This window comes from Balaenoptera acutorostrata, chromosome 8 (genome assembly GCF_949987535.1).
Source record: "Balaenoptera acutorostrata chromosome 8, mBalAcu1.1, whole genome shotgun sequence".
NCBI classification, from domain to species: Eukaryota; Metazoa; Chordata; class Mammalia; order Artiodactyla; family Balaenopteridae; genus Balaenoptera; species Balaenoptera acutorostrata.
The window spans coordinates 64,166,237-64,454,594 of record NC_080071.1 but is presented as its reverse complement, the minus strand read 5'-3'; the positions used below and the strand labels follow the sequence as shown (position 1 = coordinate 64,454,594).

The following is a 288,358-nucleotide window of genomic DNA, read 5'->3' as shown; positions in this document are numbered from 1 at the left end:
TTTTTAAGTGAGCTGTGGGCCCTAGTTATCCTAGTAGTCCTAACGCTGTCCCTGGTATGCTTTTTTTCGTGCACAGTACTCTTGAACACTTCATCTGAAGGGTAGAACATTGGAATTGGAAGGGTAATTTAGACTAACTCTGTAATGCATGAACCATCCTTTAAAAGACTTAAAAGATGTCTTTTAACCTTTAACTCTCTCTTAGGTAGCCCATGCCATTATTGTACATCTCTAGCAAGAAAGTGTTATATACATTCCAGCTATTAATGTGTAGTCTGTATTTGGGGGACACACCACTCAATTATTTATTCTCTTCCCCTCCATAAAGATCTGAGTTCTGCCACTAACTTGTTTAGGGACCTCATTTAGTAAACATCTTAACTTCCCTGGTCTCCTATGTTTTTCTCTATGAAAGAAAGAAGTTGAATGATAGTATTTACAGTATCCTCCAATTCAAAAAGTCTAGGGTTCTGTGATTTTAGTAGTGAAGTCAATATTTCCATTGATTGATTCCTAGTTATTCTTTAAAAAGGAATTATAAATCGGAGGCCTCAAACATGACGTTATGGTCACTGAATTCAAGTGTGTCTACCTTTAATGCTGCTTAGCAAACAAGTACCATAATCCCTTTACTCTTCTCCCTCTCCTAGATGATAGGTTCACACTTTCTCCTCTTTCCTCCAACCTCACCTCACACCTCATCCTCACCTTGAGCAGATATCCTTGCCTCCTGTTTCACTAAGAAAATTAAAGCAATCAGAGACCAGCCCTACACGCTCCTACAATATATCTACTTATTGGTAGATGCATCTGTTCCCATTTCCTCCTTTTGTCTTGGTACCGTGGAGGGTGAGCCTTTGCCTCTAGCAAGGGCTTTGCTTTCCACTGGTGCTTGGATCCCATACCTATTCATTTACCCAAAACACTACGCCGGTAATTTTCCCTTCTCTTCCCTATTGTTTCTACTGGATCATTTCCACTTACAGACAAACATGCTGTTACGTTTCACATCTCAGAAAAAACAAAACAAAAAACCCTCTCTTGATTCCTCATCTCTAGTTATGATTCTATTTTTCTCCACGTTAGAGCAAAGCTCCCAGAAAGCTGTCTCCAGTTTCTCTCCTCCCAGTCTCTCTTGATCCTATGAGATTTTCACCACTGCTTCCAGCCCCGGCTGCTCCACCAGAACTGCTCTGGCCAAGGTCACTTACACTTCTGTGTTGCTGAATCCCAAGGTCACCCTTGCTCCTCGCTTCACTTATCCTAGCAGCAGCCCTTGACACAGTTGACCACTCCCTCCATCTTCAATCTCTTTTTTCAGTTATCTTTTAGGATGCTAAAGTTTCTCCGTCTTTTTTCCTTCTCCACTCAGCTGCTTCTCAGTCTCTTTCTGGATCTTCCTCTTCTCCCTGACCTTATAACGTTGGGTGCACCAGGGCTCAGACCTTGCAGCTCTTCTCCCTACACTCACAGTCTTGTCATCTCCTGCAGTCTCATACCTTAAAGTCCCATCTGTTGGCAGCTCCTGATTTACGTCTATTAAGAACAACAGACCCCAAAGGGAGTGGCTTATGCGAAGCCCCATGTCACCAAAACCGAGATTTAGCTTAATTAAGGTTTTCATTTTCCCAGAAATGGAACCTTGAACCAGTCAATCGGGAATCCCCTGATCAACACCAGTTAGATAATCTACCTGATAGGCCCCTGCCAATAGGGAAAGTGACCTCGTGATAATCGATCCGGTTTTTGCCTATTATAACTTTCTTGTTCTTGCACCCTTCTGCCTATAAAAGTTTTTCATTTTGTACAGCTCCTTGGGATTCCTTTCTGTATGCTAGACTAGATGCTGCCTGATTCATGAATCAGTGCCTAAAGCCAGTAAGATCTTTAAAATGTCCTCAGTTGAATTTTGTTTTGTTAACATATCTCTATCCAGCGTCTTTCCTTTTGTCTCCAGAAACATTTATCTTCTTGATCCCTCCACTTGGTTGTCCAAGAGGTTTTCAAATTGAATGTTCGAAGCTGAGCTCCTGACTTCTAACCCTGTCTGCCCCTTCCCCAGTCTTCCCCATCTCGAATACAATCACTGCAATCGCTCCTGCTCAAAACCTCCACGTCATTCTTCGCTCCTTTCTTTCTTTTATACCCCACATCTAGCCCATCTGCAAATCCTGAGGATTCTACTCTCAAAATATACTCTGGTCACTAACAATTGGTTAATCTGATTAACCACCCGGTTACCATGGTGGTCCAAGCCACTGTCATCTCTTGCTCGGATGATTCCTGTGGCCACCTGGTCACCCTGCTTTTGGTCTTGCCCACTTCAGTCTATTCTCAACAGCAGCAGCCAGAGTGATTCTGTTAAAACATAAGTCAGATCACGTGAGGCCTCTGCTCAGAAACCTCCATGGGCTGCCCATCTCAGAGTGATGCGAAGCCCTACTGATCTGGCCTTTGTTTCCTCTCTGACCTTGTCTCCTTCTCCCCAGCTCCCTCCACTCCAGCCCTGCTGGGCTCTTTGATAGTGTCTGAATGTGGGCCATGCTCCTGCCTCAGGGTCTTTGTACTTAATCACCCTTGACTCTCTTTCCACACACACCTGAACGTGACACATCCTTGTACCTACTTCTGGCCTTCACTCAATTAGCACCTTCTCTGTGAGGCTTTCCCTGACAATCTTATCTCAAATTTCAACTTCCCCATCACTTGTTATCCTTTGCCTGCTTTATTTTTTCTCCAGACCACTTGTCACTACTAATATGCTATATATTTTTCTTATTTCTTTTTTGATATCTGTCTTCTTCATTAGAATGTAGGTTCCAGAAGTGCAGGGATTTCTGACTGTCTTGTTCACTGTTGTCTCCCAGCACCTAGAACAGTGTCTGACATATAGTAGACATTCATTCATTGAATGAATAAATGAATGATGAATGATTTGTCATTGATCCTTATCTGCTATGAAGACTGGTTACAATTTATTTACAGAAAACATTATTTAACTGTACTATACAAGTACCACATGTTCCTGTAAAAGAATTAGAAAATGCTGTTAAGCAAAAAGATGAAAATATCTATAATGCCTTCATCCATAAATAACCTCTGTGATATTTTAGTGTGTACTCTCCTAGACTTTTCTCTCTGTTTATCTATATTTATATATGTATTTTTAAAATGGGATCCTACTATACATATGGTTTTCTAGCCTGCCTTTTAATCATTTAACATATGGTAAAAATCTTTCAATGTCAATAAATCTACATCTCCATCATCATTTTTAAATGGCTGCATAATAATCCACTGTATGGAAGTACTACAATTTACTTAACTAATCCTCTTTCTGGACAATTATAATATTATATATACTGGTCTCAGATTGATATAAAAGTGTTGGCAGACTTGAACAGGAAGAGATCTAGGACAAGCACGCCAGAACATCTGTCTTCAATTATTTAAAGGATAAGGATGACATATATTTTGCGTAGTTCCAGAAAATAGGACTTGGATGAGTGGATGAACATTAAATGGAGGTAAGTTTCCACTTAATAGAAACAATTTTGTAACATTTCTTAAAAATGGAAAAGGATGTCTTATGGAGGTAGTGAACTCTTTCTGGAAGTTCTCATGGAAGGGCTGGCTGGCTGTCCTTGTTTCTGAAAGAATTCCTGCCTTGAAGGGAGTTTGAAGTCGATGGTCCTCTGGAAATTGGCTACTTCCAGAAGCCAATTCTGTAGAAGAGTCATGAGGGATACTCTCATGCTGGTTTTGTAAAAGCTGAATGCTGTAGCTTCAAGCCTCCTCCTGTTTCTAGGCTAAGGCAGGAAAAAAAGTCTCCAAAATTTATCTTCTTGTGTATAGCCTGGGAACTAAGAGTGAGGAAGTGAGAAAGTAAATAGAGGTTGAGTGTTTAGAGGAGTTTTTATTTTCCTTGGGATTCTTTTATCTCCCACTTGTCTCACTTTCCTTTTTCTCTTTATTTTATACTTCTTTAATTTCTTTCTTGCCCTCTTTGATTTTGGCACTAAATTCAAGTCATAGGGTTGGTGAGTTTGGCCGTGACCTCAGAGTCTGGGGCAGGGACCCAAGCAGCACCAGGTCAGTGATGGGTGGCGAAGATTCAGGGACCGGCAAGCAGCTCAGGAGCTCTGGGGCCTCTTCCTTGCCTCTCACCCACCACACTTGGCCACCCTGAACTTCCTATCGTCCTTGCTAGGCTCCCAAATGCAAATGCTCTCCTTCCTCTCTTGGAATCATGCCCCTCCCTAAAAGACAAGACATTTCTTGTCTCCTTTTCTGAGTCTCCAGGAACTCTTAGCAGACCTCTCACCAGGAAAGAATAGAGTAGATTGGGAATAATTCCCCTTAGCATTTGCTGCTTGTGGGGTGCCTGGCCAGGCATTACAGGGACACGTGAGGAGGTCCCTAGAGCTGTCCTGTAACAGTGGCCACTGGTCATATGGGGCTACCGAGCCCTTAAAACAGCTTGTTGGAATTGAGATGTGCTGTAAGTGTAAAATACATACCAGATTTCAAATACTTAATATGAAAAAAAGAATGTAAAACACCTCAAAAATAAATTCTTACATTAGTTATGATGGCATTCTGAACTATTGGGTTAAATAAAAATGTAGTATTAAAAATCTTTTTAACTTTTTATTTTATATTGGAGTACAGTTGATTAACAATGTTGTGTTAGTTTCAGGTGTACAGCAAAGTGATTCAGTTATACATATTCATGTACCTATTCTTTTTCAAATTCTTTTCCCATTTAGGTTGTTTCGGTGGGAAACCTAAATGTTTCCCATTTAGGTCGTTTCATTGAGCAGAGATCCCTGTGCTATGCAGTAGGTCCTTGTTGGTTATCCATTTTAAATATAGCAGTGTGTACATGTCGACCCCACACTCCCTAACTATCCCCCCCAACCCTTCCCCTGGTAACCATAAGTTCGTTCTCTAAGTCTGTGAGTCTGTTCCTCTTTTGCAAATAAGTTCATATGTATTAAATGTATTAAAAATGTAGTATTAAAATTAACTTCATCTGCTTCTTTTCACTTTTTTTTTCTTTTGGTCACGCCGCGCTGGCACGTGGGATCTTAGTCCCCCAACCAGGGATCGAACCTGGGCCCCCTGCAGTGGAAGCATGGAGTCTTAACCACTGGACTGCCAGGGAAGTCCCTCTTTTTACTTTTTTAATGTAGCTACCAGAAAATTTAAAATTATGTGCGGGGCTCACGTTTTCGCCTTGCCTTACATTTCTTTTGAAGAGTGCTGTTCAAAAACTCACTGCATAGTGTGGCCTCTGCTCAAGCAGCATCAGCGTTTCCCGAGATCTTGTGAGAAATACAGACTCTCAGAGCTCAGCCCAGACCTAAAGAATCAGAATCTGCATTTTAGATCCGCTGGGGATTCAAGTTTGAGAAGCACCTCTCAGAGGGCTTCCTATAGGTTTAGTGGATCCATCTGCCACCAGGAAAGCATGCTAGCGTGGTGGCATGCTGAACAGCACCCAAGAGACTTTCAGAGTGTTACTGCCAATTCTGTTTTTTTTCCTATCTCCCAGCATGGACCCTTTGGGTTGAGGTGAACTTCCACAGGGAGGCTGTTGTCTGATAACACTTTCCAGGGTGGGCTGGGAGGTGGGGTGGGGAGAAGTAGGTGTGTCACAGTAGAAGAGGGAAGCCTCAGAGAAAAAGACGAAGTCCTTGTTTGGTCTCAAGTTAATGGTTAACTTACCATGGAGAAAGAAGCAGTTGAGACCGTGGACTTTAGTTTCTGGCTCTTTTTCTACAAACTTCTGTGGCCTTGGTTTAATTATCCTCCTGTCCTGGAGAACTGCAAATGCTGGCAATAGATTGGGCCCTTTTACACCCAAGTCTTGTGAGGTAGGGGACTGAGCCAAGAGGAGCAAGGTCTGGGCTTTTCATTGTGGCTTGTTTTTCTCTGCTTCTCTGGATAAGTTAGATAACTCATAGAGCTTCATGGACCTTCAGTAGATCTCCTACCTATAAATAATGGGTTAGTGCTTTGCAAATAGTTATGAATAAATAACTCAATAGTATTTGTAACAGCTTTATTGCATGTCTTAGTCCATTTGGGCTGCTATAACAAAGTACCATAAACTGGATGGCCTGTAAACCATAGAAATTTATTTCTCCCAGGTTGGAAGTCCGAGATCAGGGTGCCAGCATGGTTGAATTCTTCCGGGTTGTGATGGTTACCTTCTTGTATTTTCACATGGCAGGGAGCACAGAAGGAAGCAAGCTCTCTCCCCACTCTTATTAGGGCACTAATCCCACTCGTGAAGACTTCATCCTTACGGCCTCGTCTAATCCTAATTATCTCCCAAAGGCCACACTAAAGCATAGGGTTTCAACATGAATTTTGGGGGATACACAAACATTTAATTTACAACATTGAGATATAATTTATATGCCATAAGATTCACCCATTCTAAATGTACAATTCAAGCAGAACTTTTATTATATTTAAGTAAAAAAATAATGACACTTTTCTCAGTCCTCTTGCATTCAAATCAGTCATTGAAATTGTGGATGTTTAATTCTTGTTGTTGTTTTTTTAAATTAATTAATTAATTTATTTATTTTTGGCTGTGTTGGGTCTTCGTTTCTGTGCGAGGGCTTTCTCCAGTTGCGGCAAGCGGGGGCCACTCTTCATCGCGGTGCTCGGGCCTCTCACTGTCGCGGCCTCTCTTGTTGCGGAGCACAGGCTCCAGACGCGCAGGCTCAGTAGTTGTGGCTCACGGGCCTAGTTGCTCCGCGGCATGTGGGATCTTCCCAGACCAGGGCTCAAACCCGTGTCCCCTGCATTGGCAGGCAGACTCTCAACCACTGCGCCACCAGGGAAGCCCTGTTTAATTGTTTTTGACCTACAAGGTGATTCAATCTTACATCTAAAATACTGTTTGTTAAAATTCTTTCAAAGCAAGAAAGTATTTTTCCAGAGAGATTTTCTGTTAGAATGATGTCATCCATATCTCATCTCTCTCTTCAGAGTAAACTGCAGTATAATATATGTTATGCCAATCTAGATTCAATAATTCTATTTTTTCCAAAAAGCTCCTTTCCTACTAATTCATTTTACACTTGGAGAATGGATTTTTTTCACCCAGTAAACAAGTCTAATCAACTTTTTTCTGAAAAGGAGATTTTTCAATATTCAGAAAAAAGAATGAGGAGAGCTGAGGGAGAACTAAACATGGATATTCTGCTGTACATAGAAATGATGATTTTCAAAAAGCAAATAAATATACATGCAATAAAACCCAGAGATATAAATGGAGAAACGAATAACAAGCCCAATCTAAGTAATAGACTCAGGCCTGCTCAGGCCCAATGAGCTCCTCGGGCTGAAGACGAGAAGTGAATATTAACGCTCTGTTTTATCTCCTGCTCTCAATTTCTTCACAAAATAATTGAGAAATATATGTTTGAGGGATACAAATACCCATTTCATACACACACACACACACACACACACACACACACACACACACACATCTATGTGTATTCTCCTCTTGGCTAGAAAACGTCTTGTTTCACCCCTCAGTTAACCTGTCTGTGCCCCCTGTAGTGGAAGCACGGAGTTCTAACCACTGGACCGCTAGGGAAGTCCCTCGGTTGTTTCTTGACAGGACTTTGAGTGGATCTTCTCTCTCTCTCTCTCTCTCTCACACACACACACACACACAAACACACACACACGCCATTAGCCAGGAAGAAAAGAGAAAATGCAAGTTAGTTACATGGAGCTCCCGTGACTCCAGCTGGATCAGCTTTTGCTGCTGAAATGCTTGAGGTAGCAGCTGGCCTCGGACACTCCCGCCTCTCTCTGCCCGGGAGTCAGTGCTTTTCCCTCCCCAGCCCCATGCCTCGCTTGGCCCTTTCTTACTCTGTACTATTGCAAAGTAAGTTTGGGCAGGTTCGCAGCCCGGCCCTCAGCGCCTGTATCAGCTGCTCAGACAGACAGGGGCGCCACAGAGGCATTTTGAAAGTGGACTGAGTGAACTTTTATTTTTTTAAGATTTTTTTTCTTTTTGATGTGGACCATTTTTAAAGTCTTCATTGAATTTGTTACAATATTGCTTCTGTTTTATGTTTTGGAGTTTTGGCCCCGAGCCATGTGGGATCTTAGCTCCCTGACAGTGGATTGAACCTGCACCCCCTGCATTGGAAGGTGAAATCTCAACCACTGGACTGCCAGGGAAGTCCCTGAGTGAACTTTTTGACCTGAGCATGTACACTATAGGGGGAAAAAAGCTTTAAAAATAGATGTCAAGCAGAAAAAAAATTTTTTTCCTGAGAGCAAAAGGAGATCTTAGGGGAGAACTTGACACTGTGACCCTGGCTTTGGTGGGGAGAGCTGGGGGGGGGACAGTGACCACCCTCCCACCCTGCCCCCTCCCTGGCTTTTGTGTGTCCTCTGGGTCACATGGTCCCATCCTTCTCACCCCTCTGACCTTGCTCCTCCAAGGAACTACTTTGAATGAAGGGCTGTTGCTTTTTTATTTCGTCCAGCTTGGCCATCCCAGGGCATCATTCATGGAAAAGGAGGAAACCAGATTGTCGCCTGTGGAGTCTTTGCAGATTTTTAGGCCTTGCCTGTCACAAACACCAAAATTAAGTTATTTTTCCTTTTATTTCCCGTGAATCAAGCCGAGGGAACCCCTTGCTACCTGATGTTTTCAGTCTGTGTCAAAGAGATCTGCTTTGTGGCTTTTGTGGATCTTCCCCAAGAACCCCCTCAGAGCTTCATTTCTGTTGAAATCTCGAAGGGCGTGTATAATTAATTACAGCAAAGACTTGACAGGACAAGGCTGTCACTGGCACATTCATACCCAATAAGGCCTATCCTACTGTGCCTTCGGCCTGAATGGCTTGATACCATGCATCTAAATATGTAGCTTTCCCTATTTTCTTGAAAAGAATCCACATTTTCAATCAAAAAATTCTCTTAAGGTGTTAACCCAAGAATAGCTGCATCATTCACTAGCTGGATGGTTACTGCAGAAAGAAATGTCATTGAAAGGGTACATTTAGATTAAATATCTCTCCATTTTCCTCTCTCTCAACACTTTTTTTTTCTCTCTTCCCCACCTTGCTTCACTGCCAGCATCATCAACCCAACAGATCATAGATATCTGTGTTCACATGTACACACACACACACACATCCACCACACACACTCATGCAGTGGGAGTGTACATGTGTGTGTCATTTCACCGTCTGCTAAAATTCTGCCAATACTGCGAGGCCCCAGGGTTGTCTCTGGAGAACAGGGGAGGCTGGTGGAAATGCTCTTTACGCTGACATATGCAAATGTTCACCTGTGGCACCCTGCAGGGCAGAGCTCACTTCTGTGGTCTTTAATAGGCCTGGAGGATGTTATTACAATTATTGATCAAACGAGATTGAGGCTTGAAGGAAGGGCTGGGGTTGGAGGGTGCAGGATTCCGTTTCTCTTTTTGGGTTGATTTTGGACAGGTGGGTGTTTTCCTTTAATTGGTAATACATTTTCACTGTAGTGTTTGAAGCCACTGTTGAGTACTAACTCATTAGAATCTAATATCGGCAGTTGTGATGACTCCCAGTATTTTCTCCTTTTGCTGGTCCTTGGTCTCTCTCTTTTGGTACCAAAGCTTTTTCAGACTGGCCAGTTCCTCTCACTACTCTTCACGTGTGAGTGCATGTGAGTTTTGGTTTTCCTAATCATCTAAAACATACTTCTTCTGCTTAATAGAGACACAGACGTAGAGAACAAACGTATGGATACCAAGGGGGAAAGGTGGTGTGTGAGATGAATTGAGAGATTGGGATTGACCTATATATACTATTGATACTATATATAAATTAGATAACTCATGAGTACCTACTGTATAGCACAGGGAACTCCATCAAAGCTCTGCGCTGACCTAAATGAGAAGGAAATCCATAAAAGAGAGGGTATATGTATACGTATAGCTGATTCACTTTGCTGTACAGTATAAACTAACACAATATTGTAAAGCAACTATACTCCAATAAAGAAAATGACAAAAAATAATAATAAAGTAGTAAAGATAACGTCCCTCCGAAAATACAAAAAAACAAAACACAACAAACTTCTTCTGCTAGATTGTCGCATTCCTAGATCACCAACCCTGTTCCCGGTGTGTGCCTTCACAGCTTCCTTTCTTCTTCCTTCCAGAACATCCAGCTCCATAATGGGAGTGATTGCCTGGTCCTCGCCCAGGGCTCCCGCAAGCTCAGCTTTGGGGTCCAACAGCCCAAGATATGAACCCCAGTCACTGCACCTACTACTCTTGGCCCCTGCAAGTTTCTTATCCTCTCAGGACTTCAGTTTCCTCTCTGCTTACAGCAAGGTGGACCGTGGGTCCGAATTTGGCCCACAGATGCTCATGTGTTTTATTTGCCCTGCATTTGTTAAGGATATTTAACATTAAGGGGAAAAATGTAAATATAAATATGTAGAGTGTATGTACATATGTGTGTGTATATGTATAGATACATGTATATGTGTGAGTGTATACACACATTTTATACGTATACTTTATATTTTTCATAGAGATGTGTGTCTATATATATATATGTCTAGCTGTCCTGAAAAGTCCTCAAATCTGACTGCTCTAACTTTCCTCCTACTGGGCCGAGCTGAGCAGTGGCTGTCTCCTTTAGATGACAAGCTCTCTGTCACCACCCTGCCGTAAGTCAGTATTTCGGTTTCCAGTACTGACTTACCTGAATTGCTCTGATGGTTCTTGGAGCCCAGCTGTTTCCTGACTCCCCTTCTGAACTGTATTTTTGAATTCCCGGGAACGAGAGGAAAGGGCGGCAGACGGGAGCCACGTGACCGAGGAGCGCTGCGTGTGTTAAGTGCCTTTCTCACCAGCGTTGCGTTTTCATGCCAGGACTTTCGCTCATGCTGTACCTTCAGCCTGGGCTGCCCTCTCCCAGTTCTTTACCAGAGAAGGCATCTCCTCCTTCAAGGCCCAGCGTAAAGGACACACGTCGCCCCACTGGGGCCTTCTCCTGCTCTCCCTCAGCATTCAGAGTTAGCCCTCCTTTGCCTGGTGCCTGTGCCTCAGTTGAGCCCTGATCTGTCCTTTCCGGGTCTGCCTTCCCTGCCTTATTTCCGTTTCTTTAAGGCGGGGTCCCATCTAACTCACCCTAGATCCCATCCCCTTTCCTTGCTCTCTAGCCTTCTGGCCCTGAATACACTATCTGGCACTAAGGTAAGGGCTGGGTAGATGTTTGTTGAATTGAGTTGAATTCTTTAGGGAAATTCAATTTTCAGATTTCGGATTGAGGAACTAACACATGAAGAAAAGTACTGTTGAAGGTCGAAGAGCCCCACGAGAGGAAGGGCTGGTTCAATCTCACTTTCTAACTAACTCATTGTTTTCACAACACCTGGTACATCATCGGAGTCCAACAAACAGTGAATAAAGGAGAAAGTGAATGAGGTATTTATAGCAAAGGCTGGACCCCAAGTCTCTTCATCATCTCCTCTCTAAACAACCATGATATACATGAAGGCAAATTGAATTCTGTGTTGGATGTAAATTGGCATTCTCAAGAATGCCCTTGCTGTTCTCTCTCCAATTAATTAGGATGCTGTATTCTGTCCCCAAAGAAAAGTTGTTCTGCCCATCCCTAGTCACAGGAACGTCTTGTGAGATTCAGACACTGCGTTTTTCTGCCTTTGGCACACCCCACCCTGAGTGGTGGAAGCGAGTGGGAAAATGTCAAATAATGAAATCACTAGATTGCTGTCTTTCGCAGGCGGTTTGATACAGAACATCAGTTCTCTTTGCTTTACTTCTTAGACCTTTGTTCCGAGAAATCTTCACATCCATCTTCTCTGATTCAACCTTGCTCTCCTCAAATGAGCACAGCTTTTATTCAAATGCTGTTCAAAGAGGAGAGGTTCCCACAGTGGTTAGTGGCAGGTAGCAAAAGACCATTTTCACTTGACTTGCTGCATTCCTACTTTATAATTGGATGGTAGATATACCCGAAAGAGAAGCATTAAAGTTGAAGAAAAGTGTTAGGAAAAAAAGAATTCTCATTATAAAATTCCCTTAATGTACTCCTCTTTTTTTCCTAGTTGATTCTACATCATAGGCGATGATTTCTAAAGTCTTGGATAAAAGTGGGGCTTCTTATTTAGTGTATACATATGGTGGGTTGGCCCTGCCCAGGGAATTATTTTTGTTTTGGCCGTGCTCTGTGGCTTGTGGGATCTTAGTTCCCCGACCAGGGATTGAACCTGGGCCCTCGGCAGTGAAAGCACAGAGTCCTAACCACTGGACTGCCAGGGAATTCCCAAAGTATTTTTGATATCTTTAGGATCTAGGCATTTGGAGTTCATACCAGGAAGATTTTTGCTTCCTGTTATGGTTTGAATTATGTCCCCCTCAAATTAAATGTTGAAGTCCTAACCCTTAGCACCTCAGAATATGGCCTTATTTGGAATTTAGGTCATTGCAGGTGTAATTAGTTACGTGGGGAGGCCCCTAATCCTGTATGAATGTGTTCTTACAAAAAGGGGAAATTTGGAGACAGACACACACATCGTGAGAACATGAAGGCAAAGATGGGGTGATATGTTCATCCACCGAGGAATGCCAAAGATGGCCGGCAAACCACCAGAAACTAAGCAAGAGGCGTGGACCAGATTCTCCCTTGCAGCCGGCAGAAGGATGGAAACCTGCCGGCACCTTTCTCTTGGACTGTCAGCCTCCAGAACTGGGAAACAGTATGTTTCTGTTGTTTAAGACACTCAGTTTGTGGTACTTTGGCTGGGCAGCCCTACCAAATGAATACACTTCCCTTTCCACCTCCTTCTCTCCTAAAAGAGACTAGCTTGCAAAGTTGAGGTGCCTTCCTAAAGGCCTAGCAGGAGGATTCATGAGGGAAAGAAGATTCTAGCATCTCTGTTTCCAGTGCCATTTGTGTTTCCTCTGCCAACAGCAGGGCACAATGGTTAAGGATGTGGGTCCACTTGACCTGGACCTGAATCTTGGCACCGGCCAGCTGCTTATCACCCTTGTTCTTGGGTTTCCCTTTCCAAGTAAACAGGGGATACGGGGATACGAATAGCACCACCGTTGTAGGCTTGTCCTGTGGTTTAAATGAGATAAATCATAGAGCACTTAGAGTGTCCTCCCCACATGCTAAGGGCACAATAAATCCATGTTAGCTGCTGTTATTATTCCACTACTTGTGTTTTTCAGTGGAATCTCTCCCCCTGTTTCTCCCTAGCCAGCTTGTGTGGCGCTGGACCTTTCCTTGTAGACTTGTGTGTGTTTCTTCTCATGACCCGTCTGCTCAGATGACCTGAGAAAACAGGTGAGATAGATTTTCCAGGGCGCTGGTTCATAATATCTGGCTGCGAGATGGGCTGCATCTGCGTCAGTGTCGTCTGGGGACTGTTAGGCTCCACCCCGGACTTACCGAAGGGATGTGCCTGTCTGTTCCAGGTGACTCTGATGCTCACTCCAGCTTGAGACCAGGATGCAGGGTGGCTTTCCTGCTTCTGGGTACAGCAGCAGCTCCATGTGTGCCTTCCCCCTTCCCCTTCTTAAGTACCATTTCTCCAGGCTGTCAGACAATATCTGCTCACAAAATAGGAGGCAGTGACACGGTTTATGCCACCGCCCCCAGCCCTCTTGTCTGAAGTGACGCCGCTCCAGAGTCTAAAAGGAGGATGCCTTTCTCTGCCAGGGACCACAGGAGGCGCATCTTCTGCCTTCTTTCCAACTCTGGGTGTAACTAGCTCCCCACTCCGTTTTGGGACCATGTGTCAATCTCTCCACGTGCTGCAGGGCCCGTGTCAGGTAGAACCTCAGTAATGTTTACTGACACAGGGAAGTCATGGCAATCTATCGATCACCAACATATTTCTTAGAGCACGTCCTTCTACCGAGGCTGGTGAGGGCTGGCCTGGTACTTCTGTCATTGGTGTTCACTTTGTACAGAACCGAACCCCAGTCAGAACCTGATATGGGGAGAGAGTCAGGCTCACTGTGCTTGTCCTGGCGCTGCTGCCTTAAGGTCCCGTCCCTGGTCCTCAGCACCCTCTCCTACCTGGCTGAGGCCAGCTGAGCCCTGCCCTGCCTCTTGGCCTGTGATGCTGTGCCTGCTGATTTCTCTCACATCCTGTCCTGCTCCATTTTCACCCGAGCCTGCTTGAGGTCTTTTCCAGTCTGTACCCTAGTCCCATCCTGATGTGGGTGGCCGTAATGTCAACTCAGGGAGAATGAAGAGAGTCTTCTCAGCGTGGGGTGTGTGGGCTTGTCTCTGCCACTCTCTGCCTTCACCTCCATGCCTCCCTGTGAAGCCCCGGGATGTCCCCAGCCTCCACCTCCTTCGCTCTCTGTCCCAGATTGAGACACCCTCCGTCCTTTTACCTGCTGTCACCTGCTGAGCTGACGCTCACAGCAGTTTCTGCAATACCTACACTAACACATTTGAATGCAGGTGGCCAGCAGCTTCTTTTGCAAGACTGCATTCTACTTTGGGGAGTGATTGCTATTTTACAACTCTCCCAGGATTATTTGCATGTTAATAGGAGGCTCTCGACTATCAAAAGCCTTCAAGTCTCAGAGTTATAAATAGCTTTGGGTGGAATACAATTACCCACACCAGACAGTCGGGAAGGGATTTGGGGGCAGGCCCTTCCCCTGGGATGACGGCCAGCCCCGAGCCCTGCCTTCTTGCTCAGTCACTATAAATTCATCACTGTGTCTTAGGAGGAAACTTGCACAGTCTGTTTATTTATTTATTTATTTATTTATTTTAATAACAACTTTATTGGGATATAATTAGTATACCATAAATTTCACCCTTTTAAAGTGTACGGTTTAATTTTTTTAGTATATTCATAGACATACAACCGTTACTGCTATCTAATTTAAGAACATTTTCATCACCCCCAAAAGAAACTTTGTACCTATTAGCAATCACTTCTCATTCGCCCTTCCCCTCAGGCACTGGCAACCACTAATCTACGTTCTGTCTCTATAGTCTGTCTCTACAACGGCTGTTCTGGACATTTCATACACATAGAGTCATACGATATGTGACCCTTTGTGTCTGGCTTCTTTGACGGAGCATGACATTTTCAAGGTTCATCTGTGATGTAGCATGTATCAGTACTTCATTCCTCTTTTATTGGTGAATAATATTCCACTGTATGAATATGCCACATTTTATTTATACATTCATCAGTTGATGTGCGTTTGGGTGTATGTCTGGTTTTGTTCACCCATTATATGACCCAGCCATTTGAATTAAACCTGATGTACAGAGGAGAGAGAAACCTCTCTCTCATGCTTCATTCACCTTGCTTGGACATATATCTCCTTCCCATGGACCCATGCACACTCAACAAGAATAAGCTTACTGTTTTGCATATTTTGTTATTCATTCTGACATTCCCTTTGTGTATTAACCATGTCTTTTATTTTCTGTATTCTGATGCTTTGTTATTTGGGGTCTTGATGACCCTGAAGGGACTGCCCTCTCCCAGGGTTAGCCAATTCTTAGAGATAGTAAACAGCTTGCCCTCCAGTGTGCTTGTCAAAAGGAAAGAAACTGATCCAGAGCCCACACCCCAATCACCTCCTTCACTGGGGCTGTCACACTCTGGACCACTATCCACCTGCCCTATTCACCTGGGGCCAGGTATCACACAGCCAGAGACACCCTTTGTGCCCAGCCTGATGAAATTATTCAAACTAGCCTGCTTACCCTGTTTCACCCATTCCTTCCCATGAAAACTGCAATACTCTTGCTGATGCTTCCCTCTTCTGCCTCCTAACTGACCCTGGTGCTTCCTCGTGTGGCCCTGCGTGGCACGCCATTCCCTCGCCTCTTGAGAACTATGAGTAACAAACATCCTTTTCAGTGGCAATCAGTCGTCTCCTAATCTGTTGGCCTCACCACATCTACATGATAATGAAACATAACAGAACACCTTACCCTAGCACATTGCCAGATCCTTCATTTCTGGTATGATGTTGCAATTGTACCATCCGTTCCGACAAATGTCATGCTTTATAGCATCTTATGTTCTTGAACTTGCTTTATAGCATCTTATATTCTCCTCAATACTAGTAAACTAACACCTCTTACTTTATTTTTAGCATTGGACATCACTCGTCAAATTGTTTTTCTCACTAGCTTTGTATACAGATTTTATTTTTTACCATCTCCAGCATCTGTTGCGAAATAAGACTTAAAAAAAGCATATCATGCGAAGCATCTTTTATGAGATTACAGCTGTGCCTGCTAAGGAGAGGTGGCAATAGTGTGTGTTTGGATCCTATTTGGGAAAGGTTGACTGATGCACCTGTTTGTAAATGGTTCTAATTTCTGCACATAGAACACATTTTATCAAGCCAAGTATTAATAGATAATAGAGCTTTATTGTGGTAAAAGAAGAGGACAGCTAATCTTTTAACCTCATTTGAATAATTATATCACAGTTTCTAGCACATGGTTTGTCAATCTAGGCTCTGTTTACATTTTGGGTCAGATAATACTTTATTGGAGTGTGTGGAGGGAGCTGTCCTGTGCATTGTAGGATTTTTAGCAGCAGTCCTGGCTTCTACCCAGTAGAAGCCAGTGGCACCCCACCTCCAGTCCCCAGTTCTAACAAAGAAAAATGTCTCTAAACATTGTTAAATGTCCCTGGGGGTGGGTGGGTGTGGGGGGTTAGGGGGTGGTATGGGGGAAGGCAAAATTGCTGTAGGTAACTACCACTCTCGGGTTATGAGGGACCTTGAAATCCAGCCATTTCCTGGCTGTGGGAAGCTCTCTATGTCATCCCCTGATGAGGGGTTGGGGGTGGTAGAGCAGAATGAGTAATGCTTGAACACTTCCAGTGGAGGCTGGGACTCCCATTGCCTGAGGGAACTTGCTTCACTATGCTAATTTTTTTTCAGTTGAATTTACTAGCTGCTGCTGCTGCTCTCAAACAAATTGTACTTTCCAGGAAAGCTCCAAGTGTGTCTTTTGCCCCTGTGGTTACGGAGTGGTCCCAGATGTTGGGAGTGGAAGGAAGAACTGGATCTCGTATGGACTCTAAGATACAGGGACCAAACTGGGAGAGCACCCCCGTGTGGAATGGGGTCCCGGAGCAGTGCTTCTTACGTAACCGGGGAGAGTGTTGCAAATGCAAATTTCTGTACCCCAGCTGGCAGCTGCTGAGAGCACTAGCAAAGCAGAGGCATTTGCAGGGACACACACAGATTAGAAAATCGTCCAGTCTAGAAAAACACTATTTAAACTTCCTATCCATTCTATACGTGTTATGGATTGGGTAATTTAGGAAATTAAAGAAAAGTTTCCTGGCTTGGTATTGTTTTATATTTTGAACTATATGTGGCACTTCTGGTCTATTTAAGGCATCCATAATGGTCCAGAATCTCAGAGGGTAAAGCCTGGGCTTCTGCATTTTAAGTAACTCCCCAGGTAATGTCTATGCATATCAACATTTTGGGACTATGACTTTGGCATAAATATTTGTAAGTATGTTTTTTAAAAAGTGTTTGTTGGAATGTTTCAATTACAAACACATTACACTTTTATTACAGAAAATTTGGAAATATGAGAAAGGAGAAGGAAGGCAAAACCGGGCCCCAGATCTCACTATCTGCCATACCTTCCTATTCATCTCCTTCATTCTAGTCTATTTCCTTTTCTTTTATTTAATCAAAGACATACGTACACATAGCTGAAAAGTCAATGGGTATCAAAAGGCTTATAAAGAAAAACATTCATTTACTGCTCCATTTCTCTCTACTCTCTATAGGCCCGCATTGTATTTACTCCATATTGATAAATAATATGCTCATGTTACTGTGTAGTACTTATCCATTTTGGACACATCTCTTGGCTTCCTGGTAGTTGAGGAGTTAGCTCCTTACACACTCTTCCCTCCTCTCTGCCTTTCCCTCCCCCATTCTCCCAAAATGGTGATATCAGCATTGGGGGATAAATTAACAGTCCTGTCTCTTTACTGCTAGGTTACATGTGTGAAATAAAATTAATAGTTTATGGCAAAACAGGAAAAATTTAAACATAAAAAATATTTTCTCTGCCCTTCGACCTCCCATCTCTCCCCCCACTGTGCATTGTGTTTCTGCATTATGCGTCGACCAAACCTCCTACATTGGCAGAAATACCTCCTCAACCAAAAAGAGCAACATTCTTCCAGCATCAACAAGACAACTCCTTAAAAGATAACATTCCTTCTTGACCTTGTAAGGGGCCACAATGATGCTTAGATCTGGATTGTGTAAACTGTCAATAATACATCATTTAATGCACAGCTCTCTGTCTCAAAAAACATATAACCATGCCTTGACATCTAATGGGTGGAACAATTCTCAGAGTTTTCTGAGATGCTCTTCCTGGGTTATAATTTGGCTCAGATAAAGTTTTCCATTTCTTGACAAACCTCTTAGATAGCCTCATCCTCCAGAGGGCAGACAGCAGAAGCAAGAAGAACTACAATCCTGCAGCCTGTGGAACAAAAACCACATTCAGAGAAAGATAGACAAGATGAAAAGGCAGAGAGCTATGTACCAGATGAAGGAACAAGATAAAACCCCAGAGAAACAACTAAATGAAGTGGAGATAGGCAACCTTACAGAAAAAGAATTCAGAATAATGATAGTGAAGATGATCCAGGACCTCGGAAAAAGAATGGAGTCAAAGTTCGAGAAGATGCAAGAAATGTTTAACAAAGACCTAGAAGAATTAAAGAACAAACACCTAGAAGAATTAAAGAACAAACAGAGATGAACAGTACAATAACTGAAATGAAAAATACACTAGAAGGAATCAATAGCAGAATAACTGAGGCAGAAGAATGGATGAGTGACCTGGAAGACAGAATGGTGGAATTCACTGCTGTGGAACAGAATAAAGAAAAAAGAATGAAAAGAAATGAAGACAGCCTAAGAGACCTCTGGGACAACATTGAACGCAACAATATTCTCATTATAGGGGTCCCAGAAGGAGAAGAGAGAGAGAAAGGATCCAAGAAGATATTTGAAGAGATTATAGTCAAAAACTTCCCTAACACGGGAAAGGAAATAGCCACCCAAGTCCAGGAAGTGCAGAGAGTCCCAGGCAGGATAAACCCAAGGAGAAACATGCTGAGACACATAGTAATCAAATTGACAAAAATTAAAGACAAAGAAAAATTATTGAAAGCAACAAGGGAAAAAGGACAAATAACATACAAGGGAACTCCTATAAGGCTAACACTGATTTCTCAGCAGAAACTCTACAAGCCAGAAGGGAGTGGCATGACATATTTAAAGTGATGAAAGGGAAGAACCTACAACCAAGATTACTCTATCTGGCAAGGATCTCATTCAGATTTGACAGAGAAATCAAAAGCTTTACAGACGAGCAAACGCTAATAGAACTCAGAACAACCAAACCAGCTCTACAACAAACATTAAAGGAACTTCTCTAAGTGGGAAACACAAGAGAAGAAAAGGACCTACAAAAACAAACCCATAACAATTAAGAAAATAGGTAATAGGAACATACATATCGATAATTATCTTAAACGTGAATGGATTAAATGCTCCAACCAAAAGACACAGGCTCGCTGAATGGATACAAAAACAAGACCCATATATATGCTGTCTACAAGAGACCAACTTCAGACCTAGGGACACATACAGACTGAAAGTGAGGGGATGGAAAAAGATATTCCATGCAAATGGAAATCAAAAGAAAGCTGGAGTAGCAATACTCATATCAGATAAGATAGACTTTAAAATAAAGAATGTTACAAGAGACAAGGAAGGACACTATGTAATGATCAAGGGATCAATCCAAGAAGAAGATATAACAGTTGTAAATATATATGCACCAACATAGGAGCACCTCAACACATAAAGCAACTGCTAACAGCTCTAAAAGAGGAAACCGACAGTAACACAATAATAGTGGGGGACTTTAGCACCTCAATTACACCAAAGGACAGATCATCCAAACAGAAAATTAATAAGGAAACACAAGCTTTAAATGACACAATAGACCAGATAGATTTAATTGATATTTATAGGACATTCCATCCAAAAATAGCAGATTACACTTTCTTCTCAAGTGCACACAGAACATTCTCCAGGATAGATCACATCTCGGGTCACAAATCAAGTCTCAGTAAATTTAAGAAAATTGAAATCATATCAAGCATCTTTTCTGACCACAACACCATGAGATTCAAAATCAATTACAGGGAAAAAAAACATAAAAAACGCAAACACATGGAGGCTAAACAATACGTTACTAAATAACCAAGAGATCACTGGAGAAATCAAAGAGGAAATAAAAAAAGACTTAGAGACAAATGACAACGAAAACACGATGATCCAAAACCTATGGGATGCAGCAAAAGCAGTTCTAAGAGGGAAGTTTATAGCAATACAAGCTTACCTCAAGAAACAATAAATATCTCAAGTAAACAATCCAACCTTATACCTAAAGGAACTAGAGAAAGAAGAACAAACAAAACCCAAAGTTAGCAGAAGGAAAGAAATAATAAAGATCAGAGCAGAAATAAATGAAATAGAACAAAGAAAACAATAGCAAACATCAATAAAACTAAAAGCTGGTTCTTTGAGAAGGTAAACAAAGTTGATAAACCATTAGCCCGACTCATCAAGAAAAAGAGGGAGAGGACTCAAATCAATAAAATTAGAAATGAAAAAGGAGAAGTTACAACAGACACTGCAGAAATACAAAGCATCCTAAGAGACTACTACAAGCAACTCTATGCCAATAAAGTGGACAACCTGGAAGAAATGGACAAATTCTTAGAAAGGTATAACCTTCCAAGACTGAACCAGGAAGAAATAGAAAATATGAACAGACCAATCACAAGTAATGAATTTGAAACTGTGATTTAAAATCTTCCAAAAAACAAAAGTCCAGGACCAGATGGCTTCACAGGTGAATGTTATCAAACATTTAGAGAAGAGCTAACATCCATCCTTCTCAAACTCTTCCAAAAAATTGCAGAGGAAGGAACACTCCCAAACTCATTCTATGAGGCCACCATCACCCTGATACCAAAACCGGACAAAGATACTACAAAAAAAGAAAATTACAGACCAATATCACTGATGAATATAGATGCAAAAATCCTCAACAAAATACTATCAAACAGAATCCAACAACATATTAAAAGGATCAGACACCATGATCAAGTGGGATTTATCCCAGGGATGCAAGGATTCTTCAATAGATGCAAATCAATGAATGTGATACACCATATTAACAAACTGAAGAGGAAAAACCATATGATCATCTCAATAGATGCAGAAAAGGCTTTTGACAAAATTCAACACCCATTTATGATAAAAACTCTCCAGAAAGTGGGCATAGAGGGAAACTACCTCAACATAATAAAGGCCATATACAACAAACCCACAGAAAACATCATTCTCAATGGTGAAAAACTGAAAGCATTTCCTCTAACATCAGGAATGAGACAAGGATGTCCACTCTCACCACTATTATTCAACATAGTTTTGGAAGTCCTAGCCACGGCAATCAGAGAAGAAAAAGAAATAAAAGGAATACAAATTGGAAAAGAAGAAGTAAAGCTGTCACTGTTTGCAGATGACATGATACTATACATAGAGAATCCTAAAGATGCCACCAGGAAACTACTAGAGCTAATCAATGAATTTGGTAAAGTTGCAGGATACAAAATTAATGCACAGAAATCTTTTGCATACCTATACACTAATGATGAAAAATCTGAAAGAGAAATTAAGGAAACACTCCCATTTACCACTGCAACAAAATGAATAAAATACCTAGGAACAAACCTACCTAGGGAGATAAAAGACCTGCATGCAGAAAACTATAAGACACTGATGAAAGAAATTAAAGATGATACAAACAGATGGAGAGATATACCATATTCTTGGATTGGAAGAATCAATATTGTGAAAATGACTATACTACTCAAAGCAATCTACAGATTCAATGCAATCCCTATCAAATTACCAATGACATTTTTTACAGAACTAGAAAAAGAAATCTTAAAATTTGTATGGAGACACAGAAGACCCTGAATAGCCAAAGCAGTCTTGAGGGACAAAAACGGAGCTGGAGGAATCAGACTCCCTGACTTCAGACTGTACTACAAAGCTACAGTAATCAAGACAGTATGGTACTGGCACAAAAACAGAAATATAGATCAATGGAACAAGATAGAAAGCCCAGAGATAAACCCATGCACCTATGGTCAACTAATCTATGACAAAGGAGGCAAAGATATACAATGGAGAAAAGACAGTCTCTTCAATAAGTGGTGCTGGGAAAACTGGACAGCTACAGGTAAAAGAATGAAATTAGAACACTCCCTAACACCATACACAAAAATAAACTCAAAATGGATTAGAGACCTAAATGTAAGACCGGACACTATAAAACTCTTAGTGGAAAACATAGGAAGAACACTCTTTGACATAAATCACAGCAAGATCTTTTTTGATCCACCTCCTAGAGTAATGGAAATAAAAACAAAAATAAATAAATGGGACCTAATGAAACTTAAAAGCTTTTGCAAAGCAAAGGAAACTACAAACAAGATGAAAAGACAACCCTCAGAATGGGAGAAAATATTTGCAAACAAATCAACGGACAAAGGATTAATCTCCAAAATATATAAACAGCTCATGCAGCTCAATATTAAAAAAGCAAACAACCCAATCCAAAAATGGGCAGAAGACCTAAATAGACATTTCTCCAAAGAAGACATATAGATGGCCAAGAAGCACGTGAAAAGGTGCTCAAAATCACTAATTATTAGAGAAATGCAAATCAAAACTACAATGAGGTATATCACGTCACACCAGTTAGAATGGGCATCACCAGGAAATGTACAAACAACAAATGCTGGGGAGGGTGTGGAGAAAGGGAACCCTCTTGTGCTGTTGATAGGAAAGTAAATTGATACAGCCACTATGGAGAACAGTATGGAGGTTCCTTAAAAAACTAAAAATAGAACTACCATACAACCCAGCAATCCCACTATCGGGCATATACCCTGAGAAAACCATAATTCAAAAAGAGTCATGTACCAAAATGTTCATTGCAGCTCTATTTACAATAGCCAGGACATAGAAGCAACCTAAGTGTCCATCAACAGATGAATGGATAAAGGAGATGTGGCACATATATACAATGGAATATTACTCAGCCATAAAAAGAAATGAAATTGAGTTATTTGTAGTGAGGTGGATGGACCTAGAGTCTGTCATACAGAGTGAAGTAAGTCAGAAAGAGAAAAACAAATACCATATGTAACACATATATATGGAATCTAAGAAAAAAAAAGGTCATGAAGAACTTAGGGGCAAGACAGGAATAAAGACACAGACCTAGTAGAGAATGGACTTGAGGATATGGGGAGGGGGAAGGGTAAGCTGTGACAAAGTGAGAGAGTGGCATGGACATACATACACTACCAAACGTAAAATAGATAGCTAGTGGGAAGCAGCCGCATAGCACAGGGAGATCAGCTTGGTGCTTTGTGATCACCTAGAGGGGTGGGATAGGGAGGGTGGGAAGCAGGGAGATGCAAGAGGGAAGAGATATGGGAACATATGTATATGTATAACTGATTCACTTTGTTATAAAGCAGAAACTAACAAACACACCACTGTAAAGCAATTATACTCCAATAAATATGTTTAAAAAAAAAAGAGACGAATGGATAGAGAAGATGTGGTCCATATATACAATGGAATATTACTCAGCCATAAAAAGGAACAAAATTAGGTCATTTGCAGAGACGTAGATGGATCTAGAGACTGTCATACAGAGTGAAGTAAGTCAGAAAGAGAAAAACAAATATCGTATATTAATGCATATATGTGGAACCTAGAAAAATGGTACAGATGAACCGGTTTGCAGGGCAGAATTGAGACACAGATGTAGAGAACAAATGTATGGACACCAAGTGGGGAAAGTGGCAGGGCGGGGGTGGTGGTGTGATGAATTGGGAGATTGGGATTGACATATATACACTAATATGTATAAAATGGATAACTAATAAGAACATGCTGTATAAAAAAATTTTTTTCCATTTCTTTCTTGCATTGACTGATTAATTTTCGTTGACACAATTGTATAATGTTTTGCTTTTCCTGGAGTCAATCATTATCTTAATTTTTCAGTTTTGTAGTTTTCTGTGGATCTACCACTACACAAACTTTTTCCCTAAATACTTCAACAGACCTTTCCAACAAAGTACTTCATAATGCTTTCTCCAAATGCTCAGACAAATCACACAATCCATCAGTCCTGTGTTTCCTTGAGTCCCCGCCCTCTGTGGTCTGCTCCAGTTGGTTGGGGTTCCCTGGCTTGGTGCACACATGACTTCCTGTGATTTCCCTTTACTGCTCAGCTGTGTTCCACTTTCTCTGTTCTTATTTTCTGGAACTTGTATTAGATGTGAGATCGCCTTGATCTATCCCCTAATTTTCTCCCTGCCCCCTCCTCTCCCCCATCCCCCCTGCCATTTTCCATCTCATTTTCTTTTGGTTTAGCTTTTTAGAAGGTTTTGTCAGCTTAATCTAATAAGCCTTCTATTGAATTTTTTAAAATTTCAGCTACCACATATTTACTTTGTAAAGCTCTTTCTTACTCCCTGGTTATTTTTGTCAGCCCCACTATCCCAATAGCTTCCAACTCTTGTTGGGTGGACACTACACTCCTCTCTGAAAATATTAATTAATACCTCTTTGAGGTTTTATTTTGTTCCTTATATTGATTTCATCCCCCTTCCTTTTAAAATAATTTATTCATTTACTTATTCATCAGATATTTTTTATTATTATTATTATTTTGCTGTGTTGGGTCTTTGTTTCTGCACACGGGCTTTCTCTGTTTGTGGTGAGCAGGGGCTACCCTTTGTTGCAGTGCGTGGGCTTCTCATTGTGTTGGCTTCTCTTGTTGCAGAGCACGGGCTCTAGGTGTGTGGGCTTCAGTAGTTGTGGCACATGGGTTCAGTAGTTGTGGCGCACGGGCTTAGTTGCTCCGCGGCATGTGGGATCTTCCCGGACCAGGGCTCCAACCTGTGTCCCCTGCATTGGCAGGCGGATTCTTAACCACTGCACCACCAAGGAAGCCCTCTGACCACTTTTGTAAGTTATCTCCGGAACTGGTGTTTCATAGACCAGACTCTGGGAAATGCTCATGCGGACCAGAACTCTGTAAATACATTCACGAGTGGCTCTCAGAATGTACCAGGTCCCCGTCTTGTAATTGTATTATCAGAATGAGCTACTTATTTCCTCCACTTGGCTACCAATAGACATGTGCATGGCACAATGGTTGGTCATTGTAGACATCTGACCAAAGAGGTTTGCAGACTTAAATAACTGCAGTTTTTCTGTACATGTGTGGTAACCAGTCAGGCTCATCCAAGCAAGCAACGTAAGAGCCTGTGCGGCTTAGAGAAGATTCTTCAAAATTGGGTTTGTTTTTTCAGAATCCCATTTCTCTGTTCATTGGTAGAGGACTTGAGAAAACTGTGTTGTTCATGATTTGTATGAATTTACATGACTATCTGCAGTCTTTTGGTTGAGTATTGAGGGTCATTTCACTTTTGGCCACCAGATGGCAGAGCACTGTCGTGCTATGATGCTTGGATTTTCTCGGGAATGTCTGTGCTTCTGGCTGGGAGAAGAGTAGCTGTGTGCCTTTGAGGAAGAGTTTATTTCTAGAACATTTTGAACATTAGATTCTATGTTGTTTTAGTGATGCTTGAATTTATTTCTATGTGGGTACTTAGGACAGGATAACTGAGCTATAAATAGGACTCACAAAAAGGGCTTCATTTTTTCTTAATGATTTGTCACCTGCACTATTTAATTGTGGGCATTTGTTGCTTCAAGATGAATTTTCTGGTAACGTAACAACTATATTTTTTTAACTGGAAAAATTAAGAAATTTGTCAAGTTTTAAAATTCCTTCAATTCACGTTGCTCCTTTTAGGCACGGCAAAGAAGGCCTGAAGGGCTTGAAAACACCACTACTTCTTTTATTTGCATCACAAGAACAAGGGTGTGATTATGGATCTTCATGGATACAGGAGAGTTTCTGCTTTTCTAGTCAAAGATGATCTTTTTCAAGGGAGATGAGAATTGAAACACATAAGATTCAGGAGAGATGGGGCCGCTGAGGAAAGGAAGAGATCCCGGTACAGAAAACAAGAGAACTCTGAGTGGTTTGGTTGGAATACTTATGATTATGGAACCCATGAAGGGGGAGGGAGTTCTCAAGAGGCCTTGAATCCTATGAAATGAGGAAAAATTAAATATAAGGATATTTACAACCAATTTGCCAGACATTCACCTCAAACTGGTTCTTGAAGATGGGAAATGGGAGGACAAGGGTAACTGAAGCAAAGTTTCATTTCCTCTCCTCACTTGCCCTCCATCCTCTCTGCCTGGCACCAAGATTTGGGAACTGCAGTCCTCTGTCTGTCTCCACCCCCATCTGGAACTACAAGTACACTGCCATTCACTAAGCGCCCTGTCGTGACGGCTGGGAGTTGAGAGGTGAGGTGAGTGGCTATTTATCAGCTCATGCCAAGGTCCCTCTTAGCCTCTGATTAACAGCAAATGAAGAGGAATCCACACATAAGAAGTCCTGGCCTGGGCTCCGAGAGGCGAGCCATTTAGAATGTGTATCCACGGTGTGGTAGGTCTGTGTTAACATCGTTTGTGGCATAGCCAAGTTCCCCAGCATCTGCTCCTTCCTGGTGGCCAGAGCGGCCGTTTCTTGCCAGGATGGTGCTCTTGACCAGCCCTGGGCACCAGCTTCTCTTCAGCTTCCCCATCTCGCTGGGAGGGCTCTGGAGCTATTGCGTTCTCTGCCCTTGAGTCTGGAAGCTTCGATTCCCCCTGGGGCAAGGAGGAGGCACGCCCCATAACTCATGGGCTGCACCGGTGTTCTCACCAGGAACACAGCCACCCCACTGCAGTCAGAGGCCAAGTGCCAATGAGGGCGTCTCGTTTAGCCTGAGCTCTGGGTGAGAAGCTGGAAGGATGAATGAGATGCCCTTTCCCAAGGTCTCTTCCTGCCCTATAATTCTAAGTTTCTGCTGTGTTTTGAGACCCTTGAATTGTTGAGGTCAAGAGAGTGAAAAGCATTACGATTATTTATTGTCACAATTGCCATCTGTCTGAGTCTCTGCTGACACCCAGGGCTCTCATCAATCTCTATGAACATCAGATTACCACTGCTTAAGGGGAAAAAAGTGCTTTTATGAAAGATTCATAGAAAGATGCAGTTTGTGGGGACCACCTCCTTGGCACCTAAAACCATCAAGAGGACTGGCATAAAGCAAGTTGTCCCAAAGCACATGGGGATGAGGAGGGTGGAGCTTGAACTTGGGTTCCTGTGAAAGGTGAGGCTTTTATTTTGGGCGGGGATTGTCTTTGTGTACACACACCAGCTTTGTTTTCTTATGTCTCTTCCTGCAAGATACACTGGTTACACTTCTCCCAACATACAGGATTTTTAAAAGCCTGGCTGAAAAGAATCATAACAAAAATATATAAGCCCCAGCTTTTACGTATTTCTCTTTTACTGAATTCCTTTCAGTATAAAAGTAGCCTATTTTGTAGTATCCAGTCCCGTGTCTGTCTGCAGATAGAATGCACTGAGTGAGAGCTGAGAGGCGGAAGGCAGATAAGGGAGAGGATGCAGCCCTGGGGGAGACAGAGACATCGCTACCTTCTGGGCCAGGGCCACACCTGCATCTCTCCTTTTCCATTCTGTTTCCTTTCTGTGTTTGTGTTTTTCTATAGGGTTGGGTGATTTTCTGACATGGCTTAAGGGTGCCTTCTAAGTTTCACTTAAAAAATTGTTTTGAATCACCTCTGTTTATTAATCAAATAAATGACACAAAAAAAAAAAAGGCACAGAAGGGACATACCATCAAAGCGGTTTGTTTGGTTCCTTTTCCTCATAGTTTTACTCAGAAATCCAGGTGTGGAATCAAATTGTGAATACGCGTCAGTTGATCAAGTTTTTCACGTCCTAGTTCAGTGGAAAGAGATTTTCCAGCAGTTGCTTTACCTCCTCGCCCCAGACTTTCCCGAGTCTCTCACTGCCCTCTTTTTAAGCACTTTACACTGTGGGCATAGCTACGGTCACCACAAGTGCCGGGAGGCGTTTCACCAGATCACTGAGCGCTGGTGACGAGTGTGAGAGCTTCTGCTCATGGGCGTCTCGGAGTCACTCTGTGGGCTGAGCGTGGAGTTCCACATCCACACACGTCAATGGCAGGGCCGTGCGCCTTGTCCTGACAGAGGAGGGCTGGGAGGGGACGGGCAACCAGGACTGCGCAGGACACCAGCTCCTCCCACAAAGCACCCAACACTGCCTGCTGATCGCATTTCGTCTTCTTTGCTGTGGCTCAACTTCTGCCCTGTGAGTCCTCCAGGGCTGGTTTGTCTGCACTTAGGGAGCTGGTGCTCACAGGACGTGACGTGTGATCCTGACAGCTGGCGGGTGTGGAGGGGCTAGCAGGGCGACCGACACGGGGGGGTGGTGCTGGGGGACACGTCCAGGCAGTGATTTCTGCTCCAAACAGCCTGCCCTCAGCCGGCCTGAGTTGAATGGCTCTGTCCCGCAGACGGAGAAGTGGAGGTCCTAGGGTCTAGCGGAGTCACCTCAGGGGACTCAGGAAGGAGCAGGGAAGTACATCTTTCCCAGAGACAAAGCTCCACACCCTTGGCTGCTCTTTGGGCAAGAGTTAGCCTGCTTTATGCCACCGCGGCCCCCTCTGGGCTGACTCTGCCCCCCCTGCAGAAAGGGAGGGCTGGGGACACAGCTGGAATCTGCTGCAGGCTTCCTGGGGAGGTGGGCACCGCAGCCCCGTGAAGGCAGGAGCGCGCTTGGCTTTGTCGGCTGGGTGTGCCGTCATCACTCCCAGAACACGCGTCTCACGCTGTCCCTCTGGAGCTCCCTAAATTGGATATTTCGCCACAACCTGTTTCCAGTGCTGAAAAAACATGTTTCTTCTACATTAGTTCGTTATCACTTAGGAGATGGCCTGTCCTCAATTATCCTGACAGCTCACAAGCCGCATAGTCCTAGATTGTCTGCTTAAATCTCCATCTAGGTTTTCTTTTTCTTTCTTTTTTTTTAAAATTCGTCAGGATGTCTGTATAATAGCTCTTTTGTCTTTCCCCTGCACCTTGTAACTTTTCAGGATGTGATGTTATCTTTCTCACATAAACCGGAATTTGCTACAGATAGGCCCCATTGGATACTTCACTTTACCTAACCCAGCCCCAGTTCTCTTCAGAGAAAAAGACTAGCAGGAGATGGCAGAGGAGAGGGCCAGACCTGAGCAGTCTCACTTTCTGGCTAAATCTTTCGAGAGGTCTTGGTTTAATTGAACACTATAAACTTAAAATCACCCCTGCCCCCCAATATGTCAAAATACTGCTTAAAATACCATTTAACTAGGGTTAATATACTCCTTAACTATTTCATCAGTAGGATGAAATTATACATGCAATATTATATTAGGGCGATTGTCACAGAATCATAATGCTGCAAAGGGTCTTACATACATTTTCTGATGCCCCTCAGAAGAAGAAAGGGAAATGTCTGCAGAGAGGTAAGATATCTGTGCAACTATTGTGTGGGGATTAAAGGCTGGCCCCAGGGCTTCCCCTTCTGTGCCCCACTGAGGATGTAACTTTATGGTGCCCTCCAAGCTGCCTTGGCTCAGACATGTGAACTGGCTTTGGTCAGTGGGATGGTAACAAATGTGACACAACCAGACGATGGAAAAGGCTTGCTCTCTCACTCACCCCTCTACCAACCCCATGAGCACGCGGCTGGGCCAGCCTGCTGGAGGAGAGAGGCGTGGGCCACAGAGCTGCCCCAGGGGATCCAGTCCAGATCAGCTGACCCCCAGTCGGATCCCAAATGCATAAAGAGTCCAGATGAGATCAATGAACCTCATAGATTTTGAGAAATACGCTGTTATTGAATGGCACTGAGGCTCTGTGGCTTGTTGTTTTATGGTGTGTCCTTGTATAATGGACTGAATGTTTGTGTCCTGCACCATGATTCACAGGTCGAAGCCATAACCCTCCAATGTGATGGTATTTATTTAATTACGTGTATTAAACAGCTAAATATAGCACATATTAATGGCATTTGGGAGGTGCTTAGGGTTAGATGAGGCCTTCAGAGTGGTGCCCTGGTCTGGTGGGATTTGTGCCCTTATAGAAGAGATACCAGAGAGCCTCTCTCCCTCCCCCCCACACACCGAGGAAAGGCCATGAGAGGACACAGGGAGAAGGCAGCCATCTACAAGCCAGGAAGACAGTTCTCACCAGCAGCTGGCCAGGCTGGCACTCTGATCCTGGACTTCCAGCCCCCAGAACTGGGAAGAAATAGATGTCTGTTGTTTAAGCTACCCAGCCTGGGGTGTTTTGTTACGGCAGCTGGAGCGGACTGAGGCAGGTAGAAACGGAGCGCTAGTTTAGTGGCAGAGGGAGGCCTGGGTCCTCGGTAACTTACGTGAGTCTGTAGCTCTTTCTGCCCACCCTCTAATCCTTTTTTTTTTTTTTTTAACTTGAAATATAGTTGATTTACAATGTTGTGTTAGTTTCTGGTGTACAGCAGTGATTCAGTTTTTTATATATATATTTATATATATATTCTTTTTCATATTCTTTTCCATTATGGTTTATTACAGGATATTGAATATAGTTCCCTGTACTATACGGTAAGACCTTATTGTTCATCTATTTTATACATAGTAATCTGTGTCTGCTAATCCCAAACTCCTAATTTCTCCCTCCCACACCCCCTTTCCCCTTTGGTAACCGTAAGTTTGTTTTCTACGTTTGTGAGTCTGTTTCTGTTTTGTACATAAGTTCACTTGTATCCTATTTAAGACTCCTTTTTATGAGCGCGTGCATGTGTGAGAGTTTGGAAGTTCTCTCTTCCCTTCTCCTTCCAAGTTCTGCATTTAGTGCCCGCTCCTTGTTCGTGGGCTCTGGGCTGAGGTCAGGGCCCGTGCACACCAGCCGGGCATCGGTACACGGGCCAGACCTCCCTGCTCTGCCAAGGAAGGGCTTCCTGCCTTCTGACCATCACTCTCATTGCCAGGTGTAACCAGCCCTCTCTCCCAAGCTACTGCACACCTTACTTTCAACTCAGAACCATCCTTTTTTTTTTCCTTTGCCCATTTCAAATGACAACTTGATAGAAAAAGAGTTTGAGATGTAATCGTAGTGTTTTCTGATTTCTTTCTTTAGCAGGTAGATACAGTTTTGGGGGGAAGCTCCTATTTAAATATACCTAGATGGACCTAGAGATTGTCATACTGAGCGAGGTAAGTCAGAAAGAGAAAGACAAATATCATACAATATCGCTTATAGGTAGAAACTAAAAAAAAATGGTACAAATGAACTTATTTACAAAACAGAAATAGAGTCACAGATGTAGAAAACAAACTTATGGTTACCAGAGGGGAAAGGTGGGAGTGGGATAAATTGAGAGATTGGGATTGACACATACACACTACTATGTATAAAATAGGTAACTAATAAGGATCTACTGTGTAGCACAGGAACTCTACTCAATACTCTGTAAAGACCTATGTGGGAAAAGAATCTAAAAACGAGTGGATATATGTATATGTGCAACTGATTCACTTTGCTTTACACTGGAAGCTAACACAACATTGTAAATCAACTATACGCCAATAAAAAGTTTAAAAAAACTGAATCCTTAAAAAGTCAAAAAAAAAACCAACCCATAACTAAAACTGATGTTGGAGATGGAAATAATTTGTTAGCAACTGATAAAAATTATCAGAGCAAAGGACTCCCTGAGGGTCTAACTTTAAACTTTAGGCATCGCATTATTTTCAGTGTTCACTAGGCAAAGAATTCATAAAAAGAAGGAGAAGAAATGGTCCCTGTCTGAGTTCAGATAAAGAGGCCCACTATAGAGCTAAAAAATATATTAACCCTATTTATAACCCACTTGAAAAAAAATGAAATTCTGCACTGTACTATTCAGATTATGCATATGAGCATAATACGTACTGTTATGCATCTGTATGATGATTATATTTGTTTCATAATTCAATATATTTTAAATAATTATTTCTAAACAAGAATATATGTATATACACATAAACCATATTAAAAGGTTATAAGTAGAGTTGAGAGTAAAGAACTAAACATTATACCCATAGCCTTGGGGCTATTTTAGATTATGCTACTGAGGTTGCAGTTGGAAGACAAGGATGATCAATGTGAGAGTTCAAGGAAAGAAAAGCAGAAGGTCACTATTTTGTTATTATGCTTTATGGACTGTGTTTATGCCACCCTTTCCCCAAAAGGATTTCAGATGGTTAATTTAGTTTTCTCTCTGGAGTTTGCATGAGAAATGGGGAACCAGAAGAAGCAAATAGCTGAAAATAAAGGTGAAGGTTGGAAGCTGTGAGGGGGGGAGAGCCTATTTAATTCAGCTGGGTGACCCGAACCATCCTATGCTATTCAGACTCTCGGATGAAAAAGCTTTCATCTATCCCATGGCTTTAATCGTCTCCACCTCCCATCACGAAGAGGCCAGGCGGAATCTTCCCTGGGACCCGATGGGGAGGGGTCTCCTGAAAGGATTGGAATAATGTCAACAGAAAACTCTTTCATGCATTCAGCCCACTTGAGTAAGAACCGCTGGGCTCCATCACCGATGAACCTGACCTTAGACACAGGGGCAAGGCAACAGCTGTTAAAGCTGGGAGTGGGCCTGTCCATGAAATTTGTGTATCTCCTCAAACATGAGAAATAATACAATGATTTAGTCACACAGGGAATCCATTAGACTTGGCAATTTAATTTCTTCTTCCTTAAGATCTTTTCTTGAGGGCTTGGGTCAGTAGTGTCTTTATAGTTAGCCTAATAGATCTGATTAGATTCCCTGGGGATTCCTGACTTGTTCTTTGGGGAGATTTTAAGAATGTGATTTTTAAAAAAAATAATGTCAGTCTTGTCTGAAAAGAAAATAGGTTCTGAGCCTTCATAACTTATCGTTTCAGATTAACGTTGAAATGCTGGAAGTTGGAGATCTGTCCAATGGGGTAGCAGAAAATATGGTTATCTCCAAACAAGGGAAGTGCGGATTAACAAATTTCATATCCAATAATATTTACTGAGCGTTTGCTTTGCTAAACTGAAAATTCTCCATTCTGAGTCAGTGAGTGTTCAAAGCGTCACAGGATAAATCTGTATTAAATGAAAAATAAATCAATTGTCATGCTCGTATAGCCCAGAAAATTTACAGCTGAAGTAAGACAGAGCAAAGTGACCCGCCTACCTCTTGCCTATGGCTTCCGCATCACTTTCCACCTCTGGGCTCTCCTGGGCACACAACAGTGGGTCAGCTCAGGATTACATAGGCACATAGGAAAAGGGTCATATGGGCTCATGCTTCACTTTGTTTTCTCAGGAGTCATCTGACGCTGAGGAATGGAGTTGGAAGCTCGGTGGCTTTATCCAGCCATCTCCTGGCCTCCTTCTCCCAGCAATGCTGTCTTTCTCTTGAAAACCTCAGCAATGTATTTTGTTTTATTTTATTTTTTAAGTTTATTTATTTATTTATTTTTGGCTGTGCTGGGTCTTCGTTGCTGCGCGCGGGCTTTCTCTAGTTGCGGCAAACGGGCCAGTCTTTGTTGCGGTGCGCAGGCTTCTCATTGCGGTGGCTTCTCTTGTTGTGGAGCACGGGCTCTAGGCATGCGGGCTCAGTAGTTGTGGCACGCAGGCTCAGTAGTTGTGGCTCACGGGCTCTAGAGCGCAGGCTCAGTAGTTGTGGAGCACGGGCTTAGTTGCTCCGCGGCATGTGGGATCTTCCTGGACCAGGGCTCGAACCCGTGTCGCCTGCATTAGCAGTCGGATTCTTAACCACTGCGCCACCAGGGAAGTCCCAGCAATGTATTTTAGAAACACAAGAAAATAAACAGTAGTCTTTTTCCCCAAGTGCTTTAATGAATTCCATTTAAAGCTTAAAAGAAGAGGTCTTATGGAATTTTAGCCAGCACTGTTCTCAGCCACATTTCAAGGAGGGTGGGGGAATGATGATTTCCTATTCTAGAGTTTGAAGTGGGTGGCATTTTATTTTAATGACTAAAAAAATGGTCTCACAGGGTAGCTTCTCTGAAGAATATAGGGATTTTGCTACCAAGGGCCCCAAGGGGTGGGGGGCAAAACACTGGCTTAAGGATCTAGACACTCTGCCCTTGACCTGGAGTGGTCCCATGGGCCAGCCCACTTTCTCCAGTCTTCCCAGCTGGAGCTTTATGAGGTTGGCTTTCTGAGGTCTCTCCTGCTCTAACATTATATAAGTGGCACTCTTTCTGTAATCAGTAGCTGAACTAGCAACTCATTCTAGGAGGAAGGTGGAGCCAGCCCCAGGGTCTGATGGGGAGCTAGCCTATAGGGTCCCAGGGTCCCAGAGGCTTTTCCTCTTTGGGCACATGTGCCCTCCTAGGGTGAATTTGGAAGAATGTTCTAACCTCTCAGGTTCAGAAGGCTTTCCTTGTGAAATCCAACTTTTTCTTTTTGTATCTTGTGGGTCCCACAAGACTTCACTTATTTGAGGTCACGGTATGATCCTTGGACTAGAAGGTTCTAAAAATCTCAGTGCTCGTCCTGCCACTATGGTTGAGTCGTTTCAAGCCAAGTCAGTAGGGGAATAAGAACCATTCAAGTCCTCTGGGAGAAATTTTGGGGAAAAAACTAGTTTCTTTTTTTTTCTGATCGTCAAAGGTAGTGCCAGTGAGACAGTCTAGCTGCTTGTGACATATACTCATCTAAAAAGAGGCGTTTTAAGCTCCAAATCTCACCTCCGACAAAGACTGAGCTTGTCGAATTCCTGTTTGGCATGTACAGCAGAAGCACTCTTATTATTTTATAGGTAACAATGACTGGCAGTTGGCTAGTTAATAAAAAAAAAAACTGGTTCAAGTGGGGGAATCATAAAAAATGTTACATACATGCCATAAACATTTGTTCTAACTTAAAACGTATACCATATTTCATGGATGCACATTTTTTTTTTTTACATTGACATCTCTGAAATTGGGATTGTTTTCTAATCAGTGTGCGCCAGGCAAAATTCAAGATGTAGCTGTCATTGCTAGCATGAGCCTGTTAGTTTGCTACTCCTGATGGCACAACTAGACAACTGCAGATCCTCCATGTTTTAAGCCACAAAGCATCTAAGGGACTCCTTGAGGAGGAAACATGAGAACTGGCTGTTGTTGGCAAGCATTCCCATGACACCTTTTAGTAAGATCAAAAAAGGGACAGCATGAAACTTGTTGATTGTGTGTCAGGGGATGGGGAGAATTCTTGGAAACAATTACGGAGCCCTCTTTTAAGAAATGCTGCGTTACCATCACCCTGATGGTCTATTGAGCTAAAAGATACAGACTTTCATGACTCTAGAAGGAAAATGATGTATAAATCAGACTCTTCATGTCAGGTTTTAGGCATGCATTAACCAATTTATTTTGCATATATATGTATATTTAATGCACGCACAAAACTGATGAAGAACAATGTCTTCTATGTCTAAAATGATTTTTTCAAGAAGTGTAATACAAAAATTCTGAGCGATAAGAAAGTTTTGATTATGGTTTTGGCCGTATTTTTTCTTTCTTAGCGGCATGCATAAAATAATGTACATCTTACAGTCAATGGGATCTTAGATTTGATGAAACACAGTAAGCATAAATTTATCCTCCAATCTTGATACGTGGGCAATTTTCTTTGAACATCAGTTGTACCCCATTGTCTTTCTTGCATCTTCTATGATTTTCAGTTGCAATATCTTTAAAGTGGAGTAAGAACTTAAAGATGGTGAAGAAGAGCAGATTTCAGAAATATTTAAGAGGTAAAATTGGCAGACTCATCTATTGATTGGATGTATGGGGTTAAAGAGAGAAGGAAAGATGGTGATTCCCAAGTTTCTGGTCAAAAGGGTGGACAAATTATGACCCTAGGGCCCCACCTGGACAACTACCTGTTTCTGTAAATAAAGTTTAATTGGAACACTGCCACACCATTCATTGATGTATTATCTGTGGCTGCTTTCACACTACAACAGTGGAATTGAGTAGTTGTGACAGAGACCATATGGCTCCAAAGCCTAAAATATTTATTATCTGGCCCTTTACAGAGTTTCCTAACCCTTGGACTGGGCAGTGGCGGTGTCTTTGAGTTAGTATAAAGACTATGAGAGGAAGACCAGATTTATAGCGAAAGATGATGGGTTTGTGATATTGGGCTTCTTTTATGGGTATATCTACAGATGAGCAATGTTTTTATTTAATGAGAAATCTGGAATTCAGAAAAACAAAGAACTGAACTGAAGGCACAGATATTTTTTTTTAACAGCCTGGAGGGAGGGTGTTAACATGAATACAGATACTTTTGACACTGGTTCTGAACCAGAAGCATGGGAGAGAGAAAACCTGATCTTTCAAGGGTTTCATTCTCAGCCCCCTACGAGGCATAAAGTGTACCAAACACACACACAGAGCACTTCTGCCAGGAGGACTGGAGACAGAAGGGAGACAGTCCCGTGATGTGGAAACTGGGATCGTGGTCTTATTTGAAGTAGTTATTTAGGGTGGTGCGGTGCCAGTGGTATGCTTGGCAGAGCTCTCCAATCAAACATTATCTTGATGAAAGTGATCTAATCAACACACAAAATTAATTCTGAAAGTTAGTTCCATGTATACTTTATCCTCTGAAGGTGAAACCAAAAGCTTTATTTTAGTTGGTTTTACTTGGAGCCTGAAAAAAAGTGAAGCTAAAAAAAACAATGTGAGAAAGCAATTTGTAAGAAGCAAGATGATCAGTTTAAAGGACTCTTTTGCCTTCTGGTCCGTCAGAGTTAGGGTGTAGGAGTGGATTTTATGTATAACAAAAGGTCAGTCATTTCTGGGCTCCAGAAGGATTAGAGAGTTGTCTGATGACATCAGCCTCTGTGCTTCCTGCTGACCACGGCCTTAATATTACAGCAAATGGGACGGTGGTGGTTGAGGTGGGGAAGAGCTGGCAGAGGGGGTGGGAGGCGGGGGGGAGGAGTGGGAGGTTGAAACACTGAGTTTTAATCCCAGTTTGGAAATCGCTTGGAATGTCCGGGGAGGGGAGGCCAGTTGGAAACCTAAATAAACTGGCAATTGAAATTCATTAGACAACTTGAGTGAGCTCTGATCAAACAGAGTAGAATTACCTGCATTGTGAAAAATCAAAGAATGCCAGGAAAAAAGAAAACACAGATGAGATAAAGAGATCAACATTAGCTCTCTTCTGGGGAGGCTTGCTAGGATATTAATAACCTGCTTGAGCTTTTGATTTTCATGACTGCCTCTGAAATGAACAATCTGTTCACTGTGGGATGAGGATTTGCCAAACCGAGTTCACCAATTCACCCCAGATAAGCGGCTCCACAAGCCTCAAAGGCTCTCTGCTGCCAGGGTGGGCCCTGCTGGGGGAGGGTCCGGATGGACACTTCAGTTGTTTAAGCTCTTTGCAGGTTTTGGATAAGGAAGGAGGTGCCAGGGACGAGTGAGGTATCCTGACTGCCGGGCCTCTGAGAAGCACAGTGAGGGTTCTAGACAGATGTCAGCTGTGTCTTCATGGCATTTATTTCTCGGGGCTGGTTCTCAAAGACAGTTCCAATATTTGCCATGGGAAGGAGAGAGAGAGAAAATGAAGCACGTCAGCCAGCCATCTTTGTTAGACTAACGGGAGGCTGTGATCACCTCTTCAGGGTGACCTTTGAACACAGCTTTATGGAAGTGTAGAGAAATTCCGGGGCGCCTGGCAGCCCCTGTTCCTGTGTATGCGTGGCATGTTGGCGGGCAATTACTGAGCGTGGGGAAAGGGATTGCATTATTAATATATGAATTATTAATTATTATAATTGCATTTGTCATTTATTGAGCACAAGTCATGCACTAGAAGCTGAGCAGACCTTAAGAGTCCCTGCCCAGTGGGAGGTGACTGAGGTAATTACATTTGAAATAGCTGCGATCACAGGTGGCGTCTCCTCCGTGCAGGGTGTAACTCCTGTTCTTTTGCTCTCCCTAGATCCATATATCCTCATTTGGTTTTTCTAATTTGTTTATGTAAAGATGGGGGACGAGCTATTTGTCAAGATGAAAGATGCTGCATCAGGTTATTTTAATTAGTATTTATTACGTCTTCCTACCGGCGATAAGAAACCAAGTGAGAAAATGCTTCCATGACAAAACACGGGCAATCCTTTTTTTTCCTGCCCAGCTTTCTCTTGGATGACGGCTGATGGTCAGAAGGGGAGTCCATACAAGGGGGGAGGGACCAATCTTGCCCTGTTGGGAAACCTCTTCTGGGCTTACCTGAGCCATGAGCATTGTGCTTGCATGGTATGGGCAGCACATCTTTATAGTTTATTTATTTATTTTTTAAAAATAGCTGCATAAATTATTTTACCTGTTTACTTTTTTAATTTTTTTAAAAATTTTTAAAGAGCTCCTGACTTATTTATTTTACTTATTCTTTTGGCTGTGTTGGGTCTTCGTTTCTATGCGAGGGCTTTCTCTAGTTGTGGCAAGCGGGGGCCACTCTTCATCGCTGTGCGCGGGCCCCTCACTGTCGTGGCCTCTCTCGTTGCAGGGCACAGGCTCCAGACGCGCAGGCTCAGTAGTTGTGGCTCACGGGCCCAGCTGCTCCGCGGCATGCGGGATCCTCCCAGACCAGGGCTCGAACCCGTGTCCCCTGCATTGGCAGGCAGACTCTCAACCACTGCGCCACCAGGGAAACCCTATAGTTTATTTTTAACATTTAAAATGTAGAGTCCTAGAAGTTAATGCTGGAAACCACTTTAGAAATCATCTCGTCAAAACTTCTTTTTTTGCAGATTTGGAAACTGAGCCTCCAGATGTCACACAATCTGCCTGAGGTTATACGTTCAAGGCAAAACTGGGACCACAACAGGGGTGTGTCAATCCCCAGGTCAGGAATCCCACTGCTAGCCCTTGTTCTACTTTCTTTGCAGAAGGAGCTAGTATAGAACTGGACTCATGAATTTGGGAAGGGAAAAACCAAGTTCAAGTCATGAGGGTCATTGTAAGAGTTTTCCAAGCAGACCCTTATCAGTGATTCCTCTTTCTTTCTTTCTTTTTTTTTTTTTTGTGATAAATTTATTAGTGATTCCTCTTTCTGCTTTCACTATGTTCACGAAGCAAGCCTCCATCACTAATATCATTCATACATACAATGATTCTCCACCAGGGGGCGCCTGGAGCCTTATCCTTCCTTGGGCACCTTAGTGGGTCCAGGGAAAAGCTTGTGAAGGTTTGAGTCTCCACCCCATCCAAGTGGAATCTATCCAGACAGAGGAGCAGGTTTCCCACTCATTGTGTCACGGAGATGGTCAGGGGCCCTGGTTGTCAAGGCTCAACAGTGTGACTCCCTCTAGACTGCAACTTTGGCAAAGTTCCCAAAAGGCTCAGGGAAGCACATGAAATCCCGCCACATTTTAGTCTGAACCTCTGCAAATCATTTTGAGGCCCCCAACTGCAGAACGTTGCAAGCTTGATACCTCAGAGGATGCATTCGTCTTTTCGTCCAGATGTGCTTGGGGACGGATGTCTGTATGTTTCACCTCCTTCCTAGGCTGTCCCTGGACTGGCATGGAAGAAGACAGCAAAATGATCATCTTTACCTGAGGAATGTTCTTTTTCTGAAAACTGGAGCAACGTAGACACTATGTGTTCCTATTAGTCTTATTGAGCACTCTGCTGGGCGTGGTGGACAGACTCCTGGGTGAACATTCACTTATTTCCTCTTCCTACAGGAATGTAGTGGGGTATTTGAATAAAACATATGCAGCCTTCAGTAGATGAGTTATTTATTCACAATGAAAATTATAACATGGGAATATTACCTATAGCAGGGTTTTGCCATTCGTTTCTGGGAACACTCTGCATATGTCTCTAGACTTCATCTTCCAGGCAAAGAATGGTCAAGGAATCTCTGCATCAAACTGCTCATGTAACCTGGAAATGTTTGCATCGGTGGTGCAGATCCAAATTCAAGCCTGCAATTTCTTTACACTCAAGTACTACTTTTTTCCCAACTAGACTTTAAAAATCTTAGTTTGCCTGAACACCAGGCTCAGGCCTGCCATGTTGAATGTCTGTTTCTTTCTGCAACGGCGACTCATCACCAATGCCAGCTAAGACTCTCCTTTCTCAGTTGTATAAATGACCACGTTCCCATCTATTTTTGTAAGTGCTTTGGCATTCAGACTGCATATACATTTTATTGAATTTCCCCATATTATGGCTTTTCCATTGGAGATTAAGAGGCTAATTCAGAGCCATGTGATTACAGGAAGATGTGTGAGGAAGGCAACAGGGATACGATTCTATAAGGTCTGCTGGGCCCAGACAAGGAATCCATATGTTTCCATTTCCCTAATAGGCAGAGAAAATAAAAAACAAAGAGGCCTAGAGACGTGCACCTGCACAAGCAGCCCAGCAGAAGTAACCTATAAACACATGAGAAGCAACTCTCAACAATTCCATCTGCATTTTATTGAAAGAAACCTTTGGAAAGGAGAGAGAGAGAAGGTACGATTTACAAGAACCGTGGTATAAATCCTGCCACAGTGCCAATTGCTAAAAGCATTGGAGCCTGGAAAGGAGGGAGAAATCCATTCATTCACTGCCCCCAGAAAATAGGCATCCAGACCAGCCACATACCTCATGCGTCCTGAGGGATTTACACCTCTGACTGACTGATTGCATGAATCACCTTGGATTGATTGCTTCTACAGAGAATGTTCCTTTATAGCGTATATGCTTTCTCATTGCAGAGCTCAGCTCAATTCCATTCTGCAGAGCCTCTTTGGGACACTTTGCATGAGAGATGTGGGAGAAGGGAGTATTTTGTTTGTTGGTTTCTCTGGTACGTTTCAAGACTGATTTACTCTTAAGCTGGGTGCAGAGGGAAATTCCATCATTCCCACCTCAAGTGAATCCCGAATCAAGTGGCCTCCTCCTCATTTCTACACAGGACCCTTCATTTTTCTCTTTCCCATATTGTTATTACCATTTAAAAAATCTCTCCTGGGCACATATGTATCTTTTTTTCTTTCCTCTCCTCTCCCTTCTTTTTTTTATTTCCATGGGAAAATAATTTTGTTCATTGGATCTGTCATTCAGCAGTGGCTAGTTTTAATGGTGTGCTCAGGGCAGCTGAATTCCAAGGTTTCTGTTTTTCTCTCTTTACCTCCTTTGCCTATCTCTTCCTGAAACACAGGGTTTCTCCCCGAGGGCTGTCCATCTGTCTCTGCCTCTTAAGGGTTTTGATAACTCTTGCAGTCATTTTGCTTTTTGTCGTCCTCATTCCCGGTGAACGTGTTCAGGCCACCGAAGACCCCTTTGGAAAATCTTTCACATCATCGGAACTGGCCACGTGGGACTGAAGATTTGAGAGAAACAAGGGTCTGAGAACGCTCCCGCGTCTGGCGGGCAGAAATCCATCGCCTCTGGGCGCCAGCTGCCCTCGCCGGAATGTGTTGGTGCCGGCGCCGAGCACCAGGGGGCGCTGCAGGCTCGCGCACGGAAGGGAGGGCGCCCCGCGGCCCCGGGAGGCGGCGGCGGTGCCTGGGTCCAGGGAAGACGCCCAGCTCCGACCCAACATCTGCGCAGCCAGCCCCGCTCTCACTGTCTGGGAGCCTCAGGGGCCGCCACCGCTGTGGCTCAGACTCTGACTTGTGTGAACCTGGCAGGGACCCTCCGGGATTGTGGAGGGCACGAGCCGGAGCAGGTGGGGAGCGTTTTAACAAACGTGGGTCTGGCCTCCACACCTGCAGAACCCCTCTTCAGTTCAGTTGGTTCCCCAGCCCATTCGTGTGGTGACTTATTCTCACTCCTCCTGCAGTGACTTATTCTGACCATAAGAAGTAGTTACGGTTTTCATGAATAAATGAGTGAATGAATGAAGGAATGAATGAATGAACCTAAGATCTGCTCTGTAGGAGGTGGCCCTGGGGAATGAGGCCTGAGCTGGGCTGACACTGAAGACTTGGGCTGGAGCCTATTCTCTAAATGAAGAGCCTCGGCCAGGTTGCTTACCTCCCTGACTCTCTGAACCTCAGTTTTCTTCTCTGTGAAATGGGAACAATGATGCTGCTATGAGAACGAATCAGGCTCAGAGTACTTGAGGCCCCTCCCTCCCTTCACTGGTCTCATGGCACCATTCTCCTGATTTTTTTTTTTTCTTTTTCAGGTTTTTAAGAAGCCTTGTTTGTGGATTTTCCCCCTTTTCTATAGTTTCTTAAATATAGGTGTCTCCTGGGTTCTCTCCACACCCTTGATTCTTTTGCTGTGGTTGTTGTTTAAGTAATCCTGTGTGCTTTCCCTGGACAACATTACCCACCAGGATTTGGCTCGCCCTGCGGTTTCCCGGGTCCACAGCTCCACGTCCAGCCCGTGTCCAGGGCTCAGCGCCCAGAGGAGTTTCCGCACAGACCTGCCCGGGGTGTTATGCGAGCCCCTACCTGACTTGATGGCCACTTCCTTCTCTGACCCCTTCCCTGCTCCCGAATTCCTGGCCTCACAAATGACCCCAGTTTCTATCAGGCTTCTAAGGCAGACCCTAGGAATCAGCCTGACCTCCTGCACTCACCCTGGTCCAGGGGTCACAGAGAGCCGTTGCTTTTCCGAACCGTTTCTCCATCTGTGTCCCTTCTCCCTACAGCCACCCAGGGAGTGGCTCCCCTCCTCTCCGACCTGCTTCCCCACCTCCGGCCTCCTCACACCCAGCCGCGCTTCATCCCTTCCCACCTGCAGCCAGAAGGACCTTTCCCAAATGTGGATGCGGTGGTATCATCCCTCTGCTTCGAATCCTGCCGTGATTTTTGTGACAGAAGCCAGATGTTTTGCCCGGGGCACAAGCCCTGTGAACTCAGACCCCTGCTGGCCTTGTCCTTCCACCTGCGCCCTCCCCAGGGCTGTGACGTTGATGCTCGCAGCCCCCACTTAGCTGGCCCCGCGCTGCTCTGTGCTCACCTCTCCTTGCTGTCTAGAATCACAGCCGGCCCCAGGACTGGGCTGAGGGTCACCACCACAAAGCTTCCTCAGCTGGCCCCCCGCCGGTCTGGGCGTGCACGGGGGCTTCTCTGTCGTGTGTCTGTCGCGCTGTGTTCTAAGTTTCCTCCTCCCAGCACGGAGCTCTGTGGGGCAGGGGCACCAATGTCCTTCATTCCTGTGACCCAGCACGGTGCCTGGCACACACTAGGTGCTCAGAGGGTGTCGGGGACGAATGACTGATGGGGAGGGACCCTGCCGACGGTGAAATGCAGTGTAAATGGAAGCGTGTTGTTGTTACGTGGAGCACCTGTGGTGGGAGAGAGAAAGATGAATTAGACACGGAACTGGCCTCCGTGGAAATGCATTTTGAAAACCATCACAGAATGCAATGAACCGTTGACGTGGCTCTCATTCAGGTTTTCAGATCCCATTGAAGAGCCATGTCATGTTACCTGCTTCCCCATTTACCTCTGCTCAAGTCGTTTTCATGCCCAGAAGCCACCAAGGGGACCTCTGTTTCTCAGGGATCAGCCTGGGTCTCAAAGGACACGAGTGCCTCACTTACCTGAAATGGTCCAATTGCCTTGCTCAAGGACACCAAGCGCGGCGGGCAGATGACTTCGGCAGGAGAAGGGAGCACAGGAGGGGGGAAGAAGGATCATTAACTCCTGGGAGACTCTGAAGCTGGGGATGGGGGAGATGTGGAGAGACCTGGACCTGCAGGGGCGTTTTCTATTCACCGTGGACTCAGGAGGGAAGAGGTGCTGGGAGTCTGGGTGACGGGGGCTACACGGTGGCCACAGGCTTATTGCCCTCTTGGGCCTTCGCTATATGGGGGCCGGGTCGTTCTCACTAAAGGGATGTGATGCAGGGTCATCTTGCAAAAGGGTTGGTGCCTGAATGACCTCCACACGAGGCCCAAGGACTCAAAATTTGTAGGACAACTTCCTGGGACCTCCTGCCGGTGGGAGGCATCTGTTGGCTGTGGGGGACCTCCTTTCGCCCCACTCGGTAGATGCTTAACGTCTGGATCACATTCCATTAGAACTGTTTGGAGTTGATTTTCTGGCAATGTCTCCCAAGTGGCTTGGTATCATCTATAGTTCAAGACTTTTCTTTATGCTCAGATTCTTTTAATCACAGCCAAGGGTCCCCTAGTTCACTAGGATCAATATCCTGACAGGATGCAATCCATCAGCTTGGGCAGCCAGCCGAAGGGGGGGTTCTGAGCATGATGGGGGCCAGGGTGGGCTTGGCTGTGCCCGGCAGCAGCCTGTGTCGCCTCACCAGGCCTCGGACAGCAGGGCCCGTCGGGCTGGGGAGAAGCTAAGGATGGTTATCATAATGATGCCCGGTCCCCACGGCCCACGGTAGCTCGGCCTTCTCTGTGCACCTGCTGGGTGTGAGATGTTTCTCCTCTGTGCTGCTGTGTGTCTGGAGGGCTCAGCGCTCTTGGGTCATCTGGTCTTCCCTCCCACCAGGCAGCGAATTCCCCAGAGTGTCTTTCCTCCTCTCTGTTCAGCAGTTATACGAGCCTTATGCGCCAGAGTTTCGGCCACTTTCCATGTGGGAATAATTCCACACACATACACGGTTGATGGTTTCAGAAAGTCTGCAGCATTGTATGATGGATGCTGTGTGGGGCGGAGAGCATTCCCTGGTTGGGTATTTTACTTTTCAAAAAAAAAGAAGAAAAGACCTTAACTTCCTCTCTCTTTTTTTCTCTTTTCAAAAATTAAGTAAACTGAATTGCCGTGAGCAATAGCTGACTCATTCCTAAGTAACCCTTTCGAGTCTCTTGTCTTGATTTTTCTCTAAACTCAGGGTCTTCTGCAATTTCAGGTCTCTTTCAAAAAGTGCTGTCCTCTTTTCCATGGTGCGCTATGGTGAATCTAGTAAAAGCAAACCTATGGGGGTGTTCCTTTTATCTCTACCCCAGTCGATCTAACTTGAAATTACTTGAAATCAGACTGACCTAGGTTGGAATCTGAGAACTCTTCCTTTTTACTGGCCTTGTGACCTTGAGACACTTACTTAACTTCCCTGAGCATCAAGCTTTTCACCTTGTGAATGAAGGGGGCAATGTGGGGTTGATATTATTTCACTGGGTGGTTGTGAGTTTTAATGTGACATTGCATGTCACATGCTTAGCAGAGAGCTTGGCACATTGCAAGGACACTTCTTAATATCTATTTAATTAGATATCTACTTACTATAAAAACGGTAACAATAGGCAGGCCTATAGAGGTGTCTACTGACCATTCTGGGATTGGGTTGCTATTATTTAAGGGGAGAGAGATTCTGAAGGAAGAGTCAGGAGCCCCAGCTCTGTCCCTTACCTCCCTCCCCCTCTTGGCAAGTTACATCACATCTTCAGCCTGTTTCCTCACTTAGCAAGTGGTGGTTGTAGGGATTCAATGAGGCAACGTCTGTAGGAGCAGGTGATTCTGTGCTTGGTACTTCGTGGGCTCTCCATTTCAACCACTAAGGAAAAGCTGTGAAATCAAGTGTTCATTCCTTCTCTTAACTCTCTTCACTTCCTCTTTTTCTCCCGGAAAGAGGCTGAACGACAGCAGCACTTGTCACATTTAGTCCTCACCACTATCCTGGGAGGTGGGGGAGATGAGGAAAGCGCCCTTGACTCGTATGCAGTAACATCCCGAGGGTCATCTCCACCGTGCCGCATGATTCCAAGACACCCCAACTACTGGATTTTGGCAGATAAGCCTTGAGAGTTATAAGCACTTTGAGGGCAGGCGGGGGGCAGAAGGTCTGAAGAAGATGCTCTAGACGGTACCACCGTTTTCTGCGGAAGATGCTTGGCTTACGTAAACTGACTGCGGACTAGAGTCCTGGTGAAATGTGGACCTGTGACTTGAACTCCCTGCGGAAGTGGGTTCAGCTGGGTAGAAGTCAGAAAGGAAAGTCTCTACGTTCGTGCTCTCTATCTCCGCCACCTCTCCAACTTGGCTGAGGAAAGACCAGACTTGTTCCGATGGAGGTAACGAACAACTGACCATGTGAAATGCATCAGCCCTTCCACAGGAATTTTCATTTTAACATCTGAAGGAAGACTCAAGTTAGAGGACTGACTCCCTAATAAGTGAATCATAGACCCTATCCAGTGGAGGAGGTATTGTTTCAGCCAGTTAAGCGATCCTAACATCACACCAGCAATTCCTGTAGACATACAATGCATTTCACTATTCAAGCTTCAACAAAATGCTTGGCGATGATAAGTATCAGTATTTCATGAATCCAGGACAGGCTTTTTGGAGAAAGTAAAGAGATAAATTAGAAATAGACGTGAATCTGTGCTGGGAATGAGCAGATTCCCTCTGCAAGTAGAATCAGCGAAACGTTGTAACCCACGATTTCAGGCAGGTGAGCCCTTCCCACTGAGCCGAGGAGCACAGCTTAGGGTGCGAGGGGACTGCTCTCTTCTTTTTCCTTCCCTCTCCCTCCCAACTTATTTATTTATTTTAAAAATTGAGGCATAATTGACCTATAACATTATATTAGTTTCACGTGTACAACATAATGATTTGGTATTTGTCTATATTGTGAAATGATCATCACAATAAGTTTAGTTTAACATCTGTCGCCATACACCCCGTTACAAAAATGTTTTTTCTTGTGATGAGAACTTCTAAGATCTACTCTCTTAGCAACTTTGAAATATGCAATACAGTATTATTAACTAACATCACCAATGCTGTATGTTACAGCCTTGTGACTTATTTATTTTATAACTGGAAGCTTGTACCTTTTGACTTCCTTCCCCCGTTTCACCCACCTCCTGGGACCTTTCTTTTGAGGGTCCTTTCTCTTTTTTTCATTGAGGTAGCATTGGTTTATAACATTATGTAAGTTTCATGTGTACAAACTTATATTTCAACTTCTGTATACCCTATAGCTCACCACCAAAAGTTTAATTTCCATTGGTCACCATATAGTTGACCCTCTTTATCCATTTTGCTCTCCCCCCATACCCCTTCCCCTCTGGTAATCACTACTCTGTTCTCTGTATCTATAGGTTTATTTTTGTTTTGTGTGAATTGTTTATTTTAAAACTATTCCACATATGAGTGAAATTATATGGTGTTTTTCTCTTTCCACCTGACTTACTTCACTTAGCATAATACTCCCAAGGTCCATCCATGTTGTCACAAATAACAAGATTTCATCTTTTTTATGGCTAATATTCCAGTGTGTGTGTGTGTGTGTGTGTGTGTGTGTGTGTGTGTATCACATTTTCTTTATTCATTCATTCACTGATGGGCACTTAGGTTGTTTCCATATCTTGGCTGTTGTAAATAATGCTGTCATGAACATAACGGTGCAAGTATCTTTTTGAATTAGTGTTTTCATATTCTTCAGATCAATACTCAGAAGTGAAATTGCTGGGTCATATGGTAGTTCTACTTTTAATTTTTTGAGGAAACCACACTGTTTTCATAGTGGCTGCACCAATTTACATTTCTACCAGCAATGTGTGAGGGTTCCCTTTTCTCCATATCCTTGCCAACACTTGAAATTTATTGTCGTTTTGATAACAGCCATTCTAATGGGTGTGAGGTAATATCTCATCAAAGTTCTGATTTGCCTTTCCCTAATAATTAGTAATTTTGAACATCTTTTCATGAGCCTGCTGGCCATCTGTATGTCTTTTTTTTGAAAAACGTCTATTCAGATCCTCTGCTCATTTTTAATCACGTTGGTTTTTTGAAGTTGGATTGTATGAGTTCTTTATATATTTTGGATATTGTCTAGAGGGTCCTTTTTCTAAGTACAGTTCAGTTTGGTGCTCCATGGATTCCATGAAAGAAGTCATGGAGTTAGGAGTAGAAAAGCGACTAAGGAACAGTTCGGCTGATAAAATTGATGGAAACGGATGGTATAATGAAAAGGCAAACAAATATGATAAACTGAATCTCTGTTAAAGACAAAGAGGAAATGCTGGCGAAGCCAGGAGCCCTGTGTAACCATCAAGTAAAGTAAACTATTGTCCTCTCCAAATGAGAATAACTAGTACTCTTGAGTGCAGGAGGAAATACTCCTGAGGAGGGACTAGAGTGAAGAAAGGGGGCATTGCAGACCCTCTGTGGTTGGCAGAATAATGGCCCCTCAGAGATGTCCAAGTCCTAATTCCTGGAACCGATGGGGAATTCAAGTTGGAATCAGCTGGCCTTAAAATTGGGAGATTATCCTCGATTATCCAAATGGGCCCCAGATAATCACAAAGGTCTTTTCAGTGTAGAAGAGAGAGGATGAAGATCAGAGTAAGAGAGAGATTGCTCTGCTGCTGGCTTTGAAGATGGAGGGTGGGGCCATGAGCCAAGGAATGCAGGAAGCCTCTCGAAGCTGAAAAAGGCAAGGAAATGGATTCTCCCCTAGAGCCTCTGGAAAGAAATGCAGCCCTTCCTGACAACCTTAATTTTAGTCCAGTGAGACCCATTTCAGACTTCTGATCTCCAGAGCTGTAAGATGATAAATTTGTATTGATTTAAAGCACTATATTTGTGGTAACTTGTTACACACATTTTGGTGAGCTCACCGTTTTGCTCAGGGCCATCCCTGAGAATGCTGACGTCAGTTATTTACATACACGCTCTCTGTAAAGTCTTCACTGCTCTCATTGAAAAATGGGGCTGATGCTCAGATGTTTTAAGCTTTAATGAAACACATAACTCGAAAACAACCCCACAGGTAATATTTCTTTGCTCATTTGGAAGGCATTGGCAGACCGTAGATGTCCCTGGATCCCCATTAGGGACGTTGATAGCCAGTGGGCAAGCCTGCCAGCTTACAGAAGTTTCTGTTTGAAGGGAGGCCAGATGCACGTGCGCACACAGATTCAACCTTCCACACGAGAGATACTAACACACAGAGAAAGTGGACATCGGGCCCCTTTCCATGGAATGTAAACTCTGAGAAGGCAAGACCATCATCATCTTGTGTGTCTCTCAGGCTGTGATAAGTGGCAGATGTGCTTCTTGAACTGTTCATCAAACTATCAAGAAGATCATGGCTTCCAAAAGCAGGCTTCTGAAAGGTCTTCACTTAAATATATATCTCTTGATTTATGGAGGAGAAGGGGAAGCATTAATTGGGGCTGGGACTGAGGTCATCTCCACTCCCCACCCCACGCTAATGCTCTTCCATGGGGCCAAAAGGGCAGCTGTAAAATCAGCAGCAGCCCGCAGTACACGCTCAGCCCTGGTTTTTAAATACACATAGCCTCCTGCATTAGTGCATTATCTGGCTGACCTGTTAATTAGTCCTCTGGTCCCCGTAAAGTCTTTTTACTTACAGGCCAGAATCTCTATTAGCACTCCCACAAAAATAGTCCCTTCTTTTTGCCCATTTTGTTTTGCTGTGAAAGAAAAAGCATAGGTTTTTGCCATATCTTTTTAAAGGGAAGGAAGAGCAAAAGCACACATACAAATAGGGCAGCTCAGGGTGTCAGCTATGGACCATGTCTTGGAACACTTGATTAGGTCCAGTGGATGAGCGACTATCTCACGAAGTGACTGTAAAAACTTCTGTTTGAGCTTCCCTCTGGGGACTTGTTGGCAGAGAGAATGGAGTTTCTCAACAATAATACATTCTGAAGTCATTATGCGAGGAGAGGAAAAATACTGGGATTTGAGAGGGTGTTTTTATGATAGGCCAAGGTGCTAAAAAATAACTAAACTCAGGCAACCTCCAGACGCAATCAGCACTTCAAAGTTGGCTGAAATTTGGTTGACTGCAACACGACTGAGGTTGTAACCTGTGATACAGGTATGAAACGATGCAGGGACAGAGGTGGCACAGACAAAACCTTCTTTCTAAGAGAATTCCCTACAATTTGTAGAAAGTTTTGTCGTGTTAATTTCTCCCTGGCATCTGCTTAGTGCCTCCTCATTTTTAAGGATGTGATTAATTGTCAAAATCAGTGAATCGTAGCGTTGCAAGTAGGTCAGAGTGTGGGGTAATTGGGTGTTTCTTTGAGCAGAGGGGGAGGCTGGGTGAGCGGAAGCCCCCTCGGTGAAGGCTGGGCAGAGCAGACTCGCTGGGTACAGCATGAAGCATTTGGTTAGAGGATAGATGCACATGTCCATCCACAGGGCAGGAAAATGCGAATCCAAACAATTTCTGGGTCTGAAGTGTAGAGGGCGCTGGGTGCCCATTCTGTTGAAGGATATCTGAAGAAAAGTTCTCGAGATTTTCTACCTGGCTGTGGAGTTGGGTCATTGAATGGTTTGATCTTTTCTGAGGTCAGGATGTAAGGTTAGTTAGCTGTATTGAACAATTCATTAGCTATTGTTGAGGACTTAATTAGCGTTGACCAAGTCATGGCTGTGCTTAACAAGAAAGATGAAAACACTTGAGTGTCATTCTGACTTTCTTTGGCACCAGGGACCCAAACTCTTTTTGTTGCCTTCCATCCTTTATCCATTTGTTCCCTGCTCTATTCATTCCTGCATGCCCATATGTGTTCATTCAACAAACATTTAATTTTCTCCTGTAAATATTGGGTCACAGTGGCACTCAATTGCTGAGTTGTCTAAACCCTTCAGAACATGGGCTTGCTGCTGGATTACGTACAAGAGCTCAAGATGGGAGCAGGAAGATGTTAGGAAAGGCATGAGATTGTTCGGCTGGTCTCCATTATGTAGGTGCAAGGCTTCAGATGGGATTTCAATTAGCAGGGTTGTCAGTGACACTATGCACTGAACCTTATCCCAAGCACTTTGGGCGAACAAAAAAGTTATTGTGACCTAATGAATGGGAACAAGATGTTTCCCCCACTACCGGGGGACGTGATTAAATGGTCATTATCATTAATAAGGCATGCAAGGGGCAGGGAATGAACCCCTGCCCTGCTGGGGGGTGTTAAAAATTTCATTCCTTCAGCTTGGTATATTTTAATTTTTCATTACACCTGTTACCAGACCATATGCTAATCTCTTTACTTATCTTTTTTGGGGGAGATGTGGAATGAGAGTGTAGGTATATATGTTATACATTCTTAGGGACTGGATAATATTGAATGTAGTTAACACTACTGAACTGTACACATAGAAATGTTAAATGGTAAATTTTATTTGTACGTTCATTGTTTCTAGCCACAATTTAAAAAATTTTGAAGGAGATGACAACTTGTGTCATCCAGGTGACAAGCTCATGATGGGACTCTGATCCATCCATCCGTCCATCTGTCTGTCCATCCATCCATCTATCTGTCCATCCATCCTTCCATTCATCCATTTTAGAATTAGAATACAGAACAAAGGGAATTTTCACGAGCGCTTTTATTAATACATTTGTTTGAGGTAAAATTAGACCTTTTCTGACTGCAAGTAAGTTTGATTTGGTAGCTGTTTCGATAAGGTTTGTTTTTTTTTCAAACTTTATTTTCCAAATAGGTTATGTGGGAGACATTTTTCCACACATTGGAGCTAAACCTTTAGCTCCAAGATTATGATAAAAATATATTTAAAGCATACATCTAATATATTGGAAAATGTGTCTTTTACAGCTATTTAAACAATATAAATTTGGGGTATTAATTTAATGATGTGCAAGAGGAAAATCAAACATGAGACCATGATTTAGAGGGGAAATATATTGGTCATTCCAGTCATCTGCCTCTTTATTTAGAAATTTAGCTGAAAATTAAGAGAAATTTCTTTAAACCTGTAAGAATTTTCCAAGTATTTCTTACACAAGAACAATACATCCAAGTGTAGTAATGAGGGTTTGAGGTTTAATTTCTATGCTTTAATCAATAGAAAATGCTTACTAGGTAGCCCCTACTGACAATGGAGAAAGCACAAGACACTGCTTGTTCACTCTCCTAGTCTGTAGTTATCATGTTTAGCAAGGCAACCCAGTAGGCTGCTTACATTTGTCCTCTTTAGCCTGAAGGCTTATCTTTTTGGCCATGACATGTGAAGGCAAGCCTGAAGGAGCCTCTGGCCATCCTAGTTACCCATAGTTAAGCTTATTTGTTCAGTAACATTTGGTTCTGGTTGAATGGCAGTGGCTGCTCTTATGGGACCCAGGGGCTTATTACCTTGACCCTGCCAGGTTGCTCACTGGCATGATCTCCACTTGGAAGGCAGGTTCCTGGGGTGCAGAGCAAGAAATCAGAGGCCAAACCTGAAAGACAGAATCTGAACCTGGAGGATGATTCCCAGAACGCCCCCCGTCTTCACTGCACCCTCTCTGGGAGGCTGTGCAGGCATGGTGGTCATGAACCCTGGGGCTCTGTAGTCACACTTCCCGGGTTCGAATCCCAGCTCCTCCACTTTCTGCCTGTGCATCCCTGGGCAAGAGAGCTAGACATATTTGATTCTGCCCTTGTGGCATGGAAGTCAGTGTGAAGATTCCTAGATGAGGCTGGATTCCCTGGGATTGCTGGAGTTTTGAAGGTGTAGGCAGAGAGTCTTCTCTAGGTCTAGAATGGTCTCGGCTCATCAGTTATTTCTTGAACGGTAACCCAGCAATGCAAACGCCACGAACCCTTCCACCATCCCCCCCCCTTATTTATGTCCGGGGGAATGGAGAGACAAGGGGGAGATAGGGTTGGGGGAGATGGGAGATTCTGGCTTCAGAGAGAGAAAAGGCGTGGAGAATATTCTGAGATGGTTACAGTGAGTGCACACCCTGACATCTCAGCCATTAGAGGGTAGAAGACATCTGGTTTACTGAGAGCGAAAACAAAGGAAGCTTCCTAGGAGCATGAATGCACCTCCTAGTAAACACGAGGAATGTCAATAGGCCCAAAGGTCTTTTTCTCTTCTGTTTTATGATGAAAGTTGTTTCCTCAGGGCCAGTCCCTAAGTGAACTTGTTGAGGTTGTGTCTTCTTGCCAAAGCCACTGCACCTGGCGGTGCAGTCTGTGTACCCCACAAAGGCTCCTGGCTGAGGGGAAAAGTGGGAGCTGATCCCCAAGCCGTGTGCCCTGCTGCAGTGCTGAGTCAGCCAGGAGGAAGGGGGATGTTCCCCCCACCTACGAAAGCATCTTCTACTCTCCCAGCCTCGCTCACTGGACTGGATCCTGAACACCTGTCCAATTTTGGGTAGAGCCTCCATACAGGCCAACAGGGGGTCCCGCCCCTGACCTCCATTTCTGTTGCCCTTACTCCACTTCGTGGCCTTAAATCTTCCTGATTTCTCCTTTGCTGAAAAATTTGAAAGTATCGTGCATACTAACAAGCAAGGGATTTGACATCTGACTTCTGCTGGAAGGAGTGTGTATTTTAAGAGAATGCCCAGGAGAAGGCCATTCTCAATACACAGAAATAAACTGGGATGAAGGATCATCAGGCATCATGGGGGAGGGTTTTTCTGGGGAGGGGGGAGGTGGCAGGAAGGATCAGCTCTTCCTTTTCTGCGTTTTTAAAAAGCCACTAGATTGTTTATAGAAGACCAGGTCTGTCTGCTGTACTTAATAGGGTGTGTTCTCTGTATAAATGTGCAAATATTTGGGATGAGAAGAATTATCTAACAAAGGCCAATGTATTTAGTCAGCAGCTTCCTTGAGACTTTGGATCTTTTCTTCTCCCCACACCTTCTGCTACTTCCCATCTCTCTCTCCCCTCTCTTCTTTCCTGTGAGTCCCCGCAGGAATACAGCATGCAGGGTAAGCACTGACATTTTCCACTTTTGGTGAAATGGAAGACTCCTTTATTTGCATGATAAATAGATGTGACCAAGAAGGAACTAAAGAGTTTCATGTTCTCTAAGAGATGGATGAAACCCTCTATTTCCTCTATTCCAGTGAGTGAAGAAATTAATGTTAATGAATCGGATTCTGAATTTCAGATCCTACTTTTATACTGCTGAGGACATCATCTTTGTTCTTTCAGCTAATAGAGATTTGTTCTGTGACTCAAAAGGTAAAAAGTTAGCATCCTTGAGTTTGTGAGTTTAATGGAGTGGGCTGTGAAAATCTCTGCTTTCTCTCTTGCTCATGCTAAGACGGAATTTGGTTATTGTGTTAACTTCACGTCCTTACATACTGTTATTCGAAATCACAGGTTAGAGAAGGAGAGAATTGCCAACATGCCAAGTGGTATAAAATATAGCTCTATCCTAACCGAAACCTTCTTGGGATGCATAGATAAAGGATTTGGGAGAAAAACCTTTTGCTGTTTCAGGCTTGTCAGGCAAATCCATGCTCTGTGTAACAGTTGGATGACAGTGTCCCAGGAGAGGTGTCACGGCTGCCGAGTTTCCTCCAAGCGTGACATTGGAAGAGAAGCTGGGGCTGGCTCCTGATCAAAATGGCCATCCAGCCAGCAACCACTGAAATCTGCTCCTGGAGGGGACTTCCTGCCTCGCCCAGAGGGTCCGCAGGGAGCAGGTACTGCAGCTCTGGCTGCGTTTACTTAGACTTCCTGGACCGAGAGTAATAAACGTGGTTAACGGCCTGGCTGGCCAGTTAGTGCCAACCCAGCAGAAATAAAACAGAGTAGGTTGAACTGTCACCAAGAAAAGAAAGCTTTCTAATTCTATCAATTTTATCGAGCTGTTTGAAACAGAGAATGGATCAGAAAGGACCCCCTCCACGCCCCCTCCGCCGCGCCCCTGGCTGCATCTCAGTGCAGAGAGAGCTGGTTTGGCTCATAAGGGCCGGAGTCTTGTCACTGGGGGCCGGTCAGCTCACGTTCGTGGTTGCGACTGAATTCTTAACGCTCAGCGGAGGTGGAAAATTCCTGATGTTTCCTCTCCATAATGGAGCAATGAAACCACAGAGAGTGTGTGTGTTTATGTGTCCGAGAGTTTTAGAAGGAGGGAGCGAATGCACGCATGACTTATATGAAGGCGGGAAGGCAGGGATGCTGGCCAGAGAGAGGGAAGCTTAATAGCTATTTAACCGTTTTTAAATAAACCATAAAATCATATTGACCAAAGGCCTACTGGGCATTGTCCATGTCTGAACATCTCCTAGTGAAGTTGTTTCCCAAAAGGAGGGTTTGTTAGCAAAGACTCACGCATCGAGGTTGTCAGAGGCCGGTGGGCTCCACGTAAGCGTGCGATTTCAGATTGGCCCTCGTTAAGATGCTTCTGTAACCCCCTCCGACAACAGCTGTCTGGGGTTTCTTCCACAGAGCCCTGATGTGTTTCATGCTCTCTGCTCTGAGATTCTCTGGGCCCCTAACAGAGGCGGAGCCGCCTGGTCGCTGGAGGATGATATGCTATCCCTGCTGTTAGCACAGGCAACCTTGAGCTACATGGGAAAGAATTTTCTGAGACACTAGGGTAAGGAACGGGCCATGTTTACTTCTCATCTTGGCAGCAGGAGTGTTTCTTAAACAGTTTGTGTTGCACATAAGTGTAGTTTATGGAGAGCATTTTGTTGATTCAGCCATAAAAATGTGACCTACAATATGTTTGTTGAGGGGAGTGAGCTCTGTTTCTGTTTTCTATCGAAGACTATAGTTTTCATGATTGAAATCCAGCTTCTCCTAAAGTCCTTTATGAAATTCTGGTTGTTTTTAGTGCTTCTCTGTACTTCAGGGACAGAGGAGGTGATTCCTACAAAGTCTAATTTCAGTTTGGAGCATGTTAATCTGTAAGATCAGCTGCCAAGGGACACCTGTGACTTAGGAATAAGAACCAAGGTTGGGTATTATACTTGGATGAACAATGGCTCCCAAAGTTAGCATGTTCTAATCTCTAGAACCTATAAACGCCGCCTTCTTTGGAAAAAAGGATCTTTGTAGATGTGATTAAGTGAAGGATCTTGAGATGATGACATTACCCTGGATTATCTGGGCGGGCCCTAAATGCAGTCACAAGTGTCCTTACATGAGTGAAGCAAGCAGAAATGAAGGCCATGTGACAGAGATGGGAGTGATGTTGTCACAAACCAGGCAATGCTCAGCAGCCTGAAGAGGCAAAGCATGGATTCTTCTCCAGAGCCTCCAGAGGGAGCATGGCCTTGCCAACCCCCTGATTTTGGCTCAGTGATAGCTATGTCAGGTTTCTGGCCTCCAGAAGTGCAAGAGAAAAAATTTCTGTTTTTTAAGCCACCAAGCTTTTGGTAATTTGTTATGGCAGCCACAGGAAACTAATACATATTCTACTCATTAATTTTATATATGTGAGATATATCTATATCTAGTTACATGTAAATATAAAATAAATATTTATAAAAGTTGAATTTTGTGTGTGTGTGTGTGTTGTGTATGTGACTGTTACAAATAGGGAAGGCACGTTGTAAGGCCTGTAGAGCTGTTCTTCTTAAGAGCTTACGGTCTAGTCCCTTGGTTAAGTACAAGAGTCAAACTGCCTTAGGTTCAAATCTATGACTTATTAGCTCTATGATCTTAGACAAGTTAAGTAACGTTTTTGGAACATAGACAGTTCTTTGAGGATTAAGTGCACTAATCCACGTGAAAGCATGGTGCCTACCCAGAGGTCCTCTGACACGTCTGCCCCAAGGTGATAGACATCTAGGCTGCTCCGGCTACAATCAAGGCAGAATCTGGCAACTTCCATATTTATGGAATGAACTAAGTGCTTTAAGAAGAAAAGGGAAAGAAATCACTTTGGGCTGGGGGATTTATGAGAGCATGAGGGACCAGGGAGCACTCAGGTCTAGGACTTCGAGGATGGACAGGTTTTCAGTAGGTGAGGTGGTGAGGTGAAGACCAAGGAGACGATCCAGGTAAAGGAGACAGTGTAAAAAATGAACCAAGGGAAGAAAAGCCCATGGGGTTTTCATGATCTGGAAGGAGGGCTTGAGGGATGCAGAAGATAAGTTTGGTAAGACAGGTCAGGACCTGGTAGAGAAGGGTTCTTGAAGACTCGTCAGAATATTTGCCACTCTGCACAGCTACAGCATGACCAGTTAAGTCACAGGTAATTAGACCTCCTGCTAGGAGCCTGAGTAAATTCTTGACATAGGATGCTTAGGGGAGTGGGAGGAAAAAAGGGTCCTCCACTTGCGAGGAGTGGGGTGAAGGAATGGCCAGACTCTCACCGCTAGTCGGGATGAAGGATTGCTTTGGGCCTGGCAATTCATGTCCAGGTTTTACAGTAATTGGAGTGGCGCCTTCTCTATCTACAAGGGAATCATTTTGCTCTGCCTTCAACCATAGTTTTGGAATCTGAGCTATTTAGTGCATTAAAGTATGCCCATTAAATAGGTAAGTTATGCTAGCCGGCCTGGAACAAACACGGAGGATAAATGGACTTTTCACAAAACAAGTAGCAAACCCAGTGTCTCTCGCATAGCTTGCTGAAAGTTGGAATTCTCACTGCAGTCAGTCTTCTGGGATTTAGGGGCCTGTACAGCAGAAGTCAAGAAGGGAGGGCTTCAATGTGTAACATTGAAGGGTTTCAAAAGGCAATTGGGGCATGAGAAACAACTCTTCTAGGCTGATAGGACTGAGGTTGGAAGAGTAGCAGCCTATGAGTGGACATGGTGCCCAGAGCTGGCTTGTTATGACAAAGGGAAATATACTTTTACAGGTATTGGGCTGGCCAAAAGGTTCATTTGGGTTTTTCCGTAAGATGTTACAAAACCCGAATGAACTATTTGGCCAACCCAATATTTCTTTATAGAGAGTAAAACTCAAAAGAAGCCTCCACTTGACAAGGCACCTATCCTTGGCTCCCTGGATAATATATTGGGATTAGCGTGCTTTCTAACCAATGGGTAATGTTCCCGAGTTGGGCTGAGGTCTCCAAGATGTGGTGGGGAAGGCAGATGAAGCCAGGCTCTGGCATCATTACATGGGGATTTGAAAAGGAAAGATTTGTCTCAAGTCACCGTGGATTCAAAATTCTAAACACAGCTTCAGTGGCGTTTCCAGTGAGATGGAGTAGGAGGAAATTTCACTTTTTCTCTTGCTCGGCTAAAGGTGGGTGATAAAAACAAAAGGCTTTATTTATAGCGGAGGTGGGATATTTGGAAGAAGAGGGAAGTGGAGATACTTTCAGTGAAAGATTAGGATGAATTGGTGACAGTGGATCGCAGGGGAGTACTGTGGGGGAGAGAGTTACAGACAGAAGGAAGTTCAGGAGATGTTTCCAGCTCCTTCTCTCGGCTCTCTTAACTGTTCATCTCCATTTGTAATTTGCCCATTTCCCGTTCTGAGTCTTTCCTTTTTGTTGGTTTCCTGCTGATATCAGGATTGCTACTTCTGGAACAAATCCAGGCAGTTTATGATATAAAATATCTGAGGAACCCAATCTTTTCCAATTTTTAGGAGGCCCCTAAACTTTCAGGTTAGTTTTATAAAAACCTTATTTAAAAATAAACTATTAGGGCTTCCCTGGTGGCGCAGTGGTTGAGAATCTGCCTGCCAATGCAGGGGACACGGGTTCGAGCCCTGGTCTGGGAAGATCCCACATGCCACGGAGCAACTAGGCCCGTGAGCCACAACTACTGAGCCTGCGCGTCTGGAGCCTGTGCTCCGCAACAAGAGAGGCTGCGATAGTGAGAGGCCCACGCACTGCGATGAAGAGTGGTCCCAGCTTGCTGCAACTAGAGAAAGCCCTCGCACAGAAACGAAGACCCAACACAGCCAAAAATAAATTAATTAAAAAAAAACCCAAAAAACTATTAATATGTGCAACAACATGGATGGAGCTCAAAATAATTATGTGGAGTGAAAGAAGCCAGTCAACAAGATCACATACTGTATCATTCTATTTATATATAACTCAAGAAAATGCAAACGAATCGATAATAATAGAGCAGATCAGTGGATGCCTGAGAATAGAGAAGCTGGGAAGAGGGTGGGTAACAGAGGGACATGGGGAAACCTTGGGAGGTGACGAGTATGCCCACTATATTGATTGTGGTAGTGGTTTTATGAACACACACACACACACACACACACACACACACACACACACACACATATAAAACTTACCAAATTGTACACTTAAAATATGTGTAATATTATATGTCTACTGTAACTCAATAAAGCTATTAAAAAAACCAACCTTAGCTTTAGAACATCAGCTGGTTAAACATGGGTAAATGCACATGCAGGGAAATAATCAGGTGTCAGAATGCAGTGTGGGCAGTGCTGGGACAGAGCAACTGTGAGCGGAGAGGGGACTTGGACGCAGCTTGGTGGGGATGCAGGGCCAGGATACGCAGGCCAGGTGCCTCTGATTTACAGTGGTCTCCCCCTTCTTGCTGACTTCATTGTTCTTGGTCAGGTCCACCTTCTGGAAAGAAGGAAGAAATTCACAAGCAAGAAAGCAGTGTTTATTGGCCTGGAATCCGTCACCCTTATGGTCCGTTCCCTTCTATCTGGTTGGTCCACACCCACACCCTACATACTCCAGAGATGGCAACCAAGCCTGAGACTCTGGGCCCCTAAAGTGGTCCTTACATTTTACTGAGTTTCTGTGGCTCATACTCTGAGAAATGGGGGAAAGCAGAAGCTAATCTCTGAAGTTCTTAATCCAACTGTAATAGACCCCGGTAGAAAAATATGGGCATACACATTTAATATCCTAAGACTTTTTCATTTATTCCTAAAGCACTTGTTGAATGTATACTTATAACTGGTAATAAGAGCCATGCTTATAATTGGTAATAAGATGAAAATCATCTCTCATAGCACTTACTGTTTCAGGCTACAGAAATGACAAATCACTGGGTGATTATGATGTGAGCTCTCTGTATCTACAGCCTCTATGTAAGAATGAAGAAGAAGCCCCAGGTTGGAGTGGTGGGAAAGCTTCCTAGTATAAAGAGGCGATACTTGAATTTCTCTTTATGAAAATATGGAGGACAACCTTTCCCAAGGAAGGCAATCGAGTCCCCTAAATACAGTGAAGATTCTGGAATAAAAACATGAATTTCACAGGCCTCTGAGGCTGCGATGAGGTCCTAAAAGGACAGGGCCCTAAATGAGAGCCCACTGCAGGCACTGGATTGAATGACAGAAGGATGACAGTGCTTGGATGACAGAAAGATGACATTGCTGCAGTGCACGCAGGCCCGGTGCAATGGGTCTGAGGACCCAGTGACAAGGAAGTGGATGCCGAGGTGACCCAAAGGAGGCGTGAATGAACATGCTCTCCCTTCTCACAAGTGGAATTGTGAAGACGTCTCAGGGAAAACAAGAGGTGTGGCCAAGACAGGCCATCAACTGGTAACACAGACCCAGGGGGGAAATATCACAACTCAGCTGGTTTCCAGATTTGCGCTGGGGAGATGCACTCTCCAGGGTCCCTCCTTGGGGTGTAACTACAGTTCATAGCAATAACTGCCCAGTGGACTCAGAGGGGCTGTAGTTGGGAGATGATGGCAGGGACGTCGCTCGCCCTCGGTCTGGATGCTGACGTGGCTTCCTGTAATATCCAGGGCTTTCAGCCTAATCCAGGCGGCCCAGGTAGGCTGCTGAGGCTGCCCCCGAGGATGCGGCTGTCTTACAGTTTTCCACAAGCTGCTGTTTCTCTTATCAGGATGGTCACTCTCTGGCTAATGAAAAACATCTCTCTGGTCCAAACATGACCTTGAGGTTTATCTAAATCGTTTGTTGCTCAGCAGAACAACATATATCAGAAGTGAAAGCTATGCCAAAAGACACTTCTAATGCACCATTTATCTTTTCTGTAATTGATTCTCATGCAGGACAAATACCCGGTGGGGATTCGCAGAGGGCTTAACACACTCTGCCATTATGATGACATCATCTCACATAAAGCAGCCCTTCTGGATGCCTGATAGATGACAGGGTCTTTTTTCTTTTTTAAGTGCTGTTCACAGTACCACATTTAACTATGGGATTACAAGGGGCAACTGTTCCTATCATACTTTCCAGCCTTTATTTCCAGCCGGCACTGTCAAGCTAGTCCCACACTCCAATCAAAATAAAATTATTTCAAAATCCATACCCAATTGATTACTCTTGTCAAAAGAAAGTATGGAATAATACATATCCATCGACTTTCGGTTTGGGTCCCTGTTGAGATTTATTGTCTCTAGGCAAATACTGAGCTGGGTGAAGTTTCGGTCAGTTACATCCTTCTCAGTCAATAAATCTGAGTTGACTTTGGGAGAAGTCAATGCCCATGATCAAGCATTTGTGTAAACTGATGTTTTTAAAAACCACGAAGGGGACATAGAGCCACAAAACCTAGTTCAAAAACTTCCAGGACCCATGGATTTCAAAGAAAAGACTTAAAGATGCGCAATAAAAACTAGAAACAATGTTGCCAAAGGATGCCCCTGAATGTCACTCAGGAAGAGCTAGAAGCCACCTTGCTTTGACGAATAGCCTGGGACGAAAAGGTCTCTGTCTATGAAAACCATTACACGCAGTTATACATCATGATAATATTAATTATATAATCATTGCAAATGGGCCTCCAGGATGGCATCCTCTGACCCTGAGGGCTTCTGCGTGCAAGGCAGTTGAGCAGTAATTGGTAGTTTCTCTAGATCTGTTACGTGGAGGGGGTGGGCAGCTGAACCTTACCGCCCAAACTGATGTCTTAAAGTGGGCAGGGGCCCTTGGGAGATGCTATCAAGGCTATTATACCATCTGGGCTTCATGAATTCATTGCAAACTGCGAGAACATCACTCAGCAAAGCATATTTATTCCTTGAAACTTAAGCACACCGTTCCAAGTCCTAATATTGCCTTCAACTATACTTTTCAAGTTATGAAGAGAAGAGGGGAAAAGGAACATGTTGGTGGGACATGCAGAGATTCTCAGCAGAGCCCAAGTAGGTGCCGTATTAGTCAGGATAGGCTGGGCTGTACTGGGGGAACAAATAAGCCTGCACATCTAAGGGGCTCGGTTCAACTGTTTATTTCTCATTCACACCACGGTCTGGTGCGATCTGAGTGGCTTTCCTTGGTGGGCTCCTCCACGTGGGGACTCAGGGATAAATACTCCTTCTGACTTGTGTTCCTACCATATCGAGAGTTTAGCTAATTTCACTTCATGTTATTCCTGCCTCTGCATCCGTCAGCCTGCAAGGGCCTTAAACTGACACCAGCCCCTTCATGTAAGCACATGCCTTAGATTGCAGCCTGCAGAGTCACAGGCAAATGTAAGTTTCTTGGTATGTCTTCTCCAATAGCCCTTGTGATCAACAGTCTCCCTCCCCTCCCAGCATCTGTGTGCCTTATGCTTACCAAGCCCGCACTCTTCTAGGTTGAATTGATTAATCCAGCCCTAACCTGGGAGCCTCAACCCATTCTACCCATGCACCCTAATAAAGGCATGTACCCCAGGTCCTGCCGCAGGTGCTCTCTGCGCTCTGCCTTGACCTCCCTGTGTGGTCCCTTGGGACCTGTGAGTGATAAACTTGTCTATTTCAATGTCTCTTGTGGTCTGTTGTTGAACCTTGTCTCACCATCCGGCGCCCCGTGCTCCACTTAACACATGTTAATTTAACAAAGTCATAACATACCATTTTAAACACATGGCCTTCCAGTTAGTCACGGAAGGGAAAGCAAACCGGAGGTTCACAGGGGATGTTCTTAAGGGGCAGACCTGGAAGTGACTTTATATCACTTCTGTCCATCTTATACGGGGCAGATGAGGTGGCTTAACTACAAGGGAGCCTGTGACATGTGGGCTTCCTGGGTGCCCAAGAAGAAATAGAATTGTGAACGCATAGTACTGTATTGTCTCTGCCACCGTCTTTTTTTAAAATAAATTTATTTATTTATTTATTTATGGCTGTGTTGGGTCTTCGTTTCTGTGCGAGGGCTTTCTCTAGTTGCGGCGAGCGGGGTCCACTCTTCATCGCGGTGCGCGGGCCTCTCACTGTCGCGGCCTCTCTTGTTGTGGAGCACAGGCTCCAGACGCGCAGGCTCAGTAGTTGTGGCTCATGGGCCCAGTTGCTCCGCGGCATGTGGGATCCTCCCAGACCAGGGCTCGAACCCGTGTCCCCTGCATTGGCAGGCAGATTCTCAACCACTGCGCCACCAGGGAAGCCCCTGCCACCGTCTTTTTAAAAGGACACAAACGCCTGGTGGTGCAGGTGGTACAGAGGCCGCTGCTGCTGCCCTCATCCCCTTGCCACCTCTTAGCTCCCCTGCAGCCACACAGGCGGCCCCTGTGCACGCGGACAGCTCCCTCCTGCAGATGCCCACGTCTCTCTGCTTCTCTGTCTGAGGGCTCTGCCGGTCAGAGCGCAGGGCAGACCCCAGGTGCCTGGAATTTAATGCCCACCCCCCCCTCCAATAATTCTTTGCCAAAGGGTTAGGAGTTGATGGGCTTTCTTGGCCTTCTGGGGATAATTCCGAGATTCAGTCTACAAGGTTCTCGTGGAGCTGAGCTGCAGCGCCTCACCGTGGTAGCTCACGCGCAGATCACCCTTTGTTGTTTGTTTTTCCCTTCTGTGTCTCGCTCTCCCCAGTGGCTGGCTTATTCTTCCCGGTCTCATTCCCAGCAACCCGTTTATTCTCAAGTCCTTGTCCCCGTGCCTGTTTCCAGGAGAATCCAGACTAGGAACTGATGGACAGAGCTTAAAAGCCAGCCAGAGACTAATCCCGCAGGTGGGCTCATACAGGTCTTTCTTCCCCACGAGAGGGACATGGTTCCGGAGAGCTTCTCAGCAGGGACGATGCAGACTGGATGGGAGGGGGAGGTGTTTGCTGTAGGTACCACATGATTAAAGGCTTCAGGATTAAAGGCCTGGGGAGTGGTGGGGTTGGTGAGCTTTGCTAAGTGCTGCTTATATGGGCTTTTCCAAAATGCAAACATTTTGCTCAAAATTTTTCACCTATGAGATAAAAATTCAAACTCTAGATTCCTTAAGATGGGGTACAAGTTCCTGCACCACCCAGCCTCGACCTACGTGTCCTTCTCTCCCAGCATCCAATCACACCACCTGCGTGGGCCCTGAGCGTTCCAGAAGGCTCTCTTCTACCACTGGGATGTTTGGACTCTTCCTTCAAGAAAGAATTTCTTTAAGACTCAGCTCAATCTAATGTCTTCTCTAAAGCTGTCTCCAACTTCCTCAGCAAGATTTTCATTATTTATTCATTCAACAAATATTTTATTTATTTATTTATTTATTTATTTAGTATCTTTATTGGAGTATAATTGCTTTACGATGCTGTGTTAGTTTCTATTGTACAACAAAGTGAATCTGCTGTAAGTATACATATATCCCCATATCCCCTCCCGCTTGAGCCTCCCTCCCATCCTCCCTATCCCACCCCTCTAGGTGGTCACAAAGCATCAAGCTGACCTCCCTGTGCTATGCAGCAGCTTCCCACTAGCCATCCATTTTCCATTTGGTAGTGTATATATGTCAATGCTACTCTCTCACTCTGTCCCAGCTTACCCTTCCCCCTCTGTGTCCTCAAGTCCATTCTCTACGCCTGCATCTTTATTCCTGCCCTGCCACTAAGTTCAGCAGAACCTTTCGGGTTTTTTTTTTGGATTCCATATATATGTGTTAGCATACGGTATTTGTTTTTCTCTTTCTGACTTACTTCACTCTGTATGACAGACTCTAGGTCCATCCACCTCATTACAAATAACTCAATTTTGTTCCTTTTTATGGCTGAGGAATATTCCATTGTATATATGTGCCACATCTTCTTTATCCATTCATCTGTCGATGGACACTTAGGTTGCTTCCATGTCCTGGTTATTGTAAATAGTGCTGCAATGAACATTGTGGTACATGTCTCTTTTTGAATTATGGTTTTCTCAGGGTATATGCCCAGTAGTGGGATTGCTGGGTCATATGGTAGTTCTATTTTTAGTTTTTTAAGGAACCTCTATACTGTTCTCCATAGTGGCTGTATCAATTTACATTCCCATCAACAGTGCAGGAGGGTTCCTTTTCTCCACACCCTCTCCAGCATTTATTTCAACAAATATTTTAAAAATGCATACCATGTGCCAGGCACTGTCTGAAGTACTGAGGATACGGTAGTGGAAAACCTGACAAATATCCCTGCCCTTGTGAAGTTTGCCTTGCAGCATGGGGAATTAGAATAAGCACCCGTCTCTTCTCTGGCCTTTAAGCCCCTCACAGGCAATGGGCACGTCTTTTCATCTATTTATTTCCAGTGTCTAGCAAAGGGCTCAGTGCATCTGCTTAGCGACTACGTTCTTAGCACTGGGAGAACTCTTATTGTTTGTTTGTTTACAATAAGGAGAATATTGGTGAAGGACTATTGTAGGATAGTACTTCCTGTGTGAAAGAGTGGGAAGGATTCTGAGAGTATGCATGGGATGTTTAGTGCCACGTTTGCTACTGTACCTGTGTTCCTTTTGGATGACACTGAGTGACAGGTCCCCCTTGAGGATGGTTTTGCTGTGGGTGCCGATTCTTATAGTTTGAAGGGAGAGGAGCTCTCCTTGACAACATGTTTAACTGAAGTCAGTTTAATTGACATTCATTGAACTTAAATTCCATCTATATCAAAGGGGCAGACTTGTTCCTTTGAAGTCCTCCGATATCTCCCCAGATCAGCCATGTGGTGGCTTAGGGCAGATCCCTTAACTTGCCAGGGCCTCAGTTTCCACATCTATAAAATGGGCCAGTTGGGCCAGCTGATTTCTTGGGCATCTCTGGCTCTGCCCTACTTTTCAGCAATTAGTTCTATATAGATAATCCCATCCACCCAATTATACATCCAACTGGTGACTTGAGTCTATGATTACATTAATAAAGCCCAGAGGCCAAGACAACACTGAGAACACCAACTGCGAGATCACTTGGAACAAGGAAGATAATGATATATTTTAGGGATGTGTTTTGTACACACATATCAACTCTGGAAATTTGTTTAAGTCCAAAGAGGGTGTAAGAAGCTCCAATTTGCTGCTAATGTTGATAAATATGAGTAATACAATAATAGTAAACATTTTTAGTTTTGAAACAAATACTTTTGTTTTTATGATGTTTAGCCCTTTCTCTTTCAGTATTTTTTCATTCTATACTTATCACTTCAACAAGTATGTATTGAGCATCTCCCACATGTCAGGCACTGGTCTAGGTCCTGGGAATAGTGTAGTGAACCAGACAGACAAAAACCCTTGACCCCATGGAGCTTATATCATAGTGGGGGAGGGAGCTGTAGAATGAGCAATATTCATAATGACCACAACGAAAATAAAACAGGAATAAAAAGGAATAAAGTGAAAAGGAATGGCTGGGATGAAAGTGGTCAACTATAAACATGCAGGCCGAGAAAGGCCTCTCTGAGGAGGTGACATTTGAGCTGAATTCTAAATGGGAAAAATCTGTCCAGGCAAAGGGCATGGCAGGATCCTGAGCCCCACGAACCAAGCAGGAAGCAGATGGTGACCTCATCTCACAGAAGGAGAGACGGAGGCTCAAATGGATTTTCTGATTCCTTGCCCACTGTTCTTTTCCCTGAACCCTGTCGAGTAGGATGAATGCAGATGTTTGATCATCAGTAAAAATTTATGGAGAGTTCATTATATACTAGGTTCTCTTCTCTGGGATACAGCTGGGAACAAAACAGACAAAATCCCTGTTAGCATGGTGCTTATATGGCTATTATTCAAAGGCAACACACTTTGTACAAGTCTTTCCACATGTGTTTTTTTTAGGATTGTCCAGTTAACATCGATGGGGGGTTGTGAACCAGTTGGGTGGAACATTTGGTCTCTGAGCTCCCCTCTGCCACTGACTAGCTGTGGGGCTTGGAGTTAATTGGGAAATCTCTCTGGGGTTCAGTTTCCACATCTGAAGGTGGAGGTGTTGAAGTTAGACACCATCTAAGGCCCACCCACTTTTAATAGAGACTGACATGTGATTTGGGGTGGGGAGGAAGTTTTTATTGTTTTAAAATTAATTTTTATTAGAGTATAGTTGATTTACAATGTTGTGTTAGTCTCTGCTGTACAGCAAAGTGATTCAGTTATACATATACATACATCCCCTCTTTTTTTTTTTTTTTAAACTTTGGGTTTATTTATTTATTTATTTATTTTTGGCTGTGTTGGGTCTTCGTTTCTGTGCAAGGGCTTTCTCTAGTTGTGGCAAGTGGGGGCCACTCTTCATCGCGGTGCGCGGGCCTCTCTTGTTGAGGGGCACAGGCTCCAGACGCGCAGGCTCAGTAGCTGTGGCTCACGGGCCTAGTTGCTCAGCGGCATGTGGGATCTTCCCAGACCAGGGCTCGAACCCGTGTCCCCTGCATTAGCAGGCGGATTCTCAACCACTGCGCCACCAGGGAAGCCCCTATCCCCTCTTTTTTAGATTCTATTCCCATATAGGTCATTACAGGGTACTGAGTAGAGTTCCCTGTGCTCTACAGTAGCTTCTTATTAGTTATCTATTTTATATATACTAGTGTGTATATGTCAATCCCAATCTCCCAATTTATTGATTTCCCCCCCTTCCCCCTTGGTAACCATAAGTTTGTTTTCTACATCTGTGACTCTGTTTCTGTTTTGTAAATAGGTTCATTTGTACCATTTTTTTAGATTCCACATAAGCGATATCATATGATATTCCTCTTTCTCTGTGTGACTTACTTCACTCAGTATGACAATCTCTAGGTCCATCCATGTTGCTGCATATGGCATTATTTCGTTCTTTTTTATGGTGAGGAATATTCCATTGTATGCATGTACCATATCTTCTTTATCCATTCTTCCGTTGATGGACACTTAAGTTGCTTCCATGTCTTGGCTGTTGTAAACAATGCTGCAATGAACATTGGGGTACATGTACCTTTTTCAATTATGGTTTTCTCTGGATGTATGCCCAGGAGTGGGATTGCTGGATCACATGGTAACTCTAATTTTAGTTTTTTAAGGAACCTCCATACTGTTCTCCATAGTGGCTGTACCAATTTACATTCCCACCGACAGTGTAGGAGGGTTCCCTGGGAGGAAGTTTTTAGATGACTGAGAGATTACCGAAGGTTTCTGTCTCGTGGACGTGGGGCTGTTCAGAACTTCTTGTTTTGTGTTTCCATAGACGTTGCCATTTCCCATGCCATTCTGCTTGGATAGGTCATGTGCTGTTTTACAGAGGAACCAAGCAAATGTTTTCCTCAATTTTTCTATCAGGATGCCTGGTTAATGCATAAGAGGGCCAGCCACAGGCATTCAGACGGTTGAGATGTGTGGAGACAAGTCTCCCTAAACAGAAGCCGTAAGTTTAATGAGTGGAATTAAAAATGCAAATGATGGGCACGATGGTGGGATAATTACATGATTAGAGCAGCTCCATCAGACAGGGGCTCCAATGGCCTATTTGTGGATCCGTGTCCTGTTTATGTCTAGGCAGCTAGCTGGAGGCCTCCCCTTGCCTTGAGCTTGCCATGTCAGGGGGACGCGTTCACCACCTACCTCCTTCCCAGGGGGCTGCAGGGACTAATGAGGGACTTGGAGATTCCCTGATGAAAGGCGCTGTAAAAGTACAAAGTCTTATTATGCTATTACGAAACCACATTTCGGCATCGGTTACCCACTGACACCCGAGTGAAACTCGACAGCCTCTCAGCCTATTTGTCAAGTTCTGGCAATTCCCCTCTCGTCACAGGTGAAACAACAATAAATAGAAATTGAATGTGTATCCCAGGTATTTTAATAAAGTCGATAAAACAGAGTTGTGCTGGCCCCTTTGGCTGTTGCCAACGCTCGCTCATAAATCGAAACCCCCGTGGGGATAGTCACTGACTGGGGTGGGTGCGTGCAAGGTGCGAGCTCAGAGCCCCAGCTGGCTATTTCATTTGGAGGAAAGTGCTTGGTGGATGCGCTTGGGTTACCATGGCGACTGAGGGACAATGCTCTTGGGCGTGCAGACCCCATGTTTGCAGCATTATGCTTCAGAAGGGGGATTTAGAAATGCAGAACAAAACATAATAAAGGAGCGTCAAACCTAATAAGACTAGGGACTGAAAGAAAGCCAGGGACTTCTGTTTAGACACCACAGCATTCTCGCCTTGCGGGTCTGGGAACCAATCCAAGACTGAAGCTTGTTCATTATACCTCCCAGGCTGCGGGCATTCAGATGGGCTCTCTGCATTGAAATTGCAACTTTTTCTCACCTGGCTGAAAAGAGAACCCACTGAGTTTAGAACAGTACAGGAACGAAGAGATTTTCTCATTTAAACAACATCCTTTTGTACCTGGTCGATAAGATAGAAGGAAAAAAAAAAAAAGCTCAGTTTGAATATTGAGCAACTTGCCAAAATTGAGCCGGGAACAACCCCATGGTGTCTTTATTGGGTAACATGAATATCACTCTCGGATATAGCCTCATTAATCAAAGGCACAAATGCTCCGAGAGTTCTGATGGAAAGGATGTAGCAAAAGGCGGCTTTCATCATTTACATAATTTTAAAAAATTCCTGGATTCTCTTTCCTTGTTTGATGCCTCTGGGTTATGTACAGCTGACACCTGCTTTCTGGGTGCATGTTGTTTCCTCTCACAACTTCTCTTTTGTTTCCAAGGAGGGGGACCACATTGCCTTGTGGTAGGGAAGGAAAAGGTAATGCAGAATGAAGTGAAGGAATTAGAATGAAAGGTCCATTAATCAAGGAAGCATATGGTAAGAGAAAGAGATTGGGAGGCAAGATGGCTAGGCCTCTGTGGTCACTGACTTGGTGTGCGCAACTCTGGCCAACTCCTGGACCTTGGAGCCTGTGCTGCTCATCACCTGAGGCTGGTGGTGGACTCTTCTCTCCTGCAAAGTCTCTGGAGATGAGCACTGTTTCTTATTCATCTCCGTGTCTCGCATTGCATGATATAAGTATTTCTTGAATGGCGGTCTTCTTAAGATTCTGTCCCATTTTGTAAGACTCTTGGCCTAGATTTGACCAACAGAAGTCATTCTGTAGCATCCTTTTGGGGAGGCCAGTGAATGGCATTTCCCATGGACCTATATCACCTGAAGCTGCTTCAGAGGTTCCTCAGGGCAGGTACACATGGGGACAGCTTAAGGTTGACCTTAGAACCTTAAAACCAATATTTAAATATTGAATTCCATCTTGGAAACTCTGCCTTCCTTCCTGGTTCATGTAACAAATTACTGATAGAGGGCTTCCCTGGTAGCTCAGTGGTTAAGAATCCGCCTGCCAATGCAGCGGACATGGGTTTGAGCCCTGGTCCAGGAAGATCCCACATGCCGCGGAACACTTAAGCCCGTGCACCACAACTACTGAGCCTGCGCTCTAGAGCCCGTGAGCCACAACTGCTGAAACCCGCATGCCACAGCTACTGAAGCCCGCGCGCCTAGAGCCCGTGCTCCGCAACAAGAGAAGCCACCGCAATGAGAAGCCCGTGCACCGCAACGAAGAGTAGCCCCTGCTGAAACTAGAGAAAGCCCGAGTGCAGCAACGAAGACCCAACGCGGCCAAAAATAAATAAATAAAATAAATAAATTTATAAAAAACAAACAAACAAACAAAAAACAAATTACTGATAGAACTTGGGCAGCGGGGCAATTGGTGTATTTAGAAGTAGACTTGAAATTATCCCCTCCAGAGGGAGCCTCCCAATTTTTTGACTAGGAAGTCTTCCTCATCGTAGTTCTACCTTTAGTATTTGCCGATTTAGAAAATCTACAAAGTTGTAGGTTGCATTATTGTTCATGATTCTTTGTTCCCTCTCCTAAGAGGCTTCCTGTGTCCCCTGTAGGTGACGTGGCCACACTTTGTGGTGGGGACACAACATGGGCAGCAGCTTCGGATACAACTGCCTGGTGTGGCCAGGTCTCCTGCAGCGTGTCACAGTAGGGGCTGCTCCTTCAGGACGAGTCCCAGACGGGGAGACACACAGAGCAGAGCAGAACCCAGCTTCAGCCAACCTGCAGCCTCCATGTAATTTGGGCAAGAAATAAATGTTGGCTGTTGTAAGCCACTGAAATTTGGGGCTTGCTTGTTACCACAGTAACCAGGCAACAATAGCAAGCAACAGTACAACAAATTGTATCTTAATCATCATAACATCCACAGATGTTTGAAAAATAGTGGGACATAACAGTTGGATTGATGAATGAATGGTTGATTAGGCACATCAGTCATACTTCTGTCTTTTCAAGTTAATGGTCCACATTTGATGTCCCCTCTGAAGGAGCAGATTCCTTGCCATAACTTGGAAGTAGTCCTTGCCATCATTTGGTCTCTGACACCCTAGTTTGGGAATCTCCAATCTAGAACAATTATTCTCCTTCAGATTTGTGGCAGTTTGGAAAGAGAATGGATTTTTTTTTTTTTAACATCTTTACTGGAGTATAATTGCTTTACAATGATGTGTTAGTTTCTGCTTTATAACAAAGTGAATCAGCTATACGTACACATATATCACCATATCTCCTCCCTCTTGTGTCTCCCTCCCACCCTCCCTATCCCACCCCTCTAGGTGGTCACAAAGCAACAAGCTGATCTCCCTGTGCTATGCAGTTGCTTCCCACTAGCTATCTATTTTACATTTGGTAGTGTATATATGTCCATGCCACTCTCTCACTTCATCCCAGCTTCCCCTTCCCCCTCCCCGTGTCCTCAAGTCCATTCTCTATGTCTGCATCTTTATTCCTGTTCTGCCCCTAGGTTCTTCAGAACCACTTTTTTTTGAGAATGGATTTTTGCAACAGTGTATGTGGGTTTGGGTCCTGGCTCTCTCACCTATTTCCTTGAACTTGGGAATGGCCATCAGCTTTTCTGACCCCATATATTCACTTACTGCTCTTACATACAGTGCTGTTTGGAGCATTAAAGGAAACAAGCCACGTAGATCTTCTTTTTAATGTGAATTGAAGGTGCTATTCTTGAAGGAACTAACCAAAGGAGGAAAGAGCCTCCGACACCCTCACTCCTCCTCCTGACTCCCATCTTCCTTCTCCTGTAACGCCCAGCGCACCAGCTGTGTGCTCCTATTTATTTATTTATTTATTTATTTATTTTCTTAATAATGCCCTAGTTTTATTTATTTTTTTTCCACACACACACACACACACACACACTGTATTTTATTTTTACAAGAGATAAATAGACTGACACCAAGCATTGTACATGGATGACCACAACAAAAGCAACAATGATTGCAATTACCAAACATGAATGTGTGCTCCTATTTAGATGGGAGTTTGAAGGATGGCACTGAGAAACCCAGAGTCCTTATCAGAGGGGCGGGGGCATCGGCAGCTCTGGCTGGAGCCTGCAGACCTTGTGTTAGAAAAGAACGTTGATTCAGAATCTGATATCTAAAGGAAACACCCAACTTTGTATTGCTCCCTGGCAACAAACGGCCCTAACTGGTTGACTAGTGGTGGCTTCCTCCTTCCCTGCACCCCAACAATGCCTCTAGTGGCTTCCCACTCCTCGGACTTGGTCTCTCAGCGCCCAGTGCAATGGAACTCACAGCAACTGAGCTAATTAGGGCCGAGGGGAGCACCACACCCAGGCGGCTTAAATCACAGCCTCTGCATCTTCTCCCCTGTGCGAAGAAGCATATACCGCCACCTTGGCCCCCTGTGTCCAAAGGGAGATGGAGGTGGAGGGTTCAAGATTCCTGCCCTGACGCCAGCCCTCTGGGGTCAAGAGGTGGGTCCCTTGGGGCTCAGATTGGATGGGGGAGTTCTGCCATGTGGAAGTAACTTTAACGAGGTCAGGAGGGTAAGGGGTGTGTCTGTGTGGGGGTTGGGAGGTGGCTTTGAGATGACAAGCGGGAGGCTAGGACCAGCTTTTGGCAATGCTGTGTTTCCAGAGCTTTCACCCCCTATTCACCTCGTTCCTCCCCAATAACCCCCTGTAGCTCCCCTTTCTTCCCACTTTCCACCCTTACAACCCAATCTGTGAAATGGGGGTAAGATCACCCCAATGATGAGGAGCTCTGGCCACGAGCCGGCACTGTGCTAAGCCCTGGCCGTGTGGAGGGTGAACCACGAGAAATTGCCATATTTGCTCATTTTTGACCTGTAAACACAGCAATTTCAGACGCTGCAGTCTAACACGTTTCCTTTCTCAGCCATCTTGAGAAGTCTGATGATTATAGGTCCACTTTTCAGATGAGGGAATTGAGAAGTTAGGTCACTCGCTCCAAGTCGAGAGTTAGTCAAAGACAGAGTGAGGATGTACGTTGGGGGTCCTGACTGCAGGCCCAGCTCAGAAGCGTCACTCTGCACCCATAAACCCACTTGTATTAGTCGATGAGCGATCATAACGGCTTCAGAGGTTACCTTCTCTGCTGGACCCAGCTGGTTCATTAGGCAGTTGCTCTAACGCTGGTACTGGAGGCCACTGGAAGCGAGGGATACTTTCTGCAACCAGCTGAACGTCCCACGATGTCTCTGATTTGATTGAAGAGGGTCGGCCTGGCCCACCTGGCCTGTGAGACAAGTGATGGGATGGGGGATGGCAGGGCTAGTGCAGAAACTCATTTCCTTTAAAACATTGACTGTTTTTCTGATTTAAGAAGTAATACCTATTCAGTGTAGAAAACACAGGAAATGTAAACAAAATTAAATAAATAAAATTAAAATGACCAGCAATCCCTAACTGGAGACGACAGCAATGTCGATGATTGTTGTATGGTCTTGTTCCTCTTTCCTCTCTCTCTCTCTCCACATGCGTGTATAAATTTTGGAGTGGGTCATCTATTATAAACATTATTTTCCTTACTTATTAATTCTCTATTTTATTCCAGAATGAATTTCACATGGTTTACAAAGACACATAAAATATGATATGATAGCACAAACAAAAAGTGGGGTAAGAAAGAAAAATCCAAACCATAATGACATTCGGATTTTTTCCCAGCTTTATGGAGCTATAGTTGACATATAAGATTGTATACAACATGTTTCGATCCTTTTATATATTGCGAAATGATTACCAACATAGCATTAGCTAACACCTCCATCCCCGTCACATAATCACCATTTATTTTTTGTGGTGAGAAAATTTAAGATTTGCTTTCTCAGCAACATTCGAGTACATAACACAGGGCATACTGGAATTTTTAAAATCTAACAGTGCATTGAGAGTATTTACCCATGCCATTAAATATTTCACAGCATCATTTTTTAATGTAATCCTTTTTATGAAAGTAAAACATACAAACACAGAAAAGTACACAGATTAGAAGCCAATGACTCCATACAGCATTTAAAAAAAAATAAATTTATTTATTTACTTTTGGCTGCGTTGGGTCTTCGTTGCCGCGTGTGGGCTTTCTCTAGTTGCCGCGAGCCGGGGCTGCTCTTAGTTGCGGTGCGCGGGCTTCTCATTGCGGTGGCTTCTCTTGTTGCGAGGCACGGGCTCTAGGCTTGTGGGCTTCAGTGCTTGTGGCACGTAGGCTCAGTAGTTGTGGCGCATGGGTTTAGTTGCTCCGCGGCATGTGGGATCTTCCCGGACCAGGGCTCGAACCCATGTCCCCTGCGTTGACAGGTGGATTCTTAACCACTGCACCACCAGGGAAGTCCCTAGTATTGTTTTTAATGGATCCAAACTGGTCCACTGATTGGCGATGTGGCTCTTTAGTCTGTTACCAAATGTTCAGTATTATCAATAAAATAGCAACAAAGAAACATGTCTAGGACTATTTTCAGCAACGCCAGAAACCATGGAGGAATCCATAGGTCTGAATTCCACACTATCCTTGGAAAGAACACATCTTCTGCGGCCTGAATCCAGCTGCTGCCCCAACTGCTTCCTGCCCAAGTTTGAACACTTTTAATCCAAAGCCAAGTCAAGCCGCTTCCCATCTCTGTGGCGTTCCTCCCCCTTGGCCCCCCCCAAACCCCCGGCTGCCCTTTCACGCCGGCAGCCCCCTGCCCCTGCCACAGTGTCCTCTGAGGGGCGCGCGGTTGGGCTGCCTGCAGGGAACCCTCCCTGTTGGAGAGCGCGCCCCTGAAGTCGGACATTTGGAAGAGAAACAGAGTCAGATACTTGCCGGAGGTGAATGATGGTGAGGGAAATCGCCGGGCCTTCCTTTCATTGTGTTCGAACCTCACTAAGTTTTCTAAAACGAAGATGCTTCACGCTCCTCTTTCTTAATTGCTGAAAAGTGTGTCCACTGTAGTGAAAAGGCAACGGGATTCAAAAGATCTGCAGCGCCGACAACAAAACTGCCCACAAGATGGCGCTGTTGCTCCATCGCAAAGGGCCTGCGGCGGGGCTCCTGAGTTACTGGCCAGGGAGGGGAGCCCAGACATAGGGCAGGGAAACGGTCAGAGGGGGGCATCGTCTTTCCTGTCGTTCTCAGAGCCTCTGCTCTCTCTCACTGACTATCCCACCACCCCTCCCAGCTTCTCCTTGGGCATCTTTTGGATGCCCCACAGTCAGCCCTGGCCTGTTCCTTCTCATCATTCCAGGGGTATCTCCTCCCTGTGGATTTTTTTTCCCTCTCATCCTTAACCAGCTGTAATAAAGAGTGATGTATATTTATTCTTATCTGTGTGTTTAATAAGGTTTTAGGTACACTTCTAAAACTTAAAAAGTAGAAAAGTTGATCTTTTTGTGTTCCTTTATTAATTCTCCTACATAAACAGAAACCCACAAAACCAAGATTAAGGTTTTCCTCCCTGTTGCTTGCTATTTCTGTATTTATTTTTTTGCAGCTCAGTGGCCCTGAGGAGAAAACCGATGAGACATACACCTAATAGTCATTTAGGTTCTTGATCTTTGAGTCCTTTATGTTCAGGGATGTAAACAAATCTGCATGTGGGGTGGAAATAAGGCAGCAGAATAATTCACAGACCATGGCTCTGATGCATCCAGCGAAGTACGTGGTCCTCTGAGTGCCAGGAAGGAGCCTGAAGGAGGCTCTGTGAGTAAGAGGACTTGGCCAAGGCAGCCTGGATGATGAGGAGGGTGCAGCTGGAGGTCGGTGCCAGGATTCGGTGGCTTCCAGCTCTGTCCTTCAGCTGCTCCAGTAACAACCCAGGAGGCTATACTGGGAGGCCTGGGAGCCCCCTGCCGACTGGAGCAACGTAAGGAAAAAAGGCTGGCTCTGAAGTAGTTTGCACACCCGGGGAATCCTGATTTCCTGACTCCGACTTGGCCTTGAGTCCAGCTGCTGACCCAGCCGTGCCTCCCCGTCCCTTCCCAGGACTGGGGGTGTGATTGGATGTCCTGTGTGCATCAGAGAGGGCTAGGACGCTGTAACGCCCGGCTCCCCAAAGGAGATGTGGGGTGACCCCTCTGGGCCATTAAGTTTCCTCACCCAGGTGAGTGTGAGACTGCCTTTCCTTTCTAAGGCGGTGGAGAGAGTCCAGATTCATGCCTTCGTTGGAGCCAAGACAGCAGTTTTCTACAATTGCACTGCCCCTCCCATGCCATGACCCATCGCTGGGTGCTGGCTTTCCGTCAGGGAAATGGGAGAGGGGAATCAACCCACATGGCCCAGAGGGTGGTCCATGGGGCAAGAGTTAAAGAGAGGAGGCCTAAGCTACTAAGTAGTGGACCCCTAGACGAAAAGGGTGCAGCCCAGCGAGATGTTAGCCGTTTACACCATGGTGTGATGTAGAGACAAGTCCTCCCACACCTCTGGTCAAGCCCTTTGAACTTTAAGCTTTAGCTCATGGAAGTGAAATTCCTTATTCTCCGTTCAAAGTATTTTCGGCAGTTGCAGGAGGCAAGGGAGATCTTTCCAGGGCACTTGAAATGATGCCATGGAGGTAGCTGTAGCTGTCACGTCACAATTCTCTTTAATAATAATAATAATAACAATAATAACAACCTGGTTCCACAAGTAATTCATATCCATCCTAGAAAATTTGGAAAACACAGAAAAGCACGAAGGAAATTACGACTCTTTTCAGCTTAACACCTTCAATTTACTTCTCCAAAACAGAGAGAGCAGCAAGAAGGCAATTAGCTAAAAGGGCTATTAACATAACAAAATCACCCCCAGCCCCTGCTCTCTAACTCTGGAGATAGCGCAGACCTGGGGCTTGGAGCTGAGTCTCTCACTCAGGCCTGCCCTGTAGAGCCATCGTTTTTGCCCCACCAATGACATTTTCTGAGATTCGAAAAATGATTCGCTTATTGGCAAACGCTGTGGTTGGGGAGAGAGAAGCACAGGGGCACAAAGATGGAAATATCACTCGATCTACCACCACACTCAGCATTTTCGTTTTGTTATATTCCGTTTGTTTCCAAACATAATGTCTTCCTGCTTTGCTGTACTTGGTAAAGGACAATCACATCCAAATTTTTAAAAAATCTCTTTTTATAGGCATTTTCACGAGTTGTTGCATAGGCATTCCCCTAATCTGTCTTCACGAAGAGACGACCTTACTCCTGGGTGGCCTGGGATCCAGGCAGAGAAGGAAGGGTGGGTGTGATGCTGAGCTGGGCCCTGGGGTAGGGAGCAGCCTGGAGGGGGCGGCCCCAGGGGAGCAGGCTGGCCACAAGGTGCTAAGGGAGGGCTTCCTATCCTCTTCATTGGTCCTAAAAGTTGCTCAGCAGTTGTGAAAAATGACATAAGTTCTTTCAAGGCACCTTTCAAAGTATGTAAATCAAAGTGATTAACCAAGGGCTTATCGTAGCTGTAATTCCCACTGCCCAAAGACGCCTGCTCATAATATTTTAGTGAATCTGTAGCATCTTTTTCATATAGAATATTAAACCAGCTTCTGTTCTGAAACCAGCTTCTGAAACCAGCTTCTTAAACTTTAGAATATGTTGTGAGCATTTTCTCATGGCGTTAAATATGTCCTTCTAATACAACTGCCAATGACTGCAGGTATTCAATCATCATTTCTTTAATTCCCACTGTTGGATATTTAGATGTCCCCTCTCCTTGATTTTCGCTAATTATTTACAACGTTGCAGTTAACATACTTGGGTGTATGTCTTGGTACATATCCATAATTATTTCATTAGGTAAATTCGTCTAAGTAAAAGAGTTTGTACACTTTTAAGGTAATTGGTAGGTGTTGCCATAATTTGCTCCAGAAAATTTGCATCAACTCCTATCATTGCATGAAAGAGCCCCTTTCCCCACATTCTCACCAATACTAGGAATTAGACATTTATTAGTATTTGTCAGTAGCAGTTAGGCAAAAAATAGCATCTCATTGGTTCAGTTTTGATTTTTAGATTATAAAATTGCATCTATTTCTAAGTAGTCTCCACACCATCCTCAACCCCTAGCCCACACCATCCTCATTGCTAATATTTATTGAACTTTACTTTGTACCAAACACTCGCATGTATTGCTTAGGTTATTTCGTATAGGAGTCCTTATACAAATTGCCCTACGTTACAGAGGTAGTAAAAGACAAATCTGAAAATTGAACCTACACTTGTCTGATGCTAAAGTCCTGACTCATATTCTTTTTTATTTTTTCAACCTGCACCCAATTTCCTTGGGTGTTTGATTCTTATTCTTCACCCTCTTGCCTGCCTGCCTCTCTCCTAGAGCTCACCCGGCCTGAGAGTCCTGTACCTTGTGTTGGGTTCAAATAACATCAGCCTGAGTGAGGAGAGAGCTGAATGACAGGGGAAAGGAGCCAGGCAAGAAGTGGTGGATATGTTACTTTTTTGGTCCCTTCTCAGGCATATCCCTTGGCCATGATTAGCAAAGTAGAGTGTGTGTGTGTGTGTGTGTGTGTGTGTGTGTGTGTGTGTAGCTAGGGTCAGGAAGAGCTTTTTGTGACTTGCTGCTGCAGAATAAGGTGGGTGGGGCGATGAACAAGCCCAGGATGAGGATTCAGAACACTTACATGTTTTTCTAAATACTTTATAGATTTGATTCTATTTTTAAATAGTATTTAAAGTTAAAAATTCTTTTTGTTTTTGGTATTTATCAATAGAAATACAACAATTTTTGCATTTTGATTTGTGCCTCCAGCAATCTTGCTAGATTTTCTTGTTTTAATAATTTTAATAAATTATTTTAATAAATAAGTTTTAATAATTTATTGGTAAAATCTTTTTTATTTTGATGTCAACTCTGAATAGTGACAGTTGAATTTCTTCCTTTCCCACTGTAGTATTGTTTATTCTTTTTCTTGACTTAGTGCTCTGGCTAGGACTTCCAATACAATGTTGGATAACCATGGCAATCTTTCACCATTTCACCCTTGAGCATGAAGTTTACTGTAGATGTTTTGTGGATACATTCTGTCAGTTAAAGAAGTCCATCTGTATTCCTAGTTTGCCTCTATTTTTTTTTTTTATCATGAATGTGTGTTAAATTTTATCAAAAAAGCTTCTGTCGTTATTTAGGTGGTTATATGCTTTTTTCCCCTTGGATTTATTAATGTTACTGTGTTGCATTGTTTTCTATACATACGTTTTCTTTCATTTTCCCATCTTTTTGAAGATTGGTATTAAGCTCATTTTGCAGATGAGAAAATTGACATGCAGAGGTTAAGTCATTTCCCCCAGGGCACAGAGCTGTGCGTGGTAGGTTTAGATTTTGGGTCGAGCCCGAGACACCCTAAACCTCGTGCTCTTTATAACTCAGCACATGAAGTACATGCCCTTTAGTGAAGGGCAAGTAGTGTCATTTTAGGGCTCGGAGGAGGTGCTTCTGCAGGATGGATGGTGAGTCCAGGGGGTCCTCAAAGGCTTTAATGCCTTTGGGCTGACAGTGGCTGCCAGATGAGTGGGAGGAGAAAAAAGGATTTGAAAATGTTAAAAAGAAAAGAGGAAAAAAGGAATGCCAAGCTACTGTGCTCAGGGCAACTTCCCAGGCTACTGGGAAGTAAGTGTGCGCGTGATGAATGGCTCCAGGTGTCCAGTGCCCTGTGGCTGATATAATTGGACCTGTTTGCCACCGTGCTCCCCCTGCATGGATCCAGGTAACTCAACGTATGCCTTTATTGCCTCAGGAGCACGAATGATTTTTGGTGCACTGTCTTCTGAAGTCACAATAAAGACTCATTTGAGGTGGTTTGGGGATGGGCATTGGATAATCAAGTGATATCTGGTCCCAGGTGAGTTCCCCATCACATAAGACCATCAAGTAGAGACAGGTAGATGACTCACTGGGGAAAGGGTGGCTTGAAGGGCATTAAATGGGATGTTGGACTAGTTTACCTCTCAGGTCCTTCCAAAGCTAAGGTTTTCTGGTTCTAGTGAGAATTAGTAGCATTTTCTATTTTCAGTGAAAACATGTATAAATTAGAAGCAACGTGACTTACACGTTTCCCCAAAGTGGGGGGCAACATATGTTAACCATAAGTCAACAGTGTGAAGTTGGTTCCCGCCCTTGAAGAACTTGCTCCCTTCCTGAGCCCTCCCAGTGGGCTTCATGAGGAGACTTGGCATGAGGTAGAATGCACTCTGTCATCCAGGCTCTGGATGACACTTACTCCAAGTGACCACACCCATCTGGGGTGCCAGGCAGCTGTGATAACTCAGCTGAACAATGAACACAAAATGGAAAGTTGATTTGCTGCTCGGTGCCGAGGTGGCCCCTTGCCAGTGTCCCAGTCAGCAGACCAATGACAAACACCTTGTCCCTCGTCCCTTGGTGGCTCACTCCACCACGGGACAGGGAATCGGAGGGGATGAGCTGACCACACAGAATGTCACAACCAGAATCTATCTTCTTCCCTCTCCATTGGGGCCTGTTCTCTGTAACCTGACGATTTTCCGGCAGCTGCTTGAGAGCTCTGCCCATCTCAAATTTGCCAGTAAGCAAAGTAAGTATATAAATAAATAAAAAACTCATCATCATCTCCTGGCCTCCTGACCCAATCTTGAAATGGGTGGCAAATACGCTGACACTTGGGTTCTTGTGTTTCATAGCAAACAGCGTTAGCCGCCAATTCACACCTGGGCTTGGCTGGGCTGGCCTCCATGTTAAGATGCTCCAGGACCTTCCTCAGGCCCTGGACTCCACAACACATTCAGAATAATAAATCCAGAAGTGGGGGAGGCAGAGCAGGGAGAGAAGGGATCTGCCTTCCTCTTCTAATTCCTTACTTTCAACTTGAAGTGCTAATAATGGCAATGACCTCTCTCCCCTAGGAAGGATCTCAAGCGTACCAGATGCCATTATCTTATTAATCTTTATCTGTGGCTGATGAGCATTGAGTTTTCATTGAGAAGAGCTGCCAGGAGGGGAGAACATGTATCCAAGACCGAGGACAAGGTGACCAGGTAGGAAAGTGGCTCTAAGCCCTGGTTGCATATTAGAATCTCCTGGGAGAACTTTTAAAAAATACCTGGGTATTACCCCAGACCAGTTATTCTTGAACATATTTAAAAGTTTTCCAATAACTGAATTAAATATAATTTTTAAAATTTAAATTAATCCAGAATCCCTGGAATTGGGGCTTGATCATCCATATCTTTCAAAAACTCTCCAAATTAATTCTATTATGTAACCTCGGTTGCAGCCAGGGTTGAGAACCACTAATATATACATCCTGCAGGTGGCCTAAGCACCAGCCTTCCCTGCACTTACCAGTATGTATCACAACAAAATAAAGGTAATATCCAATTTACCCTAACTTAAGTGCCCTAGAAGACTTACCATTTAAGGTTTTTCTCTCTGGCCGCTAAGGAGAAGAGAGACCCATATTTTCTGATTGCTTACTCTATGCCAGGCACCATGTACATATTAGCTCATGTTGGTCTTCATAGCAATCCTATGAGGTGGATATAATGAATTTAACTTTATGCTTGGAAAAGAATTCAAGGCTTGGTAATGCTAAGGTCGTGGAGTGGGGAAGGGGGGAGAGATATGGAATTTGAACCCAGGTCTGAGTCCATTGAAACAAAACTGTAAAAGTGTACCGTTGTCCATTCCATGTGAAAGCAATCTGTCTCTGAGCCTCTTTTCTGATGGGGTGGGAAAGAACACATTTGTCAAATCAAGCGCCACATAACACGAACCTAGGACACCATTAATCAACTCTAGGAAAGAAATCACACCTGACATGATGATTGCACTTGGGGTCTCCACCTGCTGAGTTTGTGGTAGTCAATGGTTATTCTCTAGGCTCTGCCTGGCTTTTGCAGGGGCCAGACTGCTGAGTTAAATGGAGGTATGATTGGAACCACAGCTTCTGCATCCTTTAGACCAGTGCTTTCCACTGTATATATAATGTGAGCCACATATGTAATTTAAAAATATTTAATAGCCACATTAAAAAAGTAAAAAAGCAGTGAAATTGAGTTTAGCAATATATTTTATTTAACTCAGTCTATTAACAATATTTTCATATGTAATGAACATAAAACACTATTAATGAGATATTTTACACTCTTTTTTGGGAGTACTAAGTATATTTTATACTTACAGTACATTCCAACTCAGATGTCAAAATTTCATCGGAAATACCTGATCTATATTTAAGTTTCATAAAATTTACAATTGAAAAAGTAGACTCACGTACTCAAGTTGTTCCAAATATATTGAAAAGTTTTCAACTAACTAACTTGCGTATGTTTAAAAATTTTATTAATTAAAATAAAAAAATTCAATCCCTCAGTTGCACGAATAACATTTCAAGTCCTCCATAACCGCATGTGGTTAGGGCTACCAATTGGACAGTGCACTTTTAGATCTTTGAAAGAGGCCCTGTTTTCTGACACACTCCCTTGGTATGATTTTATTTTTTATGATGCTGTCAGGGATGTGGCAGGTAGAAGTTTCCACACTTTTGTAGCTCTTACTCTGCAGTCCAGAGATGCAATGTAGGGGTTGTGCTAACCACTGAGTATGTCTGCTCTGATACACATTCAGGGGTTGAGGAAATGACCACCAGATGGGTCAGCAGACTCAGTGAACCCATTGTGAATTAGACTTTGGCTAAGATTCCATTCATTATCTAGCTCCCATTGACCCCTATTCACAATGTCAACCTGGATCCTGGGTCCAACAGTCCTCAAAATCTTTGGGTAGCCCCTCTCCTCAATTTGCTTACCTGAATAAATGTTCAAGGATCCTTTTGGAGAAGAACTGTGGGAATCAGAAGTGTGAATATTTTCTGTGGTTTTGTAGGGTCCTTTTCCCTGGGGATCTGGCCTCTTCTTCGTCCAATGGGCTCTGGGTCGTAAAAACGGGCAAGGGATTATGATATTGGAATAACCACCCCTAATCTCCTGACCATCCCTGTGTCATTTCCTTAGCTGGTACAAACTGAGTAGTTACCCTTGTTGGCGGCCCACCTATTTTGCCTTTAGGTGCTTCATGTTTTATGAACCAACTGCATAAACTCTATGCAGGTCAACCCCCTCTCGCTGCCTCCCTCCAATCTTGCCACTCATTACGGTAACTGAATCCACCTAGCTCCTAATGGTTATGCTTTGCCAACTTGCCTCTATATTTCAGAGTCCTTTCATCCCATTACTATCAGTGAGCCTGTAATGGCCTTTCCTGCTGTCAGCCTTGGCCTAGAGAAGAGACCCACCACTGCATTTCTCAGTGATGCTGGTGCCCCTCTCACTAGCCATTCTTTAGAGTCCTCCCTTGGAACAAAATCACCATGTAGATTTTCTGGTCTTTCTTAGTATATCCACTCTAGCATCTCCACTTTTCTGAAACTTTTAATCCCTTCCTCCACCATCAACCATGGCAATTCTGGCATTTCAACTTCACTCAGCATGAGCATTGCTTTTTCCATTTTTGCAGCAGCTGTCTAGTTGTAGGCTTATACCAGCTTCTAGGGCAGCAATCCCCAACCTCTTTGGCACCGGGGACTGGTTTCATGGAAGACAATTTTTCCACGGACTGGGGTTGGGCGGGGGGAAGGTTTTGGGATGATTCAAGTGCATTACATTTACTGTGCACTTTATTTCTATTACTATTACATTGTAATATATAATGTAAGGGTTATACAACTCACCATAATGCTGACAGGAGGCGGGGCTCAGGTGGTAATGAGAGCGATGGGGAGCGGCTATAAATACAGATGAAACTTTGCTCGCTCGCCTGCGGCTCACCTCCTGCTGTGTGGCCTAGTTCCTAACAGGTCGCGGACCGGTACTCGTCCGTGGCCCAGGGGCTGGGGACCCCTGTTCTAGCGGTCTTGCCAAGGTGTTAAACCTTTTATCCTGGGAGAGGGCTCTCAAATCGACAAACTCTTACTTATCCAACCTTATATTCCAACTTCCTTGATTAAGCACCTCCAGAAGACAATTCTGAGTGTACCCTCCCAGCTCTTGCTGGTACATGCTGGCTAGGTCTTGAAACTCCTTAAGGGTATAGTTCCTTTTCTTTTCCCTTGTCAGCTTGTCCCCAGTTGGGTTATGTTGTGACTTAACTAAACCTAGTTATAAGTGACCAGGAAGGGATGTGAGGGCAGGTCTTGGGTGGGGCACTTGTGGCCTTGCAGCGGAGAAGACTCTCATAATCTCCGGTCAATGGTGGAATGCAACTTCTTAATAGGGAGGGTGGGCCTCTTCAGCAGTCTCAGAAAGCTCAGGGGAGTCTGTGGATTCAAAATTTGGGAACGGGGGTTAACCCAGCTGTTCCCATTTCTTGTGTCAGGGTCCCATTTTATCCTAACCAAACTTTGGGCTCAGCTATTCTGACAATTATATCTTGGTCCTGGTCTTCAGCTTTCCCTGCCCTCACACTGTAGGAAATGAGAGCTTCTTTGTATGCTACCAGGAAGGTCTTCTGGCTTTCACACCTAACTTTCCGTTGGGATTAATCCTCTCAGCTTTTTCTTATATTTTTTCAGAGTATCAAAAAAGCTTAATAATAGCCAACATTGGTCTTGTAATTACTATGGCCACCATATTTCTCAAACACCTGATACACTGCAATAGCTAATATATCCTCTTCCACTGGTATTCATCACAATACAGCACCAGTGGCTGTTTTTTGACTGGACTTGACTGCTACGTTGTGCCATGGGCTAGAAGTGCTCCAGCTTCCATCAGTGTGATGGGGTCTCTGCCAGACAGATGGGAAGTGATGAAGCTCCAAAACGCCTATCTATTCCTCTGCTTTCTTTTAACACTTGTGCTACTAATTGTTGTAGGTTGGGCTCTCTGGGCAGCAGACTCTGAGATGGAGTTTAGCATGTAGGAGGTTTATTAAGAAAGGCTGTTGGGAAGGGAAGGAAAGGAAGCAGAAGTGTTCAGAGGAAGAAATCAAGCTTGGATGCAGGTCTAAGAACAGTCTCAGCTGAATTCTTGTGACCTCTGGAGCTAAAAGGCTTTTCAGATTTATCTAGAAGTGGTGCAAGATGACTGGGCCTTTATCTTCCTGCATTGTCCAGGCATTGGATGAGGGCTATCAGAAGAAACTTGTGTTTGGAGTCTGTCTGCCAACAGCACTTCGAAGTGCTGGGACAACAGTTCCTTCACTGAAGGACTATCTGGGTGATGCAACCCAATGTCCACCATGATGTCCAATCCTGAGATTCTTTTTCTAAATTGAAGTATAATTGACATATAACATTATATTAGTTTTAGGTGTATAACATAATGATTTGATATTTGTATACACTGTGAAATGATCACCACAACAAGCTTAGTTGACATCCGTCACCATCGTAGTTACAAAAATATTTTTCTTGTGATGAGAACAGAGATTCTTAAACTTTTAAAAATGGAGAACTATTGTATGCCTTCTTACATGCACTTCTGTTGGAATTAACTGGCTTCTAGAATTAGAATTGATTGTGTTTCTCTGTTTCCTACTAAACTGTGAACTCTTGGAGGGGAGGGACTTTTTCTTAGGTATTCTGTATACAGGGTCCTGAGTAAATGGCCAAAGGCCTAGGATTAGACACACAGCAGATATTTAAGACCTGTCTGTTGTTGCACATTGAGTGAGGTTTTATGATTGACCACCTTGGGTGGGCAGATAGGCTTTTCGGAGTGGAATTGTTGGTCGTGAGAGTTCAAGTCTATAACTAGAATACTCTTCCCTATTGGCAATTCTGGTAAATTAATTAAGTTAATGTTAATGAGCATTTGCTAAGTGCCAGGCAGGATTCTAGATGTCCTGAGAGATATGGTGATGAACAAGACATTATTCCTGCCCTCACGGGGGTGACAACTTTGAGCACCAGGGCAAGGGGATTGGAGATGTATCCGTTCAAACTTTGAGATTCATCAGTAGATTTGGATCTCTCGATTGGGCATCTTTGGGCTGCTCCTTATCATTCTGAGTGAATTCAGGCCAGGTAGGTGTGATAGGTTAGGGCAAGGTCAGTGGAGCAGTTATGTTTAGCTGAGAAATGAGAGATGGTAGAACACCACTCATTTCACCCAACATAGGTGTCTTTATTACCTGGACAGGAAGAGTCTGTGCAGTTTGAGCCTGCCTAGCGATGCCTTTGATGGTATTAGGTAGCAGTATACTGAGGTATAACATTGTGAGTAATGGATTACACCTGTATTGTCCAATATGGTAGCCACTAGCCATATGTAGCTATTTAAATATAAAATTAAAATCAATTAAAGTTACAAATCAGTTCTTCAGTTGCACTAGTCACATTTCAAGTATACAATAGTGACATGTGACTAATGGCTACGCTATTGGGCAGAACAAATTTTAGAACACTTCCATTCCCATAGAAAGTGCAACTGGATGGCAATGGTTTAGACTATTACTGACTCATGCAATATTAGAACAGGATTTCTTCCTGATTTATTAGATAGGGACATTGGGACCTATAAAGCTAATAGGACTGGGATCATCTGAGTCTCAGTTCAATGACTCTTTATTTACAGATTTCTTTCAGTTCATAGGCTTGGGAGATCCTCTTTAACTGCCCAAGATACCTAATATAATACAAATTATCTATCCATCTATCCATCCATCCTTCCATTTTCTTCCCATCCTCTAACATACTCTACATCTCCTTTTACCTATACTCGTTGCTTGAACTATACCAGCCAATTTGATACAACTCCTGCTGAGAAGAAAATCACCTTCCAACTAAACAGGAGACAGAAACATGATGATGTTACAGTATGATAAGTGGCATAGTTGAGTAGAAGCAGAGTGCAGAGGGTCCAGAGGAGATAAGTTAAATTCTGCCAGAGGGCTTGGGACAGGCATTACATAGGAGGTGACATTTAAATTGGGTCTGAAGGATAACAAGAATTCTCAGGCAAGAAGGAAGAGGAAATGTTCTAGGAAGAGGGAACAGCATGAACCAAGGTCCGAAAGCATGAAAGTGCACTGACTGTGGGAACGGTGAGTAGTCTTTTGTGGTCCCCGTGTGGCTGGGGGAGGGTGGTAGGAGACAAGCCTGGAAGAGTAGGCTGGGCCCATCCGTGTAAGAACTCGCAGGCCAGGCTGAGAGACATGGGCTTTATCTAGCAGGCAATGGGAGTCTTTGGAGGTGAATAAGAAGGGGAAGGATGTGACTGAATCTGTGTTTTCAGAAGATCAATCCATAGGGATGTAGGGAATGGATTAGTGTTCCAGGTGATTCAACTCCCTGACTTTGTCCGAGGTGGAGTAAGGCTCCTGAACCTAGTACAATAATGATATGGTTCTTTCTTCTCAGATTTAAGGAATAATTAATACTCCTCCAATTAAGACTTTTTGACCTTTCCATCCTACTTTTGCTTCTCCTCTCCTTGACCGCCTTACCCAGCCTCCTCCCACTAAAGCACATTTTCTCCAGCATCAAATCACACAGAGGGGTGGAAGGGATATGGGAACATGCCAGGGAACATCACCAGCATTGTCTGAGCTTCACGGGGCCTCTGCAGCCTTAATGCCTCTGGGTCCCTGGTGTCCTCATGAACCTTAATGAGAAATGCTACTCCTGTGGTTGCATTTTCCTGACAGATCCTGGGATGAGTCATTCTAACTCCTGGCTGGCAAAGTCCTGAAGTCATGCACAGAGAGTGGAGCTTTCCCTTGATTTTATCCATGAAAATTGAAGGCAGGGAGCTGAGAGGGATTTAGAGAAACCACTTACCCAGTGGGAAAAGATTTGGCCGTGTCTGCGTCCCCTTCTCCTGAGGATAGAATGCTTTGTTGGCCTAACAGTTACATTGGGTTAAGAGCTATGACAATATGCAATTAATAGTGAATTTCTTTGTAACAGATAATTGTCAAAACATATTGAAGCCCATTCAGAGAGACAACTTTGAAAGGAGCCTCGGCTGTCCACACACACATCCAACACTGTCATTAAGCCCTCCTGGCATGACAGCAGCTATAGTTCATTATCCTGGGTGGTAGCTGTGGGGGAACTCTATTCTTTACATTTTCTTTGGGAAAAAAATGTTTTTTAAACGTTCATTTGCAACACAACACAGGCAAATAAATGGAAGGGGATGTGGTCTGGTGATTCACGAAGGAACCCAAACTAGGAGGGGCTGTGCTCAATTTCTGACAGCTCAGTGATTTATTTAAAAAGAAAAGACACCTGCCACCCTGGCCCCAATTGGATACTTCCGCCGGCCAGAGGAGTATAAGAATTTCTCAGTGGACTCTTAGGTAAATAAAATTGTCATCTTTACCTGTAGATAGAAATAAATGCCCAAGCACACCTTGTAAAAACTTTATTGATTTATTTTTATGAATAAAAACAGGCCTGCTCTTTTCATTTTGATCGTCAGACACGGGTTGCTGATCCAGCATCTATTCTGCCCTTCTTCCTTACTAAGGAAGCCTATTTTGTTTAGGGCAATCAAATACCTTGTTAAAAATCACCCCATTCCTGGCATGGATTCCTTTACTCAGGGGGTGACTAAGTGACTCAGTCTTGGACCATGAGCTGTAAAAATAGCCTACTGGGTGGATTTTTAGAATGGATAGATATATGTTTTTTTCTTGATAAAATGAGGTGGATTTAGCTGGCACTTATTTTTTTTTCTTCATCTTTTCTCCTTTCTCTTTCTTCCTGCCAGAGAACCAGATGAGATACCCAGGGTGAGGCAGCTAACAGGTAGCACTCTGCTAGGCACTGGGGATGTGGGGTAAACAGGAGGATTCCTAGCCTTACAACATTCACTGGAGCATATAAACATACAGGTGGACAATCACAATCCAATATCCTGAGTCCTATAATAGGGAGAGGGAGGGATGTAAAATATGAGACTAGCTTGAACCATGAAAAAAAAGCACCTCAAACTTCTAGGCAACCCCCCAAACTATGGAGTCAATGACCAGGGCAGGCACAGTCCTCATGCTTATCTGAATCCTGGGCATGGGGAACCTAGAAAAACATGGTCACCCAGTCCCTGGGGACTGGGAATAAGCATTGAGAGTGGGAAAGGTCCGAGTGTGGGGAGGCTGTATTTGCTTCTCTGAATTCCTCATCGTGCAGTTCCTGCCTATGTCAGAGCAGTGCCGAGCCCAGCTTGGAACACATGTTCCTAGGAACACATGAGCTTTGGCCTTCAGGAAATGTCTCTTTTGGGGATGACATTCTAACTTAGGAGAATGAGTGAATTTGACAGCTCAAATTGGTGGAAGAAACACTTGGACCAGCCTTGAGCACTGCTTGGGCACTTGGCCAGCTGAAATTGGCATGACTGATCACGAAGCTCATTTGGTAACATGAAATGGACAGTTCTATTGGGGTCAAGTGAGAAGGCTGGCTAATGTTCCCAGGCGCATGCTTCCCAGAATCAAAAGCAAAATATTTTTTTAAACAATGACAAGAGGGGCTATGTGATCATTTCCACCATCGTTGGTTTCCTCTCCTCTCCCAATCTTTATAATTCCAAGGATGTTGGTAAAAATATTTAACCATCAGTATGGCAATTGCACTAACCAATCAGAAGAGATGCAAGGTTTAATGACACTCAGTGCACCCTCTGAGTGTCATTTCTACATTGTTCTTTGGCTTCTTTCAAAGGCTCATTTCATGTGTGTAATTCCCAGAGTGCACTACTGTGTGCTGTGCTTCCAGAACAATGTGCACACAGCTGCCTACTGAACAGTTGTAAACCAAGACAGAAACACCAGTGTGAGCAAGTGTCTCGGATGCTCTGTGAGTGCTAATCCTGCAAGATGGTACTTGGGACCGAAATACCTTTTTCATGATCTAATAGACTTGGGGAAATGTTTCATCTTCTGTTTTCTTCTTGATGATTCACAATGCACATTTATATACTCATAGCTTTGAGAAATCTTGCGAGTGAAACCTATTTACTTTTTACTTTTTACCAGCATTTCCCACCTTTTTTTTTTTTTTTTAAACCATGGAGTTTTCTTGCCCTCCTACCATCCCCAAGGACCACCTGTCCTTGGAACAAACCTTGGTCTTTATCCTCAGATATATAAATAAAAAAATAAAAACAAGAAAACAAGATATAAATAAACAGCAAAAGTATATAATCATCTGCAAGTCAAGAAAACATCTATTTTCACGTTGGAGGTGGGTTGGATAATTAAGGTATATGTGAATTCCTGCCCCTCCAGACAGCAATCAAATCTTTAGGCACTGTTCAGGTAAGGGAAGTATTCCAGTGATCAATTTCCGAGGAACAAACAACCCTAAAACGAAGTGGCATTAAACAACATTTATTGTGCTTAGGATTTTGTGTGTCAGGAATTGGGATGAGGTTCAGTGAGAATAGCTCATCACTGTTCCATGATGATTGGGTGACTCAAATGGCAAGAGATGGTCGGGATGTTTTAACTGGGGCCATATATCTGAGGCTGTGATCTCAGCTGTCAGTTGGATTTCTCAGTTTTTCTCCATGTCATGTCTGGTGGGACTGAAATGTCCCAGATGACCTCTTCACTTCCATGTCTGGTGCCTGGGTTGGAATGGCCAGAGAAGCTTGGGCTGGCAGGTCATTTTTCTCTATCCACGTGGCATCTTTGCTCACCTAACTTAGGCTACTTCACAGGATGGCAGTCTTAGAGTAGTCAGACTTGCATGGTCATTGGCTTCTCCCAGATTGAGCATTCTAAGAATCATGGCAGAGGCTGCAAGGCTTCTATGACTTAGCCTTAGAAGTTCTAGAATATCACTGCCTCTGAATTCTATTGGTCAAGCAAGACATGGCCAGCTCAAGTTCCAGGGGATGGGAAATACATTCCACCTTTTTGATGGGAGGAGAAACAAAGAATTTGTGGTCATCTTTAATCCACCACAGGCATCTTACTGGTTGGCTCTCTTAAGCATCAGACTTGAGATGCTTAATGTCATCTGAAATGTCAGTTGGGTCCCACCTGGCCTCAGGTTTACCTTAAGCAATGCCTGGAAAAGTTCTTTTAGCGTGGGATGCCATTTGGAGAACATAAAAGATTAATTGAGATGACCAACCCATCTAGACACAGAGTACAAAACAGTAATTTAAATGCCTATAAACACAACAAACAAAATTACTCTTGCATGTGGCTCTGGTATTAATGCCCGTCATCGTGTATGAAGGATGAACTGTTGGAACATTTCTCCAGACTGCAAAAGGGGTCATGGGAAATGGTCCACTCTGGTTCTCCTCTCCTTTTAGCATCCTGCTCCCATGTTGGCTACTTTTCTGTGATCCTCATTAGTTTGCGTTAGATTTGTCACATTACGGTTTTTCTTTAATTTTAATTTTATTGGAGTATAGTTGATTTACAATGTTGTGTTAGTTTCCGGTGTACAGCAAAGTGATTCAGTTATACATATACACATATTCATTCTTTTTTAGATTCTTTTCTCATCAGGAGCTTGGGATAAACATACACACACTACTATATATAAGATAGATAAAAAACAAGGACTTACTGTGTAGCACAGGGAACTTTACTCAATATTCTGTGATAACCTACATTTAGAGGTTTTATATAAATTACTGAGAATGCTCAGTTTCTGTCTAGAATTGCTCTAAGATTATCTATCTATCTATCATCTATCTATCTGATTTTGAGGGAAAAAATTCAGAAGTTTACAGAGAATATATAAACAACATCCGTATTCTCACTTCCAAGAATTTACAAATATCAACGTGCTAATCTATTTTCTGAAAGTTTTTTTTTTTACTGAAAGAAATAAAATATTACAGAGAAATTTGAAGTATCTTTTGATCAAATTTCCCTCCCCCCTGTCCCAGAAGCAACCAGTCATGAATTTACTAAGTAGGATGATATTTTAAGTATAGTGTTTTTGTCAACTATTTTACAGCTCCATCTTTCCCTGTTTCTAATTTACTGCCCTGAAGAAGTGCAGCTGAAATTTAAGGAGGCTGACCCTCTCAAAATTCCCCACTGCTTTATTATTTGTGATTAGCTTCCCTTTCTATACAGCATGCACGTGAGGGGATATTATCCAGGCTTTGGTGGAAAGAACTACTTCTAGGAAGAGGCACTCTGTAAATATCCCCCTGTCTGAGCGGAAACAATGTTATGCTCATTCTATTGTATATCGTCCAACACCCTCACCACAAATGTTATCATCCAGGACTCCAGTAGTTATGTGTTTCGAGGCTGCCACACCTGTAACTTTTGGGCTATATGTATGGAAACCACAGCGTTTTGTCAGACAAAATGTGTCAACACTGGCCTGGCCGGCAATTCCAGTATCAATGTCACCTTGTTTCTACAGATACAAAGTGCTGGCATGCAGTTCAACACCCTCTGTGCTATAGACTAAATGTTTGTGTCCCTCCCACTCCCAAATTCCTATGTTGAAACCTAACCCACAATGTGATGGTATTTGGAGTTAGGGACTTTGGGAAGTGATTAGGTCATGAGGGTGGAGCTCTCATCAATGGGATTAGTGCTCTTGTAAAAGAGACCCCAGAAAGCTCTCTCATGTGAAGACGCAGTGAGAAGACAGCTGTCTATGAACCAGGAAGCGAGGCTTCACTGGACACTGAATCTTCTCGTGCCTTGATCTTGGACTTCCCAGACTCCAAAACTGTGAGAAATCAATTTCTGTTGTTTATAAGCCACCCAGTCTATGGGATTCTGTTACAGCAACTCAAACAGACTAAGACACTGTCGTAGTGATTCTTAACTCTACCAGATGTAACTCTTCCTTTCAAAAATGCTTATAATGCTCCTTATCCTATATCCTTTATAGATAAGATAACCTACCTACACAAATCATTAATAATAATTAATATAATGACCTGGCTATAGCACAAAAGGAAATAATATTTTCCAGTGTGTAAATGCTTGGCTGTAATAATTAACATAGTCAGGTGATAGCTCCTGCTTGTCAATCATCATGAGTGCCAGAGCCACAGATGTAGACTTGATCTAGGCATGGTCATCAGCAGGGTGATTTTCAGAAACAACGAGCAACTTTTGCTACAGTTTCATACAAAACAAACTACGGATTCCTCAAAAAGCTAAACACAGAATTACTGTATGACCCAGCAATCCCACTCCTAGATATATATCCAAAAGGATGGAAAACAGCTACTCAACCAAACACCTGTACAGGAATGTTCATAGTAGCACTATTTACAACAGCAACTGGTGGACACAACACATAAATCCATCAGTGGATGAACAGATAAGCAAAATGTGGAATATATGTACAACGGAATATTATTCAGCCTTACAAAGGAATGAAGTACTGGTGCTTGCTACAGCATGGATGAACCTTGAAAACAGAAATCAGACACAAAAGGTTACATATTGTATGATTCCATTTACATGAGATACAACATTCAGAACGAGTAAATCCATCCAGACACAAAGCAGATGGCTGGTTGCCAGGGGCTGGAGGTGGGTGGGTGGCAGGTAGGAAGGGGCTGCTTAATGGGTACAGGATTCTCTTCTGGGGAAATGAAAGGTTTTGAAACTAGATAGGGGTGGTGAATGCACAACAGTGTGAACATATATTCATGCCTTTAGCGCATTGAATTATTCACTTTAAGACAGCATGAATTGTTAATTTCTGTTATGTGAATTTCACTGCAATAAAAAACAAAGTACAATCTTCCCTTGATTTACACGTTAAGTGCATTTTCAGAGTTCAGTGATTCTTAAAATCATGCAAGTAATGCTTGAGGTTTTGTATGTAAATACAAGTTAGGGTTCAGGCTCAGATAAATTATAAATAGGTGTTTCTCCTCCAGGATTGTCTGGTGGGACAGTCAAATGTTGGGCAGGAATTTGTTGAGCAGAACAGCCCTGTCCATTACAGAAGGTCTGGAGTCTCCATGCCTGTTTCCAGCATGCGCTGCCCTTGGGGAAGTACAGCTGAGGCTGGTGGCCCAGGGGCGAGTGACAGTGCTCTGTGTCTTCGTCCTTCCAGCAGCTGCCACAATCTATGCCCCCACCTGCCAGGTCCCTGTGTTCAGCGCCTCTGTGCTACCTCGCTGTTCTGCTCCAGGAATGGCTAAAGGGAATCCCGGCGAGAGCTGTGGGATAGCATTAAACACTTTACTCCCTCTCCTCATTTAAAAGAGAAAGCTGGTACTTCATTCCCACGGTGATGATCCTAATGCTCTTAGCAAGCCATTGGCTTTGGGACCTTGTGACATTTTGTTTTTGTTTTCCAAAGCACTAGAGCCAAAGCCAGGGCAATTAATACGCTGTTTCTTTGGTGGTGGAGAAAGATGCTACTGCTAATGCTGTTTGGCCTGATCAGGCTGGCTAGTCTTTTAGAAACTGTGTTCTCTTTGCTTTCCCTGCTTCACCTCCCCAAAGGCACCTTTGGGCCAGACTTTCTCTGCGGTCAGCTGCAAGGCAGGCTACTGACAGCTTGGCTCTGGCAATGCCTCCCTGTTTAACCCACAAACCCTTGGGGAAGAATCTCCAAAATGGAGGTGCTAGGAGAGAGAACAGCCTGGAACGTGAAGAGTGAGACTGGTCAGTTCAGGCACACCCTCAGGAATATGCTCTTCTTTGGTTCCTTTAAGACCTGCACTGTGTCTCTAGCTGCACATCTGAGGGGCCCTGCGAAGGGCCAGGCTGGGAAGGGCTGGGCACATGAGCACCTCCTGAGGACACAGGTCTTGTGTTGATACACTGGGACCAGGCCAGGGGGACCCTGGGTTGGCCAGAGGATCCAGGCAAGAGGAAGGGTGGAGAGAGAGGACCCTGAACCAGCCCTGAGCCTGCCACTCGGGAAGCGAGAGGGAGGAACCTGGAAAGACCACATCCAGCATCTGGGAGTGATTTCCTCTGTCAAAACCAATGCGTGTCTCTGATGTTTTTTTCTCTGAGCCCAGCTCTCTGCCTCTTGCCATCATTTTCTTCAGATGTTTACCAGGAGCTCTAGGCCAGCCACGTGGCAGCAGCCTCATTTGTTTTTATTTAGTTTGTATGGATTTGCACTGTTTTGTACATAAAAAGAACCAAACGAACATTAATTGCTAACCACTCGTAACCTGCCACTTGCATGTTCGAGCTTCATCTGTGCGCACGCTTCCTCGGTGGGAACAGACCGTGTGGGGTGCTTCTTCATTCGTTTGCATCATTTCACATACACCTGGCTTGCACTCTAACTGCCCAGGTAGGATTCTTTCATGAGAAAACATCACAGGCACCCTGGGCATCCTTCCATTGCCTGATGTCCAGGGGATCCCAAATTTCCTTTGATGTAAAGAACAATTTTCTAACCTTTCTTATCATACTTGTTATGTATATTCCTCCCAGAAGAAATTGCCAAGTTAAAGCATATGAACTCTGCCGCTCTATTTAGACGTTCCCAAATAATTCCAGAAGGATGAGCCCATTACTCACTGCCCTTGGGGAACCAGGATACCTCTCTTGCTGTCATCGTTCAATCATTCACCCAGTACAGGTGTTTGCTGAGCGACTACTGTGAGCAAGCATCATGTCGAAGCCGGGGGAAGGGTGGCAAACAAGAGGCAGGCCCTCGTCCTTGGCCTTGCTGTGCTCTGCCCCCTGCAGTGGTTTCTCGAGCTACGGTCCTGGAGCACCACACTGGAATCCCCTGGGGTGGGTACTTATCAAAAATGCAGATTCCTGGGCTTCCCTGGTGGCGCAGTGGTTGAGAGTCTGCCTGCCGATGCAGGGGACACGGGTTCGAGCCCTGGTCTGGGAAGATCCCACATGCCACGGAGCAGCTGGGCCCGTGAGCCACAACTACTGAGCCTGCGCGTCTGGAGCCTGTGCTCCGCAACAAGAGAGGCCGCGATAGTGAGAGGCCCGTGCACCGCAATGAAGAGTGGCCCCTGCTTGCCGCAACTAGAGAAAGCCCTTGCACGGAAACGAAGACCCAACACAGCCAAAAATTAAAAAAAAAAAAAAAAAGCAGATTCGTGGGACTCGCCCTCCCTACTACTGAACCAGAATCCCTAGGTACAGAGATCTGCATTTCCGATAAAATTCCCCCATGCGCATTACATGTGAGCACAGCTGATCTAATGGAAATGAGCAAAAGTTCCCTTCTGCTCGGAAGGAAACAAGAAGGGCCCCGGATGGAATGTGGGAGACTGGGTTGATGGATCGGCTGGAGAAGGGAGGTGACAGAACTGTGCAGGTCTCCTTGACAGAATGTCACCTCCTGCAGGACCCAGACAAAGCCACTGAACCGAGGGCAGGCTGTGACGAATGAGCCAACCGGGTAGATCATTTTCTGCTGCAGTGGGGTAGGTCCCTGCCGCGGGTGGAGCAGCCTGGGCCACAGAGCGGGATTAGAGCATTTTCTGGCGTCCAGATCGCTGTTTCAAATTAGTTGAGTGAAGCCAAGCAGCGCTGGGGAGGGGGAACATGTGGCTCTGCTCAGCGATGGAGTCGTGAGGGGTGCGAGCGTCCACCAATTCTCTGTGCACAACCTGACCATTGTGCATGGTGGACCAGCCAGCCCGTCTAGGAGGATGGCTACGCGGGTCAGGATGGATGAGATGGAGAGATGGAGAGAGGCAGCAGCAGCTGAGGTATCATCAGGCTGCTCTGCCAACTCAGGGGAACGTCCAGACTGCACCGTGTAAATTGGGCCAGGCTTGGACCAGCTGTGTGGGAGTGACTTGGGCATGCCACAAGCAGGATGGGCAGGGCTAATGCAGGCTGTGGCTCTGGGACAGAGGAGTTATAAACCTGAAATAGTCCAGTGTGGGGTCCCAGGAATTGCCCCAGGCTTGTGACAGCCAGTGGCCAAAATTGAGATGTGCTTATCTTTCTCCAGATAGGGCTGACCCCCTAAATGACATGCCAACCTGGAGAGTTGGTGTTTCCCATAGTGCACAGCTTCTGAATCGCATGGCTTCTGAATTGACCAGACACACACGCCCAAGATTCTTTCGGCATTTTTTTGGGACGCTGCCATTGAATGATGACCCTGGTCCCAGTGGTAGACTCAGCTTTTGTTTATTTCCCTATTTGGAACAGTCTCCTTGAGGTGGTGTAAGTTGGTGCCCCCAAACCAAAAGCAGGAGGGGGCCTTACTGCATTGCCCTCAATAGATACCAGCATCCCTTTTGCATGGATGGCACGCAGCAAGCTGCGTTTCTGATTTTGCCCAGATTAGCAGTTAGTCCAGCATCCGTTTTCATTAAAGCCTGAGTTACTGCACATGGTACAGTTTGAGTTCCAGTTTGGAGATGCTCCATGTGTGCCTCTATTTCTTAATTCAGGAAAATGATCATCAGTTATTTTTTTCTGGCCTGACCCTATGGTCTGATCACGTAAGGGCAAATTAGTCAAGCCAGCACAGGCCATGGATGGTCTTCGGATGTCAAAGTGACTTCTGGGGGCACAGAGGGGAAGGCCTCCAGACATACAATTCCCCAGGGCCTTTCTACCAAACACTGAGATCTGCTCACATCATCTCATCAGGGGCAGCTCATGGTTTCCATCCACTTGGGGTGGTGGTGAGGATGAGCCTAGCTATTGAAAGACCACGCCAGCACACAGGAGGTACCTGTGACCTCACTCATATGAACTCAGACTGCTTTCCATCTGTGCTGGGAATGAGAGCATGTGTGTACGTGTGCGAGTAAGTGTATGTTTCCTCAAAGAGCACAGCTGTAGTCTTCGGTTGAAAAGTAGAGAGCTAACACAAACGACTGGGGAAGAACACCTATTGATCAATAGTGATGCTGCATTTGGTACCTGCTTGAAAGGAATCATTAATCTTAAGTCACCAAAAAGAGAACAGAGGAGAGAGCATACACTTTCCACCCTTGAATCTCTCACTGTTGCCTTTCACAGGAACAGTTTCTCATGCAGAAAAATCTGTTTTCAGTTGGACTGAAAAGCTGCCCCTTGAGTCATAAATGTCTCTATATTTGTAAGGCTCTTCACAGTTGACAAAGCATTTTTGCAAAGTTTTCTCATTTGATCCTACCCACAGGGGAGGAGTGGCTAACCCAGGGCTGCACAGCTAGAAAATGGCACAGTGGAGCTGGATTCCACCTCAGAGGAGTCCTTGTTCAGTTTGGGTGGCAGCTGAAGCTCTAAGACCAAGGCTGCCGTGGTAGTGGAGAGGCTGTTGAACTTGACGTAGGAGAGGCCCATAGTTTACATCTTGCCCTGCACTTTGACTCTAGGGAAACTCTCAGCCTCGTTTCCCCTCCTGGGCTGAGGGTGGTGAACCAGACCTATCTCAGCAAACAAAAATGGTAAAGTGAGCTTTCTTATCCTTTGTACAAAGGGACTGTGCAAATATCAAAACAACAAAAAATGGAGTCCTGGAATAGTTTTTAGATACAACCACTCATCTGACCCTTTACTCTCAGAAGCAAGTCAGTTTCACCTCCCCCAAAGGTGGGTCATGCCCACAACACCTGTTAGCCCCCCACAAGGAGGGATGACCCCCGCTGAACAGCCAAAATTGAGTATCAGCGGATTTGCTTCAGCAAGGATGTTTCCTGGTTTCTGGGCGATTGTTGCCACCCCTGGGACAAAAGGGTCATCCTCAGAATCGTGCAAGTTAATAATATTCATATGAATATGAAGCAAGGGCCTTTGTAGACTCAATGTTTCATTGTTTCAATGCATTTTGATATTAAATGAATAAGTAATGTGAATTACATCTAAACGACTGAAATATGCAAGTCGGCATCTGTTCTTTTTAAGTCAACAACTCGAGCTTATTATTAATACTATTATTATTAAAGGCTACAGACATAGTCTTTTTCCATAGTCATTTCTTCAATCAGGAAAGTAATCTTTTTTTTAAATATATTTTTTAACATCTTTATTGGAGTATAATTGCTTTACAATATTGTGTTAGTTTCTGCTGTATAACAAAGTGAATCAGCTGTACATATACATATATCCCCATATCTCCTCCTCTGACTGGTGTGAGGTGATACCTCATTGTAGTTTTGATTTGCATTTCTCTAATGATTAGTGATGTTGAGCATCCTTTCATGTGCAAAAATATGGAACACTTCATGAATTTGCGTGTCATCCTTGCGCAGGGGCCATGTTAAACTCTGTATTGTTCCAATTTTAGTATATGTGCTGCCGAAGTGAGCACAAGAATGTAATCTTAATTTGTCACTATCTGATGATCGCTGAGCTACATTATTGGTTTCCTATTTATACATGTATTCAATGCCTATCATCTCTGGACACAGGTGAACAGCTAATATTGCTAAGAATGTCACTCTGAGCGAAGCTTCCATTTCTTTTGTTTCCTTTGTAAATAATAATGCTAAATTTGTACCAACCATCTCCCCCATATTTCCCCGAATTTCCATACGTGGAACTGAGCTGATTTAATAAAATAGACCAAAGACGCAGGCACCCTTTTCTTCTTGCCTGGCTAAATTGACCACAGTGCACCTCAGAGGCAGCTAGCCATACAGGGCGGAGAGTACTTGACTGCAATGTGCAAGCTGAACTTCAGAGCGCCGACTTCCCCGCTGTTAGACTGACAGAGAGCTCCTCCGCGGGCGAGAGGAGCAGCCCCCTTTCGCACACAATCAGCACCAGCTGTAGTCCAATTAAACTCAACAGTGAACAGGTGTTCACTGTAATGACTTCCACACAAAAGCAAGCTTCCATTTAGTACTTTTTACATCCGATACACTCACAGCCCCACTGAAAGGGAGTAGTAGAAAACGAGATGGAATTCAGTGGAGGAAAAACAGCAACCCGCAAACTTGTCCATAATCAGCATCAGAAGCCTCAATTAGCCTCAACATTTCACAGGTGTCCACAGGAGGGTATTTTATGCAGAGCCTACGCAAGTCAATTGTCCCTTAAGAAGTTCTTTGAAAACATTTTGAAGTTTTTCAAATTCAGGTAGCTCAATCATATTACTACCCCAGTACTGTTATTACCACTATTTCTTTTTTTTTTTTAAACATCTTTATTGGAGTATAATTGCTTTACAATGTTGTGTTAGTTTCTGCTGTATAACAAAGTGAACCAGCTATACATATACATATATCACCATATCTCCTCCCTCTTGCATCTCCCTCCCACCCTCCCTATCCCACTGCTCTAGGTGGTCACAAAGCACCGAGCTGATCTCCCTGTGCTATGTGGCTGCTTCCCACTAGTTATCTACTTTACATTTGGTAGTGTATATATGTCCATGCCACTCTCTCACTTCGTCCCAGCTTACCCTTCCCCCCTCGCCGTGTCCTCAAATCCATTCTCTACACCTGCATCTTTATTCCTGTCCTGCCCCTAGGTTCTTCAGAACCTTTTTTTTCTTAGATTCCATATATATGTGTCAGCATATGGTATTAGTTTTTCTTTCTGACTTAACTTCAGTCTGTATGACAGTCTCTAGGTCCATCCACCTCACTACAAATAACTCAATTTCATTTCTTTTTATGGCTGAGTAATATTCCACTGTATATATGTGCCACATTTTCTTTATCCATTCATCTGTTATGGACACGTAGGTGCTTCCATGTCCTGGCTATTGTAAATAGTGCTGCAATGAACATTGTGGTACATGAGTCTTTTTGAATTATGGTTTTCTCAGGGTATATGCCCAGTAGTGGGATTGCTGGGTCGTAGGGTAGTTCTATTTTTAGTTTTTTAAGGAACCTCCATACCATTCTCCATAGTGGCTGTATCAATTTACATTCCCACCAACAGTGCAAGAGAGTTCCCTTTTCTCCACACCCTCTCCAGCATTGATTGTTTGTAGATTTTTTGATGATGGCCATTGTGTGGTGTGTGGTGACACCTCATTGTAGTTTTGATTTGCATTTCTCTAACGATTAGTGATGTTGAATATCCTTTCATGAATTTGTTGGCAATCTGTATATCTTCTTCAGAGAAATGTCTATTTAGGTCTTCTGCCCATATTACCACTATTTCATGGCTTTCAGGAGTCTACCCTGCTAGACATGCATGGGCAGAAATATTAATTACATTCATGTACACCCTAAAAATTTGCTTGGCCCATTGCATTTTCCCCAGAATTCTCTTATATGTGGTGCCTTTGCTGTATTTGAAATAGAGAAATCTAGAGAGCACTTCTTGGGGTAAGATGTTATTACTCCTACTGTATTTCAATCAATTATTGTATGTCCACAGTCTGCATTGCTGTGGAAAAGAGGAATGACAATAGGAAAATTTCATGCTACTGGGAATCAATGCCCTTTTAAGATTGGTTGGCAGCTCAGGACCCAATCAGTGTCACTCCTAGTGGCTCATCCCAGGCTTGATGAAGGATGACTAATTACCAGGGGACTCCAGTAAATGAGGTGGTGGCAGTCTTTCTCCAGATCCCTCATCCCATATCTTGGTGATCATATAGCACTAATGATGCTGCTGGAGTTGGTACCTTCTTTGACTTTGCATTTACAGGGAGGACAGCGGAGTAAAGGGATGAGTAGGTCTGAGGCAGAGACTTCAGAATTCTGCCTCTCAATTCAGTTAGGGAGTAAGGCACACTGCTAAATGTAACACAGCCCATGGTGCAGAAAGCTATTTTTTTCTTTTGTCAGAAACAATTTGATAACTCACACCAGAAGGAAACCTGGGTAAAAACCAATCCCAGATGTGGAACAAATGTTGGTGAGGGTGTCAGTTGGTATAACATTGGAAAGCTAGTGGATTTCCATAACTGAAGCTGGACCTATGACCAGACAATTCCATTCTCAGTTATAATCCCAACAGAAATTGTGGTAAGCAGACACCAGGATGGCCCCTGGTGACCCCCACCTCCTGGGATTCATTGCCTTGTATAATCCCCTCTTCCTGAGGGTGGATGGGACCTGTGACCTTCTTCTAACCAATAGAATACCACAGCTGTGATAGGATATGACTTCCATAATTATAATACATAAAATTGTAATTTCTGTCTCGCTAGCAGACTCTATTGCCTTCTTGGCTTGCATGCTTTGATGTTGGAGAGGTCTCCATGGCAAGGAACTAAATGTAGCCTTTGGCCAATAGCCAGCTAGGAACTGAGTCCAGCACTCTTCCAGAAACTGAATTCTGCCAACCACAATGGGAGCTTGGAAGCAAATTCTTTCCCAGTTGAGACTTCAGATGAGACCCCAGCCCTGGCTGACACCTTGATTGCAGCCTTGTGAAAGCCCCTGAAACAGAGGACCTAGCTAAGCTCTTCAGACTCCTGACCCCAGAAATTGTAAGATACTGTGTGTTGTTTGAATTTTTTGGTAATTAGTTATACATTAATAGATAACAAATACAGAAATGCTTAAAAATGTGCCCCCAAGGACATGCATAAGTGTTTTCATAGTAGCATTCTTCATAATACCAAAGTAGGAAACAACACAAAGGTCCATGGGCAAGATTAAAGCTTCATAGACCACATACAGCCACCTAGCAAAAAGCTAGTAGTGCTGGAGTTGGAGATGAGGAGACAGGTGTTAGGTAGGAGTGTAGAAGAATCATCCACATAGATGTGATCATGGAAGCTACTGGAACGGGTGAGAACAATGAGATATAAATTATAAAGGGAGAATAGTGAAGAGGGCTATAATGCTTATATGTTTCAATTGCAAATAACAGAAAATTCTACACATTATGATTTAAATAATACAAGGAACTTCAGGCTGAGCACAAGATCCCTGGAGCACTGCCCTGTTACCTCACCACCAACCTATCAGAAGAAAGTAACACACTCTGCATCCCTCACCCCAAATTTTGCCTATTAAAAACTTCTCACCAGGGACTTCCCTGATGGCGCAGAGGTTAAGAATCCGCCTGCCAATGCAGGGGACATGGGTTCGATCCCTGGTCTGGGAAGATCCCACATGCCTCAGAGTAACTAAGCCTGTGTGCCACAACTACTGAGCCTGTGCTCTAGAGCCCGTGAGCCACAACTACAGAACCCACGTGCCACAACTACTGAAGCCCGTGCACCTAGAGCCTGTGCTCCGCAGCAAGAGAAGACACCGCAATGACAAGCGTGCACAATACAACAAAGAGTGGCCCCTGCTCGCCACAACTAGAAAAAGCCTGCACGCAGCAACAAAGACCCAATGCAGCCAAATAAATAAAATAAAATATATAAATAAATTTATTTAAAAAAAAAAAAACTTCTACCCAAAAACCATGGGAGAGTTTGGGTTTTTTTGAGCATGAGCCACCTGTTCTCCTTGCTTGGCCCTGCGATAAACCTTTCTCTGCTCAAAATAATAATAATAATAATAAATTATAAATAAATAAATAATACAAGGAAAAAAAAAAGTCCATGGGCAATAAGATGGATAAGTACATTGTGTACGTCCAGAGAGTGGACCACTGTAAGCGACAAAAAAAAAACCAAACCTAGCCACATGCAACCCCATGGGTGAGTCTCACAAATAATTGAGTGAAAAAGCCAGACACAAAAGAGTACACACTGCATGATTCAATTACATAAAACTGTAAAACAGGCAAAACTAATCTATCATTCTGTTTGAAGCTTAGGATGGTGGTTGTTTGAGGATAGGGGGTGGTAGGTGGTGACAGGGAAGGGACATAGGGAAGCTTTTGAGACGTTGATAAATTGTTCTGTTTCTTAATCTGGAGCTGGTTACAGGGCTGTTTTGCAACCTTTTCTGTATGTATGTTATAACTTCAAAAGTTAAAAGAAAAAAACAGCAGGTAATCTTTTCAGCACAGGATATAAATAGATGTGTGGTTAGAGGGATGCATTGCCTTTGTAGGCACAGTATCATTGTACATTGGGGAAGGAGAGCACTGATTTCAAATGCCTCGTTTAACAGAGGAGGTAAACTGAGGTGCAGAAAGGCTCAGAGAGTAAAATGAGTTGCAGAAGTTCAATTATTGTCAGAGCTGAAATGGCAAAGCAGGTCTTGTCTCTTTTGTACATTCTGGTTAGATGTGAGGGCAATCTGGCTGTGGACGGTCCTTCATGGTTCTCTCTGCTTGAGTCCCTTTCTTTACCACCCTATGTGATTGCCTGCTGATGTTGCAGACTCAGTTAAAGAAGATTACTTTCCCAGATTGCCTGGTGTCTGGCTCAGTCTGGTGCCTTAAACAGGCCTATGCCCAATAAGGAAGAGCCTCCTGGTGCCTTGTTGTTTTCAAGCTTCCACCCTGCTCCCTTTCACCTGACCCCTCCCTGCCATTTGTTTGCAGACCTGTTTCTTGTACCATGGCTAGTGATCTTTACCTGATCTCCTATCCACTGTCTCGTTCTCACTCAGGGCAACTGAAACTCAATACTCTTCCCTGGCACTGAACTTGGCCACCTTTCCTGGCTTTAATTGGGACTAATCTTTCAGTGTGTATTTGCTGCCAGCAGCTCTGGGTTACAACCTTGACTGGGAAGACTGCTGCAAAAGAGGAGAGAAGCGTTGCTTTTTTTTTTTTTTTCAGTCAAAGATCTACAAATATCCAGTCTCTCCATGTTTCAAATAAGTTTTTAAATTCCATTTTAGAAAAACATCGGCTGGTGTAGGCAGAGATGAGTGAACTTCCTGTCCTTTCCCATTTTCTCCACTTCTAAGCTCTGAGCACTAGATTATAAAATTAACACAATGGATGAGGCCAGCCATACATAAATGTACCTTAGAGACAAAACATCTGCCAAGTCAGAAGAAGGCAGAAGATGAATGTGGCCATTACCCTATGGATAGCATGAATGTGTCTAGAGAAAGAAAGTGCCCATCGGAAAGGGAGTTGGTGATCATAGGGCTTAGAGGACAGACCAGAGGGATCTCTGAGAAGCTGGTATGAATATTCCAGTGGTGATGGCTTCATCAGGCCACAGCCACCTGATACTATTAAACTTTCAAGTCATCTAACTAAACTGCCCTTGCTCTGATTCCAGGCTCACTAAGGAACTTTCGGATTGTAATTGACTTCCTGGGTAGATTTTCTACAGGGAGAAAAAGTGCTGGAGAGAAGAGTGTGAACATTTGATCTTTCTGACAGCTGCACATCCCCTTGTCAACAGAGGTATTGACATTTTGGTGTGAAGTTTTGGTGTTTTGTGAATTTAGTTCACATAAGCCAGCCCTCTCAAGTCAGGCAAATCCTGGAACACTAACAAGATTGAATTTTTGGATCTGTAAGTCTTCTGGCCAGACTTTGGATTGTGAAAAATTCATTAAGATAATACCACTTTGGAAGGGCTCTTGGTAGATAGCCAGCCAGCCATTTCCTGGTAATATTCAACATGGCTTTGGGCCCACTTTCAAAATCCTGATGATACCTAACTAGATTGAGAGGAAGGGAAAGAGCGAGCAGAGAGAAGAGGAGGTGAAATGGGATAGTCCATTCAATTTGGTTTTCATTGGAGCTGCAAATGGAATCTTACTGAAAATGGATTACTTATGTGTTTCTTAAATGGGGGTAGATACCCTTCTGGGAATATGTGGCAACGTGCTTGGGCTGAATAAAGTATGGGATAAAACTCAGCACATCTTTCTGGAAGGTTAATTTTCTCTCCAATTTTGGGAGAGATGGAGAAGTTAAGGCATTAATTTTTTTAAAAAAATAAATGTATTTATTTATTTATTTATTTAGGCTGCACGCAGACTTCTCATTGTGGTGGCTTCTCTTGTTGTGGAGCACGGGCTCTAAGCGCACGGGCTTCAGTAGTTGTGGCTCACGGGCTCTAGAGCACAGGCTCAGTAGTTGTGGTGCACGTCCTTAGTTGCTCCGTGGCATGTGGGATCTTCCCGGACCCGCGTCCCCTGCATTGGCAGGCGGATTCTTAACCACTGCACCACCAGGGAAGCCCAAGACATTAGTTATTGAGGTAAAGACTTACTAGTCTACCCAGAGTTGTTGCTGGGTAATCAGGGACTATATTTCCCAGCTCCTCTTGCATTTAAATGGGGCCACATGATGAATTCTTGCTCCTGGAATGTGGGGGAGAATGGGTGTCAATTCTGAACTCAAGTAATTAAGAAGTGGTCTCTTTCTCCATCAAAATGGAGACGACTCAGAGGCCCTGAAAGAGGATAGAGTCGCAAGACCAAGGGGCAGACTGTCCACCCGCAAGCCACATCCACATGGATTTCAGGTGAGCGAAAAATACATTTCTAAAGTGTTAAATCACTGAGGGTTTGGGCTTGATCTGATACAGCAGAGAGCATTACTCTGATAGAACCGGTAAGTAAATATTTCTACATGAAAGCAAACAGTAATATGATATCATGTAGATTTACATAAATTCTTAAGTTAAAACTGAGATTTCAAAGACATATTTTGCTCACAGCAGGCTGCTGGCACTATCCCTGGGTGCCGAAAGAGTAAGCCATTCGTTCTCCTCTGCTGTTGGGGGAACTTGATGGAAAAGTTTGACAAGGACTAGGCAAACTCATGTCATGGGAGAGGAAAAGCTGTGGTCATCCTCTAGACTGTAGAGTCTGTAGTAAGTGCTCATTCAAGGCAAGACTGAAGTAGGCAAAGTTAGATTTTAGATGACCTTTCTTTGATCCCTTACCCCCAGACTTGCATGGCTCATACTGTCCATCAGAATTCTGTGCCCTGGTCTGTTTTTCAGGCAAAACCTTCATGCTCTGGACCCTTCCTAACTTGTGAATGTCCATCTCAGCTTATATTCCCTTAGGAGCCTGCTCACTGATGGAGCTGATATGACCAAAGGATTCAGGCTAAGAGGCAGGATACCAAACCACTTTCCATATCCACACAGATATCAGTGATTTCCCAGAGTACTGCTTTCTGTTGAGCCAGGTGGGGCCTCAGAGCCTTCGCAGGATAGAACTCTGGGCAGCTCCTATGAATCTATTGGTGCTGGCTCTTGAATTGAATTGGACTTGCCATCCTAGATGAATAGTAGGTCATAATAGCTTCATGGGTTATCTCTCTCAGACAATATTTGCCTTTCAACACACAGTTTTCATTACTCCATTAACCCAAAAGAGGAATCTGGAAATTTCCAACACTCTGGCAGCTCTAGTTGGAGAGAGATTTGGGGCAGGGGACCATTTTTCCATTGCTCCTCAAATTACAACACTAACCTGCTGCCTGTTTCAATTCAATTCAATCCAACAGATACTTATTTCACTTACAGTAAAGCAGGCTTTGTCTAGGAAGTCACATTTAACTCCATCACCAGCAAGTTTTTACTGAGCACCTGCTGTGTACCTGGCAACAAACTAGGCACTCAAGTGTTTCTTTTGTGATTATGTTGACTTATAATCACCATAGAGAGAAGCTCTGTTGTCTCTCTCTCTCTCCCTCTCTCTCTCTCTCTTTCCCTCTTCCACTCTCTCCCTCCCTCCCCATTTTTCATCTAAGGATGCTGACTTCCTGGAGGAACCTTCCCATCCTGCAGTCAGAAGCTCTTTCACTGCCCTTCCCCAAGCATGCTGAGTGGAGGGACAGGGTTTGCCCGCCTCTTCCCCTCCCCAGTGTTCCTAAGCCATGGCATTCTGACAGGGCCACAACTCTCTCTGTACAGACCCAGCAGTCTCTGTCAGTGGCCGATCAGACATTTTTTTGTCACTGCCGTCTTCAGGACTGCTTCACTGAAGTGCTGCTAGGACAAAAAGAGCAAGTTTTTCTAACCCTTCTTTTTTTTTTTTTCCAGGGGAGGGAGCTTCAAGGCGCAGGACTTCTTTTCCACCCACCCATTCCACATCATGGTCCAGACTGCTCAGGGCAGATCCATCCCTTTCCCCCCAAGTGAATGTGTCTAACTAGATGACCACGGCTGCCAAGCAGAGCTGCAGCTATCCTGGCAGTTTCAGGAGAGGTGGGAGGAAGGCAGCTGCCAGGACTCAGGGTTGGAGATGAGCCTCCAGGTGATGGCTGTGTGCACAAACCCAGTTACTAATGCTCCCACTTAAGCTTTGGAAATGGAGTTAGAAAGACATGGCTAGGTGGGCAGAGGACAAACCTCAGCTTCTCCTAATCTGGGCTACGTGTTGGGTTTCCATAAGGCTGGGCTATGGGGGGAATGGGGCTTTGGTGTCCACCATGCTAGCTGTAGGCACAGTGGGAAGGGCTGCAAACATATGATTAGTTAATGAAAACTTGAATTTTGCAGAAAACAGCCAAATCTGTGGAAGGGTGGCAGCTGTTAAATTGGGTAGAAGCCCTAGGAAAGCCCTAAAGTTGTGGATTCTGCATATTTTCCTCACCCCTACCTGGGAGGCCAGCTCAGAACAGTCATTACAGAACTTTCCTGGAGGCATCAGGAAGCCAGGGATGGTGATTTGTTTAGATTTGTCTGCATCGTCGAGGCTGCCAAATCGCACAGACAGCTGCAGTCAGTTGCTCTCTTCGTGCTGTTCAATCCATGCCATGTATTTTATCAGCCGCATGTCTGCTCCACCTTGGATGTCTTGGGAAATCATCATAACTTAGTAGAGAGTCAGAGTCCTAAATGTGTTCCTTTTCCACAACATTGCTACCTTTGTTCAACTGTATCATTAGCTGGCAGATGATAACAGACTGCAGCTCCACCCTTTTTCCAACTTGGGCATTTGTTTATTGAATCCATGTAGGAGAACAATGGGCTATATGTGTCACCTCTCTCCATGCCTCAAACATGCCTTCCAGAAGTGGTGGTGATGGGAGTGAGAAAGAGAAATCCAATTATGTACAGACTAGGAATTCAACATGATAGGAATTCTGTGGGCAGCCTAGTATTTTCTGCCCAGAATTCCTTTGGATAAAAGCAAAACACTTTTTCCTTTTCCTGAATCACTCTTTTTGGTCAGTTTGCTGGTAGGTTTGGGATAAAATTAGCAGTTGGACTTTGTTGTTGTTTTTCTCATTTTTGTACAGAGTCAACCTGCAATGTTTCTGGAGCCCATTACTATTTCTAGGAAGGAGGCTGCAACACCGGCAGAGAGTGGAGTTTGGAAGTCAGGCTGTAGTAATGAGTTGTACGGGTTTCCCTTGTTTGACCATCAATTCGGCTTAACTGAATCCTAGAATCTTACCACTGAGTGGAAACTTGGAAATAATCAATTTCAATCTTTTTATTTTATAGATGAGGTAACCAAAGTGCAGAGAGATGACTTACATTCTTAAAGACTCAGATCAGTGGCAGTGATCTCCAGGTGTATCAGGTATCTAGGTGTATGGAGTCTCCAGGTGTACTGGGTTTCCAGGTATACCAGTTATGTCTTCTGGTTACAAACAACAGAGACCAACTCTGGGAGTTTACTGGAAGTTCTGAAAGGATATTGGAAGCTTCCAGAAATGGCAGAGAACCTGGAGAATCAGATTTGGAAATGGATCAGAAACAAGGCATCTCTGGAAGGCTAGGAAGGGGGCCACCTAAGGAGGGTCTGCTATTAGGAGCAGTCTGGCTAAGGCAAGATGGACCTCCACTGTTCAGTCTCCATGTAACTCTGCTGACTTTTCAGTTTCCTGGGAGTGATCATCTACTGGGCTTACCTTGGCTGTGGAACAAGTGCTGTGGATGCACCGATGTTCCCTTGGAGGTCACCTGATTACAGTTCCCTTACGTGCTGACAGCTTGAGGGCACTCTGTCCACAGAGGCACAATCGGCCTATGGCAGATGAGGCCGGAAGTGCTGGGAACTCAAATCCCCTAGAGCCATCCTCACCAATGATGTATATACACCCCAGCCTCTGCTCCTCTTGGGGAGACGACCTGAGGAGTGTTCCACACAGTCTCTCAGAGGGTCCAGATGGGAATGAGCCTCAGTTGCCCACAGCAGTCATGTGCTCATTAGCCTACATTTCCCTCCTTTCTTCTCTCACTTCCTCTTCTTCACGTAGTCTCCTGGGTTTGCCTCACAAATAAAATGCTTACTCTTAAATCTTTTATGGTCTACTTTTGGGACATCTAAATTAAGACAGGTGTCTTGCTAGCACCTTGGCTAGAGGAAAACATGGTACATGACGGTAGTGCCACAAGACAGTATCCAATGGGGAGGAAATGATTCTCCTAAAGAATGATTCACTTCGCCTTCAGGAAGATGTCTTAGGCGGGACTTCAAAACAAATGTCTGCAACACTAGCCCACCAACCACTTGGTTTCATACATTGGTTCGTAGAGTGCTTTTTGACATCTGTGTTCATTAAAGAGCTGACTAATTCTTTTTTCAAAATACCTCATGAATCTTTTGTTTCTATAGTCCTCACCTGGGGCAAAGACTGTTCATTTTCTCCCAGTAGCCCTTGTCTTTTTCTTCCCTTTAGACATAAGTCACCTTGCAATTCATCCAGTTAATATGATCTGCCCAACTAAAGACATTTCCCAGCTGTCTTTTCAATTAGATGTGGCCAGGGGACCAAGTTTGAATCAATGGGAGGTAAGTTAAAATGATGATGTTATTTCAAGGGTATGTTCTTTCAAAAGAAATTACTTATTACTCTCTCTCCCTTTCTCTTGCCATAGTTTCATATAATTAGAATATTCATAATTCTTCATTTGTCCATACATGGCCACCCATCCATTCATTCATGTAACTATATTTATTTTTTATGTAATAGGCAATTATGAACCCACCATTCAACACAAAAACTAGAATTATGACAATAAGTTACACTTACAGTCCTTCCCTGGTCTAACCTCCTGTTTCTTCCTAACCCAAGTAAACAGTGTCCTGAATCCTATATTTACCATTCCTTTTACTTTCCTTTTTAGATTGGTGTATCTCATTGTGTCAGTCAGGATTTAGATCATAGAAGCAGAACCATAAGAATGATACAGAATACAGAATTTATGAAAGAGATTTGACTCCATGTAGTTGCCAGAGCTAGTTAAACCATTGTTGCGTGGTTGTTTCTGTATCTGGTGATGGGTCTAGCCCAGGAGTTGGAGAAGCTGAAGGAGGAGACCCAGCAGGAGCTGAGGAGGCGTGCAGCTGTACTCACTGGGCCAGGATTCACTGAAAGAATCTGAAGCTGAAGGAGAAGGTGGAGTTACCATGGAACCACCAGTTCTCCATGCCAATGTGATGAGGCAGCAGGTCAGTGATGATGCTCATGAGCTACAATAGGGCCTGGTACCCCCATGCCCACCTTCTGAAATAAAGAAGGTCCACCTTCCAAAAGTCGTTTAACTTTCATTTGAGACCCTTGCTAACCCAGAGGGAATTCTGGGAAATGTAGTTCCAGATTAGCTAAGTTGACATATCATAAACCCAACCATACTCATTCAATCGTATTCCTGCAAAGTAAGTTTCTTTTTTTAAGTTGTTTTTAATTTGATAAAAAGTATATCATTCTGTATGTATCCACTTAGGACTTACTTTTTAAACTTAACATTATATTTTTAGGATTTATTCATACTGATGTGTATAGCTGTAACTCATACCTGTTGACTGCTATATTATATTCCACTGTGTGAATATACCATATTTTACTCATCCACTCTCTTGTTGATGGGTATTTGCTTTGTTTCCAGGCATTTTAATTAGCTCAGGCTGCTATAACAAAATTGCTGCTATAACCATTGACTGAGGGGTTTAAACAATATATATTTCTTACTCACAGTTCTAGAAACTGAGAAGTCCAAGATCAAGGTGCTGGCCAGTTCAGTTCCTGGTGAGGTCCTTCCTCCTGGCATGCAGACAGCTCCCTTCTTGCCTTATCCTCACAAGGCAGAGAAAGAGAGAGCTCTGATTCTTTTTCTTCTTCTTGTAAGGACACTAATCCCATCATGGGGACCACACCCTCATGACCTCATATAAACGCAGTTACCTCCAAATACCATCACATTGGGGGTTAGGGCTTCAATATATGAATTTTGCATGGGCACAAACATTCAGTCCATAATACCAGGGTTTGCTATCATGAACAGCATTCCTATGAACATTCTTGTAGATGCCTCCATGTGTTTATGGATAAAAGTCTCTTGTAGCTTTATACCAGGAGTAGAATTACTGGGCCTGAGTTAGGGTGACCTGCATCCTGATTTTCCCAGGACAATACCAGTTATACCTGCTGCCCAGGAATAATTATTATATATTCCCCCATGTTTCCCCCATTTGTAGCTTGCTTTCACTTTCTTCTGACAAAAAGAAGTTCTTAATTTTAGTATGGCTGAATTTGTAAAAATTTTAAATTGTTAGCACTTTTTGAATATTATTTAAGAAATTCTTCACTACCTCAAAGTCTAAAAGATATTTGCGTATGAATTTTGTTAAGAGTTTTAATTTTATTATAGTTAAGCCTCAATCCATCTGGAATTAATTTCAGTACATGATGTGGAATAGGGATTTAATTTCATATTTTTCCATATGGATGACCTTTTTTTTTTATCCCGCTCTATTTATTTTCTCACTGATTTGGCAGGCCACCCCTGTTGTATACCAAAGACTCATATATGTATGGGTCTATATCTGAGCTCTGTATTCAATACCATATTCTATATTTGTCTGTTCCAGTGCCTATAGCATCTTGTTTTAATTACTGTAGTTTCACCAAAAAAAAAAAAAAATCATATCTAGTGGGGCAATTCTTCAATTTTTCCCTCCATGCTCATCTTCTTCATAAAAGTTTTGGCAATTTTCCCCCTTTTACTCTTTTATTTAAATTTTATAATCAGCTTATCAAGTTCTATAGAAATACATGCTAACATATTGATTGGAACTTTATTGAACTGGGGAGATGGACAACATTATGCTATTGTTTTCCTATTCACAATGTGATATATCCTTTCATTTATTTGGGTCATCTTACTGGCTACTCATAAAGTTTTATAATTCTCTCTGTAGTATTACATGTAGTTTTAGACTTATTTCTAGGTTCTTGGTGTCCTTTGAAACTATTGTGAATTTTGTCTTTTCTTTAATTACGTTTTCTGTTTGTTTATTCCAAGAATACAAGAGCATGCATTTGACTTTTGCTAAACTTGCTTATTATTTCTAATAATTTGCTCATAGATTTTTTTGCTGTCCTGTGCAAACAGTTATATCATCTGAAAATAATGACAGTTCTATTTTTTTCCTTTCCATTCCTTCTTTCATTTTCTTCTCTTTTTGTGCTGGCTGGGCCTTTAATACTATGCTGAATAGAAATAGAAAGACTTGACTGTCTTGTCTCATTTCTTATTTAAAGTGAATTATTCTAATGTTTTCCCATTTAGGATGATCTTTTAATGTTATTATTTTATAGGTACTCCTTATCAGACTCCTTTTATAGGTACTTCTTATCAGGAAGTTTTCTTTATCCTTAATTTGCTAGGCATTTTTTGGAATTTTTTAATGGTAAAATATACATAATACAAAATTTGTCATTTTAACTATTTTAAGGGTACAATTCAGTGACATTAATTACGTTCACACTGTTGTGTAATCATCACAACTATGTTTTTCCAAAACTTTTTCATCACCCCCAAAAGAAACTCTGTAACCACACCCCACTCCCCTTTCCTCCAGGCTCTTGTAACCTCTAATCTACTTTGTCTCTATAAATTTGCTTATTCTAGATATTTCATACAAATGTTCATATAATATTTGTTCTTTTGTATATAAATTCTTTCACTTAGCATAATGTTTTCAAGATTTATACATGTTGTAGTATGTATCAGAATTTCATTCCCTTTTGTAGATGAATAATATTCCCTGGTATGTATAGACCACCTTTTGTTAATCCATTCATCTGTTGATGGACACCTGGGTTGTTTCCACCTTTTGGCTACTGCGAATCATTATTCAACAAGGGTTTCTTTTTATATTTATTTATTTTTGGGTCTTCGTTGCTGTGCGCGGGCTTTCTCTAGTTGCGGCGAGCGGGGGCTACTCTTGTTTGCGGTGTGCAGGCTTCTCATTGCGTTGGCTTCTTTTGTTGTGGAGCACAAGCTCTAGGCTCGTGGGCTTCAGTAGTTGTGGCACACAGGCTCAGTAGTTGTGGCTATAGGCTCTAGAGCACAGGCTCAGTAGTTGTGGCGCACAGGCTTAGTTGCCCCGCTGCATGTGGAATCTTCCTGGACCAGGGCTAGAACCTGTGTCCCCTGCATTGGCAGGCGGATTCTTAACCATTGTGCCACCAGGGAAGTCCCAAGGGTTTCTTTTTAAATCATGAATTTATGTTGAATTTTATAAATGCCTGTTTGCATCTATTAAAATGATCCTGTGTATATATTTTCTTCTATGCTGGTGAATGACATTTTAAGTTGGGCGGGGTCTCAATCATTTTACTTCCTATGCACCCTTTCTCAGGAAGCTACTGGAGGATATGCTCCATCAAACTGAGGGTGTAAACCAAGAGACAGGAAGACATGGGAGACAGGAAACAGAAGATTCAACAAAGGAGAGAGGAAAAGGGAACTGCCAGGACCATGGTGACAGCCATGTACCCAGAAGTTGTTGAGGGCAACTGGAGCAGGTCAGGAGGACCCAGGAGAGATTTATTCAATAAGGTGAAGTTAAGAGTCTCTCTGTCGTATATATATGGAGAAGAGGAGAGCTTGGAGCTGAATTAATGGTAACAACGTTAATAACAAGAAAGGAAAATGAGATAACTATTAACTTCAGACAAAATAAAAAATGTGTGCAGGCAAGGAAAAGGAAAGTAATCACAGGATAGTCCATGGTTCATCTGTAAACTGCATTTACTTAGTCATAGATATAAACACAGAACATCCATCTATCTAAAAACTGAGATAGAGAATTGGGGAGCAGAAAGAGTGCATGTGTGTGGCAGGGGTGAAGAAATTTGGCAAAAAAGAGCTAAATTCTCATCTTCCATAGTGGGAAGGATAATCAGGAATTAGAAAAACAAACATGTTATTTATTGATATAGATATAAATACCAAAAGAATTCACAGAAAGAATTGAAATTAGTTGCCTCTGGGGAAAAGATAAAGGGGGCAGAGACAGCTACTTGCAGCAACAAGACTTTTTTTTTTTTAAAGGATGTATACAGCCTGTTTAGACAGGCCTTTCTTTTTATTTTTTTTTTAATTTTTATTTATTTATTTATTTATTTATTTATTTATTTATTTATTTATGGCTGTGTTGGGTCTTCGTTTCTGTGTGAGGGCTTTCTCTAGTTGCGGCAAGTGGGGGCCACTCTTCATCGCGGTGCGCGGGCCTCTCACTGTCGCGGCCTCTCTTGTTGCAGAGCACAGGCTCCAGCGCGCAGGCTCAGTAGTTGTGGCTCACGGGCCTAGTTGCTCCGTGGCATGTGGGATCTTCCCAGACCAGGGCTCGAACCCGTGTCCCCTGCATTGGCAGGCAGATTCTCAACCACTGCGTCACCAGGGAAGCCCTAATAGTTTATTTTTAAATAAGGTTTTTATAAAACTAACCTGAAAGTTTAGGGGCCTCCTAAAAATGGAAAAGACTGGGTTCCTCAGATATTTTATAGGTACCCCCTCTACTTCCTGCCACTAAGACTGTACCCTCACCCATCCTCCCTCCTTTCCTGCTTCAGTGAAAAAGGTGGTTCTCCTCCCATCTAAGGACCATCCCTCCACCTGTTCCACCCATTGTCATCCTCTTATGCCTCCTCAGGTATTTTGCTTTCTTGGTTATCTCCTCTCCCTCTCCCCTGGCCCCTTCTCATGGACATTTCAACGAACCTTAGTCTCTCCCATTAAAAAAAAAAGCCCTTCCTTGATCTCTCAGCTCCTTCAAACTACTATTTTATCCCTTTACTTGCTCATTTATTAATTTATTCGTTCAATATTTATTGAGTGCCTACTATGTGTCGGTCACCGTTTCAGGCCTGGGGTTCAGTCCCTGCCCTTAGGGACTAGCCTAGATGGGGAGCTTATGGTCTAGTTGGGGAGATAAATCTTAAATATCTGTACAAATAATTCACTGCACTCGGGTTAAGTGATACAGAGGGGAAGCTCAGTGTGCAACAGGATGGTGTAATGATGGAACTTAGCATCATGGGATTGGGGGAGCAGATGGGGAGTCAGGAAGCCTTCACTGAGGACAGCTGAGCCTTGAAGGATGAGTAGAAGTTGGTTGGGCTGTGGGTTGGGATGGGGTGGAGGGAAGAGTGAACTCCAGCAGAAGGAACAGTGTGGGTGAGGACTCTGAGTTTGGAAGTGGACCTGAAAGAGGGACCACGTGGCTGAGTCCTACTGAGCAAGAAGGTGATGGCACCAGGTCAGCTTGTGTTTGAAGTTAGAGGTGTGGGAGGGGCCTCTTAGGTCATGGTGAGAACTTGGGATTTAGCCCAAACTCTTGGAGGGGTTGTCAACACTTACCTCCTTACCCCATATTCACTCTTCACTCCACCATGCCTGGTTCCCACCCTAGTGAAAGTCCTTTTTCTAGGTCACCAACGGGTTCTGTTGCTAAATTCAGTGCACATTTTTTTCATGTAGCAACTATTTATGGAATACTGTTCCAGGCACTGGGGATGCAGCCTCCTGACACCAGTCGACCCTGTTGACTGTTATCTTGAATTATTGATTTCCCTGACTTTTATGTTTTGCTCCTATTTCTTAGTCTTTAGTCTCCTTTTCAGACTTTTCTTCTGCCCAGCCTTTAAGCGTTGGTGCTCCTAGGAGTTCTGTCCTAGGGGTCCTCTTATCTTTTTACAGTACTAAACTGATTTTAGTTCCCCAAATTCTCTCAGTTCTGGTCATTTGCATGGGCTGCTCCCTTTGTCTGGAACACTTTTGCTTCCTACTCCTCTACTGCACTTGTTCATCCCACTTACCCTTCAGGTTCTGCTTCATTGTAACTAACATTAGGAAGTGGTTTCCCTGAGGGGATTTGTTAACTACCAGGGCTTCAAAAAGCACATTCATGCTCCTGACTCTCAAATGTGGCCATAGTGCCAAACGATTTCTCTCTTGAGCTCTGGACCCAACTACCTACATGACAACCATACATGAATGTCCTTCTGACACCTACAAACCAACATGTGCGAAACTGAACTTCTCTTCCTTCCAAACCAGCTCCTCTTCTGGAGTTCTCTATGTCCGTTAATTACATGATCATTCACTTATTTGCTAGGGCCAGAGTGTCATCATGATTCCTCTTTCCTCCAACCAACCCCCCACCCCCATCCATCCTATCACCAAGTCGTCTCGCTCCAAAATAACTCTGTCCTCTTTCCTCCATATCAGCTGACATTCACTATCCTAGCAGAGGCAGTTATCGATTATCACCCACCTGGCTTTGGAAGAGCCTTGAGCTGGTCTCCATGGCCATTATTGCTCCTCACTAACACATTGGTCACCTTGCAGTCAAAGAGAACTTTGGAAAATGCGAATTTTCCCCTCCCTTGTTTCAAATCCTGTTCTGGCTCCTCAGTACCCTTAGAATAAATGTCAAACTCTTTGAAGTAACTTACAAGACCCTGCAAGATCTGTCTGCTTCTTATCTTGCCAGCATTATTTCTCCTGACTCTTCTCCCCACCATCCAGCCTAACCTCCATTTTAGTTCCTTAAATTCTTTTACTGCTGATCCCCTGAATGTGTGTTCCCTCTATCTTGCACATTTTTTACTCTACCTCATCCACTTCATTTGTTGTTCCTACTTATCCTTCACCCTTCTGCTTAGATGTCACTTCACCCAGGCAGCCTTCTCTGACTTCCTTCCCCAAATCTTGATGACTGGTCCCTCCTATGAGCTCTCAAGGATCCTTTTTTCTCCCTATCATAGCAATTGCTAAGTTGAATAGTGATTTACTTATTTATTCTCAACTAGGCTGTAAACTCCATCAGGACAAAGACTGTATGTGTCATGTTCACCATTGTATCCTTGGTCTCCAACCCAGTGCCTGGCACTTGCTAAGGCTCAGCAAATGTTTGCTGATGGACTAGCTGAATGTATTACCCAGTGTTCTATGGGACTTGGGGCTCCTTTGCAGGGGTGAGCCAGGGTGAAGAATGCTAAAAGCTCTGGTCTAAATGCTGTGGTCTTTTATTGTTTTTAAAGCCCACTTGTGGCCACTGATTGTTTTTAAGCCCCAGTGAATAACTAGAAGTAATGGACCTAGTTCGTTAATTCCAGATGTACTCAGCCAGGACATGTGCAGATGGGAAACCACATCAAAAGAGGAGGAAGATGATGCCAGCTGACAGAGGCACTAAGGGCAGGGATGCTCGGCTGACAGTAAAGAGCGTGGTGAGCTGCCCAGAGCAGGGCTGGCTTTGCTCTTTGTTAAAAACGATTCTAGCTTAACTGGGTTGGTGTTCATCAGGGACCACAATAATAGAGTCAGGGAGGTTAGCAGGAAATTCCCACATTCTTTTAGAGAGGTGTTCTCGAAGTGTGGTCCAGGTTCCCTGGTGGTCTGCTAGGCTGGTCTCCTGCAGGGTTAACGTGAAAGTTAAGTTTTGTCACTGGTGTAAATTAGTGATTACTTTATGACGGGCCTCATTTGGTGTCTCAGTTAAAGCAAGGCCATTCTTCTCCTGAATTCTCTGTTTCTTTCAAGAGGGTAAGCAGGAGCTGCGAGGGAAGCGTCTCGGTCTCACGGAAGAGCACTGCGAGCAGGGAAGTTTGAGGACCGTGGCTCTAAGAGTGACTTGGCCAACCAAAGGATAGAAGCCAGGAAATCATCCCACAGTTTCTCTCTGTTCCCCGGCAGCCATTCTTCATGGGCTGGCTGCTGGCCTCTAATGTCTAGCTGCCTGGAGTGAAAATTGTAGGAGGAGACCTGGAATGACCCAGAAAGTGTGCTTTTGTTCTGAGGCTGCCACAGTGCAGCCACTTCTAGGTCGGCAGGAGGTTGCTCTTGATGACAGCGGTGATGATAAGGGTAAGTGAGTGCTGAGGCCCATCTAAGCAATGTTCCATTAGGCTCTCTAACAGCAGAAGTGCTCGAGTTACTGTTTCCCATTCTTTCTGCTCTGGAAAACCCACTCATTCATTTACTCAGTCACCAATATTTTTTGAGCAGCTACTATGTGGTAGGCACAGTTCTAGACTGTGAGATAACACTGGTAAGGAAGAGAGATTTGGTTCCTGACTTCATGGAGCTTACAGTCTAGGAGGGAAGGTGAATATCAGACAGGTGACTGTTAAACTCAACTGCTTAACAACAAATTGTGGTGTGTGCTATAAAGCAAGATAGGGTACTCTGAGAAGAAGTGGGGCAAAGTAATTTAGATTAAGGGGTCAGGGAAGATTTCTCTGAGGAAGGCAAAGAAGGGAGGGAAGAGCATCTCAGGTGGAAGAAATACGTGCCCAGGGAAAAGCTTCAAAAGAGATCAATGCAGCTAGATAAAGGGAGCTGGGGGGAGATGATGGCAAAGTGATAGGCAAAGGCCAGGTGACACAGGTCCTCGAAGGTCAGGTTAGAAATCTGTGCTTTAACCTAAGTACGATGGACAGCTGATGAAAAGTTTTAAGCAAGAGAATAATATATTTTTATGAGATTACTTTGGCATCTTTGTGAAAATAAATAGAGGGTGAGAGTGAAAGAAAGCAAGGAATAAAAAGGAGTGAAGTATTGATACATGTTGCAACATGGACGAACCTTGAAAACATGATGCTAAACAAAAAGAGCCAGACACAAAATGTCACCTATTGTGTGATTCCAATTACACGAAAAATCTGTGGAGACAGAAAGCAGATTAGCGGTTGCCTGGGGCTGGGGGTGGGGAGGATGGGAGTGACTGCTTAATGGATATGAGGTTTCCTTTTGGGGTGATGAAAATGTTTTGGAACGATTGTGGTGATGGTTGCATTGTGCATGTACTAAATGCTGCTGAATTGTACATGTTACAATGGTTAACATGATAAATTTTCTGTCACATGTATTTTACCATAAAATAAAGTAAAAAAAAGTGAAAGCAAGGAGACCAGTTAGGAATCTCTTGCTGTTGCCTTTGTGAGAGCTAAGCACTGTGGTGGTGGGAGTGGCCATGGAGAGAAGTGAATGGATTAAGGATATATTTTGGATGTAGAACTAAGAGTACTTGGTGATGGATTGGTGGTGAAGGGTGATGGAGAGAGAGGTTTAGAGAATTACTCCTTGGTTTCTGGTTTGAGCAAGCAGCTGGGCTCAAGGGGGTGGGGGTCAGGTGGGAAGACCAGGTGTAGGGAGTGGTGGGGGAGGCAGGCCCAGAGCTCCTACTTGGATATTTTAGGTTTGAGGTGCTCATGAGACATCTAGAGACGCTGTCAAGTCAGCAGTGGGTCTGGAAGCCCAAGGCTCAGGGAAATGACCTGGGTCTGAGCTGTGATTTGCAGGGCTGGGGGCCTGTAGGTGGTATTTAAAGTGGTGAGAATACACATGGACTGTGGAGGGGAGAGGGGAGAGGGCAAGGACTGAGCCCAAAGATGTTGGTAGATGCCAAGATGCTGACAAGGAGATTAAGAATGAGAGGGTTAGGCGGTCCAGTGGTTAAGACTCCGAGCTTCCACTGCAGGGGCCGCGGGTTTGATCCCTGGTCGGGGAACCAAGATCCCATATCCCCTATGGTGCAGTCAGACGAAAGGAGAGGTCAGAGAGGATGGCGGCAAGAAAGCCAAGAGAACAAAGAGCAGAAGGAGTGCTAAATGAGGAGGAAGATGGCAGCTTATGGAACATTCTGTGGGTTTCTGAGCAGAGACCAATAATAAGGACAATACATAAAGAGAAAGGCAAATACCATATGATATCACTTACATGTGGAATCTAAAATATGACACAAATGAACTTGTCTATGAAACAGAGACAGAATCACAGACATAGAGAACAGACTGGTGGTTGCCAAGGGGGAGGGGCTTGGGGGAGGGATGGAGTGGGAGGTTGGTGTTAGCAGATGTAAGCTTCTAGCTATAGTTTGGATAAACAATAAGACCCTATACTCTGTACAGTACAGAGAACTATATTCAATATCCTATGATAAACCATAATGGAAAAGAATTTAAAAAATGTATATATATGTATAACTGAATTACTTTGCAGTATAGCAGTAATTAACACAATATTGTAAACCAACTATACTTCAATTAAAAAAAAAAGAAAGGAGGGAACTTTTTGGTGCAATGGAAGTGTTCTAAATCTGGATTTTATGAAAATTGTGGTGATTGTATGACCATTTAAAGTTACTTTAATTATCAAACTGTACACTTATGATGGTGAATTTTATAGTATGTAAATTATACTTCAATAAAGCTGTTTCAAATAGAAAAATAATAAGGACAATAATTAATATTTAAGGACTCACCATTTTACCAGACAGTGGGCTAAATGCGTTATATGAGCTCTCTTCCTAAGAACTCTATAATATCTCCATCTATGAATAAGGAAACTGAAGCATAGAGTAGTTAAACTTATCCAAGATCACACAGCTAGCAAGCAGTGGAGCTGGGTCTCACACCAGTTCTCACTGACTCCAGACACTACACACCTAATCACTACCCTCGCAGCCTTGACCCTTGGCCCATATGGGTGACGATGGATGTGCTTTAAACTCACCGTTGGTGTATCAGGGGTTAGATAGAGAGGTCTCACACTATTGGTGAATAAACATGAAACAGCGTAGTTTTCCAATAACTCCTACCAGCTGTGCTCTGTCGATCCCTCCCCTCCTGCTGGGGCAGCAGGTTCCCTTAGCAACCTCTCAGTTGGATTCCATAATTTTCCACCCACTTCTGCTTATTAGAACAGTCTCTTTCTAGTTATTGGAATTTACTCTCATTCATTCTGCAATTTCAGCTTCAATCTCAGATTCCATGCAAAGCTCTTTGCCTTCCTCCTGGACTGGTTGTGTTCATGGCCCCAGTGGCTTGGAGAGGAGGTAAAGACGTGGCCTGCCTTCTGTACACCCTCCCTTCTCCCTGTTTTTCCCTCTGTGGTGAGAGGTGGGGCGGGAGGGGAGGCTATTCCTACCTGATTGCCAGTGGGGAGCTTGTTTGCCTCCTTTCAGGAGGTCATTACATTGGTGCAGCTTGTTGATCTGGGCCTTGGCATGGAGGGGTGGAAACCCCAAAAGCCCCCAGGCCTCTGGCTGGGGCCTGAGCGGCTTCTGAGCTTTGCAAGCTTGACCACATCTTTCAGACGTTCCCCCCCCACCCCCACCAGCTGGTGGCCTGGTACCATTTCTGCTGATGTCTCTCCAGTTTGGCCTGTGCCTCAGTGGTGTCAGGGAAGCCTGCAGCCTGGTCTCTACACTCCAGGGCCTCATTGCTGGGCCCTCAGGCAGAGCTTGGTCCATCTTTAGTTCTTCTGGAAACTGGCACTCTCAGTCTGGCCATTTGTCCTCAGTTCTTGCTACCTGGGAAGCTCAGGAAGCCCAAGGGCTAAGAAACCAACCAACCAAAATGCCAGCCTCCCTTTCTTGCAGACGCCCCAAAATGTGATGAATGAATCTCTGGGGGGCATCCACTTCCTCGGCCTTGAGAGGGAAACCCTCTGTCTTCTAACTCACAGCCTCTCTGAGTTCCCACACCTTGTCTTTCATCTCTTCCTGATGAAGGCCTGGTAGCCAGGTCTATGGTTCTGCCCTGAGTACTGGAGCCTTCTTTGAATCCAGCCTTGGGAAATGTGGGACCTTCTCTTTCAACAGGGATTGCCCTGTGTCTAGTGTCATTTCCATGACCTCAAAGGTCAGGAGAAGATCCCTTCCAGTTCCTCACACCAGCTTGGTAGAGGGGACAATATTCCTTTCAGAAAGCTGGCTGCTGTGGAGTCTCAGTGATTGAATTTTTAGATTTTAGGTACAGAATACCCATCAAGGAGCAGGAAGAGCCTGGGATGTGCCTCTTTAGGCTGGTGTGGAGGGGAGTATGGGGACCTAGCTCTGGACTTTATTTGTTTAGCCCCTTTACATTCTCCTCAGAGATGGGGAGGATGAATGAATGAACGATGTGGCTAGCCCCCTGGGTATCAAGGGCTCCTGAGGGCTATGAGCAGGGCTGAGGGGCCTGGTTTCTTTAGTCACTCCAAGAAAGGCAAAAGAATGTCACATCTTCCTCAGATACAAGTTCTGCAACTGTACATCCAAGACTCCTGCCCCAACATAAGCTTATCTGATGCTCACAGGATACTGTGAAGGAGGCAGGATATTTCACAGATACTGAAAGTTGAGTGCTGACGTGATTTACCAACGGTCGCCTGAGAAGTAAATGGCACGGAGCTCTGACTCTACACCTGACACCATTGGCTGCCTTTCTGAGGAAGTGAAGAGGTGAGAGAGAGAGAGAGGTAAGGTTGGCCAGGGAAGAAGCAGCGTATGTGTGTGAGAGCATTGTGGACACACATGGGATGTGTGTGTGTGTGTGTGTGTGTGTATTGTTTCACGTGTGCTTTCTAGTCATTGCAGTAACTAGGCCTCACGACAGAGTCACGAGGGTTCCTGATAAATATAGTAACTTAGAGACTCCCCTCAGATGCCAGCAAGGTGGTGAAAAGCACTGATCAGAATAGGAGTTTAAGTTTTGACTTCATCCCTTACTAGCTGTGTGATGTTGGGTAAGTTACTTTACTTCTCTGAGTTTCCTCATTGTTGAAATGGTACCATCCTCTTAAAGCCTTGTGAAAATTAAATTAGTTCATGTAAGTGCTTAATAAATGGATTGTATTTAATAACATAAGAAATGCTGTTATTATTATTCTTAGTAGTAGCAGCAGTAGTAATATTCCCATGCAAGGTAACGTTCTCAATAATCGAACTGGTATTAGTTAAAAAATGTTCTTTTACATCTACTCTGCAGAGTTGCTATTGAAGCTACAAAAAATGCAAGGCAGGATCTGACCTCTATTTGCAAAGAAAAGTTAATACGTATAGAATGCTAAGCTATGAACACTTATCCTTCTCAAACTCTTCCAAAATACAGCAGAGGGAGGAACACTCCCAAACTCATTCTACGAGGCCACCATCACCTTAAAATACCAAAACCAGATAAAGATGTCACAAAAAAAGAAAACTACAGGTCAATATCACTGATGAACATAGATGCAAAAATCCTCAACAAAATACTAGCAAACAGAATCCAACAGCACATTAAAAGGATCATACACCATGATCAAGTGGGATTTATCCCAGGAATGCAAGGATTCTTCAATATACGCAAATCAATCAATGTGATACACCACATTAACAAACTGAAGGATAAACACCATATGATAAATCTTAATAGATGCAGAAAAAGCTTTTGACAAAATTCAACACCCATTTATGATAAAAAAAACTTTCCAGAAAGTGGGCATAGAGGGAACCAGACTGAACATAGGAAAGGCCATATATGACAAGCCCACAGCCAACATCATTCTCAATGGTGAGAAACTGAAAACATTTCCTCTAAGATCAGGAACAAGACAAGGTTGCCCACTCTCACCACTATTATTCAACATAGTTTTGGAAATTTTAGCTATGGCAATCAGAGAAGAAAAAGAAATAAAAGGAATCCAAATTGGAAAAGAAGAAATAAATCTGTCACTGTTTGCAGATGACATGGTGCTATACATAGAGAATCCTAAAGATGCTACCAGAAAGCTACTAGAGCTAATCAATGAATCTGGTAGAGTAGCAGGATACAAAATTAATGCACAGAAATCTCTTGCATTCCTATACACTAGCGATGAAAAATCTGAAAGAGAAATTAAGGAAACACTCGCATTTACCATTGCAACAAAAAGAATAAAATACCTAGGAATAAATCTACCTAAGGAGATAAAAGACCTGTATGCAGAAAACTATAAGACACTGATGAAAGAAATTAAAGATGATACCAACAGATGGAGAGATATACCATGTTCTTGGACTGGAAGAATCAACACTGTGAAAATGACTCTACTACCCAAAGCAATCTACCAAATTACCAAAATCAAGCGAATTACCAATGACATTTTTCACAGAACTAGAACAGAAAACTTCACAATTTATGGAAACACAAAAGACCCCAAATAGCCAAAGCAATCTTGAGAAAGAAAAATGGAGCTGGAGGAATCAGGCTCCCTGACTTCAGACTATACTACAAAGCTACAGTAATCAAGACAGTATGGTACTGGCACAAAAACAGAAATATAGATCAATGGAACAGGATAGAAAGCCCAGAGATAAACCCACACAATATGGTCACCTTATCTTTGATAAAAGAGGCAAGAATATACAATGGAGAAAAGACAGCCTCCTTAACAAGTGGTGCTGGGAAAACTGGACAGCTACATGTAAAAGAATGAAATTAGAACACTCCCTAACACCATACACAAAAATAAACTCAAAATGGATTAAAGACCTAAATGTAAGGCCAGACACTATCAAACTCTTAGAGGAAAACATAGGCAGAACACTCTATGACATAAATCACAGCAAGATCCTTTTTGACTCACCTTCTAGAGAAATGGAAATAAAAACAAAAATAAACAAATGGGACCTAATGAAACTTCAAAGCTTTTGCACAGCAAAGGAAACCATAAACAAGATGAAAAGACAACCCTCAGAATGGGAGAAAATATTTGCAAATGAAGCGACTGACAAAGGATTAATCTCCAAAATTTACAAGCAGCTCATTCCGCTCAATATCAAAAAAACAGGGGGTGGTGGTGTGATGAATTGGGTGACTGGGATTGACATGTATACACTGATGTGTATAAAAATAAATAAAATAAAATTCAAAAATTCAAAAAAAAAGTTATATTTTCTGAAAAAAATATATGTATCAACAAGATGAAAAGACAACCCTCAGAATGGGAGAAAATATTTGCAAACAAAGCAACTGACAAAGAATTCATCTCCAAAATATACAAGCAGCTCATGCAGCTCAATATCAAAAAAACAAACAACCCAATCCAAAAATGGGCAGAAGATCTAAGTAGACATTTCTCCAAAGAAGATATACAGATTGCCAACAAACACATGAAAGGATGCTCAATGTCACTAATCATTAGAGAAATGCAAATCAAAACTACAATGAGGTATCACCTCACACCAGTCAGAATGGCAATGATCAAAAATATCTACAAACAATAAATGCTTTAGAGGGTGTGGAGAAAAGGGAACTCTCTTGCACTGTTGGTGGGAATCTAAATGATACAGCCACTGTGGAGAACAGTATGGAGGTTCCTTAAAAAACTAAAAATAGAACTACCCTACGACCCAGCAATCCCACTACTGGGCATATACCCTGAGAAAACCATAATTCAAAAAGAGTCATGTACCACAATGTTCATTGTAGCAGTTACAATAGCCAGGTAATGGAAGCAACCTAAATGTCCATTGACAGATGAACGGGTAAAGATGTGGCACATATATACAATGGAATATTACTCAGCCATAAAAAGAAATGAAACTGAGCTATTTGCAGTGAGGTGGATGGACCTAGAGTCTGTCATACAGAGTGAAGTGAGTCAGAAAGAGAAAAACAAATACCATATGCTAACACATATATATGGAATCTAAAAAAAAAAAAGTTCTGATGAACTTAGGGGCAGGACAGGAATAAAGATGCAGATGTAGAGAATGGACTTGAGGACACAGAGAGGGGAAGGGTAAGCTGGGATGAAGTGAGAGAGTAGCATTGACATATATACACTACCAAATGTAAAATAGGTAGCTAATGGGAAGCAGTCGCATAGCACAGGGAGATCAGCTTGGTGCTTTGTGACCACCTAGAGGGTGGGATAGGGAGGGTGGGAGGGAGACGCAAGAGGGAGAGGATATGGGGATACAAGTATATGTATATCTGATTCACTTTTTTATACAGCAGAAACTAACACAACGTTGTAAAGCAATTATACTCCAATAAAGATGTTAAAAAAAAAAAACTAAGCTATGGAAAAGTCCCAAACAGTTGATCAGTAGTAGGATACTTAAGGAACCTATGTGTATGTTTTTTTTTATGTATAAATTTATTTATTTTTGGCGAGTTGGGTCTTTGCTGCTGTGCACGGGCTTTCTCTAGCTGTAGCAAGCAGTAGCTGCTCTTTGTTGTGGTGCACGGGCTTCTCATTGAGGTGGCTTCTCTTGTTGTGGAGCATGGGCTCTAGGTGCAGGGGCTTCAGTAGTTATGGCTCGTGGGCTCTAGAGCACAGGCTCAGTAGTTGTGGCACACGGGCTTAGTTGCTCCGCAGCATGTAGGCCCTTTCCGGACCAGGGCTTGAACCCGTGTCCCCTGAATTCGCAGGCGGATTCGTAACAACTGTGCCGCCAGGGAAGTCCCCTATGTGTATGTTTTTGATAAAATGTTAATTAAAAAACTTTCCTGGAAGTCTTATACCAAGATGACAAAGATTACAGATGCTAAGATCACAGAAGCCAGATTGAAACTCAACCACCCTGAAAATGACTCTGGGACTGGTCCCAAGCTGCAACTTTTCAGTGTGAAGCAGGCAGAGACATGAGCCTGCTTTGCTCTGCGGTTTATACACCAGGAAACATTGTAATACAATATCCTTAAACACTCTTGTATTCGCAGTCCTCCTCCCTCCCCCAATCCCCCATTCTATTTAGGGAAGAGATTGGACTGCTCCACCTCTCCCTTTCTGCCATTGAAGTCAAGCTTATATGTGTATAGTAGGATGAAATGGAAAGATTCCAATAGATACTATATGTCAAAATTGTATCAAGTCCAGCCATACAATCATGAAGACTAGATTTACTGAAACCATAAAGGGCTTCTAAAGTTTGCTATCATTTAAAATTTCTTTCCAGAGGCACTATCTGTGCAGTAGGGTATTTAAATTACAGTTCGTTATGCAAATTTGGGCACATCCTTTTTTTTCAGATAGGTTTAAAAATCATTTCCAGTGATCATAATAGGTCTTTTCTTTCCTAAGCTCAGAAGATTTAACAACAACTTGCTTCTAAATTATACTTTCTACTACTGTGGTGGATCCCAACGCCCATACCCACTTTGTTATCAGCATCTTATAGTTCCTTAGGGGGACCAACAGTGCATGTCAGTCCATGTTTCAGCTGAGTTTCCCCATTGCACACCTAGAGATGAGCGTGACAGCCAGGTCAGATCAATCAGAGTCTGGTGTCCAGGCCACTGTGATTGACTGAGTGATGGACAAGTGTCCCAAGCAGGCCATTGAGAAGCAGTCTGGTGGCCTTGTCTGTAAGTATTGAGAAAGGTGCCCTTTCCACTGGAGTGGGTAAAGGGGTAGACTGTAAGACTGTAGGCCTAGAGTGGCTGGTGGTCATCTTGACAGGGCAGAGAGCACGGTCAACACAAAGGAAAGCGGAACTGGGATAAATCCAATTTATCTATCTATCTATCTATATCTATCTATCTATCATCAATCATATATCCATCTATTGAAATTCCTGATGACGTGGTGGGAGCACTTGAATCCAGCCATGCTACAGGGTATACATTCTCTTGGGTATAGAGCTAGGAGTGTATATGAGGAGATTTCTAGGTCATGTGGTAACTCTCTCTGTTTAATAACTTTTTGAAAAGTTGCCAAACTGTTTTCTGAAGTGGCTGCATCATTTTACATTCCCACCAACAATGCATTGTAGGTTCCAATTTCTCCACATTCTCACTGACACTTATTACTGTTGGTATTTTTGACTGTAGCCATTACGGCAAGTATTTTTGTGGTTTTGATTTGCATTTTCATGTGCTTGTTAACCATTTGTATATATCTTCTTTGGAGAACTGTCTCTTCAGATCCTTTGGCTATTTTAAAACCTGGGCTTTTTATTGATTTGTAAGTGTTCCTTCTTTTTTTATTTTTTAAGGACAAGTCCTTTATCAGATCTATTATTTGACTATATTTCACCCATTCTGTTGATTTTCTTTTCACTTTCTTGATGGAATCATTTGTAGCATGAAAGTGTTTAGCTTTGATATTTTAAATCTATTTATCTATTTTTCTTTTGTTGCTGTGCTTTTGTTGTGATATCTAAGAAACTACTGTCCAATCGAAGGTCATGAGGATTTATTCCTATGTTTTTTCCAAGAGTTTTATAGTTTTAGCCCTTATATTTAGGTTTATGATACGTTCTGAGTTAATTACTATGTATGATGTAAAGAAGGGGGTCAAGCTCATTCTTTTTTGTATGGATATCCAGTTGTCCCAGGATCATTTGTTGAAAAGACTATTCTATCCCCATTTCATTGTCTTGGTACCCTTGTTGAAAACAAATTGGCCATAAATGTAAGGTTTATTTCTCAACTCTTAATTCTATTCTGTTGACCTATAGGTCTATTCTTGTGCCAATATCATAGTCTTGATTACTGTAGCTTTATAGTAAGTTTGAAATTAGGAAGAGTTGAGTCCTCCAAATTTGTTCTTTGTTTTCAAGGTTGTTTTGGCTATTCTGAGTACATATGAATCTTAGCCAAAATTCTACCAATTTAAATTTTTGCCCCAAAAAAGCCAACTGGGATTTTGATAGGGATTATATCGAGTTTAGATCAATTTGTGGTATATTGCCATCTTAAAAATATCAAGTCTTCCAATCCATGAATATGAGATGTCTTCCCAATTACTTTCATATTTTAAAATTTCTTTCAATGATATTTTCTAGATACTTTTGAGTGTCTACATCTTTTGCTTTTTATTTCTAAGTATTTTATTCTTTTCAATGCTATTCTAAATGGAATTGTTTTCTTAATTTTTATTTTTTATTGCTTCTTGCTAGTGTACAGAACTACAACTGATATTTATCAATGCATATTGATCTAATATTCCACAACTTTATTGAACTTGTTTATTAGTCCTAATAGTTCTTGGATTCTTTAGGCTTTTCTATATACAAGAGTAAGCTGGAACCTCCAGTATGATGTTGAACAGAAATGGCAAGTGTGGACATTCTTGTCTTATTCTTAATCTTAATGGAAAAGTATTAAATCTTTTGTCGTTAAATATGATGTTAGTTGTGGTTTTTCATAGATACTTTTATTAGGTTGCAGAAGTTCCCTTCTATTCCTAGTTTGCTGAATGTTTTTATCATGAAAGCTCTTGGGTTTTGCCACATGCTTCCGAGATGCTCATGTGGATTCTGTTATTAATACGGTATATTACACTGATTGATTTTCAGATGTTAAACAAACTTTGTGTTCCTAGGATAAATCCCAATTGGTCATGGTATGTAGTTCTTTTTATTTTATGCTGGATTTGGTTTGCTAGTATTTTGTTGAGGAATTATGCATCTGTATTTATAAGGGATATTGGTCTATAGTTTTATTTTCTTGTGATATCTTTGTCCGGTTTTGGTATCAGGTTAATACTGGCTTCATAGAATGAGTTGGGAAGGGTTCTCTACTTTTCTACTTTTCGGAAGAGGTTGTGAAGAATTGTATTAATTCTTCTTTAAATGTTTTGTAGAATTCAACAGTGAAGCCATCTGAGCTGGGATTTTCTTTGTGGGAGGTTTAAAAATTACTAATTCAATCTCTTTGTTATAGGTTTATTCAGAGAATCTACTTCTTTTTGAGTCAGTTTTGATAGTTTACGTCTTTCTTGGAATTTGTCCATTTTGTCTAACTTATCTCATTTTGTTGGCAAACAATTGTTTATAATTTTTCCTTATGATTCAGTTTCTAGTCCAACATGTAGAAAGCTTGGAAGTCATCACTGCCATCCTCACAAAAGCAAACAAGCTGAACAAACTGAAAACCAGCAACTCTTCTTTCATCCTTCAGAGAATTGAGGTCACAGAAGAAACCACTGGCCCCAAAACTGGAGAGAGAGACAGATACCAAGAATCACGGCTTACCAGGAGAAGCAGCTCAGAAGCAGAAGTCAGCCACTGGAGCCAGTACAGGAGGGAAAACTGAAACAGTAATTGATGAATTTCTGTTGGCTCAGTGTGGACTAGCTTGAGAGTTAGAAACTCCAGGGGCCCCTTCTTATGGAGGTCTCCACACTGTTATGAGTTTTACCTTCAGGAACCTCACCAGGTTTTCAGAGGTGAATATTAGAAAATTTCCTTGTACTTCTAACAGGGAGAGGGAAAAAGTAACCATTTTGAAATATGCCCAGAGCATTCTGTGCTCCTTTATAAAAGTTTGTCCTCAAAAGAAACTATTTTTGCCAGAGTCTAGTCAACTTGAGGAAAGAGAAATACCCAACTCTAGCCTCCTTAGCCCTTGATGTGGAGGAAGGGAAATAGCTAACTCCAACCATCACTAGCCTTCCTGTGTTACCTATAGGTAAGGAAAAACCTGAGAAGAACTTGAGAACCCCACAGCCCAGGGGCACAGACTAACTAAAAGACTGGGACCTAATCATGGCATTATAGAATGCTTCCCCTCCCACCACACCTTAGCACTATATGAATCAGGCTCCTGTGTAACAACAGTGGATTGTAGGTAAAAGAACTTCAAGGCTCAGACTCTAATAAGCATTGTCTAGGAAAACCTCGAGACAGCAGGGGAACAAAAACAAAGACACTAAAGGAAATTTTGGCCTTTTGTACCTATTGTCATAACAAACAGTAAACACAGCCTAACTTCTAGCAGGATAAACATAAAGCCTCATACTAAAGGCTTATTCAGTTCCTTTTACCCAGTATGCCATGTATGGTTTCCAAAAAGTAAACTATCAGATATTCTAAAAGGCAAAAAACACCGCTTGAAGAGACAAAGCAGGCATCAGAAACAGACTCAGACATGGCCAAGATTTTGGAATTATCAGACTGGGAATTAAAATAACTGATTCATATGGGATTTAATGGAAAAGTGGATAACATGCAAGAACAGATGGGTAAGGTAAGCAGAGAAAATGGATACTCTAAGAATGAATTAAAAAAATACTAAAAATAAAAAAAAAAAATACCAGAAATGAAGAATGCCTTTAATGGACTCATCAGTAGACTGGGTATTGCTGAGGAAAGAACCAGTGAGCTAGAAGATAGAAACTTCCAAAACTGGAAAGTAAAGATAAAAATGAATGGAAAAAATGGGAACAGAATGTCTAAGAATTGTGATACGTTACTAATGGTGTAACATAAATTCTTTCATAATTATTTTTATTTTTTAAGCTTAGTAGTGATGTCTCTCTTTAAATCCTGATTTTAGTAATTTTTTTTAAAATTAATTAATTTATTTTTTATTTTATGGCTGTGTTGGGTCTTCGTTTCTGTGCGAGGGCTTTCTCTAGTTGTGGCAAGCGGGGGCCACTCTTCATCATGGTGCGCGGGCCTCTCACTGTCACGGCCTCTCTTGTTGCGGAGCACAGGCTCCAGATGCGCAGGCTCAGTAATTGTGGCTCACGGGCCCAGTTGCTCCGTGGCACGTGGGATCTTCCCAGACCAGGGCTCGAACCCGTGTCCCCTGCATTGGCAGGCAGATTCTCAACCACTGCACCACCAGGAAAGCCCCTGATTTCAGTAATTTAAGTCTTCACCCCTTTTCTTGGTCAGTCTAGCTAAGGGTTTGTCAAATTTATTGTTCTTTTCAAAGAACTAACCTTTGGGTTTGTTAATTTTTTTTCTATTCTTTATCATACCCTTACTTCTTCTTGCTTTGGGTTTAGTTTTCTCTTTCCTTCCAGTTTCTAGAGATAGAAGGCCAGGTTATTGATTTGAGCTCTTTCTTCTTTTTTAACATTGGCATTTTACAGCTATAAATTTACCTCTAAACACTGCTTTAGATGCCTCTCATAAGTTTTGGAATGTTGTGTTTTCATTTTCACTCATTTCAAAGTATTTCCTTATTTCTCTTATGATTTCTTCTTTGACTAATTGATTATTTTGCAGTGTATATTTAATTTCCACATATTCATAAATTTTTCCAAATTTCCTTATATTATTGGTTTCTAATTTAATTCCATTTTGTTTGGCAATTTGTATGATTTCAATCCCCTTAAATTTATTAAGCTTTGATTTATGGCCCAACATATATTCTATCCTGGAGAATATTCCTTGTGTACTAGAGAAGAATATATATTCTTCTGTGATTGGGTGGAGTGTTATTTAGATGTCTGTTAGGTCTAGTTGGTTTATAGTGTTGTTCAAGTCTTGTATATCCTTGTCAATATTCTCTCTGGTTGTTACATCCATTATTGAATTTGGGGTGTTGAAATTTCCAACTATTATTGTTGAATGATCTTTCTCCCTCCAATTCTGTTAACTTTTGCTTCTGTATTTTGAGGCATTTAGTTTTGAGGTTTTTAGTTGCATATAGGTTTATAATTGCCATATCTTCTTGATGAATTGATAAGTTTATCATTATAAAATTTACCCTTTTATATTATAAAAGATACATATTATAAAATACATCTTTAATCTTATAACCTAGTGACATTATTTGTTTTAATGTCTATTTTGTCTGATATTGGTAGAGCCACTCCAGTTCTTTCATGGTTGCTGTTTGCATGATACATCCACTCTATTTCCATTCTTTTACTTTCAACATATTTGTATCTTTGAATCTAATATGTGTTTCCTGTGGACACCATATAGTTGACTCTTGTTTCTTATACAGTCTGATAATCTCTGCCTTTTGATTGGATTGTATAGTCTATTCATATTTAGTGTTTCTATTGATATGTTTGGATTTATGTCATTTTGCTTTTTTCTTTCTTTATGTCTCACATATTTTTGTTCCCCTGTTTCTCCTTTGCTACCTTCTTTTGTATTAAATGAATCTTTTCTAGTGTAACATTTTAATTCCTTTAATGAGTTTTAACTATAGTTTTGGAATTATTTTCCTAGTGGTTGTTCTAGGACTTACAATATACATATTATATTATATTAAGATTTAGTAGATTTTCTTAAATGGCTGTCTCTCCATTTGATGTGTGTCCTTAGGAAAATTTTCAGAAACTTTAAATGGCTGTTCTTTTATAATTTTTAGTAGTTAAATGGTATTTCCCTGGGGAGAGGGTCTTTGGCACTCCTCACATGGCCATTCCATAGACCCCACCATATTACTTTTTAATCTGTTTCATGCAGCAACATCCAATCTGGGCACATCTTGGGCTCAGTTTAAACTAATTCCTGTCTAGAAAAAAATACCAGAAAATGTAAGTCATTTACTGTTCCACACAGCAGAGTCTCTCTTTATCTTGTGCCAGACACTTTGAACAGAAATAATTTAGAACCACAGCCAAAATGACATGGTGATGAATTGATCTGATAACTTCTTTATGATCACAGCTCTCCAATGTTACCTGTTCTTACATTCACAGGCACACTAATTTAGTTCTGCTTTGACCTTTGAAATTCATTTTAAAGAACATTATGTCTTCTCCTTGCTCTGTGAGTGTTGAGAGGACCTTTGCCCAATTGCATTAGAGTTTAGATCTATGACAAAATTCACATACAAGGAACAATTAGTGAAAAATTAGGAACAAAAGTAGGCAATCCTGTGTTGAAGTGTAACAGAAGTTCAGATAAGGAAGGTGTTAGTGTAGGTTGGAGCATCTGGTTGAGGGTCCAGAGGCACTCAACCCAGGCCTTGATTGATAATTAGTGAGAGGGAAAGAAAAATATCTCAGTGTGAAGGACCACAGATTCCTTTCTTCTTACCTGGGGAAGTTAGTTTCCAATTAACATCTATTATTGACTTGATTGAAAAGAAAGTAATGACTTGACTTCTTTTTTTTTTTTTTTTAAATTTTTATTTATTTATTTATTTATTTTTGGCTGTGTTGGGTCTTCGTTTCTGTGCGAGGGCTTTCTCTAGTTGCGGCAAGTGGGGGGCCACTCTTCATCGCGGTGTGCGGGCCTCTCACTATCGCGGCCTCTCTTGTTGAGGAGCACAGGCTCCAGACGCGCAGGCTCAGTAATTGTTGCTCACTGGCCTAGTTGCTCCGCGGCATGTGGGATCTTCCCAGACCAGGGCTTGAACTCATGTCCCCTGCATTGGCAGGCAGACTCTCAACCACTGCGCCACCAGGGAAGCCAGACTTGACTTCTTATAGCAACTCTCGCAAAGGCAGTACATTACTCAAAGTAAATCTGCAGACCAACAACATCAGCATTACTTTGTTGTTAGAGATGAAAATTCTTTTCAGAAATGCAGATTCTCAGACCTTACCCCAGACTTATTAAATCAGAATCTTTTGGGGTTGGCCTGAGAATGTGTGTTTTATCCATTTTACCAGACTTTTGCATGCTGAAGTCTGACAACACTGTTCTCAGATGTTTTTCCTGATCACTCTTGGTATCCAGGGTATATTTGGAATGAAATAGCCAGGGCCAGCATTTAGGGCCTCTAAGCATGGACCAATGCTGGGCAGGTATGGCTTTCCAATTAGCAGATCATGTAAATGGAAAACTGTGTGATTGCACCCAGGCCAGCAGAGTAGTTAAACAAATAAGTAGAAGGATGCCTGGCTCTCATCTCCCCCAGCTGCCTCACATTTTTCAACCTCAGGCACTGGACAGCAGAAGTAGCGGGGGTGGTGCTGGCTCCCTGGCATGAGGCAGTCTGGCTATCTGGGGAGAGGGAGTAGCTCACTTAAAGTGCCCTTATGAAAACAACTCCCTATCAGCAAAGTTATGACTCAGAGCTTATTCCCCTGACCACAAAGCAGAACCATAACCAAGACTGCAACTCATCTTGTCAACCTCATTTCATACTTCTCCTTTATTCTTTTCGTTAACATCAGTTTAGGGAAGATCCTTCTGATTCATTGAAACTCCAAGCCCACAGATCATTGAGTCTTTGCTCCTACTCTAGACAGGATCTGGAGAGTGTGATGAGAACCACTCACATATTCTCAAAATAGTATTAGTTTCTCGACCATCTCTTTTAGCAGAGTAATGCTAAGAGGGACTTAAATGGGAAGGTCTCCAGGGATCATCAGAGTCCCTTAGAAAATTGGCTAGATCATTTTCCATGACCTGATAATTGGAAAGCCCAGATGGATGAGCTGGGCTTTTCAAAGCCCAGCAGTTTCGTTTCCAATGGTGGTTTGATTCAGCTGCCGAGAACCCAAATTAGGGACGGTTTTGTTGTCATAAGAGGACACTCTGAAAGACTGACTGAAGGCTATGGCCAACCCTAGACAATAAATAGACATATATATGACCCAGGGAAAAAACGTGTGCAAATATATATGTGTAAATGTATATACGTTGTGTTACCAAAGTAAATGTGTTTCTCACAGTCTTTGCCATGTATGAAATGATCAAAACCAGCTGGACCATGTAGTTCTTCATTGAAAGGAATAGGGGGCGTGGAGTTGGCAGTTAAGGGGGTCAGCAGACACACTTCAGCATCAGGCTGACTTATCACTTCTCTGGAAACGGTTAACATGCTTGGCTCAAGCCACCCGTCATGTGGATGTGATATGCCTCTGAGCAGTTCTATAGATGACAGGTATTTATTTCACCCCCAAATCTGAGGGGCAAAGGGTCACAACACAGGGTTTGCTTCTGAGCCAGTTCATTTGCATTTCTCATTAATCCAGGCTAGACCCTTTTTAAAGTCTCTACCATAATTTATTCAAAACAGTTCAAACATTTGACTTTGTTTTGGTTGAGTTTAATGTGGTTTCTGCATAACTGTCTCTTTTATGGTAATCAAATGTTCTGCCAACATTTCTCCTGCTATGTACACCATCTAAGGAAACCAGATGCTTTGGGTTGGTCTTTTCAATGTATCTGAGTGTTATTTTTGTTTAGAATTTCAGAGGTTTGGCGAAAGAGTACTGTTTTATAAATCTGACCCTTGATGCACTCCATTTCCCAACCTACTAATAGTTTTGGCTACTGCTCACATCTGATTTGAAATTGCTCCCTATCACCATGTGGATTAGCATGTGGACAGACAAGCTCATTTCATTCATTTTGTTCGATTTGCTTAATTTTCCTGTTCATCATTTATTCCACTTTGTAGTGTAAAAAGGATAGGTAGAAGAGTTGAGCAGCTGACTCAGAACCACACCCTGCCTTACCTCTCAACCAATCCCAGACCTGAGTGGGATTGTTCTCTGATGTGTGGGGTGTTCTTCCCCCCCTCACACCATCAGTGTGGGAAGGAAGCAGGCCAGCTCTCATGGGAGTGTTGGCTTATAATGCAGACTGAAAGTGTTTCAGAAAAGTAACTTGGCATTGGATCAAACTAATAAGTGGAATTGCTTGTCTGTATGGATTGAAAGAAGACTTTCTAGGGCCTCAAGAGTTTGTGGGAAAGAGGAGAGGAGAGGGCTGAGGTGAACTGTGTCAGAGGGAACTTTGCAAAATATGGCACTTGAAGTCCACTTACTAGGAATTATACCTTACGAATGGGGAGATATAAAAGGAAACCAACCTGAGAACTTTAGCCCTTTCTAACCCTGGTGCTACCCTCTTGTTTGGTTAATATGATTCTCTGGTCTGATTGTCTCCATACTGACAACAGGAGAGAAAACTAGATATCAATGGCCGGATTCAGTAACTGAAGAAAACCAAAGAGGATTGAGTGGTCCCCCAAGAGTGGGCACAGGTTACCTGAAAGTATATAGATGGAAGCAGTGTTTATGATGACATATGATGGTTTAGAATGACTGAGCTGTGGAAAACAAAGAGGGAAAAGAGCTAGTCTTATGCTAAACAAAATCAGTGGGATGAGGGGTCCTCCCTCCAAGGATCTTCAGTGTTGGCCCTGAGACCTGGGAGATGAAGCTCTAAAAGACACAGGGTGAAGAAGTTTAAAGTGTAAAGGGAACTGAAGTTTCAAAAAAAGAATAGGGAGCAGCTGTTAACGTCTTAAATTTAGTTTAAGGCTATGAGTATAAACAAATCCAAAGACAAAGCACCAGACATTGGTTTTTCAAGAACAATAGCTATAACCACACACATACAAACTTAAAAGAAAGACAAATCTGAGTCTCCAGAGAAGAGTGTTTAGACCAGTGTCTTGGCATTTATTCCAGATGTTCAAAAGACCGCACTTTTCTTTTATAAGCTTCTGCTTTTGTGAAGTCCACTGACAAAGGGGTGGTCTGTTTGAAATGAGCTCCACACTATCATTATAAAGAGTAAATACCTATTAAGTTCCAACTACATGCCACGCATTGTGGGGAAGCTTGGAGAAGAGAAGTGTGGTGAGGACTAAACCCTTGCCTTCTAGAAATGGGCTTAAAAAGAGATAAGGTTAGAGATGCAGCCATTTTTGGCAAAACAGCAAGCAAGTGTTGAAAATAAATGTGAGCAAATTCATGAAAAATGGTTCCTTTTTTAGCCAGATAGGACATTATACCTCAACTACAGGCTTTAGATCCAGAAATTACTGACTGACTTTGGGTCTTGTTATAATTTCCAGACATACTTTTGAAAATCCAGGCACATTTTATTTTACTCAAGAGCTCTAATGAAGTTAACAAAGGGAAAACTATGTTGCTTGAGAAGAGATGATTAATTTTGACAGTAGCCATATCAACAAGGTCTGGATTTATGAGTTTTCCAACAATCATGTATGTTTATTATAAGTAGTCAGCGATGGATATACAGCATGAGTGAATGGATTGAAGATGGTAAATATGTCATTTTCAGAGTTTTCCAGGACTTGGCTCAATTGGAAGAAATAGATAAAATGGATTTCAACTATTGTGTCATTTAATTTAATTTTTATTTTTTTGTTTATTTTTCATCTTTTAAAACATTCTGCTATTGATTCCCTTTTCCTTCTAACTTTAAGATGTGGTACCCCAACATGTGCATATATATGCAAATGTTTCTGGAGGGCCAGGAGCAAGAGCAGAGATTTTTACAAGAGACTAAGAGGGTCAAAGTGACTCTCACAGGAGGGGAATGTAGGGATGATGGATCCCTGGAAATGTGGAGGTTTGTAAAGAAACGATTCCAAGAGCCTGGGCAGGATGTGATGAGGAGAAAACAAAAATTGAGATAATGCTGAAATTTTGAGATAGGCTGAATGATGATTTTAAATTTCTAAAGTGTAGGGAGCTTAGGGTCTTGGAATTATGACAGTGTTGCCCAAAAGACCAGGCAAAAAGATTATCTTTTTCTTTGCTTGGCCTTATCTGACAGCAGGACATTTATGCTGAGGTGTTGTGGTAGAATGATTAGGAAGATGGCAGATGTATGAACACACCTAACTGAGATCAATCAAGTCAGGCCACATCACAAAACTACTCAGAGCACTCATATACTCACAGGAAATAAAAATTGGTTAGTATTTTAGATCACTAAGTTTTTTTTTTATATAGATTTTTTTTTAACATCTTTATTGGAGTATAAGTGCTTTACAATGGTGTGTTAGTTTCTGCTTTATAAAGTGAATCAGCTGTACATAAACATATATCACCATATCTCCTCCCTCTTGCATCTCCCTCCCACCCTCCCTATCCGACCCCTCTAGGTGGTCACAAAGCACCGAGCTGATCTCCCTGTGCTATGCGGCTGCTTCCTACTAGCTATCTATTTTACATTTGGTAGTGTGTATATGTCCATGCCACTCTCTCACTTCGTCCCAGCTTCCCCTTCCCACTCCCCGTGTCCTCAAGTCCATTCTCTACCTCTGCGTCTTTACTCCTGTCCTGCCCCTAGGTTCTTCAGAGCCATTTTTTTTTTTTAGATTCCATATATATGTGTTAGCATATGGTATTTGTTTTTATCTTTCTGACTTACTTCACTCTGTATGACAGACTCTAGGTCCATCCACCTCACTACAAATAACTCAATTTCGTTTCTTTTTATGGCTGAGTACTATTCCATTGTATATATGTGTCACAACTTCCTTATCCGTTCATCTATCGATGGACACTTAGGTTGCTTCCATGTCCTGGCTACTGTAAATAGAGCTGCAATGAACATTGTGGTACATGACTCTCTTTGAATTATGGTTTTCTCAGGGTATATACCTAGTAGTGGGATTGCTACATCATATGGTAGTTCTATTTTTAGTTTTTTAAGGAACCTCCATACTGTTCTCCATAGCGGCTGTATCAATTTACATTCCCACCAATAATGCAAGAGGGTTCCCTTTACTCCACACCCTCTCCAGCATTTATTGTTTGTAGATTTTTTGATAATGGCCATTCTGACTGGTGTGAGGTGATACCTCATTGTAGTTTTTTTTTTTTTAATGAACAACACTTCAAATGGCATGCATTTATCCATAATTATTGAGTATTAACCTATAAATAGTCTATAATCTGATTTTAAATCCTGAAATTTATATGAAGGCTTCGATTTAGCTTATGCCAATTTTTAAAATGTGTAGCTTTGAGGCATTTTATTATAAAAAGCTGGTACTCATATACATAAATGAGTAAGAACTTAAAATTAATCATGCATTTACTTCATTTGTTAGCTTGACCTTCTAGTAAGTCTTTAGCTTCATTGATTTTGGCTGCTATATAAGGAGATCCTCCCTTGTCTGGGTGATTTAAAAACATAATTCGTCAATGAGCGTATCTATTTTTCCCTTATTGGCAGTAGGGCTTACACCTAGTATTAATGCTGCTTCTCGTTTTGTCATTTTGGGTTCAAACCCACCTCTGTAATAGCCACCACTGAAGGCAGATTTCGTTAGACTCTGAAAAACTTGTTTTACTTGAGGCTCCATATGCTTCAGGTCTTGCAAAGCGTAATGGGCTGCAAATCCTGCAGCAGCAATGGTCAGTCCAACTGCTACCACTGTACTGGCGATGGTTCCCTCTCGGCTCCTCTGCTTCCACCAGGAGCATGGTTCATCCCACCCCACCAATTCTACACCTCTACCACCCTCATTGTAGTTTTGATTTGCATTTCTCTAATGATTAGTGATGTTGAGCATCCTTTCATGTGTTTGTTGACAATCTGTATATCTTCTTTGGAGAAATGTCTATTTAGGTCTTCTGCCCATTTTTGGATTGGGTTGTTTGTTTTTTTGATATATATATATATATATATATTTTTTTTTTTTTTGGATAATATAACTTCTTTTTTTGAATTTTTGAATTTTATTTTATTTATTTTTTTATACGGCAGGTTCTTATTAGTCATCAATTTTATACACATCAGTGTATACATGTCAATCCCAATCACTGAATTCATCACACCACCACCCCCTGTTTTTTTGATATTGAGCAGCATGAGCTGCTTGTAAATTTTGGAGATTAATCCTTTGTCAGTCGCTTCATTTGCAAATATTTTCTCCCATTCTGAGGGTTGTCTTTTCATCTTGTTTATGGTTTCCTTTGCTGTGCAAAAGCTTTTAAGTTTCATTAGGTCCCATTTGTTTATTTTTGTTTTTATTTCCATTTCTCTAGGAGGCGGATCAAAAAGGATCTTGCTGTGATTTATGCCATAGACTGCTCTGCCTATGTTTTCCTCTAAGAGTTTTATAGTGTCTGGCCTTACATTTAGGTCTTTAATCCATTTTGAGTTTATTTTTGTGTGTGGTGTTAGGGAGTGTTCTAATTTCATTCTTTTACATGTAGCTGTCCAGTTTTCCCAGCACCACTTGTTAAAGGGGCTGTCTTTTCTCCATTGTATATTCTTGCCTCCTTTATCAAAGATAAGGTGGCCATATGTGCATGGGTTTATCTCTGGGCTTTCTATCTTGTTCCATTGATCTATATTTCTGTTTTTGTGCCAGTACCGTACTGTCTTGATTATGGTAGCTTTGTAGTATAGTCTGAAGTCAGGGAGCCTGATTCCTCCAGTTCTGTTTTTTCTTTCTCAAGATTGCTTTGGCTATTTGGGGTCTTTTGTGTTTCCATACAAACTGTGAAATTTTTTGTTCTAGTTCTGTGAAAAATGTCATTGGTAGTTTGATAGGGATTGCATTGAATCTGTAGATTGCTTTGGGTAGTATAGTCATTTTCACAGTGTTGATTCTTCCAATCCAAAAACATGGTATATCTCTCCATCTGTTGGTATCATCTTTAATTTCTTTCATCAGTGTATTATTGTTTTCTGCCTACAGGTCTTTTGTCTCCCTAGGTAGGTTTATTCTTAGGTATTTTATTCTTTTTGTTGCAATGGTAAATGGGAGTGTTTCCTTAATTTCTCTTCCAGATTTTTCATCGTTAGTGTATAGGAATGCAAGAGATTTCTGTGCATTAATTTTGTATCCTGCTACTTTACCAGATTCATTGATTAGCTCTAGTAGCTTTCTGGTAGCATCTTTAGGATTCTCTATGTATAGTACCATGTCATCTGCAAACAGTGACAGATATATTTCTTCTTTTCCAATTTGGATTCCTTTTATTTCTTTTTCTTCTCTGATTACCATAGCTAAAACTTCCAAAACTATGTTGAATAATAGTGGTGAGAGTGGACAACTTTGTCCTGTTCCTAATCTTAGAAGAAATGGTTTCAGCTTTTCCCCATTGAGAACGATGTTGGGTGTGGGTTTGTTGTATATGGCCTTTATTATGTTGAGGTAAGTTCCCTCTATGCCTACTTTCTGGAGGGTTTTTATCATAAATGGGTGTTGAATTATGCTGAAAGCTTTTTCTGCACCTATTGAGATGACCATATGGTTTTTCTCCTTCAATCTGTTAATATGTTTTATCACACTGATTGATTTGCGTATATTGAAGAATCCTTGCATTCCTGGGATAAACCCCACTTGATCATGGTGTGTGATACTTTTAATGTGCTGTTGGATTCTGTTTGCTAGCATTTTATTGAGGATGTTTGCATCTATGTCCATCAGTGATATTGGCCTGTAGTTTTCTTTCTTTGTGACATCTTTGTCTGGTTTTGGTATCAGGGTGATGGTGGCCTCGTAGAATGAGTTTGGGAGTGTTCCTCCCTCTGCTATATTTTGGAAGAGTTTGAGAAGGATAGGTGTTAGCTCTTCTCTAAATGTTTGATAGAATTCACCTGTGAAGCCATCTGGTCCTGGGTTTTTGCTTGTTGGAAGATTTTTAATCACAGTTTCAATTTCAGTGCTTGTGATTGGTCTGTTTATATTTTCTATTTCTTCCTGGTTCAGTCTTGGAAGGTTGTGCTTCTCTTAGAATTTGTCCATTTCTTCCAGGTTGTCCATTTTATTGGCATATAGTTGCTTGTAGTAACCTGTCATGATCCTTTGTATTTCTGCAGCGTCAGTTGTTACTTCTCCTTTTTCATGTCTAATTCTATTGATTTGAGTCTTCTCCCTTTTTTTCTTGATGAGTCTGGCTAATGGTTTATGAATTTTATTTATCTTCTCAAAGAACCAGCTTTTAGTTTTATTGATCTTTGCTATTGTTTCCTTTATTTCTTTTTCATTTATTTCTGATCTGATATTTATGATTTCTTTCCTTCTGGTAACTTTGGGGTTTTTTTGTTCTTCTTTCTCTAATTGCTTTAGGTGTAAGGTTAGGTTGTTTATTTGAGTTGTTTCTTGTTTCTTGAGGTAGGATTATATTGCTATAAACTTCCCTCTTAGAACTGCTTTTGTTGCATCCCATAGGTTTTGGTGGTCGTGTTTTCACTGTCATTTGTTTCTAGGTATTTTTTGATTTCCTCTTTGATTTCTTCAGTGATCTCTTGGTTATTAAGTAATGTATTGTTTAGTCTCCATGTGTTTGTATTTTTAACAGATTTTTTCCTGTAATTGATATCTAGTCTCATAGTGTTGTGGTCGGAAAAGATACTGGATATGATTTCAATTTTCTTAAATTTACCAAGGCTTGATTTGTAACCCAAGATATGATCTATCCTGGAGAATGTTCCATGAGCACTTGAGAAGAAAGTGTATTCTGTTGTTTTAGGATGGAATGTCCCATAAATATCAATTAAGTCCATCTTGCTTAATGTATCATTTAAAGCTTGTGTTTCCTTATTTATTTTCGTTTTGGATGATCTGTCCATTGGTGAAAGTGGGGTGTTAAAGTCCCCTACTATGATTGTGTCACTGTCGATTTTCCCTTTTATGGCTGTTAGCATTTGCCTTATGTATCGAGGTGCTCCTATGTTGGGTGCATAAATATTTACAATTGTTATATCTTCTTCTTGGATTGATCCCTTGATCATTATGTAGTGTCCTTCTTTGTCTCTTGTAATAGACTTTATTTTAAAGTCTGTTTTGTCTGATATGAGAATTGCTACTCCAGCTTTCTTTTGTTTTCCGTTTGTATGGAATATCTTTTTCCATCCCCTCACTTTCAGTCTGTATGTGTCCCTGGGTCTGAAGTGGGTCTCTTGTAGACAGCATATATATGGGTCTTGTTTTTGTATCCATTCAGCCAGTCTGTGTCTTTTGGTGGGAGCACTTAATCTATTTACATTTAAGGTAATTATCGATATGTATGTTCCTATTACCATTTTCTTAATTGTTTTGGGTTTGTTATTGTAGGTCTTTTCCTTCTCTTGTGTTTCCTGCCTAGAGAAGTTCCTTTAGCATTTGTTGTAAAGCTGGTTTTGTGGTGCGGAATTCTCTTAGATTTTACTTGTTTGTAAAGATTTTAATTTCACCATCGAATCTGAATGAGATCCTTGCTGGGAAAAGTAATCGTGGTGTTAGGTTTTCCCCATACATCACTTTAAATATGTCTTGCCACTCTCTTCTGGCTTGCAGAGTTTCTGCTGAAAGATCAGCTGTTAACCTTATGGGGATTCCCTTGTATGTTATTTGTTGTTTTTCCCTTGCTGCTTTTAATATTTTTTCTTTGTATTTAATTTTTGATAGTTTGATTTATATGTGTCTTGGCATGTTTCTCCTTGGATTTATCATGTATGGGATTCTTTGCACTTCCTGGACTTAATTTACTATTTCCTTTTCCATATCAGGGAAGTTTTCCACTATAATCTCTTCAAATATTTTCTCAGTCCTTTTCTTTTTCTCTTCCTCTTCTAGGACCCCTATAATTCGAATGTTTGTGCGTTTAATGTTGTCCCAGATGTCTCTGAGACTGTACTCAATTCTTTTCATTCTTTTTTCTTTATTCTGCTCTGCAGTAGTTATTTCCATCGTTTTATCTTCCAGGTTACTTATCTGTTCTTCTGTCTCAGTTATGCTGCTATTGATTCCTTCTAGAGAATTTTAAATTTCATTTATTGTGTTGTTCATCATTGTTTGTTTGCTTTTTAGTTCTTCTAGGTCTTTGTTAAACGTTTCTTGTATTTTCTCCATTCTGTTTCTAAGATTTTGGATCATCTTTATTATCATTGCTCTGAACTCTTATTCAGGTAGACTGCCTATTTCCTCTTCATTTGTTTAGTCTGATGCATTTTTACTTTGCTCCTTCATCTGCTGTGTGTTTCTCTGTCTTCTCATTTTGCTTAACTTACTGTGTTTGGGGTCTCCTTTTCACAGGCTGCAGGTTCGTAGTTTCCATTGTTTTTGGTGTCTGCCCCCAGTGGCTAAGGCTGGTTCAGTGGATTGTGTAGGTTTACTGGTGGAGGGGACTAGTGCCTGTGTTCTGGTGGATGAGTGTGGATCTTGTCTTTCTGGTGGGCAGAACCGCATCTGGTGGTGTATTTTGGTGTGTCTGTCACCTTATTATGATTTTAGGCAGCCTCTCTGCTAATGGGTGGGGCTGCGTTCCTGTCTTGCTAGTTGTTTGGCATAGGGTGTCCAGCACTGTAGCTTGCTCTTCGTTGAGTGGAGCTGGGTCTTAGCATTGAGATGGAGATCTCTGGGAGAGCTTTCTCCATTTGATATTATGTGGAACTGGGAGCTCTCTGGTGGATCAATGTCCTGAACTTGACTCTCCCACCTCAGAGGCACAGGCCTGACACCCAGCCAGAGCACCAAGACCCTGTCAGCCACACGGCTCAGAAGAAAAGGGAGAAAAAAAGAAAGAAATAAAGAAAGAAAAAATAAAATAAAAAGAAATAAAGTTATTAAAATAAAAAATAAAAAAATTATTAAAAATAAAAAATTAAAAAGTAATTAGAAAAAAGAAAGAAAGAAGAGAACAACCAAACCAAAAAACAAATCCACCAATGATAACAAGTGCTAAAAACTATCTAAAAAAAAAATACAAACGAACAGACAGGACCCTAGGACAAATGGTAAAAGCAAAGCTGTACAGACAAAATCACACCAAGAAGCATACATATACACACTCACAAAAAGAGAAAAAGGAAAAAATATATATATCTTTTGGGAAGTCTGAGGTCTTCTGCCAGCATTCAGCAGGTGTTCTGTAGAAGTTGTTCCACATGTAGATGTATTTCTGATGTATTTGTGGGGAGGAAGGTGATCTCCCTGTCTTACTCCTCTGTCATTTTGAAGGTTTCCCCTCTAGACCACTAAGTTTTAAGGTGGTTTGTTATGCATTACTATTGTGACAATGGATAAGTGACACATATATCTTCAACAGAATTCATGCTAAAGATCTAAAAGAGATAAAGAACAGAAGCTGGAGATTATACAGACAGTTAATAGAAAAAGTACATGATTAGGTGAGCCACTTATTAGAAAGAATTAGAAAGGATGATCATTGGGCAGGAAGAGAAATAAGAATTTGCCAAGGAGTCATCGGAAAGGTTGGAGGTGATCTACTACATGGAAGCATCTCTGAGGTCTAGACATCAACCTTCACAGCACCAGAAAAAGTGGTGAGAAGAACACATCTTTGTAGGAAAATTTGTACATCGGGGAACTATTGAGTTTGACACAAAGAAAACCATATAGAGTGATGGACAGAAGCCAGTTTATAAGGTGTTACAGAGGGAGGAAGCAGAGGCAATTCAAGGTCAACAAAGTCTCTTATGCATTCTAGAGGAAAGATGTGGTAACGGCTCAGATGGATGGTGGAATGGAGAGAAAGTCTTCTAGGAGGGGAGGGACAGATGGATTCTTAAACAGAAGGGACACACCAGACAGAAACAGTAATGATTAGGAGAGAGGGTGGTGGCACCAGGGCTATTAACAGATACTCTATAATTATAACTCCATGAAGTCAACATTGACCTGAGGCCCTTCAGCATTTGTAGATACTCATTAATTTTGTGAAATTCCTCTGTGAGATTCAGTTACACATTCAAGGTTGGGAGCAGCCCAAGAGCCAAAAATAACATGGCTATCATATTGTTTTACTCGTGTTACAGATGAGTAACTTCAGATATCAAGTAGTTGAATAACTTGCCCAAAGTCAAACAGGAAGCCTGTTATTGAGTTGCTGAAAGATCCCAGTTCTGCAAATAAACTTCTAGTTCACTAGCTTTTCACCAAATGAGCTAGTTAGAAGTCAGATTAAGTTCATTTACTTATGGCTCCATTGACTTAAGAAAAAAAAGAAGTTATTTCTTATGGGAGGTCCTAAATATCTGAATATCCTTACATCTGTGATGGTGTTTACTTTTCCATCTCTTTATTTTATTTTTTTACTCTTTACACAGCCTTTATCTTTTACACAGTCATTTTGGCTTGTTTCTGGGTTTTAACATAGTACATGCGGGGTGTGAGTCATAACAGCTAGTTTTTTTCCTGATCCACATTGACTTTTTACAGGCAACACGAAACACTGCAGGTTAGGTTCTAGAGTCTAAGATTCTTAACTTTTTGCAGAAATCCCTTTGATCTGCTGGTGAGTCTAGGATGTGAAAAGATGATCATCACTTAGGCGAATTCACTGCTGAAGGCTATAGTTATGCTGATCACTTTGAGGCTTATATTTCTCCCCCAAGATTATCTCTTAACTTTGCTGATTTCCCTTTTCCTTGGTTGGTCCAAGGAAAGCACCAACCACCCAGAGATTTCTGACCTCTAGGTTCTCTCTAGAAGGAGAGTTTTATACTTTAAATATATATTCTGGTAATCAACTAGTCTGACACATGGAAAGGTAGCATGTTTTATTCTATTTTTACTAGAGATTAAGAAAACTAATGAATATTAATGACCATATGTACTCACCTATGAAATGACATTGCATATGAGGTGCACTCTAGTTTCCAAGACAAATAGGAGAAGTGAGAAATTGAGGAGAGTCGAATGGCAGAAAGGAGAGAGATGATGGACACAAGGAAAGAAAAGTGGACAGAAATTTGATAAGTAGGGGAAAGCCATTAGGAAAGCCAAAGAGAAGAAATGCAGAATATAGAAAGTAAATGGAGTGGAGAGGGATGTAAGACATGGAAAAGCTATATTGATTTTTATATTTTAAAACACTGAAAGAGTTACATTACATAAGTGAGTTGGGTATATATTTATTTAACATTAGCAATAACTTAATTTCAAAGGTTTGAAATGTACTGTGAAGATATTAATTCAATCAGTCCTTTCCTGATGATTGTGAACTGTGAAAGAGATCTGCTTACTTCTTTTCCTCTGGGGGAAACTGAGGCAGAGAAAAGAATGCCTCACCCTAGGAAATGGGTGAAGCTGGTGTCAGCCCTGGCAATCAAAGTGGTGCCAACTTTGTGTTTCCAGTGAAGCCTGTCCCAGGGGGAAGGCCACTTGAGCTTGGCATTTTCGTAATAATTCATGGTATGTTATTTTCAGTTGCAATGGTTTTATGCATTTTAATTAGTGTCTTAATGTAGTATATTTCGGCCCCAGAGGGCATAATTGAAAGAAACAAAAACAAAACCCAAAAATACATAGAATGAGTGAATGAAAATTCACGACAACCCTGGGAGTTCTTGGCTGCCCAGCTTGTGTCATAACCATTGGATACTGCTGCCTTTCCCAAGCTCCCCACCCCCAATCTTCCAACCCTCCCACCCCCAATCTTCCGACCCTCCCACCCCCAATCTTCTGACCCCTCCACAACCTTGTTTTGCCCCCAGCTGCCTGGCTTTTCGTGTTGATTCTGGTCGCTTACAAGGTTAGTTTGCATTCCATCTCATAGATGCAACAAGGAGCAAACCACAGCTTTTCTGTTTCTTTGGGGATCAGTTTCAAGCTCCCCCCACAGCCAAATGTATGTTGCTGGTGTGTTTGTTGCCGGCCTCTGCAGGCCCGAGCTGGCTCTCCGCTCCCACTCACACAATCTGCTGCTCTTTTCGTTCCTTATTTGCAGTCCCCGGTCCGCTTCTTCCCCATCATGCCTCTGTGGCCTTGCCTCTTTTCAAGTCCAGGTTGGAATCTTTGCATCATGCTGCCTCAGCCTGAAAAGAAGCCTATATTTTTTCTGCTCCTAAGCTTAGATTTATGGCCCGTGTCAGGCCTTCCTGCCATGGCCTCTGGCAGCTCCTGCCTTTCCTAACATCAGATTCATTGCTGTTCCTAAGGTCCTTTAAGATTTTAATGCTAAGTCTATAAATTTCGTTCCCTTTCTGCTTTAAACTTTCTTTAGACCTTCCCATTGTCTGATGGCATGTCCCGAAGGCGTTGATTTGCATCTCTGTTCCTGCACTCTTGGGTGAGTTGGAGGAGGAGGCGGGTGGTTGGAGTGGATGGAGGGGGAAATGGGGAAAGCAACTGATGAATTTAGATTTCCATCAGCTGCAACAATTCACTGGGGTTTGATAGGGATTGACATTTTCCTTCGAAGTTGTGATTTGCTGAGAACTTGTGGTGGCTTTCATTACAATAGTATCTGAGAATTAAAAAAAAAAAAAAGAGAGTTGGCTGAACAGATATCCAACCCACCTTAATAAATGCATCTGAGCTTACATTTTTTCTTTCTGTTGTGGCAGCTGGGGTTCTCTTCCATCTCCAGTACACATCAGCACTGCTTAAATCACTCCGATTTCTCTCCCAGGCAGACTTCTGCTGAAGAAACTTTTCTCACCTTAAGATAATAAAGCCTCCAGTTGAGAGAGGTGGAAATAGCAACCGGCTTGAAATTTCAGAGGGGGGAAGGCTGGGTCATTGTCTAGAAAGAAGGAACTTGCCAGCTTGGGAAGCATGATGAGTACTTTGGAAGTATAATTTTTGAATTCATTTTGTCTTTCATTGGCCTTGGAGGGGTTAACAACATCCTCAGCCTAGCTTTTCGTTTACTTCCTTCAGGTCAGCTCTTGTGAGGGGGGAGGTGGGCAAAAGGAGTGGGAAAGAAAGAGAAGAAAGACTTTTGTGTCCAAATCATTTTGATTACATTGCTTGTTCAAGCTTCAATTTATTTCAGGCGACAGTATAAGTCTAGGGAGCAAGCCATTAATGGAATGGTGAAATCTGTAACATATACGGAAGTCTTGCTTCCCCAGGGCAGACTTGAGTGGAATGAAGTCAAGGCTTTTGTCCTTGGATGGTATTTGCCTCTAAGAACTCACTTAGTTTTCTTGTTTGAATTCCAGGCATTGGAATCTTGAAGGTCATTGGTGCCTCACATGCTTTTTCTTCAAGTTCTGGTACAGTTTTACATTTCTTTGAGCCGAGTTTTGTTCATGCTACTGTGGTCCCTACTTCTCTAGCTACTCAATGTCCTCAAACCTGGTGCCAGACCTTCCTTTATTCCTCCAGCCTTGGAGACGTGGTCCTCTAAACTCCCACGAATAAGACATTAGCACTTTTCTGAAGCCAACTTTAGGTGGTTTGACATTCAAATAAAGACAGCTTAATGTAGAATATGGCAGAGACTAGCTAACTATTCACTTTACCAGTTCTCTCCTCCTCTTAGGCATACAGCTGGATTGCATTTCCCTGTCTCCTTTGCACCTATAAAATTTGCAACCATATGACTGAATTCTGGCCCATAGAATGTAGGTAGAAGTGTTGTTTGCTGCTTCTAGGACTGGCCCATGAAATTCCTACACAATCCTCCATGTCCTCTCTCTTCCCCTTGACTGATGGTGGGATTTTAAATCTGCCACTAAGTATGGTGGGGAGATCTACACACCTGAAAATGTGCTATCTGATACCAAGGCTCCTGTAACTGCTTTGGAACTCATCCATTCCATCTGCTAAACATTAGAAGAGCCCAGCTGAATTATAAATACTCACTTTGATCTGTGTTTTGTACAATTTAATAAGAGTACCTTGAGTGAAAATGGGTCACATTCCTTAGAAGGAGGCCCTTTGCTCTAAAAAATCATGAAAGCTGGTGGAAAAGATATGGAGGAATTCTTGCCATTTAGGAGTAAAGAGTGAAGAGGTCAACTGTGTAGGGAAAAAGCTGAGGTAGATTGCATTCAAGTTCCCAATTCCTTACTCCTTTCTTTATCTTTGTGTTTTACCATTCAACTTTAAAAAAATCATTCTTAGTTTTTTATTTCCAGCTTTATTGAGGTGTAATTAACAAATCAAGATTGTATCTATTTAGGATGTACAATGTGACTTTTAAAGGTGTACAATGTGATGATTTAATATACGCATTTATTATGAAATGATTGCCACAATCAAGTTAATTAACACATTCATCATCTCACATAGTTACCTTTTATTTTGTGGTAAGAACACTTAAGACTTACTCTTTTAGTGAATTTCATGTATACAAGATGGCATTATTAACTGTAATCACCAGGCTATACATTAGACTCCCAGAACTTATTCATCTGATAACCAAAGGCTTGTACACTTTGACCAGCATCTCCCCATTTCCTTCATCCCTCAGCCCCTGGCAACCATCATTCTATTCTCTGATTCTATGAGTTTGACTTTTGTAGATTCCACATCTAAGTGAGATCATATAGTATTGGTCTTCCGTGTCTGGCTTATTTCACTTAGCATAATGTCTTCCAGGTTCATCCATGTTGTCACTCATCTTTGTATCAATAGTTCCTTTCCCCAGTAGTGGAGTTCGCTTCCCTGCCCTTTGTTTTTGAGTTCAGCCATGTGACTTGTTTTGGCCAAGGGGATACAAGCCATTTAAATGTGTCTGAGTGTTGGGGTGCTCTCTGGTGCTTCTGCTGTCACTGTGAGGAGAATATGCCCCGTCCAGCCTACTGGTGAGAGGAGGAGAGACATGTGAGGTGACCTGGATCCAACCTGTAGCCCAGAAACAAGCCCCATCTAGCTCACGCTAGATCACCTTACCCCCAGACGACCCACAGATACGTGACTGAGAAGAAATAATTATTTTATAAAACCACTGAGGTGTTTTTTTTTTAGGTAAAAGTCACCTAAAATTCAACATTTTAACCATCTTAAAGTATGTAATTCAGTATCATTTAGTACATTCACAATGTTATGCAACCATCGCCACTACGTAGTTCCAGCATGTTCATCACTCCAAAAGGACACCCCCAAACCCATTAAGCCATCACTTCCCATTTCCTCCCTCTCCCCAGGCCCTGCGAACCACGAATCTGCTTTCTATCTCTATGGATTTGCCTCTTCTGGATGTTTCATGTAAATGGGATTACACACTATGTGCCCCTAGCATAATGGTTTTCAGATTCATCTATGTTGTGACATGTAGCATCTCATTCTTTTGTATGGCTGAATAATATTATATTATATGGAAATACCATATTTTGTTATCCAGCTGATAGACATTTGGATTGTTTCTACCTTTTAGCTATTGTGAATAGTGCTGCTCTTCACATTTGTGTCCAGGTTTTGTCTGAACAATTGTTTTCAACTATTTTGGGTATATACCTTGGAGTGGAATTGCTAATGATAATTATCAGGGAGGCTCTGTTATCCTTAAGGCTCATATCTCTAGTCATTTGTTTTCCTTGGGCTTCCTCATCCACAGCTGAATAAAACTGGGCAGGTTTCTCCATTATGTTGCACCTTAATCTCCTCCCCAGTAAAATGGAGCTAACAATAGAACCTACCTCAAGGGGGTGTGGTGAGGATTTACGGAGTTGATGTCTGAAGCACTTAGAACTGTGCCTGGCACAAAGCAAGCCCCATGTAAACATTTGTTAACTGAATTTTAAGAAGTCTTGCTGTAAGGGGTCATCTGCATGGAAGTGGATGGCTTGACTTGAGCCTTGTTTCCTGCCTGGGTCCTCTTCATCCTTAAAGCTCTTCCATAGCCTTCCTGACTTTTCCTGACTACAGGAGGTATGGGAGCACCTCTCTTCCTTAGGCCTTTTCGGTGTAGAATGAGTCCTGCATTATTCTGTCCCTGAGCCTTCCCTTCCTCCGCCAGCCGAGCTTGAGGGAGCCAAGTTGCCAGTGGGTCTCTCACTGGAGCAGGGCTGAGCCTGTGTAGGTGCCTGAGTCACATCAGGTTGTTGGCATGTGCCACTGCTGGAGCCCTTAAAGTGTGGATCAGATCCATCCTTTACCTGAGGTGAAAAATCAGGAAAGGTTTTCATCAGAAGAGCATTAAGTCAATGGTTTCTCCCCAGCTTGTTCATTACATAGTCTGTTTAGACAACTACCTGGAAAGAAAACAAATGGTTCATCTCCACTTTACCCATTCTTTTTTTTTTTTTAATTGTCAAAGTTTAATACAGCTCCTTTGCTTTCCTATTCCAGTGTTGGCATCTGATAGCGGCACAACTGATTTATGGCGGGAGAGCCTGGAGGTGAATTATTTATTCACCCCATGTAAAGGATTAGCTATTTGTACTTTTAATGGATTTTTGCTGCAGTGTGTTTATGTATGTTCAGATGGATTGAGAAGTCCTCTGACCCCCAATGTCATATCACACAAAGCTATTTGCAAATCACATTAAAAGTCTGAATTTAAACTTTTGATGAAAGCAAAGAAATGAAGAGTTATAATATTGAGTCTGTGACACTAGAAATTTTTCTTAATTTATACTCTTATGTCCCAGAAGGAATATATAGATGTGAGAACAGGGCCAGAGCACAGCAGACTGTATTAAGTTAACCAATACAGGTGTCCAGCTTTCTAGGCACAGTTACCCATCTCAAAGTTCCCATCATCCCACAGTGGGTAGGGGAAGCAGCCTGGAGGAGAGGGGACAGACTGTTCCAGATGCTGAACTTCCTGGGCATCCACTCCAACTACAGAGCACTGGCAGGTGAATCTACTCCTTAGATAGTCATAAGACCAGATTTTCTTTTCATTTAAAAGAAGGGTGGGTTATCTATCTATATCATCTATCTATCTATCTATCTATCTATCTATCTATCTATCTATCATCTATCTATCTATCTGTCTATCTATTTATCTATCTATCCATGTATCTATCACTTATCTATCATCTATCTATATCTATTTTGAATAGACAATTTAAAATATTATAGTAAAATATTTTCCCTTCATTCCTTGCTTCCTCTCTCCCTTACCTGCCTAATTCTCCATTCCCTGCCATGACCATCATTCCTCTTAGTTTTCTCCATACCCTTCCAGAGTTTCTTAATGTAAAACAAATACAAGTATATATACTTATCCCCTCCCCCCTCACTTTTATGCCAAATCTGGAATGTTTTACACACTGTTCTCCTTTGCCTTATTATTTTTAAACTTAGCAATATATCCTGGAGATCATCTCATAAAAGTACATGGAAATCTTCCATATTTTAAATTTTTCATTGCTGTATAGTATTCAGATTCTATGCTTGTACCAAGGTTTATTTAATAAGCTCCCTATTGATGGACACTTGGTTTGATTCCCATTTTGCCATTTCAAACAAGTCTGCAAATGAATAACATTTTACGTATGGTTTATCACGTGGGTATGAGTTAATCTGTAGGATAAATTCTCCAGTGTGACCTTCTGGGTTGAAAAGTATTTGTATTTGTAATTTTGATAGATGTGTCCAAATTTCCCTCCGTGGGAGCTGTGCTGCTTACACTTCCATCAGCAATGCACGAGAGACCACATTCTCTCACTGTGTGTGTGTGTGAGAGAGAGAGAGAGGGAGGGAGGGAGAGAAAGAGTGAGAGGGCGAGGGAGAGGAAGAGGGAGAGAAAGAGGGGTGGTTTAAATTTGAAAGTTTTGATAGTATTTAAATAAGAGGCATGGAGTGAGAGAAGGAAGTGGGAGAGGCCCTTCTGGGTTCCCATAATGTGAACAAGAAGCAACAGTGACTCTAGATAATAATAATAACACTAATAGCTAATATTTATATAGCATTTATGTGTTTGGCCCTAAGTGCGTTACTATATTCACTCATTATTAGATTAGACATGGCTCATTTTCATTTGATTGTCTTGTGATTAAAAAAAAAGTATTGAGTATTGACTCTGTGCCAGACACTCTGTTAGGTGTCGGTTGTTGTAATTTTTGTTGACAGAGGTCCTGCCAAATGTTGACGGAAAGGGAATTTGGGAGGAAGCTCTTACCTACACCAAGATACCTTAGGAAATACCAACAGTGGTTCTGTTTCAGGTGCTGTGTAATGTCTCCCAAAGGAGATTCGCCTTGAGAGCTGCAACACAAAGCAAGGTGTGTGGTTGACTCACCTGGAATATTATGAAGCAGAGTAAATCCCAATAGTTGCTTTACTACACACATGTATTGATGGTCTGTTTGTTTCATGTTTCTTTGTTAAATAATTACGGTTTGGGGCTAGAGATGTAGGAATGGGAAAGGAAGGTTTTGATTTTGTGTGAGCGATTATGTGTGTGTGTGTGGTAATACTAAACTAAGAAATAAATCCAGTTCAGCTACATATCAGATTTAGTCAATAGCTGGCAGTTATAATTAGCACATGCAATGTATCACTGCAAAGGAATATTGAGAAGGCAAAAAAAAAAAAAAAATTCTGAATGCATATAAATGGAAAATACCTTCCAGACCTGCAGGTAGATATACTGGAGCTGAGTGGCAAAAATAAATAAATAAATAAATAAAAATCAGAGGCCAGAACTAATTAACCTTGAGAGCTAGTGTCTCCCATTATTTTCTAGTTTTTCTCTCTTTTTTCCTTCTGTCCTAGGTCATCTTCAAGATTACTCCAGAACTCTGTAGTCTTCACTTCTGTCATTGGCTTCCAGACTGTCCCTTCATCTGGGCTAGCCTATCTTCCTGGTCCTGATCCCAAGCTGTTCTATAGTGGCAGGAGATGATTAGTCTTTGTTCATCTGCTCAGTTATCCCTACATCCCACACCATGGGGCTGTAATAGCCATGATACCCTTATCTTCAGGATAGAGTTGAATAATAGAGGGGGTTTTAGGGAGGACCAACTATGGTAGAGTGTTAGACAGTGGAAAATAGTTTTAGGAACGGTATTAATAGCCAGGGAAACTGTTTGGGGTAGGAGAATAGTCTTCTGGGGCTGTCAATGCTATTTGGAAAGGGAAAGATAGGGGATTTTAGTTGGGAAAATAGTTTACAGTAATTGAAGATTGTTTCCAAGTCAGAAGCAGAGAATTGGGTTCTGACTCTAGAAATCTGGTTAAATACTGTTTCCGTCAAGGTCCTTTCAAGTTAATGTAAAACACAATAGGTATTTTAAAAAGTGGGAGACTCAACAGAGGTTCATGGATACAGGTATCATATCTGGGAATAACCTGCCTGAGCTCAGAAGCAACTGCCCACTTTAGATGGGACATGCCCTCTACTATATGCCACAGCCCCTGCTTGGCCCATTAACTGAGCAGTAGACTGGCCAGGCCCTTGAGTGTGTGATCCCTGTCATAGAGGAGTTTGTAGCTAGAGAATCTAGATGTGTTTCTTGGATTAAGGCATTTCACCTTGTTGATGTTTTCTAGGCAGACTATCATTACCTTTTGTTAACCTTTGATGGGTGGCTTCCTGAATTTTTAGACCTATACTTGACACTCCTTAAGATGAGGACCAAGGCCATCCCTTTGGTCTTGGGCTATATTCTTCCCTAAGAAATCCCATTCATACAATGACTTCAATTACACAAGGACTCTTTCATGCCTTCAGCTCAGTCTTCTCTTCTGAGCTCCAGACCTAATGGATGATTTAAAGGCAACTCATTTAACACATGTGAGATGGAGCTCATGTTGTCCCTATGAAACCTGATTTTCTCCCAGTGTTCTCCCAGGGACAGATGCCACCATCTACCCAGTGGCTCAAGTCAGAAACCTGGAGTCATCTATGACCTTACCTCATTTCCCATATCCAGTCCATTGCTAAGTCCTCTTGATCTTACCATCTTAATATCTCTTGAGTCTGTCCTTATTTCTCTAACTCTACCCCTACCACCCTAGTCTAGGCTACCGTTATCTCCCTCCTGAGTAACTAATACTACCTCCTAACTGGTCTGTCTGCATTTGTGTTCACTTCCCTTCCATTCATTTTCTGACTAACCCTAGCGTGCTCTTTTCAAAGGCATATCTCATGCTAACATATATTTCCCTCAGGGATGCTTCCTCAGCCCTTCACATTACTTATCACTGTAGCAATTTTACAGTTTTGAGTGTGATTCCTCAATTATTGTCTGCCTTTCCCTGTAGACTGTCAACTCTTGAGGATTAGTGGCCATATCTGCTTTTGCTTATTTTTCTCATATCCCTAACCCTTAGTGTGATATATAGCACATAGTAGGCATTCAGCAAATCTTTCCTGTAATACTTAGCACAGAGTTTTGTACTTAGTCAGTGCTCAATAAATATTAGGTATTTATAAATACCAAATATCAATTGAGTAAATTGACATTCAATTTCAAAAAAGAATTAATAATTAGTTATCAACCTATCTAAAAGTACAAAGGAAGTCTGCAAACCTCTATTTTCCATAGGATGTAAAGGAATTCTTGTCAGAGTTTTTAGCTGCAAGTGACAGAAACTGAGTCTGGCTTATCATGCAGGGAAGGGGTTTGTTAAAAGTGTACAGGGGGGGCTTCCCTGGTGGCGCAGTGGTTGGGAACCTGCCTGCTAATGCAGGAGACGCGGGTTCGGGCCCTGGCCTGGGAGGATCCCACGTGCCGCGGAGCGGCTGGGCCCGTGGGCCACAGTTGCTGAGCCTGCGCGTCTGGAGCCTGTGCTCCGCAGCGGGAGAGGCCGCGATGGTGAGAGGCCTGCGCAGCGCGATGAAGAGTGGCCCCCACTTGCCGCAGCTAGGGAAAGCCCTCGCACAGAAACGAAGACCCAACACAGCCAAAAATAAATAAATAAATAAATTAATTAATTAAAAAAAAAAAAAGTAACTGAAGTGAAAAACCAATTGAGGACACAAAACAAGGCAAAAATATTAAAAAAAAAAAAAAAAAAAAAAGTGTACAGGGGAATTCATGCAATCATTGAGAGGACAAAAGAACCAGGCTAGAGGCTAAACTTCCAGAAACATGCCTACAGCTGTGCCTTCAGACTGGTCTGATGGGGAAGCCAGCGCTGCCACCACCATGCACTTGACACTATAATCTGTTCTGCTGAACGTCTGCACCAGGAACTAGACTTGCTGCTCGACCAGGGCATCTGATTGGCAGAGCCCAGGTCACATGTCTTCCCTGCAGCTGCAAGGGAGATAAGAAAGTGAGCTGCTCCCCAAACATAAGAAGCGTATCTAAAACATGTCAGGCAGCCACCAACATGACTGATGTCCTCTCCAAATGGACGGTCAAAGTCTTCACTTGCCCCTAGATCATAATTGTGCATTTGGATAGCAGCGTGTATCAATAAGCATAGTTATATAGGTGAATGGTAAGCGCTTGGCCCAGAGTGCTGTGAACTCCTTTCCTACCTTTATAGCTGATTTTGTATTTCACCGTTAGATGCTTTAGTTTAACCATCTAGAAAATGAATGTAATACTATCTACCAAATGCAGCAATAGTAATGTATTTTGAGGTCCTGGGATAAAAACCACTTCAAAGATTTACTGTATAATTATTTAAAATAGATGATTTCTAATGAAAATGCTAAGTTTAAAGCGATTGATGGCTTCTCAGGATGCAAAATGGGCAATGCCTGGTATATTAGCTTAATAAAACCAGTCCCAAAAATGTTTGCCTAACTCTCCTTCCCGCTCTTCTGTGGGCATTAAAAGGCAGAAATATGCAGGAATGGTAATGGGCGTAATCAGTCACAACATACGAGCTTATTATATTGGCTGCTTGTACAGTCGGAGTTTTCTAAGGTTAATCAGAGCCCTTTTGCAGAATTCACTGGGTTGGACTTTCTAATACATCTTCATCCCAGGTAGGTAGGTCGAGAGGCAGAGACACTCCAGATGAGGCCCTGATAACACCATTTACATGTGATTCAGCATGAGAGAATTGCACGTGAAAAACACAAATCTCTTTTCTTTTAGACATGGGATCTGAAATCTTTTCTAACCAAATAGTATCAGCAATTGATTCCTCTTACAGCTCCCCTTTCTTTTCTTTTCTAGTTCTATTTTTTTTTTAAGCTTGGTAGCCTTAGCTCCATTCTTCCCCAAGGCTTCCAGTCAGTTCTTTGTCCCTGACTGTTCTTCAAAGAATGGCAGCGCCAGCCTCTTAATCCCTCTCAACCTCTTCTTCTGTGCGTTGCCCTCCCCAGAGATGCCTTCATGGATCCTCATCCTTCCCTGGGACACTCCTTCTTTTCTCATTCATCAACCTAGTCTCTAGATTTCCAAGATAAGGTCATGATGCATCTGTGTCTCTTCTTTTTCCAGTCTGTAGCAAGCCCTGGTCATTTTTTCTTTCTCCCTTTCTCTCATCAGCTGGAACAGCTATGTTGTTCTCCCTGTAACAGACCATAGTTCTGCAAGCAAAGTAAATCTCATAACATTGCCCCCATGTTATAAGGTATCAATACTTTATATGGACTGCGGCAGGTTCTCTTTGCCTGTCAATAAAGTGGGGCACGTAAGGATGACATCAGGCTCCTGCATCACTTTATACCAGCTGAACTGATCTCAGTGTGGGAATAATTTAGAGAGACTCTACCAACCCCAGTACACTCAAGTTGATTTGGTGGCAAGCTTATTTGACGGGAAAAAGCATCGAGAGTACCTTTTTTTTGGAGCAGTCACTAGATGCAGGCGCTCAAAAAAGATTTTACGAGCTGAATCCGGCCCCCGATCAGCCAGTGATTGACTCTGACAGGAGAGGGAAAGGCACAAAGCCTCCCCAAATGGCATACAAATTACAGTGGGGTGGCCATAGACTGTGATGTGATGTTGGTGGAAGATTGAGTATTTATTAAAATATCTTTTGTCCGCTAGATTTATTTATGTCTTTCTTCATAAGATGTGATAGTTTTGCATCAGTGCATCTAAATGAAATAATTTGCTAAAGGTCAAATGCAATTCCCTCCAGCCAGCTTTCATTTACCTTCTAATTAATAACTAAATGTTCACACATACATTAGCCTAAGGCTCATGCATAAAATAATAACTGCCATTTATTGATCAACTATTATATCCCAGGCATTTTGAATACGTTATCTCAAATTCTCACAAACCCAGAAGGTAGGAATACCCCTTTAATAGAGGAGGAAAATGATGCTTGAAGAGGCTAAGTGATTTGCTGTTGGTCAGGCAATTAGTGTCTGAAGCCCAATGCTCCATGCTTTCTCACACCATGCTATAGGGCAGCGGCTTCCTGCAAGGGTTTGATGCCTTGTACCATCTGCTGCCACTGACAAACGGGAAGATGAGAGATCCGTATGGAAGACTGTGACTTTCTGAGTCAAACACTTCCCCACTGGAGGAGGTTGCGTTGCCCAAAGCGTGTACTCTTTGATGGCTGTCACGGTGCTAACAGCTGCATAACTAAGGTGGAGACCTTGGAGAGAGGGGCCAGAAGAGCCTCTGAAATGACAAAAGCTTTAGGAAATGGGCCCTCTGAGAAATCTTTGATTCTACAGAGCCAGTGTGGGCTGAGCTTCTCTAAGAAGGGATGTGTCTTAGTATGTCTCAGCTCATATTACTTCTCTGGGTGAATGGGTATCCTGATGGGTCAGTGAAAAATAGATCTTCCTCTGCAGAATCTAGGTAAGAAGCCATTCTTCCTACTTTTCTATTGACCTACAGTAGCCCAGGTATTCCACAAAGGAAAATTACAAAGATTCCTGGTATTGGGACTGTACTGTTACGTGAAACTCTCATACTCATAAAAGGAGGGAGAGAAGGAGGCATGTGTATATTTGGGAGGGGGTGAAATGCTGTCCAGTGCTAGGTTCCTTTTCATTCAATTCAGTTTTCTTCCCCTGTCATTTCAGTCGAGGGAGGGGTTGCAATGAAATCAGAAGAACATGCTTTGAACTTGTAAGGCAGATTTAGACATGCCTTACCTGGAGAGGTAGGTGAAATAAAGCGAAATGGAGATTCACAACCAAATAGTGATTTCTAAATTGTGGGCATTAAAAATTAGTTTGAAGTTTATTATCAAGTCATTACTTCTAGGCAGAGGCTGGCAGAATTAAAAAGTAGGTAAAACGAGTTTCTGTAGCTCTCCAGCCTTCTCTCTGGGTTCTGTTTCTATGTGTCTTGGACTTCAAAACTGTAATAAATTAGCCATTATACAAATCCACTGCTTATTTTTCTTCCACATTACTTTTGGTATTGAATTTGTAAAATTCATCCAAATCTCTAAACTCTTAATATTTTAAATTTGAATAAACTAAGTTTTGAAACATTTATTGCGTAGTTATTTGACATCACGTTTAAATGATAAAATCACTACCCTCTGACCTCTCAGAGCTCTCCTTTCCATTATGCCTGTAATTTTGATAAATTTCCATCTGGTGGTAATTCCTTGCTCCAGATGCATAGACCCAGGACATTACCTGCTTCATAAATCATAAGAGTAGTTTCTCAAAAGTGAGATGTGAATTCCTTGCATCAAATTACCTAGGACCTATTTCCTTGTTAAAACACAGAGTCGTGAGCCCCAACCCTATATCCACCTAATTAGACTCTTTGGGGCCTTGGGTTCAGGAATCTCCATTTTTAAAAAGCTTCCTTGGTGATTCCGATGCAGGTAAGTTTCAAGAATCACTCGTTTTGAGAAAAACAGAAATGCAAATAAGAAAATCTAAATATAACTCTTAAAACAGTAAAGGCAAAATAGAAAGTGATACTCTGTAGAGAACTTAGAACAACATCCAAAGAACTACTGTAAAAAAATCTATGTTCGGGTTAAGTTCTTTGTCCCACTGGACTTTGATTATTATCAATCATTGTTTATTTGTAACTTGACTTTTCCTTTTTTCCCTTTAAGCAAAACTTCCCGATTTTCAATTACTCTTAGAGTGTAGACTAATCCTTTGGCCTCTCCTCACAAGCTACTGGCAGTCTTTCTCATCCTGCAGCTTTTACTGGAAAACTTTAGGACACTGACCTCCTTATAGTATCTCATCACCTGGCCAAGATTCAGCCAGTCTTCCCCAAGAAATCCTGGCTTTATTAATCTCATAATAGTCCTGAGACCACCTTCCCTCTTCTTGTGTTTCATCACTTTGAAGCAGAAAAAGAAATACATAAATAAATAAGGATAAGACCAAACAGTAATTTGCATAAAATTAAGAATTTTTTTTTCCAGTAAGGAAAATGTCCTTTTGGCAACCAAACCACACCTTCCCTTCTGCAACTGGTTCCTCCAGATGTGGCAGAGGAATTATTTTTGCTTAGCTGGATGATTATTCTTCAGCTAAATTAGCAACTACACAAATCCCAGCTGTTTTATTTCCTTCCATACTACTTTGGATATTGAATTTGTAAAAATCAACCAAACCTCTTTTCTCTCTCTTAGTATTTTAAATATTTATTTATTTATTTGGCTGTGCTGGGTCTTTAGTTGCGGCATGTGGGATCTTCGTTGTGGCACGAGGGAACTAGTTCCCTGACCAGGGATTGAACCTGGGCCCCCTGCATTGGGAGCATGGAGTCTTAACCACTGGACCACCAGGGGAGTCTGTCTCTTAGTATTTTAAATTTGAACAAGCCAAACAAGCTTTAAAGCATTTATTGAGTAGTTACTTGACAATATCACACAAAATACTTTTAGGCATTCCAGGGCAATATATTAAGCTGCTCTGCAAAATGTCCCTCTTTTACTATATTCAAGACATTTTGTTTTCACTTTCCAATTCTTTTTTTTTTTTTTTCACACACACACACTGTATTTTATTTTTACAAGAGATAAATAGACTGACACCAAGCATTGTACATGGATGACCACAACAAAAGCAACAATGATTGCAATTACCAAACATGAAACACACTTATACTATGTCATAATATTGACATTCAGTCCAGTAATCCTCCACTGTAACAGCTCCTTTACTTTGCAGTGAAAATTGATTTGTATATTCTTTTCCTCTGAGTCCTTGTGGGATTTTTTTTTTTTTAATTCAGACAGAAAGTCACAAAAATTATACTCATCCTCATCAGTTCACTCAGTCCCATGTAATTAATTTCTTTTTTTTTCATCTTGATCTTTTGTTAGCACTTTTATGAGTTCATCAGTTTTTCATTAGAGTTCTGAAAATGCTTATTCATTCAGTTCAGCAGTACAGTCAGTTACCAGAAACCTGTACTTGTCAGAGTCTTTTCCATGAATTTCTTGAAGATGAAACCCTTTTATAGGAACATATTTGCAAAATCATCAGAGTACACCCAGAACTGTCTGTAAATGACAAAAGACTTAAAAATGACCACGGTTAAAGATTTGATGAAAGTTCATAATAATGCAGTTGACAAGAAAATTAGTTATTTCTGAGATATACATTTTAAAGTAATAACTAGGATTATTACTTATAACATTATACCAGAACATATAAGATTTTTAGACGTTTCCTGTAATGTCTGAAACATTTATATTAACATATTTCCATACATATTTCCATACAAATACAAATATAAGATTTTTAGAAATTTCATGTAATGTCTGAAACATTTATATTAACATATTTCCATACATATTTCCATACAAATACAAATATAAGATTTTTAGAAATTTCATGTAATATCTGAAACATTTATATTAACATATTTCCATACATATTTCCATACAAATACAAATATAAGATTTTTAGAAATTTCATGTAATGTCTGAAACATTTATATTAACATATTTCCATACAAATAACCCAATGAAAGTTTAGTATTAGTTGTTTTGTTTGTTTTTTTATACTGCAGGTTCTTATTAGGCATCAGTTTTATACACATCAGTGTATACATGTCAATCCCAATCGCCCAATTCAGCACACCACCATCCCCACCTCATCGCAGTTTTCCCCCCTTGGTGTCCATATGTCCATTCTCTACATCTGTGTCTCAACTTCTGCCCTGCAAACTGGCTCATCTGTACCATTTTTCTAGGTTCCACATACATGCATTAATATACGATATTTGTTTTTCTCTTTCTGACTTACTTCACTCTGTATGACAGTCTCTAGATCCATCCACTTCTCAACAAATGACTCAATTTCGTTCCTTTTTATGGCTGAGTAATATTCCATTGTATATATGTACCACAGCTTCTTTATCCATTCGTCTGTTGATGGGCATTTAGGTTGCTTCCATGACCTGGCTATTGTAAATAGTGCTGCAATGAACATTCGGGTGCACGTGTCTTTTTGAATTACGGTTTTCTCTGGGTATATGCCCAGTAGTGGGATTGCTGGGTCATATGGTAATTCTATTTTTAGTTTTTTAAGGAACCTCCATATTGTTCTCCATAGTGGCTGTATCAATTTACATTCCCACCAACAGTGCAAGAGGGTTCCCTTTTCTCCACACCCTCTCCAGCATTTGTTGTTTGTAGATTTTCTGATGATGCCCATTCTAACAGGAGTGAGGTGATACCTCATTGTAGTTTTGATTTGCATTGCTCTAATAATTAGTGATGTTGAGCATCTTTTCATGTGCTTCGTGGCCGTCTGTATGTCTTCTTTGGAGAAATGTCTATTTAGGTCTTCTGCCCATTTTTGGATTGGGGTGTTTGTTTCTTTGATATTGAGCTGAATGAGCTGTTTATATATTTTGGAGATTAATCCTTTGTCCGTTGATTCATTTGCAAATATTTTCTCCCATTCTGAGGGTTGTCTTTTCGTCTTGTTTATGGTTTCCTTTGCTGTGCAAAAGCTTTGAAGTTTCATTAGGTCCCACTTGTTTATTTTTGTTTTTATTTCCATTACTCTAGGAGGTGGATCGAAAAAGATCTTGCTGTGATTTATGTCAAAGAGTGTTCTTCCTATGTTTTCCTCTAAGAGTTTTATAGTGGCCAGTCTTATATTTAGGTCTCTAATCCATTTTGAGTTTATTTTTGTGTATGGTGTTAGGGAGTATTCTAATTTCATTCTTTTACATGTGGCTGTCCAGTTTTCCCAGCACCACTTATTGAAGAGACTGTCTTTTCTCCATTGTATATCTTTGCCTCCTTTGTCATAGATTAGTTGACCATAGGTGCGTGGGTTAATCTCTGGGCTTTCTATCTTGTTCCATTGATCTATGTTTCTGTTTTTGTGCCAGTACCATATTGTCTTGATTACTGTAGCTTTGTAGTATAGTCTGAAGTCAGGGAGTCTGATTCCTCCAGCTCCATTTTTTTGCCTCAAGACTGCTTTGGCTATTCGGGGTCTTTTGTGTCTCCATACAAATTTTAAGATGATTTGTTCTAGCTCCGTAAAAAATGCCATTGGTAATTTGATAGGGATTGCATTGAATCTGTAGAGTGCTTTGGGTAGTATACTCATTTTCACAATGTTGATTCTTCCAATCCAAGAACATGGTATATCTCTCCATCTGTTGGTATCATCTTTAATTTCTTTCATCAGTGTCTTATAGTTTTCTGCATACAGGTCTTTTGTCTCCCTAGGTAGGTTTATTCCTAGGTATTTTATTCTTTTTGTTGCAATGGTAAATGGGAGTGTTTCCATAATTTCTCTTTCAGATTTTTCATCATTAGTGTATAGGAATGCAAGAGATTTCTGTGCATTAATTTTGTAACCTGCAACTTTACCATATTCATTAATTAGCTCTAGCAGTTTTCTGGTGGCAGTTTTAGGATTCTCTATGTATAGTATCATGTCATCCGCAAACAGTGACAGTTTTACTTCTTCTTTTCCAATTTGTATTCCTTTTATTTCTTTTTCTTCTCTGATTGCCGTGGCTAGGACTTCCAGAACTATGTTGAATAATAGTGGTGAGAGTGGACATCCTTGTCTCGTTCCTGATCTTAGAGGAAATGCTTTCAGTTTTTCACCATTGAGAATGATGTTTGCTGTGGGTTTGTCATATATGGCCTTTATTATGTTGAGGTAGGTTCCCTCTATGCCCACTTTCTGGAGAGTTTTTATCATAAATGGGTGTTGAATTTTGTCAAAAGCTTTTTCTGCATCTATTGAGATGATCACATGGTTTTTATTCTTCAATTTGTTAATATGGTGTATCACATTGATTGATTTGCGTATATTGAAGAATCCTTGCATCCCTGGGATAAATCCCACTTGATCGTGGTGTATGATCCTTTTAATGTGTTGTTGGATTCTGTTTGCTAGTATTTTGTTGAGGATTTTTGCATCTATATTCATCAGTGATATTGGTCTGTAATTTTCTTTTTTTGTAGTGTCTTTGTCTGGTTTTGGTATCAGGGTGATGGTGGCCTCATAGAATGAGTTTGGGAGAGTTCCTTCCTCTGCAATTTTTTGGAAGAGTTTGAGAAGGATGGGTGTTAGCTCTTCTCTAAATGTTTGATAGAATTCACCTGTGAAGCCATCTGGTCCTGGACTTTTGTTTGTTGGAAGATTTTTAATCACAGTTTCAATTTCATTACTTGTGATTGGTCTGTTGATATTTTCTGTTTCTTCCTGATTCAGTCTTGGAAGGTTATACCTTTCTAAGAATTTGTCCATTTCTTCCAGGTTGTCCATTTTATTGGCATAAAGTTGCTTGTAGTAGTCTCTTAGGATGTTTTGTATTTCTGCGGTGTCTGTTGTAACTTCTCCTTTTTCATTTCTGATTTTATTGATTTGAGTCCTCTCCCTCTTTTTCTTGATGAGTCTGGCTAATGGCTTATCAATTTTGTTTATCTTCTCAAAGAACCAACTTTTAGTTTTATTGATCTTTGCTATTGTTTTCTTTGTTTCTATTTCATTTATTTCTGCTCTGATCTTTATGATTTCTTTCCTTCTGCTAACTTTGGGTTTTGTTTGTTCTTCTTTCTCTAGTTTCTTTAGGTGTAAGGTTAGATTGTTTACTTGAGATTTTTCTTGTTTCTTTAGGTAGGCTTGTATAGCTATAAACTTCCCTCTTAGAACCGCTTTTGCTGCATCCCATAGGTTTTGGGTCGTCGTGTTTTCATTGTCATTTGTCTCTAGGTATTTTTTTATTTCCTGTTTGATTTCTTCAGTGATCTCTTGGTTATTTAGTAACGTATTGTTTAGCCTCCATGTGTTTGTCTTTTTTACGTTTTTTTCCCTGTAATTCATTTCTAATCTCATAGCGTTGTGGTCAGAAAAGATGCTTGATATGATTTCAATTTTCTTAAATTTACTGAGGCTTGATTTGTGACCCAAGATGTGATCTATCCTGGAGAATGTTCCGTGTGCACTTGAGAAGAACGTGTAATCTGCCGTTTTTGGATGGAATGTCCTATATATATCAATTAAATCTATCTGGTCTATTGTGTCATTTAAAGCTTCTGTTTCCTTATTTATTTTCATTTTGGATGATCTGTCCATTGGTGTAAGTGAGGTGTTAAAGTCCCCCACTATTATTGTGTTACTGTCGATTTCCTCTTTTATAGCTGTTAGCAGTTGCCTTATGTATTGAGGTGCTCCTATGTTGGGTGCATATATATTTATAATTGTTATATCTTCTTCTTGGATTGATCCCTGGATCATTATGTAGTGTCCTTCCTTGTCTCTTGTAACATTCTTTATTTTAAAGTCTATTTTATCTGATATGAGTATAGCTACTCCAGCTTTCTTTTGATTTCCATTTGCATGGAATATCTTTTTCCATCCCCTCACTTTCAGTCTGTATGTGTCCCTAGGTCTGAAGTGGGTCTCTTGTAGACAGCATATATATAGGTCTTGTTTTTGTATCCATTCAGCCAGTCTATGTCTTTTGGTTGGGGCATTTAATCCATTCACGTTTAAGGTAATTATCGATATGTATGTTCCTATGACCATTTTCTTAATTGTTTTGGGTTTGATTTTGTAGGTTCTTTTCTTCTCTTGTGTTTCCCACTTAGAGAAGTTCCTTTAGCATTTGTTGTAGAGCTGGTTTGGTGGTGCTGAATTCTCTTAGCTTTTGCTTGTCTGTAAAGCTTTTGATTTCTCCATCAAATCTAAATGAGATCCTTGCTGGGTAGAGTAATCTTGGTTGTAGGTTCTTCCCTTTCATCACTTTAAGTATTTCATGCCACTCCCTTCTGGCTTGCAGAGTTTCTGCTGAGAAATCAGCTGTTAACCTTATGGGAGTTCCCTTGTATGTTATTTGTCATTTTTCCCTTGCTGCTTTCAGTAATTTTTCTTTGTCTTTAATTTTTGCCACTTTGATTACTATGTGTCTCGGCGTGTTTCTCCTTGGGTTTATTCTGTATGGGACTCTCTGCGCTTCCTGGACTTGGGTGGCTATTTCCTTTCCCATGTTAGGGAAGTTTTCAACTATAATCTCTTCAAATATTTTCTCTGGTCCTTTCTCTCTCTCTTCTCCTTCTGGGACCCCTATAATGCGAATGTTGTTGCGTTTAATGTTGTCCCAGAGGTCTCTTAGGCTGTCTTCATTTCTTTTTATTCTTTTTTCTTTAGTCTGTTCCGCAGCAGTGAATTCCACCATTCTGTCTTCCAGGTCACTTATCCGTTCTTCTGCCTCAGTTATTCTGCTATTGATTCCTTCTAGTGTAGTTTTCATTTCAGTTATTGTATTGGTCATCTCTGTTTGTTTGTTCTTTAATTCTTCTAGGTCTTTGTTAATCATTTCTTGCATCTTCTCAATCTTTGCCTCCATTCTTATTCCGAGGTCCTGGATCATCTTCACTATCATTATTCTGAATTCTTTTTCTGGAAGGTTGCCTATCTCCACTTCATTTAGTTGTTTTTCTGGGGTTTTTTCTTGTTCCTTCATCTGGTACATAGCCCTCTGCCTTTTCATCTTCTCTGTCTTTCTGTAACTGTGGTTTTTGTTCCACAGGCTGCAGGATTGTAGTTTTTCTTGCTTCTGTTGTCTGCCCTCTGGTGGTTGAGGCTATCTAAGAGGCTTGATGGGAGGCTCTGGTGGTGGGTAGAGCTGACTGTTGCTGTGGCGGTCAGAGCTCAGTAAAACCTTAATCCACTTGACTGTTGATGGGTGGGGCTGGGTTCCCTCCCTGTTGCTGTGGCGATCAGAGCTCAGTAAAAGCTTAATCCACTTGACTGTTGATGGGTGGGGCTGGGTTCCCTCCCTGTTGGTTGTTTTGCCTGAGGCAACCCAACACTGGAGCCTACCCGTGCTCTTTGGTGGGGTTATGGCAGACTCTGGGAGGGCTCACGCCAAGGAGAACTTCCCAGGACCTCTGCTGCCAGTGTCCTTATCCCCACGGTGAAACAGAGCCACCACTTGCCTCTGCAGGAGACCCCCCAACACCAGCAGGTACGTCTGGTTCAGTCTCCCCCAGGGTCACTGCTCCTTCCCCTGGGTCCCGATGCACACATTACTTTGTGTGTGCCCTCCAAGAGTGGGGTCTCTGTTTCCCCCAGTCCTGTCACAGTCCTGCAATCAATTCCCACTAGACTTCAAAGTCTGATTCTCTAGGAATTCCTCCTCCCTTTGCCGGACCCCCAGGTTGGGAAGCCTGACGTGGGGCTCAGAACCTTCACTCCAGTGGGTGGACTTCTGTGGTATAAGTGTTCGCCAGTCTGTGAGTCACCCACCCAGCAGTTATGGGATTTGATTTTACTCTGATTGCGCCCCTCCTACCGTCTCACTGTGGCTTCTCCTCTGTCCTTGGACGTGGGGTATCCTCCTTGGTGAAGTCCAGGGTCTTCCTGTCAATGATTGTCCAGCAGCCAGTTGTGATTCTGGTGCTCTCGCAAGAGGGAGTGAGAACACGTCCTTCTACTCCGCCATCTTGGTTAATCTCCTCCACTTTCCAATTCTTGATGAAGAAATTTAATATTGGTTTTGTTTCATCTCCAGCTTCTGCCTACTGGGAAAAGAATTTCTAGCAATTATCACAAAGTGTCAACAGAATAAAAATCATTTGAATATTTCATATGATTTTGAAATCATTGGTTGGCTGCAGGGAGGGGTTGGATTGTCATGATGAGATATTACTTGTATAACCTGGCCATTAAGGAATATGGTAGTACCTCAGCTGACTGATGAGTCATTCATTCATTCACTCATCATTTCAACAAACGTATATCAAGGATCTATTTTGCTTTGTAGTGTTTCAGGTGCTGGGAAAGAAAGATATGTCTGAAATTGGCTTTTCCATCAAAGTAATCACCATGATTTAGTGGAAGATAAATGCAAAACAAGATAGAGGGTACATATGTATATATTGATACACTTCTCTCACAGAGATACTTGGTTCCTGGTGTCCCAGGCAATTCAGAAGGGGAAAAGTTCCCAAGGGAATGTTGGGGTTTGGTCTGACTTTCATACTACTTCTACAGCCAATATGAATTGAGTCCTGGAGTCTTCTTTTCTCAGTTAAGGAATGCCAACATCTGCCTCTGATCTTGACCTTCTGTGACTCTGGATTATTGATTTATTGGTACTCTTGGAAGTAATTCCTCATCACTCCTCTTAACTACCTCAACCTCTTACATCACTTGGAGAGCTTGTGGAAAGTCTTGAGAGAGTTGCTCCAAAGAGCTGTCAAGTTGTCAAAATTTAAGAAACGTTTCCAAGAAAAAGGGGGTGCAGTCCATACCGAACACTACTGTGGGCCTTAAACAATGGTGAACCTAGTGTTCATTTGACTTGATGGCACAAAAGAATTCATAGCCATATCTATACAAATGAAAGTAGGTAGCCCTTACTTCCAAATTAGCTCTATTGTGTTCTGGACAGAGGAAGATTCTGTTGGTAAAACAGCTGAGAAGAATTATTACATTTTAGTTCAATATTATATAGATCATTTACATTAAAATTGGGGCTTCCCTCCTATGTGGTTAATGATTAAGAGTTTGGGCTTTAGGGCCAGAATGTCTTTGTTCCAGTCCGGCTCCATCCTTTATTCACAGGGTAATATTGGGCAAGTTACTTTTCCTCTTTGGACTTCAGTTGCCTTATCTATAGAATGAGAAAAATAGTAGGACCTGCCTTGAGGGGAATCATGAGGATTACATGAATAATTCCTTCAGGACATTGTAGATACGCAATACGTGCAAACTATTATGATTATCTGTAGTTCGGGAGTATTCCCCATTCCGCTTCCATTTCTCCGGGTTGCGCTATTCTGGAGACACATGAAGGTGTCTTTTTTTTTTTTTTTTTTCTTTTTAACATCTTTATTGGAGTATAATTGCTTTACAATGTTGTGTTCAGTTTCTGCTGTATAACAAAGTGAATCATCTATATGTATACATATATCCCCATATCCCCTCCCTCTTGCGTCTCCCTCCCACCCTCCCTATCCCACCCCTCTAGGTGGTCACAAAGCACCGAGCTGATCTCCCTGTGCTCTGCGGCTGCTTCCCACTAGCTATCTATTTTACATAAGGTGTCTTTTTTAAACTTGGAACATGTTGTTATTACTGATTACTACCATTATTACTGATACATTCATCCAACCCATGCATTTAAAGAGATCTGGGGGTCCCTCTACTCACAAGAATAGCACGTATTACCCTACAAGGCAGCTGTAAAAGTAGGCACTGGCTCATGTGCCTGAGGCCTAGCGAAGTTCAGGAGGCTGAAGAGAACCTCACAGATCACAGAGTGAGATAACATTCTTTACTTTATTTGGCTTCTTAGAAATCTAAGTCCAGTGGCAAGCGCGTGAATGGTGAGAAAGAGGACAGTTGTGGCTTCAGTCAGATGCATCTGTTCTCTGAGCTTCTTCCCATCCCCAGGACCTCCGCGGAGCAACATGGAATCACTGAGAAATGTGAATGGGAACCCATGTATCGCTTAGAGTCTGCGTGCAGTTCTCTACAGCCCTGAGGACTTTTCTAAATTATTTCGTTTTTTGACTTGGTAACTCATCCACACTGCTCACACATTAAAAAGTAGAAATAGGCATAGAGTGGAAATTCTCCTTCCTCCTTCTTCATTCCTCCTAGTTCTCACCACCCGCATAAGTAAACCTCATTATTTATTTCTTATGTAACATTTCAGGTTTACTGCATGGTAACATCCCAGCACCACTGGCTTCATGGGTGTGGAGGACGAATGTGCTGCCGTCACCAGGGCCCCAGGGTCAGGAGGGCCCTGCGCTTGCCTAATGCTCTGCTCTTGCTCTCTTGAAATTCTTAATTTTTCAACCCCCTCAATTTCATTTTTCACTGGAACCTGCAACTTATAGGGCCTGTCCCACGTGCTAGACATGGTTCTTCACTTTGCTTTTTTGCTTAACTGTAGATCTTTTTTTTTTTTCCCCCAGCTTGCAAGATCTTAGTTCCCTGACCAGGGATTGAACCCAGGCCCTCGGCAGTGAAAGTGCAGAGTCCTAGCCACTGAACTGCCAGGGAATTCCTAAGATCTTAAAGATCTTTTCACATTTATATATAAAGAATTTTCCTCCTGCTCCTCCTCCTTCTCCTTATGGCTGCCCAGTAGTCTATCTGTGAGGATTTAAAAAACTATATACATGGCTACTTTAGAAAACCCCTTAGGAATCCCAATCCCAATTTTCCAGTTCTTCGATGCTTCCAAACTTGGGAGAGAGAAAAAGATTTGTTGAGAGAAGTACCAGAGAATCTTCCCTCTGGCTGGGTCCCTCACTCCGCCTGCATGGTTTAGAAGCCCTCAGAAGCACCTCTCATTTCTTTACCAGCTTCCTGGCCAGCAGTGTCCCCACCCCCACGGCTCCTTCCCCGTGACCCCCTCCCTGCTTTACCTTTCAACTCCCAGTTACTGAAATGCTTGATGACAAGGCATCATCTGGGCTCCATCAGTCAAAGCAAACTACTTCTATCTTTGCCTCTATCTGGAGACAATACTTTGGGCTGAAGGACATAGTGGCCATCAGAGACCCACTTTTTTTTTTTTTTTGGCCAAGTTGGGTCTTCATTGCTGAACTTGGGCTTCCTCTAGTTGGGGCGAGGGGGGGCTACTCTTCGTCACGGTGCACGGGCTTCTCGTTGCAGTGGCATCTTTTGTTGCGGAGCACGGGCTCTACGTACGCAGGCTTCAGTAGTTGTGGCACATGGGCTCAGTAGTTGTGGCTCACGGGCTCGAGAGCGCAGGCTCAGTAGTTGTGGTGCACGGGCTTAGTTGCTCCACGGCATGTGGGATCTTCCCGGACCAGGGCTCGAACCCGTGTCCCCTGCATTGGCAGGCGGATTCTTAACCACTGCACCACCAGGGAAGTCCCAGAGACCCACTTTTAAAACTCCCCTTCCATTCCTTCTCTATTCCTACTAATCATCATTTCTGGATAAATCTATGGTCATGGCTCAACAATTTGCCTGCTTTTGAGAAGACAGCCTAGGCCCTGGGTCCTCAGGAATCTCCCAATGGTGAGAAGGCACCAGAGTAATGTCCTGAAACTCATAACTTATTTTGAAGCAGCCAATAGCTCAGTCTCCATTACAGACCTACATCCCCAAAATCCCCTCTGGTAGTTAGAGATGCCTGTTCACTGTTTCAGGAAACAGCCCTGCAGAGTAGGAAGTGTACTTCACCGTAGCCTTTCTGAGCAGCTGTCCCTTTGGAAAGAACAGAGCTTCATATGAAGCCCACATTCCCTGAGAGTCTAGTGCTGGGGGCCTTGTACACAAGCACAGGTCCTGCCTGTCACCCGTCCTCTGCCCATGGCTTGGGTTCAAGGTCATGGATGTGCACCGTTGCATCAGACCTAGTTGTTCCCGTGTGAGTGATAAATGATGACAGCCCTCCTGAAGAGCCCAGAGAGATGCTGCAAACAGAAGCACGTGGTTGCCACTGGGCCTTGACCCTTCCAACAGCTGGGGTGCACCCCCTGGTGTGTACTCATGCAGCGCAGACACACAGAAGTGAATGGTGAGGCAGGTGGGTGGGAGAAGGTCCACAGCCTTGTTAAGTTCCCGCCTCTGTTCCTCACCAGAGTACCACAAACACCCAACGTCTTACGGCTCCTTGCTTCAATCAAGCCATGCCCTTGGCACCTGAAAGGAAGATGAACTAGATGCTAACAGTGCACTTTTGGAGTCCAATTCCACTGCCAGGGAAAGCTTCCAGGTGCCCTGAGATTCCACTGGGAGAAAGCAAGGCTGCAACTCCAATTAAACGTCATATTGAGTACTTTGGTCTCAGTACACTCTATTTGTTTAGTTTATTCGAATATTTGATAAGAGAAGTGCTGCGGTGGCAAAAATTAATTAAAATAAGAAAGAATGATCTTAAGAGAGAAAGGGGGAAAATGCTAAGAAGCCATAGATGGTTTCTCCCCACACCTGCCAGCAATTAATTAATCACTAATCCGTTCATTATTTTCAACTCCGTCCCCTGGACAAAAAAATAAGGTTATTATTTTTAAATGTCTAATTAAAACATGTTGAAAGATAATCTCTAAAATGGGTTTGGCCAGTGCTAATCACATCTGCAACATGGTTGGGGAATGCTGAAGTGCAGTCTTGGGGCTTTCTGGAATTGGAGGAATCTTTTCTCATCAAAACGCTGCACCTGGGCTTCCCTGGTGGCGCAGTGGTTAAGAATCTGCCTGCCAATGCAGGGGACATGGGTTCGATCCCTGGTCCGGGAAGATCCCACATGCCGTGGAGCAACTAAGCCCATGCGCCACAACTACTGAGCCTGCGATCTAGAGCCCACGAGCCACAACTACTGAAGCCCACTAGCCACAACTACTGAAGCTCACTAGCCACAACTACTGAAGCCCGTGTGCCTAGAGCCCGTGCTCCGCAACAAGAGAAGCCACCGCAATGAGAAGCCCACGCACTGCAACGAAGAGTGGCCCCTGCTCGCCGCAGTTGGAGAGGGCCCGTGCGCAGCAACTAAGACCCAACGCAGCCAAAAATAATAAATAAAAAAAATAAATAAATTAAAAAACAAAAACAAAAAAAAACGCTGCACCTTTAAGGCCTGTTTTCCTCACAGCTCACCATGGGCTGCTTCTCACTCCAGGTATCAGTGGGCAAAGGCAGGGTGAGAACAGTCAACAGTGGTCTCTACTGCCTTCCTGCAGGGGGTGGACGGTGGCGGGGGTGGGCAGGGGTGGGGACGGAGGATTTTTACTGCAGTCATCCTGGGCTACTGGTTGGAATATCTATATTTATAGCAGTGTTACTGAGGCCTAATTCACATACTCTAAAATTCACCCTGCATTCTATTTTAACCCACTGCAATGAACTCAGTGCTGAACCTCCGCTTGGGCTGAGGATGGCTGGATGGCATTCTATGAGTTTTGTACATTTCCATCTAGAGCCAAGGCCAGGGTCCATCCCAGAGCCGGCAGCCCGCACAGCTGCTTCTCACCCTGTTTCTTTATTACCTACTTGCCCTTCTCCGCTCTTGGCAGGTGAGAATGTTTCCCCAAAGTGATTTACAGCGACGTGTGTCAGGACGGGTCTGACACTGATTGAGTCCCTTATCTCCTTCCTGTGTCCTCCCAGCTGACGGCCTCGCCCCCGGGTATCAATCAGTGTATCAGCTCTCCACTCCTGGGTGAGCCAGGAGCTGTCAGAGATGCATTCCAACTGGCATCTTCATCAGAACTGCCGCCTGCCCCTCATGGCTTAAAGAGTCTTTCTAAGGCATACAGGGAGAAGAGGTGCATACACCGTTCCCGACCAAACTGTCACAGCTTCGGATGATTCCGTGTGTTTTGCACAAATTTGGAGAATCCGGTTTCTAAAAGGCAGCACTGGGGACACTTACCTGCATCAGCTGTTCAACCTCCAAATCCCTGGCAGGATGTTGATAGGGGTGGGTGACAGCCTCACCTGGCAAGCTCCCTCCCTGGCCCCCCCCTCCCAAATCAACATGATGTCCTCTTAGCAGGGGCTGCAGTCACAGAGAGTTTTGTGTTCTAAGGCTGATGCTTTAGAAGAAGGCAAGTGAGGAGCGTATGAGGGAGGGGAGACATCAAGACACCAAATGAACACAGGAATGGAGGGGGGTGGAGATGCAGCCCCTAAACACTCCACGGGAGATAAAGACACGGGGAGAATGAAACAGAACATCCGTCTAAGCCTGACTTTTGAATTGGCCCCAAATGCAGTGACATTTTCTTTTTTGGCTGCTTTGAAAAAGGAGGAGAGGAGAAAATGTAGACTCTGACATTAAAGATGGATGGGGCTTAGACAAACTGAACAGTTTTGAAGGTTTGCCCATCGCTGGGGAGACTGAGGGCAGGTCTCCGTGGGGCGCATCTGGGAGAAGTGTGCTCTTTTTTCCTTAACCCAGAGGAAGCTGCATAACGAAATAGCGGCTTTCAGCCCAGGCCCAGGCAGGGAGGTGTAATATTTAACATCGTATTGGCTGGCGGGCGTGCTGGGGTTCCTCACGCGCTTTAGGTTAACGTTTGCAACAGGAACCTGGCAGGGCCTCTGAGTGGTGAGGGGCTTGGCAAAGGGGCGAGGCCAAGGTGCTGAGTTTTCTGGCCTCCTGGGGAAGGCACCGGTGGAGACTCCGACCCCAGGCAGAGACTGTCTGTTCCGGGCCTGGCTTTGCATTTGACTTTAAAAGCAGATTCGGCTGGCTGGCCCCGCTGCATGTGAATGGCATTTTGAAGGAGCAGAAATCTCATTAAAAAAGAACTATTGACCCCTCTGTCTGCATGCTTTTGACTCTCTGCTAACCTTCCGTTTGTGCCCTGTGATTCTTTAACGTGGGAAGTGGTAAATGGAGAAGAGATTAGAAAGAGGGACGAGACAATGACGGCCTGTGACACTGACTACCAAGGACTCGAAGGCCACTCCATCTATAATGTCCTCTTGGCTGCCACAAAAGGGAGACTTCTTGTTCCCATCACCCCAGATCGTGTTGATCCAGAGAGGCTCCAAAGCCAGCATGTCTTATTCATCCTAGTCTTCCGCAGTCTCCAGTATGGGTTCTAGGCCGGCACCCACTACGTTCTACATCTGTCTGTGTTTACATCTGTCTGTGTCTAGCTGAGAGCAGCCTCTAATGAATTTCTCCTCTGGTAATCATTCACCAGGAAAGGTTAGAAATACCAGGCAACCTGGGGGCCAACAGAGACAAGGCCAGGCACATGGACGGGGAAACACACACATCCAGGATGGAAAGCAAGTGACATGAACAGCTAAAAAAAAAAAAAAAGACATTCTGTTTTAATGTCATAGATCGTCGCCAGACTGCAGTGGTCATAGCTGGTGCAGGCGGCAGGGAAAGAATTTCTTGTGGCATGCAGGTCGAATCTGCTTCGGTTGGCTTTGGCTGCCACAGTGACCCCCTTTTTGATGAGTGTAGCTGAATTAACTCCCCCCTGCCTTTGGGCTCCCCTCCCTCCATGCAACACAAACTGAAATAGTGGGGTGGCAGGCGGTGGCGGTGGGGGGCTGTGTTGGGGAGGGGACCGCAGGGACCTTCCATCTTGTTAATGTAACACTTCCTTATGTGATGGGAGCTGAGAGCAGCCTGTAATGAATTTCTCCTCTGGTAATCATTCACCAGCGCATCGTGACCCGTGTGTTTCTGCCGTGCTACGCCATTTCCAGACGTTCGCGGTGACTTGTCAGCACCTAGTAAAAATGACTTGGACACGACCCATCTCTTCATGCCATGCCCTCCTCAGCTGCCTTTAGTCTCGGTTGAGAGAAGCAGTAGGTGGGACTACCTGGAACAGCAGCCGTAGACTCCGCGGCTGTGGTCTCATTTCAGGCCCATCTCGCAGGCAGATGAGTGCAGGCGTGCCAAGTCCGTGGGCGCTCTTGTTACGCTGAGCCATGTTCTTTGGTCCAAATGGTTCCAAAGTGGCCTTTGCCTTTTACACCTGTTGTTTCTTGCTGCATGGTGAGCCGTTTCTTTTATTGAGAAGGCATGGGTGCAAATGATTGTACAATTAGGCATCTGGGCACCCCATGGGTTCTTACCAACTCTGGTGTGAAGATGCATTGATGGCGGGGGACGAGGCTATTGTCTGAGCGTCGCCATCTGCAACTGTAATTCTAACCACGTGGTCAATCGTAAGAAGGGGTTTATAACCAGCTTTTACTGCATTTGTGGATCACGGTGATTAAACGACAGATGGGAAACCCAACCAAGTTCCTAATCTTCACCTCTTCTCTGGTGGAGTGAGTGAGGGCTGAGGGAGTCACTTCATGGCCTGTGTCTAGGGCTGAGTCTATAATTAGGGCAGGCACCCCCCTGATTGTCCATGCCTGGCTTGTACATTCATTCTTATCAGACCACAAGCACTGATTTTTGCTTTTGAAAGGATGGTTCCTGAATCCTGGAAATGTTCTAGGAAGCCCATGGTGAACAGGAAGCTTCTCAATTAGGGTTGCCAGAGAAAATACAGGATGCCCAGTTACATTCAAATTTTGGATAAACGATAAATACATTTTCAGTTTAGGCATGTCCCAAGTATTACATGGGGTTTTTTCTTTGAAGGAAAAGTGCTTTTAAAAAATTGTGGTAAATTTATATAATGTAAAATTGACTATTTCAACCCTAAGTACGATTCAGTGGAGTTAAGTGCATGCACATGCTGTGCGACCATCACCACCACCATCCACTTCAAGATCTTATTCAATGTGCCAAATTCTGTACCCATTAAATAATAACACCCCCCTGCCCCGGCCCTTGATAACCTCTAATTTACTTTCTCTTTGAATTTGCCTACTCTTGGCATCTCATATTAGTGTTCCTTCTGTGTTTGGCTTAGTTCACCTTAGCATAATATTTTCAAAGTTCATCTATGTTGTAACATGTATCACAATGTCATTCCTTTTTAAGGCTGAATAATATTCCATTGTATGTATGTACCACTTTTTGTCTTTCCACTCATCTGTTGATAGACATTTGGGTTGTTTCTACCTTTTGGCTACTGTGAATAATGCTGCTATGAACGTTGGTGAGCAAGTATCTATTTGATTCCCTGCTTTCAATCCTTTTGAGTCTATGTGCCTGGATGTGGACTTGCTGGATCACATGGTAATTCTATGTTTAACATTTTGAGGAACCGCCGTACCGTTTTCCACAGTGGCTCATGGAATATTTTTATTTGTTAAATCTGGCGATTCTCCAACTTTCCAACAGTATTTTAATCTCTATATATTTAACCTAAATTATCACATTTAAATAAGTAGTATCCATCTCCACACTGGAACTTGTGGGCATAATCTCTCAGTTCAGACTCTAGGAAACTTACTTCCACATTTTCCACTATGGTGAAGCATAACAGCAATAAGGAAGAACGAATGCATTTATCTTTTAGTCTGTACAAAATAGGCCGCTTGATGTCTGTCAGAAAGGGGAGTTTATACAAGTCATTCACTCATTCATGCGTTCAACAAACATTTTTTGAGCTTGCACAGTAAGAGTCAGGTATGAGTTGGGGGTCCTGGTACAAAGGCGAATGAGATGCTTCCCCTTATCCCTCACTTTTGCTCCAGCCAGATTTCCCTCTGCCTCTGAATCTTTGCACCTGCTGGCCCTTCTGCTTGACACGCTCTTCCCTCTGTTCTTCCTACTCCTCTGACTCACCCTGGGATTTCAGTTCCCATCAGTCACGATGCCCAGGGGCAGCTTCTCGGAGCCTCTCACACGCTCACAGCTCTCTGAACTTCACTTTATAACTCCCGCCGTGATTGTCATGACACATTTGTGTGCTTATTGGCTTTACCTATGTCTCTCTCTCTGGATTGTAAGCTCCCTGAAGGCAAGGACCGTTATGCATAGCATAGCATAAACATCCGTTATGCATAGCATTGTCTCCTGGCACCTAGCAAGGCACATAGTGGGCATTTAATATAAAAACACGTTGATTATATGAATGAATGCATGCATGTATCCTTCCCATAAGAGTTAGTGGGAGATAGACAAGTCAGCATGTCAGTTTCTATGTAAAGAGCTATTAGTGAAGGGCTATGGGAAAAAGAGCAATTCTGCTGCGAGGGATTGGATTTGAGCCAGCTCCACAGTAGGATCAAACCCGAAGATGCACTCCCAGCCTCTCTGCATGGGGGAGGCATCTGCAAAGCTTTATCCTCACTGCTTTGTACAGCACAGATTCAGACAACCGAAAAGAACTACTCCATCAGCTAGGATGTTAGAGTTTGGGGCTCAAAATTCATTTAACTCAAATGTTCACTATTTTTTATTATTATTGTTGATTTGGTTTTTTATTTTTTATTTTTTTAACATTTTTATTGGAGTATAATTGCTTTACAATGTTGTGTTAGTTTCTGCTGTATAACAAAGTGAATCAGCTATACATATACATATATCCCCATATCTCCTCCCTCTTGCGTTTCCCTCCCACCCTCCCCATCCCACCCCTCTAGGTGGACACAAAGCCCCGAGCTGACCTCCCTGTGCTATGCAGCAGCTTCCCACTAGCCATCCATTTTACTTTTGGTAGTGTATATAGGTCATTACACCTGGAAAACGCCAGATGTGCATGGCTTTCCCAAGGTCACAGAGCTAGAGGCAGAACTGAGAACCCTGGGTGCCAAGCTCTGGGACCAGTGTTCTCCCACCTCCTCAGCATGTCCAAGTTCAAGGGGAGAGGAGCACTGGTGGATTGCAAAACCCTCTAAAGTTTTCTTTGAACTCCCATAGGGTTTAAAAACAGTTGGCTGGAAATAGAAATGTGAATGCTCAAGGAGAGGTGAGATGAGGGGGTGGAGGAGGGAGAAAAGTGAAGAAAAAAGGCAAATCCAGAAAGGCTGCCTGCCAGGGCCCTGGAGTCAAGGCTTGGCAATGCAGCAGGGCTGCCAGGGCGGCTCGGAAAGGCCGGGCTTCAGTTCCCAGTGGAGGCAGTCAAGGGCTTGGGGATGGAGATTTATTAGTAGAGCTGTGCTCCAAACTACGGCAACCTGGCTCTTGACGGTTCTGAGAGGCCTGGGCAGTTGCGGAGGCTGCAGCCTGCCCTTTGCAAACAGAACTGTCCGGGTTTCCAGGGGAGGTTTGTTTGAATTAGGGTAGAGGAGGGGCTGCGCCTGACCACAGCTGCCCGGGTCTACTGGTTTGGTGAGGGGCCTGGAAAGGAGCTCCCCAAGCCCCCCTCCCGACTCCAGGGCTTTACCTCTCTGCTGGTGCAGGACTTTTCTGGGCACCTCTGTGTGCACGTGGGCAAGGCCGGCTCGGGCGGCACCTCTGTGGAGAGAGGGGCCCTGCTCACCTGGCGCCACTGTGCAGGAGGAGGGATGCGGGACCGCTCACCTGCGGCCAAGGGTCTCTTTCTCTTGCTGCATTTGGAAGCCGGCTGTGACCGAAACAGCGCTCCCGCACACAAAATTGTCCTATGGGGTTTTTCTGGCTGGGAAGAGAGAGGACACAGGCATCATTCTCTGGATAAGCTGCAGAAACAACTTGACCCGTGGCTCCCTCGGAAGTCCCTGGCCCCATCTTCAGGGAGAACACGGAAGGCGTGTCCTTCCTCCAGGAGCTCCTCACAGGGGCCCCCAGGAAGCCAGGGATGAGGAGGACCGGCCTCGGAAGGTGGGGAGCAGGCCTGGGGCTTCTGGGGTGGGTGGGAATCCAGGGGCAAGCCGAGCCTGGGCCTCAGTCCTTAGGCTTCTTCGGAACCTTCCCTTTTGTTGATAGAAACTAGCGGTAAAGTTACTGTGAAGCCCATGGGCAGAGGGAAGGAAGCTTCGAGGACCCACACAGGTGACATTTCCTATTCTGATCAGCACCCCCTTGTCTCACAGATCATCCCCCAGGGGAAACATTTGCTTAGGAGATTTGTTTAGCTCAGCCTGCGACTGGATGCTGGAGCCTGTGAGGACTGGAATAGACTCACCGTACCATGTCTTCCTCACGCTCCCCTCCCCACCCCGATCACCACCGCTAACATTGCAGGGGCAAAAGCGCCTCGGCATCCAGATGGGTCCTGTTTCCCTCAAGGATGGGCCTGCTCCAGCTTCATTTCACTGCCTCCCCTGAAGACTCTATAAACATTTCCAGAAGGATGCAGATAAGGGGGGAAAAAAAGATCTTATGTAAACCCTAGATGGCTAGAGACCAGGAGATATTAGATTATTAGGGCTTTAAAAATATCCACAAACTCAACTAAAGGGAAGTAGGAATTTGCTTTCATTTTAACCTCTGTGATTGTCGTTAGGGTCAGTAAAATGATAGAAGCAGGCAACTCAGGAGACACGTGATATCATAAAGGTCACAAGAGGGGCTGAGAGGGAAGCTGCAGAGATATGACTGGGGTGACCTTACTGGCCCGTGAGGAATGGGGACGGGGCACACTTGAGGGCTGCCTTTTCTGTAAATTAAGGAAGGCCAAAGAGTGATGCAAGGCAGCACCTCCTCACTGCCTTGAAGAATCTTACCTGGCTCCCCAGTCTTGATACCCTTCCCCCCCGTTGATCATGCTCGCTCTTTCATTGCTCTGCTTTGTGGTCATAGGAACACAGCAGACTCTTTCCCACAGCAGGATCTCTATATGCTGTTCCTTCAATTGGGAAAAGTTGTCCCAGGTCCTTTGCTTAGCTGACTTCCTTATCTTTTCAGGTTTTAGCTTAAATATCACCTACTCAGGGAGGTCTTTCTTGATCAGTCGTTTACAGGGAGTGACCCTGGTAATGCTTTTTAAAAAAAGTTTCCAAGAGATATATTGTACTGATATTATATCAGATTCATTAGGTTTCATTATGATAAGTGTTGTCGACTATAAAACGGGTAAGTTGTATTTAATATATTAACCCAAATCCTGTAACATCAGTAATAAATAGCCATGTTTTGCAAATAGGAACTCAAGTGACACAAATATTATACCTTTAATATCTAGTAATTCTCTGTCAGAGCTACGTGTTTATTGCCTTCATCGAATTTACCATAAGCAATCCTTATCTTATGTGCTTGGCTGTCTGCTTTCCGTCCACTTCATTGGAGTATAAGCTCCAAGAGCTTACAAAATCAGGAAGTGCTCAAAAACATTTTTTGAATAAGTGATTGAACCAAATGTGAACAGAGCTTCCGGATGGGGGCAAATTCAGCTCTGGTTCACAGCTTTGAGTCTCCCGTGTGTGGGGTAGTGGGAAGTTCATAGTAAGGCTTTTCCTTCTTCATCCTCTGGAAACTTGTACTACCTAAGAGTGTACTTGATCTCCTTTAGTTTTCTCTGGCCAAAGTCTAGTTTGTTTTGAATTCAATAGCCCATAGGTGAGAAGATCCCTAATCATTTTGTGAAGCCAGGCTACTTCTCCTTTCTCCTAGACCAGAGGTTCTTAAACTTGAAGGTGCATAAGAACCCCCTTGGAGGGCTTGTTAAGATGTAAATCTCTAGGTCCTCCTCCCAGAGTTTGTGATTCAGTGGATGTGGAGTGGAGTCCGAGAATGTACACCTCTGACAAGTTCTCAGGTGAGGCTGATACTGCCGGTCCAGGGACCACACTTTGAGAAGCACTGTTATAGACCTTGAAATTACAGAGATATTGACAAGCAAGTGTTTGAGCAGGAAGGCAGCAGCAAAGAGTCAAAAATTGCAAGGGACTGGCGATGTCTAGGGAGGAGGAGTGTTTGTAGGGATCACAGTCTCGGAAATCTACCAGGCAAGCCTTTGAGCTAAAGAAGCCCACCTGGCCAGGTAGCCCATTACCCATCTACGTCATATTTTCACCTTATAAAAAGCCAGCTAGCCAATCTACCTACTAACTTCACATAAAAGTGCTGAGAAACATTGTCCCAAGAGAATGACCGACCATCCTGATATGGCTGGGATTGAGGGATTTCCTGGGACACGGGACTTTCAGTGCTAAAACCCAGGAACGTCTCAGGCAAACTGGGATGATTTGGTCACCCAGAACCCAAGTCTCTTTGTCTCCAATAAAGAAATATGCAGAAAAATATCTCTGGTATAATGTTTATTTAAATAGTAATCTTAAAAAGGCTTTATACAAATCATATAAACACAGTTTGACATTGTTGTTTATTTTTTACATTGAAGAATCACAGTAAAAGCTCTCAAGTTCCCTTGATCTGGCTCAGCCAGCGAATGGTCAAATACCTTTAACTGCAAACCTTGGAAAAGTTAACCTTCTGTGTGACAGTTTAACTTTTTCCCTTGTGTTCTTGCCATTCATGCTCATTCCTCGGACCCTCATCCCGTCAACTCCCCATCCCCACCGAAGAGAGGAAGCAGCCCTGTGGCCCTGCTGACCGCCTAGTCTGGGAGAGCGTGGAGGTAACGTGTCATTCAGTACAAGGCAAAAAAGGAGATCAATACTGTGAGTAGGGTTTCCCAAAGGGAAGGACTCAAGGAGGGGGGTCAGCTAGCCTACCTGCAGATAGAGACAACCAATGCACCGGGGTGTCCCCTGGTCGGGTTATAATCAGGCCCCACCGTCTTTCTGTCTTCCAGCAGACCAGCCTCCAGTGCTGGTGAGGTATCTACACGTAGCCCTGGATGCCCTGCTTTTGTTCAGCATTCAGAGCCCACGCAGGGCCTCAAACCAGCCAATGGTGAGTATGGATACAGGACTTTAGAGGGATGCAGGTTGAGTTGTACATAACTCAGAGGTGAACTGCAGGCCAGAGGCAGGGCTGGTCTTTGGGGAGTTGTAAAATGGCCCAAGGGACATGAGAGGGCCAGGACCTCCGGCGTCGGCTTTGTGTGTGTGTGTGTGTGTGTGAGACTGCTCCACAACGCATGTGGGATCTGAGTTCCCCGACCAGGGGTTGAATCCATGCCCCCTGCTGTGGAAGTGCCGAGTCTTAACCACTGGACCGCCAGGGAAGTACCCCTCACCCCACCCCGTGTTGGCTTTTGAACTCTCTTCTTCTGCAGGCTAACTCTGGAACCCCCTGGACTTGCTAGCTTCCTGAACACTGAGTTACACGGAAAGCCGAAGAGGAAGGTGGGCTAATTAAGAACTTGCTTCTGCCGCACACCCAGCTCAGGGGGGCCTGAAGCTAAGTCCTTGGGCTTGACAGCTTTACTTTTCACCTCTAACTACCACTGTGCCAATGAGTGCCGAGGTCAGCAGTGACTCTCGGGCCCTAGGTCAAAGTCACAACAACATCACTGAGTCCCACGTGACCATTCACATACACAGTAGATACAGAGAACTCAAAGGCTGGCAAAGACACACACACATATGAATAAATAGCCGTCGGTATGAACTCTCCCTCTCTGCATACAGAACACTGTGACGTTACCATCTGAACTAGCATTTCCATAAGTTATCATTTAAAGGAAACAGCCGGTCCCATTCACCCTTCCCCTTACACCTGGGTATGAGACAAATGAAATTGTGGGTGACCATAGCAGCAAAAATGGTCTGACAGTTTAACCACTGATAAGCAATAGGCTGGGCATACTGTTTGGGTTTCAAATGTATTTCCAGCACGCAGGCAATCCTTAGGCGTTACTACAAAATCAAGATTTGGATCCTGACGTGGACAATCTTATCCTTCACACAGTTTCATGCGATTCCGGATGCCTCCCCTTCTAGAGCAGTTGAGAGTCATCTAGGGCTATGACTAGCACTCGGGTGGCAGGGCTTACTCCATCGGTAGGATCAGCTATGCGGGGGAAACTGGGCGTGGAGCCGCTGGGTCAGGGAAGGGGAACAGAGGAATGCCTTAGCTTGTATGGTATTCACTGATTTCTACGTAGAAGGAAAATACGTTTTCTTCATTTTCTTTCAAGGCACTTAATAAAAAAATACATAAATGTGTGTGTGTGTGTGCGTGTGTGTGTGTGTGTGTGTAAGAACATAGGTCTCTCTGGGGTTGAAGCAGAATTAGCATTTTGGTCCACAGTGCTTGCAGACTTCTGGTCAGAATCAGCTCACGGACATCCTAGTTCTGATGCTTCTGAAAGGTTAAGGTGGCGGCTGTCATGCCAAGGAGGAGTCAGTGTTTACTAGCCTATTGGAGAGACGGAGTTATCACAACGTCTCTTACGGTCCTCTCAGCCTTTGCATGATCCCAGAGGATGGACTTCTTTTTCTCTTTCCACTGTTCGCCTTTCCAGCCAGTGGTCGCCAGTTACATCTCACTGATGGAGAAACATACTAGTAGCCTATATTTCCCCAGCCCCATCTCAGAGAATATCAGATAATGCTGTTTCCTGGGGCTTAGAGACCTGACAAATGAGTGCATGTGTGTATATGTGTGCGTGCTTGTGTGTGTGTGCGTATGGTGCGTGTGTGTGTGTGTGTGTGTGTGCATGTGTGTATGTTTTAGAAGAACAAGGAAGAAGGAAAAGGAAAAGCAAAACCACCACCAGAGGCCCCACAAAGTAGCCTCACAGCCACAAATTCTGGGTCTAGATTGAATGAATGGCTCCTATTCACAAAGCACGTTAAGGCTTGTCCGCTTCTAACACGGAGGCGCTTCTATGGATTTTGACGTGTGAAGTTTCCTTTCTGGTTTGTTTCAAATCTCATGTAAGAAAGAGCTGTTCATGCTGACCCTAAAATGGCAATTTTCCCCTGGATAAAAAAAGTTAAAGGCAACAACATCCTACTGAAATGCTAGGACTGGAAACGGCAGCTTGTCAAGTTGGCTGGCAGAAGCTATACCACAGCAAATCCCGGAAGTCATAAGACGATCAGAGGATGGGATAAACTGTACGGCTTTGTTTTGGAATTTTTTTTTTCTAAAGATGGAAAGTCTGAAAAGACCCTTTGCTTTCCAAGTGTTGATTAAAAAGAGAAAGCAGAGACTATTGATCCCTGCTCTACTCTATACTGGAAAAGTCATTCTCTTCTGCCTCTTGAGTTGCTCATAGACCAAAGAAATATAATAATAACAAACTCACAAACAAAATAGAACTGTGACCCCCAAAGAGATGAGCTCCTGTCTTTGTCCCAGCAATGAGTCAGCCACACGGTCCTAGGTGGGTCACAACCCCCTGAAAGGCTGCATCTGCCCTCCTCCCTCGACTTGCCTGTCTGTTCTGTCCACACCTTCAGTATTCTGGATCGGTTGGATCAAGATTATGGCATTCAGTTTCCAAAGGAAAAAAAATTGTCATCTTCACTAGCCCCTCTTGCTGGAATGAAACGTCAGATGCGATTTGGGTGCAGTCCGTCAGGCCTCCGAGCAGCACTTCTGGTGGTTCATCTTGACCTTGTGCTTGAGGCCATCATAGAGCTCAAAGTTGTAGTTCTCCAGCGTGGTACAGCTGCGGGAGCTCAGGCCTGAGTAGGAACATGTGCAGTAGAGCAGCAGCCCTGCACATGTGGCCCCCAGGAGGACGCCCAGAGAACTCATGGCGATGATGGTGATGAGGATGGGATCCAGGGTGTAGAGCCAGCTCTTTTCTTTGTCAGCCAGAGGAGCCCCAGACCCAGAGGTCGGGGAAGAAGAGTTGCTCCAGTCCACCTCGTACTCGTCTAGGACATAAAGGACACGAGAGACTGCAGGCACTGCTTCTTTCGGGGTGAAATAACTGAGGCTCCCCTAGCCCAGTTCAGAGGTTCTTCAGAGCCCAGGACTAAGCTGTAGACTCTGGAACTACATGGCTTGGCTTCAAAGCCCAGGCCTGCCTCATCCTAGCTCTGTAACCTTGGGCAAGTTATTTAACTTGTCTTTGCCTTGGTTTTCTCATCTGTGAAATGGCGTTACTAATAACCTCACTGGCTTGTTAGGAGGTTTAAATGACTTAATATTTGCAAAGTGCTTGGTGACCAGCACAGAGTAAGTATGGTCTAAGGATTAGATACTTAAAGAATCTGATTCACATTAGGTAAGCTCAGATTTTCCCAGAAGCTTCAGGGAGGCTTTGGAGCACCTGGGACGGCCCTATGTTCTGGGCACCCTTCTTTCTTTGCCTCCTCATCCCTACTTCCAACTGCTTCAGGTTAAATCAAAGAACAGGCTGAGGCTATTTTCACACAGTGAGTTTCCCAAGTTAGCATTCCTGGCCATCCAAGCAGCAGATTTTTCTGAGCCACCAGACCTCTCGACCTAAATCTTAACCTTACTGCTGTGTATTATGTGTCCCACCCCCCAGAATCAGATGTTGAATTCTAACCCCTAGTACCTCAGAATGTGACCTTATTTGGAGATAGGGGTTTTACGGAAGTAATCAATTTAAAATGAGGTCCTTAGCGTGGGCCCTAATCCAGTATGACTGGTGTCCTTATAAAATAGGGAAATTTGGAGACATAAATTTCTGATGTTTAAGTCACCCAGTTTGTGGTACTTTGTTATGGCCACCCCAGCAAACTAATATACTTATACTTCTATAGTGTGGCCAAGGCATGACCATATATATTCATGGAGAATTTTGTAGGATTTCCTAATAATCCCATGAAGAAGGCAGGGTGATATTATAATTTTAAAAAATAGATGAGGAAATACAGGTTTTAAGAGATTAAGTGACTAGGTGACACAAGTTCCCAGAGTTAACAAGCAGTTAAACTAGGAGAATAAATCAGGCTTTCTCCATCCACATCCCTTACTCTTTCCACCCCATCTTAGGGCTTCTGCTGCTTGATCTATTGCAGCCTCTCTGTGAAGGCCAGTTGTGCAGCTTTGCCCATAAAAGGAACGTTGGACCGGGCTTCGCAGGGAGAGTCTGCATTCAGTTAACAAGGTGCTGTTTGGGTTAGTCACTCTGTTTCTATAGCTACACTTGAAGTGTTTGATTAAGGTCAGGTTCAAAACAGCTGCTCTATAAACTGCTCTTCTTAAAGGCATCAATCTTGGTCTAAAGCTGTTCTTTGAGGGGAACCTTGGTGATCTCTCTTGGGGATCAACTCTGGCACTCAGAGACTCCCAGAGAGACCTGCACTGCTCTGAGTCGAGGGAAGATATTACATCTGTGTGTTTGCTCAGTGCCCCTCCAGTCAGGACTCTTGCTTCAGCCTCATGAAGTATGTGTATTTGAAGTAGGAAAATAGAGCTTGGAATAAATACGATAACATGAGATGGGCAGTGTGGACAAGAAACCTAAATCCTGCAACAAGCCCCAACTTGGAGTCATGGAGAGTGTGAGAAGGGTTCCTGAAAGCCATGGAATTGGAAACCACAGCAGGCCTGAGAGAATATTCAGCGACGCTCATTCACTCGGCCCTTTTTGGAAGGAGGTCAGTGGGTTCAAGCAGAGACATGTGTAGAGAAGCCCGGCTTTCACTTCTAAAGGGCTTATTCAGATTTGAAGTTCATCAGTGTCAAAAGTTGCCCAAAGTAGGAGACCTGTTTCAGATTAGGCAGAGGGAACTCAATAAGCTTTCTAAATCGCTAAATTTGACCTTGAGAGAGCAATTGATGGTTTCTTCATTCCTCTCTGGATTCTTTTCACTTATATTTCTGGCCGATAGTTCTAAATTCTGGCCCTCCAATACCCCGGACGTTATTTTTGTTTTTGTCTTTATAGCCAAACTTGACTGTCATGATTATCTTCTAAATCATAGCAATACTCACCATCAATTTCATCCTCGTAGCCCTCTCTCCCATGTATTTCTGGGATGTCCACTATAACGAAAGAGAAAACCAAAAAAATCAAGTTATAACAAGTTCTATTGCCGTGGCTAAAAGGCAGAGATGTTTCCTTGCTGAGGATGACTCCCCAGCACTGCAGGCAGCTCAAGAGTCACTTTCTGCTTCTAGGTCATTTAGTATGTACATTACTGGATTCTTTCCCCTTTAAATGATTTGTCTTTACTTCCAATGATAACCAGAAGAACAGAAACAATAAGAAAGGCCTCTAGCGCCAAGTAAATGCTCCCGTGTGTCTTTATAGTGACTGTTGTTTACAACCAAAGTAGGTCTGAGTTTTATCTAAGGCACCTTCAGTGGTCTCTCATGTCCGTCATCAGTTGCCATGACTGCGATGTTCATTTGATATAGCAAACGGCCCCTCCTCATATGCATGCATCTAAGTGGGCACAAAGTATGCGTCTTTCTCCTCTGGATTTCAAATAAATGTAAAGTAATTTAAGGAAATCACATTTCATCATTACATGTTTTAATGTAGAACTAGAACTGGAAAGAATGTTATAATGCCTGTCCACCTCCATGTCTGTGCTAATATCCCTTCTCTTTCCTTCCCAGTCTATTTTTCCCATTGGCTTTCTTCACGGTTTAGAATAGATCAAACATGGGCATCCAATCTGACTCGCCCAGGCTTGAACAGAGCTAAGTTAATTTACTCTAAATTTTCTCCAGGATTATCGCTGTCTATCTTTTTCTTTTTTTATGATAATCTTTTGGGGAATGGGGAGGATAATTCAGGTCTCTATTCACCATGCTGTCCATCTTATAGAAATCAGAGCCAATGGAAATTACCTGTCTAAAATGGTAAAACACTAAAAAAGAGAATCAAATATGTGGTGAAGAAAAGAGTCTTATCATTTCTTCCTGTCTCAAAAGTTAATTATACCTGTCCCTGCTGTCAGGTCAAAATGGCTCCAGTGAATGTATGTGGCCCTTCAGGAGTTTCAACCCCAAGTCAGGTGAACTACCTCAATGTCAGCACTATAAATTTATATTAAAAAAATCAAGGCTTAACACAAACCCCAAATTCCAAACAGCTAGAGTATCAAACAAGAGGAATACAAGAACTTCAGACCAGCCTGAACTTCTCCCTCATCTGCACAACACCTCGGGGAAGATCTACTTGACTATGACCTGAACTGAGGACCAATCCATCACTGCCATACCTGACATTCAGTCTTTCCCTGGAGGCAGTGGTTTTCATCATGTTCGAAGTCTTCTTCATTTCTGGCCAAAGTGCTAAAGCACATTCTCATCCTTTTGGTCGCCAGTAAGGGATGCGGAAAACCACTTGCTAAGACCCTACTTGAAAAGATGGACGCCACGTGGCACCAATCCTCCATAAATCCAGCCTGTTCCTGGCATGTTTATAGCACAACAACTGGTACCTGCAGGCCACGACAGCCTCCCCACCTCAATGCCCAGCCCCTGTGTTATTCTCCAGGACTCTACAACGCAGGCTGTGTCCTTGGAATGAAGATGTAAAAATGAATCAACAAGAGGCAGGTGGTGTCTGTCATAGGGATCAAATCTGGCTTGTGGAAATCAACCTGGAGCTTTTTTTTTTTTAACCTTATGAGAAATAAAAAACATGGAAGAAAACCATCACATTTCCAACAATTAATCATTTTTATGGGATGCTCATATGTCTTAACAGCTTCACGGTTAGAAGATGCAGAACATTGGATAAGAATATGTGGATTAGCCCAGGACGAAAACTGCGGGGCTCCTGCCTGTGACTTTTGGGCCTCATCCTGTTCTTGCTTTTAGGGATTCAGTCTTTGCCAAGGATGTGACAAATTCTTGGAGGCTAGAATGCCATCTTGCTCCATCTCACACCCTCAGGGAAGAACTCTTAAGACACTATTGATCATGGGCTGGAAAGCAGTGGATGTGGCATTGATCTCAGTGGAAAATAGGTAAGAGGATGGTAATGACTATGAGAACATTTTGTCCCAGGAGATCACAGCCTCTTGTCTCTGTGGGCAGAGGACTGGATGAGATGACCTCCCAGGAATAGGTCCATTTTTAAGGTTCTATGAAATTGATTGCCCAGATGTGGCTGAGATTTCTGCCCCTGGAGGATCAAAGCCTACTTCAGGTGAAGAACACTTTAGAGGCTTGACTTGGCTTTTTGCATAATCACTGCTCCCAGGAGTTTGGGTGAGTGGGAAGGGGTCAAAAAAAGGATAAGTTAATCAACATTTTCAAAAGAGCATCTGTTCACGAAGCCTTAAAGAAAGAATGACACACTGGGGAAAACCCCAGTAAAGGGAACATTTGTACAAAAAGCAATTTACTTTGATAGCAATTTTCTCTAGTCCCCTTGCTAATATTCTTGATATCTGTGTTTGATTAAGAGCTTCCTTTCTCAGATGGCTCTTTGCCCTGCACGGGTCACTTTCCTTTTCTGTTGAGCCCAGGAGGTAAACCTCAGCCTGTTTCCTCAGGATGCTGGCAGGGAGGGTGGATGTCCACCGGGTCCCTGTAGTTCTAGTGAAAAAAAGGCAAGGGCGGGTTGGACGGAGAAGGGGTGACCCAGGAGCTCAAGGCAAAGAGTGGAGGAGGCAGCACCTCCCTGGGAAGGGGACATGACAGCCACAGGATGGAGGCCTGGCTGGGGAAGTGAGGCAGATGGCAAAAGACTGTGGGGACCAGGGATGTGGAATTAAATTTTTTTTTTAATGAGGAAAAACTTGGAGAGGACCTTCCAGGACTCTGTTTTAGTAGGTGGGTGTGTTTGTGAATGGGAGACAGATGGGGGAGAATGGAATGAGCCCCACCTTTAAGAGAACACAGATCAGGAATGGATCTTACCACCCACACAACTTCCACTTTCAACCTTTGTGCTCACACGACCCTGTTTCCTTCTGGGCCCTTGTTCGGATTCAAACGCAGATCAGTCTGACTCCAAAATCTGAATTCCAACACTCAGTATTGTATTAGGGCCAGAGGACACCCTCTCCCCTCAACTCCCCCAGGTGTGCACTCAAGCAAACCCCCTATATCATCCCTAACCCATTCCAACAAGGGTACACCTTGCCTTCATCCTAGTGGGCTGGATACACAGCCCCTGGTTGTTTGCCTGCATTGCTGGCTCACCACTTGGATGGGAACTCACGGAGACTTCTCATGAATGTGAGGATGCGGTGATCTGAGATTTGGGACTTCACATTTTTCTGTGATAGGCATTCCCCCAGACAGGGAAGCCTGATTTACATTGTTCTCCAAAGGGCAGTTTTCACTTACTGACTAACCAACCGATCAACCAACCCTCACTTATTAAGAGGGTTGACTACATGCCCAGGAACCACAAGGAGGAGTTTGGGAAAGGAAGATGTATGGGACCCGGTGTCTACAATCGAGGCCCTCCAGTGTGATTGGGAAGCAAGGACTCACTCATGCCAAAAGAGCATAAAAGAAAGTGGGTTGCTGTGGAGGGGACTCAAAGTGCTGGCGAGTCTGGGGCAGGGATTGGGCAGATGAGGCTGCGCCAAGGCAGGGAAAAAATGTGGGAGGCAGGAGGAGATGGCTTTGGAATGGAGGCTGCTGCGAGGGTGGGGTGGGGATGTGGAGTTCCAGCTCCTTTCTCTGTCTGATGGAGAGAGATGGTCTCAAACATGGCACCTGAGCCTTTTTACTCGTACACTGATCTCTTGGTTTGGGGCTTGTATTCATTTTGATCAGATCCACTGAGGAATTCAGAGGTTGCCCTGCCCGCTCACAGATCTTCCACCCAGTATTTCCCTACAGGAGACTCACATCCCTGTGCTGGCTGCTGCAGACCAGCAGAGTGAGAGGAAGAAGAACTCATGAGCGCCTGGAAAGGAGTTTAACAGAGTTCGAGAAATCAAGTGAGCAGAGTAGCCACTAGTTAAAAAACAAACAAAAAACCCAATTCAACGAAACCTGGCTGGGACTTCCCTGGTGGTCCAGTGGTTAAGATCTGCTCTTTCAATGAAGGGGGTGCGGGTTAGATTCCTGGCCGGGGAACCAAGATCCCACATGCCAAAAAAAAAAAATCAGCTCCGCCTGGGGAATTCCCTGGTGGTCCAGTGGTTAGCTTCCACTGCAGGGGGCATGGGGGCACAGGTTCAATCCCTGGTTGGGGGACCAAGGTCCCGCATGCCGCACGGTGCGGCTAAAAAAAAAAAAAAAAACAACCACACAAAACCTGGTCATTTTCATATTGACATTACATCTCAGGCTGAACGGTCCCCTTGTTTCCCTTAGTGTCACTGAGAGGTGGGTTAGGTACCCAGTGAAGAGTGATTCAAGGTCTCACCTATCTCTTATTATCCTGATTTTCCAGAGCAAAAGACCCCATAGTGATTAGTTACTAAAACGTCCTCTGGACTGTCTAGGAACCCCTTCCACCCCGGAAGAGCCAAATATTCTCCAGCATCCTTGTCAGTACATTGTAACACTACAGCACAAACGGGGAACAGCCATCCCCAGCCATGAGCTCTGCCTACTCGAAAAAGCTGTGTTTCTCCCAGAGGGGTCTGGAACACTGCCTGGCACTGTAAGATCACATGCCATGCAAGAGAAACGCCCCAGACACTCCAACCTGCAAACAGAAAATTCCCCCTGAGTGTGGTTTAGGTCTAAAACAAGAATGCCCTCTCTCATTTAGATTTTCCTTCCCACCCTCTCTCTCTCTTTACACACACACACACACACACACACACGCACCCACTTTATCTTTTCTCTCTCCCTTATTTTCTTCTTTTCTTCCTCTGAAATTAGGATCCTTTGGGGTTAGTTTGCTTTTCTGCAGTTACAGAAAAATTTCGACCTTCCCTTCCACCACATATCATATGCCGTGGTTGCTGTGAGTGTATTTTCATTGACATTGTTCTGTTTACTTTCTGCATCAAAAAAAAAGAGCCTCACAAGATAGATAGGAGAGTGAGGAGCCCACCTGAAACCACTGGCTACGTTTAGATAAAATGATTTAAGGCCATCCGTCCCTGCATCACTTGCACACTGACCAGGACACCAACATATGCTGGCTTTCAATGAAGAGTCCCTTCCAGGCCAACTCCGAGCAGTGGCTTAAGACGCCTGGTGGAAGCTGATGACAGGCTGGCCATCCAGAACGTGTAGCGGACGCACTCTAAGGACGGTACCCGGAGGGGGGCAGCACGGGATGTGGAGGAGCACTAGACGGGAGCACTGCCCCGGGAGCAGACTTCCTCCTTCTCATCTGAGCTCTGCCACTTCACCCAGGTGTGAGAGCCGGGACGAGTCTCTGACCCTCCCTGGGTCTCAGCTTGCTCCTCTGTAAAGTAAGCACTGATGTTCTTTCCTGCTTGAGAACTCATCTTTACAGGAAGAAAATGAGAAAGCTCTGATGGCCTTTCTGCCGAGGGTTCCCTGAAAAGGGCGGCTGGCTGTAGACAAGGCAACTTCGACAGAAAAGGGCTCGCCGCCCGTCTTCACCCCGGGTCTGTCCTCTCCTGGAGGTGGCCACACCTGAAGGCATCCACCTTAAGGTGCCCGTGGAAGGAGAAGACCATGCAAAGGACAGGTGAAAGGAAGCCATGAGGTTCCATGTTTTCCATACTTGCTCGTTTAGCTTAGGAACCAGTCCTGCTAAGGGGCAACTGAGGAACTGACAGAGCTAGTAAATGGTTTCCCCAAGTTTGAAGCCTCCACCTTAGCTGAGGCAGGGCTGACAAGACCTGGTGAGAAGCCAGTTAACCCACACATCCACTCAACCCACCAAACTGCAACCAGCCTTTAAAGCAAGGATTGAAGAGATGCCTACAGAGGAAATCACTGAAACCATTCATTTTCAAGGGTACCAGGGGTCATCGCGTCTTCTCCAAGGAGGAAGAAATTGAGGAAGGAGGGTAGAAAAATGCAGTAAGTCATTGAAGAGCTCGGCAGTAGAACATTTTCGACACCTTGTTTGGGGCTGTGATTTATGTGGGATTAGCTCTTGGCCACTTAAGAGCCCTTGTTGAGTTTGATTCCAAGTTCCCGAACCCCCCGAGTCAACTAAATCACATTGGACCTTTCAGATGGGAGTAGCCTTCAGAAAATTCTCTCAGTCACTTTGTTCTGATCCCAGCAGGAGACACAACACTGTGATCTAAATAAATGAGAAATCATGAAGGACTAGCAGATATTTCTTGGCCCTCCAACGTGTTTAATTCAGTTTAATATTTAGTATTGGCTGAAGCTTCCTACTCCCTACCACACTTAATTTCCCTAATTCAGTTTGTTCATCCCCTGTTGCTATAAGGAGCCAAAAGTTCAGATGTAGATCGAATGTTTGCCAAAGCTCCTCCATTAGAGTCAGGCTACTTGAGAGCCATTCATCCCGTGCTGGGTTTGGCTTGAGTTTAGAAACACCACCAGAAGATCCTTTATCGTGGGTTTTTTTATCTCTTGGGCTATAGCCAAATCTACACAGAGTCATGGAAAAAAGTTGTTTTTTTTTGATGTTTTCAAATGGTTTCAAGCTGGAAAAGAAAAGGGGGCTTGGTTTGTGATACCAGAAGACTTTGAACATGATTTTCTATTATTTTTAGTTGAATAATCAGGAGGAAACACTAAAAAGAATTGGCAATACTGACTGCAAAGGAGAAGGCTGTGAAATGACCTAATAATACTTTCAAGTGTGGAGGCAGATGAGCAGCTGAGGCCAGAATGGCTCCACTGAGCCCCGATGATGGTGTGAAAATAAGAAAAAGGAGGCGCCAGAGAAATGTTTAGTTATAAACATAGGCTTCATGATTGTGTAGGCTGGAAAAAAAACAGTAAGGCTGATGGAGGAAAATTCTGGAATCTTTGCTTTGCTCTAGGTCTTCGAGAAATCAGAGATATTCTCCATTACTGTAAGTGGGTATGTCCACAAGAAAGAGGCCCTTCTTTTGTTGGCTACCTTCTCTGAGGGTATGAAGGTGGGAAAAAGAAAAGTTTGGAGAAAAGTGTCCCCCTTCCACTGCATTCTTGATTTTTTCCTGAGATGTTAGGAAAAACGTCTCATATCTTCACATTTCAGGGAGTTCGCCAATAGGCTTTAACATTTCTCCTCTCCTCCAGTCCCAAGGTTCAAGAAGTGCATAAACTGGAAACACTGCACAGGTGGAGAGGTTTGGTGTTACCTGGGACAAGTGAAAGGATGGAGGAGAAGAAACAAAACTGCATCCACTTCCAACGTGAAAAGCAATGTCTTCTTAAAGATTGCCCCTCTGTGTTGTAGGTCCTTGGGAAAAAACTCTCTATACACATGTATCTCACCAAGAGAGTTTGCTTTACTTAAAAGCTGGGCTCTTCTGAACACAAGGATCCATGACCTTGTGATAAGATTTTAGGGCTTCCAAAGAGGTACCTCTCTCTGCCCATTCAAGAGATGATTTCCCCCAAAAGTTTGCCGGTGGCTGAGAACTGTGGTTATAACATAAGAGAGTAATTCCTCCGACCTTAGGTTTGGTCTCCTGTAAAAATGCAGCTACTTGGAGGAAGCAAGCAATGAAGCCTCTGTGTTGGGAATCTGGCAGGCTCTTCTGGCAGGAGGCCTTGGTAGAGGGAGGTGGAGAAAGTGCAGGAATGCCAGAGGAGAAGAAAAGGAGCCACCGAGAGACGGGGCAGCTGCAGAAAGGGGAGGGTGGAGGTTGAAGATGAACCACACCCGACCCAGAGGTAGATAGATAGGTGGAAACAGGTCCTTCTTGGGGAAAGAGGAGGGGACGGTGGCCCTGTGAGGAGTTCAGAGCCAGGAAATGATGACGGCGGTGAGAGCTCAGGGCTTCCCGTGGACATTATTCCCGAGCTCGCGATCTTGGTCTGCAGTTGGCCGAGGCTGATGAGGCACCTTGGGGGCTCCTTTGACAACCCACGTCAGCCCCAGTCTCCGTCCTAGTGACTGTCTTCCCACCTCAGTGGGAAGCTGCTGTTGAAAGCCAAGACGTGGTGCCCTATCATTCCCGTTCTGGATCAGAGCCTTTGCCTTTTGGTATGTCAGTTAATGATACGAAAAGGGTTCAATTTTGCACAATTACACAGAGAAGACAAAACAAGCTTGTGTGTGTGTGCGTGCCCGTGTAGCTCACCCACACCTCACTCTTGTGCTGCTTTTTCTTCCCCTGAGCCACCAAGAGTTATACCCAAGCCTCAAGCCCTAGAGGCAGCAGTCCTGGATTTTTGGCAGGTTGGAGAAAGCTGGCAAAGCTCATATATGGCCGTCACACTATCCATTATGCTCAGTCACATTACTTTGACCCCTTGGTCTAAACGCACAGTAGAAACAAGGGTAGCAACTCTTAGAAGAAATGGTGTTTTGAACTAATGGGCCCCTTGGCTTCTCTTCTACTTGTCCTTCCTCTCTGTAGCCACTTGGGGCTAGCAGCTTTGCCTGCACATTGAAACCTCCCGCTGGAAAACCACCGCACTTCCTACTACCTTTCCTCGGGTCACATTAGCCCTGAACCTCCTCAGAAAGAAGCTGGGTGCCTCCTTTCAGCCAGGCAGACCTGCTCCTCTCAGGGCCATCACAGGGCCCTTGGGCACAAGGCCACAGGATTAGGGACTTTCTGTTGGCACGTGAGCCTACTTGTGGCTGTTGGAATATTTTTGTCTGCAGCACAATAATGTGCACTGACCTTAAAGGATGTTTTTGACACGAATTTTTTTAGTAGAAAACATAAATAAATAACGGCAAGGCCCAGCAAAGTCACTCTTTGAAGAAACCAAGTGGAACTCATTAATCATGGAGAACAGGGCTCTGCCTGCTGAACCAGGGATAGAATTAACTCCCAGGCCACGGTGGCCAAAGCTCCAGCGAGCTGCATCTTATAGCCAGGCTCACATTCTCCGCAAATCAGCATTAAAAAAAGTCCCTGTGATTAAAATTCCCTTCAACTAAAATTGCCCTCAGTCTTCCCTTGCAAGCACTCCACCCACTTTAGAGAAAGAGAGATAGTCACAGAGATTATGTGGCTTCTGCACATGACAGGGGATATAATGCAGGGTGTCCGCTGGTTTGTTACCCTCTCAAATGGGGGCAGGTTCATTTTAAAGGTAAAACTCAGCCACCTGAAGCATCTATTACAATGTAAACAGGCACACCATTTGACCCAGATATTCTATCCCTGAGAAACTTGCACAAAGAGGCAACGTCAAGGATGTTCACTGCAGTATTGTTTATCATAGAAAGAAAACCTAGACACAGCCTGAATGACCACCAGTAGGGGAGCAGTTAATAAACTGTGGAACAGCGACATGATACAAAATGCTAGACAATAGCTGAAAAGGATGGGGGTAAACCTGTCGGTGTGCAACAAAGTATCCTCAAGGCTTTGTCAAATGGAAAGAAGCACAGTTATCCAGCAAAGTGAGCAAATGTTGATACTATTTACACAAAACCAAACTAACCCCAACCAAACCAAACTGCATAATTAGACATGAACATATACATTTGTAAAGGTATAAAACAAGGCCTGGAAATATATACCTCGAACAATTTCTCATGGTTCCCTCTGGGGAGGGGCTTGGGACTGGTTAACAATGAAATGAACTTCTTTTTAGAAAAATTACTTGCACTTTTTGAGGATATAGTCACGTATAACTTGTAAATTAAAAAGAAATGAAAACAAACCTAGCCAGAGACCGTCTTAAAATTTCCCCCAACGACCTTTTTCAGTATCATAATGAATCTGGTCATGAGCCTCCAAGAATAGGTGTTTTCCTCACCCAGGGCCAGTCTTGCCTCCAGCACATCTGTTGCTGACTCTTCAAGTGGCCTTTCCTATTTCTTGGTCCGATGCCGTGGGACTTTAGTTTTATTGGGAGCTTGGAGGTCAGTGACGGCAAAACCCAAGAACAATTACTTAACTGCAAAGAGAACAGAAGGATTCTGGGTCTCCCGTCCACTGGGCTTGGGGCAAGAATGGTTTCTGCTGTTTGCCCTGAAGCACCAAGATTCTGCCCTGTGCCATGCAGAAGCCATGCTAAAAGGGGGTTTGCTCTTTGGCAAGTCCCCAAATCTTGTATCTCTTCCATGCTTAAGTTTGGGACCAAAAGGAACTCCTCCACACAGGGCAAATGTAGTCTGGCTGAGGCCTGTGGCCTGACGCCTTCTAAAGGCGCAGGTTTCTGATTCCACCCTCGAGACATACTCCAGTGCACCTGATCTGTGTCAGGCTTCATTAAATCCTACACTGTTCCTAGCTGTTAATTTATTTATATAAGCCGATCTTTCCCCTGCTGATTATAAGACCATTGGCTGGTGTTTCCCTCTCCCCTCCTTTTTCCTCTGGTTGGATTCCTTTTGTGTTTTCTTTGGGCCGTCATTGAAGTGGATGAAAGGCAAATTACAGCTGCAAGAGCCTCAGTGATGCACACAATCAAAGAGAGAAAACAAGCCGCACCTACAGATCTGCAGTTTGGCTCAGATGTGGAGCCCACAACACGGACAAATTAAAACTTAAAAATGAAGCTCTTTTCATCAGAGATTACAGAAAGGCCAACAATGTTTGTGCAAAACAACTGCAGAGTCAGTGAAGAGAGGTGATGAAGACAAACACAGGGCCACAGCCAACTGGCCAGGCTGCGGGTATCTGGGCTAGGAGGGCAGAGTCTTGCTTCAACAGCAAGAACGCACATTTAAACTATCATAAGGGCCAGGTAGGAGCCAAGACAGACGATCCTGGGCCTTGACATCTGGTGTTTATGACCCATGGAAATACAATTTCTGTAACATTTATGCTTGGGTTAGGTCTGAAATACCATACTGATAACAGTGCTGTGTTTGACGCCTAAGATCAGAATCGTAACAGTCTGCTATTTTGGGGAAGAGAGAGTGCACATAGAATAAGCCTTGGGGTCAGAACCAAGGTGGGAAAAGCAATGATGAAATTCCCAAAGGTGGCTCCAAAAACAGTAATGCTAACGAAGCATAAGCGATGGCTAATTTAATTCACTCTGGCAAATTTGGTCCCAGGCCAGCTCATGAAAATGTTGACTGAGCCTGGCTCTTTGCTGGAAATAAATGCTTTTGAGATGCTTTCATTTCATCTTTTGCTAATGGGAACAAATGGCTTTAAGAATAGCCAAATGTTATGTAGACAAAATGGGTAATGATGCTTGTCATTAGAGGAGCAAACAATGCTCTAAACATGGACATTCTGCTCTTTTCTCCTGCAGAGGACAGACAGTGACATCTATACTGAGCCCTCTGTACTGACAACACTTCCTGTAAGATCTGAAAACCCAGAAGCCTGTTTCCTTTAGCACCACTTGGGCAGGTTTATAGCTGTAAGAAGTACTCCTTCCTGGATCTAGGTTTAGAAAGGAAGAAAAGCAGGATTCTGACAGAAATAGGATCTCCTGGACAAGCCCCTTTTCTTGGGACCTTTAGGGATGTTCTCAGACTCTTGAGGAAGGCTCCTGGGTTGATGGAATGCTTCTAATACATCCCACGAATAGGGAGTGATGGAAAATTCTTCCACCGCCTCTTTTGACCACCATCTAGAAACACTGAATAGCTGGGAGGTTGTCTTTCCTGGATTTTTTGCCTCTAATACCCCTCAGATAGAAATATTTTATATAACTATATCACTAACTACTCAAGAAAGAGAACCGAAAGAAAACTACTCGTCAATAAGCTCTGGCTTTTGAGTAAGTTTCCCCAAGTCCCCCTCCTCAAAGTTGTTATAGAATTGTTCCTTTTATAAAATGTTCCACCATGATATTTCCAGGTTCACAGTAATCATATAATTATCTTCCTTACTTGCTCCAAAGTCTGGAATATCTTCGAGCCTGAACATGCTACAAGTTCCCGTTTTGTCTGGGAAAGGGCTCATAAATTGGAGATCGATGTGTCCGTGGAAGTAATCATTTGGTAGGCAAGGGGTAAGATGTCACCACTTCTTCTCCAAAGGAAGCTATCTGTCTCTGCAGAGCTGAGTACATGATTCTGCTTCGCTCATCCCACCTGCCCCCCCGGGGCCCTTTGAAAGTAGAGTCCAATCTCTGGGGATTTGCCATCAAGAGAAATTTTGTGGAATCACATTGAGTAATTTAGCACTTAGCAACTTTTGCAAAATCCCACACCAATCATAAAAATTGGCTCAGCTGCACAAATTGGATAAAACTCCTAACAAGCAGTAATAAAAAATAAAAGAAGGAGAGGCTGGCATTCAGCCTCAAGGAGAACCTACCTCCCACAGAAATGCCCTGTGGCTCAGAAGGTGATGTATAAACTTTGGAAACATCAGTTCTTTCACAGCCTACATTTCAACTTTGTTCTCACAAGCCAAGGTGAAAAAAAAACCCCAGATGTTTGTATAAAAATATCATCACTTTATTACATTCCACACAATACACATTCAAATAGTTTCCAACGTCCACAAGTTATTTTGACACACAGGCAACTGAGCAATGCAAGAGATGTCACAGTTATAGGGAGAGGGGATAAGAATAGGAAGTAAAAATCTTTAAGTTTTCTTGTTTTGTTGTTGTTCTTTGGTAATTTTCGATTATTTAGGTGTTTACTTGCCTGCTAGTTTCATTTTTAAAGACAGGGTCTTCTTAAAGATGGGGTATATCAACCTCAGAAATATTACTGGATTTCCTATCCTATTCTGGCTTTAATCCCAAAAATGTGGGACAAAGGAAAAGACAATTTATTTTCAGCATTCTGTTTTGTCAGTGGCAATGCTATGATCCTTTTTATTCTTTTTTCTGTCTTCACCGGCAATTAGGGGATAGCAATCGCTAGCGTAATATCAAGGAAGGGATTTTTAACCCAGAGGTAAGGGTTTCCCTCCTGGAAATGTTAACATGAAAGCTCTACTAAGGCAAATACTGTACCAGCCTGAGCTAGACCTTCAATTCATTCATTCAGTAATTTTTTAATAGTTGCTCTCACCTCTTTGTCTTCTGAGCAGCAACTCTAAACATGCATGCATGCATTCACCTGTCCAGTCTATTTTTCTTAGAAGAGAGGGACCCTTCCCTCCCTCCATGAAATACAGAATTTTGCTTTTTAAAGCTGCAAGGCATGACATTTAATAGAAGAGCTTCCCTTTTAGCATAGTACCTGGATAATACTATGAAAGTTGCTTGGGCTGCAAGAGCGGAGAGAGAGAGACAGACAGAGAGAGAAGTGTGACATCCCCAGCTGAAGTGCATCATGGGATTCACAGAGATTTGAGCAGTCTCATATTCTCAACGACAGCTTTTACATAAAGATGATGCCACATGGGGCATCAGATAAAGATACAGCAAATTTCACAAAGTTGTTGTCATCTTCTTTTAAAGAAGGGAAATCCTCAAGGGTGTATGGTAACTCAGACAGTTCCTACACTGGCTAGACTTTCCAGGTGTAATTTCCTGACACCACGCCTCCATGGGGTGCCTATAGGCATGTCAATCATTTCAAGGGATGCCTGACCCCAGATGCATCACTGGATACAGATACCTGAGACAAAAAACCCTTAGTGATTGGCATGGAAGTCATCATAAGGTATCCATGGTATCCTGCCACCCCTCCTCCCCTTCTCCGTCTTTCTTTCTCCATCTTCAGCTGGGGGTAAGACACTTCTTGAAATCTCAAGGTAGCTCATGCTCTAGCCTTTCATCTTTTTTCCTGGCAGAGCTGCTGTGGTTGAGACAGACCAGCTCTTTGAAATAGAATAAGAGTGGGAGAGCACCATTCTTTCAGGAGGATGAAACAAACCAGATGCAAAAGTGTGTGTGTGTGTGTGTGTGTGTTGGAGGGATCTATGTGGATATTCCAAAAGAATGCTAAGAGTCTCTCTCTCCCAAGCAGCCAAAAAAAAAAAAAAAAAAAATCATTAGTATTTTGTTCTCAGAAGGTACCTGGAGGCTTTCAGCCCAGGCAACCATCTTTGGAGAGAATCTTACACTTCCTCAGTGGATTCCTAGCAGGAAGGTGAGAAGTAAACACCCCCCAAGGCAGAGCCCCAGTACACCGAGAATCTCGTTAAAATACGCATTTTCTACCAATGAAATTGACTTCATTATTGAATCCATCCTTCGTACAATATCATTAGGCAATTTATCTCTAATATCCCTCTCCCTGCGTTGTTTAGAGAGGACGAATGGGCAGCAAAGGATTTATCTTCATTATACCTTCTCCTGATGATGCAGCAACATCTGGAAATGCCAGGCCAGCCTATAAGGGTGTATTTGCCAGATGCCATGAATGCTTTAAGGGGTAGTACACTGGTACATTTTAAAAAACTGATAACTTTTAATTCTCTCATAATATTCAAATAAGTCAGGTGAACAGCCATATATTTTAGTGGCTATATATTCAGGCACCCATTAACACCATAAAAGGAAAGCAAATGACCCCTTTCCCCCCATGTTTCACAAATGCTATTACAATGATCAATATGATACCAAAGAATACGTTTTTTAACCTTCTTCCTCTATCCCATCCTAAGCGGGGCACAATGAATGCCCAGGGGGTGAGGAGGTTCTTTAAAGACAACATTTCATCCTTCCTTCTCCTCCATCTCCTCCTGCTCTCAACAGGCTACTGCTTTTCCTACATCAGTCTCAGACCTGTTATTCTCTATGACTTATTCCAAGATTGGACTTAACCAATAAAAGCTAAACATTCATTATGAGCTTCTCTTTTATAAGGCAACATGAGACAGATTTGCTTCAGGGCTGGAAGTAGAGATGGTTCCACACGCACCCAATGGCTGTTATCATGTGACTTCAAAGATGCCCGAGACAGGACAAGGGGTCATGTCGGAGTGCAGTGGGGGAACCTTCCTCTTGGGTCAGGCGGGTTGGGCATGGGGACTGGAATGAGAGGGGCCACACTTCTTTTCAGGTGGCCTCTAGTTTTTTAGGTACCTGGAGATGACAATGGTAGCCAACAGAAACCCAGCCAGAGCTAGATAAGGCAACAAAAAGCTTCAAGCTCTTCTCCAAGTAAACAAAACTAGTACAGTATATTATTTTCTGGAACATGTACCCCCGGAGAAGTAACACAAGAGTTAAAGGGGGCCCTCTCTGAACACACCCACACATGCCCCCCCCAACAATGAGCCAGTCTCTCTCTCACACCCACGCACACACAAAGCTAGTCGCACGCACAAATGTACACCATGTACAGACACACAGATCCAGGTCTCCCCTCAAGTCTCCTGGCAGACTGACTGCCCACCGAGAGGAGGGATGGGATAAGGCAAGGGGAAGAAACAGGGGACCAGTCTCTGGAAGGAAACCAGCTGAGCCTTGAGTTGTGAAGTGCTTAGGGGTGTATCTCTTCTCGTATTCCAAGATGCAGCATTAGAGCTGGGGTTGGTTGGTTTGGAATCAACAAAAGGAAAACAAACAAACAAAAGAACCCAAGGAGAATGGTCGGGATGGATACGAGCGCACAGGGTTTGGGCCCCGAGAGAGAGATGTCTGAGCGTTCACACAGAGACTAGGCGAGGAGAAAAAAGTGCAAAATCGAGGCAACGTGTTTGCAGTCTTTCTTGTTTGTTTTGGGTGCCGTCCTTGCTTCGGCCCTCAGCAGTGCGAGCTGCGGTCTTGCTCTAGTTTAATGGTTAGGGTGGGCTCCACCGCCAGAGGGGCCCCGTTGGTGTAGTGGGAGGTTTTGTAGGTGATGGAGTGATCGGTCTTCTTGGCCGCATAGCGGAACCGGTGGTAGTGGAGCACCAGGGCCAGCGCGACGGAGACCAGCACCAGCACGGCGCCCCCGGCGGCCATAACGTAATACCAGTAGGCTGGGATGGGCTGCACGGGCACCGTGTCCACTGTGGGCTCGGTCCCCGGTAGGAGGGTGCCCCCTGGTGGAGAGACACAGAAGAGTGTTGCTAGGCTGAGAGCATGCAGACTAATCCAAAATTAATTTAAAAAAAAGAAAAGAAAAGAAAAGAAACACACACATGCTTTGGAGTGGAGAGGGAAGGGGACAGGGGAATAAGATGGTACTGAGTATTTAGTGTGTGCCAAGCACTTTTCAATGATTGATATTATTTCCTACTTACAACCCTATGAGGTAGGTACTGTCAGACCCATTTTACAGATGAGGAAATAGAGGCTCAGAGAGGTTAAATGAACGGTTATACAGCAAGTAAGTGGGAAGTTCGATATTCAACCAACCAAGAGCTGTGTGATTCCAAAACTCTTTTCTTCTTTCTGTTAAACCACAATTACTGTATAATATATGGAAGCATTATGATTCACACACATCACACACACATGCGTGCACACACACACATACACACAGAGGAATACATGCAAGTAAGTGATGCTGATATGACTTCTGGGATTCCGTATCACTGATTCTCCAAATGGGCGGAAATACAATATTTGGTCTGGCTGGCCAGGATTCTCAAACAATGTATTAATTAGGCTGGCTAGACTTGAAGGGGAATTCCACTTTGGTTTGCCAAGGCTTCCATGCCCATTGAAAATCAGCCTGGTCTTGTCTAAACAGGTCAATTACCACTGTCAAGCAATGAGTAGTGCATCTTCATTTTTTTAATTGAATGAAGGATTTAAAAAGCTGATTGGAAGGAAGCTGCAACCAAGAAATGTTGAGTGCAAAACGATAGTAGGTATGTGAGAGCGAGAGTAAGTGAGAGCAAAGGGAGGGAGATCATCCTAATCACAGAAAAGACAGAGGACGGAAGAGAAGCTAGCAGAGGATTTAGAAGGCAACCACATTCACTGGCTAGCTTCTGGTTGCCATGGAGATGATGTTGTAGATTTAAGCCCAGGGTAACTCTGGGGAAAGACTGGCTAGAGTCCCATTTGATGCAAAACAGTGCTACAACTTGATTCTCCCAACCATTTACATCAGATGAGAATCTGGCCCAGAATGGGACTAGGAGCTTTTGAGCTTGCCAAAACCAGACATGATCTTTACTTCTGAAAAATGATGTATGCTTAACCGATGAAAAATGCCTCCCTAGCTGCCTACATCAAGTAGGGGTGGCCAGAAAGATGTATCCTCTCCATCCATGCGATACCCCAGGTGGGAGCCACGGGCGGGAGGTGCTGCTGTCCTCTCCGTGCACCGTTGGTCCTACTCTGTGGGTGGATCTCTGCTCAAGACTCAGACGAGGCTCATTTATATTTTCATAACCCTATAAGGTAGGTACTGTCAGACCCATTTTACAGATGAGGAAATAGAGGCTCAGAGAGGTTAAATGAACGGTTATACACGAGATGCAGAGCTCTCAAGCAGAAGAACTCGCTTTCATCTTGGTTTCTACCTCAGGGTACGCACCAAGAAGGCTCTCCATAAATGCTCGTGATTAAAAGATTGAACTGAGGTGAAGACTCCTATTTCTGAGTCAGCGTTTGCCAGCTCCTGTAACCCAAACCCCAGAGCACCTCTTTTTGATTTGGGGACTAGCTAAGGGGTGAGTCAGACCTTCTGATGTCTTCTCAGAAGCGCTAGAAAAATGAGAGCATTTTTCTTGGAAAATCTTTCAGAGCCTGCCCACCTTCCCAGCTTTTAATCACTCACTGGTTCCTCTAGTTTTAGGGATCCCCTTCTGCCAAGGTACAGGGTTCATTGGTGCCTCTTGGCCCAACAGAAGTGCCACGGGGCTGGAGAAGCTGTGACAAGGATGTGTCACCCAGCATACACTCTGGCAGCCGCAGGCACAGCCCCTGGGGTGGAAAGGATCCCCGAATCCCAGGATCACCTTTCTACACTGTCTTCTTCATTACCCGCTACTCTATGTTTGTTTATTCCCAGACCATTTCCATCTTTTAATCATTTCATTACTGTAGCTGAGAAAGCTCCCTTCCTCCTTTCCTCCTTCCCTCCTTCCCTCTCTCTCTCTGTGACCATATTGAAGATTATGCACAGAAACAGAAAGAGAAAGCAAGGCACTGAAAATGGCTCCTTGAAATGGCCAGCTCGGGAGTCACAAGGAACTGGTGTCAACTCATTATTCAGGTCACCAAGAGTATCTGCTGCCTGGCAACCATCCTGCCATTGGATTTTCATGTGGGCTCAGAAGAATGCGCGAGTAACAACAAAGTGTGCAGGGATGGGCTCCAAGTTCCCCTGTGCCACCGCCTCTCCCCAGAGGGTGTCCTCGGGTCTGCCTCTGATTTTGATTTGGCTCCACGGTGAAACCCATTCTTTAATGAGGCTGCAGCTCACCGTGAGAGGAAAGGAAGGCGGTAAATCCACAGGGTTTAACTTTCCCCTCTGAAGCCCTGACTAGACCACAAAGCAGGAGCACAGATTTTTGTCAAGCAGAAAACTGTCACAACTGCTCACGTTCCTACCAACACCGCATAGTCTCAGTTCAAAGGTTTGCTTTCCCTCAGCCAAAATGCTGATTCTCAACATTAAATACATCCCCTAGGGCTCAACGCGCCGGGGCTGGGGCCTTCATGTGACTCCTAAAGTGTTGCTTATGATAGAGACAAAGTTGGGGCATGGTGGGGAGGATCTAGGGACCCGCTGGAGAAGGAGAAATCGCATTCAGTGGGGAGGATCTAGGGGATCTGCTGGAGAAGAAGAAATCGCATTCTGTGGATTACAGAGTCAGAATCAGAGATAGACCCCTCGCCTCAAGTTCTGCTCTGCTTTGGAAGACAAACTCCACTTTATTATAAAGCCCTCTTCCCCTTTCCCGCTAACACTCCCCTCCCCAGAAATGATTGCCATGTAGAAAATTTTAGTGACAAAAGCAATTTGGTGGATGTCACATTGGTTCCTTAAACTTTTTCCTTGGACATTTGTTTGGAGAAATGAGAAAACATACTATATGAATTTGTGCTTTTATTGTTAAAGGAGTCAGAAAAGATAGGATACACCTAACAGCCCTCCCCTCACCCCCCTCAGGCAATTTTTGATGACCTGCAGTTGGGGGCCAGAGTTTCTTAGGACATTCTCCAGCTAAAGAGACTCAGCTCCCACAGGCTGGTGGTTCGCTGGTTTGGAACCTGGCTCTGTGGCAGTCTTCAGGGGCTGTGTGCTAACGAGGCTGTGGTTTGCTAGCCAGAGAAAAGGAAGGTGATAGATCAATAAGGGTTAAATCCCCTTTCAAAGCTCCTTTCCAGATAACAGCAGCAACCCCAGGAATGTTGGATGGATGGGTGGATGGGTGGATGGGTGGATGGATGGGTGATTAGATGAATGAGTGGACAGATGAATGGAGGAATGAACTTTGGACCTACATTCAGACTCCCTGGAAAAAATGTTGATGACCTAATGGTACTTCATAGAATAATTATTCTTGGAAAATGTTAGATTCTGTTAGCTCATACCATGCCTCTATGTCAAACTGCAAAAAAGGTGCCCCCTTTGGGCAGATGCTGCCTGTACCAGGTACCCAGGTTGGTGAGTGGCTGCATTTTAGCCCCACTTGCCCCCCTCAGCCATATGGGATGGCTGGGCCTTTGCTTCACAACACAGGAGCCAGGGCCATGTCCCCCAGGATGGCAGAAAGAATGCAGGTGACTTCAACCTTGCCCAGCACTGGTGATGTGTGGACCTGAATGTCCCCTCTGATTGTTCTAACGTCTCCCACTTACTCACATACCTTGTTTTCCCCCCAATTGAAAAATGCTTTCAACGTCTCTTCTATTTTTCATTAATTTCCACCTTCTAATTTTCCATAAAGTTTTCTCATCGTGTGAGATAATGAAAAACAGAAATTTAAATAGTCAGTAACTCCAAGTGTATTTGCAAGGTTGAGCAGGCTTCCACCTGTAAAGTTCTGAGCCCCCTGGAGAAAGCGGTAATGTGAAGGTGGAGAATTCGAATTTTGAGAAACAAATTCTAAGAAGCCATGCATGGAAGGAAAATAAGGGGAAAAAATGACACTGTCGGTAGCTTTCTTCCATTCCTATTGTGCAAATAGGGTTACAGAATTAATAAGCAATTGGGAAATGTGACCATAACTAAAAGTATAATGAATGGACACTTCCGGGGCGCCGGGCATTGGGCTATACGGTGAATCATCTTTATTCTTCGTGACTCTCAGATGGGAGAGCTGAGAACCTGAGAGGATAAGTGATTTTTCTCCCAGTTTTACCTGTAGGAAAACTGAGGAGGAGGGCGGGAGGCAGCACACAGTGAAACCCTAGAGATGGCCCAGAGCCCTCAGAGGAAGCTCACACACCGCTGGGAAGTGGCAGAGACCACGTGGACCAAATCCTCCGCCCGTGCTGGAACCCAGAGGTCAGATAACCAAATCTGGCTCACTGCCTATTTCTGCACGTCTTGGAACACGGCCACCCTCATTACATATGGCTTCTGGCTGCTTTTGTGCTACAGTGGCAGCGAGTAGCGGTGACACAGAGTGTCATAAAGCCCAACGTATTTACGATCTGTCCTTTTAGAGAAAAAGTGTGCAGACCCCTGTTCTAACCGCGTAGGGATGGAACATGAAGCAGGCCTCCCCCTTTCTGCCTCTTACTTCTGTTGGAAGCTGTCTGAGGATTGTCTCAGTCAAGTTCTCACTGAATCACTGGAAAGAGACAGCATCTCCTACAGCTAAGTTTATGACATGTCCTCCGGACCTGGAGGAGTCACCCAGGTTTCCAAAAGAAATGTTTCAAAAGACACCAAAGGTAAATCATCTCTCTCAGAGGGGAAAAACCAAAAAGGCTCATTGCAAATCAGAACTGTTTCAGGCCTGGCCTGTCTGCAGTCTTTTAGGTATAGGTTGAAAACGAAGAGCTGGAGAAGGGGCATTTCAGATGAAAGATTTATGTAATTTGTGAGATTAAACAAACAAAAGAGAAGGCTGGCTCCTCTAGAAAAGTCAACAGAAGAGAGTCGAAGAATATGGTCACGCCCACTCATCTGTTGGGAAGAATGCAGAAGTGCCAAATTTCCCAGTGAAATGACTCTTCCGGGTTGCCTTACACTCGGTGTGTGTGGGGATCACTGGAAGGTTTCCACTAGGTTAGCAGGAGACCTGGTGGTCTCCCACATCTTTCTAAACCCCCCCTAAACTCAGATCTGTGGCTGGCTGAAGTCTCAGACACTTGTCCTCTCTTTGGTGGCACTTAGGCTACTTCTTTTATTTATTTTTATTTTTATTTTTATTTTTTTTAACATCTTTATTGGAGTAGAATCGCTTTACAATGGCGTGTTAGTTTCTGCTGTATAACAAAGTGAATCAGCTATACGTATACATACGTCCCCATATCCCCTCCCTCTTGCATCTCCCTCCCACCCTCCCTATCCCACCCCTCTAGGTGGTCACAAAGCACCGAGCTGATCTCCCTGCGCTCTGCATAGGCTACTTCTTTTAAACTAAGGCTTCTCCTTCCTGCTCCTGGAGAGAGGAAAAGTCAGCGAAAAGAAAATTCCTTCTCCCCTTAGAGAAACTGACGTTGGCAGCTGTTTAGATGAGTGGTAAACGTGCGGGGGGAGGGAGGGCGTCAGGCCTCTGTGACGTGGACCTCACAAAGGATGCCTCGGTGTCCCCTCAGGCGACGAGCCACAGCCAGGCGGTGAGCGGGCCACACACTTCCCATCTCCAGGCTTCCCCGCTCAGCAACACCTAGCCCTGATCTGGCAGCTGGGCACGTCGGGGGGAGGGGGCCAAGGAGAAGGAGTCACACCCGACAGCTGCCTATCTGGAGCCCTGGCAGGGTTCAGGAATACTTCTCCGCCTTTCATCAGAGGATTACTGCAGGAACGCCGATGAACCCTCACTGTGTTTCTCAAGTGCTTCTAGTGGAGAGGGCCAGAGAGCCGTGGGAGGGAGGGACGCCAAAGAAAGAGGGAATTTGAGGCCAACCCCACGTCCTGTGCCCTGGGTTGTGGGTCATCACACTGGGGGACAAAGCCTCGGGAGGCAGCCGACTGGTAGATCGACCGGGGATGAGGGTGGGGACAGAGAGATGGGGGCGGGAAACGGCAGAGATGGGCCAGTTGGTACCAAATAAACAGAACCGAAAACCTGATGCATAGGGTCAAACCCCAGCCAGCTCTGTCATTAGCCCAAAATGGGTCCCCTCTATGCCCAGAAGATAGCCTGTGCTGTCCACTTTCTCCTGGTTTTACCTGGTTGAAAACTGCCAAGGACTGCACAAGGTGAGACCCAAGAGATGGGCCCGATGGCCCTCAGAGCTGGTCTGAGGCATAAAACCCATGATCACAGCCTTGAACAGGAGCTACTGATGTTCCTTTTAGCGTCCATCAGTGGTAGACGCAGCACTTCTGAATCCTTCACTCTCACTACCCACCCCCCAACCCGTGCCCGGGATTTCCATGGGTCTCTGACGGGTAGGGTACCAGACTCTGTCTCTTTGCTCCCGCTTTGTTCAAAGCCCACAGCCTCTAACATGAATAAGATCTCTTGCTTCCACTGCGACCTGCTAAAAATAACCGGCTGGTTAACAACTACAGAACTCTGATTATGGGCTTTATGTGTTTTTACTGGCCTCCTCATTGCTCTTTTTACTTTTATTGAAAGAAGAAAGTGTTGGTTAAGAAAAAATAATCCATCACCTTAATTACACCCCTTTTCGGTTTTCCCCCATCCCCCGACCCTTACACACCGTTTTTCATTTGTAAAAGCTCAAATTCTAGAACAAGATACATGATGGCACTTTGTCTATAGCCAGTGCTTTTTAAAAAGAAAAGAAAGAAAGAAAAAAGAAAAGCACACCCAGGCTACACTGTTTAGAACAACAGCAAAAAAGTCTCTTTAAACATCACATGACAACACAGCTTATTCACTCTCTCCTCCTCGTCCCTTCTCTACATGGCTCTCTTTTTCTCCGTGGCTTGTTTCTCCTCACTACTGACTCATACCCCGGTATGCAATCAAAGTATACACCCCGAGCAGAAGACACAAGGCGATTTGAATTAAAAGAGAATGTTCTATGGCAAGAAATGAGTAAGAGGCAGAAAATGAAAGACGCTTCAAAATATAAAAGATCAAGACTATCGAATAAGCCCCAGTCCAGAGGCCACTTTTGTTGCATTTCCTTCAAGATTTACCTAGTACACATAGATCTCTCCTAAAGAATAAGATTGCTTCTGTCTCGTGGTTAATATATAATGGAAAAGAAAAACAACCCCAATTCAAAAAAACATACTAACAATATATATGCCTGTTGTTAATATTGTTTCACCATCAACTTTCCATAGCCTGCTTGCCCCAAACCTGATTTCTCTGTTTCTCTTTTTGAGTGAAAGCCTGGTTTAATCCCCAAGGCATCCATACCCCCAGCAAGAGAGGGCTGCTGCTGTCCTGACCAGGAGAGGTGAGTAGGTTAGATAGAGCGAAGGGTCCTCTTTCCTCTCCCAAATGGAAGGCTTCGCTCAAGTCAAAATCCAGAGGTGCCTGCTGAGGTCAGAGGGGCCTCAGCCCAACAGAAGCTTCCCTGGCCCTGGGTTCATCCGGCTACCAAGTCAGAGTTCCATGTAAAACTTGCCGATGTAATTGAAACTGTCCATTCTCAACTCCTATCCTGCTACTGACTCCTTAGCCAAGTCTCTGCTCCCCACAACTTGGTTTCCTCCTTCCAAAGATGCTCGTTATTTCTCAAGACAACAGCCGTGGGCCAACCCATGCCACTCGTGGGCTGCCTTTGCTTAACCCCCAAAGCAGCCCATCGGGAGTGCACTGGAAATTCTTACCTTCGAGTCCCTAAGCCCTGTGTTTATTTGGGCTAAATGAGCACTGCGGCTCTGAGGCTGTTGTATTTATATATATATTTTTTACAAGAGAACATGACGGGTCTGTGACGCTCATGGTAAACACAGCCTCCGGGACAGCACATGTGCCCTGGTTTGTTTATTCTCTTACAGAAGCAAAGTGCTTAGCCACCGTACGTGTCATTCATGGACCCAGACATGTGTGCTCACACAGCACAGTGTCTGCAGCAGGGGCTGTAAGTCTGTAACCAGCCTTTCCTGGGAGCTTTGAGTCTCAACAATCAGTCAAAGTCACGTGAAACAACATAAGCAAGTTTCACTGCCCGAGCGTCAACGTTACCTTGGGTCCCGAAAGTTAGAACTTGAATTCAACTGTACTCCAAGCCGTTCAGTTTTGATCTCAGCTTTCCTTCCAATACTTTTAGATTCACATTAACATAAATCTCACACCCAAGGAGCACCAACAAATGCACATGAATATTCTTAATACTTTAAAATGTGCAGCAGGGAGAGTGGGGATGGAGGCAAGGAAAGGTGAAAAAGAAAGAAAAGATATTCTACGTAGGTAGGTCTGCCATTCCCCGTGCTGCTGTCCTCCTCCTCAGCTACTGTCTCAGGGCTGAGGAGTGGCAAACTGGGTGAGATGATTTGGAGTCAGAGAGCACGTCTAGGTGGCAACCCAGGAAGTCATCTCTCTCCAGCCAGGAGCTGGACAGATTACTGAGACTGAAGATAATGAGTCTAGACTTCAGACACAAAAATGACTTCCCTTACCTCTGAAATGCTGTCACCTGTGGGGTTAAGGCCAGCCAACACAAACAGGGCACCGAAACCCTCACAACGGTTTGCATAAAACAGGGTCCGTCCTTAGGTGAGGGTGAGTGTCTCTGAGTGTGCTTCCCCCCCCCCCGGCCCCAGCCAACTCAAGTGAAGCATTTATAGAGTGGCTTCTAAATGCTTAGCATTGGAACCCGGGTGGAAATGTTAGCGGTGCCAACCAAGAGGACTGCAAAGAGGGTGAAATGTGAAATCCACTGCAGTAAACAGCACAGATATTAGCATCCCCAAGTTTGGAGGTCTTTCTTCCCTCCCTGGATAAGGCAAGCATCCCACATTCCTCTTTCTTTGCCCTGCTCTCTATTTACCTTATTAGGGATAAAATGCCCTTTCCTGTTCTTCCGTCTTGTATTTCAAGTGCTCTAACTCCAGTCACCGAATGGGCCTCCTTCTTCCCTTAATCAGACACCAGCTCCTGAGTTTTGCAACTTTCCCCCCTTTGGATTATCATTCCTTGTGTGTTTCCCCTAACTTTCTTCCCTCACAAAACTGCCCACCAGTGTACCTCACTGAGGGTTAATTGAGACCGCTGCCTTGGTACCCTGTGACTGGAAAGAAACCATCTTCAGGCGAAAATAAATCATTGCCACCTCATTTCACTTTTAATTTACTACTGACTTTTTTTTTGTTGTTCAGTCTCCCCACAGCCTCTCCTTTCTCACCACTCATGCATTTTCAGCCTCATGGCTCTCCGTTGGACAGTGCAAGGCTGAAAGGTTTATCTGTAACCTATTTGTCTCTATTACAGGTTTCTAAATTTTAATTAAAGAAGAGACAGCGAGGATCTCAATCCCCCTTTCCCTTCATCTACAGGTGTTGTTGGCGCCATCTAGCGGCGAGAAGGTGTGGCATCTATTTTCTCTTGAGAGCTTTGTCAAATTTGGAGGCTTATTGCCTCCACCAAATTCATATCACATGGGGGGAAGGAAGAGGCATGCAGAAATTTAAAAAGAACTTTTTTTACCTTTAAAATTCTCACCTGCAAAAGCTGAGATGGGTTCTGGAAAAAAAACAGAAAAAATTTGAGTTAGATAAGGGGAAGAAATAGGGTGAACAAAAGGGTATGATGAAGATGAATTTCATCAAGCTTTTTTATACTATCCCACGGAAAGTATCCCATGTCCTCCACATGCTCTAGACCATGTCTAACACATCATCATCATGGGGGCCGGGTAGGTGGGGAAAAGATTCTCAAAGTTGCTTTGGAACAAAAAGTCCTTTATAGAGTAATGGGTCCCTGAAGCATTGTAATCAGTCACTTACCACTGATTACTTTCTCAGAGCCTGGATTACTTTTAGATGCCTGGAGCCCCGAGAATTGCCTGAAGAGACTAGGGTGGTCCCAGGTGCTCTGACATCATCAGGCACACACACACCTGGGACCCACGTGCCAAGAAAAGCACTTGGTGAGTTATTATAATTACTCTGCAGACTGAAAGTAGGTCTCGTTCCTTCTCAGGATTTCCTCTTGCTTTGGGGAATGTCCATGGCTCTGATGGGCCCGTGGGGTGAACTAGGTAAAATGTGTGCATCTCAGGTGGGCTGGCTGCTCAGCACTTCTGTCCAAGGTGACAGTGTCCTTCCTATGCTGGTCACCTGGCATGCAATGTTTAATCTTACAACTTTGGCATCTTGGGCATTAGAGATATTAGCCTCAAAGCAAAATCGAAACTCTTACTTCACATGCCATAGCTTGCCCTGCAATTCATTCATGTAAAAGAGCTACTTGGGTAATTGTGTTATCACTCTGATATAACATATGTACTATTTTTTGCTCACCAGTGAAGGCTTCCATTAAATCCATCAAACCTTTCCATCATGTAATTCTGACTGACAGTTGCTCTCGTCCTCTAGCATTTTCTTTGCTAAAAGCTGGAGTGTGATGATGGGGTCTTGGCACCCTGAATCTTCATATACTTAGTGCGTGTCTATTTCTGAATGGGAACGGGGATATAAGACTTCACCTCATCTCACCCCTCTCCCGTCTTGAATGCAGCCCAAGCTATAACTGCACTCACCCCTCGCCTCCCGCACAGACTGGAGCTGCCCCACCCACTGGGTAAGAGCTGTGTTTGAAAACGATGTGCTGTCTCTTCTTGTACATCCCAGCCCTTGGAAGAGCCACAAAGAGACAGATATTCACGTACCCATACAGTTCTCCAGCGGGACATCGGTGCTTATCCGAATGTCATCAATGGCAATTTCTCCCGAACGTCCTTTTCCTATAACTCCCTCGAACACAATCTAGAAGCCGGAAGAAAAAGAGCCATGGTTAACTGAGCTTCCTCGTCCAAACAGTGCAAAGATTTCCAATTTTCTGTTAACTGCAGCTTAAAATGTATGTGTGTGTGTGTGTGTGTGTGTGCGTGTGCGTGCGCTTACTGCACCTGGTACACATCTGTTGACCACATGGCTATGGTGCTTGAAATCTTAATTTAAAAAGAGTTGGTTCAAATCAAATGCATATTTGAGGTGATTAAAAAATACGTATATAACAAAGTGATGGATATTGTTGTCCAGTAACCAGAATGTATTGACTACAAGGGCCACAATCAGAGCACGTTTCATGGAGAATTGAAATTTCCCTAGCCATTTTTGGTATTTTTTCTCATAAATCTTTCAAATGCCCAATCCAGGTATTTGGAAACTCAGAGGACACGAGCAGGTGGAGGTAAGGTGAGAAATGTAGTATACAGGTTTGTGTCGCCTTGTGGGTGACACTGTCATATGGCTCCATTATTACAAAGAGAAGGGAAGTGATTTTCCTTCAGCACTAGTTTACTGAGCACCTACTACGTGCCAGGCACCACGACAGTGACAAAGCCTAATAAGACTAGACCCTCTGACCAGGAAATCTCACCGTTCAGTGGGCGAGACAAAAATGCCAACAGGTACTGGCAACACCATGCTCTGAGGTTTATAAGTGGGAAGGCAGGTGGGGGGTGGGGAGGGCCTCAGGCTGCCTGACAAGCTCGAGAGTGACTGCAGGCTGCTCACAGGAGCCCCTCTGCTCTGTGGTCTCCGTTCCGCCCTCATTCTCGCCCTCCCCAGGCTCTCTCTGCGAACGAGCACATGTCCTCTGGCAAGCTGAGCGCGCGGCTGGCTGCCTCAGGAGCCATCTGTTGCTGCTTCTTGTCTGGGGAAGAGCAGGTTAATGCTGTGGCTGGTTCTCAGTCGCCTCTTCCACAGTATGCCTACTCCTACCCAAGTTCCAGCCCCAGCTGTGCATACCCATCTGTGCCTCGGGCTCTTGCTCTGTGGGGCAAAGATAATAGAACTCAACTCCTGGAGCTGCTGGGAGAGATACCACTCACTTAGGAGTCTCTCTGGTCTGCCGGCCACTGAGCACCAACAGCGACCCTCCCCTTCCCGTGTTCACACTTGCTGGGACAGGGGTGGGAGGCTGTTTCCCTCTCCTCCTCGGAGTCTGAGGGGCTCCACAGGCTTCTTCCCTTGTGTGTGGAGGGTTTGTTTGTGTTTATTTCCCTGGCTTCTGCTCCCTTTGCCAGCCTACCTGATAACAATCTAAAATAAAATGGAAGGGAAGAAACATTTGTTGGAGAAGATTTCAGCAATATAAAAGGCAATAGGAGGAACAAAGAACCAAGTCTGGGTGTAGAGATAGGCACATTCTGAATAACAAATAAGAGTGTCATTTAGTTGCCATGGCAACGTGAGAAACACAATGAAAACAGCGGCGCTTAACCGCGTTCCCTAAAGATGAATGGGCACGGCCCTTTGAAATATTGAAACACAGATCACAACGATTCCCTCGGATCTCCGCAACGGTCTCCCGTCGCCACCCCACCTGGTACTCCATGTCATAGCTGGGCAAGATGATCCGCCCGTGTTTCCACTCGTCGCCCTGGTCCTCGCGGATGACCCAGAGGAGCTTGCTCTCCTGGCTGGCTTCGCGCACCACCTGCAGCGCCACCCCGCGGCCTCCCGTGGCTTGGTACTGGAACTCCATGCACACGGGGCTCCGCGGCAGGTGGACGGGGGGGCTGATGAGCCGCGCGTACTGGCCCTCTCTCCCGCCATCACTCTGCAGCCGCAAGAAATTCCTGTCATCTGGGGGGAGACAAACCCAAACAGAGGTTCCAGGTAAATGCTTGGGAAAGACACCAGTTGGCAGCTGTGGTCCCTCCGGGGGGAAGCTGGGGCAGAGTTTGGGTGTCTTTTGTTTATTTATGAACTAGTTCTCCAGGCCCTGTGTCCCTTTCTTAGGGCTCTGGAGCCCAGACTCAAATGCTGCATCCTCTTGAAGCCCTTTCTTGAGTCTTTACGTCAAGAAGGTCCCTCCTGCCTATTTCCCTGCATCACTTCTTTTGTGCCTTTTACATTTGGCACCCGGCGCCGCTGGCCGTAGGTCTTGGCTGGTTGTATTTGTACTTGTCTTTCCCCCCTAGATTCCGAGAGGCCAGACCCACGTTTTACTCATCATCGGCTTACCCAAAAGGCCAGTGCACTCTAATGAACTGGATAATAAAGGGGTGAAATGGCTGCTAGACCAGAGGATGTTTCTGGCCAGGTAGTTTATGATTCAAGCCTTTATCATCTTGGCTGGTCACTGTCCAAATGGAGGACATTTAAAAGCTTCTGTCTCCGACGGTGCTACTGGTTGGTGCCTGGACTCTAGTAACTGCAACTCAGAAGACTCACATCCCTGTTCAAGCAGAACAGGGAATGGTGGCAGCACAGGGGTGATTCAGGGGGCCTGAGACCCCAATCCCTTCCCTGACCAGCCTGGGGAGGCCTGAACTTGGCCTTCCTTAGAGAGCCAGGCAAACACAGCCCCAATGAAAACAAGTGCTGTCATCATCACTAACAAAGGCTAAGTGTTTAGCAGAGAACATACACATATTGGGAAATGAAGGTTTCACCCATCCAAATGTTTGAAGAGCGTGTCTTTTGGCAGATTAGCTTTCAGATACATCAGGTACTGTGTGGGAGGCCGAGTTCCCATTCCTGCTGGCAGACCCCATGCCTTGCAGACACAGGTCTGGGGACCCGCACCAGCAAATCCAGCTCGTGCAGGAGCATTCCGGCCACTTGCACGGAGAACAGGATGGCATCTGAGGAGAAAATCTCATGGCCTCCTTTGGGCCCTGAAACATCTTATGCTGAACACTTCTGCAAGATGGCGGCAGCACTTTTGCACCACATACCCAGCACATCAGACACCTAAGGATCATGTTAATCCGAGACGTGGGCACAGAGCTTTCTTACTCAGCAGGGACTGTGAACACCCTGGGCTTGTCAGGGAAGGACAGGCGGGCACGCTAGAGCCCTGAATCAACGGGGTACTCCTGGACCACCGGTTTGCTGTTATTCCTGCTGACATCTTTCTAGTGAGAGCGGAGCCTGTGACACTCATCAGTGGCCCAGCAACAGCTCTTTCCTCTCCTCCTCCTGGCCACGTCTCTCCCTCCTCCCTGTCTCCCTTAAGTCCCTTCTGGTTAGATTCTCCAGGGTTATTGCTCTAGAAGCTACCGTCCCCTGAAGTCAAATTAGACCAGCTTAGGATGCATAGTTGGGATTCCAGTTTGGGACTCCTTAACCATCCAGAACCACATTGGTCTAATATCCCACAACACGGGACCTCTTCAAGGCCAAAGTCAGCACAGATAAGTAGGCAGCTGTCTGGAGCAGAGAATTTTAATGATGGTGATCTGCTGAGGGAGGAGACACTGGTGTCACAAGCAGACACGCAAAGAACTTCTGAACCTATGCTTCTCCTATCAGATCTCATTACTGCCACTATTAATGGTAATAATTATAAGTCATATTTGCATAATGCTTTAGAGGTTCCAAAGCATGTTGACATGCATTCATAATTTAATCATTGCTATATGCTTGTGAGCTAGGTCTTACTAATCTTATTTTGCACAAGATGCAGAAACTGAGGCTCAGAAAGGTTCAAGTGACTTTCCAAGGGAGAGAGGCTAGTGAGTAGCAGAGCTGGACTTGACTTCAGGTTTCCCCACATTCATGCAGTAGGCCCTTCACTTCAGCTGTGACCCCAATACCTTGTCCCAAGTCCGTGTGATCAATCACATGCTATTCAAGGCAAACTGGCTTCTCTGCTGAGTGCTGTTGCCTTCTCTCCATTTACCTGTAATTCTCTGCTCCCTGACCCCCATCCCACCCCTTTTGCTAGTTCTTCTCCTAACCATTCTGGCACATTTCAACATTAATTCCTCTCTTCTCTCAACAACTCGAGCATCTACTGACCACACCACTGATTTTACCTTGTTTTAAAAAAGACTGGAGGCCATTTTTCATGCGTTTCAGCGGGTAAACACCCACTGCCTTGTACTGTAATTTAACTGTTTGGTGTGTGTCTTTCCTATTGCCCTGGTTAGATGTAAGGTCCTGGCCTCACACATAGAAGGGTTAATAATGCTTCTTCTCCCTGCCCCTAGACAGTGACAAATATATGCCATCACTCAGGAAAATTTTGTTCCCATGAATGAATGAATGACAAACACATGGATAAAGAATGCTGTGAGGCTGTCTATTGGAAACAAGAACAGAGGGGGAATCATCTGGCCTCTGGTAATCCCTCAGGTTCATATAATCTCCTCACAGTTCCCTCCCATTCTACTGAGCCAACAGCCTTTTTCAAAGGTGAGGTGATTTTTTTTTTTGAGATGCTCTGCTTTTTATTAAGGAACATTTATACTGAAATATGAGTATGTATAAAGAAAACGGTACAATAGCTTTTGCAAAGTGAATATACCTACAATCAATAGGCAGATCCAAAAAACAGGGTGACCTGTGGAAGCATCCAGCCCACTGAGCTACCAGTGAGAACCCCCCAAACGCTCCCATGCTCCAGTCATCTCCAAGCCTTTACTGTTTCCACTCGTATGTAAAGGAAACCAGATTTCAGAGACTTATTATTCAGCCGTCTTCCTTCACAGTTTCACAAATAAGACCCACTGGCTGCCTGAAAATTGCTTGGCAGAAATACTGTCACTTGTGTGAATTTACATTCTTAAGCAGCAGGGGAATCATAGCATAATGGTTAGAATTTAGTAAGTAAAATGTGTGTGGAGGTGTAAAGAGCCGGGCTGGCTGGATTTTATCCGGTCTGTTTTATTTACCCATCCTGTTGCTAAAACTTCAGGCACGATGAGGCCAAAGGTTTCACAGACTGTCTCTCCTGGGGACCTGAGCTTTCTCTCCCTCCCTTTCCTCTCCTCTCTTCTCTCTCTCTCACAGTAAGATGGTAATGACTGTGCATGATTTAAAGGACCACTGGAAGACCAGGGAGTTAATGCTGGTGGCATGCTAAGCACGAGCAGCTAAAGGATCATAATTCAGTGCTGACATCTGAGCTAATCCACTAGTTTGCAGAATCTCAAGACAAGCAGGCCTCTGAATTTCACTTAGTGAAATCATTTGTGCCCCACTTGTCTGTTAAGTGCTATGAGCTCGAGGGAAGAAAGATGATATGTAAATTTAAGGAATTAGCAGTAGACATCAGTCAGAGGGACGCTGAGCTGCAAAACGTCCCTGCCTGTCACTGAGAGAGGACTGATTAGAAGCAGGACATCATGAAGGAATGGCTTCGGCCAGGAAAAGCCCAGAGATGGGGAGAGGAAGAGTAGGGGCAAGAGAATTGTTGTGACCTGAGCACTTCTGTGTGCCAGATATATCACACTGGCGGCTTGGTTGCCTTCCGTAATCTTCCCTGTGAATTAAGTATTATGTTCTCCATTTTTACCAAAAAGGAAACAGAGGCTCAGAGAATTGAAGTCATGTGTCCCAGACCACTGCTAGAGAGTGACGGAAGTAGGATCTGAGCCCTGATTGGACTGAGTAAAATCGCCAGGAACTCGCCTCTCATCTGGGCTGGAATCCTAATGTTCGCTAGTCTTTTAAAGCCTCAGTCTTCCCATCTGTGAAATGGATATAATAACAGCAATACTGCATAGAGTCGCGAGGAGGAGGAAATGGAAAGAGCCTTGTAAGGTGCTTTGCATACGAACAGGGACACAGTAGATGCTCCATAAATGCTCTGATCTTCATTTCCACTGCCATCACTAAACCCACTGCCTCCTGTGCTGGCCTTTTTGTTCCTTTTAGAAAGAAAAAGGGTCCAAAGAGCACCAATAACCTGGGAGGACCAATCCAAGACTCAAAGGAAGTAAGATTTGGCTCAAGGACAGTAAAGATGTTCTCTGGAATAAGATGGTTCCCAGATCCATCCTAACCCCAGAAACCAGCCAGCCTCAAGTTGTACATCAGACACTGTTTACCACATGCTTTTGGGTCAATCTACAGTAGATGCAATAAAATAATACATGATTCTGGAATGAGAGTGGGACCTCAAAAAACCATTTAGATGGGGCCAGCCCTGCTGCCCAGAGGAACCATGCTGAAAACATCTCCAGAACAGCGGTCCACCCTTCACTTTAAATTCTCCAGAGGACTTTCCATAGGCCATGCTGGCAATGTGTTTTCTGGGTCACAGCCCTAACTGTCAGAAACTTCTTAAATTCAGTTTTAAGTTTTCCTGCTGTCATTCAGACACATGTCCTCCTTCTATTCCCGATGGAGTGCAGCCAATTTCTGTCCTCTGACTTAGAAACATTTTCACTTGTGAAGAATTAAGACCCTGGTCTTCACTTCCTCAGGAAACAGAACCCTTGCCTCTTTAAATGTCCGCTTTCCAGGGCTTTGGTTGTGGAAGGTCTCCACATTGACCCTTCGCCAAGCTAAATGCTTCAGTTCTTTGAAGTCATGGCACCCATATATGTGCTGTGAGCGAAGCACATGTGCTATCAGTGGAGTTTGTTCTTCTAGAACATTCTAATTTATGGCCTACCACTGCCAAACACAGAGGAAGTTTTAACAGACAGTGGCTGTTGGTGACTTGATAGAGCAAAGGGTTGGCCTGGCATGGGTGGGCTACTTTATTGATTTACTTAGACTTTAGGGGAAAAGCCCTTTGGATTGTTAAGAGGTCCCCAAACATGACAATTGGTCAGCTAAGAATCAGCTCTACCTGCTAGAGGCTGTCTTCTTGTTTTTGTAGCTGATGGCAGTGATGTTGGCAATGGATAGCTTCCAATGGGAAACAATGCAGAGGAGATACATTTAGCAGCAGAAAGAGAATGAAGAAAAAATGTTCCAGAGATATAATCCCTCTCCCCCCAGACCTGACATGTTTGGGAGGCATTTTGCTAGGTTCTTGACTCAAAACATCTGTTGTTGCCCATGACGCAGGGAAAACAATCACATGGGAATGAACAACAGGAGTTCAAAAGGGCAGAGAGGAAGTGCAGAGGACAAGGTCATTCAGCGTCTTAACCTGCTGCTGTCTCTAGAAAGGGTCTCCTGACATTTCACCTGGCGATTTACGACCACATCTGGCTTCAGCTGATCACATGACCACTCCTGGCCCAACAGCAATGGAATCAGTGGTGCCGACACCTTACCAAACCCTGAAATAAATCACCAGTCTGATCCTCCAGGCTACCACAAAGCCAAACACACCATCTGTCCAACACACGCATCTCCTGGCTAGCATCTTGCCCTCCTACTAGAACAACCATCTGAAAGAATATTTAGTGCTGCAGGAGATGGAGTCTCTTTGTATAGGTCATGCTTAAGACATGAGTCAGCCCCTCAGCTGGCCTCCCAAGGTCAGACTATCTCTGCTAAGGTCCTCAAATTAACAACTGGCTAAGGGAAACATTGACTTTGGATGAACTCGGCAGGATGTTCTCAAGGTTTATAATTGACCATCTTGTGGACATTTGAGGTTTCAGGCCTGGGCTTTGCAGGAGTCTATCTTGAGCTGCTTTTTTGGTATGTCAGCTTTCATGAAGGTTTGCAATCGACTCAGTCTTGTTATTACTCTGCCCCTTCATTATCAATCTTACACACTCAACCAATCATGACTTTCAGAATAAAAGGAAAAGCTTCTCCTCTCTACTGCTGTCTTTTCTACAAAGTCAGAGATGTCTGCCTTCCTACGTTCCTTAAAGAAGGGCCTCTATGCTTTCCTTTTCCAGTTGAGGTTATTCCTTAAATATGGCTTTCTTTTAGCCCAGCTCTTCCTGGTCTTTAATTATCTAGCCTGCTCTAAGCCTGAGAAGTTCCCATCTCCATATTTGTAGTGGCTGTGCCCCAGACACGCCACACCAACCTCTTTCTGAAGGCAGTTCAAGCTGATGCCAGTCCCCTATTTGGATTGTTTGCTGCCATCGGTCCCACCTATGAGGAAGGTCTTTTGAGTTTAGAGAGTTGCTTTTTAATTCACAGAGTCCCTGCTAACTCACAGCCCAAAATCAAGCCCATTGTAAGCAAGTTGACTCATCAGTCATTTTCACTGATTGCTTTGTGACTGTCTACTGACCATATCCACCCACATTTAATCCTCTTGTGTGTATGTCCCATAGTGAACCACAGTTCTGGTCCTCCACTCTCATGGGGTTTATTCAGTGACCCAATCTGCATCAAAACAGCCCTACGAGAAGTCAACAGGCCTACCGGTTACATCTGATGGAAGAGCCGCCATTTGTAAAATTTGAATATTTCAGAACATTGTATTCTTGACTTACTCTCACTTGTTTTTGAACCCAGAGTAAAGGTTCTGGTCTCTCAATCCAATAAGCATATAAACGCTAGGTAGCCAAAGCTCTGTCCTTTTATAAAGGCATACTATTCCGAATAGCCTTTGCCTGTTTTCTTTATGTCACTTCCATGATTTGAAGTTACTGAAATGAAGTAATATTGTAGTCATACTTCATTAGGTCAACAAATATATGAAAGAACACACATTTAGGGTGACCACACACTTGAGGATTCTGAAGCTGACCTGGAACATACCCTTTATCTCTAGTCTTGTCTCACTCCTGAAGATAATAATAACAACAACAACAACAATAATAATAAAACAGTTATTACTATTATTGCTATTACTTAGTATTTACTCTTTTTGATTGAATGAAATAGTTCCTCTACTGTCTAACAGTATGTTACTTGCTTACTTTACTATGTTACTCACTGAGGTACAATGACAGTGACAAAAAATGCCAGGCACTGAACACTCCCACCAAGGGATCACGGAGAAGGCACATCTCCCTAATCATTTTCTCTTGGTTTACACCAAACCAAGGAACAAGAGCATCAGCAAGCACCCTGGAAGTTACTCTTCATGCCAAAGGGTGCTCCAGCTGTGCTGACCAAGACAGCATCCTGTGATGACGGACGTGTTCTCTACCTGCACCGTCCCACACAGAGTGGGTACTGAGCTCTTGAAATGTGGCTGATGTGATGGAGGAACTGAAGTTTTATCTGTATTTAATTTTAATTAAAATTAAAATAGTCACGTGTGGCTAGCGGCTACCGTATTACACAGGGCAGGTCTAGACACACGAGTTCACCACGGCATCTCAAGGAGTTTTTGCCTTGTTCCTTAAAGAGCTGAATCTGATCTTCCTCAAAATTCTGTTTCTGATCAATGCACTTGAGAATATCTGTGGGAGATACAGCGGCTTCCACTAGGGGAGACATTTTCTGTGTCATTGCAGTTACAGAGCAAAGGCAAAGTGCTTTCTCAGAGAACAAGGTACTAGCTCCTCTGCAACCACCAGGGGTCACTGAATTCGGACCAGGGTCCCCAGGGGCTGGTATGAACACACTGCAGGCTTCTAAGCCACAAGCAAAGAGCTAAAAAAAGAAATTCTGAATGTCTTGAAAGACTATCTTGAAAAACAAAAAACAGTGGAATAAAACCAGTGGGGGTCTTGTCAGCCTTAAGCAACTATTACCACTAGCCAAAAGAACAGAACTAATTGCTTACTTAAAAGAAAAAGAAACAAAACATGAGAAAAGAACTAAATCAGAAAACATCTAAGGAATGTAAGTAGTTTCCACAGACACTTCTAATCAAGTAGCCTGTGTATGATATTTCAACATGGCTGTAGCCTTTTTTCTTTCCTCCCTTCTCCCTCTGCACTTGATGGGGACACCTCCTTTCTTAAGTGTAATTACTTTTGTTTACCTACCTAACAAGGAGATAAAACACACGGCACACTTTTCTTAAAGACTGGAGCGGTCTCCTCTTTGTGGAGGGGCGAAGTGTGGGTGACACAGCACTTTCAGGCTTGACTTGGAAGGTCCCGGGACTCTGAACCCGTTAGCATTTGCCCTGCCCCTAACCAAGCACAGCTGTTTCCTTTCTCCCAACTGCTCTCCTCGGGGCCCCAATTTTTTTTTTTGAAGAAGAAAGGACCACCCTGAACAGAAAGGGCTCTCTATCCTCTCCTGCTTAGAGCCCAGTATCATGTTTTGTAAGGGGAAGGACAATGGGAAATACAGCAAATGATTTTTAAATCATCAGAGGATGGACAGAAGGGCTCTGAAGACAATATTATGATTTTGTTTTCTGGAGGCAGCATCCAAGGGCCACTTTTCCGAACTTCAGGGATTCCTCTGGAACAGGAAAATAATTATTTTCTTTCTCGATTTCTTAAGGGAGAAACAACATTAGGTCTAGCAGTTCCTTATGGCCCTAATTTTCTTTCTGTCCCCAGCCAGCCAGCCAAAGGTTGGACTTCTGCCCGCTCTGCAAGATTGCTCTGAAGAGCCTTCCCAAACCGCAGGGTGTAATGAATCAAGTGGAACGAGGGCAGGATGAGGATTCCCAGCCAGTAGCCGGGGTCAACCCATGGGGCATCAGGTGAGGGTGAGGGCTGGGCGAAGAGGGGGCAGAGGGGGACCGCGTCAAATGGAGAGTAGCTTAAGCTCTCCCCAAAGTGTCACTTGCTAACTGGTGGCCTTGGAGTCTGGACAGGGCTGACCTCAGGCATTCTTAGAGAAAATCTGCTCAGAAGAGTGCAAGGGAGGAAGTGGAATTATTAGAAAGAACCTGAGGATGGATGCTGAATAAGAGCCAGTAAATCTCCCCTTGCTGTATCATCTACATCCCTTTATTCAACGTGCCTTTGCCAAGCTGCCCCCTTATACACACATCTCACACACACACACACACGCATATAAACCACAAACACACTCAAACATAAACATACAGACACACATACACATGCATATAAACCACAGACACACTCAAATATAAACATACAGACACACACACACACACAGATTCATACATGCACACAAACTAAACGAATGCATATACATATTTACAAACACACAAAATCTACACATAAAAACAACATATGCACATACACACAAAACCCACAAATACCTTGAGAAAGAAAGACATACATACACACAGCGCACAAATGCACACATATAAACATCACACGTACACACACAGTGCACAAATGCACATGTATAAACATTACACGTACACACACAGTGCACAAATGCACACACATAAACCTCACACGTACACCACCCCACCCCCACGGCAAATCTCCTTTACGTTTGGATAAAAAGTAGAGGTTGGGAAAACAACCAATTAATTGGGCCAAGTCTCAAAGGAGAGGAAATGAAATGAAAAATCCAGGCTGGGTTATAAAAATAAGTATTTTTTTTCCAACGTGCAGGAGGCTCATTATATTAATTAAACATTATTGCAGTGAGCGAGAGGGGGGAGGGTGATTAACGCTGGGACGAGGGTAAGTGTTCTCTCCTGTTGCCTGAGGCCGTGGTGATCTTCAGATATTAATCTCTCTGAGCACTCAAATCCTGAAGAGATAAACACTTGAAATATGAAAATGTTTTTCTCCGGAGCAGACGCTGTGACCCTCCGGGAAAGCAAGCGCAGGAGGCGGCCCGCGGAGAGCGTCTGTCCCACTGCCGTCCCTGGAGACAGGGGACACGGCCAGTCCTTGGGGTGAGGGGCAGCAGAGCAGCTCTGGGGGACTCTGAAGAAGGGGAGGTCCCTCCCTCTTTTCATTCTCTAGGCAGGCAACATATGATCTACTAATTTCTAGAATTAAGTCCTTCCCTCTCAAACGCTTACGGGGGCCCAAGCTCCAGGAACACTGAAAGCTAATGCGCGATGTGCTAGAGCAACGTATGCTACGTACTGGCTTGTGAGAGCCAATTGTGGAGTTTTCTGGAATATTGCAAGCCTACTGTGAAATGCAAGCATTGTTAACAACTGAATTACATAAAGTTGCAATGAAATAAAGTATATTAAAAAAGAAAGGAAATAAATTCTCAAAACGCTATACTTCCTAATTATTTTAATACATTTTACTGGTACGCATGATCCGGAAGTTATTTTTATCTATGTTATCTGTGTGAGGGAAAAAAACTATCTAAGGCTGTGTAGCTGTACTTCTCAACTCCACCTCAGATGATGTCATGTTGGTAGCTTGCGTTCAACCACAGTGGGAGGATTTACACCACGGAGAGTGGCAAACATTAATTACAAAGCAGATTTTTTTTTTTAAACCTGGAAAGCCGGTCGTTAAACATTTACCAGAACATCACTGTAAAAGCATGCCACAATGGAGAGAGTGGACAACTCCTGCTTAGAAGGGCTAAAGGCAACCCCTCTCTACCAACAGTGCCAGGAGAGGCTCTGGAATCTGGCTCTCTGAAACCAAGAGGGCGGCTTCACAATATCCCAAGGACTGGCAACAGCACCCTTCATGGTGCCAAGTGCCCGGCAGCTCTGCTAGACACCCACGGGTGTGGCAGCATTTCAGGCCCTCGACTTGGTTTTCAACAGAAGTGATGATACCCTCCAAAAAGTGTCACTCAAACTTGGGGCCAAGAGCTTCCCAATGAGCCATTTTAGGAACAATATCCAGCTTGGAGTCACAAGGGGCTCTGTGATGGTGGCATCGAGAGCTGGCTACGGGAACAAAGGGACATTGACTCATCCCCTCTCCTAGGACCTCCTAATTGCTCTTTCTTTCCTCTTCTTTGATCTTGGCCTCTCTTGCTCCCTCCCAGCTTCCAGGCTGCTCTGTAATCACAAGAGAGGGCCAGGAACCGCCAACCAGCTATTCCGTCGGGTGACATTGTCAGTAAAGGCCGGTGGTTTGCGGGCAAAGAGCAGAGGACGGTTCCGTGAAGTTATGAAGCTTGTCAGGGAAGGTGGAGCTGAAAAACGTGGCGCAGGCTGGCCTTAACCCTCTCATCGCTTAATTCGAGGCTGGCTTACCTGGAAACGTCCGGTCGCTGGGGCTGGAGCTGCCGGTCCAGGTGCTCTTGAGCCACTTGGCACGATCGTACATCCAACCACAGGGCTCCTCGGGGAAATCAAAGTTGCAGTTGAATCCTGAAGGGAGCTGCAAATCTTTGTCTAAAAGGGAAAACAAAAACCCCGAAACGAGGCAAATGAAATGGGTTCGGAGAACAGCCACAGTGGTGCTATTTAAACGGCTGGCAGGGCCTAAGGGGAGAGCAGAGAAAGAAATGGCTCCCTTTGCTTATTCATTTAACTCATCTTGGCGATTGTTGGCTTTCGGGTCAGCCTTTGGTCTCATCCTTCCCAGGCATGAAAGCCAAGTCTGCCAGTGGTTCCCATAGTAAGCAATTATAAATGAGGCCACCAAATGGCTTCAGGCTCTAATCGGCCTCTTCTGTCCACCCTGGAGAGCAGACAAATGTGGAAATTGCTGTTCCTTAAATGCCAGAGAAGAATGTCTCCCCAGTGCCTCAGTGGAAGGCAGGATCCTGCCAACCTGGCTGTCAGCAGTGACGGACAGCCCGTTGGCATCCGGAGAGGCTGAAATTCAAAATGCGGGAGGTGCTGGCCAGGGAGGAGAAAGTGACCTTGGAAACAAGGGAGGCTTGTTTGCTCCCCTTCACCTCCCTGTGCCAGGCCTCTTGTTTCAGAAGACCGGGTCAGTTCAGTATCCCCGGGGGAGGCACTGCCAGGCGGGCGATTTGGCATGTTAGGGCAAATCGAAGGGACCAGACCAGCCTGCCGCCCAGCTCAGCGCTGACCAGGAGGAAAAATAATTTTACATGGCTCGGAGTGCCTGAAGGCCAGGATTCCAGGGACATCAGAGAATGGAAATCTAAGAGACCACACAATGGCTTGCCCCCGTCTGCTCGGCTGTTCACCTCTAAGCGAACAGACCGAACCCAAAGGGTTTCTTTGGAGGTGCCACTCAGCTCTAAAAATCCAGTCTGAGCTGGTGCCGAACATGTGATTAAGTCGGGAGTGGGGTGGAGGTGGGGGAAAGAGAGGAAACGGGAACCCAGATTTGGACTCTTGTCCGCAGTAGCTGCGGAGACAGCGGAAAAGTGTTGGCTAACGCTGGTAGCAGGGAGGAAGTGGGGTCTTTGGCCTTTTCACTTCCCTTCTCAGGGTTCCCAGAGAGGAATTTCCGTGGGGAAGGCAGGTTAGGACGTCTAAAGGGAACAGCCGACTGGTAGAAACACATTGCTCCCAACCCGGGGGTGAGGACGGCTCACCTCTGAGGGGAAGGGCACTGCTGGCCTTGGTGGCAGGTTGCCACCGGGTCCTGCTCGTGCCTCCCCTTCCCAAGAAAGAATATTTAATATTTGCCCACCCTTGGCCAAAGTCAGCTTCAGTTGAGGAGAAACACATGGAATCTATTACTGAAGCATCAACCTGTGGCTTGGAAAAGTCAGCCCTTAGCCCTCCCCATCCCCTTTTCCCGACAACTTCTAAGTTTCTATTTTTCCGTTCAAAAATATGGAGTAATTCAATATACCATAATTCCTCTCTAATGTTTATACGCATACCGTATCTCAGGAACCCAATTCCACAAAGAGATCTTTAGCAAAAAAAAAAAAAAAAAAAAGCGAGAGGGGAGGAACCACCAAAGAAACCCCAAATGAAACAAACCACTATAAAAGGGAAAATTATATTAAACTTCTGAAAGTCCTTACATTTTCCTTTGGATTGCCATTTAGACAAAACCCCCTCCTTTTGCCCTGCACCAAGCAAACCCTGCTAATCCAACACCACACTGTAAATGAGAGCGCCCCACTTTTGGCTCTCAAACTCCTTCAAACATGTCTTGGAAGATTCTCCAAGTCTCTTTCTCCTCTTCATAAAACAAAAACAAGTTCATTAAAATGTCAGAATTCTGCATTCAACTATCCCTGACCAAGAGTGTCCCCCGGCCCACGCAATGTACAAAAGCACATTCCTGAGAGCATATGCATTAAATTATCATTTTGCAGTCACACAACTTCAGCATTTATTTTTGGCTCCCCTCCCATTCTTCTTTGTAGCCAACTTGGGGAGACGTCCACGGCATCCTTGCAGTTTCTCACACTGTCAAGTGGCTAAGGGTGCGGGGTCCACAGATTTCACCATCTACCTACTGACTCGGTGCTATGTCTTTATGTCTCCATCACTTCCCAAGCCTCTTCACCAATCTTCCCTCATTTGGTTTAATGAACGTTTAATAATGATCAGTAATTTACTGTAAATTGAGGCTGTCAAGCATTAAATTCTAGCCCAAAATGCCAGGTGTTCCAAACTTTGTGGTCTGTTAGGAATGTCCTCATATTCTGTGACCTTAGCAGGAAGATTTAAAATGTGATGTCCTTTTGGGCTCTGCCAATTATTGTTTTTCTCTAACTTGGATATGCTTAGAAGATAAAATGAAAATGCTATAGATTTCCCATGTGAAGAGACTGATCGTAAATGAGGAGGCCCTGAGTTTTGAGGAATGCGTGAGGTGCCTTTTTGTACTTCTGTCTTTGTCACTGACCTGCGCTCGCCTCGTAGAGGATGGGGTGCCCTATCTTATAATCCTAATTGTCAGGCTTTCTCAACCGGTGGTGGTAAAAGACACAGGGCAATGCAATTAAATCATGGTTAACTGCTGAGTTAACCTATCGTGCTCCACTGACCAAGTCACCCAGATGACAGCCAGATCTTCCCTTGACTGTGCCCCGGAGACAAGCTTAGCAGGAGGGGCGATCACAGCTGTGGATTCTAAAGAGACGAAGTGAGGGCTAGGAAAGGAGACTACTCAAAGGAGGCATGCTCTTGGATGGCCCCTTATCTCAGCTGATGTCCAGTGGGTTCACGCCCGTAGGGCTGTACTGGTTGTTCCAATATCTGAATGCTTCTAGATTGGTTAGAAATAGCCACTGCCCCAAGCCCCTAAGTACCACACTTCCCTGACCTCTGACCTAGGGGACCCCCAGGTGCCGGCTCCAGCCGTGGGCCAGCCTCCACTGCGACTGGTCGGCACCCATGCCATCCCAGATGCAACACGGCTCTGGCCCCATCCTCACCATCCTCAAAGCTGCAGTTCCCCCCGCACTCTGTGGCCTCCTCGTCGATCGGGTATGGGGTGGTGGTCTCTTCGCTCTTCACGGTGGGTCCCAGTGTCTCAGCCGTTGGCTTTGAGTCTGCAGAAAGGCAAAGGAAGGGGAGTGAATACCACATGCAGCAGCCTGTGTCAAAACCCAGCAGGAAGATGCCAAATACTAAGTCTCCTCTCCAAGGGTGGGCCTTTCAAGAAGGAAGAAAAAAGGAAATCCAAGATGGACATACACACACACACACACACACACACACACACCCATGAAGTCACTTCTGTGTGCTGTGATGAAGTCAGGACCATGGCCTGTGTTAAGGAGAATGGTCCCAAGCTGTAGAAATAGCCATAACGGAGGCACGAACACAAACCCACACTCTACTCCACAGCCGAGGCCCTGAGGCCAGCACAAAAGGCCATGCACGCCAGGCAGTAATGAATGTGGGTGACACTGACCACAGGCAGGGCTCAACCATGCTCTGGGTGTTCTGTTTCAGACACCGGTGTGGGTGACACAACACACATAAGCAATGAAGGACACCCATCAAAAATGGTTTGAAAAACATCAGGGTTAACGGGGTGAGCTTCCGTCCTGTGGAAAACACCTGTCTGTGCACAGCCCCTTGGGAGACTGCTGTCGTGTCTCGGGCTCAGCCCTGCTTGCGCGTGGAACAGGCCTTCTCTTCTCTGCCTTCTCTGAGTCAGACGGAACCAAAGCTAACCCGACCTGCGGGCCCACCTATTACAAGATAATCAGAAGCACAACGGCTGAAGTCACAACCAAGCCAGACAGCTTGGGAGGTGCTACCCCAGGCATCGTTGTTCGTGTTTGCACAAAACCGGATGGAAAAGAATATGGGCTCAAAGTGACTCAGACTCCATTCAGTGGAAATAATTTGGGGCTGTGCCTTTAGGTCAGGGTGTGGCAAATTCAAATGCTTCTAGGAGGCTAACTGCTACTGTAAGGGAGGATGGCCTACTGGGGGCTGGGAGAGTAAAGGCTGGGACAGGAGGTGGCAGAGGGGTCCTGCACACCTGGTTGAAAGGAGGCCACCACGTGACTGGTTCTAGCAGATTGAAGAGCCGAGGGGAGGTGGCCCAGTGTGGCCAGATCTTGCAAAAAGATTTTTTTTTTCCCCTCGCATGAAACAAACAAACAAACAAACAAAATCTCCAGGGAAAATCTCCAGACTTGTCAATGTTGGCAACTTATTCAAAATACAAGTAGCAGGTGACCAAACCTGGCTGGGCAAGTAACCTCGAAGCGTCCTAACTTGTAAGTTCATATTTGTTACTGTGTCACAGAATCTCAAACTCCATTGTAAAGCAGACAATGGTCAGCAAGGCAAGAAGTAATCATTTGAAATACAAACAAATGAACAGGTGAAGAAGCCCTGTCAAATTATTTAGCTGCAGTAACTCAACCCAGCCCATTATTTTCCGTGTTATCCTTTTGGGGTAGGAATGAAGAAGGGAACAAGGATGAGTCACAGAAATGAACGGAAATTTGACAAGCAGAAAGCCACGTGGCCTGGGAGAGCGGTTCCTGGAAATGTTAGGTAGCAGAGTGGGTGAGCTGGGTGGCAGAGAGATAATGTTAAATCCAGGGGCACAGGGGGCGGGCGAGGCAATGAGAGGGCAGGGCGTGTGAATGAAAGTGAGGAAACAGTAGCCGGCCTCCGTGCCCACTGTGTTTGTACTGGACACTTAGAGGTAACTGCCCATCAAACTACGCTCCCCGGCAATTGAAACCAGATGTCAGAGACTTCAAAGGGAAGGAGGCTGGGCGGAGGGTATCGAGCCCCTACTCTGATCTTCCAAGGAATGGCCAGGAGGACTTTGAAATGAGAAACCTGTTGCTGACCATTGCCGGTGTAATCTGGGCCAGCTTGGCGGGGGGCAATAGGAGGAAAAGGCCATTAGCAATTGTCCAGCCGGTCATAAAGCAGGGCCAGTCTGGGAAGAGGCGTGGCACAGAGGACCGGGGACAGGAGGGAAGTATGAGTCAGCCCTCAGGTAGCTGATCGGCCTCCGGCAAGTGGCTCCTCTCTCTGGGACTCAGTTTCCCTCTCTGTGAAAGAGGCATTGACCTAGATCGGTGGTTTTTATTCAAACTGTATGTCACCCTTGTTAACAGGTTGTAGATCAATTTCATGAGTCAGGACTAGCGTTTTAAAATAGGGGCTATAATATTTCAGCATGTACTCACGTGGCAAGGAAGAGCACCGCTTTGGGAACCTTTTGTTTCAGTCACACTTACTTATCATAACAAGTTTATTAGGTGCCAAGCAGCAGGTTAAGTATCTTATATCCATTATTTTATTGAATCCTCATGACAACCCTGGGGGGTGTAGATATACTATGGTCACCCCCGTTCTTCAGCTAGGATAACCGAGATCGGCAGAGGCAGGACTTGAACTTGGCGATCTGTCCCCAGAGTCCAGGTGCTTAATGATATACTATATCCCATAAGCACACACATGTGTGTGTGCTTGTGTGTGTGTGTGTGCACGCATGCTTGTAAGTCGAGTGGCTCGTGATATAAATTTATTTTAAATTGTGGATGGTGGTCAGAAACGTTTGAAAGCCACTGGCCTAGAAGCCCTCGGGTCCCCTGCATCTCTAAGCCTCCGATTCTGGCCAGAAGAAGCCAGCTTGTGTCACTGTTGGAGGGCAGTTTTCAGCGCCTGCAAGAGGACAGGTGAGGAACACTCAGCAGGCTGCAGGGAACCTGGCCTCACTCCGTGATGGGGAGTAAAGTGTCTTCCCACTAAAATATGTTCACTGGGGCTGCCTTCCCTTGAAAGGTGAGAAAGGCTAATTTGGGCCCGATTCCCAGCCTTCATGCCTCAACGGGACACTTCCTCGGCGTCATCATAACGGCACACAGGCAGCACTTTTCTCCCCGGGAGCCAAAAGCACTTCTCCGACATGCTCTTACTAATCCTTCACGATCCCCTGCTGGGTGAGCTGCTGACAGGTACGGCACAGACAGGAAAATGGAGATACCTGGGGCCGGGGTCCTGCCTGCTGCGCTTGCTGCCACTGGCTCGGCGCGCCCCCCCCCCCCCCCCCCCCCCCCCGCCAAGCTCCGTTTGGCAGGCAGCAAGCGAGCTCGGGCTCCGGCTCGGGCTCGAGCTGGGATCTGTGCCAGCCCTGCCGGGGGAGGAGGGCGGGGCCTGGAGGGGAGGCGGACCCGACTCGGAAGGATGGATGGGGTGCTGCCCGGGAAACCAGGAGGGTGGCCATGATCGGCGGGCCTCATCTTCGTTCAGGAGACTCGGAGGTGCTCCCAGGGCCTGGGACGCAGGGTGGAGCCCAGCGAGCCTCCTGCGGCACACGGGGAAGAAGCCGGGCTCTCGGCAGCTCCCCTGCAACAGGGTCCCTCCTGAGCAAATAAATGCCTTTTACAGATGTGGCTTCGAAATGAAAATGAAATCTCTTAGCCACAGACATCTGGAGGCCAGATTCAGACATAAACCGATTACTTTATTATCATGAGCATTTTTTTTTTCTTCCCTAAATCAACAGCCACAGCCCTCTGGCCTGAAGAGTCAGGGTCTAATTGAATTTGGGTGGGCAGTGTGTGGTTATGATTTGTTTTTGAGAGACTGGGGTTGGAGGACTGAAATGATCCTTTACAAATGACACAGCACATCCTTTGAGAAGCTGTCCTGAGTCCAGAGGCTGCAGTGCCCGTGGTTTGAGGTAGAACAAGGTGGAGCCCAGGGCAGGCAGGGGGCAGCAGCGTTTTGAACTGATGGGGCTTCACCCCAGGGTTGGCTGCCCCTCTGCCCCGTGCCCGTCGTGGTCTGACCTCCTCCCAGGCCACCCCAGGAAGCCGGGGTCATGAGACCTTGTGAGTGAGACCCGCAGTGGAAAGAGGGCCTTACCTGTCCAGTCACAGCCCAGCACCTCCAGTCGCATCCCAATGCCCGCAGGGGACCACCTCTCAGGGTACACCCGCACGTACTGCGCCAGGACAGGGTCAAACCTCCGGATGTCAGGGGTGTCGTAGTGCATGTTCCCTTCAAACAGCTGCAGGGAGACAGGCTGCTCAGCCCTTCTTAGGTGGGAGCCCTCCTCACTCCTCCTTTCTGCTCCTTCCTTCCCCCTTCCCACCTCACCCCTCACATCCAACCAGAAGGCAGCTTCAGAGTTAATTCATGGTCACTGCCCATCTTGGTTCATGGGAGCCCCATTCTCAGACCAACGTTTTTATTCATTTGGGAGGTCCCAGAAACACGGCAAATGGGGAGCAGATGAAAGTGGCAATTGCTGGGTTCTGTCCTCTATCCTGGGAGTGAAACTGAGGACTCAGAATTCGGCTCTGAGTGAGTCTTAATTAAGCTGGATTTGGCTAGAGAGGAGTGAAGGGCATTTAGGCTGTCTTGCCTGTTCTGAAGTTCTCGGTTTACTAGAAAAAGAAGTTCTTCCCCAGATGCTTAAAAGTCTAGATTTAGAAAGTCCCAGCTTGAAAGTCTAGGTTTAGAAAATGCCAGGTCACTGAGAGGCTGAAGGGAAAGTGACCATCCCTTTTCTAGGCTAATGACAATTTCCACTGGTCACACCCTGATAATCTAAGACTGTGTTCCCCCAACCTTGGTTTAGTGGAAGAAATTCTGTCAAAAGGAACCTCACCTAAAGCCGCTCTACATAAAATTGATGACAGTGGGGCTGCCCTGGCTGAAGCCAGGTGGGGGACCCAACCCAGAGCGTACCTGTGAACCAGTGACTTAGGGGACTGTTGGTGTGCAGGTGTGCCAGGGGCTGTAGCTGATTAGCATCTAGGAATGCGGCAGAGCCACCTCATTTTGCAGGATGCCCACAATTCCAAAAGGGGGGGCACTGTCCTGGGGAGGGCAGGCTCTGACCCTGGCTAAGATCATCTCCTTTCCCAGGCCCCCAGAATAGTCAAGAAGAGCCAGGGTCAGCTGTCCCTGGGGGAGCCAGTGGTCCGACTTCTGCTGCATCCACTGAAGGTTCCAGTTACCAAGCACTGAGCCTTTCCAAGCCGCTGGAATTATGAGCTGGGAGTTTACATCAGCACTGCAAAACCTCCAACCCAGCCCTTGCCTCTGCATTAGGAATGGAAAACATTTGCTAAACAGAGACATGTGATACCCCTTCCTTATTAGGGGCCCTGCTCTTCTGAGGAAAATGAGGGGTAACTTAGCAATGAAGATCGGAACGCCTGGCTGATTGGGAGATTAACCTGGAGAGGGACTGGGGTGTGATGTCCTCTCCCTTTCCTGGGGCTCCTCGGTGCCCCTCGTTGAGGGCTGACCTTCACTCCTCCGATGGCAGGAGGGGGTATTACACTGGCCTGCACTTTGGCCTTGTGTTAGTTTCTCTTGCCTCTTCCCACCCTCTGTGTGAGAGGCAAGAAAGATCTAAGCAGTCAAGCCCAGGAAAATACAAAGGAGTGCAGCAACACTCAGAAAAACACAGTTGTTTTTGGAAGTAATTCACTAGTTTCTATAGTTGAGCCTCCAAAAACCACATTCCCTTTGGATGTCTGGCCAGTTCCAGGACACTTTACCTGAAAGAGGGTAGAAAGAGTGTCCAAGACACTAGAAAGGCAGTGTTGAGTAGTGGTTAGGCGTTTGGGCTCTGGAGTGAGACTTGTGTCTGAATCATGGCTCTACCACAGGTACTGTATGACCCTGGCATGACATCAAGCCTCAGTTTTGTTATCTCTAAAATGGGAGGGACGAAAGGACCTACCTTCTAGAGATGTTGTAAAGGTTAAAATAAGGCATTTAGCAGAGGGCCTGGCACAAAGTAATCTCTCAGTTAATATCTGTTTGACTGGCAGGGGTTGGTGATGACCGTCTAGATGGGAAATCAACATCCCCCAAATCAACCTCCCTGTTTGGGGCAAGGTTAGGGAGTCCTCCGGGAACATCCTACCTTCGGCTGCTGGGTCCTGGGGTCCTGGATGTGCTCCCAGTCTTTGCCATTTAGGCTGTAGGAGACTTTGAACTTGCGCACAAACGCCCTGGCTTCCACGGCAGTGATGCTATCTCCTCCGCGGGCCCCCTGGATGATGACGCCTTTCACGGTCTTGGGCGCTCCCAGGTCCACCTGGAGCCACTCCTCGCCTGGCTGGGCCTGAGGGATCCGAGGGAACCAGCCTGAGCGGCTGCTGACCAGGCGGGCAGCACTGGGGCTCCAGAGGTACTCGCGGGTGGAGGAAGCAGAGATCTGGGAGTCGGCAATGAGGCCCGAGAGCATCCCCAGCATGTCGGAGCAGGGGGCGTCTGCGGAGAGGGAGGAAGATACGAGAGGTCATGCTGGTACCCTGCTAACTGGAACCACCCCCAATCAGTAGGGAACTGTCAAAGGACCTGACTATCAAACACTTTTAAGTCAGCACTGATTTCTTTGCATTTCAAGGTGGGATAGCACTGTGGTTACGAGCCCGGCTGGGCACCAGACTGCCTGGATTCACATTTGCTTTGTCACTTACTAGTTGCGTGACTTTGGGAAAATAATTGAAGTGCTCTGTGCCTCAGTTTCCCCAGGCCTAAAGGAGGGCTAATAGCAGTACTTACCTCTTGGGGGTTGTTGCGTGGATTCTGTTAGTTACAATATAAAAGCCCTCAGCATGGTCCCTGGCATGGCTGAGTGTCTCATGTTGTTAGCCAAGGACTCTCACATCCTTGGTGACACACTCCCCACTGACCCTCTTAGGGGTGGTGAGTGCAAGGGAGCTCAGCTGAGCATTGAATTGTTACCTGGGGGATTATTTCCCGAACTAGATGGAACCCTTCCTGGGACCAGATCTTAATTTCACATCTGTTACCACAGCTCTTTACTGCCTTACATCCTGCCAGCATCCTGGAACATGCTGTTGCCTCTACCCAAAATGCTCTTCCCCTCAGTCACCATCAGACTACCCTTTACTCATCCCCGAGTTTAAGTGTCACATCCTCAGAAAGGCTGTCCCCAAACTTTCAATCAGGTCCCCTCACTCACTCTCAGAGCCTCCTGTCCTTTTCCTTCACACACGCATCTTAGTATATCATTACCCCTGTACTTAACATTTGTTTATTATCTATCTTGCCCACCCGCCTGAAAGTTCCAGCATGCCAGAGACCCCATCTGCTGGTTCCCTTCTCTTATTCACTTCCAGCTCCCAGTGTGTGGCCTGGCGCACAGCGGGCCTTCCGTAAGTATTTGTGTAGCGAATGAGTGAGTGGAGCGTGCGTGAAGAAATGGTAGCCGGCAAGGCAGGGTCTAGAGTCAGTGTGCATTCAGTACCCATACAGGGAGTTATAGGTAAAAGCCAGCCTTCTGTTAAGGTCACGTGGTGCAGTCAAGCCATTTGCAGAGGGCTGGAAGGGGGTGCAGAGCTCCCCAACCTCACAGGAGCCCCACTTCACCTGTGACCCGGCAGCCGAAGAGCTCCAGGCGGAGGGCGATGCCCGAGTGCCAGGTCTGTGGACGGACCCTGACGAAGCGTGTCAGCAGCGGTGAGTGCAGCTTGTTCAGAACCACCTCCGTGGCATCGTTGTTGGCTTGGAAGACCTGTAATATCACACACGAATCCATGTTATAGAAATCCCAGTGTGTAGGTGAGCCACGCAGTCTTTGACGGAGAAGGAAAGGTCTGTTCAATTTCATTTCCCTTAAGCTTAGAAATAATCAGTGGGTTTGTTGTTTGGTGCTGTTTTAGAAACACCATGAAAAAAATTTAATTTCTCACACTGCTCTAAGTTGAAAACAATACATGGTCTTCACAAAAACTTTTGGAGGGAAGGAAAATTTTGCCTCTGGGCCTGAGGGCCAGCAGAGGAAGGCACCATGAAAGGAAAACACTTTCAGAAGTCGAGAGAGAGAGAGAGAGAGAGAGAGAGAGAGAGAGAGAGAGAGGAAAAAGAAATTAGAATATCCTTTAACAATGGAGCAACAATGTCATCTTTTAGGGTTGTGGACCTCTCTCACTAGCTTGAACTTGACTTTCCCTTTTCCTCCGGTTTCAGGCCTATAGAAAGATTTCCAGGGTATTTTATAATCAGAAAGTGCTTCACAGTTGTTTCTGTTAGTTCCTTAGAGGTCTCCCTGCTCCATGGATGGGTGAGAGGGTGGAAGCACTGTCGACCCCCGGTGCCCCTGTGTCAATCAACACTTTCTTGGGTCTTTCTGGTCTTTGTTGTAGGGTCAGGGTTGCAGACAGACTGTCGGAGTCCTGCTCTGGCTTTCTCTCACTATAGTCCCTGCCCTGTAATGAAATCCATCCCTGTCCCCATCTGACCAATGCATCTCTTATGGGAGGAAAGGCTTTCCAGAGTAGCTTCTAATCCAACATGGTAGGAGCAAGTCCTAGCTTACCAGATGGCCCAAATCAATAACTGCCATATGGACCTTGTGCTTTTTTTTGTGTTCTCCATTAAAACAGGAAAAAGAGTAGCTGGAACAAGTATATGTAAGTTTCTCTTGGTTTCCCCGGATAAGAGTGAAGGGAAAGACCAACTAACCATCACTTCTAGATCATACCTGTCATAGCTCTTAACAACCAAGTGACTCTAAGTCCACTCACAGACAACTCTGCAACATCTAGCAATTTCTCCTGGGCAGGGGGACCAGCTCCTTCAGCTCACGGCACCTATAACATGCGAGCTGTTTGGGCACTGACAGGCCTGGGACAAGGGGAATGGGGAAACTGGTATACTGGAATCTCATTGAGCCAGACACTGTGTAAACATAATTAATTAGGCCTACAACATCCCGGGAAGTAAGTACTATTATTTCCACTTTATTGATGAAAAAACTGAGGCTCAGAGATGTCTGTCCAGATCTCAAGCCCTTGCCATGTTTGTAGACTTCAGGCTTGTGGTTTTCTCCCTTGACTCTCATCTCTTCTACGTCTGCAGTGTTTATGTCGGTGGCTAGGAGTCATGGAGCCCTGAAGGTCCCCAAGCATGGGTGGAACGGAAGGAGAGCTGCTGTTCAGTGACGTGCTTGCTCCCAGGGTGTTTCTAATCCCAACGTAGAATGATCCGAGTAACAGCGAAGAGCAGCACAGAAGCTTAGAGCTAATTAACAACGCGGTCCTTGCTTCCTTAGGAACTGTAATCAGGAGGTCTGCCATTTGGCAACCTTGAACCTTCTATATTTCCCACGTACTAAGGTCAAAAGTTAGAGCGGTTAAGAGCGCCCCACTGATGGTGGGAGGGAAGGCTAAGAGCCATCATACCTTTTGCCAAATGAGGGGAAGTGGCCTGTTTAAGAGAAACAGAGGAAGGGAGAGGAGGAAACAAGTTCTCCCTGGACCACGGCATTCAGTTGAAAGCCCTTGCTCCTGGTGTCGAGCCCACTGATTCCAGGGCAGCTCCCGCACCAGCCTTGCTGTCCCTTCTCCTCCCCTGGGGAGCCTCTGCCCCGGTCCCTGTCCACCAGTTTCCTCCTCTGCTGCCCGGCTGACTTCAGGGAGCACCGAGGCGGGACCGCTTGCCCACCCATCTCTCCCAGCTTCGGGTTGGCTGCTTCCTGCATAGTGATTGAGGACAAAGCGAAGGAGGAAGAAGGGCCACGAAAGCAGGAGGAAAGAGGGTCAGTTCCAGACACCTGGGAGAAGGCCTAAGGGAAGAGAGAGGCGCCTGAACCTCTGTGATCTAATCTGGGGAGGGACCACTGGAAGGAGGGCCCAGGGCTCAGCACGACCTAAGCCTCGCCATGCCCGTTCCTTGGCTTCCTCTGAAGCTCTGAGGAGAGGGATGGAGGGACTGAATCCAAGGGAAAGAGATTAACCGGTTCTCCTAGAATTCGGCGTGAGGCAGAGGCTCTTTTTTCTGTTTTGTTTTGCTTTGGCAGGGAAGAAGCAAATGCAGCCCTCTGCTTATTTCGGACGGGTGCTGTGAGCAGTGGTGGGTCCCCACTGGCCTACTCCCTGAGGATGGTGACGGTGGCTGTGTGTGACCTCCAGCAGGAGGTGCTAAGGAGTTTGTAAGCGGGGGGGGGGGGGCAGGGGCGGGGGCTTGATTCTCCACGTGAATATATAATTGGAGTGTTGAGTGGATCTGAACTTTCACACAGCTGCTAATCCACAGCGTACACACCACGCTGGTACCGTTTAGAAACACAGCACGTCTCGTGTTTTTAATATCCAATTTTATCTCATCTGACCCCTTCATTTCTCAGCCTTGGCAGACAACACCAAGAAACCTTTCCTTTCCTTCCTCAGTAAGGAAATGACTTTGTCTGTGGACTGCCTTGGGAAGGCTGGCTGACTGCGGGCACAGGGGGCACACACGTGTGGGTATACGCCTGGGGAGGGGCTGGTCTTCCCATGGATGCATGTGGCCACAGGCTTGGGTGAGACCCTGGATCTCTCTACAATGGCATCAGCCAGAAAGGGAGGCAGGCACATGTTTTATGTCCCTGCGGACATCTACCTGGTGCTCAAATTGACTTTCATTCTGCTATTCAGTTTTGCTCACTCTCCTCCCACCCCTGGAACCAAATGAAGCCTCTTTCAATGTGACCTCAAATTATCCTTCCTCTTTCCAAGCCTAGGTCCTTCTCGATGTCTTGTTTGCTCTTGACCTTGTTCTCATATCTGCCTTCCGCTCTCTGGACCCTTGGCTGAAGGAATACCATCTTATTTTAGTAAACTTTTTGTATACCTCTCACTCTGAGGTGGGTGTAGTGGGAAAAAAAAGTCCAAACACCACTGAACCAGGAGCCAGACTCTGCTGTTAATTAGCTCCTAGGTGTGGGCAAATATCTCTACCTCTCCCAGGCCCCAATTTCCTCCTCCATTAAATGAGAGGATTGTATGAGCTGATTTGTAAGGTCCACTCTGGCCCCCAGATTCTAAGGCTTTCTTCACAAGAGTTTCTCATTTAGAACTGCCCCGGAAGTGTCCACTTTCTAGCATGGCATTTTAGTTACCCTTGTCCCTTGCAGCCTAAGTGCTTTTGTGGACAAGTGATGTGGATTTTCATATACTTCAAACAGTGCCCAGAACACATGGTGACTGCCCCACTCAGAGGGAGAATATATCTTGTTTGATGTTTTAGTTCAATAACAGTTCAAATGATTAATAACGAAGAGTAATAAATAACAACACCTTAGTTCTGACATATCGTCTTTGGCCCAAAGATATCAAAGTGCAATTTAAGAAGATCCATTTTTAATGAAATATTAAGCAGTTTCTATTTCTCCTGACCCAGTGGATTTCCAAGGTCTCTATTTTTTCTCCCTGCACTGCCCTATTTATAGCTGGTAAATGCTATCATACATTATACATCTTTATGACTTTTTCAATGCTTCTGTGGTTTCAGAGTCACCCTTCATATGTTTTCTGATCAAATTCTCTGAGATGGACCCTTGGCTTCCAGTCTTGGCATTGCAAGGTAAGGGGTCGTGCGCTTGGGAGATGATACCAGGGAAATGGTTTTACTCCCTATTCCCTTCCGACTCACTGAATCACTATAGGCCAATCAATAAACCTCAGATACCTTGATTTCTCCTTCAGGAAAATAAAGTCGATAACACGCTTGCAGGTAGACACTCAACTCTACCAGCCCTCCCTGCTGGCTCCAGTGCCTGCACGATACCCAGGACAGATATTGGACTGGAAACCACGTCACAAGCAATAAATAGGTCTTTGTTCAACTGGGGAAGTTCAAGTTCTGAAAGCCACAGACTCTCAAGTCTTGCCTCAAGGCCAGGAATTTTCAGGCCATAACTTTGCAGTGAGGAGTCCATATTGCTGAGAAAACTCAGTGGCTTGTCAGCATATGGCATACCCAGATAGACGTATATCAAACGTGGTGATCACATTTTAACATCTGCTTTAAAAGCTGGATGTCACAGATGGTATACATTTTTGTTAACTTTAAAAGAGAAATGTTAATGTGGTTGCTTTCTTGCCCAAAGGAAAACCAGAGGTGTGTTCAAAGTGACCCTAACCTTCTTAAGAGGTGGGGATAGCACTGATTATGTTGTAATTACTAATACATACATATATATATATATATATATATATATATATATATATATATATATATGAAGCTATGTTGAACATAAAGATTTCTTCAAGTGCACGTCTATAAACCAAGTTTAAAAAACAATTCAGGACACGAAGTGGTTCGGATAATCCATTTGGTGCCTTGCTGAATTCTGAACATAATCCAACACTTTCCAATTGATTCCTGAGACCTTTGGTTTATTTTCAGTAAGACAGAATCAGAAACCAGCAGCACCTCATGGATTTTCTGATTTGCACCTCAGGGGGGAGGGGGGGGCCTCTGCCAGTCAAATTGGCTGCTTTCCAATATCCCAATTTGGTTATTATCTACAACTTCACCGCCCCCCCCAATCTTCTCCCCCCAGGAAAAGAAAATCAACATGTTTTGACCACTCCTGTGAGCTTGTAAGTCATGGACTATAATACTATGTAAAAAACAAATTAAAGAAAATAATATATAAACTCTAATAAGAAACATCTAGCCAGAAAGCATCACTGAGGTCATCTTTTCTCTGTCTTTCACCCCATTTCTAGTCACATCAGTCTCCCTGCTGACCCCTCCCAAAGTCCTCTTTGAAGAGTATGCAGTGACTCAGGCACTGCTGAGACCAGCGAGCGTTTCACGGCCTACCTTGGAGGCCTCTATGCGGGGGGGATCCTCTGCCAGCCCTACATCCCTCTCCCATACACCGTTCATCTCTGCCATCAACATCCGGGTGCCCAGGCCAGTGTAGATGCTCCGTGTCCATCAAAGTCTTTGAGCTCCTTGGTGGAAGGACACGGTGCAGGCTCACAGCGTTCCTGGCTGTCTAACCTCCCACCACGAGGCAGGCCCTCATTCTGTGCATAGCCCCCTTCCTGATGGGGCTTCAGTATTGCATCTGCGCATGCCCGTCTCTTCATTCCCTATGCTGTGACCTGTAGTTTATTTCTATTTTGCTGTAAATATCTGAACGTGGCCAGCTCCAGGGATTGCACAGAAAGCAGGAAATCTTTCAAAGACAACACAGTGTTGAAGCCCTGAGGTAGAAACCGTGCAGGAGATCTTCTTCTTCTTCCTTTTTTTAAGGATAAATATTTCTCTCCACTAATACATGTTGCGTTGCATCCAAAGTTCTCCTTTTCAATCTCCTTGGCACAGACACTGAAGGAGGAGAACAAAGCAGGCAGAGAAGATAGATGACAGGAGTCGAGGGCAGAGACGGGGGAAACCAGGAGCGCATTTAAAAAATCTGTCTCAGAAACAATGGTACCGACTCATCCTCACTGCAGAACCTACGGCCAGCCCTCCCACTCCCACCTCCTTCCCTTGCATTTTCTCTAAAACCAGCCGTCGGGGCTACACGTAGACATACATTGTTCATCAATGAATGCCATCCTGTTTAATTAATTTGTTGCACCAAACAGGCAAGGGTGTGGGTGAGGGTGAATGCTGCGCTCGGGGAATGATGCTAAGGTAATGGACCTTTTTTTTCCTGTTTGTAAATCATGGTCCTGACATTTCTCTCTTAAAACTCTTCCTTAAAGACTATAAAATTTTTTTAAAGCTGCTTTTATTCTAGTGAATGTGGGAACTTAGCCAGATACAGAATCAGAAAGGATGTCTCTCTCATGTATAAATATATATATATATATATATATATATATATATATATATATATATATATATATGAGAGATGAGAGACAGAGAGAGAGAGAGAGAGAGAGAGAATTTAAGGGAGGGAAGGGATGCGGGTAGGGCAAATAAATTCCCTAACCACCAAATGCTCGTTTATGACCACGATGCCCTCCTGTCTCCTCCTCCTTTACTTCAGGGCTGTTTTTGTCATCAAGCAGTTTTGCTGATGTGAGGGAGGAGATAGAGGAGCGGGAGCTGGTCGTGGGGTGCAGGGCAGGGGAGACCGCTTTCTTTCTGGGGCTGGGGGCTGAGGTGGGTGGGATGTGCACACCCCCATCTGTGTGTGCCTGGCGGGGCCCGTTAGATTTACTGCGGGATTATGTTACCCCCATGAGACACTGAGCCCTGGAACACAGCATACTAACAGGATTAGGGTTTCAGGATTTGAGACAGGAAAGCACGAGGGAGGAGAGGAGAGGAGGGCAGCTCCGGGATTTGGGGCTGAAGGAGAGATGGTGTGGGAGGGAGTGGAGCATCAGAGCAACGAGGGGCCGGAAGTCCTGCTGGGAAGGTGGGGCAGAAACAGACATTCTACCTGGGTGGGAAGGGCCTCCACGCTGAAAACCTCCTACAAAGACACCGCCACATTATTTAAGGAGGCACCTTTAACTTCCAGGTGGGGAAAAGAGAGCAGAAAAGGTACAGGGAATGAGGCTGCTGAGTCTACCTGCCACCTGCACTCCTTTTCCGGGTGAAATCGCAAGAGAGCACAGAGCAGGGAACCAGCGATGGCAAAGAACCTGACAATCCACCTGGAGAGGTGTTCCCCCCACTGCTCATCTAGGGGTGCTGAGGTTAGGGCAAAGCGCGTGTTTTCGCAGCCCAAGCAAAATCACGGCGCCGTTCCACATCCCCTGCTATCTGCTCTGTCCCACTGGCCCCTACGCACAGTGGGGCCTGGGAAGCATGAGGAATTTAGCATCAAGGCTGTGAGCACCAGGGAGGCTGGCCTCAGCTCTCGGAGACAATTCAGCACCCATGGGAGTTGGGTGAAGCCAGCCATGGGAGCCTGATGGAGAAAAGGTTCCAAGCTTGTGTATAATGAAAATTTCCCTGGAGCTTCCTAAGTGGAGAGGCTAAAGGTCTGAGCTCATCCCATGGCAAATGGATAAGGGACAAACTTAATTACCGAGGGCCCTGGATTATTCTTGGTTATAATTGAGGGGGACAGATAAACTGGGGGGACTTGAATTTGAACAGGTCATCAGCCCTCTTCTAAACATATATAACCCTAGACGATGCAATCATATCCACGACTTCTAAAGTCTGATGCCCATTGCTAGCTGATGGTTTGAGTCACTGTCTTAATCTTATATACAGTAAACAAAATTATTACAATAAAAAGGAAAAGGAAGGGGCTTCCCTGGTGGCGCAGTGGTTGAGAATCTGCCTGCTAATGCAGGGGACACGGGTTCGAGTCCTGGTCTGGGAAGAGCCCACATGCCGCGGAGCAACTAAGCCCGTGTGCCACAACTACTGAGCCTGCGCGTCTGGAGCCTGTGCTCTGCAACAAGAGAGGCCGCGACAGTGAGAGGCCGGCGCACCGCGATGAAGAGTGGCCCCCGCTCGCCGCAACTAGAGGAAGCCCTCGCACAGAAACGAAGACCCAACACAGCCAAAAATAAATAAATAAATAAATAAAAATTAAAAAAAAAAAACAACAAAGCAATGAGCAAGCATCCTTGAGTATATGTATTTATAAAAAAAAAAAAAAAAGAAAAAAGGAAAAGGAAGAGCCAGTCATCCACCAGGAGGCTTAAAAAAAAGGTATTTTTTGAAAACCTAAAAATTTTCATTGGAGGAATAATTGCACTCCTAACTGAAGAATGAGGGGTACCGTTAATCTGAGGCAGCTCAAGTACAGGCCCCATCAGATGCAGGGAGAAGTCTGGACGACTCATCAGGTTCCTTCCAGACCTATGATTTTAAAGGAGGCAGTAAATATCCCATGGGCTATCCCTTGTTACTTTTTAAATTGATAACTTCCTTCTGTTCAAGAAGAGCTCTGCCGGTCTAATACATTAGTTATATCTGCAGAGAGCCTTCCATCCACGGATCCCAGAGTGCTCTGCCAACAGTAGCTACAGCACCATTCCATTAGGGCAGGCGGAAACACTGAGGCACGGAGCTGTGAAGAGAAATTTCCAAGGTCACGTAGTGCATCATCCAAGAAGATCTGCAAAAAGACGCCACGTGGTTCTAACCGTTAGCCGACTGATTTGGGGGGTGTGGTTTTATGACACCACTCTCTCTCCTCTTAAGTCTCTGATAATTTCACAGAGGGTTTTAAATTCTCAAATGGCTCTCACAACGATTCATTTTAATTTGGAAAATAAATGTAGTACAGAGGATTTTTGAAGCGGGGGCTTATTTGTTCTGAAGGGATGTGGCCAGATCAAACGCAAAGCAACTTCATTCAACGCTGCATCTCAGGATTCTATGATGGGGCCCAAAATCCAAAATGCTGAGCCCCGCGCTTGGAGCCATGACCTTCAAGCACGAGTTGACTTCAGATCTCCGTGAATATGCACCCCTCTCGACCCGTGGACGGAACATCGAGGAAGCCAATTTCCCTCTGGATGCAAGATGGTGAGCCAGACCTGGATCAGATGATGGAAACACTGGCCTGAAGTCAAAGCCTGGTGACCGGTGCCTTCCAAGGGACTCCACGGTTCCCCGTGTCCCTGGGGCAAATGACTTTGCCTTGAGAGCTTCAATTCCACAGTCTGAAACACTGTTAAACTCTGAAGCAAATGGGCCAGTGCCTGAGGGTTCTCCAAGCCCCTTGGAAGTCATCATTACATTAATAGGATGAGCTTAGTGCATTTCCGTTACTCATTACAGGGTAATTCTGAAAACTCTTGGACCCAAACCTTACCTGATCCCCGCCCTCACCCTCCCACCCTCAATCTGGCCATCAGGACACACGTAGCATCCGACAGACTCTTTCTTTTAGCCGGGATTTCTTCCAAATACGTCAGAACAGCCTAGCAACACCGTGACTAAGAGCTAGGTAACCAGAGCAGTGTCAGCAAGAAAGATGCCCATGTTTACCGAATAAAGGAGAACTGAAATCAAGGGCTTTTGCCTAGACATATAAGGGCATGGCCTCTATCCTCCTGCCCGGACCCCAGCCTCAGCCTCACTGCCTCCAGTGCAGACTCACGGAAGCAGCATCTCAGAGGTGAGCAGGATCTTGGCCAAGGCCTCGTGCCTTCCAGCTCCCCCCATCTTTCTCCACGCCCCTCCCTTGGTTCGCGTGTTCATAATTGTGCCTATAATTATAGACACACTCACGAACCTTCTACTGTTGTATTTACAACACTCTGTCTATATTTGGGGTGTTATTAATACAGCTGGTGAAACCAAAGCAGTAGTTTTATGCTTGTGGTTTCTGAAGAAATCTATGTGAAGCAGTTTGTATAATCCAAGGGAGCATGTAGACTGGCTGTGGGCTCTGACAGGCAGAAGAGCTCTCTGCCTTGTGGTTACTCCATAAATACGCGTCAGGAGGGGCCCCCCCAAAGGAAAATCATAGGTTCCGTTTTTTATGGCATGTGGAGCTGGACGAGGATTTGGGGATGTGCTGTACACGTGGGCTGCGTAATTGGGCTGTGTTTTGCCAGGAGGACGTTTGCGACGCTCCCGGCCACAGCGTAATGCCTTTCTCATCGGCAGCCTCACCGTTACCTGGTGGATGGAAAGAGACTAAGAAGAGGCCGCTCACAGGCTGTGGGAGACTGCAGAAGAGTTCCTCGGTCGTCCTTGCTTCCCGGCCACGAGGAAGTCTTCCCCCCATAGGCTCAGGCCTTGCCTCAGCCCATTCTGGGTCCAAACTGTAAATACTGTTTTGCAAGGGACTATCACAGCCATCCTCCACTACCCTGAGTGCTCATGAATCTTATTTTTCTCTGACTTCCCCAATTCCCTGGTCTTTGGTATACCGCACTGGTGTTGACGGTGACCAGGGGATGGGAGTCAAGTTCCCACATTTCTGCCCCAAATATCACCGTCCCCTCCTCACACCCTGTGCCCTGGTTCGCGTCCGCAAACCCTCCCCTTGCCCCACGGAGTAGAGCAGCCTGTTGCCTCCACCTCGGCGGGGCTTTGCTCGCAGGTCCTGCTGGCTGAATTCTGCTTTCAAGCCCACCACTTAGCACCGTGAGCACAGCGCCCACCATCCCGCAGCTACAAAGAGAAGCTCAGCGGTAGCGCCCCGGGGGCGTAGACGAAGCATCTCCCCGCACTGCCCCCAAGTCCCCTCCTCGCCCCGCCTCCCGTTCATGGCATCGAATCAAACTGCAGCAGACTTGACAAATCTATTTGGCACGGTTCACTCAACTATTTCAACCCGAACAGCCAGAGCGCCGCGCTGACGCACCATGAACGGTGCGGGATCTGCACATGAAATACAGTCGGCCGGGCGTAGATCTGCTAATGAAGGAGCAGCAGAGATCACCCCCGGAGGCAAGAATCTGGCAGGTCTCCTAGCTCGCCTGCCACACCCGAGGTGGGGACAAGGGAGCAGGGGGAGTGGGCGATGCTTAATTGTCAGGCTTTCCATTCTCCTGCCTCCTTCTAGGGACCAAGAGAATGAATTTCTAATGGGGACAGAAAGGGTTTTTCCTCTGCCCCAGCCTCCTTTATGTGGGCAGGACTGATTCACTAAAAAGCACAACAACAACAACAACAAAACAAAAACGAAATTACCCCTTGGCTCCTAGGGAAAGAAATTTAGCCACAGGTGAGAAGAGGAGGCAAAGGAGAGAGAGAGAGAGAGAGAAAAAAAAGAGAGGAGGATATATCTGATATGAAGAAGTTGAGAAGAATGGTTCTAAAGGAACCCAGAAAGCTAAATTCCATCCTCAGGAATATCTTCCCTGCAGAACGAATACCAGGGACAAAGCCAGGGAGGACAGCATTCTATCAAAATGTGCAGTGCTAAGGTATTTCCAAAAGCAGATTTCCTACAAATGGTGTTTTAAATAGCATCCCGGTCCATCTGCACGCTTTTAAAATTGGCTTATGCTACAGTATCCCTCTGGCCAGTGCCGCTTAGTCATTGAGTCTAGACAGGGAGATGGTTGGGGGAATCTCTTCCCCCTCCCCTGTACCCACCCCGACCCAGCTGCTGGCCCTCGCCTGCCTGGCTGACCTTCTGGGTTCTACCAGTTTCTTACTGAAAAGGGAGGCTGGAGAGAAAGGGTATGAAAAAGAGCAGGCTGGGATGAGGTCTCAGTCCAGGGTGCTCCCAGCAAGCCATGCCAGACTCTAGCTTGCCATGTCCAAGTGACATTTGGTAACTCTTCCTGAAACAAAGGCAGGCAATGAGAAACCAGACCTGGCTCAACTCATCAAGATGGGGAAGTCTTTCAATTGCTAAGTCTCTCACTTTATCTGTGAAATGGGGCGTGTGTGTGTGTGTGTGTGTGTGTGTGTGTGTGTGTGTGTGAGAGAGAGAGAGAGAGAGAGAGAGAGAGAGACACCTGGTAATATCTAGAAGCCATGATTTCAGATGAATGGTGCTATGTTACTATGGCGATCTTAATTTTTAAAAATCCACTCCTTTAAAAACTCACATTTCCCGAGTGAAACAGTGCCAACGTTATAGTTTAGGATTTTCTGGGTCCAAGGTTTCCAGTTGCACCAGCAACAGCAAGCTGCCTTGGGGCAGTGACAGGAGCCAAGGGGGCCCTGTTTAGAAAAGACCTTTGGCTTCTCCAGGTTGGACCACCTGTGTTGCCTTTTGATAATTCACACCTGACCGACCAGGGGGCTGCTGGGACTGTGGCAGGAAGAGGAGAGACCCTTTCCCTCAGTTCCCGATTCCACTGGGAAGGATGAGCGCTCTCCTCTGGGACCCGAGAGCCAACCCACAACGAACGGAGTTCTCGCCCTGCCCACGTGAGACCACCGGCCGTTTCCAATAAGCCCCCCATACGCTGAGTCTACCTCACACCCAGTATGTACCTCGCGGGCGCCAGCTGCGGGCCTGTTCACCGCCAGAGCGCCACGTGTCTTAGGAAAGTGGAGTGCCAGACATTCATCCACATGTACAACAAAAGCCCCACACCACCCATGCGGACACACCTCCGAGGGCCCCAGACACTGAAGGCACCAGCCGAGCGAACTCAGCGCCTCGCTGCCACACGGATGCCAGTTCAGATCCCATCCCCGACACACCGAATTTCTCCTCATTATTTATTGTCCTCTTTCTTCTTCGGGACATTGTGATTCCCTCTCAGGATCTGTGCCCTTTTCCTCCCAGACCTCGGTAACTCCCGAACGGCAGTTTCATGGTGTTTTGTGACTCTTAACCCAGCATGTGCAAGGGACTCAGGCCATAAATGCTCAATGAATCCTGTACGGGGAGACTCAGACAGGGAACACACTTTCTCCTTCATTTGCAGTCAGAGAGCACCCTGCAAGCTCTCTTTCTCTCTCTGCTGTGCAAGATGTGACAGCAGCAAGGCTGTCGGAGAGACAACGGTGTTTTTCAACCACTTTAGCGTAAGAAAGAATATTCGCAGGGCCAGCGTCTCCGGTGTCTCCATCAATTATTGGAGCCTCAGGGAACAAGGCCTCCTTGTCCGCGTGGGGTGGCTCTGCAGCCCTTCTTGTGCCAGCCCTCCTGCCCCACCCCGGCGTGCCCCTGCGGTGGGGAAGTGGGTTTACCTTGTGGTTCTTGCCGTGCCGGTACACCATCCAGTCTTCACCATTAGTGCTCACTTCCAGCTTGTAGGATTTGACATAGTAGCCATTCTGGGTTTCCCTGGAAATCGCTCCCTGCGTGGCGATGGCCGTGAGCACGGTTAGAAAACGTAGGTCCACCTGAGGAAGACAGGCGGAGAAGGAAGGGGGCCTTGACTCTCTTGACACAGGGCTGCATCTGGCTTTTTCTTCAAAGGACACACTTGTAATCCTTAGCTCACAACCCGTGCCTGTGATTCGCTCACAGGTACTGGTGATCTGTATCCATTTGCGTCCCCTGGACAGTTGAACTCAACATATTCGAACTGCACTGGACACCTTTGAAATTGGAACTTGATTTTTTTTCTTTTCTCTTTTTTTTTGCAGATCTGAACAGACAGGATTATGTTTATCTTAAAGGAATCACTGAACATCTAGAACTATGACCCCTTCTTACTAAACCACGACCTGCCTTGGATAGTGAAAGTGGATGCTGGTTTAAGGGAACAATGGCTAAATCCAATCCAATCCACTCCGCTCTGATCCAGTCCAATTCAAGCCAATTCACTTTCGATGCCCTAGTTGCCAAAGTCTCAGCTCGGAGCTGTTTCCCCTCCCCTCAGTTCCTCACTCCATTGTGTATTTAGTGGCTCAGGCCACCAAGGGGTCAGAGGGCATGCAGAGTCTGCCCAAGCAATTAAGCTTATGCACCAAGTCCTGACCTTTTGCCCGATGAGGAGGAGCGCCAACATTTTGAGGCACTTCCCCTCCCACAACACCAAGCACATTTGGAAATTGCTGGATGTTATTCCTTTGCTGACCACAGTGTTTCTTAGTGGCAATCTCTGCGTGATCAAAATTTAGCCAGCAGACACCAGTAAAATTTGATTCAGTAAGCATTTATTGACTACTTAGTATGTGCTCTGCATCATTAAGCATTCAAAAGGAGTACACAATGCTGTATATGTGTATGATAAACAGATGGAGAGCAATAAGAGAAAGTATATGATTAGGACCCAAAATGAGGACTACAATCAACAGAATGCTGGCTAGAAAGGAGAACTTTCTGGAAGCTCTGCAAGATGAGAAGCATTATTGGAGAAGCAGAGGAGAGAGAGTGACAGATGGCCTTAGGGTTGGGCGTTAGAACCTCTGTGGACCCCCTGGAAGTTTCTAAGTGGTCTTTCTCCCTTTCCTGTTGCCTGCTCTGCGACATCCTTCTCAGAGTAGAGGTCGCCGTGTCGCATCAGAGCTAGGACAGGCTTGTCAGTGGGTCACGAGGCTGTCTGCCGTGTGTCATGAAAGCAGTCATTGCTCTAGCATGGAACTAGCAGCTTGCTCTTCCCTGGGGATGAGAGCTGGACCAGTGTGTAGTGCAAGGGAGGATTACTCAACAGGAGCTGCAAGTCTTGAAAGAAGGAAAGCAAACAATAGTCTGAAAAGATGCTGCAGGGCATCCGAGCAACTGGAGTTTCACTCCTGGTAGTGACATTTTCCCACGTGCTCTCCTGATGGCTGTAGGCAAAACCCTCCTGGGAGGGCTCCCTCCGGACAGCAAAGATCATGAGAAGCTGCCGTGCTTCTCATGCCTGCCCTTAGGAAAAATGCCCCTTAAGTCTCTGATGCCTCCCTATGCTAAGAATGAGGACACTCTGTAACTGTTTATGGAAGTTCCTTGGATAACTATAGTGAAAGGACAAACAGCTTCCCAGCCAAGCAACTTCTCCAAGGCCTGGTAATCTTCACAAGGGCACAGGCAGTGTCCATCTTATTTGTCATTTTATCCCAGCACTTAGCACAGTGCCTGGTATAGTCTCTTTGTGCCTGGAATATGGATTTCTTTGGATGGATGGATGAAAGAAGTTCTCAAGTATGTTGTGTTTATTTTCTTTGTGTTCTTTGTCCACTCTAGCGAAGGAGCCAGCCCCCTTGCCCACCAATGCACACACACTCTGCACACCCTCTGGTATCTGAGTCAGTACCTGGAGATACTCCTTGCTGGAATCCAAGTTGGGTGTCCAGCCGTTGTCATCGCCATGGAGCCGGCTTTGGTGAGGTGTCCACCTCCCATCAGAGTAGGTAGATGAGGCACTGATCTGCTCATTAGCAATCCGGCCAGACTCCATTCCCAGAGGGACATTGCACTGAAAGTCTGGGGGATGGAAATGGTCAAGGGCAGAGTTAGGTCTCTTCACCTTAAACCCCTGGGACCCCCAGAACGCTGCTCCCTTCTAGGGATGAGTCCTTGTAGGCACTCCCTCATCTTAAAGACCTAATTATACACTCACATTTTAAAAACAACTATGCCAAAGTCACGGAGATTGACAACCCCTCTGGGTCTGAAAGGAACTAAATTTGACCTAAAAGAAATCAGGCTGTGGATAAATAAGAATCATCATACAAATTAAAAATACAATCTAAAGCACAAGAACTGTTAGTGCTACAGGCTACGGATGCTCACAGTTTCCAGACGCACTATTACTGAAATACAGGTAAACGTGTGATAGACTTGGGTGGGCTGATACATCGTGGGAAGCCTGCTTTATTAATAAACACCCAGGAGGCACTTTTGCTTCTTTCTTTCACTCAACTGTCTCATGAGTTCTGGCACAGAAGACAGACGTTACAAAGCAATAAATACCTGTCTTTGGGAGACCTCTCTGTAAGCAAAAGTGTGTCACTCTGTATTACCCTGCACCACCTGTCTGGGCAAATGGACCCAGATGTCATTTTCCCTGGCCTTGCGCTGTCAGTTTAATTGCTGTCCTTCCTATGGATCCCACGGACACTGGTCAATATTTGTGTGTGCATGTGTCAGATAAGGACCAGCAATCTTTTTCAGGTATCAAACCTACTCTGTAACTCTGTGACCGCACTGGTCATTTGCAGAACTTGGTGCAACTCACAATACTGTTTTCTTGTCACTCAATCTTCATGAGCTCTTTGAAGAAAAAAACAAAAGCAAAACCCAGAACAAAACCCATCAGTCGGCCAGGCTGCCGCGTGTGCAGGTATGCATGTGGTAAGCTGTCTACAGCCATAGCAGGATTTGCCCAACTCCAATCATCCTGAAAGTGTTCCTTTAGTCCTTCAAGTTATCATTTGGGTTTCTTGGTGAAAATGGCAGCACATCTTAAGCACATGTCCAAGAGGAGCTGATTTAAAGATGTAGCTCAGGGCAAGAGACTGATGGTCTGGGTTCAAAGACAGCAGGTTCCATGACTGCTGGGGTCAGGGTTATACTTTCTCTGTTTGCACATAGTAGAAGCTCAAAAAACTGTGTTTATTAGAAGAACGAACTGAAAGTCCAAGCAGTGTACCAGCCTAGTGAGAGAAACTCTAGCCAGGGCCAGAGATGTTTAATGTCAAAACATATGTATATAGAGAGAGGTTTAAAATTGCCCAGTTTTTTGACAATGGTCACTGAGGCTTGGAGAGGGAAGAAAATGGCCCCAGACTCAAAAAATGTTAGTACAGGAGGGGACTCGATATAAATATCCTAACTAACCTCCCTTTCATTCTGAGCCTTGAGATGGTCCTGCGGCATTCCACGGGAATAACTAATTCTTGGTATACATACTTTTTCTTTAAAGAAATGAGTAGCCAGATTGACATTTATCCTATTTTCATTAATCTCTGCCTAGCAAGAGGACACAGCTCCCATGCCCTGAGCTCAGATGCCACTGCAAATTCTGGAGAATTCCCATCTCCTTCTCTTGCAGGTCAGCCTCTCTTCCCCACACACCCTCACAGCCCTGATGGGAGGACAGGACAGAGGTTCCCAACCGGCCAACTCACTCTCTAGCGGCTCTTGGTGAACCAGGTAGTAACGTGCAGAGAAGCCATCCTTGGCCACTGCCATGTCCGTGTGAAAGGTCAGAGAGAGGATCCCAGTGGCCGAACGGAGTTCAGAAGGTGTTTTGGTCCCACAGTACTTGCCAATCAGGGGTCCGACTGGACATGCAGGACAAAGAGAGGTCACAGAAATGGAAATGCCAAACCCCATTGGCCGTACATTCTCCCTTCCCACAATTGCAAGTCATTCAATGGGGCATCACTTTGGATACCTTGGCATAAAAGAGCAACCAGAGATTTGTTTTAAGAACAATGGCTAATATTTTTCCTGCACATTAAAAAGTATTTTCACTGACCTGGGCTCATTCACAGCCCTGGGAGATGGACTGGAAAGGTATCATTATAATGTCTGTTCTACAGAAGAAGAAATTGAGGTTTGGAGAGGGCACGTGACTTTTCTTTGTTCATACAGCTAGGAAATAGCAGAGCTGGGACTCCAACCCAAGTTTCCTGACTAAATCTTATGCTTTTCTCAGGAAATGAAATTGCTTAGCCATCAAGTCTTCCTTACAGTGCAAAATACTTAGAACGACTACAAACAACTACAACAGTGAAAGATTGGTTCCCTTGCTGATCCTAAATATACCCAAGACTTATGCTGGTCTCCACCTGAGAAGTACAGGTTCCTCTTGGCCTTGGGGGATGCACCTTTTATGCATCTATGACTATATAAATGATAATAAAATTACAGTAATTATAGTGATGATAATAGCAGCTTATTTATACAGATAAGACACAGAGAGGTTAAGGAACTTGCCCAAGGTTGCGGAGCTGCTAATATGAGAGCCAGGATTCAAACTTAGTCAATCTGGCTCTAGAGTCCTATTTGGGCATAGGGGGTGGTCACTGAGTCACTCTCTATGGCAAGCCTGATGACTTGGAGCAGAAAAGAACATTACCTCTAGGTTTTCTCATCCTCATCCAAGTATCTACTCAGTCTCCTCCTATCCCTCTCCAAAGAAATATCTCCAAGAGAGAAAACTGCCTTTCTACAATGTCTCTGAAGTCATCCTTGGTGAAGGATAAGAAGAGAAAGTCATCATGGGTCATAGAGAAACCCTGAGGAGCTTTAAAGTCTTTGTTCTCTCTCTCTTTTTTATTGCTCCTAAAGCAATTAGCAGGCAAAGGGGAAGCTACTGAGAAGTGCCTGGTGATGGCGTCATCACTCACCATGGGGGATGCCATCCCAGATGTCCAGCCAGTCGTATTTGCAGTCTCCCTCTCCCACCTGCAAAGGGTCGTGCTCCAGGTCAAAGGTCAGGAACTGCAGGATGATCTCCATCTTGGGTTTGGCCAGGATGGTGAAGGTGCAGTCCAAGTTGTGTGGGTACTTCTCGGGAAACCCGGGGGACTCGATCGTCCCGTTGGGGCTTGTGAAGTTCTTTGAACAATCTTCGGAGCCTGTATGTAAATGAGAACCATAGCATTAAGAGAGTGGAAGAGGATGCCTTTCTCTGTTGCCTCTGTCACATGGGTTATTTAAATGTTTGGGCCCAAATTTCCCTACTCACGAAGTTTTTGTTTCCACTGGAGTGGCCCTTGAAGCAACATACTTTTCACATCCACGTTTCAAGCCCTTAAGCCAGACCATCTTTAGGAGAGAAATTAGGGAGTAGAGCAGGCTTGCTCTACGTATTAGAGTAAGAACAGCAACTGAGGATTTGGGAGGGGGGTGGTGTAGAGAGAAGTGTGTGTGAGATACAGGGAGGGAGAGAGAGAGATGGATTCTCTTGAAAAGAGGAACAGAGTCTTCTTTCTCAATTACTCAGCTGCTTGCTCCAGAAATGTAAGTTATTTCAATCCTCAAGGAAGGCTTGCTGATTGCCAGCAGGGAAAACAATGTGACCCCTTATTTATTGCTGACCTCAACACTGGCCCCTATTGTACCAGAGCCAACTTGGTGCCCCCATCTCCCTCCAAGATCCAAGGTGCCTCAGGGGAGGGGCAAAGGGGAGCTCGGGTCTCATTCATGTCATGACTATATTAAAACTAGCGGCTCTGTAGTGGCCAGACAATTAACAATTGAGGTTTGTAGCTGGTGGATCACAGCAGGGTTTGGGGATGTTAAAGGCCGCTCCAGCAGCAAGTTTGGAAAAAATGTGGCAGTGCATTGACATTTGGAAGGCTTCTGGTTCTTTTGTGGTGGGGATGGCCTTTTTTCTCTCCTAAGCTCTTGTGTCTGCTTTCTTGGGGCTCACGGAGGCGTCTTATTAAATGCTGCACACATTCGCATCCTGGTGCAGGCTTGGACCGCAGTGGGAGGGAGCTCGTAAAAGGATTACAGCCACTGTCTCCCCTAATGCCTCAAGGTGGAGTCACATTAAAAGGGCCCTCATGTGCTGTAACCCAGCCACCATTTGCCAGGGTCGCCTGGGACGGTCCCAGGACACTGCAGCCCAGACCATGGGCCCAGGGAGCTGCACGGAGCCAGAAGTTTTGCAAGTTAACGCGATGAATGTAAATGCTGCACAATTAGCATTGATTTCACTGCGTTCTGATTTTAAAATTGAAGAAGGGAGCAGGATTTATGAGGGGAATAATAGGCACTCTAAGCATGAAGAAAAAACACAGAAATACTAGATAAACTAGGTGTTTACTGGCAGGAAGTGTCCTCTGGGGATCCCACTGAAATATAACTGTGTGATGTCAATACGCTGATCTTAGCCCGCAGCGATGTCTTTATCCGTGTCTCCTGCAGCAGCCCCTCTGCGAGTCTCTTTATTGATGATGGCTTTCTGGAAAGCGGCAAATGTCTGACTTGGAAAAGGTGACATGCAAATAAGTGGGGGAGGGGATGGAAACTTTTTTTTAGCATCAGACAGGAAGTTCCAATATCCCTGCTCACCCTTCCATCACCTCCGCCCTTCCAGCCAGCACTGAGCCTTGGCAGGGTGGGAACCCGGGACACCTGGGGCGAGAGCTAATCTTTTCAGGATTCTTCTTCGGAGGCTCTCTAATGCTGCATCCCAGAGGCTCTGCGTTCCATCATTCTGAGGCCAGGTGGCCCAGTGGGCAGCCAGGCCTGGAGGCAGGAGATGAGATGACCTCTCCCCCAGTTTGTTTACCACGGAGCCCCCAGTTTTGTTTACCATCAGGACCCCAGCTTCTGAAAACCTCCTCGACGGTCCAGGATGAGGCAGTTTAGCAAAGCCAAGCCAGCTGGCAGGTCTTCAGGTGGCTGAGAGGGATTTTGAAAAGGTTAGCGTTTATGGCTGCCGGGCCACTTTGCCAGAGGAAATTAACTCTATTCACAAGTTGCTTCTAGAAAAGGCATCCTGACATTCCCTCCTAGTGTTTGCCCTATTGTCATTCCTTTCCAAGGCAAGGGGAATCACCACTACCCCCACCCCCCGGAGTGGGGAATTTATAGTGGAATCTTTCTTTAGTCCCAGTCATCCATGGGGGAAAGGGGCTTCCACAAAGGACACTTAGAAAGTCCAAGAGAGGCCTGGAGAATGTGAGATTCTAAAGTATCCACAGTTTCCAAGGTTCTGTGGTCCTGTAATGAACTGGAGAGATTTTTTCAATCTGACGTCCTTAAGGCAAAAAGAAAAAAAAAAGCGTGTATCTATCTCTGACGTGCGGCTATACACGGGTGTATCCTGTGGCTTATTTTGAATGAAGTAGAAAAACAGTTTTATCCTTTTCATGCAGAAAAATCAAGCCTGTCCATTACAATCGTGCATCCATCTATAATTGTACCATCTTGCTGTTTGAACTATGGTCAATGTCAGAAAGCAGGCAGCTGAATATCAAATGTGGAGAAGAGATCTCAGGAAAGGGTGACCATCCCTGGGACAAGGGTTGAGTCTTGCAGTTATCTACCTAATCCAAGATGCTTTTCTGCAATGTGTTAAAAAGGATTAAAGGTTAAAAAAATAGCTCAGTCTATAAATACTCAAGTTCATGCAATGCTAAAATTGTCCATAGAACCTGGGGGATTTTGGCTGCAGTGAATGATTTCATACCAAAGTACTCTGGTATGAAAAATGCCCACTCCGTGGTTTTTCACTGTAAATTGTACAATAACTCTGCAAGCAGAAGTAGAATCTGCACACATAAGGCTATTGAAAACATGGTGGATTTATCCAAAGATGAGTTGAGGCTGACCACAAAGGTAAATCCAGTTCTTCAATTTAGGAAGTGGGAGTAGGGGGCACCCCAGGTTTTCTCTGTCTGTGAATAACCCGAGATTTCAGTTTCCAAAATGTCACTGGGCACCACGAAAGAAAACTTGATCTTGAACTTTGGTCAGAAGACAGGAAAGAAACACACAAAACCCCCCACATTTTCCAGTGATTCAGTTTCCAATGTTACTTTTTAAATTATTTTAAAATTCCTTTCTCTGTTCTGCTTATGATTTGGTGATTTGGGATCACTTAAGTCAGCGAGTTGTTTGGTTTACCCTTTTATATGTGGACCGTCTGGTCATACACAGACTCTTTCATAAACCACTTCATTCAGGGCAGACGTGAACCTCCCTCTCCAGCCACTTGCCCCCATCTGTACTGAATTGTAAGTTTATTTTCTGTCAGTATAACTCTGCAGCAGAGCCCTGTCTGGGCAATGTGCTGTCGAAGGCTTCCAGAGTCCTTTGTACAGTTGTGTATCTGTTTACAGTTCCCCCTTCTCTCTCTTTATGAATTTGACTAGCAAACACAACTGTGTTTGTTTGGATTTCTTCAGCACGTTCATGCGTTTCTTTCATGTTCTGTGGATGACATAACTTTGTGTATTTTCTCTCAGGGCTCCAACAGTGGAGATCTGGGTGTGGGACGTGGCACCTGGAAGAATGCTCATCTTCCTAAACTTCTCAGTTTTGAACTTGGCACACCCCGCCCCCTGCACATATATGTGCTTTCTGAGGGTTGACTTTCAGGCTGAGAGTTGCTCTTTCCAATGGGCGTGATGGCACGTGTGAACAGCGCCGAGGCCACTGGGCTCTCACCTCTTTCTTACATTCCCCAGAAGAATGGCTGTTGTTGGCCGGTCTGTTATCTCCCGCTGCTGCAGTAATCTTTTTCTTCCTTCTGTAGGCAATCCCAGGCCTTAAAGTAGACTGCCCCACTTCTCCATGCCCAAGCCACCTTCCTTGGCTGGCTCCTTTGTTTCTAGGCTTGCTGCCTCCCTCATTCAAAATCCTACATTAGCCTGTCCTCAAAAGAGCAATGCTGAGTTATGACACTCTCTGTGTGTTTTGTCTTTTAATATCGACTCTTCAAATTTGCATGATGGATAGAGCTAACATTCACGTGTTTGTGTCGATTTCTGGAGGATGCGGCACTATCCTTTGTGAAATACTAAGTTGGGAAACATGAAACAGAGATGAGCTGGAATGGTCCTCCCCACCCTTGTTCTGACCTCCGGTGGCTAGCTCCCTGGATGGCCTTGCTTGGAGCTGTTTTCCTTTCATGGTCAGCACAGCAGAGCTGACTGGCAGCTTTAGCACTGGGGACCTAGCTACCTAATAGGCTTCCCAGATAACCTGCCGGCAAGCCACGCAGTAGCTCCCTCATTTTCACATCCATAGCATGTTAATCATACCTTCACAGTTATTCACTCTGCCTCATATTATAACAATAGTTTACCTTGCAATTTACATATCACTTTACACATATTCATCCAATAACATATACTGTGCATCTGTTCTTTACACACTGTCTCCCCAACCAGAAAAGGGCAAACACCCCGTTTCCTTCCTTCCTCTCTTCTCTCTCCCCATTGCTCCCCAGCAGAGGATGGCATAATGAGGGGTCCATCAGTGCCAGTGGCACTGACTAATCTGAATCTCACACAGGACCCAGGGGAATGTGGATGAGGTGATTTGGGAGCCCCACACCAGCCCGAGCCACTGGACACACAGATTGTCAGTCCCTGTGACCTCATGTAGTCAGGAGCATGACGACCCGTGGCAGACGGTCCTTCTTGGGACTCGTGCCCTGGGACACTCCCAGCTCCCACTCTGGCTCCACGCAGCTCCCTCGGCCCCAACCTTTCATTGGATTCTACGATCTTGTTCTCAGGCAGACAAATCTGGCAAATATTTAGACAGAGTGGATATAAAAAGTGCTTTCAGCAGCTACCACTTCCTTTCAAGAATTGTTTGGCGAAAAAGAAAATATATATGAATAGTTCCCCTCACACTGAACTCAACAGGCGCCGGACTTGGGCCCCTCGATGACAAGGCTGACAGCCTCCCCTTTCAGCAGACTCTGTCCATGAGTTGTAAAACTTGGGCTGCTGGAGAGGGAAACACAGTCGTAGACGGGGCGGGAGCCCCTGAGGTGGGGGGATGGCCAGGGGTGAGGGGAGAACTGGAGGATAAACTTCACTTAGCCTCAAGATAATGAGCTCGCACATGGGAGGGAAGGGCACGCTGCTTGGGGTGCTTCCGTGGAGATGCTGAACCAGCAACTTGTGAATCAAAGTTGTCTCTACCCAGTTATGGATATTAAGCATTGGCCCATATTCTCAGGATCTAAAGTAATCTAAGGGGGACCTAATGGAAAGCAAGTGGTCAACTTAAAAGAAGGAAATGTGCTCCTCCTCTCTTTCTGCTATCTTTTTCAGGGTGTCGGCTTCATCGGCATTTAGGAAGTGTGGGTTCAATGGGTAGACGTGACGCAGTGGAACAGCGAGGGGAAGTCCTAGGAGCCATATTTGGGTGTAAAAGCTACTGTGTGACTCTGTTGGTGGTAGTGGTGGTGGTGGATCATAGTAAGATTTTTAGAGACTCCTAACACTGAAAAGACGATGTTCTTCCGTCCCATGTAATTCCAAAGAAAGGTTGTGTTAAATCATGAAGTAATTAGGAGGATGTTTAACCAAGTTTTGTTTTTACCATGAAGATTATTGTGATTTAAAAAAAAACACACACACAAAAATCAAATTCTTTCCAAAAGTGTTTTTCTATGTAACAGGTTCTCCTATTCTTTCGTTGCCACAAACAATGTTTATCTGCCCAACATGCTGCACCCAAGCACTAACCTGGCAGCTCGCCCTCTTAAATTGGCTGGTAACTTAAACTGGCTTTTCACCTCAGGCTGTATCCAGGTTCACCTTGAACCTCTCTTCCCTCCATCAACTTGCTCAGGCTGGATAAAATTAGAACCCTTACCACCTGTGTCAACCCACTGGGCTCCATCTATGAGCACATAACTATTACGTAGTTCCCGCACACAGCGCCCCATGGCCAGACACAGAGGGCGGAGTCCCATCTTCTCTCCACCCATGACCGCACTGACCTGTCTTGAAGATCTCATAGCGGAGGGAGAAGCCTGCCCCCTGCCGGGCGTAGTCGGAGGTGAACTTGATGTAGAGGACCGAGCCCGAGGAGATAATGGTGGGTGGGGCGATGTTCCCACAGTGCTTTCCCAGGAGGTCTGCGGATTCGCTGTCCCCATCCCGAATCTCAATGAAGTCATACCTAGGTACGGATGGCACAAAGGGGTACATATGAGAAAAGATCACTTTTCGGAGATGAAAAGGACTGTTTTCTCCCTCCAGCTCAGGTGCCTCCATCCACTTCTAGACATTCAGGTGTTTTGTATTCATCAAAGGGCACTTACGTTTGCTTGTAGAGACTGGCAAACATAGATATAGGAAGTTGCATTGCTTTCTGAAAGCCACACAGAATGAGCACCTCAGCGGATGGCTAGACTTTAAGGCCTTATCTCTTGCTCACATGAGAGCAATAGCATCATTCTATCAAATGTCTCAAATATTTTTTTCTTTGTGCGGTAGCACCATTTTTATTTCCATTATGATCTCTCTGAATCTTAGTCTTTTCTTCTTAGCTCTGTGTCTCTGCATGTTACTTAACCCCTTTGAGCGTCAATTTCTTCATCTGTAAGATGAGGATAAAAATATCCACTTCAGGGGATTGGGATGGAGATGGAATGGAAAAATGTAAGGAAGGTGCTAGGCACCGAGTCAGGCACATGGGGGCTGTTTCAGAGAGATTTGTTTATTTTCCTGCCTCTTCCCCAAGTTCAGTTCTCTCCTGGGTCATCTGCTCTTCTCTTCAACGTTTAGTGACAAAGACTCCCCAACCGTGGGCCACCTGCCTCCCTGAGATGACTCTGCGAAATTCACAGCAGCAGTGTCTATCTAGTTAACAACACGTTTTTAAAAGGAGTCAGCACCACGTTAGATAAGGCAATAAAAACCTTTCTCCAGGGGCTTCCCTGGTGGCACAGTGGTTACGAATCCGCCTGCCAATGCAGAGGACACAGGTTCGAGCCCTGGTCCGGGAAGGTCCCACATGCCGCGGAGCAACTAAGCCCGTGCGCCACAACTACTGAGCCCATGTGCCACAACTACTGAAGCCCGCGCACCTAGAGCCCGTGCTCCGCAACAAGAGAAGCCACCGCAATGAGAAGCCTGCTCACCGCAACGAAGAGTAGCCCCCGCTCGTGGCAGGTAGAGAAAGCCTGTGCGCAGCAACGAAGACCCAAATGCAGCCAAAAATAAATAAATAAATATTTTTTAAAAACACCTTTCTCCAAAAGCAGGGGGTGAGTCCCTGGGGACCCAGCATCTCTGAGCATATAACTATTAGTCTCAGCAAGAGGCAGATCGGGCTGCCTTCCCCACCCTGAGGCCTGAGTTCATTTCAGACAGAATGAAACTGGCCCGGGTTGGGGAAGACACCTCAAAGACATCCTTGGCTAGGTTCGCGGGACGGCACGCCTACTGCGCCATTTTCTGTGTACGGATATGCACACTTTCAGCTTCGGCGTGTGGTCTGGCAACCCTCACCGTCCCGCGTCTGTGCTCTTGTCTGGGCTCCCAGGGAATACTCCTGTCACAACTGTTGACGCGGAACATTTCTTCCCCACCAGCTCCCTCAAATTGCTGGCCACTGTACCATTATTTACTGAAAGCCATCCATCTCCCTCTCTCTCCCTGTTTATTTATTTTGCATCAACCTGTTAAAACAACATGTCCGAAATCTCTTCCTTTGGGGTAAAGACAGGGACTGGGAAGGCTACCCTACCTGGCATGTGCCACACACACAGGGTCTGTGGGAGCCGGTGGCCTGCAGGAGTGGCTTGTTTGAGCTGGCGTGGCCTGAGGCCGCAGCACCGCCCCTGGGAGCCGGACTTCAGATGGCTCAGCCACTTCCAAATAAATAGGCCTTCGCAGGGAGTATATGGAGTGGACCAGGGTTAGTTCATTCTTAAGCCCAGAGGGCTGGAATCCTACAGTCCAGAGAATCGCAGAAGCTGGTTAGAGGCCAGAGAAGAGGAGATGGCAGGGTTTTCCCCCAGGAGGTCTGGAGAGATGGACACAGATTGGGAAAGGCGGGGGTGGGGGAATCTGTTTAGGTCTTGTGATTTCAGTGTGGGAGATGGTGCTGACTTTGAAAATGTGCTTCCTCACTTCCAAAACAAGAGTGAAAAGACACTTAGTTTGTTCTCAAAGGAAATTCCCCCAAACCTTCTGGAAAACCCCTCCTTTTTATTTCCACACTGTTGGACAGTCACTCTCAGCTGAGTAGTGGTGATGCCTTCTTTACCAGGGTGCACAAAGGTGGAGAAGCACCTATATCCACGGAGCAGACATTACCCAACTCGCCTGGAGGAGCCAGTGTCCCCCCTAGCCCACCCCCATCCCTGAATTAGACAGAACAGGGTTTGGGTCCCAGCTCAGACTTATTAGCTGGGTCCCCTCAGGCAAGTTACTCAACCTTTCTGAGCCTCAGAAATGGGGAAAATAAGAGCAAAATAGGGATACTAGAATTTTTCTCCTAGGGTTTTTCTGAAATTTAAATGACCCACATCATGTATATAAAGTGTCCCAGCACGTGCTTCATGAGTGTTCACGGGGATTTGTTGTATTTTCACACCCATTTCAGAGGAGAAGCAGCTGAGCCATAGTGCAGAAGCGACTTTCCCTAAGGGACAGAGCAAGTGAGTAGAGATGCAGTATAAGAGGGAATGTACAGCTGTTCAAACATTTTGGAGGGCATTTTGGCAAAAATGTGAAAAGCGTTAATATGTACACACCCTTTAATCCTAGCAATCCCACTGCTAGGATTTTTTCCTAGGAAAATAATCAGACAATTGTGCAAAGATGTATATGCATCTTTGTGTGTATATATTTTAAAAAGCATGTGAAAAGTGAAAAGATGCTTTGTTTATAAACAGCATTGTGTCTAAACAGCACATTGTGTCCAACAGCAGTGGCGGGTAAATGAATTTTGGATATTTATAAAATGGAATACTCCACTGCTATAGTAAAAGTGCTATAGGTCTAGTTGTTTTATTTTTGCTTTTAAGGAAAAATGTCCACGATATATTGTTACGTTGAAAAAAAGTAGATTTTTTTAAAAGTATGCTTTAAAATATATATAAGTATATATATTTCCTTGCATATACATACAGAAAAAGTCTGAAAGAATATAGACTAAAATAGGGACTTCCCTGGTGGCGCAGTGGTTTGGAATCCGCCTGTCAATGCAGGGGACACGGGTTTGAGCCCTGGTCCGGGAAGATCCCACATGCCATGGAGCAACTAAACCTGTGAGCCACAACTACTGAGCCCGCGTGTCTAGAGCCCGTGCTCCACAACAAGAGAAGCCACCGCAATGAGAAGCCCGCGCACCGCAAGGAAGAGTAGCCCCCGCTCGCCGCGACTAGAGAAAGCCTGCGTGCAGCAATGAAGACCCAACGCAGCCAAAAAGAAAGAAAGAAAGAAATTTAAAAAAAAAAGAATATAGACTAAAATATTAACAGTGGTGAGATATATGGATGGTGGGATAATTTGTAATTTTTACTTTCTTCTATTATCTGAATTGTTTACAGCGAGCCTGCATTTCTTTAAAATATATAAAATAATGATACTTCCATAAAGAATTTTTTCCAAAGTAGAAGAGCTGAGAAAAATAATCCAGCTCTCAAAATTTTGCAGATAAAAAATACCATCGTCATCACGACAATCATCATCCATCTCACAGAATCACCGTAAGGGCTAAATAAGACACAGCTTGTTGGAGCACCTAGAATAATACCAGGGACATGGCCCACACTCAGTGAATACTTTAAAAACATTTTTTTTAAAGACGACCAGATAGCTCCAGTGTTTGTGTTGCCAATTTCTATAGGAAGGACCAAAAAAAGGCCCTGACATCCCACTGGCTTGTTCATCAGAAGAGGAGGGTTTTATCTGGTTGCCTAAACACCCGTGGAGTAATTTAGGGGATTAACAGAATCAGTGATGAAGCAAGTCTACCCAGCACATGTCATAGCTATAAACTTGCCTCAATTTACTCAAAAGATATACCACCCAAATCCTTTTGGGTAACGCGGCCAGCTGCAAATACATCCTTACATATCTACGTACACATATATAGTGAAGAGAGGCATTTTTGAAAAAGTTTCATATAAATCAATCATATCATACAGTTTCTCTCTGAGCTTGTTATTTATAAATTTTTATTTATTTATTTATTTATTTATGGCTGTGTTGGGTCTTCTTTTCTCTGTGAGGGCTCTAGTTGCAGCAAGGGGGGGGGACACTCTTCATCGCGGTGCGCGGGCCTCTCATTATCGCGGCCTCTCTTGTTGCGGAGCACAGGCTCCAGGCGCGCAGGCTCAGTAATTGTGGCTCACGGGCCTAGTTGCTCCGCGGCATGTGGGATCTTCCCAGACCAGGGCCCGAACCCGCATCCCCTGCATTGGCAGGCAGACTCTCAACCACTGTGCCACCAGGGAAGCTCTGAGCTTGTTATTTAAAGGACCCCTCTGGTGAGTCCTTTTGTGAAGTAAATAATCAGTCCTTACTTGAACTTCTTAGAAAAACTGGATTTTCCTATCCAGTTTGCTTGAGGGGAAAGCGACCCAGAGTCACAGTTTGGCAGCTAACACCCCCCTTCCCTTCAGTGTCGGGGTTCTGCCCTGTGGACAAGCCCCAGCTAACCACCAGGCCTTCTGGCTGGGGTTTTTGTATAAAGGGCATACTCCAAATGACATGCTGACTCCACGCAGAATGTCTCATTTACCTCCTGTGTGACTGACTCATTTGGGGAAATTTTTTCTTATCAGGGATTTGCTACAGCTGGAGTAAATCTCCTTAGAAATTTCAGTGTTGTCAGGTTCATTTGTGAAGACCTAGCGGAGACTTAGGAACTTTGTGGCCTTGGAATAGATCTCACTTTGCATCTAGCATCTAATCACCAGCATTTGTTTGGTAAAGGAATCTGGGCTGCAAACTCAGAGCTCACCCCAACGAGAGTCAAGTAGGATAACCTGAAAAGCCGTTCCTCTTATTCATTCTCTGGAAGGAAACAGAAACCCGCTCACAGACATATTAACTATTGTGTTTGCATTTCATTATTCCTAATCTCCCTCAGATGAAAAAATTCCTTTCAAAGCTTTAACACTACCTTTTCTTATTTTATTTATTTACTTTCCTAAGCTGAAGTAGCCATCTCTACTCCAGTTCTTTTTTCTCTCTAAAATGGTTCCCCGAGTGCCTTTTTACTTTTCTCTTCACAGATTCCGACATCTGTATGTTGAGCATTTGTCTAGAGAATGCTTTCTGTACTTTCTTTCTTGACTTCAAAGTCTTAATTTCTCTCCCCAAACCCACATTTTGGGCGTGGGAATCTTGATGGTGGAATTAATTATAAGAGTCCACAGGAGAGATATGAGAAAGCGGCAATCTCATCTCTTCTTCTCATCACTAGGCAGGCATGAAAAGAAGCTTTCTACTTTCCATAACTCTATCCACACTTGACGCTGCCCAGCAGGCCACCAAAGGCTGGGTCAGCCAACCGAGCTTGTGCTGGAAGATTTACCACGTGGAGGCCCCTTCTCCCAGGGCTGGATAATGTCTAACCCCATCCAGAGTCTACCTTTATGGATGTCACATAGAACTACTTGTGAGGGGATTTCTATATCGTAGGCAGAGTACTTAGCTGCTCCAAGGAAGAATGCTGTGCCCTTTCTATGGGATTTGTCTACACATCTAAGCACCTCTGCGCCCAAGTCCTGAAGCCATAAACTTTGCCAACCAGGCAATGCCTCCTCTCATGCTACTTGCATCATGAATGTTTAAGCCATTGTGTTTTGGACATGGCAAGTTCTTTCCAGCCCCTGGGCCTTTGCACTTGCTCTTCCCTCTGCCTGCAATACTCTTTGTTAGCTTTTGCTCTGTCTGGTACCTTCTCATTCTTCTGAGTGCAAATGTCACCTCCTCTGAGAAGGCTGCCCTGGTCACCCCATTTCAGCTGGCATGCCCTTATTTTCTACCTCACCACCCTCTCATTGCCTTTCTGGCTGTTACCATAACCTGTAAGGTTTTGTCAATGTACTTTCTTTGTTTAGAATCTGTGTCCTCCACTAGACAATAAGCACCATGAGGGTAAGAACCTCACCTTTTCACGGATGAATTTATAATACTTGCACGGTGCCCAGCACATAGGAGGGCTCACTAACTTTTTGTTGAGTGAATAAATGATTGAGGGACCTGAGGTTGACGTTACATGTTAAGAAGAATGAACTCTGCTTTCTGAGGGGTTCGGTCTGTTTTACACTCTGCATTTGTGCACCAACACACTCACTGAGCTATTCTGGCTGTATCTGGAAACCAAAATGTTGCCTTGTGACTTGAAAACATGAAATATAACATTTTGAGTGGAAGAAATATCTCAAATCATGCTGACAGCATTTTCTCTATTAGTGGCAAACAAATCAACTATAATTAAAATGCTGTCAAAGTGATTTGAGATTTTTCTCACACTTTCAAAGTTCCATATTTCATGAGTAGATTATCCAGGCCAGAGAATTTACCACCTCCTGGACTGCCTTTCTTACAGGAAGCTCAAAGACATCTACAAACACTGTCTTATTAATTCTTACATTAAAACCTGCAGGGACAACAGGAGGAAAAAACAACACTGTCATGGACAACTTTCTCAACAAAGAAGCTGCCTGAGATCCTAAGAGGCTGTGAGGTAGGTCTGCATGATGCTGAAGTTTCTGGTCAATTCAGGCCCAAAGCCAGGTCGCCTGGTCTCCAGCTTAGTAGGGACATCCAGCTTTTCTGGAGAAATCAGCTAGCTGTGAGGTCGGGTTTTTTAAGAAGCCAATTTTATTTCCTTGAATTTCTCCCTTTCACTGGTACCACTTTTATAAGAAGCTGGTATATCAATGAAAAGAGCTCCCATTTACTGAGCATTCACAGTGGGCTAGATCCTCGCTCCGTGTAGGCACTATTTCATTTAACCCTCACTTAATACACACCAGGCCCTGATATGATTACCATCCATTTGCAGATGTAGAGGCTGAAGCTCAGGGAGATTAAGTGACCTGCCCAAAGTCACACAACAAGGAAAGGTCAGAGGCAGGCTTTGCCCAGGCGGTTTCACTCCAGGGCACACTGACCTCTCCTCTGTCCTCTGGCCTCGTTGTTGCATGAAGATTGGAGAGCAGTGGGAATGCCAGATTGCCAGAACACTGTAACATTAGAAGGTGCCAGGTGCAAAGACACCTCTCCGTCTCAGTTAGAGACTTAACAGAATCTCACTCTTTTTATCTAGCTGTTTTGTTTAAACAAAGCCTGTAGGACTCGCCAAATTTAATAGACAAATCACCCATAGATGCAGTGAATAGATTTGGAATTCACGGTTTCAAGACTTATCCAGTAGAAATCCAGCTTGTAAGTGTTCAGATGGGATAACATATTAATTTTTGTAACTGAAGAATTTTTATAAGCACATATATACCCATATGTGAACATATGGTCCATTGGGTGAGAAAACAGTATCCTGTGTATTTATACGCTCTTATAGTATCATCTAGAGCACATATTTTTCAGCCCATGGATTTCCAGTAGGGTCCACAGATGAGTCTCAGTAGGTTGGGGAAACCCTACAATCCTACGCAGAAATTTTGTGTGTTTGTGTGTACGCACATTTTCCTAGGGAAGGGGTCTGGGACCAAAAAAAATTTTTTTTAATTGCACAGAAACGTATCTGTCTACTGGGGGGTGTGTACTCTGGGAAATGCAGTGCATGGGTTTTGTGGATAGACCCAGCTGGTTCCTGGCACATGCTAGTGGTATGATTTCAGGCAAGGCATTTATCTTCTCTGAGCCTCAGTTTCTTCATCTATAAAATGGAAATAATAAAACACCCCACCTTGTGGGATTGTTGAAAGTTTCGTGAAGGCATATACAGGCCCAGCACAGCACTGGATGCCTTAGAAAGTGCCTGCGAGGCACTGGTCATTTTGATTATTACCTGGGTTCTACAAAATAGGATGGCAGACTTGGGGGAGAGAAGAGTTACATACACACGATGCTTTGGAAACTGAACAGGTGAAGGTGAAATGAAAAGTAATAAATTTAGAGACCGTCTCAATGTTCCCCAACCTCAGTGCTATAGAGGGTGGTTTCGAAAAATCCTCCTACTGTACAAACCCATCAACAGTGTTTCATCACTTGAGTTTTTGAGAATTCGTTTCAGTCTCATGTTTCCGAACCCAGGCTATGGGACCAGCCAGCCAGGCTGGGTTCAAAACCACCTCCACTCCCACTCCCATTTGCTGGGTCTTGAAGAGCTAGGCACTCAACCTCCCTAGATTTGGTGAGTTAATGCACGTCAACAGCTCAGCACAGGGCCAGACACATAGTAAATGCTCAATAAATAAACGTTACTTGTTATTGCTGCTGCTGCTATCGTTATTTGTTGTTGTTGTCTAACTCCATATCATTATTATGTCTTACCTAACTTATTACCATTATTTGCTCTCTAACTCCAGGGACTCACACACCGCTTCGGTTTGTGTATTTGCATGGTGCCGAGTGCCTTCTTAATAGCGGCTGTTGGCACTTTCATTTTCTTCCTTTATTTCTTCCCATCCCGAATCTCTGATATTTTGAGCTTATTAGCAATCCCCTCACAGCCAGGGTCACCAGGGCTCTTTAGAAGGGAGGAAATCTGACCACCCAGCAAAGGAAGTATGCAAAGAGAACAACCCAAAACAAACTAAGGAGTTATTCCAAAAAACCTTGAAGGCAAGAAAATGGAAACTACAAACAACATCTATTTATAATTGCTGGTCGTTTTTCCGCAGAAGCCCTGGGATGATGGAGAGGGCCCGCCGGTCTCATTGTTCCTGGCGGAGCAGGCTGCCAAAAACGCCTCGCAACGTGAGGAAGGAGGCAGGAGGCCGCTCCAGACACCGTGTCTGATAAGTCTCACTGTAGATGAACTTACAGAGAATCAAGGGCACACAACAAGGCCTGCGTCACTTCTCCCTGACCCTCTGGCCAAACACCACTCCCTCCACTGACCGGCTCCCCAGCAAGCACATTCCTCAGGTCCTGAGGCCACAGATCTGCCCTGCTCCTGCAGACAGGCTTGGATGGAACGTATTTGCTTATGCAAGGAAGGATTTTCGAAGCAACTGGTGCTAATGTGAAGTTTAAGGCTTTGGGGCAGGCTGTTTTCAGCAGGGCTGTTGAGTGCTTCTTTCTGTCTGCTCTATGTGTCTATAAAATCCTCACCCTCTGCAGTCAGCTCAAAGGACCCCATGCTAGCATTTTGTAACAATATCAGGGTAGAAAGCAGATAAGAGTAGCCCACAATTTGTGTCCATTCACCACTAGGCTGGTGCTCAGATGGGAAGGTGAACTGCAGCAGGGCCAGAGACTTGCTGAATTGTTCTAAGCTGGCCTGGATCAATCGAACATGCCTCAGTTTGCCTCGTCTCATAAATGGCTACAGGGACCATGCCTCTGTGCCTCTCAGGGCTGACGGGTAAGGGCAGAAGGTGAGTGGAAGCCACTGAGGGGAAATCAGAGTACACCATTCCTCGGCCTGGTGTGCTGGCAGCGTTCCTGACCCTGGCTAGGTGAACGGTTCCCTCTGGGACGGGTGCTTACCAACCCTGGCTCCCAGGGGGTCTAATTGTGAGAGTGAATCATAACCTCTCCATCTGTCCGAAAAATGGGAGCCTGCTGGGAACGAGGTGTGCTGGGTACTAGGGAATCAATCACAGCATCGAAAAAGTCCTTTATGTGTTTTCCTGGGATCAAGGCTCCCAGTCGTTTTTCTATCCCCCTTTGCTGGCATCCAGCCTCCATAACAGAAGTCGGAAAATACAAAACTTGTCTGAAAAACGTGCCATGCGGAAATGCAAGCAGGGGACAGCTTGGGGAGTAGGTGGCAGGTGTGACGGGCCCTGTCCTTGCATTTCATTCACCCTGAGCTTCAGGTTACAGAGCTCAGAGGTTCTCCCCGGCTCCAGGGGCAAACTTGTCACTACTGTGCAAACCTGTCACTACTGTGCAAAAAGCACAGTGGTGTGGAAATGATGGGCCTGCACTAACGCCCAAGCAGGAAGGGGCTGCTGCCACGCCAGGGTAGAGACTCTGAGGCCAGCGCTCGCGGGCCAGTCAGCTGGGACTTCTTCCACCTCTCAAACGGCTGCTGGCTGTGTTCTAAAGGCCCCGGGGCTGTCAGAGCAAAAGCAGGCCTGTCCACGCAGGACACGTGAAAGCACTCGCCTCTCCCCATCATGGAAACGCCCCTCTGTTCCGAAAGAACCAGCTGCCGTTTGGGGGTGGGGGGAGTAGAAGCTGTGAAGGTTCAGAATGTTGGATGCTCTTGGCTGAAGCCTCAGTCAGACCAGAAGGAAAGATGCCTAGAAAGGACACCAGCTCCTGCAAGAAAGGGAAACAGATTGCAGGAAGTCTCCTCACGGGATGGGAACGGTGTGAGTCAGACCCTAAAGGACTTTTATTTATCCCACAGCCAGAGCAGGCTGTTTGCTCTGCGTGCAGAGCTGCTGGCTGGCGTCAAGGCCACCTCCTTGCGGTGGTGGCCGGCAGGGTCCTCACAGCGTGGGGAGGGACCGTCAGCGCCAGGGAAGAGCTCTGGGGGCCGCACAGGGAGAAGAGCCCTTGCGGGCAGTAGGGCAGTAGAGACCAATCCACCCCCCACCCCACCCCCGCAGAAGAGGAGTCAGTACCCCGACATTTAACCCAGCAGCCTGCCCGGAGGCTGGGACTAAATCCTGTATCTGCTTGGACCTCAGTTTCCCAGCAGATAAGACCAAAAAAATAATGATACTTTCTTACCCTCTTACTGCTCTCAAAGGGATGACGCAGGGATAAATCACTTTGAACATTTAGATGAAAGGTGCTCTATAAACCCGAGGTCTCATCAACTGTTAATTGTTACGGTAATTATTTTAATGATAATAATGATGATAATGGGCGGAGGGGGTATGGGGCGGGGACGAAACGTCCTACCTTGAGACCAAGAAAAACCCTCCCGGTAAAGCCCGCGGCATGGATTCCTTCCGCTCCTAGGTCCCAACCATCTCTTTCAAACTGCCAGTTCCTGGGCTGAAATATTATTTACTCCTTTCCTTTCCAACAAAACAATGATTTGTTCCACCGTCTTCCCTCTTGCTCACTCCCCGGTGTGTCTGGCTTCAGCCTGACAGCTCAGCCCTGGGCTGTTTACAGGCCTCGCTCACCCTCCACGACTCCGGTGCAGCTCCACTGACACTAAAGGCAGGAGAATTCTCTCTGTGTGAGGAATCAATTACTTCCGCTGACACTCTATTACTAGCCCTCACATCTTCGGATTCCAGACGGAGAGTGAGGTGATGGGGGAATGGCAGGGAATCTGAAGAGGATGGCGAGGGGGGCTGTGCGGGACAGGGGCGGAGGTGGGTGACAGGGAGGCAGAAAGAGACAACTGACTGAGAGGCAGGCCTCCAGCTTGCATTTAAAGACACAGAAAGATCTCTCTCCCTCCTTGACTGCCCTGTCGGCATCCGGAGGTGACCACGTGGCAGGAAGAGGCAAAGAAAAGGAAGAAAGAGAAAAGAAAAAGAAAAGACTTGTCAAGTATATCTAAGGAAATCAGAGAGGCCCCAAATACCTAAGCCTTGGGACAGCAGATGACAGCTCTGGGCACAAGGACACAGGTATACGAAGGCAGATTTGGGCAGCAGGCTTCAAACCCCAGCCCTACCATTACTATCTGTGTGCTTTCTCTGGGCCTCAGTGTCCCCATCTGTTAAATGGGAATAACAGCAGTACCAGCCCCAAAGCATTGTTATGAGAGTAACACATGGAAAGTTCTTGGTGTAGTAGCACCTGACACCTGTCAGTAGCTTAATAAATATTTGCTATTATTGTCCAACCGACAATCCCTCCATACCACCTACAAACATGCGATGGAGCCCCTAATGGGGCAGAGCAGAAAAATTTATAGAGACTGCCAAGATGCTTGGCTACAAAGCCAGGGAAAAAGCATAAAAAATCATGTGAATTTTCCTTTATCATGTGGAGTTTTTTGCTGCCCTCCTAAACCTAAGCCCAACTCACACTTCTTCTTTCTTCTTCTTTTTCAAGTTTTATTTTGAACCAGCTAACATTTTTCAGGGATTTTCCTTCTAGGAAAAAAAATTTTGATTATGTAAATTAAATACAACCATCTACTCTGCAATCAACTGAGATGAGTTGTGAGGTGTAGGTCTCATAATGAAGGACGATTATGGAAGCTCTTTTCTAGAAGGAAAGACAAGGGCAGCTAATTTTTTTTTTTTCTGGGATGATTTATCCAGGCAAAAGTGGAAGAATGGAATTAAATATTCTGTTGAGTTTCTCTTGATCCAAAGGTTTCAACTGCCCTGCCACTAAAAAGGACAAAACAAAGAGAATACATTTTTTTTCTAAAGGACTCATGACTACCGGAAAACACACAAATCCCCTTTTAGAAAAATCTAATTTCTCTACTTCATCTATTTCCTTCTCCTGTTTATGCCCTCCACACCCAGAGCTCCCACTGAATTTCTTAAGACAGACTCTCACCCGGTGTAATTAGATGGGAGAATTACATGGAGCTACATGGGGTGAGATGCTGGGCCTCTGGGACCTCTGGGTTCAGAGAAGGTGCCAGGCTTGAGAGCCAGAACAAGTGGGATTGTGTACTAGAAAATCTCAAGGGATTTCCTCAGTGAGAAGATAAAAATGCATTGTTAGGAAGGACATCCACAGTGAAGCTTGCATTTGGAGAGTTGGGATTGCAACATCACATATTTAAAAACAAACTGCCAAAAATAACCGTTGTCCCAACTGCTTTTTAACCTTGGTAGGCGGAGAAGAACAATCTGCGGTGTTTCCCCCACTTCTTCAGCGAGCTAAAGTGCTGGGTGGAGTCCTTGGTCAAGGCTGGTGAGTGTGGGGTTGGCTGCCAGCTGAGCTCGAGGCAGCAGGACTGTTCCCGTTTATTGCACCGCGTACCTGGAGGGGATCTGTTTCTGTCATTAGCAGGGCTGCTGTGATACAGAAAAGTATTGCTGCTCATTGGTTCCTTGGGGGAATCAGAATATTTCTGTGGCTGAGCAGGCAGTAAATCTGTAACAATGTCATGAGTAATCAACCTGAGGGTCTCTCCTGAGTGCAAGACACCCTCTTGAACCACACAGAGCTCTCACTCTGCTCTGAGTTCCAGAGACTCAGGCGGACACCAGCTGAAGCCACACGTCTAATTGGGCATTGTGCCCTCCTGCCCTCTGTTCGTAGGAGAGATGTGTGTTCACAGGGAGTCTTGTGTGGGAGTAAACTGACGAGCGGAGCTTAATGCAGAGTGTTACCCGGACTTTCCCAGGCCATACCACCCTTTCAGGCATTAAATTGGGGAGGGGGGGTCCCTGGATATAGGGTAAGAAACTCTCTGACCAGGGAGAGTGGGACAGCAGAGAGTCCCCCTCATCTCACTCTTTCCTGCTCCCTGACCACAGCCCCTCTCTGAGATGCTGGAAGTTGTCTGGCCAGGAAATAAAGTTAAATAGCATTGCCCAGTCATCTCTTCACCGAGAAGGGGGTTTGTATCAACAAGCCACCAGGATGGCCCTACATTACTGTGGTTCCTGAAGACATCAAATTCTCTCCCCTTCTTGCCTTTGACATGATGCTCTCTGCCTGGGCCACCAGCCCTACCCACATCCCCTTTGCCTGGCTAACTTCTTCAGGATCAGTGCAGGCATTGCCTCCTCCAGGGAGCCTTCCCTGATCTCCTCAGCCAAGGGTAGATCCCAGGGCTCATAACATATCCCCGGTCAGAATGCATGGTGTTGGTGGAGGCAATAGAGCATGAGAGTAAAGAGCTCAGGTTGCAAAGTAGTGTGTTCTGGTTTCAAATCCCTTCTCTGCACTTTTTTTTATTAACATCTGTATTGGAGTATAACTCCTTTACAATGGTGTGTTAGTTTCTGCTTTATAACAAAGTGAATCAGCTATACATATACATATATCCCCATATCCCCTCCCTCTTGCGTCTCCCTCCCATCCTCCCTATCCCACCCCTCTAGGTGGTCACAAAGCACCGAGCTGATCTCCCTGTGCTATGCGGCTGCTTCTCACTAGCTATCTATTTTACATATGGCAGTGTATGTATGTCCATGCCACTCTCTCACTTCGTCCCATTCTCTGCCACTTTCAAGAGTGCAAACTTGGGCCAGTTGCTTACCTTCTTTGAGCCCAAGATTCTTCATTTGTAAAATGGGAAGAGTAACAACGACTTCCCATTTCACCGTTTGTCGCAAGGACCAAACGCGATGATGCATGTAAAGCACTTGGCAGTGTCAGGCTCATAGGTGATGCCCCATATGTGGTAACTTTATCATCAGTAACCACACATTTTTTTACTTGCTCCCTCCTTCCAAACTCTAAATTTCATAGGGTCAAAGAGTACGATCTACTTACTCATCACTGAATTCCCAAGGCTATCATCACGCTTGGCACATAGTAGATGTTTAATATCTAGGAAGGAATGAAGGGTCTATTGCCACTTTGCTGATGAAAGACCCAGCCACAGAGCGCGTAGTCACTTCTGTGATCCCGTGTCTTATCTTCCTGCTGTCATTATGTCACATCACAAGACGGATGACTAGGGAAGACACCTCTGTTGACCTTCCAGTGTGGGTTCATGCCACGCTGACTTACATCCTGGCAACTCAGATGTAAAAATCTCACTGACACAATCATCTGCATGCCCCTGCTCAGCCCCCTCTAGGACTAGGCACCTTAGAGGGTAGAGGTGAGACACATGCGGTCCGTGCCCTTAGAGAACTTACGTGCTCAGAACACGGGATGACCACGCACGAACAAACAGCAAGCAAATCAAGGCAATATGCAACGCTTGGGGAGTTCCGAGTAGGGGGCCCTAAAAGAGAGCTGGAGGAATCAAAGACTCCCAAGGGGGAATGGAGGGGATCGTGCCGTGGGGCACTGGAGGGGAGAGGGAGGAGGGTCTGAGCCCCGGCCCTCACAGGGTCTCCTGCAGATGTAAGGTTGTACGCGGAGGATGTTTATTGAGCACAGGGAATCTTCGCTGGCCGGCTGGGGAAGGGCCCGATTACTGAGGTCTGGTATGTTCCCTCTGTTTCCTGTAGTCAACTTATCAACCTGGGAAAGTGCCCCCTTCCTAAGATAGCATCCCCTACTTTGGGAGAAGCACACGTATCTTCTAAGATTTAGAGAGCTCCTCTGGTCGTAAATAAACACAAGGGCTCTTTGTTTATCCGGCACACTTAGCTAGAGGCCGAATATCCCCCCAAACCTCAAATATCCAGAATGTGGGTGGGGCGGGGTGGGGGGATGGTTTCAGAAGAAAAGACGGTGAGCAGCTCAACTAATGCCGAGGACTGCATGCACTGATGCCCTTACACTCTGCCCCCGGGAGAGCGCACTAGGACGCACTCCACTATGAGCGTGGCCGACTAAAGCAAACCAGACGTGCTGGCCCTGGGACTGCACCGGCCTGGGAGAAAGCTTAGACCCCAGGACTAAACACTTCCCAACAGACACCAAAACCTCCTGCAGCAAAATCCATACCCACAATAAAAGGGTAAAAAGAGGGCAGAGGGGTATACTCATAACAGAAGATGACAGCAAGAGTACTGATAGAAAAAAGTCACACATTCCCCCAAAGTACAAAGATGCTAATAACCCAGTTGCGAATTTATCGTGTATCTACATAAACAAGAGACTGAAATCTCACAAAGTAGTTACCATTGTCCAAGTTTTGCAGATGAGGACACTGAGGCCTGGGAAGTTTAAAAGGTCAACAAAAACTCATATCTAAATACCCAAACATGACATTACCCAGCCTCTGTCACAAAAAGTCCAGTTTAGAATTAGAAGCCTGAGTCACTGAGAAAAAGTTGACTCACCTTAGCATTAATTTTGTTTAAGAAGACGAGGAAGCGTGGCACATGATTTAGAATGTTCTTAGTCAGAAATCTTTCTAAAGAGGAACTTTTGGAACTTTATAGGAGTATGTTTTAGAATCTGGAAACGTCAATGAGGCATGGTAAATGAGATTTGTTGTGCTGAACATACACATGAAGTTATCAGTATAGGTTTCTATGTGGGTTTTTCAGCCTAAGAAATGTTCTCTCAAGTCTTCCTAGTGGTTTTCGCACTTTCTGAAGCATGTTTTTCAAGATATCCATCCGGAAATAACCAGTTCTTAAAAGGACCTAGACTCTTGATGCTGGTTTTATTTGGGCCTCCGGGATGGGGTGGGATGCTAGGCTTGTGCGAGGGCTCGTGAATAAGCTGTGTATCGTACGCAGGTGGGTGTTTTCAAGAATACACATATTTTAGGTCTCAGAAAGGGAGAAAAGAATATTCAAGTTTGCATGCATATGCTCCTAAAGCCCTAAGGTTCAGCCACTTGGCTGATGACTCAAGTGAAAGGCAGTAGGCACGATGCTCTTCCCCACCGCAGGGAATGAAGTGGCTTCTCCCTGTTTGCTCAGATGGCCCTGAGTCCTGCCCTTTTGTCCCTCAGCCACACCATCGTGGCTGGGCCACAGCGGTTTCTGGTTTCTGCCTGCAGTCGGTGACTAGGCCTCCGAGCAGCCTATGGGTGCTGGGGCTTGGATTCCTGCAGATGGCCAGAGGGAGGAGTTGGGAGCTCACTGCAGATGGTGGCCTCGGACTGTACTGACTCAGGCAAAACTGGGGCTGGTGAGTGAAAGTTTCCAAGCAGACGGCAGACTTAAATGGAACAAAATTAGCAAGTGACGGTTAGGGGAAAAGGTCTGCCTGTCTGGGGTTTATTCACCAACGGGCTCCACCTTTAGGATGTGGATTTCAAGGGACAGGGAGCCAAAGGCTTAGGGGCCACCGGCCAGTCTAATCCTCTCATAGCAGGACCCATTCCCAGGTCACGGGGCCATCTTTGCAGTTAATCCTGCACAAAGGAAGAAGAGGGGAAAACAGAAAAGGGCAGGCATGCTGACCACTGCCTTTTTTGCACAGCGGGGCTGGGTTTTTTTTTTTCCCTGACGTTCTTACTCATTTTTCTTTCTGCAGGGGTGTTGCTGCTGCAAGCTCTCCTCAGAAGGACCTTTGGGCCGTTTTCTCTTGGTAGGTATCTACCCTACGGGCCTTGAGAGTCAAATCCAATTGGAAACATGCGCCGAAATGAAAGGAGAAAGGATGCTAATTTCCTTTGATAGTAAGTGCTTTCCAACCCCCTTGGAAGGCAAATGAGAGCGGGAGAGAGGAGGAACAGGACAGAATCTTCAGGACTTCAATTAGATGAACTGTCCCCTTCACAAGAAAGTGAAACAAGGCAGTGGGGGAGGAGGAACCCATTTACCCTGAATGCAGATGGCAGTGAAGACTGTTGAAAATACCTTGCAGGGTGAGAGATGGAGAGAACCGGATGTGTCTTTCTAAGTAGAAAAATTAATGAGAATGAGAGAGAAATGGGGAGTGGAGGAGAAATGGGGGAGGGTACGAGAAGTAAGGATGAGGTTAAGTAGCAGAGGCGTGACCCCAACAGCATCTTGCTGACACTTTGGCACTGGGGCAAAGAGACTCCAGAAAGATCCTTTTCTGACCTCCCTGAACTTTTCGGTTCAAGCTGGAAGCATGGAATTGGGGGAGTGGGGAGAAAAACAAGAAGCTACTTGGTATAGACGGTAAGTACCAGAAACTTCAGAATAACCTTGTAACTTACCTGCTTCCCCTACTCCAACTCCTGCCAGAGGCAACGTCTTGGTTCCTCTGTTCCCAGTGGCTTCAGAGACCTTGTGCTCGCTCCATCCCTGGGGCTGAGTCCTGAGGGCAAGGGGTACGCCACAGCCCCAAACTGGGCAGGAACATGTTTCCCTGGTCTTTTGTGCTTCCAACATGTTTTAAGTCATGCTTACCAGCTCCTGAGTTTTCCCTTCCAAAAGCATGCCTTCTCTCTCTGCCACTATGAATATACATGAGATGACCTCTCAGCAATTTTCCTGGGAGATTTGCTGGCATAAGCATAACAGATTTTGGCCCTCCGTTGAGACAGGTGATTAGTCAAAGTTCTCTGAGCTCAGACCCAAGCTCTCAGTACATCACGCTTCAGTCTGTGCCAACCTTCTGTAACCCAGCCAGAGGCACCAGAAGCCTTATACCTTATAAAGAAGCTCTTCTAACAGAAATTTTTGGTAAAGTTCACTGGCAGGGAATTGGCAGCCTTGAGGTGCTATGCAAATATACACAAGGCTGTGCATTTAACTTAGACAAAGAGGAACTGATTAGTTACCCTATGTCATCCATGGAGTCAAGAGTGGATCTGGGATTATAACTCCATCTTATGACTCTTTGTCACATGAGGCGTCCACCCGGGAAACCCTTCGGTTTTCAACAAAGACTACCTCTTGTTAGGAAAAAACCATTACGAAGGTGCAAAGGAGTCCTAGGAAGATAACAGTGACATTGACTCACTGTGCCCCCTGATCGAACTCTGGTTAAAGAGGAGCCCTGCTCCCCCCCACAAGGCAGCACGGGCCCAGACCTAGGCCTGCTCCCTTGGACTCCTCCTGCTAGCTGATCCCTTTATTAATTTTTCAGTCCTCACAATGCTTTGGTCACAAGGAATGCTCAGACTGCTTATTAATCACAAGGGGCCACCGAACACCCATCAGAGCAGTGGCACGTTCTAGGCACTCGTTTGGAGCAGGATATGATCGTGGGCACATTCTATCCTGCATAGAAAACTCTCACTTTGGTTTCAGCGAGGAAAGACCTTAAGACGGAGCCCACTAGACAGTACAAAGGGCCTTCACACTCTTGACATTGCAATGCTGCTTCCTCCCTCACCTTAACGTATAGGGACCTTGGTGTTAACATGGTGTTTCTTTTTGCTTCCTTTTTTTTTTTTTTTTAAATATTTATTTATTTATTTATTTATTTGGCTGCGCTGGGTCTTCGTTGCGGCATGCGAACTCTTAGTTGTGGCACATGGGATCTAGTTCCCCTGACCAGGGATGGAACACGGGTTCCCTGCATTGGGAACGCAGTCTTAGCCACGGGACTACCAGGGAAGTCGCGACATGGCATTTCTAAAGCACTCACAGATGTCTAAATGTCTGCTTGGTCTCTCCTAAGCCACACATTTCCAAGATGGAAGGACCAACGTTGTGAGCCCAGCTGAGACACCTCGGGTGACTTAACTTCTCTGGGCTTTGGTTTTCTCATCTGCAAAATAGAGGTCATAACGGCACCAACTTCCCAGGGCCATTGTGAGAATTGAATGGATTGATATTTACAAAGCAATTAGAAGAGTGTTTGTTAGATAAATCCATAGCACCTGCTTTGAGACTCTAACCTGTACAGCACAGATACCAAGAATCAATGCGAATCTCAGACCTGCCAGTACAGACTCAGATTTTTAGCTCTCTTTCTATAAGGAAACCTGCTGCTGCTTCATGAAATAACAGCCTGACCCTCCACGGCTGGATACACAGGAAGTCTCCACTTGGGGATCTGGCTACTGTTTTATTAAGGAAGCTGCTGGAGTTCCTACATGTGGGAGAGGCAGTGGAAATGGGGAGATCTCCAAGGGGAAAGTCAATCTTAAAGTCAAGAGCTGGCGCTGTGTACTCCCCCCACCACCCCCCCGTCCCTATGTGGAATTCTCCTCCACTGCCAGCCTTTGAATTTAGGGTGTATTCTTTACACTCTTCACTCAGGAAGGCGCTTTCCTCCATACTATGGGATCAACTAGGCTTTTATTTCCACTGAAAGAAATAAATCTCTTGAGGTTTCCCTCTGGGGCCAGGATCCACCACTGTTCAGCAGGTCCTAGGGCCAGGGGTGCTGCCATGAGGCGGCAGGCATGGCAGAAGCCTGGGGAGGCGGGTGGGGGTGTGTGTGTCTCGTGGATGTACATGGCACAGGATGGTGCTTACTTGCAGTCGTGCTTCTCGATTTCGAAATGAGGGTTGAAGTTGAGGACAATCTTCTGGTTGGGTTCGGGGGCGTAAACAATCCACTCACAGTTCTGGTGGGATGGATAATCCTGGGGGTACCCCGGGGAGGTGATATAGCCAGCATCTTTGGAATTCAAACGACCTCCACAGGGTTGGTCTGGAAGAGAAGGCACACGAAGTAAAGAACTTCAAATATGTTACAGTCTGTTTTTTTTTTCCTTTCCTTGTTTCTCCTCTCTACCAGTGGCTGATTAAAACAGTTTTACAGACCTTTTATGGCAGTCCAGAAGACTAACCTACTTACTCATTCAGTGGAAGAGATTATTTCAGCTCATCCTCCCCCCTACTCACCCAAACCACACACACGCACACGCACACACACACACACACACACTCGCCAAATGAAAATATTCCAGAAGATGCTCATAAATATTCCCAATTACATGGGCTGAGATTTTAAAAAACCAACAAAGCTGCAAACTTAACATGCCTCCCTGCCTGTTCCTGTCTCCCCTGCTCGGCCCATCTTCTCCTCATTCAAACCTCGCATCTCTATCTTTATCTCATAAATCCTTCATGTGATTTGGTGTCCCCCAGCCCAGCCCAGGCAGCCAGAAGTAAAGACTCCGGGAACTGACAATAGTGGTTTTGTGGTGCCGACCCACAAGTGAGCCTGGTAACAATTACATGTGATGCGGAGGAAGCATTTTCAGTTTTGGGCCAGAACAGGCCCTGGAGGGTGATTTCAGCTTTTTTTTTTTTTTTTTAAGAAAGAAAAAGCAAAACCCCCAAACACTTAATTCCAAATACACCACAAATTTGATTTATTATTTCATTATACACTGAGTGGAAAAATCTGCATTAGAGAATCCACTGGCTCTGACCTCAGAGTTTTGACAAAAGTGCTTTGTGCTGAGTGGACGCCTGTGTTTTCTCCAAGCTTTTTGCCGCTGTCCCTCCTGCCTGGTCACCACCACCAGAGTGTGCTGCTGCTTTGTCCAGTGGTGCCAGCCTTGGAAAGGAGGCTGCAGGGCAGTAGCTGCTCCCCTCCCCCTCAGCAGTGCCCAGCTGGAGGTAAACAGCTTCATGTGGGCCAGGAGGGAAGGGGGCGATCTTCAAAGGCAGAAGAGGTGGGTGATGACATTTGAAGCATCTCATATTTGGGAGTGAAGCTCTGTCATCCCCAGGAGGGGTTCCTGGGAAATGGAGGGGTTTGGCTTAATACCACGGTAGAACAGAAGATGGGAAGGCACAAGAGACCTGGAAATATTCAGAAGCCTCTCGGAGAACTTCCTAAGATGTGTGCCTCTCTTAGCATCAATCACGATTTAATATCGCCATCTGCATGGAACAGCACGGGGTCCGTGAATTATGCATTCTGGCTCAGCAGCTACCCTACAGGATGGGGCTTTCTCCTGTGCTCACTCTTTGAGGGAAAGGGTCATGCATTTTTTAACTCTACAGGTGCACTCTCCTATTCCCCGTGTCTGTTGGCATTACTGTCGTCCAGACCTCTGCTTTAGATTACCAGCCTGACAGGCTTTAAACGCATAAAAGATGGGCACACTGCACAGTGATGGTTGGGACACACAAATCCACACAAGTAGCCTTTCAGGCATCACGCCTCTAAGAGCTCAAACTGTGCCGCGTTGAGCTGCCCAGAATCTAATGGATTCAGGTTCCATTTCCTACTGGGTGGAAAACAAAAGCAGGCCATTTCCTCTGGTTTGCAGAGACCACATCATCCTCTAACTAATGACCCCGCACCCTCCCCAGTCCAGGAGGACAATGGGCCCAGCCTTCCCACCCAGACAGAGATGAGGCCAGCAGTTAAGCCGGTTGCCGCCCGTTCCTCTGCAGTCTTTCCAGGTGCCCACACCACTCCGCCATGCTGGGCACCCAACGACTTCCAGCAAGTCAAACTGTGGCCCGTTGGTCCTGGTTCGTGGGCGTGAAATAGGGCTGAGAGTGGTGGCCCTCTGAAAAGGCTGAGGTGTGGGGATTTAGATCACCAGCTGCTCGGACCAAGCTAACGGGAGAGGAAACTTTCTGCTGGCTACAGCTCCTCTGCCAGCTGTTTTGCTGAAAACTGCAGCCTTGCCACCAACTCACCCCAAACCACATTTTTCACCTTGGAAATCATCAGATGGAATCTGAGCTGAGCTCCTGTTTTGTAACCAAGTCATCCAAACTCCTTCCTTCCTTCTTTATCCCTTCCCTGCTTCCCTCCAATCACTCTTGAAAGAACTTCTCTCCCTCAGTTCCCTGCCCCACCCCCCCAAGTTTAAGCTTTTAGTCATTAGACCAGGCACACGTAATCAGCAATAAAGACAGGAAACTTCCTCATAGAAAGGTTTCATTTCTCACCCACACCAGGAGTAATCATTTCCCCACTTAAAAAAAAATTAAACTATATATATCCCATAGCAGAGAGTCTGCATTTTCAGCTGTTAAAACTTAACCAAAGGAAAAAGGAGTAACCCCTTTCTTTTTTCCTGTTCTTTCTTTATCTGAAGAAAATCAAGGCACTTATTAAAATATTTAAGAACTCATTAAAACATCTGCTTTGCTTGCGTGTAGTTAGCCTTTTCAATATCCAAACATTTATAAACTCACACTCTTGTTTAGATGGCACTCACACTCAGAAACACACACAAACATAGATATCGAGCATATATCCGGTACATATGCATATTAGAAATTCACACTTTAGTCCTGTACACACTTTCACACCCTCTCATAAAATATCATACATCATTTGCACAGACATATATCCACCAAGATAAATACTAGAATTTCTGTCTCTATTTTTCTTGAAGAGAACTGAATTCTTGAAATCTATCATCAGTAAAAATTGTAAAGAAAACACACTTAATCCTTCTACACTTCCTCTTAATAACTGATCTTTCATTTCCAGGTTTGGGGACCCTTCCATTTCTGAAATACAAACATGCCCCCAATAGAAATGAGCTAGACTTTCTTCTGAAGAGCTACACCATCCGGGGCTTGGGAGGTCTCTGTCAGTTTCCAAAAGGAACAGCATAAGTGCTCTCTATCTTGTTTCAGAGGAGTCCAGCCCAGCCAAAAGGGGGCTGAACTCAAGGGCAAACGCCTTTAGGCCAATCTCCACATACAGAAGGGAAGCTGACCCTGTTGAATTTTTAGCTACTGAGCCTGTTTGGCAAGTTGACAAGAGACTGACTTCTTTCTCTATTTTGTGAAAACCTTTCACCTGGGGCAAATTCACTTCCCAAAGAGAAGTAGGCAAAGCCAGGCCTGGACGGTTCAGAGCGGGTTTTCTCCTACATCTGGGAAGGAAACCTAAGGGATGGGCCAGGTCAGGTCAGATAAAGAGGCCCACGGATGAAAGGATTCAAGTGACACCTCTAGACATAATTTGAAATCAAGGGAATGCTAAGTTCTAAAGTCACAAAGGCCTGATTTTTCCCCCATAATGACTACTTAGGTGTTTTAATTTGACATGTAAAAGGTCAGATTATTTCTGACCTTCATATCTTTCTGTCTCTTTTTTTGTTTGTTTTTCTCACATGCCCTTGTTTGCTGGTGAGCTAAGCACCATCTGATGCTGCCTAGGGGTAACCTGGCCCGGGATCAGGTAAAGGGATACTGGACCCATCCACTTACAATTCTAAGGCCAGTTTCAGAAGGAACTCACCCTCCTATAGAACCCAATTTAAGACGAAGCACTGGTTCCTTCATAATATATGATATTTAGGAAGTACTTATTAAGAAGGAGTAACAGATCTTCTTTAAAAACCTGGTCTGACTCCTAAGGAAATTCAGCTGGAGTTGTTTTAAAGAAACACTGGATGGCCAGGACTTGAAAATAATCAGATTACAATGGCTTACTTCACGATGGCCAGAGACACCAGGTGACAGCAGCAGGCAACAGGCTGTGGGGCTGTCCCACAGTAGAAGAATCGGATCACTCAGTTTAGCTGACCTGAAAGTAAAAGTCCTTGGCAAAAACAGGAAACTTAGGCTGGCTGGATACGGGATGGGAGAGTCAGGTGATGTCAAAGGTGGGTCTGGGGTAAGGGGACCAGATTACTAGGAGGGGAGGGGGGCTGACATTAGCAAGAAGAGGGGATGCAGCACGTGGACTCTCAACTCCCTGTGACCTTCCTGTGTCTCAGCTTCCTAAACTGTAATTCAATGAGAGGACTGAATTAAGTGTGTAGTTTTCAAAGTTATTTTTAGAAGTGTTTGTGTTTTCCTTGATCAGAACTCTATCCAGAACTCCAATGTGCAAAGCAGCTAAAAGTGGAGCTCTTCTTGGGTGTGGGGATGGAGGGTGACCAGAATCAGTGCAGTATCCCCGCCACGAAGTCCCTCCCCTCCTCTCTGATGGGGCTTCTCTGTAAGAACATCAGGACCTCCTGGAACTGGGTTTGAAACCCACTAAATCTCAGTTCCCTTGTTACTTTAAAATGCCATAGAAAAGAGAAAGAAGAATTAGAAGACATCAATTTCATATATATACCTGAGGGCACTTGGTGGAGAAAAGCAGTCTCATTCCCCCAAAAATAATACGCTTTATTTACTTTATAATTTATCCTTTATTCACAACACAATCCCATCCTGTTCCTATTTCCACAGCATTGTTTTTAGTTAATTATTGGTAGCAAGGAAAAGAAGAAGCTCTTTCTATGATTTTAAAAGAGGTAAGTTTTGCCACTTAACTAGTAAGAAGCCTTGTATTCAAGTATGGTCTCCCCACTGACAAGCTGTGTGACCTTGGGTAAGTTAGTAAACAACTCTGAGCCTTTGTTTTCTCATCTATAAAATGAGGGGAGTAGTTCTAAAGGTCAGTTCCAGTTCTAAAATTCAAAGCCTGTATAATGAGGAGGGAGTAAAAATCCTGTAACCCATAGATGAACCCCAAATTTAAAAGATTCTCTACCCTCCTAGACAATAAGATATTTACACAAGGTGTTAATTTCTGTTTCATCTGCTTAGTGAGCCTGAAACAGAACTCCAGGATTCTTCAGATAAAAGTATCTATCCTGCATTATGGAGAGTTCAAATGTCTCTTTCAATCACATTAGCTCTACTGACCTGCGTTTCTTTTCTTAACTGAGTCTGTGGCTGTTTATTTATAAATATTAGGGATACACAGTTCTGTGTGTGAGCATCTCAACAACA

The 288,358-nt window shown here is 44.4% G+C and overlaps 2 protein-coding genes and 1 non-coding gene across 3 annotated transcripts; all 3 read right to left on the bottom strand.

The window, feature by feature from the left end:
• Window positions 1-99,216: 99,216 nt before the first annotated feature.
• On the bottom strand, window positions 99,217-99,320 carry LOC114238897 (U6 spliceosomal RNA). Its single transcript, XR_003624143.1, has one exon. It is a non-coding gene; the product is annotated as a U6 spliceosomal RNA (small nuclear RNA).
• A 40,789-nt stretch (window positions 99,321-140,109) lies between these two features.
• LOC103004939 (mitochondrial import inner membrane translocase subunit TIM14-like) lies at window positions 140,110-177,424 on the bottom strand. The gene is given in 3 exon segments (XM_057551353.1): window positions 140,110-140,314; window positions 140,317-140,563; window positions 177,314-177,424. Coding segments are annotated over 3 exon segments (477 nt in total). The 3' UTR covers window positions 140,110-140,195.
• Window positions 177,425-183,508: 6,084 nt separating this feature from the next.
• On the bottom strand, window positions 183,509-285,082 carry NRP2 (neuropilin 2). The gene is made up of 17 exons (XM_057551352.1): window positions 285,070-285,082; window positions 283,172-283,349; window positions 263,195-263,376; window positions 257,121-257,351; window positions 255,894-256,049; window positions 254,078-254,247; window positions 252,081-252,236; window positions 239,136-239,280; window positions 237,661-238,010; window positions 235,641-235,785; window positions 231,722-231,838; window positions 228,654-228,794; window positions 217,356-217,618; window positions 215,695-215,791; window positions 214,527-214,547; window positions 189,037-189,087; window positions 183,509-187,001 (listed from the first exon to the last, which is right to left on the bottom strand). The coding sequence occupies exons 1-17, from the start codon at window positions 285,080-285,082 to the stop codon at window positions 186,697-186,699; spliced, it is 2,721 nt and encodes a 906-aa protein (XP_057407335.1). The 3' UTR covers window positions 183,509-186,696.
• Between the last annotated feature and the right edge of the window lie 3,276 nt (window positions 285,083-288,358).

Bases quoted from the DNA above. Each gene is read 5' to 3' on its own strand.
- NRP2 (XM_057551352.1), bottom strand. The intron at 238,011-239,135 runs GTGAAGTGGGGC...CCCTCTCCGCAG, and splicing joins CTTCGGCTGCCGGGTCACAG to ACGCCCCCTGCTCCGACATG. The intron at 217,619-228,653 runs GTAAGCCAGCCT...GTCTCCCCCCAG, and splicing joins CAGCGACCGGACGTTTCCAG to ATGACAGGAATTTCTTGCGG.